This window comes from Brachycentrus maculatus, unplaced genomic scaffold, assembly GCF_059751285.1.
Source record: "Brachycentrus maculatus isolate JH-2025_06_01 unplaced genomic scaffold, ASM5975128v1 h1tg000119l, whole genome shotgun sequence".
NCBI classification, from domain to species: domain Eukaryota; kingdom Metazoa; phylum Arthropoda; class Insecta; order Trichoptera; family Brachycentridae; genus Brachycentrus; species Brachycentrus maculatus.
In genome coordinates, this window is record NW_028280872.1 from 2,367,900 (window position 1) to 2,656,257 (window position 288,358).

At 35.3% G+C, this 288,358-nt stretch overlaps 2 protein-coding genes and 1 long non-coding RNA gene across 12 annotated transcripts; all 3 read left to right on the top strand.

Annotated features, from left to right (window-relative positions):
• The first annotated feature begins 9,224 nt into the window (after window positions 1-9,224).
• Window positions 9,225-131,917, top strand: LOC148309655 (uncharacterized). 3 transcript variants are annotated; one of them, XR_015837501.1, is made up of 13 exons: window positions 9,225-9,779; window positions 12,246-12,349; window positions 107,662-107,830; window positions 109,650-109,821; window positions 118,403-118,541; window positions 122,720-122,796; window positions 123,623-123,730; window positions 125,923-126,135; window positions 126,727-126,850; window positions 127,423-127,620; window positions 128,772-128,869; window positions 130,072-130,462; window positions 131,823-131,917. XR_015837501.1 is itself a non-coding variant. In XM_088259727.1 (12 exons), the coding sequence occupies exons 2-12, from the start codon at window positions 12,268-12,270 to the stop codon at window positions 130,213-130,215; spliced, it is 1,524 nt and encodes a 507-aa protein (XP_088115853.1). In that variant the 5' UTR covers window positions 9,225-9,779; window positions 12,246-12,267; the 3' UTR covers window positions 130,216-130,471. The 3 variants fall into 3 exon arrangements, 2 of the variants coding, with proteins under 2 accessions (XP_088115853.1, XP_088115852.1); XM_088259727.1 differs by lacking the exon at window positions 131,823-131,917 and having other exon boundaries at window positions 130,072-130,471; XM_088259726.1 differs by lacking the exons at window positions 9,225-9,779; window positions 12,246-12,349; window positions 131,823-131,917 and adding exons at window positions 14,237-14,579; window positions 26,436-27,453 and having other exon boundaries at window positions 130,072-130,471.
• LOC148309656 (uncharacterized) lies at window positions 44,184-45,317 on the top strand. The gene is made up of 2 exons (XR_015837499.1): window positions 44,184-45,042; window positions 45,131-45,317. It is a non-coding gene; the product is annotated as an uncharacterized LOC148309656 (long non-coding RNA).
• Window positions 131,918-142,709: 10,792 nt separating the features above from the next.
• LOC148309657 (phosphatidylinositol-3,5-bisphosphate 3-phosphatase MTMR4) lies at window positions 142,710-287,651 on the top strand. Of its 8 annotated transcripts, none has more exons than XM_088259780.1 (23): window positions 196,045-196,128; window positions 239,732-240,578; window positions 248,691-248,951; window positions 251,527-251,693; window positions 260,968-261,163; window positions 263,313-263,491; window positions 264,818-264,989; window positions 267,335-267,522; window positions 268,183-268,378; window positions 269,192-269,289; window positions 271,264-271,351; window positions 272,273-272,437; window positions 273,745-273,895; window positions 274,560-274,665; window positions 274,745-275,598; window positions 276,061-276,249; window positions 277,706-277,847; window positions 278,178-278,385; window positions 278,938-279,090; window positions 281,898-282,118; window positions 283,747-283,878; window positions 284,891-284,975; window positions 286,258-287,651. In XM_088259780.1, the coding sequence occupies exons 2-23, from the start codon at window positions 240,417-240,419 to the stop codon at window positions 286,342-286,344; spliced, it is 4,200 nt and encodes a 1,399-aa protein (XP_088115906.1). In that variant the 5' UTR covers window positions 196,045-196,128; window positions 239,732-240,416; the 3' UTR covers window positions 286,345-287,651. The 8 variants fall into 8 exon arrangements, with proteins under 8 accessions (XP_088115910.1, XP_088115912.1, XP_088115911.1 ...); XM_088259779.1 differs by having other exon boundaries at window positions 196,049-196,138; XM_088259782.1 differs by having other exon boundaries at window positions 196,049-196,138; window positions 283,750-283,878.
• Window positions 287,652-288,358: the final 707 nt, after the last annotated feature.

A 288,358-nucleotide genomic window follows, 5' to 3' on the forward strand; every position in this document is an offset into this window, starting at 1 on the left:
TCGTCTGCTGTATATTTTTATTTCAAAGGAAAACCCACAAGCCTTTATTTTAGAGGCTTGTCTGCATCCAGACCGATTGAAAATAAATATTTCTTGAATTCATTTTACAATTGGCAAGAATCGAACCCGCGGCGCCCGTCTAATGCTGCAACTATAATAATAATAATAATACATTTTTATTCCAGCTTGACTAAGTGGTGGGTGCGATACTTTGTCAGCCATGTATGTTTTACAACATTCTTTATAAAATAAAATTAAAATTACAATACATAATTAATAAATAAAAATGTAAAGAAAATAACAACGAAAGAATTTTTTTTTAAATAAAGTAAACATTTTTAGAGATGTAGTATTAAGATGGAGATCAGCTCGGCTATATGTAGCCAATATTGTATAATCTTTTAAGGGTGTATAATGACTCTAAACAAAGATATGCACACTTTTACGCGAATCTAAATTGTACGATGATCAGTCCGGTGATATTTCACCCTTCTAAAATTAACTTTTTTAAGACAATTGTGATATGAATTGTCAGCTGAAATCGAAGAGCAATATTTTTATCCATCTATTCACCCAATAATGGCTAGATGAGACTAGTCCTTAATCACGTGATCATATTGATATTTTTAACTTAACTAATCAAAGAAGAGCGATGTTAATATAGCCATGTTTTATTCTATTGTATATTATATTGATAGTACTCCATTTTGAGCGCTATTGAAACCCTATTGTTTTAAGTTCACTTAAAGATAAAATAATTTTTAAAATCCCCCAAAGGGTTATTTTGTGATTCAATCAAATTGTGAACAACATACAAAGATTTGTTTATTAGATTTTAAATTGTTGAAAATATATTATTATTGCTATTTAATAACTGAAGTAGTTATTTTTTCGGAAGTTCGTAAGAACATTCGTTATACTATCGCATCTATTGTCTTTCAGAGTCCAATACCAAAAACATAAAGGAAATATAATTTTTTGTAGTATTATAAAAATTTAACAGATTATATATTTTTTTTAATTCACTACAAAAAGCCGACTCGTTGGCTTTTCGCTGCCAACCGTAAATGACCAAACTCCTATTATGTAGTCAGTTTTCCAATGTAAATTCAATCAAATTAATTTAAGAAACTTCAATGCATAAGATATTGAATTTTTTTTTTTAAACAGGTTCTTGGTTATGAATTAGTTCGATCATGTCCCTCATTTAGTAAATGACAGCTTTCATTGATGATCAAACAACCTTTTTAATAATAATAAAATTGGATAACTTATATAGCGCCATTTTCGTAAAAAAATACCTCAAGGGCGCTTCACTGTGAATGAATTGGGGAAAATATTATGGTGGAAATGATTTAGCAAACAAATGTGTTTTTAGTCTTTTTCTAAAGATCATCTCACTCTCACTATTTCTAACCATTGGTGGAAGAGCATTCCACGCCGTCGGTCCTGCAACAGCAAAGGCACGCTCGCCAAATTTAGTGCGTTGGTTGCGAGCTGGTAAGATAACTTTGCCCATTGCAGATGTTGTAGCCGATCGAAGCGTGAGACGTCTATCAACCAATTCATCTGGAATACACAGCTCCTTAATATACTCTGGAGCCATATTGTGTATTGATTTATACATGAGTAGGCAGAGTTTATACCCAACCCTTTCGGGAAAGCGTAACCAGTGGAGTTTGTGAAGTAGTGGGGTGATGTGACTGAATTTAGAAATTCCAAAAATTAGTCTTGCTGCTTTTTGCTCGCTGCTATTTTTGTAGATAATACAATTATAACTGCAGATTATTCAAAACTCAAGCAGTTATGACGTAAAAAAAAGTTAAAACAACACAAATGGACTACAATAAAACAGTGCCCCCAATTGAATTTCGTAATAATGAAACTACGCTACAATACTTTTGTGCAACATTTTATTTTGACGGCCTAACATTTACTTTTTCTCACTATAGTTTTATACGCATGTTTTTGCTATTGGACACCAAACGATCATGTGGTGCTCTACTTACTACAGCAATATAATGTGTACCTTTCACTAAAATGAAAATGTTCAAAATAATCTAATGTAGATCATTCACATAATTAATGAATTAAAAATGTGTTCAAGGAAAACTATTTACGTAAGAATAAAAATATTTTTCTCTGCTTTTTTAGTATTAAGATTTAGCTCGTAAGTCACGAATAGTGTGTTTAATTTTAATTATCCCGTATTCATAGTCGTTGTGGCTTATTCCGCATCGGATCATTAACTATTTTTAATGAAATTAAATCTCTGAAAAATAATTGTAATTTTCATGTAGGATATGACTCGAGGATCGATAAGGGATTTGGTGATTTATGACTATGCAGAATGAATTTAGAAAATTTTGTATCATGTTGTAATATTTAAAGATGCGCTGACGACTGACTAATCCACTATTTTTTATGTTGACTGATCGGCAGACTAAGTGATTTTATTACTTTTATAAAATCGGGGAATGAAATCACCTTATACCTTAACTAGTGGAGAACCCATCTTTTTTCATCATTATTTTATATTATTTTTAAAACAATGGGGTTGTTTTCATATCATACCTATTGCGATTTCTTCATTTTAATCAAGGATGATTTTTTAAAATAAAAAATGGCTTAGTAAATAACAAAAAATACTTGTTTATAGCTGTTAAGTCGACTGACCCAAGGTGCCATCTGCCAACTTGTCAATAATGTGTCCGTTCAGTCAACTTAAGCGACTGCCAACTAGTTGACAATGTGTATCAGTCAGCATGACCGACTGCCAACTAGTCGACAATGTGTCTGATCAGTCGACTTGACCGACTGCCAACTAGTTGACAATGTTTCCGATCAGTCAAACTGACCGACTACTAACTATGTATGTAGTTGACAATGTGTCCGATCACCTTAACCGGCTACCGATAGTTTAATGGACTAATGCCGACTTGTCAGTGCATCTCTAATCATTTTATCATTATTACAAAAAATTATATCTGAGACAATAGTTTGGCTCAATTTTCATAAAAATACAAGTGGTAAATGACAAGGATTTTTTTTGTCTTTTGTGTAAAGTATTTCTTAAGTTTAAATTTGCTTGATTAAAATTTTCTAGTGACATCTAATGAATTCTACATCAAACTGTAAAGGTGTATATTTTTTCATTCGTCTAAAATCAGTAGTAGTTATGATATACATATGTACCTCACCTCTGGTTCTTATTGATAAATAAAGAAATGAAATTAGCGAAATGTATTATTTATATACATATTTGGGAAAATTTAATAACTGCACTAAACTCAAAGCAAACATTTTGAATTATATTTATAACTTATGAATTATATGAGACTCCTAATCATTTTATAGCATCTAGGAAATAAATTTATTTATTTGAAAAGAAAAACAATATATCACTCACTCCTTTCAAGAACGTCATAAATCAAAAATCGACAATTTTCAGTTGTACATGTTTTCGGAATGCCCAAAAAATGTACTATATCCCAGCAAAAGCGGCATATTTTTAACTTAGTATTTACCCGTTACAGGGCAGAAAGTATTGTTTTTGCATTTTGAAGAAAAGGTATTGTTTAATTGTTTTTTCAAATATACTAAATATTTTTCAAATGGAGAAAAAACCTTCAGCTTTTACCTAAAAAGATCTGTTGCACAGTAAAAAGTTCAAAAAGTGGCTTCATATTTATTTTTAATATATTGTATTAAAATATTTAACATTAAAAACGCTCTCCTGAAAAATCAAGTATTTTGATTTATGACGTTCTTGAAAGGAGTGAGCGATATAAAAAAAATTTTTTTACTACCCCGACCAGAATAAAACCTGGTTGATTACTCTCCTTATTAATCAGATTTTTTTGTACTCTAATATGATTTTTCAAAAAAAAATTGCGTTTTTGTGAGTACAAAATATATTTTATGATGCCTTGAAAAAAAATCTTATAAAAAAGGAATATATTTTTAAATTTTATCTGCTTGTATAAATTAAAATTACCATCACAAAATATTTTTTTATCCAGTTAAAAATGCTAATTTTACAAAACTTACCATACTTCCAACACAAGTGAATTATTACAGTTCATTGTCATTTTGTGGATAAATAAATTTGAGTATTTTTAAGTTATCCATCACTAACATTTTTTTTAGAATTGGAACCTTATTATGTATAAACTATTACAACAATAAATATCAAAGCCCATCACAATATAGTATGTAATTTTGTAGATATTTATTTATTTTGCCATATACATACTCTTTACTTGTGAATTTATAAAATTATATCCACAATTTATTCTCTTTCTGAACCTACGTTTGCTCACTACCATGTGAAGGCTTCTTCATCTGGTTTTCCATATTTTCTCATCAGCTTATTCATTAGTAAACAAAAAGCTTATGTTAAAAGAAAAATGTTAGAATATAATGTGTTCAAGGGCTGAGAAAGGTCACCATAGCACTTAATAGTTACTGAGATACGTCTGGAATATGATGACATAATATGTAAGGGAATAAGGAGCAAGCATCCGTGTTATTTAGTGCACTTGGCGATCTAGTCTATCTTTGAAATTATATTTATAAAAAGTTGTTATCTACCTTTGTATCAATCAAAATTTCTCATTTTTAACTATAGTGTATAAAAGATACGTATAGTAAAATTCATATATGCATTTAAATTTTGCTTCACTTTCACGGAGGCTGAATTATGAAATTATGACACCAAAACACTTCTTAAAAAAATCTAAATTTTGCTAACTGCCTTTTTCATTGATTAGAAATTAATATAGATAGAGAAAAATGGGTTTTTTAACTTTTAAAATGGTTGAAATAAAATTTAAATTTATTTTAAAATCAATATTAAAATCAAGTCTTGAATGACAATATTTTTTACTGTAATATTCAATTATTGATATTTTTACTTAAGTGAGCTTGTTCGAAACGGCTTTGAGCAGTAAGATCATGTAACAAGTATTTAATATGGCTATTAAATTGACAGTAATTTTTAAGTTTTTGCATTCTACCATTATGATACTTTGAAAATGATACTGCATTTTAAGTTTAATAAGTATTTCAGTAGTATAATCAAGGTAAAAAAATAACAAAAACAGCCAGGTTGGTGTTGCTACTTTCTATATCTCTTATTTAATTGAATTCAAATTAAAATCATCTAAAAATATCACCAATTGTATGTGTGAGATTGTTGTAAGACTATCAAATTATTTTAAAAATTATGATTAACCTCACTTTTCATTTTGACATCTTGATTTATGTGCGTGAATAATTCCCTCTAATGTTATGTATACATTATACATAGTGATGACATAATAAGACTCAAAAAAAATGCGAAATCGTTAGTTTTTAAAGGTCACCAATTGATATCTTATTATTCATCAATTCTGTGCCAGAAAGACATACGGATGCAAGTCCAAAACGTAAAATATTAACGACAGCCAATGTACATTCTCTAAGGCAGTGTTTCGCAAACTTTTTCTGCTCTAGGTACACCTGCCAAATCAAGAAATTTTAGAGGTAGACCAAAGAAAAAAATTAAGCTTATTTAATATTGATTTATTATTAAAATTGTGAACCTGCTTAACTGAGCACAGGCTATCAAAATTTGTAAGTTGTAAGTGTTATCTTCACAAAACTAGACTTTTTTCCAACTAATCACCACGGTACACCAGTGTGCCACGGCACACACTTTGTGGAACACTGCTCTAAGGGTTTATGATTATTGCTCTAAGGGTATGTATCCATTAATATTTCTTTTGTGGTATGTAAGATCTTTGCTTTGATCGTATAACTACTATCTACAACATGATAAATTCATTAATTTGCTAACTCATTCTTTTGCATTTTGGACATGCGTCTTTATGCTCCGTACAGATTCTCATTCAAAGTATTATCTATTGGTTTAAGATTCTAGGTTAAATTTGTTTCAATTGATTTTCTGTAGGTAGCTGAGATTATTTTAGTGAAATATGCCATTTTTAATCGAGAATATTACTGTGAAAATATTTGTATATTTAAATTCATTATGTAGTAAATAAATGTACAATAAGGAATTCTTTTAATTTTCTTGTATCCAAAGTGATAATAAGCTTCTTCTCAGTGAACACTAAAGGTGGGGACTGACCGGAGCATTTCGTCGTAACATCGCTAGCGGCGAGCATCCGAAACTATAGATGGATCACTCGGCTCACTGTACTGACTACACGAATGCCAGCATCGTAACGTGTTACTTTACAACGAAATGCTTCGGTCAGTCCCCACCTTATGATGATGAAAAATAATGTAAAAGTTATTAACTTTTTTAAATGATCATGTTAGTGAAATTTAATGCTATTGTGAAAATATTTAGACAAGAGGGCATTAGTTGCAAAACTAAAATTTTCTGAGATATTTCTGAAAAACTACCAACAATTTTTTTTTTTCAAAACGTTTTCTGTGTATTGGAATTTCAACTCCATTATTTTGAGAGAGTTTAAAAACTTATTTAATTTGTAATGTACCTTACCTTCTAATCCCTCAATGGTTCCTACGTCTTATGGGCATCTATATTTCAGATTTTCTGTTTTCAATTTTGATGATTGTGTTTTCATAACTAGCTAAAAAACAATAACTAGTAATTTTTAAGAGTTTCCTTAATGTCTAAATCAAATAACTTTTGTTTTACATGGTCCCATTTTGTAGATGTCCAAATATATATATATATATATATATATATATATATCGAGGTTAGTACCAAAATAACTTGCTTTTTTATTTTTTTGCTATACCGAATCCTGGTTTTAACTATGTAGCTAAGAGTGAAGTGATGAAAAATTTAATGAAGTTTGGGAAAATTTACTTGCATATTCCCTCTTTCGTCTTCTAGTTATCCCTCGCTTACTCTTTAAAATAACTATTAAAACCACGATTTGTTATGTACATATATTCATTTATTTGGCTCCAAAGATTAACTACCTCAGAATCCGAAAGACAAGGTCACAGTTACAAATGGCTTAGAAAATTGAGACTAATTTAATTTCTTTTATCCTCTTTTACTATATTCCTAAAAATAAGCTAATTCATTTTGTAGTAAATAAATCTATAATAAGGAATTGTTTGATTTTTCTTTTTGTTCGGCCATATTGTGTGTTATTTTATTTGAATAAGTTGTTAACGTGACCAAATATCAATCTTTTTAAAGGATTTGAAATGTTATTGTAAATTATTTATTTCTGTGTGTATTTTACCAATGAAAAAAATCACGGAATTATAAGTGTTGAAACCTACATCTGGTGTTTTATTTCGATCTACTGCTTTATATAATCATTATTGGCTACTTATTAACACACTAAGGGTGTTTGTCCACTACACGGAATTTTACCGTCCGGCACGTCAGTTAGCGTTTTAAAACGATGATTAGCTTGTGCTTTTGTCCATCTTTCTTCGGATCGGAGCTCTTGATCAATGCGTGAACACGTTGCGCGTAAATTTGATCACGCTGAACTGTCGTAGTCGCTTTCATTTTTCAAAACTGGACTTCCGGACGTTTAGATTCCGTGTAGTGCACAAACGCTTTAAGGATGGGAAAGTATTTTTACCTGTTCAGTCGATTGATGCTTATGGTGGGGACTGGCCAGAGTCATTTTGTCATAACGTAACACGTTACGATGCGATCATTCGATAGTCAGTGAGCTGCTCGCCGCTCATCCCGAGTACTCCATCTGATGTTCGGATGCTTGCCGCGAATACGACGTTATATTACGACAAAATGCTCTACTCAGTCCCCACTTTTAAGGACTGGAAGGGTATTTTTTACCTCCTGCGTCGACCTCATTACAAAACCGAAAAAAGGAATTATTTAATAATTTTATATGAATATTATGTACCAATCTCGTTTTTCAGGTATTAATTGTATGTACACAATTATTGAATCCCGTCGCGAGTGGTCCGCAGTCGTAATAAACACTCGTCCTTAGCGTGTTATTATATCAGTAATGTGCCACTATTTTCTTAATGGTGTTAGATTATGGAAAATACAGGTAGGAAACTTTTTCCTTAAAAATATTTTCAAGATGAATCAAAAAATTTTGAAGTTCGGCAAGTTTTTAACAATTAACGCGTAGATTTTCACAAACTTGTGGGGCATTTTCTTTATCCCACATATAAATTTTCAAAAAGAAGATGTTTTTTCTTCGTTTTATTATTATATAATATATTATTTTTGACTATGAGCTGTATGTTTTAATATTGTATAAAATATAATATAATATTATTAATATTGGATAAAAAATGTTGATATATGAATCAAAAATCCAAACAAAAAAACAAAATCCTCATTACCATAACATTGCTTTGTTATTCAAATAATCTACACTGAAAAATTGTGCAAATAAATATTTCAAAACGGCTGGTTTTTCTTATTGGCAACTTTATAATTAATAATACATTTAAATTTATAAATAAACACAACTCGCTTTAAAAATTGAGTCCTGGGTAGGATCGCGCCATTGATAAAGGCGCCAAACGTCAAACACAAGTTGCGCTAAAAGTAGGTAAATTGATTCGTAAATGTCAAGAAGAAAGGTAGTGGAAAAGTCGAGCGTCCCATGGGTTCAGGCGCGTATTTTCTCGAATATAACAATTCTTCAACAATTTTTTTTTACATAAACATAACTTAAATGTAAATTCGCGACGAAATTTCATATCATAAAAATAAATGTAGGAAGCGATATTTCTTATTTCCGTACACAAAGAAACCCCCTAACGTACTAAGCGCAAAAGTCGTATCTGCATCAAGCAAGCGGGAAAATGAGTCATTCAATATTTTTATTTCTTCATGTAAGCAGTGTAATATGTTTATATAATAAAACTGTAATACTTCGATTTGGGTTAGAAGTTCATAAAGAAACAGTTACGGTAGCATTGTTTAGTATTTTGATTTTTTCACTGTTTTTGGCAAAAATACAAATTTTGAAAAAAAGCAACAACACTATGTATGATGTCAGCCGGTATAATTTCTTAGCCAACATCTTCCACGAACTCATTATTACATAAAAGTAAACTAGCCTAAGACGCCAGTTACTGCCTCCGGGCTTAGAACGGTAAAATAATATCTAAGTAAAGACATTGGAACTACACCACTATCAACGCCCTGTATAATGTACGTCACATGGGGCGCCGTCATTGGCCGGCGAATCCACGTGACTCTGAAGCGGCACGCTATTGGTCGCTAAATCAGTAGGAGACACGTGAGCTGTGCGCTTGCAAGCATGGCCAGTCATATTCTCGGCCGAGGAAAGATCCGATCTCTTCATCACCTTTAGAACTCCTCAGCGTCGGCCAAAAGTTGTAAATCGGCAGCTCTACTATTGTGCAAATAGTGACGTAATCTTAAAGGTCAAAAATCGGCGACGGGCTATCGTAATTTGGACTCTTTACGCTTTGTGTGTCCCCCCACCTCCGATAGTGTTTTGCTAAGCATGTCACTCGATCATTTTGTGCGCAGTGGTTGTTCGTTGCTTGGCTTGTTGCGCGCGGGTAAATCGATCGGACCGCGTCTAATTTCTCTTTGTTTTGGCATCTTCTAATCCTATAAAATGTTCTGAAGCCGGCGAGGGGATCGCCGCCCGTCGACGAATCGGCCCGACTGATATGTCGATTTTACTACAGTGACGTAAAGGCTAGGTGATCGCGAGTGAAAGTTTATAAATAGATCGGGTGTCTCATGTGATCGGGAATCCTCTCCGTTCGTCCTCTATCTGCAGCAGCGGTCAGCGGCTCTGCAGCGACCCGTAAGTACGATAAGCCACCTGAAACGTCGATGTAAATAATTATATATTCGGCTTCTCTACGCCATGTGTGGGTTCCCTGCGTGGCGTGCCGTATCGCGGTTCGGCAGTGGCCAATGGGACGTCAAAATTCCGTGACGTCATGACTTTTCCGAGCCGCTATTGGTCCGACCTCTCGCGTCTCGCTCTATCTGCTGTTGGCGGACGAGCCGCGCTAATGTTTACGTGTTTGACTCGTGACAGCGTATCTAGTTTATTGTTCTCGCTTTATTTCACGCCCATAATTATAAATATATATTTTCCATTGCACAATTTCTCGTTATTCCCAACATAAGCTACCTTTATTTCCCGAAATACATCTCTTTATCGGGAACAATTTCGTATCCAAACATCCCGGTATTTTTGACAGGTGTACAGAAAAAAAACAACCGTGTCGAAGTACGTTGAGAGTTAAGATCACGTACGCAACCAAATATTAGAATATTTTTTTAAAAAAAATTGCTACCGACGCTAATAAGATGTACAATGAAAATTATATTCTTACATAGCGAATAACTTTCCCTCTCAAGGTTGCTTACGCGTCATGGATTCTAGCGGACTGTCAATGCCCTTTAGAATATCCCTTCACGAAATGAATTTAGCCGCACCGATCTACAGAACTTAAAATAATGAACATCTTAAAAAGTCATAACCGCTTTCCTAACACCAAATATCATCGTAAAATTGGTAAATATTTTTATTTTGTTTACGGATTTTGCGAGCAATGGCTTGGACAAAGATATGAAGAAATCACGTAGGCACCCTGGCGTTACGTTCATTGTTTTCTAATTCTCATGACTAGAGAACACGTATTTTCTTGCGTAAGTGCTGTTAAAAAAGTAGGGCTATGAATAAAAAAATTAAGCATATGAAATTGAATATATGAAAATAGTAATTTTACTAATATCTCAACATACACGAAGAAGTTATTGAGACGTATTGGACAGTGATGCTTTGTTAAAAAAAAGCAAGCTTAATTGAACCATGTTATGCAGAATCCATCCAAACCACAATTTGCACAATTTTTCTTTTTGGATAATGCTATTTTATCAATAATATATATTTAATTTGCTGAAGAAAGATTAACTGGAGAACTTTTTTTAACCCACAACCAATAAATCGATTAAAAAAAATAGATTAGAAGCTTAGGGTTGACAGCTTTCAGCATTTTTACGTTATTTTTTTTACAGACATTTAAATATGTATTGCAGAAAAATCTTTGGACTAGAAAAGAAAAAGAAAACAAATTCCTGATTCCCTGAAACCATCCAACCAAGGATATCGCTCACTCCTTTCAACAACGCCATATATAAAAAACACTTGATTTTTCAGGAGATCGTTTTGAAAGTTTAAGAATATAATAAAATGTGTTAAAAATAAATACCAAGCCACATCTGAGATTTTTACTGTGCAACAGATCTTTTTAAGTAAAACCTGAAGGTTTTTTTTCTCCATTTGAAATATATTAAGTATATTTAAAAAAATATTAAACAGTACATTTTCTTCAAAATGCAAAAACAACACTTTCTGCCCTGTAACGGGTTAGTATTAAGTTAAAAATATGCCGCTTTTGCTGGGATATAGCACATTTTCTGGGCGTTCGCACAACTGAAAATTGTCGATTTTTGATATATGACGTTGTTGAAAGGAGTGAGCGATATACCGAACTGTGTCCTTATTCACAAAATAATAAAATAAAAATATGACAAACAATAAACAACGCTTCTTGATGGTAATTATTAAAACAAACCTTACTTCTAGAATTTAACATAGTGATAGTCTGCCTCCGTGGTGTAATGGTTAGCGTGTTTAGCTACCGTGTTTAGCGGTCCCAGGGGAGAATCTGGAAAAACCGGGGTATGAGTAACAACACCAAGATAAAGCTTGTCAGGAGTTTGGTCCACTCCATTTTTCTCTATGCTGCTGAAACATGGACCATAAAAACAGCAGAAAGGAGAAAAAATTACGCTTTGGAAATGTGGTGTTGGAGGCGCATGCTCCAAATTCTAGGGACAACTAGACGCACCATCAAGTCCATTCGCCAGGAACTACACTTGGATAGCTTGACTCTGGTCAATACCTGTACACGACGGAGTCTTCAGTTCATTGGACACGTTGCGCGTGGCAATGAAGATAGCCTGGAACAACTAGTTGTGAATTGTAGCCTGGAGGTGAAGAGAGGGAGAGGAACATTCCCACACGATGGACCGATCAAGCAAAGGCAGCAGCAGGCACCTCGGTGGTTGGAGCGCCACGTGCAGCGCAGTCAAGAGATAACTGGAGAAGAGTCATCGCTTCAATAAGAGTCACAACCCTCAGTAACGATGAGTAAGACGGAGAAGAAGATGAACCGGTTATGTCTGCGAGTTCCTTAGTGACGATAGGCACCCTTGAGGTTTTTCACAATTGAATTTTTTTTTTCAAATTTAGGAGGTGCGCTGGGGGCGGTGCCATGAGCCGCCTGGCTACCTTGCTGGAGGCTGCCCAGTTCATCGAGCAGCAGGAGAGGACGAGGGGTGACTCCGAGTCTATAGGTATGTAGCTTAACTCACCCGCTTCTTACTTAAATTTACTTATCTTTATCATACACGCTTCACGTCTCGTGCTTCGATCGGCTACAACATCTGCAATGGGCAAAGTGATCTTACCAGCTCGCAACCAACGCACTAAATTTGGCTAGCGTGCCTTTGCTGTTGCGGGTCCGATGGCGTGAAATGCTCTTCCACCAGTGGTTAGAAATAGTGAGAGTGAGATGATCTTTAGAAAAATACTAAAATCACATGTTTGCTAAATAATTTCCAGCATAATATTTTCCCCAATTCATTCACAGTGAAGCGCCCTTGAGGTATTATTTTACGAAAATGGCGCTATATAAGTTATCAAAATTATTATTATTATTATTATACACAGTCTTAAAGCGAATTTAAAGGTGGGGACTGACTGGAGTCATTTCGTCGTAACGTAACACGCTACCATGCGAGCATTCGTATAGTCAGTACAGCGAGCTGATGCTCCATCCGAAGTCGGATGCTCGCCGCGAACGTTACGTTACGACGAAATGTGGAGGTCAGTGCCTACCTTAACAGTTTGCCACGAGATGCTGACAAAAAAGCAATTTTAAAAACGCTAAAACTGTTTTAAAATATGATGAATAAAAAAATACTGGTACACACTGTTCTCTTTGTGTACACACTGTGTCATTCACGCGCGGCTCTTGTTTATACTCGCTTTAAGTCACGCGAGTATAAACATGGGTCATCGAGGTTAGGTACTAAAGCTGAGTTTATACTAGCAAATTATATTATTTTTTGACATCTCATTAAAGATGAAGAAGAATATGCAAGTTTAAGCATTTACGGGGCTTACGACCGTCATATGCTGGTTTAAGTGATCACTTTACACAGTGTAACATTCATCAAGTCTACGCATGATTGACAACCACACTACTCAAATCATTAGAAGTTCCATATATATGATCCAATTTCGAAACATTTTACTTGAATCACTTTCACTAGAGACATCTATTGGTGGTATGAAGAAGCTTTTTTGACACGCTGAAAATGTTATCATACACACATTTACAGTTTAATACACATTTATCGGGAACAACCAAGAGATGCTGATAAATTAGCAATTTTCAAAACGCTTAACTATATTAAACATGAAATTTCTTTTCGTAGATACTAGTACACACTGTTCTCTTTGTGTGTGTCATTCACGCGTGGCTAATGTTTATACTCGCTTTGAGAGACGCGAGTACAAACATGAGTCATTGGTGGTATTAGAGCGGAGTTTACACTGGCAAATTATACATTTATAAATGAATATTTTAACTCATATAGTAATTTGTTATCATATAATAATCAAACTTATTTAAATCGACAGGATAAAACTCATAAAATAACGAGTAAAATACAGTCATGAAAATAACAAATAAATCACAACAGAGCATATTAAAGTCGAGTTTATCACAATGAACCAAGTAAAATTCATTACGATTCCGTGCTTGTAAATTTGAATTCTTTCTGCGAATTTCGAACGATTTGAATTTCTGTAGCAGCACAAAGCTTTAATCCACGTGCCGTTCGAAATTCGAACATGTAGTACCTGCCGATGCGTTCCGCGGCCGATTTGCACATGGCAACGTCCTTGGGGCCCGCACGTCAACAGCTTTTCATCAAGTCTTGCGTAGAAAGGAAAATAGTGGTGGGGACCATTAACCGCCAGGGAAATGGCCCATCCCGGCCGCGCGAGTAACCCAATAAGCGAGCGGCTGCCACAAAAAGGGACGGGTTAACTGATATATCTGTATACAATGTTGCGGGAACCTTTTACTCGGTGTCCGCCAGTTTTCACGTGCTTCGCGTCGCGGTTTGAAAATTCCAATCGCTGTCGCCTCTTCCGTTCGTCTCGCCAGCGTCAGTTCGCGTCGAACCGCCTCGCTGGTTGGGTGTGTTCGCGGTATTCTCCTCGCTCGCTGAAAACGTTTTCTGGCTTACCGACCCGGCGTGCGTCATTGAGTCATTGCATTTGAATACAATAAATGCCTTTGCGAGTGATTTTTCCCCTTATAATTAATTGTTCATAAAAAATTAAGTGATAAAAGTATGAATAAGTTGTCCCAACAGTCTGTGATAAATCTCGACATCAAAACTGATTTTTAAATTATTACATATTGGAAATTTTATTTTTGTGGAAAAAATGCGATTTTTATTATTATGATATAGTTAACGTGTATGTTTTATTGACATAAAACCAATAAGTGTAAGTAATTTATAGAATTATAATTTCAAATTTATAAAGCAAAACGCAACGTTACACCCTTCAAATATATTTTTTTCGTGATATTTTACATCTACCACGCAAAATAACTACCAAACCAAATTTCATTTAAAAAAAACTAACTATTCATGACGCCGCTTCCCCGCAGTGAGAATAGAACGCCTCACCACTCTGTCTTTGCAAACATTCTTCGCTTCTTCCACGTTCATGCATCTCCTCATACGTACCCGCCGATTATGACTCCTAACCTGACCGCTTTCAAAATGAAGAAAAAAATAATTTCTTTTAATTTAAAGCGATGTTCGCTGATGTTCATAAACATTTTTTAAACTTTCCTCCACTTCCTTTACTGACGCAAAATTCGCGGATGAAATCGACTGCTGAAAGGATAATTAAAACATCCTTATATATAGGAGATAGCTGACACTGGGCTGAAAATACTTGATTGATATTTAAATGCTTTCACTGCTGAACAATCTTTGGAGCGAGTGTTTTTGCCTAGAATTTTCACTCATGAATTACATGAAATTATAGTAACTTTAAACATAAAGAGTAAATCCACTCACAAGTAGGCATAGGCTATGAAACTTATAAAGTTGAAGCCTGAGTAGGGACATGATAAACGGTGTTGCATAAGCCGTAGCTAGATTTCAGAGTCACTTGGACGTTAGGTAATTTAAAAAAAAATAAAAAATAACAATCTTTGGAAATTCATATTCATGTGGTGTGCGTGTAGCCAAGATGTGGTTTTGAAAATTATAATTACGTTCCGAAAACCTACCGGAAAAAAACGACGCATTCGGGATATACGTCGTTTATTCCGGATCCGAATCCATAGATAAGTCAATAAGACTGTAATACGATTTATTAACTATAATGTGTCGGGTTGTGGTCCCGTGGTTAGTGTCGCGGACTCTTAAGTCAGAGTTTCTCGGTTCGAATCCACTCTACAACAATTTTATACCTATTTCTAATAATGAGCCGCTTAGGCTCACAGAAATAGTATGAAATTGAAACATTTGTGTTAATTATAAAAACACAACTATTTCTATAATTTATAGTTGAAGCACTAACTTTGTGATTTTCCATTTTATGATTAAAATGTAACTTTGTTTTAAAATCACTGTAAATATTTAATTATAACTTGATTATAATGTCTACCGGTTTCGAAGCTAACCGCTTCTTTATCAAGACTGATTAATCAGTCTTGATAAAGAAGCGGTTAGCTTCGAAACCGGTAGACATTATAATTAACTTATAATTAAATATTTATAGTGATTTTAAAACAAAGTTACATTTTAATTACAACTATTTCTCTTTAAAAAAATTGTATACTTTTAATGCGTAGAGGCGATATCTGTGTTTTATTTTATTTATTGCTAATCCGCTTTTTATTGCAAGCGTGTTAGTCAGACAGGCGAGCGCGCAGGCAGGTAGACACCCTCTGGATCGTATGATACCGGTTTTTGGATCTGAAAACCGGGCATTTTATAATCCTCGGAATATTTTTTCGTCTCTTTTCGTCGCCCTCCTGCCATTTTTTGGCGCACGTTCTGGACAGCAACACTGTGGACATATTTGCATATCCTCTTCCCGTAGAGGGAATTGCATAGCGCAGAACAAAAAAAAACTGGTGTTCTTTTATTTTATTTATTGTTTCGGCATCAACTTTGTGGTAAGACATGTTACAATGATTAAAGAAAACACTTGTTTTATACCACTTGAGTTTTATTAAAGACTACATGTTTCAGAAGTTAAACTTCCATCATTCAGGTCTGTATAATAACTATATGTTATTATACAGACCTGAATGATGGAAGTTTAACTTCTGAAACATGTAGTCTTCAATAAAACTCAAGTGGTATAAAACAAGTGTTTTCTTTAATCATTATTTTATTTGTTTAACACTCTCATTATCATTCATCGTTCACTTTGAGTAATTCTTCTCACCCTTATCCACACCCAATGATGCATAGGGCACTGCATAGTTTTGACGCAGTGTTATCGTTTCTTACATGAAGGCAAGGTGATCACTCTTGCGCTTCAGGGACCTGTCCAGGGTAATATGAAATAAAATATTGGAGTGTTTAATCACTAATATTTACCTCCCCCTGGGAATCGAACCCGGCATGGTAGCTAAACACGCTAACCATTACACCACTGAGGCGGACTAAACAAAATTAAGTTATACCGCTTAAAAACACTATTTCACGACTGACGATTTCGGAATGACCATTCCATCATCGGGTCAAATGTAGACTACATTTGACCTGATGATAAAATGAATTTTCCGAAACCGACCGACAGTCATGAAGTAGTGTTTTTAAGTGGTATTACACAAAGTGTACAATGAATGAAATGGAGAGTGTTATATTCCATACCACAAAGTTAACAATGCTTTTAATGTACAGTTTTTTTATGATATAGAAAATAATGAAACCTACAAAATTCATACGATAGAATGCGTTAGTATATTTTGCAGACTTATAAATATTCACGTTTAAAAGCAGAATATTTCATTTTTTTCTTTTTAATTGATCTGAGTATGCTCAAACACTAGATTTAACTGCCGTGGGATATATCAAGATATATTATTACATCTCTCAACAGAGATAATTCACCGGACTTACGACCCGGCATTGGTCCATGTACCGCCCAGTCTTCCATATTTCCTTCATATAAAAAATAAATAAAATTGAAACTTGTAATATGTAACACTATTTGGTTTGTGATCATATCATTTTGTATTTTAGTTATCTTTTGCACCATACATGATGTTTTATTTAACACGTGTAGGCGAAAAATCCACTACCGTCATTTGTAGGGTCACCATTAGTTAAAAATATTTTGGCATACTTGCCCTATATAATACGATTAAGTGTAGCGAAAAACGTGTTTTGTCCCAATATAACTACAGTTTTTTTTATATAATTACAGCAATTTTCTATTAAGAGATCTCCCATAATAGAAATCTACTAAGAGAATACCATAACTTATATGTAATTATTATTATAATACAATACTTAAAATAAATAAAATCATGGTATTCAACCTTGTGTATATAACGTAGAATTTTGTCTAGCCTCACACCAGTCTGATGATGTCGGTTACGACGAAATTCGGATGCTGGTCAAATAAAATTCATGTGGAAAAAATACACATTTGTTATTTTATTTTATAAGAGAAATCTTACATCGCAACACTCTTCCAATATTTCGGTAATACCCTTCACTTTATAATCAAAATGTAAGTTTGTTTTAAAATCACTATAAATTTATAGTGATTTTAAAACAAAAGTACATGTTGCTTTTTAAATGGAAATTCATAAAGTTAGTGCTTCAAATATAAATTATATCAAAACTTTTCCAATATTTCGGTAATACCCTTCACTTTATAATCAAAATGTAACTTTGTTTTAAAATCCCTATAAATTTATAGTGATTTTAAAACAAAATTACATTTTGATTTTAAAATGGAAAATCACAAAGTTAGTGCTTCAAATATAAATTATACCCTTCACTTTGTTATCTGTATCCCATGAGATATATTCCACTCCTATATCTTAGAATCTGTAGTGCCAATCCACTATATAGGCCTTCTTCTTCTTTTTTATGGCTTTTCACCCTTTTAGAGTGTTCTGGCCAGTGTCAAATTATTTTTTATTCACACTTTTTTTTACATTTCAATTTAAAATCCTAGCGTTCCTGTTAGTGGGGTTAGTTTTTATTAGTAATGTTTGTTTGATTAGTAAGTTATTCTACTTTGTATGTTAAATGTTTAAATCAAGCACTGATATTTTGAGTCTACCAAATTGTATTTTATTGTTAAAAAACGTGTAAAAATTAATTTTGTGACAGTTGTGTCGTCTTGTTATGGTATTTTGAAACGAATATCACTTATTTTACATTTATAATACACTTTTACAAATTCATACAATTAATTTAAAGAAATTTATGTATTATCTTATATACAAGATCAAGTAAACATCAATATATAGTTTAGTCCATCGTATGAGTGTGTCAGAACCGCGTTATTACAGCACCGCCAAACGTATAGCACACATGTGGTCACCCTGATCACAATTGATTATTTGCGATAATTCGACCTCCATTCAGACAATCCAAATATACGTACGTGTGTGGAGTATACATACGCATATTTAATGTGCTTCCTACTCGTTCTCTCCCGCAGGGGGCCTGCGGGCGTGAGCGAGACCGGAATAGATGAACCGATGGATCTTGGGTTCGAGTGCACTGTTGTGGCGTATTAGTATTCGCACATTTCTGTGTGTTTTTATCTCATGTACACAATATTTTCACAGTAATGTGTGTTTGTTTATCCCGACACATGACTCGCCGCTCGTGATTACGTAGAGAGTTATATGTGATCTCGTCATCTCGTGCGTGCAGAAATGCGTTCGTAGTCACGTACATTTTGCGTTTTGCGTGGGTGTAGTGTCACCGCCCTCCGTCGAGCGCTGGAAAGGTCTTCCAGGGAGTACTTGAAGCCCCAGGAGAGAGAAAAGTGGGCTAGGAAGTTGACTCGTTCAAACCCTCATTTATATGGCCTGTGGCGCATAGGACACTTATTAATTAATGCAATGTTACCACACTAAGGACGGTGTTTTTATGCCATCAGACCGCTGCGACGAGATTTGATAATTGTGGTCATATAGACCTTAACAAAAAGATTGGTACATAATATTCATCTAAAAACATCAAATAATTTATTCTATTCTAAAATGGGGCCAGCGCAGAAGGTCAAAATACCCTTCCCGCCCCTAAGCATCAATCGACCGAACGGGTAGAAATACCTTTCCCGTCCTTAGTGTGTTAAGTTAATCGTTAACTACATATATGAAGGCTAGATGGTCAGTCTTCCGCTTCAGGGACGTGAAGGGTAATATTTATGAAATATCTTAGTGAAAAAATACTTACATTTATTTTGACCTCCCCCCCTGAAAATCGAACACGCGACCTTTATAGTGTAATGATAAACACATCGCTCACTCCTTTCAAGAACGTCATAAATCAAAAATCGTCAATTTTCAGTTATGAATGTTTTCGAAATGCCCAGAAAATGTACTATATCCCAGCAAAAACGGCATGTTTTTAACTCAATATTTACCCGCTTCAAGGCAGAAAGTGTTATTTTTGCATTTTGAAAGAAAGGTATTGTTTAATTTATTTTTAAATAAACAATATTTTTCAAATGGAGAAAAAACCTTAAGGTTTTACCTAAAAAGATCTGTTGCACAGTAAAAAATTCAATAAGTGGCTTGATATTTATTTTTAATACATTGTATTATATTTTTAAACTTTAAAAACTTTCTCCTGAAAAATCAAGTTTTTTGATTTGTGACGTTCTTGAAAGGAGTAAGCGACATATTATAACAGTTCCGTATGCAGGCAGACAAAATAATGAGCAAAAAATAAATTACCGTGAGTTGAATAAAAAAAACCGTGTGTTATAATTTGTGAATTTGGCGTGACATTTTCCTCAACCATTCCAGACCAATCGATAACTAAAACTGAAAAAAATATCAGATATTTTTGTCATTTACATATTTTAATATTCAGTTGCCAAAATTTATTTTTGCAAGTGATTTATTTTATTTATTTACGCACACCGTGCGTCACACATACTTTTGTTGGAGTTTTTCATCATTTGTTGAACTGAATTACTTAGATTTTATAAATTAAGACTACTACCACCACGCCGCTATATTTTAAGGGTAGGCAGAGAGTATGGGAAGCTACAAGCATATGAACTCATTGATATCCCTCATGTTTCATGCGTATTTTGTTTGTCATTTTATGTGTTTAAAATTATCATCCACATCCTGTATACGGTGTACTTTTAAAATAATCATATAAATAATTTTAATCCTAGATAACTAAACTATATTTGAAGATACAATGCTATTTGTGGATCGCCAAGATTGACATATAGCTCACTCCTTTCAACAACGTCATATATCAAATATCGTCAATTTTCAGTTGTTCATGTTTTTGGAATGCCCAGAAAATATACTATATCCCAGCAAAAGCGGCATATTTTTAGCATAATATTTGCCCGCTACAGGGCAGAAAGTGCTGTTTTTACATTTTGAAGAAAAGGTACGTTTTTTATACATACTTATTATTTTTCAAATGGAGAAATTCACCTTCAGATTTTACATAAAAAGATCTGTTGCACAGTAAAAAGTTCAATAAGTGGCTTGATATTTGTTTTTAATACATTTTATTATATTCTCAAACTTTAAAGATCTCCTGAAAAATCAAGTTTATTGATATATGACGTTGTTGAAAGGAGTGAGCGATATGTAGTGGCTGTGCGGAATAGTGATTTATTGTTGAATGCCTCTTACATTCATTCCTAATAGTAAACCAAACTTAAGTGCTATGTAACCGGCTCCTATTTTTAATAAATACTTGATAAGTTTCAAGTTTTTGATTGCGTAGTCCGCCAGACTAATGTTCAGTTATTAAGGGTTAATTTGGCGTATATTTGCTCACAATGAGAAATCGGTAATTTTGTTACCTAACACGTTCTGCATTGTGCAGTCAACCGCTGACAAATATAAAAATGAAATTTTCAGCAACAAAACGGGAAATTACGTAAAAATTGACGCGTTATTTCTTCCATCAGGAAAAACCCTTCGAGATAAGTTATTATCTTGTTACTCGGTGCCAACGTTCCGCTTTTTACTCTCACACGATTCCAGATGACACGACACGTATCGCATTTCGGTCAGGAAAGGGGAAAATTCGTTGAAAAGTCTCTTTTATTTTCTTTTGTTGTGGGATTTGTTTGTTGGTGAGGGTGTTTCCACTTTTACTCGGTGACACCGCGCTGTTCTGGTGGCTTGGGTTGTTGCATCCGTATGCAAAACACCTTGCAATGCTCCCGTCACACTGCGGTGCAGTCGTAACAATGGCCGACCTTTCCCACCGACTGACTGGCTGGCTACTTGTATCGACCCCGTCCCTGCAGAGCAACGAATTCCAAAAGAAATCACCACTGTTTATTACTTAAATTCACAAAACCCGTTGGACTCGAAAAAAAATGCAAATCGTTTATTACCGGTTATTGTTTTATATTTTATATTTTGCCCTGTGTTAGTTTTGTTATTTTTTTTTATATATTGTTTTACTTTCTTATTCGTGTTGAAACACTGAAGTCTTGTTAACCATGATCCAAAAATACTCATCGGGAATATTATATATCTGACTTATGAATGTAAAATGTTCTAAAATAAATAATTGCCACTAGGCTATGTGGGATTACACGAATTTCTGTATCCATTTCAAATTATCATTTTCCCTAGCTAATTACGGACGCTCAAGAACTGTGAACAGACTATACTTTACAAACGCTACCCAATTCCTTTTTTAAAACGAATTTACCAGTATCTAAATAAATTGGGAATCTCTTGTTTATGCTTTCTCTGTGGTTTTTATTCGATTTAAAAAAACGTCAGTTTGACATTTTGGCTTTTGTTGAATCGCAATCTATTTACCGTATCACGATTTTTGACCGATATTAGATGAAATAATATCATTTTAAATTACAAACATACGATAACCTTTATGGAAAATGCGATTCCACATCACAGGGACAGATTGAAGACACGTAAAGTACGGATATTTTTTATAACTGTTCCTTGTTCGTTATGCTAAAAATTAATCGTTAATCGCAGAGCTATATGACGGGTAACAAGACGCAAGTATCATTCGATATTAGCCACACAATTTCCCATCCTCCAATTCGTACGATCTTCGCGAAAAACTTGCAATACGAGGTGCCGAGAAAAAAATGAAACGCATCTTGTACATATGGTGTGATGGGGCAGTACGAATGGTTTTGGCCTTTTGGCGAAGGGGCTCGCTTTCCGCCGTACTTGAAGTCTCGCGACGGGCGACTGACTTTCCTCGCCGTCTGTAGTTGCGCAACGCCCGCACGTGGCCTGTCCCTCCCCCCCTCGCCCTACTCTCCCCCTCCCCATCCCCTCGGCAGCCTTTCAGCGAAGACACGTTACAATTTTCCGACCGCTGAGCGATGTTGCCATTACGAAAAATCGTGATTTCGCACTTATGTTTCCCTGTTATTATTATTTATTAACGATTCATTTCCTTTCAAAATTTTGCTACTTTTGACGTAAAATGGGTCGTTTTGTCGTATATTCATATTTCGAGCTTAGAAAAATATCAACACACTAAACGTATCAATTTCATGATATATTGGCTAATAAATTAATATAAAAAATCACAAGACTATCGCCAACAACATTCTTATTGGAATCTGTAGAGAACAAAGAGAGATATTAAGGTTTACACTTTAGATATTTGAATAAAACGAAAAACGAACACCGGTAATTTTTACTTTTATATATTTTTTTTCAGAAATGTTAGTAATATTAGTATATAACTACCCACCGACATTTTTATGTCTACCGGTCAGAACCATCACTACCACAGCATGCAAACAATACTTATAATTGCAGTGAAGGGTAGTATTGTTTACATGCTGTGGTAGTGATTGTCCTGACGAAGAGACGGTTACGTCTCAAAACCGGTTGACATAAAAATCTCGGTGAGTGGTTATATACTAATATTACTAACATGTTTGTAAAAAAAAATATGTATACAAAAGTAAAAATGACAAGTATATGCTTTGAATATTTTATTAACATTCAGAATACTATCATACATAGTTTTGCCGCACATTCGTCAGAGAGAACGCATTTCGACTGCGTTCAGTCTACTTTCATCCTTCTTTTGCCAACTCCACGCTTCACTTCCAAACATTAGGGGTAAGCAAGGTCGAAAAAGAATCATGTAAGCCGTGATTCCTGGAGCTTTCTTTTGATTTGTCCACTTGTTCGCGCGAATGATGCGTTTCACAAGTATTCACATAGATGGCTGGCGATAAGAATGTTGTTGACTTCGTGCCTCATGCGGAGTCACGCCACGCAGTATCGCGTTTCGCGTCACGGTACATTTATGGCTTTACTTTGGTATAACTAACTTGCAAATTATGAAATAACGCTTTAACTAAAAATCACGCCAATTCATCGCAGGGGTAGGCAGAGGAAATAGAACGCCACACATAATGATACACAGTAGGTTTTGGTAGTATTTATTCCAATAATAATTAGTAGCCATCTCAACACACCCTTCTTAATTTCATCGATAAGGCTGAGATACGCACTATCGATAAAATTAATAAGGGTGCTTTGAGATGGTTTGGACATGTGGAACGTATGAGTGAAAAAGGAACGGTTAAAAAAATATGAGGCGCTATGAACTACATGTTGGAAAAAGAAGCAGAGAAAAACCGAGGAAAACTTGGCACGTTCAAGTATGTCAAATTCTTGAAAGCGGCCGGGTGAAATTATAAGATTTTAGTAGAAATGTGTAGAAATTGTATTAAATTGTATAAAAAAAATTAACTTTATTTAAAAAAATATATATATGGTAAATGAAAAATGCTTGAGGAGCTGCACTAACCAGGAAAAAGCGAAAATTGTTTGCAAAGACAGATTAAAGTGGCGTTCTATTCTCTGTGCCCACACCTGCAGGGAAGCGGCTTGATGGTTAGTAAGTTAGTTAGTGAGTTAAAATTGTATTAAAAATAAATATCAAGCCACTCATTGAACTTTTTACTATGCAACAGATCTTTTTAGGTAAAACCTGTTTTTTTAAGGTTTTTTCTCCATTTGAAAAATATATAGTATTTAAAAAAAAAAAAAATTAAACATAACCAAAATGCTAAAAAACACTTTCTGCCCTGTAGCGGGTAAATATTAAGTTTAAAATATGCCTCGTTTGCTGGGATACAGTACATTTTCTGGGCATTCCGAAAACATGCACAACTGAAAATTTACGATTTTCGATTTATGACGTTCTTGAAAGGAGTGGGCGATTTCTACGATTCGACTATGTTTTCTGAAGCATAAAAATATCGGATTTAATCAAAATTGTATGCCTTATCGCGTCTATTATTAGAGACACGTTCCCTTGACCCGTCCGGCGATTGAACCCCGCGTGTGGCGAGCGAGGCGAACTCGCGGACGTTACTCCACTGCCGACAAGACCGACGGAATCGCGAAAGGTCGGACGCCGCGCTGATAACAAAGGAGGAAAAAACGACATTCGACCGGCCAGTGATAATGTTTAATAACAAAAATATGTTTATCTATTAAATGCTAAATCAAACACTGATTTTTTTAGTCTACTAATTTGTATTTTATTGCTTAGAAAAACACATAAAAATCAATTTTGTGACAAGTGTTTCGCCTAGTTATGTCATTTTCAAACGAAGACATTCGTTTGAAAATGCCACAAAAAATGTAATTATTTTATTGTAAAACCTTTACACAGTAAATTGTTATTGTATCTAATGTATAAAATCTAACAATAAAAAAAAATGTATTAACATGTAAGTATTTCGCCTCCGTAGTGTAATGGTCCGCACGCTCGGCTGCCTTTCTGGCGGTCCCGGGCTCGATTCCCAGGGTGGTCAAATAAATATAAGTGATTTTTCACTCTAATATTTATTCCATATTACCCTGGACTGGTACCTGAAGCGGAGGGCTGATCACCTTTCTTTAACGATCAAGATAACACTGCGTTTGTATGAAGCAGTGCCCTATGCGCCATCGGGGTGCGGATAAGGGTTTGAATGAATGAATGAATTTCGGCTCAACACAGGCCATGCCTAAAGAGCCGTAATACATATACATAGTAAAAAATGTATCTATGAAACAAATCGTAGTCATACAGGAGAAAGTGACCAAGTGCATTTCTTACAAAAACGCGATTATTGACTATTTGATATCTTACTGGCTTAATACTGCCCTGAAAAACATCGCAAAGGATTTTAAACTTAGAAGTATAATGTATTAACTTCTTAAAAATGACTTACTGCATTGATATTTATTTTCTTGCCAAGCAAAAGTGACTTAAATCCTGAACATTTTATATTTTGTTAGTCACATTCTCCTGTACGACTACGAAATATGTATCTATGAAATAAATTAATCAATTAAAAAATCTCCTTCATATATGTTGAGATGTCAAAAAAATAATATGGATAATACATATTATAATTTGGCCGGATAATTTCGTCAACACCTTTTGAATGGGCGTTCCGTTTTGCCGGCCGCATTTTCCGTCCTCGACCGTTGCGTCTAGTCGAGTTTATTATTACACTTTTTACACGAGTCAGAGTCGCCTCGGCGCTAGCACGTGCCGCGACCGCGCTCCCAATACCAGCGCACACAGTACGCATCACAGTTAGTACTGCTAGGCGCCTACGGCTGGCCACTCTGCGCGCTAGAAGCTCCGCAATAAGGCATTCGTATACCCGGTGTCCCGGTATGCTGTGTTGTGCTTAGAAGACCTGCCGTGGGTGTCCTATTCCGTGTAATAATTGCAATTCGCCGATGAAAATGAGTTAAAAAGTTACCCCGTGTTATTTTTTTTTATCGTCGTGATAATATTTCTTTATAATATGTTTATCAAGTCGCGGTGATATAGCGAATACTTTCCTCGTACGTTTGATCGTTTTGTTTGTTTGTTTTTTTTTTTTTTACTTTTATTTTAAATGGCTCAGTTGAATAAACGAATCGTTAAAAATTTGATTCTTAAAGGCATTATTACGTAATGTTTCGATGATTTTTGTTTCAATTTTGTTTTCCTGCATTTTTTTATTACATGTTGAATTAATTTATATTAAATTCATCACTTATGGAAATAATTGATGTTTTAATACTAACGGCTGTAAATGTTTTGCTTTATAAGGTATTTATTTGTTTATTTACTTAATTTACAGTGTTATTGAATTTTATAATTGTGCCATGGGTAAAAACAAGCTGTGAAAAATAAATTGAACTGCACGATTCTAGATTTTTGTGTTTTGCCGGTGGAATGTTGCCCTAGTGGCGCTGCGTTATATTTTTATAAAGTGAAAAACAAAAGAACGGCGGCGAAGTTAGAGCTGTCACCAGTGCAAGGGTGTAGAATGGGCGTCCTAATGGAATCCAGCCAGACCAACCAAGCGAGCTGTAGCCCCGTGGACTGCTACCTCCAGATGTACGACAAGCAGCAGCAGAATGGCAAGCAGCCGTGCAACTACACGCTCGCCAGGCAGCCGCCGGCCAGGGAGTCCTACCAGGCGGACTTCCAGCGCTACAGCGCCAAGAACGAGACGGAAACGAGGCCAGACAGCCTTAGGCGGAGTCAAGGAGTCACGGTTCCAACCGACGAGTCCATCTTCCCTCCAAAGCTGAACAGCCGAAACTCGTCTTATTCGCCTAGCGATAGAGTGTCACCATTTAGACTGACCAACCAGGGGATCTCATTTCTGACCCACGATATTAGCATATCTCCGCTAAGGATCAATCAAAGCGTCTCTTATGCCGCTGCTAACAGTAGCCCTTCCTTCGCAAATATGTTCGAACAAGTGCCCCAAAAACTAATCAATCGCGGGTTATCGTTCACCGTGTCCAATGGGAACGGTGCTCCTCCTAAGCGGAAGTACGGCGAGATGGCAAACGAATCGAATCACGGTGGGTCGTACGCTTCTTCCGACGGAAGCGTCTCCCCCATCGGACGCAAGTACTCGAGGCCGACTGAGACGTCGAGTAACAACGAAGACTCTTCGTCCGGATCGCCTCGGAAGTTCGCGAAGACGAACGACGGTTTGAGTGATCCAGCTCCCTGCGGGTCACCTCCGGGGAGGCGGTACGAGGATGCGGCTGGTGATGCGACCGCGTGCGTCGGAAGACCCTGCAGCCCGAGGGTGACGTCAATGCCGCCGCCGAAGAAGAAGTGGATGAAAAATTATATGGGTAAGAATGCATTATTTGAAATTCTAACACGGCCGGCCTTTGGTCGATTCGTTTTAAATTGAGAATACAGTATTTGAAATTCTTACTTGGCCTTTCTTTGATCGATTGGTTTTAAATGAAGAATACGTTTTATTATTTTGAGAAATAAAAATACTTAACTAGTTGGTTGTTAATAAAAATGTGAGTGGATCAAAAAACAAAGTCTTTTTATTTCTCAAAACAATATATAATACATTATTTGAAATTCTAACTTGGCCTTTCTTTGGTAGATTCTTTTTAAATTAAGAAAACAACATTATTTGAAATTCTAACTTGGCCGGTCTTTGTTCGATTGTTTTTTTTTATTTAAAATACATTTGAAACTCTAACTTGATCAGTCTTTGGTCGATTATTTTTAAATTAAGAATACATTTGAAATTCTAACTTTGCCACTCTTTTAGATTAAGTGTACATTATTTGAAATTCTAACTTGGGCACTCTTTGGTCGATCCGTTTTAAATTTCATATCGGACGTCGCGGTTCGATTCACGTAACGAAAACACATTCGCAAGTCAAAAGGTCTTTGCCGTTTGTTATCGTTGCGAAACCGAAATTGTTTTCGATTCGAGCTCGCATTCCGCATAAAATGTTTGTTATGAAATAATTAAAACACACGCTGTCGCTATTTATAGCCTCGAAACATATGTTACACGTCCTCTACTCGCGTGTCCATCTGTATAATAATTCTGCTATTTTCGTCGTCTGCCCGCCGAGACTTTTAAAAGTTTTCTGCACTTTTAGAAATTTGACCGACTAGTTTTTATTTTTAATTTAAGTTTTATTTAAACTAGTCGTCATAAAATAAACTCAAGTGGTAAAAAACAAGTGTTTTCTTCAATAATATCATCTTGTCTTACCACAAAGTAAATGCCGAAACGATAAATAAAAAAAGCTTTACTTAGCAAATACAAATATTTCTTGAAATGTATTCTGACACAAAAATACATACAATACAACTTATTGATTTTCATATCCATTATACACGACTAGTTTCGAAAACTACAGTTGTTTTCTTTGACAGGTGATTTCAAAAAAGTGTTTAATTTTAAAAATAATCAACATGTCGTTCCACAAAGTTAATGCCGGATCAATAAATAATATAATATAAAGTAAAAATTATTTATGCTACGTAGTTAAAACGTCAACTTCCCTATGGAATCCTAGCCCTGGCCCTTTTACATGAGCTCGAACTGATAAAAATAATAATTATAAATTTGGATAATTTATATAGCGCCATTTTCGTAAAGTACTACCTCAAGGGCGCTTCACTGTGAATGAATTGGGAAAAATATTATGGTTGAAATGATTTAGAAAACAAATGTGTGTTTTATTATTTTTTTCTAAAGATTATCTCACTCTCACTATTTCTAACCATTGGTGGAAGAGCATCCCACGCCATCGGTCCCGCAACAGCAAAGGCACGCTCGCCAAACTTAGTCCGCTGGTTGCGAACTGGTAAGATCTCTTTGCCCATAGCAGTTGTTGTAGCCGATCAACTGATCTATCACATTTCTTAATTCATTCCAATAATATTTTTATTATAATTTTTTTTTTGTCAAACGTCGAAGATTGTTAGTCCTTGACTTCATTCATCTACATTACTATTTTTCTAATATAAAAAATATCATTTTCTTACGAGTACATACAAAGTTTTTCTAGTCTCTCTATAACAGCTGATTTAGTACTCGGTCGTCCCTAACGACCTTCGTCCTCGCCTCGTGAGCGCACACTGTCTAGCGTGTAATGTGACCTACCCGTAACCGGTGCCGAATGGACAACCCGCATAAAAAGAGCTTTTCAATGACTAGCCGTATACAGCGGAAGGTTTGAATTGATACGCATTTTTGTCTAATGGCCCCGTTGCTGCACGAGGCTTTTGATATTTTCAGACATGCGACTCGTCGCCCTTTCTGTAGGGTAAAATTAATATACCGCATAAAAAGGGACAAGGATATTGCTAGAATTATTCTGATGTAGGGTGTTGGCGCTTTGTTTCTTTTTTATATGAGCTCTTTTACTATTTTGATGTTTCCACTGTCTCTATATTGGGCTTTCCCGCGCCGGAAAGAGACGGTTGCAAGGACGCGCATTTCGCCGCGTACCCGTTTTGAACCAAAGGTAGTTTGACACTGTTTTCGTATATATTTTTAAAAAGCCTATTTTAATCGTATTGTGTTTTCGGCAAGCGATGCTTGTTTTGCACATGTGATTCATGTAGAGCTCGTCATTAGAATTAGAATAGCGGATTTGGGTCATGGTCGCAGCGTGGCGCTCGAAACACATTCGAATTTTGAAATTTAATATCCGTCACATTCGCGCATTTGAATTTCGGAATTCAATTTGTTTTTTTTTTAACAAGTCTGAATTCGAATTTCGAATTCTGTCTTTATTTTATTTTTTCAATAGTATTAATATTTAAAGCATTTACTTTGTGGTTAATAATTTTTACATTTATTCATATATTTTTTTAAAAAATGTTAGTAATATTAGTATAAAACCACTTACCGAGATTTTTTCTCTACCGGTTTCGAGATGTACCCGTCTCTTCGTCAGGACAATCACTTTAACAGCATGCAAACTATACTACACGTCATCACCATAACACTATTCACACATTTACAACTACACAAAATATTTTATCACATGCGATTTTGGTCGACCCGAAGATCAACATGCACTAAGGGTTACCTAAATGATACGGAATGCATCGAAACACGCGTCACAGTAGATTTAAATAAATAGTGGTATTTACTAAGAAAAACTTTAATTAAAAATTGATAGATTTTACCACAAAGTGACTGCCGAATCAAGGAATGAAAACACTTGAATCTTATTTAAATCCCTTTCTTCTATGGTCTCAATCCTGCGGATTGGTCTGTAGCATCAGATGACATCTCTTTCGCCATTCTCGCCTATTTTCGGAAGTCCTCTTCAGCTCCTCATACGTCGAGCAGCCCATGTCTTCGTATAAGTCGCTTAGGTATTCGCGGCGTGGGCGTCCTCTGGCGTTTATTCCCTCGATCGTCCTCTCCATTATTTGGTGCAGGAAACCCTCTTGTCTTAGCACGTGCCCGATCCATTCGGCGCGTCTTTTGGAGATAGTCGCGAGTAGGTGGTTCCTTTCTTTGATCAATCGAAGTACCTCATCGTTGGAGATGTGGTCTCTCCAGGATATCCCGAGCATTCTTCTATAGATCGACATCTCCAACGCATTCAGCCTATTCTTATCTTTTTCAGATAGACACCATGCCTCGCAGCCATACAGTAGCACACTCCATACATACGTTTAAATATTAAATGTGTATTTGTAATCGCGTTTTATGTAACAGCTATTTCGGTACATCCTTACTTAGTAGCGTGATTCATCGTCGTGTTGTGGATAGTAATAATGAGCCAATTCAGTACGGCAATTGATGTATTTTTAGATATTTAATAACCGAAGTACCCATCCCACTATCGACCGCTCCTTTGTTCAATATATTTCTTCCTTCCAGTATTTCCGTTCTTCTTTTATTTTATTACGAAGTGTCTTCGACACGCTTTTGTCTTATCGACCGCCTTTATTTTTAGAATCTTGAATTTTGTTAGTAGGTTTTTTTGTTGTTGATTATGTAGGAAGAAAATACGCATATGGTTGTAGCATACACAACACGAGCCATGTTGTAGGTGCTGTAAAATAATATTTTATTCTTTTTTTTTTATCTCAACATAGATGAAGAAGATTATGGAAGATTGTATTTTGGAAGTATTTACAGGTCTTAAGGCCCAGTATTCGTCGAGTCGCATCTCATTTTTCTCTAAATCCAGGTAACATTTTACGTACAACATTTTGAGTGTGTCCAAATACTTGTGAACAAATCTGGATTATCTCCAATTACAGGAGTTATTTTTCATATATATTTTTTGACATCTCATCAAAGATGAAGAAGAATAAAAAAATAACATTTTACGGAATTGATTTTTTATCAAAACCGTTTTTGCGTTGGAAAAATAAGTTTTCTTCGAAATAATTATATGGTTTTGAAAATAAAATAGTCATTGAATGATTAGGAGTTATAAATATAAAGAATATATTTAAATACTTTTTCTGTACATATTCTAAAAAAACAGAAAAATATCCAATTATTTTCTTTAAAGAAAATCGGGCGTAGAAAGACATGTTACCTCTTCGGCGGTTGCCTGGCGAATAAGTTCTGTCTTTGGGAATATCCCCTTAAGAATTTGGAAGTCTGAATATTTACAGGGCTTACGACCTGTCATGGGCTAGTTAAGTGATCACTTTACACACGTGCAACATTCACCATTCTAGGTACTTGCCACAGTTTACAGATTGCCAACCACACTGCTCAAATTTTTGAAACTCCTTCATATATCGTAAATCTCATTTGAGGGAAATGCAATTTTTATAAAAATTTCCTTCTTCGGTTAAATGTAATTATATGCAACGAATCTAAAAGTGATTTTGAAAAATACGATACAATTATTGTTTCTGTCCTAAAGTCGTTATAATATCGTCTTCTTTCTTTGACTCCTGTCCGTAACTGTATGGTAATGTTAGCATAATACAATGCATGTTTTCATTAGCATTTCTTCTTACTTTTCCGCAATTCACGCCCCGCATTCGTTTCGTCGATGTTCCGAGAATTCCGTATTAAAATAATAATCATTATCTTTGTGTGGAAACAATAATTCGGGCGATAAATACAAAGTATACACGTGTAACCTTGGATCGCGTCACCGAGTACTCTCTCGATAAGGCATTCTAATTTAGCGTAAATATGCTCTAGGGAAAGCGTCCGGTAACTGAAAACCCAAACTAAATATAAACGGTAATGAATAATTAGCTACTAGTTATATAGGAGCACGTACATTGTGGCTTCTTGTTCGCAGATACAGTGTAACCTCGATATAACGCACCTATAATGGGATATATCGGACAAAAAATCCGGTCAAATGTAAAAAAATTAAAATGTCCTCTTAACACACTTGGGGGGGGGGTCCCAGAATTTTACGATGGAGACCTTGGGAGAACAAAAGAGGTGTCAGAAGACCTCAAAAGAGATGGTCCGACGACATAGTCGCTGTGGGGGGTAAAAAGTAGCTGCAAGCAGCAACCGACCGGAGGAAATGGCAAAAAAGGGGAAGAGGCCTATATCCAGCAATGGAGGTCAGAAAGCTCATGAAGAAGAAGAAGAAGTTGACACACTTCAGACGGAAAAGGTATTTCTACCCGTTCGGTCGGTTGATGCTTTAAGGACGGGAAGCGTGCCTTCTGCGCCGGCCTGATTTCAAAGTGAGAAAAGGAATTACATATTAGATGTTTTTGTGTGAATATTGTGTACCAATCTCTTTGGTTAAAATCTAAACTATTTGCACACAATTATCAAATCCCGTTGCCAGCGCCAACGCCAGCTGTCCGCAGATGTATGTAAAAAAGACACGTCCGAAATGTGTTAATATTATATATGCTTCATGTGTCGCCGCATGTAAACAATTTTAAGGTCCCACGATAGTAAAAAATAATGTCTAAAAACTTCAAAAGTGATAATAAAACTTGATTCCTTTATCAAAGCAGGATTACCGAAAGCAAGCGCGTCGATATCAAACAGCAAATGTCAGTCACTTCACGACGATGAACGAAGATAATAAATATATGTAATTTTGCTTGTGTTTTTTTGTTTATTTATACCATATCTTTAAGCAGTGTTTATATTTTCAAAAAGTTTTCTGATTTATTTTTTTATATAACGATAAACCTTTTTTTTATATAACGATCTTTCTGTTTTAACGGACATCCCTTCCCCCAATTAGTCCGTTATATCCAGGATTTACTGTATTACGAACGTTGTGACTGGTCGGTCACCTGATGCGTATTGTGCCGGATGTTTGACAGCCGATTCGATGTTTTTTTTTTACATTCGACCTCCAAATGTAATCGTTAGTCATTAGGAATATATCGCGGGGATTTGTTGAACTCTCGACTGGGAAATAACGAGATATTCTGTCATTATTTACAAAATTACTATCCGTTTTCTACGTCGTCAAAAATTTTGTATTAAAAGCGTACTTCCCTTTTTTTACGTCTTTATATATCGGCTGTCCAAATTTAAAACACAGTAAGGGACATTTTTTAAAAAAAATATTTTTTGCATTTTTAACTATGTAGAATCTACTTAGTCCAAAAATATAAAAATAACGTCTTTCAAAAAAAATGTCCCTTACTGTGTTTTAAGTTTGGACAGCCAATATGGTATGTAAATAAAAATGCTCAAAATCTTAATTGTTCTAAAGGTATTAAGCGATTTTTTTTTAATTTTGACAGAAAGTTACATTCAAATGCGCTCGTGTATTTATGTACCTGTTACAGGTAAAAATAGTTTTTTTTAAACATATTTTTATCTTTATGGCAGCGCCATCTGTTGAAGGTAACAAAATATGCAAAACACTTAATAACGCTCATGGCAAACACCCTGCTTCTTGACGTCTACTAAAATATTCATACCCACAACCATTGTGATATGAAACATATTAGAAATGTGCCCTCTTTTTTTTCTTTTCCGTTTTACCAGACTGAGCCACAGCAACGCGTGGCTGGGTACATCTAGTATCTGAATTGCAATTGTACCGATAGTTTATCGATCTACATTGTTTTGGTTTAGATATGCATTAGCGAAAAGTATTGATAACCGTTTTATTACTTTTTTTTACGATATAATCATTACTTTTAATCGATTAAATTTCTCTGAAATAATATTGATAATCTTTTACACTGGAGTCTATTCGTACCATGTGACATAAGAATTATCTTGTGAAATTTTATTATTCAATACCAAATGTTTTTCGTTTCTTATCTTCTGTCTACTACTAGCATTAAGATATCGGATATCTCTCAAAACAATAACACCTATTTACATATTTTGATACAATCATGTAGAAATTTTCCGTCTCACCAGTGTCTTCTTATTATTTTCATTAATTGATTCGGCAGTCACTTTCTGGTGATATCTATCCATTTTTAATTTAAGATTTACTCGGTAAAAACAACTATTTCTTAAAATCTATTGTGTCACGTGTTTCGATGCATTCCTCATCATTTTCAATCACATTGGTGTGGAAACAATTCGTCTGTCTAAACTCAAAACACAGTAAGGGACATTTTTTTTCTAGTACATTTTTTTTTGCATTTTTGGACTAAGTAGATCTACTTAGTCCAAAAATGCAAAAAAAAACGTACTACAAAAAAATGCCCCTTACTGTGTTTTAAGTTTGGACAGCCGAATGACGCGAGATGCTTCAAAACACGTGTCATAGATTTGAAGAAATAGTGGTATTTACCAAGTAAAATTTAATTTAAAATGTATTATGATTACACGAGCTTGTTCCACTGATATTGATGTTTTTTTTAAGATGGGAGTTACATTTATTATTTACCTTGCTTATTTTAAACAAGGTTTATAGATCAATTAGTGGATTTTTGTTTCTTCTAGCTAAGAACATATTTTATTTTAATCTGTGTTGGGAACATGAAGGATAATCTAGTGTGGGTCAATCTGGAACTTCTCAGCATTTGCTCATTGCTGGGAGAAAACCACGTAAAAATCCTTAAGAGAAGCCGGACTGTTGACTGTCATCACCAGCCTTTCTGTTTCACTAGAAGAGGGTTCGGCATTTTGTGTCCTAACTTGGTTTATGGTATCAATATCCTTCTGTCTAATGTGCAAAGGCAAATAGCCGCATGTTAAAAACAGTAGTTTTGAGATAAACGCGTTTATAGTAAACTTAAAATGATGCTTTTCGCCAATGCATGTATCAAATTGATACAATTTTGCGGCTACTTGGATTATGAATATCTCAGTAAAGGAAAGAGATAGAGCAAAATCTGTGAATGTATGTGATAGAGGCCAGTTATAAGAATGCTATAAGCCGTATTACGCCAAACAGCCGCGACTTGAGTTACGGCTAATTGCCTTTACACATTAGCTCTAGTTTTATCATGTACCACCTCTCGTAAGAGTTCATTATGAACTTACACGGATCGGATGTCGAACTATTGATTATGTTATGACATCTGACTTTATTGTAGCGCTGCAATAATTATTGACTTATGTTTTAACTAGTTCAAAGCGCCTGGGTTGGATTAGCCCGACTCGATAATATTCTGCGAAAATGACGGAATGCCAATTATTTTGATTGGTCTTCAATAGGATCGGCGACGATAAGAGTCATTTATCTGAGATTAATTTTATTCCCTGTTTTGTGAATACACGTGATAGATAATATCCTATTTTTAGATACAGCAATTCTTTTTTCAGGCTTATTACGCCGTTTATCGTTATACTTCATGATAGTGATAAAAAGGCTACTATTTACTAAGTAAAACTTAAATAAAAAATGTATAGATTTTACCACAAAGTGACTGCCGAATCAATCATTGAAAATAAAAAGCTGTTAAAAGCAAGGCTGTGAAAAGAATTAAGATAGCATGTACGTATAAGGCTCACAACATTTTGAGTGTGTCCAAATACTTGTTCACAAATTTGAGTTTCTCCAGTTACTAGTTATTTTAACATTTTGACATCTCAAAATATGTGAAGTAGAATATGGAAGTCTGTCTATTTACAGGGCTTATGACCTGTCATAGGCTGGTTTAATAAGCTATATATGATTCATATTATACGTGGATAACGTACCAAAACGTTAAATTTCCATTATAAATTTTAAAATTGTTACGTTTTGGTGCGATTTAATGATTTCATATTGGTTTAACACACAATTTGTCACTTTTCGTAGAAACTTTAATTAAGATTTCGATAGAATACAGTAAACAGAACAGATTTACATTAAAATTATTTTTTTGTGCAATATTGGAAATGTAACTGCTGGTGAGAACCTCCACAAATGATTGATGTAACTATTCTGAAAAATTCCCAAAGAAAATAAAATAATAAAAGTATCATTCTGCTCATGTAAATTCATTATATAAAATAAATATTGTACGCTGTATATAATAGGCGAGCGTATCTAATTCCTAATCACTGCAAACATTGCATTTTCCACTTACCGATTGTGAAACGGCCGCGCATGTAAGTGCGATAACACCGTCTCGCCCACACATGCGAGGGCGCACGTGCTCGCACGGACGTACCTTGCGCGCCGTCCCGCACGCACGCCCGCGTATCCACATAAACCCGTCCCTGTCTATCTTTCCATACCGAACGCGACGATAGCGCCATTCCGCACGCACGTCTGCCTATCCAGATAAACCCGTCCCTGTCTCTCTTTCCTTGCCGAACGCGATGATAGCGCCGTCCCGCACGCGCGCCGTACACCCGTCCCGCTCTCCGCGTGCCGAATTTAATTATAGCGCCGTCTCGCTCGTGGGTATCGTCACGCGGGTAGCGCCGTCTCGCTCACGCGCACGCTAGCAACGGGGCCGTCACGTGGTGGGTTGTGTGTGGAAATGTGGGATATGATCGCCCCCACACACTCGTACATACTGACACAGTCGCTCACGCATACATCGCACTGTCGATTGTAAACAACGGCGAATGATCGCGTACGAACTTTGGATGTATGTATGTATGTATACGTACACACATGCGGCCTATACACAAATGTGCACGTAGCGTTGCAATATCAGCTGTTTATTTGCTCGGTATCGTTTTAATTCAGATGGCGCTTACGAAATAATTTCTTTGTTTGTGAATTTAATTTGGTAACTACTGAATTTTGCAAACTAATATTTTTTTGTTTGTATGTTAGATTCGTTTGATTATCGTAGATAATGTGGTAGTGTCCGCCTCCGTAGTGTAATGGTCAGCACGCTCGGCTACTGTACTGGAGGTCCCGGGTTCGATTCCCATTTCCCACTCTTCCACAATTTGACACCTATTTCTAATGAGCCGCTTAGGCTCACAGAAATCGTATGAAATTGAAATATTTGTGTGAATAATAAAAACACAAATATTTATATAATCAAAATGTAACTTTGTTTTAAAATACTATAAATATTTTATTATAACTTAATTATAATAAAATATTTATAGTGATTTTAAAATAAAGAACAAAGTTACATTTTAATTATAAAATGGAAAATCACAAAGTTAGTGCTTCAAATATAAATTTTACAAATATTTCTCTTTATTAAAAAAATATATTTATGTTGTTTTTATATAGCATTTCTTATAAAAATGTTTTTATTTCTCACGTTCTCACGTTATAACATTTGTATATCGACTGTTGCCAACCATTGTGCGCCAGCGACAAATCGTTACTTTTCAATAAGTAGGTGCATTTGAGGCGCCACACTTTGTTAAGTAGTCATTTTGCTATACTACTTTATAGTATTACATAGTGTGGATTGTTGGCACTGCGTGAACGTACACGACTACCCGACGGCGTTATAAATAACTCTGAAATGTATCTCGTGAAAAGTAGCGATTTGTCACACGCGCTCTTTTTGCTGGCGGCACTCGATATACAGGTACAGTATTTATACCCAATGAACGTTTCATTCATTTCCACGAATCGTAGATGATTTTTTTTTCTATCTACCTGAAATTCAACCGTATTTTCCTCGGTGAATAAATATTAAAAAATGCATCTCAGTATATCGCTCACTCCTTGATTTTTCAGGAGATCGTTTTTTAAGTTTAAAAATATAATAAAATGTATTCAAAATAAATATCAAGCCACTTATTGAACTTTTTGCTGTGCAACAGATCTTTTTAGGCAAAACCTTTGAATGTTTTATCTCCATTTGAAAAATATTTGGTATAGTTAAAAAAAATAATAAAACAATACCTTTTCTTCAAAATGCAAAAACAACACTTTCTGCCCTGTACCGGGTAAATATTAAGTTAAAGATATGCCGCTTTTGCTGGGATATAGTACATTTTCTGGGCATTCCGAAAACATTCACTACTGAAAATCGACGATTTTTGATATATGACTTTGTTGAAAGGAGTAAGCGGTATGTGATTTTTAAGTGGAACAGATTGAAGATCAGACTACCGCCTCCACCAGATTTAGTATTTTCATCAATCAACGGAGATGAAGAAATTTGAGAAGAATTAATTTTATGTTTCTAAGAAGTTAATGGCAAAATAATTTCACTCTCATTACATTAGGTACCCACGATAAATTTTAATTCCACAAATTTGAAATTTTAATGTTGCGCATGGGTATTAAATAAAGTTTTCGACGCTTTGCTGTATTTATATTTATATATATATATATATATATATATATATATATATATATATATATATATATATATATATATATATATATATATATATAGATGTACTACTACTACTACTACCATCACGCCGTTTCCCCGCAGGGGTAGGCAGAGAGGATGGAACGCCACACTCTTCTGTCCTGACATACACTCCTAGCCTCCTTCACATCCATACATCTAGTCATACATGCCCTCCGATTACGCAGACTTTTGACACCGCCAGATTTTAGGTTCTGATTGATCTGATCGTGCCAAGTCTTTTTCGGTCGTCCACGTTCTGTTTTCCCTCTCACATTCGCCACATATATTTTCTTAGTCATTCTCTCGCTATCCATTCGCTCCACATGTCCATACCACCGCAAAGAGCTCTTTCTAATCTTTTCAATTATTCCTCGTTCAGCCTTATATATAGATGTAAATAAACATAATTCTTCTTCTATACTTAGCCTGGGTGTAACTGACATCAATAGTAAGGTAGAGAAAAGGCAATATGACGCAGAGAACCTGTATCATATTGTAAACCAGGGGATCATCATGGATCTCCTTTGAAAGACATCTACAGATAGAGGAATCCAAAAAAATCATGGATGCTACAGAAAGATAACATGATTCGAAGGCAACTTTATTTTGAATTCAGTCTGAATTGAATTTGAGTCTCTTTTTATGCAAGGCTTCGTGACCCCAGCTGCGAGTGTATTGTGCGCGTGTGTTAGTATGTATCGTGTATATGTATATGCCAGGGGGTGGCACGTGGCGGGCGAGCAGCCCCGTCACGTGACAATGCAGTTTTATCCCCCCCCCCTCTCCACCGACACCTCCAGGCACCTCGCCCACATTCCGGTAGCCTGGCAACTCCTTCGGCCTTTGATTTCAGCTTTATGAAGAAATTGTAAACTGTTTGAATTACCTTGGCGAAATGACCGCCACTGAAATGATATCGTATAGACAATTTTCAATTTAGGGATTGTATAATAATAGTATTTTTTTTTCTTTTTGCATATCTAACTTCATAAACATCGTTCCAGTTACGTTGATGAAACGGCTATGGTCAGTATGCTTTGCTGAAAGGAACTCCATTTTTTTGAAATCGAAAAAATTCAGGAGTTCAGGCAATGGCAACCAACCTTAATCATGGCGTTATTTAATTTATTCATGTACTTTTTGAACAAATAAAAAAAATGCCTGCGTTATTTCGAAAAGGTTTCGTTTCAGTATGTATGCTAGATGTCCCGGTTTTCGGACAGAATCCCGGTGTCCCGGCCGGTTTTCTTCACATCCCGGTAAAAATTAAATTTGATTATGGATGACAAAAAAGTCAAAAACTAATTAACTGTGGATTATTTAGGATAGTAACTTTGTCATTTATTTCACCGTACCATTTCTACCGCTGTTGACCATTTCAAAGATCTGTCAACCATGTGTACATATGTAGGTATATTAAACTCTACATCAAATATAGTATGAATTGTACAATATCATTGAAAAACAAAAAATTTAATCCTCGGTTTAATGACAACAGTATTTTCTTTTATATTTGATGTATGCATTGTTCCTACGTTTCATTCAAAATGTTTTTTTTTTTTAATATTGAAAGCATTAACTTTGTGGATCATATTGATATATTATTTTGAGAAATAAAAAGACTTTGTGTTTTGATCCACTCACATTTTAATTAACCAACTAGTTTCGGCAACAACCTGTTGCCCTCTTTAGGGTTTAATTTATGGCATAAATTAAACCCTGAAGAGGGCAACAGGTTGTTGCCGAAACTAGTTGGTTAATAAAAATGTGAGTGGATCAAAACACAAAGTCTCTTTCTTTCTCAAAATAATGTCTCGTTTTTCGTTCCGAATATAAATAAATATTTGTCTTATAAATACATGTCTTTTGTTTCAGGTAAGTCTACCACTAATAAATCATCGATCATCGTGACGGATCGCCCACCATATCCAGCCTTATGTGAGTGCTCAGCGTGTCGATAATTCTCTATTTTTATTATATGGTTTTTGGATTTTTAAATTATAGTTCACAAGTTATGTATGTGTATTTTTTAAATCGGCTGCTTTAAAAATTTTCAATAAAATTATTACAATGGCTAACTATCGTTATCAATTGCATTTCAGAAAATTAATGGTAATAAAGTTGATTTTGCGTTTTTCCAAATTATGTTAAAAACTTCTTAAAGATTTGTATTTTCTGAACATTTTTAATACCTTTAATAATTTTATCGATTTAAACAATTTAAAATTGAGAAAGGTGTGTTGAAATGGTTTGGACAAGTGGAACAAATGAGTGAGGAAAGAATGGTAAAACGAATTTACGAAGCAAATGTAGTTGGAAAATGGAGCAGAGGTAGACCGATAAAACTTGGCACGATCATGTTTGACAAATACTTAAAAGCGGTCAGGTTAGGAGCCGAAATGATCGGCGGGTGTGTATGAGGAGATGCATGAATGTGGAAGAGGCGAGTTTGCAAATACAGAGTGGTGTGGCGTTTTATTCTCTCTATCTATTCCTGCGGGGAAGCGGCGTGAAGCGGTTAGTTAGTTAGTTATTTCTTTAACATAGGAAAATATTTCATTTGAAAAGGAAGTTCATTAAAAAATATATGAAAAAAATTCATTGAAAAATCTCTGCAGACGAGGTGAATAAAACACCAACCGTAAGTTTCTTTTCAGCGTCTGAACACATCTTCTGGTCAATCTGCAATCCAACTGCCTTGTATCGCTCCCGTAGCGTATCTCTCCCTAAGAGTATTCCCAGCTTAATCTTGGCCTTCACTCAGGTTTGCCTCGTGAAACGACCGTGAATGTAACCGATATATTGATTCAATTATTTTTAAACTGCATATTACATTTCTTTGATTTCAGCAGTTCTAATCAACAATATTGAATTTTTATCAAAAAACCTGAAGATTTTTTTTAAATTACAAAAATAATGCGGTTTTACCTAAAAAAAATGTTATGTTGTTTCTATGGTATGAACGGTAAATTTTACTTGAGCGGTATTCATAAATATTTATTTCAATAACGAGTGTTTGTTTATAAGATCGGTCCTAAAAATGTACTATCTAGGTACAATGTACAATGCAATTGATTAATTTGTAAATAAAACACTTGTTTTTTTTATTATCACGGCTAGTTTCGGAAACTACAGATGCTTCCATCTACAGGTTTTTTTATAAAATTTAAGCATTAATAATAAGAAATAATTATCTGCACTGATTGTGTTTTGGTTATTATAAATACATTTCGTTAATTTCTAAAAAAAACTATCATTTTTGCTTTTCATTTCATAACCCCAATTTTCCACGAACGCTATATAAATTGGCCACTATTATTCATTCTGTAAACAAGAAACGATATTTTTAAATTTAGTAGTATGTCGTACTATAAAGAAAATTGATTTACGGTAACCCATTTACGGAGGAAACGATAAAACATTATAGTAGTTGGCCATGGTTCGCGGTCGCGTTTTCACTGGGCACAGTACTTTGTGCATTCCTCCCGTGGACCGGTTGTGCAGGCTCGCCTTATCATTCTGGAATACCCTGCCGTTTCTTTGGTCACTTTACAATGTATGGCTATGTAGCTGCCTTATACTTCATCGTCACACCAAAATGGAATCGTCGTACCACAAAATTTTCACAAATTTCGTAATAATTTAAAAAAAAAAACAAATAACCCGCAAAGCCTCTTTTTTTAGAAGCTTGTCTGTTGGTTGGATAGTAAGGATAGAGAAAGGGATAGATATGAAAAATATGTTTTTTTTTTGACATCTCATCAAAGATGAAGACGAATATGGAAGTCTGGGCATTTACGGGGCTGACGACCGTCATAGGCTGGTTTAAGTGATCACTTTACACACATGTTACATTCACCAATTCTACCCATTATTGACAACCTCACTACTGAAATTCTTGGAAGTTCTTTATATATGAACCAATTTAGAAACCTTGTTCTAGAATCACTAGAACTTCACTAGAGACATCTATTGGTGAGATGAAAAGAAGCTTTTTATTGAGCAGAAACTCTTTTATTAGTATGTGAGGTCCGAATCCTGGATTATAATCACACACATGAGAAACGCCAGAAAATATCATTTTCATTTTTATCATTTTAGCTTATAATTTGACCATATAATTTACTTACAACATTTTGAGTGTGTCCAAATACTTGTTGACAAATCTGGATTTGGTCTGATCGTCATCTTTGATGAGATGTCAAAAAATAATATGAAAAAACTCCTGTAATTGGAGATAGTATTTGGGCACACTCAAAATGTTGTAAAATAGAAGTGCTTTTGTAGTGGAACCAGTTTAACATCTGAGTTACAAATAATTTGCGAATGCAATATAAAATTCTTCAAATCAAAACGAAAGTGTGCATTCGGACGCGCAAGCACGTAGGGACACGAACGCCGGTCGTTAATTCCGTCGGGCTACAAGGACGACAAGACGGCGACATTGTCGTCGCAGGCAAAAAAGTACAAGGGTCTGGAGTCTGGAGTGACGGTCTTAGGATCGAAATCTCGCGACCCGGCGAGAAGATAATTTACTAGTAACTAGTACAATGTGGATTAGTGGTTAGTGAGGATGGTTGGCTGGATTCCTGGCAGAGGAAACGGAGAAAAAGTCCAATGTAGTATAGTAGATAATAATAATAATAAACCCCCTATCCGCACCCCAATGGTGCATAGGGCACTGTGTCGTATAAACGCAGTGTTATCTTGATCGTTAACACATGAAGGAAAGGTGATCAGCCGTCCGCTTCAGGTACCGTATAGTATCTAGATTATCTATAATTGGAGATAATCCAGATTTGTGAACAAGTATTTGGACACACACAAAATGTTGTAAGTAAATTATCTGGTCAAATTATAAGCTAAAATGGTAAAACTGAAAATGATATTTTCCGGCGTTTCTTATATGTGTGATTATAATCCAGGATTCGGACCTCACATATTAATATAAGAGTTTCAGCTCAATAAAAAACTTCTTTTCATCTCACCAATAGATGTCTCTAGAGATTCTAGAACAATGTTTCAAAATTGGTTCATGTATATAGAACTTCCAAGAATTTGAGTAGTGAGGTTGTCAATAATTGGTAAAATTGGTGAACGTTACACGTGTGTAAGGTGAATACTTAAACCAGCCTATGACGGTCGTCAGCCCCGTAAATGCCCAGACTTCCATATTCTTCTTCATCTTTGATGAGATGTTAAAAAATAACACTTCTATTTTCACTGGTTAACCATTATGACAGGCGACATTTTAAAGTTTTGATATTTAAAAAAATGTTTTTATGAATTGTTCATGGTCCATTGTCCCTGTCATTCGCCTTTTCACTCGCACCAACTCTTCTTACCCTTATCCGCACCCAATGGTGCATAATAAGAATTCCAATACCATATTTTTTTTTTATTTCTACAACGATAGTTACTGTACAGTATCTACTCAATGAATTAGGGCCACCCATTATTTTTTTGAATACTCTGAAATCTTTTGGATTATTATATTTATTTTACATAAATACTTTAAGTTTTCTATTGACATCTAATGTCATGTGTATTACCTTCAATAATATGTAAAATATACCTGGATTTTTTAAGCCTTTACAAAATTTCAAACCCTTTTTCTGAGAAAGGTCCCTAATTAGCACAGGTAGACTGAGAGTTGAAAGTTCAAAAAATAGTCCTATCTCATTTATTAGTGAAGTTTCTTGAGTTCTGGTTGTTGTTTTGTTCAGAGAGGTTATATAGTTATCGTGTCTTGTGAAAAAAACTTAATTTTTAATTTTAGTTCATAAAGTATAAATTTTTTTTGCAAACACAAGTGTTTTTTTTGAAAAGGCAAAATGGGAAAAAGTAAAGACATTTCTGAGGAAAAAAAGTCTAGTGTTATAGTGATACTGAAATTAGGAATACTATCTAATAGAGAAATTTCAAAACAAGAAAACGTTTCTCGTCAAACAGTGGACAGAATTTCAAAATCAATAAAAAATCAGTCACCCGCCACCAGCAATCGGCGAAAGAACTGTCGTAGGATTAGAAAAACAACACCGAGGACTGATCGAAAAATCGTTCAAAGTGCCTTAGAAAACCGTAGTGCATCAGCAAAAACATTAAAAATAAAATTGGAAGAAGAGGGTTTAAATATATCGGTATCAACACTGAGGCGACGTCTTTGCGAAGTAAATCTGAAATGCAGGCGCCCTGTAAAAGTACCAAAATTGACACCACGAATGAAAGCGGATCGATTAAAATGGGCCAGGCTACATCGAAATTACTCGGTGGATGATTGGAAAAAGGTATTTATTTAAATTTAATTTTCAACATATCATTTTAGTAAATAAACTTATATATTTGAATTAAACTTAAATTTTCATTATTTTTCAGGTCATCTTTAGTGATGAGTGCCGGTTAGAAGCCGTGACAGAGAGCCGTCGATTCGTCAGGAGAACACCAATGGAACGTTACAATGAGGCATGTGTGGTAAAAGTTATCAAACACCCCCCTGCAACAATGATATGGTCATGTATTATTAACAATTTACCTGGGCCGTTGTTTTTCGTGGAAGGAACAATGAACCAAAATTCCCATAAGCAGGTCCTCGAACGAATTTTATTGCCCTTCTACCATACACTCGACCCAACAGAAGGTCCATACACCTTCATGCAGGATGGGGCACCTTGCCACCGGGCTAAATCAATAATAAAATTTTTGTCTAACAAAAATCTGCCTTTGCTCCCCTGACCTGGAAATTCTCCGGACCTTAATCCTATGGAAAACGTATGGAGCATGTTAAAAAATAAGGTATACTCATTTCCAAATCCGACAGAAGACTGTCTAAAAAAAAATATTCAAAAAATTTGGTCAGAAGACGAAGAAATAAAAAACATGATAAAACAGTGCATTTTAAGTATGCCAAAAAGAATTGAGGCAGTTATTTCTGCCAAAGGTGGAAATACTAAATACTAACTATATTTATATGAAAATATATGCATTATTTAAGCGTAATAAAGTGTTCATGTGTAAATAAAATTCAATGTTGTTTAATTCAAGGTTTTCTCTGAGTTATTCCTGATTGAATTGAGAAATTGCGCGAAATTCTGGGTGGCCCTAATTCATTGAGTAGATACTGTATGTTTCCGTACGAACGTCATTTTCGAATTGGACATAATTTTTTTTTCAATTCAAACTTTCAATTCAATTCATTCATTCATTCAAACCCTTATCCGCACCCCAATGGTGCATAGGGCACTGCATCATATAAACGCAGCGTTATCTTGATCGTAAACACATGAAGGAGAGGTGATCACCCCTCCGCTTCAGGTACCAGTCCAGGGTAATATTGAATAAATATTTGAGTGAAAAAATCACTTATATTTTATTTTACCTCCTTGGGAATCGAACCCGGGACCTCCAGAACGGCAGCCGAGCGTGCTGACCATTACACTACGAAGGCGGACATTAAAAGGGAAGGAGAAATCATTGTATTATCTTGATTCCTAAAATAAAATTATCGTGCTGTAACAATGATAAGTAATGTTGAATTGAAACAGTCACCTCGTGTTTAAATATGATCCTATCTTAATTATAATGTTCGGTTTATCAACACACCTTCGCTCCGTAATATTTCATTCTCTTATCGTCTATTTGCCCGTGGGAAATCCACCGCAAAAGTTATGTCGAAAAAAATCCCCGGTACGCTATTGGCGTATTTGTCCAAGACTTTAGCGATATTAAAGCAAACCGCATGAGATTTTATCTCGCGCAATACGTGTTTTTTTTATCTCCCTGCAGACTGTTTGCTCGGGCAAATTGTACAGTTATTTGCATTGTGATTTTTATATCTATGGACCGATTTGCAAGCTAAATCCGTCTTTAATTGCGCTTCCTAAGAGATGCGGCGGTACTTTCTCGACTAAATCCATTCACATGTGAGTGATCAAAAAATAATGTCTTTTTATTTCTCAAAATAATAGATAAATACTGTATTAATCTTCATAATTATTTGGATTTTATATTTTCACTTTCGTTTAATCATGGGTGTCTTTCGAATATGAAAATGTTGACGATTTAGATACCATTTTTGGAATACATTTTGACATTTACCAACGATAAATTGAATCATATTTTTATTTTTATTTTTTAAACTTTATTTTTTAAACAGTAACTTGAGATTAAAAGTATCACAATGTATGTGACAATTTGTAAAGACGATGTTTACGACAATAAATTGTTGCTTCCAATGCAAATTGTTTCCGTGAATATTAAAAAAAAGGTGAAATGCAATTATTAAAAAAAATACAAAATTACCAAATATCAGGTACCATTTATCGTGCGTCTCTGTCTGTTATATACAAGTACCATATATAATGCGTCTCTATCTGTTTAGCAGCGAAAATTACGGAAATAACACAATTACACAGCATAAAAGTCTACCTCAGTAAATACGAACATCTTTAATGACTGTGATGAATCTTGTTTTTAAATGATGTAAATATTTATTTTGCTTGAAACTATATGCAACCAGATTACAAAGATAATATATTTGTACGTACCGAATGAACGCAAATATTTAGCGTGACTTTTTAATTATTGTAATATTTATCTCGGCGTACATTAAACTCCGTTAGGAATTATGATTCTAGACAGTGTGCTTGCATCCCGAAGCAGCAATTTTTTTGTATGTACAAAATAAAGAAAAAAATAAGTTTTTTTTTTTACATTTAATATATTTACATTTTTATTTATAACATAATACATTTGAATCATTTATACATATGGAGAACTTTTATATTTCGATTCGCTGTGCCTCTCCATAAAAGAGTCTGTGCTCTTGTGCTTGGAAAGGGACTTACACTCGTGGTTTAATGTTATATAATAAAAGATATAATAGTTTTTTTTATATATTTTTTTTAAGATTTAAATGTATAGAGCTTTAATTTTTTTCTTAAGGATTTTTATACCATCTATTTTTTTATTTCTTTAGCGAGTTTATTGAAATGTTTGATTGCCAAATATTTGAAGTTTTGCTGAAATTGCTTGGTGTTGCATTTTGGAGTAGAAAAATCGATGATAATTTTTTTGTTAAATTTAAATAGTTGTCACCCTTTAGTATTTGAAAAACTGCGGTTTTTTTATAAATGGATTCTATATTTGGGACTTGAAATAAAGCATGCAAATAATAATAAAACGTACCAAAAAAAGAAAAAACCACAAGACAAAACAAAATCACCAGCAATTCTCGGAAAATCACGAATAAAACTCAGCACGATCAAGTATTTAAAATACTTGAGCGTAATCGGGTCGGAAGTTGGAATAATCGGTGGGTATGTATGAGCAGATGCACGAATGTGGAAGAGACAGATTGGCGTGGCGTTTTATTCTCTCTGCCTAAGGGCGCTTGTCCACTACTCGGAATTTTACCGTCCGGTAGTCTGATTTTGAAAAATGAAAGCGACTACGACAGTTTAGTCAGTTTAGTCAGTGTTCACGCACCGATCAAGAGCTCCGGTCCGAAGAAAGATGGACAAAAGCACAAGCCAATCCAAACCAATCATCGTTAAAACGCTGACTGACGTGCCGGACGGTGAAATTCCGTGCAGTGGACAAACGCCCTAACAATGCGAGGTAGCGGCATGATGGTTAGCAAAGGCAGATTGGCTAGTTAGTTAGATTTTTTATTAAACGGGCATTAATTTTTATTATAAAATTCGCTCAATAAAATGGTTGCCATGGCCACGGCGAAGTCGGCAAGGCACTCTGTCCGAATCATCCGTTTCGTGGTCCCCGCTCTCTTCTCCGGTTGGGAAAGGTTCCCCTCCCGGGTGGGTAGTAGATCGATCGTCCTCCCACCGCCCCCCTCCCCCGCCTCCGGCAGCCACGTGACCGCGGCCACGTGGTACGTGCCCGACCTGCCCGAGGGAGGCCCCTCTCCCCCCCCCTGCCGGCTGTGTGAGCCGATAATAATAATAATAATAATACACCTCGCCCGTACTTGTGCGCTTCTTAGAAAGAGGGTGTGTAAAAAAACCGGGAAACGGGAATTTATTTATAGAGCGCTTTTGAACTACACGGAATCTTACCGTCCGGCAGTCCGGTTTTTTTCAAATAAAGCGATTTTTAGCGACCTTTTTTTTAAATGTAACATTTTGATTAAATCCAATATTTTTATGCTTCAGAAAAGTAATTTGAATCGTAAAAATAATAAAACCATCGCATTAACCTTTCGTGAAGTATATTTTTAACTAACAATTACGCAGTTTCTCCGCGGGGGTAGGCAGAGAGAATAGAATGGATCAACTTAAAAACTAGTGTATATTTTTTTAACAGGCCACAAGGCCTACAACAAGATGAAGAAGAAGAATAAGAAGTATATTTTACTCAGAAAATAAAATCTGGTGGTGCCAAAAGTCTGCGTAATCGTAGGGCATGTGTGACTAGATGTATGGATGTGAAGGAGGCGAGGTGTGTTTGTCAGGACAGAAGAGTGTGGCGTTCCATCCTTTCCGCCCACCCCTGCGGGGAAACGGCGCGATGGTAGTAGTAGGAGTAGTAGTATATTTTACTCTTAATTTATATGGTGTCATGGAATAGCGCATGCTTGCATGAAAAGTCCACAGTTCGATTTTCCTTGGATACTAACACTGTCAAAGGGTGAAAATTAATTTTTCGTCTTCTTTTCTCTTAAATTTTAATAAACCCTCGACAATAATGAATGTTTATAAAATCTATTTCCTTCCCATCGGGGGTGAATGACCCGGTTTCGGATTAATATGTTCGGAATTTTGTTTTCATTCGCGACGGTGAAATTCGGTGGGCGAAAAAAAGCTTAACGTCTTTTAAAATATATTGCGTAGTTTATTTCCACGTTATGTCGGTTGGCCAACATCATTTTATTCTGGTGATCAACTAATCAATGTGTTTAAATTGTACGTATCGTATTTCTAGTTTTAAACTATGTCAAATGAAAAGTCTGGTGATAGATCGCAGTCCCGGAGAAATATGACAGTAACACGTTTAGAAAAAACGGTTAGTGCACAGTTTTTGTGATTTGAATTTTAATAATTATAAGTTTATCAAGTACTTACTAAATATTTTACCTGTACATACGGTGGAAACCTCGGATTTCGAAATAGTGGTATTAACTAAGTAAAACTTAAATTAAAAATGGATAGATTTTACCGGAAAGTGACTGCCGAATCAATTAAAGAAATTTATTTTCCTCTGTAAAACTGGTCATAATAATAATAATAAAATTGGATAACTTATATAGCGCCATTTTCGTAAAAAAAAATACCTCAAGGGCGCTTCACGGTGAATGAATTGGGGAAAATATTATGGTGGAAATGATTTAGCAAACAAATGTGTTTTTAGTCTTTTTCTAAAGATCATCTCACTCTCACTATTTCTAACCATTGGTGGAAGAGCATTCCACGCCGTCGGTCCTGCAACAGCAAAGGCACGCTCGCCAAATTTAGTGCGTTGGTTGCGAGCTGGTAAGATAACTTTGCCCATTGCAGATGTTGTAGCCGATCGAAGCGTGAGACGTCTATCAACCAATTCATCTGGAATACACAGATCCTTAAGATACTCTGGAGCCATATTGTGTATTGATTTATACATGAGTAGGCAGAGTTTATACTCAACCCTTTCGGGAAAGCGTAACCAGTGGAGTTTGTGAAGCAGTGGGGTGATGTGACTGAATTTAGAAATTCCAAAAATTAGTCTCGCTGCTGCGTTTAACACTGATTGCAGTCGAGTCATTTTATTGTTTGGTAGACCCGTGTATCCTGAAACATATTTTATAGAATCAATGTAAAAAGGATTAATCTATTACAAACCTCAGGAAATATAATATTTTTAACAGTACCTACTGAATGATGGCAATTTTTCTCGAAAAATTATAAATTCTTGTCTAAAATTAATTTTATTTCAACTCATCCTTCAAATAAATTTTGTTTTATTTATTTTAACTTTAAATTTCACTAGTAAATACCATTTTTTCTTAAAATATTTTATAACACGTGTTTTTGTGCACTCCGCATCAAACTTTTTGTGCACTCGTTTTCAAACACTGTATGGTGAATCATGTGAAACAATAGATCTTAGAAAAAACGTGGTACTAACCGAATTAAATTTAAATTTACCAAAAAATGCGAATTAATCATTGAAATCAAAAGGTTTTGTTTAGAAGGATACTCCTTTTAAACATCCAATGCCTTTAACTTTTATTTCAGCCCTGGATTTTAAAATGATGGAGAATTTAATAACTTTAATTAAAAAAGATAAATATTTTCGTTATTTGCACAAATATTTCAATTTCGTAGTATTTCTCTGAGCCTAGGCGGCTCATTATTAAAATAGGTATCAAATTGTGTTAGAGTGGGTTCGAACCGAGAAAATCTGACTTGAGAGTCCGCGACTCTAACCACGGGACTACAACCCGACACAATAATACACTCGAATTGAAAAATGATATTATCATCTACTGATTTATAAGTTTCAAAGCGACGAAAATGTTTTATCAAATGCATTTCTTTGTGATGTGAAATAACACTTACCTAAAGATAGACTTACAAATTTCTTTAATAAGACCCTCCAACGTAATAGCCCCATACCACTCTCCATCTTATTTATACCCTTCATTTTCTTCCCTTATGTAAATTTGTCATGGAAATGAAAATTTATTTGTGAATATCTCCAAGACGTGTGTTATTTTGGTTGGTCTCTGTGATTACGCAAGGATGGCTTAGATAATGAGTACATTTTTATTCAGATTTTTCTCAGAATACCGGAAGATCTGCGCGTAATAAAATGGGTACCTACTTAATAACAAGGCGTCTCATTTACTTTCCTGGCTATGTAATACCATAACTGACTCACTGCAGATACGACGAGATAAATATATGGTCCAGTTGTTCGTCGCGCATTAAAAAAATCCTCGTTAAACATTATTACATATTTTCAATTTATTTATTAATAATAAATAATAAAACCCTTATCCGCACCCCAGTGGTGCATAGGGCACTGCGTCATATAAAAGCAGTGTTATCTTGATCGTTTACACATGAAGGAAAGGTGATCAGCCCTCCGCTTCAGGTACCAGTCCAGGGTAATATTGAATAACTATGACAGTGAAAAAATCACTTACATTTATTTTACCCCCCTTAGGAATCGAACCCGGGACCTCCAGAACGGTAGCCTAGCGTGCTGACCATTACACTACGGAGGCGGACAAAATTTATTTTTTTATTTATTTACCATGTTTTTTCTTTTTTTATTTCTTCTTCTTTTTCTTAAATTAGATTTATTAAAAAAAGTTACCTTTTTGTTGGTCTTCCATCTCTTTGATGTCCTTCCAAGAAGGGTTTTTTTAATTTTATAAATTTTGTGCGATGCTTTCAATATATTCTAATATCGTTATTTTAGCTTTCGCTCCATATCCGCTTCCTATGTGTATCATATGGAGTCCACAAACTGTAATTTGTTTTAAAATATTATATACGTTTATTGTGTTCTTGCAAATGTACACAAAAAGGGTGGTTTAACGTAAAGCATGCTTTTTCAGAGATGGTTATGTTTGGACGTTGTTAGGAATATTCGTTATAATAATAACGTCATAAATAATGTACTCGCAATTAATATCAATAGAGGAAAGTAGAAAAAAAGCAATATTAACAACATCATAAAATGACATTTTTGAAGAAGTCGTAAAACTGCGCCACTCTCGTGCAAAGTATCGCGAGTGGGTAGGTACCTATCCCGCTGACAACGCGCTATGTCGAGTACCTACTTACGCAATGGGCTTCTCGTTACCACCACCATGGCACGGGAGGGAGAGAGATTACCGGGATGGGTGGTTGGCAAGTGACAGTACACTGTCACATTGTCACATTGTGGATGTCTCGCGAGCCGACGACCTTGCGCGGTGATTACGTGAAATTATTTCTGTTTGGCTTCCTGGTTTCCTCCCCGAGCTGTGGCCAATTTGTTTACGGGGCTCGTTCGGAATACTCGATTATTTAAAAAAATTAAAGAGAAATATTGTGTTTTTTTTATTATTTACAAAAATACTTCAATTTCATACTATTTCTCTGGGCCTAAGCTGCTCATTATTAGAAATTCGGGTTAGAACCGAGAAACTCTGTAATGAATAAAGTAATACTCGAAAGCAAAGGCAGAGTAAACAATTGGAAAAACCCCTCTGGAATGAGTTAGTGTGTATTAAAAATAGAGTTGTCACTAATGAGTAATTGTTAGTGTTATCTGGAAGAGAAGAAATAATAATTTTGACTGTAATTCCATAATATTCTTCATCTTTATTGAGAAGTCGAAAATGTTATTGGAATTAGCCCTAAAAATGGAGACCTTGGGTGAGGACACTAAAATTAGGTGGAAAAATAAACTTTTTAGATGAATTCATTCAATTCAATCCAATTTATTTATTTTAATTAATATATACATTACAAACTATATATTTTTTTAATCGTATACATTAAAATAAAATATATGCAAGAACTATTCGCCTGTCCAAACTCAAAACACAGGAAGGGACATTTTTTGTAGTACGTTTTTTTTTTACATTTTTGGACTAAGTAGATTCTACTTAATCCAAAAATGCAAAAAAAACGTACTATAAAAAAATGTCCTTTACTGTGTTTTAACTTTGGACAGCCGTATTGCTAAAGGTGTTGAAGAATCCCGCTTCGGAAAACTCCTTCAGACAGATGGAACAGATCAATGAGATATTGTTCAACATAGCGGTAGCTCTTCCTACAGGCATAAAACCATCGGGAATCGACTGCCTCATTTGTGGCACAAATTTTCAGGCGCAATTCATCAATTGAAACGTTATATTTATTCATTCCTCATCGCCTCCCGTTCGGTGTTAGCGTTTCGGGTCTCTATTTCCAGTCTGGCACTCGGAATGGGTTTCGGGGCGGCTGCCAGCGACCAGCGACCAGCGTCCGGCAGACACACCTCCGTACTTGCACGGCCCACGCGCGACCCGCTACTTGTGCTTACCCGTAATTCTACAACAATTAGCTAGGCTAATAGTTGGCACCCGATCAGGCCATGCTACAATGTAGACGTGACACTCGATGCGGTGAATTACCGATTCCGCATTCGAGCTAAATTACTCCCTGCCATCTCGGCTGTCCAAATTCAAAACACAGTAAGGGACATTTTTTTGTAGTAGATTTCTTTGCGTTTATGGACTAAGTAGATGATTCTACTTAGTCCAAAAATGCAAAAAAAAACCTACTACGAAAAAAATGTCCCTTTCTGTGTTTTAAGTTTGGACAGCCGATCTGCAGTTGACTGTCCACAATGACGGGAGCTCAGCATGCTGCTCTACGGCATTACTGTCGCTCAGGGAGGCGTCCTGCCGAACATCTTGTGGCTATGCTCCAGTCTAAGAAGACCAAGAAGAAGGCATGATATTACGGCAGCTCCACTTTTCCCCCTTCAGACGATTGACGACGAATTTTTTTCTCAAAATTTTTAAGCACAAATACTATGATAATAAAATATTTTAGTACCCTATTAAATGGGAAAAATAAGCCATTTCAAAGAGTTCCTCCTCAAAATCCTAATAAAACACCCCTCATTCTAATCTGTGTATAAGTTTAATATTATGTCTAAAGATGCTGCTAAGTAATGTAGCTTGATTTGAACGATCTATAAACAAAAAGCGTTTCACCTTTGTTTTGGTAGATGATAAATTTAAACCAGCTTACCAAGTGTGTTTATAGTTTTTCACGAACTAGAGAACAAAGGTTTTCTTGTCTGCGTTGTTTATATAATAGTAGTTTTTTTACAGTTCTTTCATAGTTTTTTTTCGTAGTATTAGGTTACTACCGAGCCACGTCTGGGCGTTACGTCTGCGGACCCTATTACGCAAGTTTCAGTAATGCGATTATCGGCTGACATTTCAGACTTTCACTAACAAAGGTTTCAGCCGCCTCGTGGCAACGTTGCACCGTGACCTGAGGTACTTCAATTATTTAATTTTTTCATTAATTGATTAGTCACTTTGTGGTAAAATCTACTGTGTTTAAAAATGATGCGGAATGCATCGAAACACGTGTCAAATTAGATTTTAAGATAAAGTGATATTTACTTAGCACAACTAAAATTAAAAATGAATATTTTAAAATTTTATTTATTTGTATGTTTCATCATATACATAATTACAAATTACAGATTACGGTAATGTTCCCTCGCTGAGTTTTCCCGTGTCGTGGGCACATTTTACAAAGTTTATATACATATTTAAAATTATAATGAAAGAAAATTGATTATGCAATCAAATACTACATGGCTGAATGATGCGATCTATGTATTTCACATCTGCTCACTTCCAGTAACCACTTATTTTTAAAACACCGTTTTCGCATTGAAAAAGCAAGTTTTTTTTTAAATATGTACTTATATGGTTTTCAAAAGAAAAGAGTTATGGAAAGGTATTGAGTTTTTTATATATGGTACATATTCTAAATAACAAAAAATATGCAAAATACAATATTAAAAAAAAAAAACGGGCGTGAAGACACGTGTGACCTCGGCCGATGGTTGAATTCTGCACTTGCGAGTAAGGCCTTAATGACAGAATATTACCTGCCGGGTGCATTATGCCTTCACGCGAGTTGCCATGCAGTGTGTTGCAGTATTTACGTTTTGCACCCAACACTGGAACTATTAACGCTAGCACATGCTGGAAAATAACGTAATTACCATTGGCGAGAGGCCGACCTGTCGTTATGTATAATTATTATTGCACCCGCTTTTTCTTGATGGTTTTTTGTCGTTGGTATTTCGCTCACTCCTTTCAAGAACGTCATAAATCAAAAATTGTAAATTTTCAGTTGTGCGTGTTTTCGGAGTGTCCAGCAAATGTACTATATCCCAGCAAAAGTGGCATATTTTTAACTTAATATTTAACCGCTACAGGGCAGAAAGTGTTGTTTTTGCATTTTGAAGAAAAGGCATTGTTTAATTATTTTTTTCAAAAAACTAAATATTTTTCATATGGAGAAAAAAACTTCAGATTTTACCTAAAAAGATCTGTTGCACAGTAAAAAGTTCAGTAAGTGGCTTGATATTTATTTTTAATACATTGTATTATATTCTTAAACTTCAAAAACGTTCTCCTGAAAAATCAAGTATTTTGATTTATGACGTTCTTGAAAGGAGTGAGCGATTTGTGAATTTTTAAATAATTGTTACACGCGTAAATTACTCTTCATACAGTCAATTTCGCTTAATTGGGGCATCGGCTTATTTGAGCCAAATTAATTGATTATGTACACAATACTTCTGGTATTGTGGTAATAATAATCTGGTAACTGGTATTGTTATAATAATCTAGACTGTTTTCAAATATTTGTTCAAATCTGGGTTTTGTCCACTTGGGAGTTATTATTTTTATTTCGATATCTCAACATGGATGAAGAAGAATATGGAAGTCTGGGCATTTGGGCTGGTTTGAGTGATCACCTCACACACGTGTAACATTCACCAATTCTACCCATTATGGACAAACACGCTACTCAAATTCTTGGAATTTCTAAAAGTATGTAAGTATATATGAACCAATTTCGAAACGTTATTCTTGAATCCTTAGAATTTCACTAGAGACATCTATTGGTGAGATGAAAATATTTTTTTTTAGCTTAGAAAATAGCTTTTTTATTGAGCAGAAACTCTATTATTATTAGTATGTGAGTAATTACTCTATTATTATTAGTATGTGAGATCCGAATCCTGGATTATAATCACATACATGAGAAACGCCAGAAAATATCATTTTCATTTTTATTATTTTAGCTTATAATTTGACAAGTTAATTTATTTACCATATTTTGAGTGTGTACAAATACTTGTTCACAAAATGTTGAAGATGCCCCTAGCTTGGGGGAAGAGATACCGACCCCTTTTCTTTATTTTATTTTGCCGCTATACCTTACATTGCTCGTTGAGTTTCTTTGATTTAAATACCCGATGTGTGTACTATAGTTAGGTAACTGGTCTATATTTGTGGCCGAGCACGTGGAACGGTTACGTACGAGGGCGGTGCCTCGTCCGATCAACATCCGACAGATTCGAGATGAGAAAAACTCCGAGAAAAAAGTTGAGCATCTTCGTTTTCCTCTCTTTCTGCCTCGCGTCAGCGCCTCGACGTGGTGCATAGCGCACCGCGTTGGCGCAATGGTGTTGAGCTGGTCGCCAACCGCACTAAGGCATGGCGATCATAGGTCTAAATGCGATCTCTCAGACGAATGTGCGGCAAAAAGGTCTATGATAGATGTTAGCATGGTGAAATAAGGAAAGATTTTTTTTTTGTTTTTAAAACACAAAGAACACATTTGTAATATTTATATTTCATACTGCTTGTGGGTACACGATGTTTTAACAGCTGCCAAGAAGCGCGCAGTCCGCCATGAGTTGTTTGCACGCGATGCCGTTACGTTCAAAAGATGGCGCTGCCGTTGCGTTGAAAAGCTTTTAAATAAAAAAAAATATATTAAAAATTATACCGTATAAAAATGATTTATAATAAAAAGTGCTATTCAGAATCATGTCTGTTAATGTTTATGTATAATTTGGCTTGCCTATGTAGAACTGTTCCCGGACTTAATGTGTTATTGGTAGGTTTACTTGAAAGATTTTGCTAATGTCACCTCTTCCTTCTATCTTTGATTTTGTAATGCCCATTACATACAAATCTTGAAAAAAAAGTCTATTATACCATTAATTATATAAAACATTAAACCTTGAGTGTAAGTCCCTCTCCAAGCACAAGAGCTCAGTCTCTTTTTTGGAGAGGCACAGCGAATCAAAAACTATAAGTTTGCCATATGTATACATGTTTAGAAATTGTATTATGTTGTACTTAAAAATGTAACTTTATTAAATAAATTTTAAAAAATATAAATAAATCTTGCCTCTGGTATCAAATTACATTAAGTACCTATTTCTTACCATTTGCACGTGACCGAGAAACACACCATCAATAATATATTATTACAAAACGCAGCTTCGATTTTGAATGCTGACCTCCAAATACGGCGTGTTTAAAAAATATATATAAAAAAAAAAACTTGAATCCATTACAGAACTCGTGATACGATCCGCGAAGAATGCACTGCGGTCTACAGTCGTATAGTACATTCACCGTGTACCCATGAATCTGACAGGTCTCTGTGCCGATAAACATCGTTCACAATAATAATTGCCCGCCCGGGGCAAGGTCGTCCGCCGCTCGGGCCGCTGGGGGCTCAGGGTTCCGCGGCCCGACCGGCCGGAGGCGTTAGGTAACACCGTCCATCACTGTTATTATTCCAAATCTATAAATAAATAAGTTGTACTACGAGAATTTGGCCAACTCGCGTACGTAGAGGAACGTAACGACCTTTTTTGTTGCGATTTTTTGCGGCGCAATGATTGGATAATTTATGGAGTGCGATTTTCGCGATATTTAAATACTACCTGAATAACGCTTTCATTTAACTTTAAAGTATAAATCTGCTTTTTAATTACGGGTTTTTAATTAAAAATTATTCAATTGGTTGTGACATGTCAATGTAGATGAAGAAGTATATGGAAGTATGGGTCAGTATAAGACAGGTCGCAAGCTCTGTTTCAAGACATAAGTATTCTTCTTCATCTTTGTTGAGATGTCAATATAAATAATTGCTAAGCAGACAAACCAAGATTTGCGAATAAAGATTTGAACCCTCAAAATATTGTGAATGAAATCATTGGTCAATTTATAAGTTTAATAAAAATTGAAAATCATGTTTTCAGACGTCTTCTAGTGTGTAAAATAATTCGAGAAGAATATCACACACATTTCATGAAGGTCTCTATGTATGAAGGTAATCAATCGACTCTACTTACAAACAGTCACAATAATCGAATCTGCTTACGACAAACTCAGTCACAATAATTAATAATTATTCTAGTTACTACTAACTCACAATAATCTACTTTTTTATGTATGAATTTTTAAATCAAACACAGATTTTTTGAGTCTACTAAGTTATAAAAAAAATATAAAAAAATAAATAAAAAAAAACTGTGTTTGATTTAAAAATTAATACATAAATTAAAATTGAGTTCTATAAATTAAACGCCAAATCAATAAATAATCTACTCTACTTACTACAAACTCAAAACAGTCGCAATAATCGACTCTAATTACTACAAACTCACAATAAACTACTCTACTTACTACAAACTCACAATAATCTACTCTACTTACTACAAACTCAAAACAGTCACAAAAAGAGATATTACAAGCTCCGTCACAACAATCGACTCTACCTGCCACAATCTCACAATAATCTATTCTACTTATCACAAATTCAGTCACAATACTCAACTCTACTAACTACAAACTCAAACAGTCATAATAATCGACTCTACTTACTACAAACTCATTAATCAATTGACGGACAGCATAGACTGGTATATTTTTGCGAATACATGTATTGAATATATGTAGGCGCCACCCACTGAATTTGAGATTTACTCTATATCTAACCGCTGAACTTTATCGGCCATTTCACGACACGACTGGTTTCTCGGGCGCACTAGTTTGGCGAGTTATCGACGTGTCCATTATGTCGACCTGCAGTCAAGTAGCTACACCTCGTTTACGTTCTCTCGCGTTCGTGTGAATGCACTCCGCCAATGCATTCCTCGCACTGCACGATAACTATAAACCGAGTAGGGATATTCAACCGCCCTGCTTCGAAATTGCCGCTGTTCAAAAATGTCAAAAGTTCGTGAACTTTTCAAATATTTTGTCACGATGGAAAAGTCCACAACTGTACTGTATGGATACAAACTTTTACCTACCGTGCTAGTATGGCATCCTCAGAGGCGTGCATTCTATATTGGCAGAAAAGCAGTGCCTACCCTGGATTACTCCCGTTCCATGTAGAAACACGACCAGTGCCTACTATGCATTTCCTTACCCAACCCTACTGCCTACCCCGATTAAAAACTCTGCACGCCACTGGGCACCCTCAGAAAAGAGAATTAAAAAGGTCACTTTTTCATGAAAGTTTGATGATCGGTTTTTGTATTACAAGCCCTTTTTAAAGCATTTTTTTTATTATTAGTTTCATTTTGCAATTCTCTACAACCATCAAATCAAAATGTGATTAAAATATAAATTGACATCTCAACATAGATAAAAAAATAATATGGAAGTCTTAAGTATTTACAGATGAGATGTAAATATAAGCAGTGGCGTGCACAGAGAATTAATTAGTGAATTAATTTAATATTGAAAAATATTAATTTTATAAAAAAAAATTGAACAAAAACTTTTCTTCAAAATGCAAAAACAACACTTTCTGCCCTGTAGCGGGTAAATATTATGTTAAAATATGTCGCTTTTTCTGGGATATAGTACATTTTCTGGGCATTCCGTAAACATGCACAGCTGAAAATTGACGATTTTTGATATATGACGTTGTTGAAAGGAGTGAGCGACACGGTATTTGCAAAGCACTGACTTAAAACAAGTACATAACGTATACGGCCTTCCGATTTCCAACATCTCTCGAGGCTTACCTGGAAATTGCATCAGACGCTACCTTCTGCACTAATACCACACTGCGAACCTCATTCAGCGAACTGATTTTTAAACTCTCATTCTTATTTATAGACTGGCTGTACCCGGTCACGCGTTGCTGTGGCCAAATCTGATCAAATAGAAAAAAAAATTAACCTTAGATAACTAATCTATATTTGTTGATACAATGCCATGTGCGGATCGCACAATATTGACATATTATATATATATATATATATATATATATATATATATATATATATATATATATATATATATATATATATATACATAGTAGCTGTGCGGAATAGTGATTTATAGTTAAATGTCTCTTACATTCATTTTTAATAAACCAAACTTAAGTGCCATGTAACCGGTTCCTATTTTCAATAAAAAAAAATATTATGTTTCACATTTTTAATTGTGTAATCCGCCAGTCGAATGTTTAGTTATTAAGGGTAAATAAAGGTCTAAAATTATAATTAAGGTGTACTAGAATTGCAAACATATTTGGCTCTCAATCATTTTTTTGTAATGTGCATCTTTGGCTAATAAGTTATTGAAGGTTAAACTTGTACTAGTTATTAGTACTCGTGAGGCTAAACAGGGGATAGTTGAAAAAAATCAAGAAGAGTTGTTTAAGGTGGCATGGACATATGGAGCGAATGGATAACGAGAGAATGACTAAGAAAGTATGCATGGCGAATGTGAGCGGGTGAACAGAACGAGGACGGCCGAAAAAGACTTAAATCAGATTAATCAGAACCTAAAATCTGGTGGTGTCAAATGTCTGCTAATCGGATGTATGACTAGATGTATGGATGTGAAGGGAGCTAGGAGTGTATGTCAAGACAGAAGAGTGTGGGTTTCCATCCTCTCTGCTTAACCCTGCGGAGAACGGCGTAATGGTAGTAGTAGTAGTAGCAGTAGTAGGTAATAAGTTTGCCGTCCACTGCGGCTAATCAAGAACCCCAGGCACACGATGGTGCTGCGGTCGCGTCCGTCACTCAAGGAGAAGGTATTTGGATAATCGTAACGAATCCGAATCAAGACGAATCAATCCCATGCCCGGTGACCGTAACGATGTGACCTTTATGCTGAGATGGTAGAATGTTCATTTCCGCTCACACTAAAATATTATATAAAATAAAACATTTTATTTGGTTTAAAAATGAAACCTCTTAGGGTGGAGATTGACCGGAGCATTTCGTAGTAACGTAACATGTTACGATGCGAGCATTCAGGCAGTCAATACAGCGAGCCGAGCCGCTCGCAGCTCGTTCCGAATGCTCCATCCGAAGTCGGATGCAATTTTAGGTCAGCACCAAGATTGCCAATCTGTGGGAAATTCCAAGTACACTCGCAATTTATTTATTTATTTTTATATTAGATACTGTGCATCGTAGTCATACAGGAGAAAGTGACCAAGTGCATTGTTTAACAAAAACGTGATCATTGACTATTTGCTATCATATTAGCTTAATATTGCCCTGAAAAAATCCCAAAGGATTTTATACTTAGAAGTATAATATATTGACTTAGTAAAAATGACTAACTGCAGTGATGTTTATTTTCTTGCCAAGCAAAAGTGACTTAAATGGCCCTCCTGAACATTTTACGTTTTGGTAGTTGGTCACTTTCTCCTGTACGACTACGATATATGTATTATGTCAAAGGCTTTAGCCGTTCAACAAATAGCATAGCTTAATTTCACTTTTAATTTTTACTTCTAATTTCATTTTTATTTTTCTTACTTTTAATTGTTATTACCCTTTTTTTACAACCAAATTTCTATTCTTTATATATGTGTTTAACCTGCACCTTTATTGTTTCTGTAAGCTTGTTGTGTTCTCATCTAATTGATGAAAAACATTAAAACTATTTGTATTGCACTGTATTTCGTTTATTGTAATAAGTTTTTCATTGTTTGTGAACCATAAATAAATAAAAATAATAATAAAAATAAAAATTGTATCCCGATTTTACTGTGAATTTACATTTAAAAACATTCAATATACCTGTCCGTGCCAATCTAAATAAATACAAGTCATAACTAACAACATATGCATGGAACAATCGCATAATATACGCGTTAGCTGCCTTTACACATAACGGACGCTTTCCTTTGTCGCGTTAGCCGCATCGCACTGCTAGCGCGCACGTCCGAAGTCAGCCAGGGCCCGAGTCTCGGCTCGCGGCCGCAGCTCGCGGCTCGCGGCTCGCGGCTCCCCGTCTCCCGGCCGCGGCCGTCTGGCAACCCTGACCTTTACCCGGTTTCCCATTGACGTCACCGGGCGCCCGGATGGTGTGAGTCTGCGGGTACCCGCCCCAACACCGACGCCCGCGGTACGTGTTTACACTACACAAGCGCGCTGGATTATCGCCCGACGCCACGTGTAACGGCGGACGTAGCTATTCGCAGATACCTATCTACCGAGATATGCATAACCAACTATCTACCCAGTGAATTCAAAATATAACATCCGTTTATTATCGCATTTTATTCTTATATTTTTGGTGCTGAGATTTTTTTTTAATTCGAAATCGCAATTATGAAATTCTCACCCATGTCCACACTTTGTGGTACATGGGAAACACCTACCTAATATACTTACCCATAGGTATCTATCTACATCTACCCACTTGTAATTCAAAATATAACATCCGTTTATTTTCGTATTTTATTCTTAGATTTTTGGTGCTGGGATATTTTTGTTATTCGAAATCGCAATTATGAAATTCTCACCCATGTCCACACTTAGTGGTACGTAGGAAACACCTACCTAATATACTTACCCATAGGTATCTATCTACCCACTTGTAATTCAAAATATAACATCCGTTTATTTTCGTATTTTATTCTTAGATTTTTGTTGCGGGGATATTTTTGATATACGAAATCGCAATTATGAAAGTCACACCCAGTGGTACTTGGTACCTAGATATGACTGAATTCAAAATATAACATCCGTTTATTATTGTACTTTATTCTTAGATTTTTGTACCCAGGATATTTTTACCGTGTTTTTTTAAGCGTCCGTCTGCGTAAGAGTCGGAAGTCAGTTTACGCCCAATATAAAAAAAGATTATATGTTATATTATATATTTATATATATATATATATATATATATATATATATATATATATATATATATATATATATATATATATACACATATATATATATATATATAAATATATATATATATATATATATATATATATATACACATATATATATATATATATATATATATATATATATATATATATATATATATATATATATATATATATATATATATACACATATATATATATACATATATATGCTTTTCTGTCGGCTGCCAGCTCCCTTGCATCCTCCCAAGTCAGATCCTCGTCCCGAAGTCCTGACGAGAACTGCCGACGAATTGTCAACAGTTAAATTGTTAAAAATGGTAAAAAAATCGATATAAGTATATTAAAAAGATAATAATATAGCCATTTTATAATATATTCTTCAAAAAAATCGGGTGTAGAGAGACGTGTCACCTCTTCGGCGAATGAGTTCTGTCTTTGCGAATATCCCCTTAATCATATTGCTATTTTTATGGCGTTCTTTCGCTGGTTATGGTAATTGAATAGTGTATCATTTATTTGCAAAACTATAGCACGTTGCAACCATTTGTTGATAACGTGCACTGGACTGTCAACCCATTAATAAAAAAATGATGAAATACAAATAAATTATTGCGCATATCGGTTCCAACTAAGTAAATAATCGAGTGTTAACGACTATCCGATATAGGAAGAGGGGTTAATGCGTCCGTTTTCTGGTCAATATTTATTTGGTTGTCTTGTATGTATAAAAAAAAATTCGCGGACGAATAAGTGAGAAAAAATACGGCAAAACAAATATATGAGGCGAATGTAGTGCGGAAATAGAAGCAGAGGAAGACCAAGGAAATCTTGGCATCATTGAATATTTCAAATACATACTTGAAAGCGGCCAGGTTAGAGTCGGAATAATCGGCAGGTATGTATGAGGAGATGCATGATTATGGAAGAATGGGAGTTTTTTTCAAAAACAGAGTGGTGTGGCGTTCTATTTTCTATGCCTACCCCTGCGGGTAAGCGGCGTAATGCTTAGTTAGAAAGTCAAACTTTTACCAATACAAATCGGTCCAAGTAAGGTCTGTTTTTAATCAATTTTCATCCATAAAATTGTAATTTTTTATGAAAAACACTATTTCAAATTTTGTTAAAATAATGCTAGATTCACCTACAGATAATATACTCGTAAAAACATTACTCAAAGCATTTTTTGGAGGGTACGTATATAAGGACAGTGGTGTGGCGTTGTATTCTTTCTGCCTATCCCTACGGGGAAACGGCGTAATGCTTAGTTAGTACCTTTCTACCTATTATTCATTAATTTTGCGTTTAATTAGAAATCTATTTTAATTCATGTATTTCATGAAATTCATGGAGAGTGCTTTTGAGTCGTTCCTTTGAAAATGCCATAACTAGGCGAAACAATTGTCACAATATTAATTTTATGTTTTTAACAATAAAATACAACTTAGAAGACTCAAAAAATATGTGTTTAATAATAATACACCTTTCTTCATCTTTATAAGCCGCCTCTCCGCTGGTATGCCTCTTCTAAAAAATATGTGTTTAATAATAATACACCTTTCTTCATCTTTATAAGCCGCCTCTCCGCTGGTATGCCTCTTCTAAAAAATATGTGTTTAATTATAATACACCTTTCTTCATCTTTATAAGCCGCCTCTCCGCTGGTATGCCTCTTCTAAAAAATATGTGTTTAATAATAATACACCTTTCTTCATCTTTATAAGCCGCCTCTCCGCTGGTATGCCTCTTCTAAAAAATATGTGTTTAATAATAATACACCTTTCTTCATCTTTATAAGCCGCCTCTCCGCTGGTATGCCTCTTCTAAAAAATATGTGTTTAATAATAATACACCTTTCTTCATCTTTATAAGCCGCCTCTCCGCTGGTATGCCTCTTCTAAAAAATATGTGTTTAATAATAATACACCTTTCTTCATTTTTATAAGCCGCCTCTCCGCTGGTATGCCTCTTCTAAAAAATATGTGTTTAATAATAATACACCTTTCTTCATCTTTATAAGCCGCCTCTCCGCTGGTATGCCTCTTCTAAAAAATATGTGTTTAATAATAATACACCTTTCTTCATCTTTATAAGCCGCCTCTCCGCTGGTATGCCTCTTCTAAAAAATATGTGTTTAATAATAATACACCTTTCTTCATCTTTATAAGCCGCCTCTCCGCTGGTATGCCTCTTCTAAAAAATAGGTGTTTAATAATAATACACCTTTCTTCATCTTTATAAGCCGCCTCTCCGCTGGTATGCCTCTTCTAAAAAAATCAGACTTCCCTTGTTTGGGCTTTTTCAAAACACTTATAATCGGCCCATCTTTTCTGAGGCCGGCCTATTCCTCTCCACATGTCCCATGGTGTCCAACGCAGACTCTAGTTATTTTTAATTCAATACAATTGCTACCGATTTAAAAAAAATGTTTAGTCACAACGGCGGCCTTAGGCGAATACCTATTTTTTTGCGCCTCACCTTCAGCACGTGCCTCCGCCCAAGTACTCTGCATACAGAATGAAATGAACCGATTCTTCCTGTTGTGTAGGCAGGCCGGCAAGTTCTATACCGTGTCACCGATGTTTCCGATGCCGCCGTCCCGCTCGCACCCGTCTCGTTTCCCATCGGAGCGACTGAGACGGAAGCTGGTGTTATTCGCGTTTGTTTCTTCCAATGCGTGTCGGCCTTCCGCGCGTTTTTCGGCATGGCGGGACCTTCGCGGCTCCCGCGGCTCGCGACCTTATAGAGCCGCGTGCTCGGTGCCCGGCCGGGGTAAGCGGATCAAGGCTCCTGTGCTCGAGGACATTGCGGAAACGCACTTGCACTTTCTCCGCGAGTGTGTTGCGTCTGAAACGCCCCCTAACTATCACCCCGTTCTGACTTGAGATGAAACATCTATATTATTTTTTGACATCTCATCAAAGATGAAGAACAATATAGAATTCTGGGCATTTACGGGGCTGACGACTGTCATAGGCTGATTTAAGTGATCACTTTACACACGTGTAACACTCACCAATTCTACTGACGTCATATGGTTTATTGTCTATGGTTTATAGAGCTGTAATAGTAGAAGTATGGATTGTTTGTTTACCACTGCACTACCATTTGTGTCATACTAATATGAGGGGAGAGGGGGGGGTGGGAGAGTGGACCATAGACATCAACAAATAGAGCCGCCAATAATTTAGCAATCACATCAGCATTAAAATAACTCCATCTTTTCTGTGACGCCATTCATTGCCAACTTTACGAGAATAACGTTTTTTCGAAGGCGAATTTCCCAAAAGAAAATGATGAATGAAAACATTAATTATATCGGCTGTTATAAACACAAAACTCAATCCTTTATAGGTTGAGTATGTTAAATTATATATTCCTCCCGTCTGACAAAGATCCATTCAAAAATATGTGTGTAGGTTCTACAGCTTACTTCAGATAGATTTTCTTGTTTCATCTCAGGTTGAAGCTTCATAGTGTATATATATATGATCTGTAAGGTCAATAATCCAGTGTCTGATAAAAAAATAACAATGAATTGTTTAATTATATTATCATCCCGTCGTTTAAATAAATAATCGGATGACTTGCCAGAGTTATGGATTTGCATTTGAGCAAAGCTAGCGGCAGTGCATGATAATCGGATTGTTATATTATTTAGCATAGACGAAGAAGAACTTGGAAGTCTGGGCATTTACGGAGCTTACGACCGTCATAGGCTGGTTTGAGTGATCACTTTACACGCGTGTAGCATTCACCAATTCTACCCATCATTGACAACCACACTATTCAAATTCTTGGAACTCAATCTATGTTGAGATGCCAAAAAAAGAAATTTCGATTGTTTACGATTTTTTTTTTGGAAAAACTTATCGTTATTCCCGTCATTCCAATATTTCGGCTCATAGTTCGGGTTCATCGGGTCGAATTACAAGAACATTTTTCGACACCAGGAAGTTATTTAATATTTCATGATCATCGCACACATACTTTACCGACGCCGATAACCGAGATGAATCTTATCTCTGAATCTATCATAACGGAACTGCCGTCACAACTAATATGATATATCGAACAGAGCTATCTACGATCAGGAATAAATAAAAATTGAAATAAATATTAATTTAAACCCCCTTGACACAAAATATGCAAAACTTCGTAGAAGGTATGCAAACCTTGATCACTTTTGTTTTAGGCGTTCTTCATAGTGTTTTATTAGAATTAATACATTGTCAACCATAATATTTAATTTCGAAGAAGTGAGATGCTAATTAAATCTTGTATATATATATATATATATATATATATATATATATATATATATATATATATATATATATATATATATATATATATATATATATATATATATATATATAGGGTGGCGCAAAATGAATCACCCTATCAGAGGATGTTATAATTTTTGCAAATGGTGTCTTACGTCAATCATATTTGACATTTTATTTTTTGACATCTCATCAAAGATGAAGAAGAATATGGATATCTGGGCATTTTCAGGGCTGACGACCGTCATAGGCTGGTTTAAGTGCTCACTTTACACACGTGTAACATTCACCCATTCTACCCATTATTGACAACCACACTACTCAATTTCTTGGAAGTTCTATGTATGTGAACCAATTTTGAAACATTGTTCTTGAATCACTAGAACTTCACTAGAGACATCTATAGACATAATCGGAGATAATCCAGATTTGTGAACAAGTATTTGGACACACTCAAATTGTTGTATATTCGACATTTGCGAAATAGACAGGTGCAGCATACAAACAACATCAGGGTGGCGCAAAATTAATCAACCATTTTTGTTTAGGAATAACTTTTACTAAATAAAAAATATTATGTTATGTGGAAAAGATTATATCCATCTAGCGGCTGCCGCCAGTGTTGATACACATTTTTGGCCGTTTTATCAATCATGTTTGTATACTGCAGCTGTCTAATTCACAAATTTCAAATTTGATTGACATACGACGCCATTTGCAAAACTTATAACATCTTCCGATTGGGTGATATATTTTGCGCCACCCTATATAACCTTTTATTGCTGCACTCTTGTAGGCTATGTTCGGAGGTCGTGTGGATTATGTATGTATGTATGTATGTATTTATATATTTTGACCTCGTTTGTGATGAATCTCTTTTCACCGATTTGTATGTACATGTAATCATTGCTGACGTAATAGCTGCAACTCTGACAACGACGGTGCGGGAACGTATCGAGGATATTGGCACGATATAATTGATCTAATATGGTTAGACACCGTTATTCGTTCACACTCCATTCCAGGAGGCTATACGAATTTCTCAGTCGATTCCTTCATGATGGAATTACGGTTAGTATCAGAGTAACAAGGATAACACGAATTTATTTGTTGTTTTTTTTTTTATATTTGTTATTATTATATTGACGGCCCCTACGTTAAGTACTCTATCTGCAAATCTGTTACTTTACAGGAGAGAGAGTGAGAACTTAGTAGATTTTTTCAACGTATTTTTTTTATTGATAATCGGTTTTACCTTAAATTCTAGTGTTATACATTATAAAGCACGATAAAATAATGTATTAAAATTTTACGCCTTGTCAAAATTAAGTAATTAGCGTTTTGGGAGTTCAGTTCATTTCAAAACTTCGATGTAGATAGCGTCTTATACGCCTGAAAACTAGGCGTAATTTATTTTATATATATTTTTTTGTTTGTTTATATTTGTAGATAACGGTCAGTCGATAACATACACCAAATATCTCAAAATTGACAAAAATGTAGTAAGAGCACTTTACGTATGGCACGTCGATATATAAATGCATTCTTAAATAAAATCTTAATTTGAACAGATTTTCTGACAAATGACCATCTTTGCGCTGTCGCTTCGCTTCGCTTAGGAATTTATTTATCAATTTTGGCTTTTTTTGGTATAGTTATGCTATAGAGGTATACAAATTCAAATTTTCCGCAAAAAATTATGGTGGCACCCGCCGTGTGGCATGTTGAGCCATCTTGTTGAAACCACAGCTCTGTGACAGTAATGCCATTCAACTGAGGTACGAAGAAGTCAGTAATCATTGTTTTGTAGCGCTTTCCATTGATCGTAATATCCTCGTTTACCTCTAAAAAAAACACCTTTATATGTAAAAACTACGTCGGCTGTTTTTTCGTCTTCAATTTATTTTTAATTTCATCAATTGATTCGGCAATCACTTTGTGATAATGTCTGTCCATTTTTAATTTAATTTTTATTTGGTCAATACCACTGTTTCTTAAAATCTATTGTGACACGTGTTGCGATCATTCCGCATCATTTTCAAACACTAATAAATTGATTTTTTTATTTTTATTATTATTTTGATCGCAGGTAAAGGAAACTGCGGAAAGCAAGGAATCAGTATAATCGTTATGTCAATATACCCATTAAACTTTTATCAATACACTTATTTAACTCTTTGCGCCCGCTGATCATTTATTTTATTTTGATTTTATTTTATTTATTTCTTAAATACATAGATACATATTTATTTCATATGTACATTTACTATATCGCTCACTCCTTTCAAGAATGTCATAAATCAAAAAACTTGATTTTTCAGGAAAACGTTTTTAAAGAATATTAATATAATACAATGTATTAAAAATAAATATCAAGCCACTTATTGAACTTTTTATTGTGCAACAGATCTTTTTATGTAAAACCTGAAGGTTTTTTCTCCATTTGAAAAATATTTAGTACATTAAAAAAATGATTAAAGAATACATTTTCTTCAAAATGCAAAAACAACACTTTCTGCCCTGTAGCGGGTAAATATTAAGTTAAAAATATGCCTCTTTTGCTGGGATATAGTACATTTTCTGAGCATTCCGAAAACATGCACAACTAAAAATTGACGATTTTTGATTTATGACGTTCTTGAAAGGAGTGAGCGATATGTATTACGGCTCTTTAGGCATGGCCTGTGTTGAGCCGAATACTAACGTGTTAATACAATTTTTTATAATTTTTCTTTAATTTTTTAATTTTTTAATATATTTTTTTAATTATTAGATTATGTACATTACATACAGGAGATACAATAATAATTTATAGTATAAAGGTTTTACAATAAAATAATTACACCTGGACTTAAATTAAATCACTTTCTGCCTTGTCCCTTTCAATGCGAAGCAACCATCGACGGACATCATTATATGCGTTAATTTTTTAACTCTCAAATAGACTATTCTTACTTAGAACTCACGATTAATTTTTACCATAGCGAAAAAACTTGACTTGAAAAAAGCCAGCCAAATGTCAGGTCGTGAGTCCTGGGATGCTCATTCATCCATATTCTTTCATAAAAAAGGGAAAAACGATACATGTTTCGAATAAAGTTGAGAAACCTTTATATATACTTTTTACATTAAGGCCAAGCATTCGTTATGTCGCAACTTCAATTCAAACCTTTATCCGCACCCGATGGTGCATAGGGCACTGCATGATATAAATGCAGTGTTATCTTGATCGTTAGCACATGAAGGAAAGGTGACCTGCCCTCCGCTTCTGAAATGTCACAACTTAATTTTCTCTTAATCCGGGTAACATTTTACGTAATTGATTTTTATATTAAAACACAGTTTTTGCATTGAAAAAAAAAGTTTTTTTTTCGAAATAATTGTATAGTTTTGAAAAGAACAGAGTTATTGAAAGGCGAGCAGTCAAAAATAATTATAAAAATATTTTTTCTACATATATTTGAAATAACAAAAAAATATCCAAACTACATTTTTTAAAATCGGCTGCTGAAAGACTTGTTACCTCTTCAGCGGTTGGCCGGCGAATGAGTTCTGTCTTTTATGTATTATTTCAGCATTTACTTTGTGGTAAGACGATATTATTAAACAAAACACTTGGTTTTTACCACTTGAGTTTATTTTATGGCGACTAGTTTCGGAAGCTATGTTTCCATCTTCAGGTCTAAATGTAAACTAAAACCATAATAAATAATTAACTGTTCTATAAATAAGAGAGGGGTAAGTGATGGAAAGGGGGGGGGGGGAGTTTGAAAATAAAGGAAAAATGGAAAGCAAAGGTGAAGAATTTTGAAAAAAATATATTATTTCTTTGAGTTCTGTCTTTGCTAATTTCCCCTTAAGCTAGCCAAAAATGCTATATTGTGAACCCTGGGATGTTCAGACTTTCATAAAAAAAGGTAAGAACGATATATGTTTTGTATCAAGTCTTTATATATATTCACCTTTATACATATATATATTATATATATATATATATATATATATATATATATATATATATATATACATATATATATATATATAATATATATATATATATATATATATATATATATATATATATATATATATATATATATATATATATATATATATATATACATATATATTTTTTTTACACAAACCTCTGTCACCTGCTAGTTTCCGCCGTTTCGGGTGTGAAAGGATTAAATTATCCGATGTTGGTTTTATCGCCACGACCCGAGACCCAATTCGAGGCGGTTCGCGACACGTGTATGCTAAAAAGAACATCCATTTCATTTCATCTTAACTGCCTAGACTATCTGCTTTCCAGTCTGTAATTGGCCGAGGTGGATTAATTGGCTGCCACCGTTGATTATACCCGTCAGTTCTAACGCCATTACGAGAATTGAGGAATGGAGAAACGGTCTCCATTACATTGGGGTATACTCGTATTTTGAAAGTATTAGCAAAAAAACTATTACTGTCTGTTTTTTTATTTTACCGCGAGTGTCACCAGTGGCACTCAGTGCGAAAAGGGGTGGAAATGATGATCTCCGTTTGTAGAACTCCGAGAAGTAGATAATAATTTCTGCCTTGTAGCGGGAAATATTAAGTTAATAATATGCCTCTTTTTCTGGGATAAAGTACATTTTCTGGGCATTCCGAGAACATGCACAACTGAAAATTGACGATTTTTGATTTGTGACATTGTTGAAAGGAGTGAGCGAAATGTTACCTGGTTTTAAAGAAAATTAATTTGCGATTTATCGTATATTGGGCCTCAAGTACCGAGTCTGTCTAAAGTTCGCCGTTTTGTGGCGGCGACTATTAATGTGTCCAGATAATTAGCCGGCCACCGCTGCCGGCTGATGGCACCCGTCTGTAACTCTTGGCGCTAATATTGCAGCCGAACGAGTTATTCGGAATTTAACGATACTGCAGCTCCAGACTGAACGGACATTCATTCTGCAATCTTATCTGCATATTTTAACCTTTACCGATCATTTTTTTCGTTAATTGATTCCTTCAGTCACTTTGTGGTGATATCTATCCATTTTAATTTATGTTTGACTTATTTTTTTTTTAATTTCTCATGGATGAAGATGAATATGGGATAATTAAAATATAACTTTGTTTCAAAATCACCATAAATATTTATAGTGATTTTAAAACAAAGATATATTTTAATTCTAAAATGGAAAACCACAAAGCTTATTATTGCTTCATATTGCTTCAAATAGGTATAAATTATAAGAATACGGAAGTCTGGGCTTTTTTCGGGCTTTAACCAGCCTATGACGGTCGTAAGCCCTGTAAATGCTTAGACAGAATACTCTTCTTCATGAGATGTCAAAAAATAATACGAAAAATAACTCCTATAACTGAAGATGATCCAGATTTATTTATTTAGAAATTTAACAGAACATTAACATAGATACATTTACAATAATAAATAACAAATAAAACAGTTAATCGTAATATTCCAATTACAAAATTTCACAAATGTTAATGAGTTAAAAGTAAACAGCAAGAATAAAATATAGCAAAAGTTAAGAAGATTTATAGGCAGACTTAATTTAGAGCTAAAGTAAAAATAATTGCTATAAGGCAACAGCAAAAAAAAAAATAGTCAACACATAAAACAGAAAACATACGCAACAGATACGTAGCTATTCATATATTGATACGTAGCATCAATACATAAATATTTCCTATGATTTGTGAACAAGTAGTTGGACACACTAAAAATGTTGTATATTTTACTTGGTAAATATATATTTATATTTATTTTGCAGAAAAACATTTTTTTTCTATTCGAAAATGGTGTTTAAAAAAAAATCAATTACGTCAAATGTTACCTGGGTTTAAAGAAAATTAAGTTGCGATTTATCGAATACTGGGCCTTAATATGATATTTGCATCAGCGGTACGGGTGTTATTTTTCTTGCAACAATATTTACTCGAGTCTCACTATTTGTGAATGTTTGTAATGTCGCTAGGACGATTCCTCGAACGATTTTTAAGTATGTTTTGCCAAATAATGTGACGTCATGTGTTATTCTCACTCTGCGCTCAATTGAACCCCCGTAACATACTAATTTATTGTACGTTGGTACTTGTGTTCAGTGGCGTGCACAGAGTTTTTAATCAGTAGGGTTGGGCAAGGATAAGGCTTAGTACGGCTGTCGTTGAATCTACTTAGTCCAAAAATGCAAAAAAAACATACTACAAAAAAATGTCCCTTGTCGTGTTTCTGTATGGAACACGAGTAATGCAGGGTAGGCAGTGCTTTTCTTCCTATATAGCAGGGGTTCCCAAAGTGTGCGCCGCGGCGCCCTGGTGCGCCGTAGAAAGTAAAGAGGGGCGCCGTGAGTCGATCCTCTATCACTATCCGAAACCACAAATATTTTCTTTTTTGTTGTTCTCTGTTTCAATTCTGAATTAGGATCTTTCATAAGTGCTTTCTATCTCTAAATTTTAATAAAACAAAGTGTGCGGCAGAGATGTAGCATCAACAATATAGTCGCTATTAACTTTGAAAATTTTGAAGTCTTTATTGAAATACCTTGTATATATATATAGTCACTATGTCTATGTCTATTCCAAATACATAGCTTACTAATGTAGGGCGCCGTGACAAAATACTAAGCTTGTAAGTGCGCCGCGGGCTGAAAAAGATTGGGAACCCCTGCTATATAGAATGCACTCATCTGTTTGTATTGATACTGTCAGACTGCGAAAAGTCGAAATACACCTATTAATTATAATTAATTATCGTAGTGACGTTGTCTTTCATGAATCGAATATCGGAGAAGCTCTAGGCGAAAGATATTAATATATGGAAAAGAAAATGAAGGAGGAATAGTATGTAGGTAAAGAAGAATATCAGCAATAGTGAGGGCTCTCGGGGTTGAATACTCGTACTCCTACGAGCTGGCGTAGTTTGGACACGGTAATACATGCAAGTCCCTTTACAGTTTTTCCAACTCCCCACCCAAGTATCCACCCTTCTTTCTTCTGAACTTGATTCTAGAATTGCGGTCATCATTTCTAAAATGATAAAGCTAAACGCTATGAAACTATAAAATTTTGGATATTTTCATTTTATTATTTTCTATAATTATTTTATTTGTAAATAAAAATAATACTTGATAGTAGCAGAAATATCCTTTCACTGGGTGACTGTTAAATATATATATATATATATATATATATATATATATATATATATATATATATATATATATATATATATATATATATATATATATATATATATATATATATATATATATATACATATATATATATTTATAATATATATATATATATATATATATATATATATATATATATATATATATATATATATATATATATATATATATATATATATAATATATATATATATATATATATATATATATATATATATATATATATATATATATATATATATATATATATATATATATATATATATATATATATATATATATATATATATATATATATATATATATATATATATATATATATATATATATATATATATATATATATATATATATATATATATATATATATATATATATATATATATATATATATATATATATATATATATATATATATATATATATATATATATATATATATATATATATATATATATTATATATATATATATATATATATATATATATATATATATATATATATATTTTATGTACCCACAGAAAATACAATTTTTTACCATCATTCACCATAAAACTACCCTTTGTTTAATTGATTTCATAGGTAACCTGGGGTACACGTGTAGTTTTAAAAGCATAAAATAAAATGTGGAATATTCAAATACTGTCAATTTATCAGTTTGCGTCCAAGAATGATTGTAATAATCGGGGACCATAAAAAGTCTATAACAATTTTACAGCGTTATATTTGAGGTTAATAGTACGCTAAACCGACACGTCCAAATTTTACGATTTTTATATTATATTTTTTACGTAAAAGGTTTCTCCAATTTGTCACATAAACAAGGCAAATTTTAAATGATTTACGGGCGATATTAATAAAATATATTCGAAAGGTGACGATTGCGACTAAGAATATGAATAATTGATATATCACAATTCAGTTTTTATAGATAGTAAATTATAAAATTTGACACATTATCTTTGAAATAAAAATATAAAAATTACCATCCACATTTACACCATACCAATTTAAAAATATTTCGAAGGTGTCCTGTTTGATTTTTATATTTTTTACGTGGGAATTAAAGAAGACATTTTTAGACATACATGAAGAAGAATATGTAATGCAGTGTATTTACAGGACTTATGACCTGTCATAGTGATAATTTTACACTACACTATTATTCTACCCATGATTGACAACCGCATTATTGAAAGTTTTGGAACTCCTACTTATACCATGAATCTCATGACGCTTCATGTGTGAGTTCACTGGAGCCATCTATGATTGGTTTAAGAAAGCTTTTATTTAGCAGAGACATTTTTTTAGATAGGTATATACAAGATCGCATTATTTTATATATTGAGAAACTCTTGAAAACATGATTTCTAGTTTTTTATGCAGCTTATAATGTTGGGAAATATGGTATTTAAATGATGAAAAAATTCACCTTGATCCTCACCAATTCTCGTCATATTTTTCATGACACCCCTCCACATTTTCCCGATCCCTTGTTACGTTGTCTAAAATTATCATTGTATTAAAAGTACTTTTCTTTTTTTTTGCAGGTAAGTCACGAATGAACCAAACATGCACGCTGATGTGGATTGGTCTGAATTTCTAAGTCTCCCCAATTACAATGTAAGTTATCTATATATGTTTTACTCGTAGGGCGTTTGTGCACCACACAGAATTACACGGAATTCTACTGTCCGGCACTTCGGTTAGCGTTTTAAAACGATGATTGGCTTGGATTGGCTTGTGCTTTTGTCCATCTTTCTTCGGATCGGTGCTCTTGATCCGTGCGTGAACACGTTGCGCGTAAATTCGATCACGCTAAACTGTCGAAGTCGCTTTCATTTTTTAAAACAGGCCTGCAGGACGGTAAAATTCCGTGCAGTGCACAAGCCCCCTCAGATCAAGCCCATGTATAAATGATTACCTTTGGGTATTTTTATTTTAAAACTTATTGTATGGAAATGAAATTCGCAGAAAAATTATGAAAATATATAAATTGTGATTCGTTACTGCTCACAAAAATGACAAAAATTTGTCAAATTGTGCCTTAATTCTATCCATATCTATCGTTTAATAATTCTATCCAAAATTTATGTTCCCAATTAATTCTAATGCCCAATCTCTGTGAATAAAACAAATTCTCTAAATTTCCTTCGTTTTATTAATGGTAATTAATCGAGCGATTACAGTCGCTATAATAGTATAAAAGTACAACACTTAAGTTCGTTAAGTGTCGGGGAATGTAACTGATTAATAAATTTACTATTTTAATTTATTCCCTAAATAAACGTAATAAAATTGATATCCAAACACGAATAAAATAATTGAGGATCGTAAAAATTATCGCAGATATAAAAATAAATTAATTCGTATGTTTATTTTATGTACGCGGTGTCGCGAGACTCGTCACTCAAAAATCCAGCATTTAAAAATTAATTTATCTTTTATGACACCTTAAGGTGGAGACTGACCGGAGCATTTCGTCGTAACGTAACGTTACGATGCGAGCATTCAGGCAGTCAGTACACCGAGCCGAGCGCTCCATCCATAGTTTCGGATGCTCGCTGATGCTCGCCGCGAGCGATGTTACGACGTTATGTTACGACGAAATGCTCCAGTCAGTCTCCACCTTTAGAGGATCCCAGAGCAGCCTTGTACCTAGCTTTGAGAATAGGTGTCTGCAAAGAATTATAGGCGTGTGGTGGTTTGACTTTGTGAGGAATGAAATGATATGGCCTAGGACGCAGCAAATCTTGGTCGCAACTGTCGCCAAGAAAAGGGGCCAGTTGGCTTGGCCATGTACTCCGCATGCCTCCCGAGAGCCGCCATCAAGCTTGCCTCTTTCACAAGGCATCAGGTTTGCGCAGCCCAGGACGACCACTGCTGACAATTCATCGGCAGTTCTCGTCTACGCTTTGGGGCGCGGATCTGACTTGGGAGGATACAAGGGAGCTGGCGGCCGACAAAAAAGCCTGGAGACAGTTTGTGGACTCTATATGCTCTACGTAGGGAGCGGTATGGTAAAAGAATAAGAATATCCAAACGGTACAAATTCCACAACGTTCAAAATTAAATGTTTCGCAATCAGTGAATTCCTAGGAATATTTTATATATATTAAAAACATAGTTAACTTTCAACATCCAAGATTATGGTTTTTGAAAGAGAAGAATGCAGATCTGAATGTGAAATATTAGTAAACGGAGAGATTCTGGAACAGGTAGATGATTTCGTGTATTTGGGTAGTATGTTTTCTAGGGATGGAAAGATTGATAAAGATATAGAAAGGAGAGTGAATGCTGGGAACAAAGTGAACGGTGCACTGAAATCAGTTATAGCAAATAAAAACCTATCAGCGGAAGCTAAACTGGCAGTGCACAACGGAGTCCTGGTTCCAACTCTAATGTATGGAAGTGAAACATGGAGTTGGCAAAAGAAGGATGAAAGTAGACTGAATGCAGTCGAAATGCGATCTCTCAGAAGAATGTGTAACAAAACGATGTATGATAGATGTGCGAATAGTGAAATAAGGAAGGAATGCAAAGCTGAGATAAGCATTATCGATAAAATTAAGAAAGGTGTGTTGAGATGGTTTGGACATGTAGAACGAATGAGTGAGGAAAGAACGGTAAAACAAATTTATGAGGCGAATGTTAGCGGGAAAAGAAACAGAGGAAGACCGAGAAAAACATGGCACGATCAGGTATGCCAAATACTCGAAAGTGGTCAGGTTAGGAGTCGTAACAATCGGCGGGTATGTATGAGGAGATGCATGAACGTGGAAGAGGCGAAGAATGTTTGCAAGGACAGAGTGGTGTGGCGCTCTATTCTCTCTGCCTACCCCTGCGGGGAAGCGGCGTGATGGTTAGTTAGTTTTTTTTTTTAGTTAACTTTGTGGTATGGTAGTATAACAATGTCCTTATCATTCATCGTTCACTTCGTGTAATACCATTTAAAAAAACATTTTTAGTGGTATAACACAACGCAAACGATGAATGATAAGAAGGGAGTTCCTAGGAACTTGAAAATGTGATACCAGTTTTCATCAGATGAAATCAAACATTGCTGCCATCAATTAGTCAAGTTATTATATATTAAATTTATCAAAAAAATTATCACTCAACATGCTGCAAAACGATGTATGATTAATGTTAGATTGGTGACAAAAGATAAATTTACAATGCTGAGATAAGTTTTATCGGTAAAATTAAGAAAGGTGTTTTAAGATGGTTTGGGTACGTGCATCAAATGAGTGAAAACAAATTTACGAGGCGAACGTACGAGTACATACATTAACACAAAAATAAAGAATTAAAAATAAATCACGTACATGTTTTTTCCACTTTAGTTTTATATATTACTACATTTATTACAGTAATAAAATATAAAACTCGAATGGTATGAAACAAGCGTTTTATATCCGATTCTTTATTTTTTATGTGTATTATACGTTTTACAACACCGTGTATAATTTACACGTCACGCATTCACACGTGTCCGAGGTCCGAACATCATAATATTATCACCATAAAATCACTAAGTAGGTCTGTTTTATGGACACGGTGTTACAAAATGCACGGTGTCCATAATCAGTTAATTTCAACTGCGGACATCTGCCTCTTGCAACCGCTTTTGATAATAACGCACACTTGTCGAATGTAAGTCAGCAATTTATTTGTAATTATCATAAATAAGCGTAAAATTGCTACGGAATCAATTGCATATTATCTGATATAACAAATTACATGTTACCAAATCGATTTGCAATAGAGAAATTCATCATTTTAATACACGAGGACATAATCAAATACATGTGGGCCGATAAACTCAACTAAGTTTGGAGTAAGGTCCTTACAATATATAGCCTATACCCAAATCAACCAGCTGCCTGACATATTTAAAATAGAACCCAGTCGAGGATCTAAAATGAATGAACTGAAAAAATGCTTTGTGGAAAGATATTTGTGTTAGTGATTAGTTCTATTTCCTCTTTTTTCCTTTAAAGATGCTTTTCCGTTTTTTATATGCCTATTTACCAAACTGTAAAATAATCGAAATAACGAAATTCTGTATTACAAGCTGTTATGAAATAAGAGCGGATATATCGCTCACTCCTTTCAACTACGTCATATATCAAAAATCGTCAATTTTCAGTTGTGCATGTTTTCGGAGTGCCCAGAAATGTACTATATCCCAGCAAAAGCGGCATATTTTTAACTTAATATTTACCCGCTACAGGGTAGAAAGTGTTGTTTTTGCATTTCGAAGAAAAGGTATTGTTTAATATATTTTTTTAAATACACTAAATATTTTTCAAATGGAGAAAAAACATTCAGGTTTTACCTAAAAAGATCTGTTGCATAGTAAAAAGTTCAATAATTTGCTTGATATTTATCTTTAATACATTTTATTATATTTTTAAACTTTAAAAACGATCTTCTGAAAAATCAATTAGTTGATATATGACGTTGTTGAAAGGAGTGAGCGATAAATCTGATATTTTTATTAATTTTTAAGTTGTTACTTAATTTTGTTAAATGTAACACATACCTCTTTCGGCCAAAAGAACTTTTAATCATGCAATAAAGTTGTACAATCTGCTTCCTTTATCTATAAAGTCGTTCAAAATTGAAACTAAATGGCTATTTACAAATGGATAATGGAAGTAGGTAGATTTGAAATAAAAGTATCATTTAGCCATGCTGTATTTCAAAAAACAATTTTTTTTTTTATAATTTTATAAATTAATTTTGTAAAATATTCCCTCGGCCGGGAAACTAAGTGAGGGCAGATTATTTTTTTTATGTATATGATGAAATAAATAAATGATAATATTGCGATAATCGATAAATATCGGGTCATCTTTGCGTATTCTCAAATTACATTAAATTTGTACTTTTATGTATTTGGATGTAAGTATACTATTACGTGATTTTCGCGTAATTAATGATGAATATTAATCCTCCTTAAATGTGTTGCATTGAGTGATAACACGTGTCTCTGTTGCCGTTAATCGATAAGACATTGTGTGTTGATTTAAATATCTAGTCCTAACAAAATGTAATCCTGCATGATAAATTATTCACGTTGCATTTTAAAATATGGGTCAAGTCTTACAAGATAAATTGACTGAATTTATTATGCTGCTACTTAAATCAAGTATCAAGAATTTATGTATTTTTCCTTCATTCATAAATTTGGTATTTCTTAATCCAGATTCGGTTCGTCAACTTCTACAGACAGTCAATTTTAGTATACAGGTTTTTTTATTCCAAATTGGACGTTATTGTATTTTATAAAAAAAGTTTAAAAAATGTTTAAAATATATTTATATTAATACAAGTGAATACTTACCCACGTCTTTTATTTTTAAGACTAGCAAGTGCGTTAGTCGTCAAGTTGGCAAGCCTGCGCGGCGCGCTGTCGTAGTATGTGCGCGATGTGTACCTACTCGAGTTTTCAGACAAGATTTTCAATACTACTTTAAATCACGAGTACTACTTTAAAATTCTAACTTTTTTCCATATTAACACTACTTATTGCGAACAATGTCCTTACATCTCCTTTGAAAGTTTGATCAAGTAGGGTTTTTGTGTCGTTATTTTTAGCAGGTTTCTAGATTTTTCCGGTGGCATTTAATAAGGTTCATGCTTCAAATAGATGTTCGCGTAGAATTGAACAGCCTTCCCGCAGATATTTGTGCCGAAGTCGCATTTAATAGGTCAAAGAGCAGCATGCGTCCCCCGAGCCACGTTTTGGCGACCCATGGCGTATAGGGAACTGCATCAGAATTGTAGTGTTATCATAATCTTGAATTACGTGATTGCAACGCAGTCTTTCGTTTGCTTTACGTACCGCTCTAGTTTTGTTTATGTTAAAAAGTATCGCGAACGCTTATTTTATCCATCCATCTTTTTGTGTAGTAATAGTGACCGACAGACTTCATTTTTGCCGTAGTTCTTGGAACACTTTGTTTATGGCATGCAACATGTGGCTTATTCTCGCGACGCCTGTCGCATTGTTTTACGAGTGCCATTATTTTCGCTTATAAAGGCGCCATTAAAATCCACAATCAACGCTTTAATGGTATTTTTCTGCGGTTTCGATCGGCTCTCGGCTGATCTTGCTGACGCAACGAGGAAACTTATAATCCTTTTACTTATGTCTAAACGAATTAAAATGTAGCCATTGACGTCACTAGAAATGACTTCTACAGGCGAATTGGCACGTAGCCGTCGTGATGTCGCTTTTCGGTTTTATTTGCGCTTTTTATGCCCCCGGTTTTGGTATCCGCCTCCATAGTTTGGTGGTTACTGCATTTGAGTACCTTGCTGGAGGTCCTGGATTCGATTAAGAGTGTTTTTTACTCGCTTATATTAATATATTTTTTTTAAATATAACTATATAGTTGTTAGTTTATTATAAATAAAATGTATTTCAAATTCTCAGTATTTTGACAATAGATAGTAGGACACTGTAAAAAAACACTAACACAAAAATGTAACATATTAATAAAAAAAAAAAATGCAACAATTTAAATCATAGCAGAAGCCGAGTAAAAAGGTTTTTTTTTAAAAACACTTTTATTTGTGTTATACCAATTTTTTTCAAACACTTATTTTGACTGCCGGTTTAGGAAAATCATTCCATCATCTGGTCATTAAAATTAAAATAAAACTATTACGATTTGACATTTGTATAAAAATAAAAATTTTGAATGAGAGAAAGACGACGAATTTGTCGTCTTTCTCCCTCCCTCCGCTTCAGCCCTCCGCTTCAGCCCTCCTTTTCGGGTACCAGTCCAGGATAATATTGAATAAATATTGTAGTGCGAAAATCACTTATATTTATTTGACCCCCCCTGGGAATCGAACCCGGGACCTCCAGAACGGTAGCCGAGCCTGCTGACCATTACACTACGGAGGCGGACCTCATATATACCCGCATATTATTTCGGTTAGTTTATCGGCTCCACGTGTATTTTATTATTTCCTCGTGTATTATAATGAGGGAATCGAACCAATAAATATAAATATAAGTGATTTTTTCACTGTTATATTTATTCCATATTACCCTGGACTGGTACCTGAAGCGGAGGGCTGATCACCTTTCCTTCATGCGTAAACGATCAAAATAACACTTCGTTTATATGACGCAGTGCCCAATGCACCATTGGGGTGCGGATAAGGGTTTTATTATTATATATATTATTATGATGAGGAATTTCTGTCTAAAAATTACTTATTACAAAAAATCGCTCATGAATTTCTCTCTTTAAGTCTCTGCTAGTCGTTTGAAACATTATTGAAGCATTGTATTTGTAATTTCATATGTTGGGAGAATGTCGAAAGGTATTATATTAGACCATTATAGGCTATGACGGTCGTCAGCCCCGTGAATGCCCAGACTTCCATATTCTTCTTCATCTTTGATGAGATGTCAAAAAATTCAATAATTCATTATTAATTAAAAAAAAAATCATAATACATACTTTAAAGCCAGTTCAGTTACTTTTTTATTCAAATTTTCACACGCTAATTTTATTGTTTTTTTGCTGTTGTATTTTTGAAACATTTCGCAAAATATTGTTCAACTTTTCGTCCGTCAGTGCGATACCTGTGACTTTAGTCCAGCGTACCAAGGTGAGGTCACTTGTTACATATGTCTCCGAAGTGACTCATCCCAGTGTATACCTGTGTAACATAATTTCGAATGTAAAGGCGAGTGCGAGTACCCATACTATTTTCGTGCGCGGTATTCCGACAGTGTCGCAACTGTGTCGTGCCAGCCTTGATATACCGCAAGCGCACGTGCTGTCCTCAACTCGCATGCGACATATCCGTCCGTTACAAATACGATTACGCTCGTTCCATATGTTTGGATAAAAAAAACGCTGATCGTCGTTTCAGGCTATAAGCGAAATGTTTTATATTTGTTGAACTAACTTACTAACTAACCATCACGCCGCTTCCCCACAGGGGTAGGCAGAGAGAATAGATCGCCACACCATTTTTTTTTGTTTTTTTTTTATTATAATTTTATTTGATTGTCAATCGTACGTTTTGGTTTAAGGCGTCCAGTCCGGTATCACGAGCTTTTGACGATAGACATACATATGTATAATATAATGCCCAATTTACATTTATTTCTCAAGCTGATGACGCAACTCCTCCTGGTGCCTACCGCCGCCAGGAATAAAATGCACGTAGGCCACGAGAAGTGCACGTTTAAAAGTACAGTAAAACCTCGATATGGCGGACCTCTATTTAACGAACTTCGGATGTAACGTACAAAAAAATGTTGCTAAATGTATTTTTTTTAAAGCGCTGTTATGCTATAATATTTTTTATTTATTTATTTAAATGATGCACAGAAAATAAATATGTAATGGCGGGCTTATTGCTAGTTATTATATGTATTATTGTGCTCAAATTCAAGTGTCGCCGCATGCAAACAATGTATAACTATATATATATATATATATATATATATATATATATATATATATATATATATATATATATATATATATATATATATATATATATATATATATATATATATATATATAGATATATATATATATATATATATATATATATATATATATATATATATATATATATATATATATATATATATATGTATATATATATATATATGTATATATATATATGTATATATATATATGTATATATATATATATATATATATATATATATATATATATATATATATATATATATATATATATATATATATATATATATATATATATATATATATATATATATATATTATATATTTTACACAACTATATTTTACACATTTTCGTAATTTGAGAGAGTTTATCATAAAAAAACAGTAAACTCCAAAAGTGCAAACAATATTTGATTATTTTTCCAAAGCAGGATTACCGAAAGCAAGTGCATCGATATTAAACAGCAAAGTCACGACGAGTGTCCAAAGACAATAAATTGAAATTTGTTTGTGTTATGTAATGTGTATTATGTATAAAAATACAGTGTATAAAAATACAATGTTCGTCATTTCACAAAAAAAAGTTTTTACATTTATTTGAAATCTGTTTTAATATATTAGACTTTCGGCTTTAATGGACACCCTCTCACCCGAATGAGTCCGTTATATCGTGGTTTTCCCGTATTTATTTTCCTGATACCGCAAAACTGCGAGTAACTGTGTCTCCGTGGCGTGATCCGATTTCGAATTGTGGACTTGGCGCTGCCGGACGAAATGTGTTTGCGTTAGCGCCCACTAACTACATACTTTACAGCTTTGGTGCATGGTGCTGCCTACCCGAGAGGAAATATCATTGTCAAACAATTTATATTCGTGTCTTTTTCTCCTTCTATTTCTTCTTCTTCTTTGTGTAGGCATTGTGGTATGTTTTTAGGAGGGATTGACGTCGCAGGATGTCGATTCCCAGCTGTCCATCCATCTCTCAAGGTGGTTTACCCGGAAGTCGTCTGCCTTCTGGTTGATCGTGCAATGCAATGTGGGGGCGTCTGGATGGTTCCATTCTCCCTCATATGCGCAAAGCATTTTCTTCTTCATTCTTGCCTTCCCTACCTAGCGACATCTTCGATCTCGCATATTTCTCTTATCCTGGTGTTCCTAGTGATTCCCAGCTGTCAATCTATTAATAATAATAATAATAATAATAAAACCCTTATCCGCACCCCAATGGTGCATAGGGCACTGCTTCATATGAACACAGTGTTATCTTGATCGTTTATTTGATCCCCCTGGGAATCGAACCCGGGACCTCCAGAACGGTAGCCGAGCGTGCTGACCATTACACTACAGAGGCGGACAAATCTATTACTTTGATATTATGCCTGGGAGTCGTCTACATTGACCGTGCAGTGCAATGTGAGGGAGTCGATAATGATGTCTTGGATCCCGCATATTTCTATTATCCTGGTGTTCCTTATTCTATCTCGTAGACTCTTGCCAGATATCCTCCTAAGCGTCTTTATTTCTGACACTCCAAGCTCGTTTTTTGTTACTACGGTCAGGACAGGTCATAACCCCTCTGAATATCCAGACTCAATATTCTTCATTAATCGATTCGGCAGTCACTTTGTGGTAAAATCTATCCATCGAAACACGTGTCACAGTAGATTTTAAGAAATAGTGGTATTCAATATTCTTCTTCAACTTTGTTGAGATATCAAAAATGTAATTATTTTATCTTTTCTGTTTTTGTCGATCCACCATTTTTTATGTGACAGTTATTTGCTAACTGCTCTGAAAGGTGTTAAGTTTCCATATGTTTTTATTATTATAATCATTTTGATGGGTCCATTCGGCATACGATTTTTATCGTCCATACTAGTTTTCTGAGCTCGTAAAAAAAACCAACATAATAAGTGCGTAAACTTTATTTGACTTTTGACTGCCAGTTCGTTTCGTATTTGATAACGTCGCCAGTAAAAATGATCACACGCGCTTGTACGAGATTTTTTTACGATTTTTTAACTGTTTAGGATATGGCTAAATGTCCCAAGACCACCGACTCGAGAAATGCGAAGATTGATCGATCCGTGGACGTAAAATTCCACATAAATATTAATGTGCACGTCAACCAAAACATGTTAATATTATACAGGATGGCGCAAAATTAATTACCCTATCGGAATATGTTATAATTTTTGCGAATGGCGTCGTACATCAATCGTATTTAAAATTTGTAAATTAGACAGCTGCAGTATGAAAACAAGTTAAAGATGGCGCAAAATTAATCATCTATTTTTGTTTTTTTATTTACTTTTTAACAAAATTTAAAAAAATATATTTCAGTGAAGAAAATCTTTGGACTTTTACAATTTTTCTGTTAAGTGGAAAATATGATATCCGTCAAGTGGCTGCCGCCAGTGGCGATACACATTTGTGCCCGTTTTGTCAATCTGTTTGTATACTGCACCTGTCTAGTTCACAAATAACATATATGATTGACGTACCACGCCGTTTGCAAAAATTATTACATCTTCCGATAGGGTGAATGATTTTGCGCCACACTGTATGTCACGCATTATTAGTAAACTCTATATTCTGATCATTTTTATATACTCGATATATCATAGTCCACCGAGAAAAAAATTGACGTAGGTACCTACACGAGTTTGTGACAGATTTAACATAGTATTACTCAAAAACGTTTTTTTACGGTCATATTTATTTGCCCGTCTGGTGACGTTGTCTCTGTTTTGTTTTTGCTGTAAACACATTGACTGCCAGATTAGAAAAAAAAAACGATCCTTGGGGCCACAACTGTAAAATGCAAAGTATTAGTTTTCACTGAAAAATGGGGCCAACTTACTATCGCTTCTACTATCATCACGCCGTTTCCCCGCAGTGGTAGGTAGAAAGGATGGAACGCCACACTCTTCTGTCCTGACATACACTCCTCGCCTCGTTCACATCCATACATATAGTCATATATGCCCTCCAATTACGCAGACTTTTGACACCACCAGATTTTAGGTTCTGATTGATCTGATCGTGTCAAGTCTTTTTCGGTCGTCCTCGTTCTGTTTTCCCGCTCACGTTCGCCACATATATTTTCTTAGTCATTCTCTCGTTATCCATTCGCTCCACATGTCCATACCACCGTAACGAACTCTTCCTAATCTTTTCAATTACTCCTTCTTCAGCCTTACATTCCTTTCTTATATATTCGTTTTTAATTCTGTCATAGAATATTTTTTCCACACAGTCGTCTGAGGGAGCGCATTTCAACAGCGTTCACTCTGCTTTCGTCCTTCCTTTGCCAGTTCCACGTTTCGCTTCCATACATTAGTGCTGGTATCAAGTGGGCCAACTTCATGCCTAAGTATTAGTTTATAGAGAGAACCGATTACGCAGACTTTTGACACATACTATTTTCTCTTATTACAACTTTTATGTCTATGCTTCTAATTTTCCCAAAATTATTTCATATCTTTTGCTGAATACATCTTATATTTCGAGACATTTCGTCTAATTCGTTGGGCAACCAACAGCATCGGTAGGTCTGAGTCGCGTGGAGAAATGCCAGCCATTGCAAGCGTTGCGAAATGCGGTTTAGAGTTTTCCAGGCTGTAACGCGGGCTAGTATCCACTTACAGTGCGGTCGTGTACCGGTGACATTTGATTCCTTTACCGGAAAACCATTGCGAAACCGAAACAATTGAAATCCGAGCGACGCGTCCGATGTTTGGCAAATGTCACAAATCGTGACCGAGCTGACGGTGATGCATTGCCGCCGTTATGGATCGTCGCTCTTTACGCCGTTTCTACAATATAATCAACATTTTTATTATTATTCTAGATCAGGCCTGGCCAACCCAAATTGCATCCCGGGCCGCATCGATGACATATAATATTCCCAAGGGCCGCATACAGACATACGCTTTTTTTATAACAACGAATTTCATACTTAATTTTTTGTAAGTACATATTATAAATAATTTGAATGCGTTAGTAATCTGAATGTAAAATCATGGTAATTGTGAAAGAAAACATTACTACGACCAGAAGTGAGTAGACAACATACAATGAACCAACAAAAAATGCATTGGTATAGTAATAAACATTTTGATAATTTTTAACTATCAATATTATTTATTCGGACACATAAATCAAACAATATTAACATTATTATTTTAATAAACACCAATCTATAAATGACCACTTAGTTTGAGATTTGAGTTTCTCTTCGCTTAGTTAATTTTTCTAAATCTATTTCAATAGTTGAAGTTGCACGCTTTAACTGGTTTTCGACATTTTTTTGAGATTGCGTTAATTGACAATGCTTGTGAACGGATATTGTTCACTGTTTTTATAACAACATGCGTGACTTGGCTCATAGAATACTTGAGGACATAAATTTTGTTGATGCATCAAACCGTGTATCACTGGTTTAAAAACACATTCTTCATACATAGCCGCGGGCCGCGGGTTGCCCACCCGTGTTCTAGATCTTTCTCTTTTAGTGCTCAATTGTGGCGGGACGCGTCACGCAATATTAAAAAAAAATATATATTTGGGTTGCTCCGGCAGTTTCCATTATTTTTCATTTTCAACGTTGCGAAATTTATGAGAGATTCCGACTGCAGTTCTTCTTTGTAAAGAAAAGATATAAGTATATATTATTCTGAAGCTCTGCACTTGTCGCAAGAATCTGGTAGATTTATTTTCTTTCCAAATGTATTTTTTTTCTTATTTTCTGGAATCGTTAAAATTAGATATACATATTGCTCACTCCTTTCAACAACGTCATATTTAAAAATAATAAAAAAACTTGATTTTTCAGGCGATCGTTTTTAAAGTTTAAGAATAAAATAAAATGTATTAAAAATAAATATCAAGCCACTTATTGAACTTTTTACTGTGCCACAGATCTTTTTCGGTAAAACCTGAAGGTTTTTTCTTCATTTGAAAAATATTTAGTACATTCAAAAAAATAATTAAACGATACCTTTTCTTCAAAATGGAAAAACAACACTTTCTGCCCTGTAGCGGGTAAATATTAAGTTTAAAATATTCCTCTTTTGCTGGGATTACATTTTCTGGGCATTTTGTACATTTTTGTACATTTTTCTGGGCATTGCTGTACATTTTCTGGGCATTCCGAAAACATGCACAACTGAAAATTGACGTTTTTTTTTTATATTATGACGTTGTTGAAAGGAGTGAGCGATATGTATGATGTGATAGATATGAAGAATAATGAAGCAGAACAAACATTGTGCTCGTCAAAAAATACGAATGACTTGGATGGATGTATGTTGGATGGATGTTGGATGGATGTTGGATGGATGTTTTGGGGTTTATTAGTGTTCCCATAAAAATGTTCAACATCCAAGACCCTTATTTACATACAGTTCCATAGTCCCCAATTATCGCTCTCATTCTGGTCCAAGGCCTCGTCATATCAAGCGACCATCGCAAGTTCTCGCGAATTTTACCCGTAGTTATAGCGATTAAACATACAGATCTCGCAAAAGTGTCCTAATTAGCGTTCTCGCAACCAATTAGGACACTTATACGAAATTTGTATGTTTAACTGCGGATTCGTACGAGTAACATTCGTGAGAACTTGGGATCGTTGCGTAATCAAGTTGTATTAGGACGATGCCTAAGGGCGTTTGTGCACTACACGGAATTTTACCGTCCGGCACGTCAGTTAGCGTTTTAAAACGATGATTGGCTTGTGCTTTTATCCATCTTTCTTCGGATCGGTGCGTGAACACGTTGCGCGTAAATTCGACCACGCTAAACTGTCGTAGTCGCTTTCATTTTTCAAAACCGGACTGCCGGACGGTAAAATTCCGTGTAGTGCACAAGCGGCTTAAGGGTTAACGTAACACGTTACGATGCGAGCATTCGTATAGTCAGTACAGCGAGCCGAGCGCTCCATCCATAGTTTCGGATGCTCGCAGCGAGCGATGTTACGACGAAATGCTCCGGTCAGTCTCCACCTTTACGTTGTTACGACGAAATGACTCCGGCCAGTCCCCGCCTTTACTGCAGCATCTTCAACTATTTTGAGCAGTATCCTGCCTCACCTGGCTCTGCGCTCCCGTTACAATCCGCCACACATCTCGGCCCAGTCCACCGGGATCATTATCCCACACAATTGGCCGGGAGACAGCGCCCATGTTGGCGATACCGAATTAGAATTATGTAATACGTTTTTGGCGCGCGTGTTCGGCTGCTCTTCTAGCTTGTGTGTGTGTGTGCGTGTCGGTGTTCTCTCGTGGCGTCTATTCGAGACCGCACGTGTACGGGCAGCCGTTAGGACGTAACTAGTACGGTGGAACCTCGCATAGCGAGATTAATGCTTTCCAGAATACTACTCGTTACGTGAAACACTCGTTGAGCGAAACAATTTTTATTTATTTATTTATTGATACGTATGCCTGAAAGGGTTTTTATTTTATTTGGAAATTTTACAGAACAGTTACATAAATACATTTACAATTATGAGTAACAAAAAAAGTATCTGTAGCATTCCAGTTACAAAATTTCACATATGTCATCAAACATAATTACCTGGAAGAGTGGCGGGAGGAAGAAAATGTCCAAGACAAATTATATGAAAATAGGGACATACCACGATACGAATATCGACTTACTATATAAGCATCTCAGTGCTGACAAAATGGCGAGTAGAACATCAAAATTCCCATATTCATCGTTGACCCATTTTGATGAACGATAAATATAGGTTTTGCTCGTTATGCGAGGTGATCGTTTTGAGAGGTTTCACCGTATCTGCGAGGCTATTTTGTCCGGCGCCTTTGCACATGCGAATGATTGCCGCGGCACGTAATTGCCATTTATTTGCCCGCTGGGTCGTTGAGCTCCCCGCGCGGGGCAACGTTGACACATTTGTTGTGTATTTTCCTCGACCTGTGTACATTCCGATCTTTCTATAGCGCCGATCGAAACGCTTTTGTCTAATTCTATTCTAGGAAATTTGACGCGTTTGTGATTCTCGAATGTATTGATCGATTCGAATTCAAACGGGAGGAAACTAATCGATAATGGTCGTTAATCTTAAATTATAAGGCAAATTCAGTGGCGTGCACAGAGTTTTTAATCAGGTAGTAGGGTTGGGTAAGGGTAAGGCATAGTAGGCACTGGTGGTGTTTCTATATTGAAAGCTGTCCCACCGCATTCCCAGATCCTATACAGAAGCATCTAGGCTTCCTGACAGACCTGCTCTTGCAATAAAAAAAAACTAAGTTGCGAAATTTATTGAAAATGTGAAATAACATAAAATTGGATCCCGATTTTACTATGAATTTACATTTAAAAGCTTTCTATATGGAACGCGATTAATCCTGGGTAGGCACTGCTTTTATGCCTATATAGAATGCACGCCTCTGGCCAAATAACAATCATGAGGTGGGCGCCGTGGCGTATTTGGGTAGATGCTCGACTCTGAAACTGGCGTCGGGGGTTTGATTCACGCCAACTGCAATATGAATTTGAGAAATATTTATTTTCAATTAGTCTGGGTGTTCGTGATGTAACTTTTACATCTACCTTCCCTATCCTCACTTTTCTACCCGCAGACAAGCCTCTAAAATAGAGGTCTTGCAGATTATTATGATTTTTTTTAAAAATACATCCGTCTTGTTATAATATTAATCAAGAGTTGCACAAGAGGTATCATACATGATAAAAATAGTGAAGGACATTGGTACCATAAACCAAACTAGGACACAAAATGCCGAACCCTCTTCTAGTGGAACGGAAGGTCTGCTGACAACATTCAACAGTCCGGCTTCTCCCGAGGAGTTTTACGTGGTTTCCTCCCAGCGATAAGCAAATGCTAAGCTGTTCCTGGTTGGCCCACACTAAATTATCCCTCCTGTTCCCAACACAAATTTAAATAAAATGTCTTTATTCAGCTTGAAGAAACAAAAATCCACTGAATGATCTAAAAACCTTGTACATAATAAGCCAGGTAAATACTAAATGCAATTCCTATCTAAAAAAATCAAGAGTTGCATTAGCGAATTGGCACATATCATTTTCTAAATGGTATCTCGTGTTTATTGTACAAGCGTAGGATAACCGCCTAGTACATTATCTGTCGGATCTTAAGAATGAAAATAATAATTGACGTTTGGCATTGAAAACTAAGCCGACGTGATGCCAATATTTGTCAACACCCAAGGTTAGCCCAGCAGGAACAAAAATAGCGCGTACGGTAACTCCTCGGACGCAAATAGACTCTGTATTCTTAAATAGGTCCAGATGGAATTATAAACCCTCCTTTCATCTGGACTCCATGCTCCGGGTGTCTCTTCTTCATAGCCGCCTGGCGGCTGAGGCAGTTGGACCGCGCGTGGGGGCTTCTGAATTCTCCCATGAGTCACCGGCGTTGATTGTATGGTAATACAGTCCGCTACCTTCTGTCTGCCTAGCCAGACTCTGCTGGAACTAGTTGAGGTGGCGCATTCGTCTCTAGATGCACGTCCTTATTGTCATCCTAAAAGGTGAACATCCTTGTCGACATGCGACCTCTTGTTGCCTTAACTGAGTTCACTGAATGCTATCTCAACATAGATGAATAAAACACTCTCCTTATCATTCATCCTTCACTTTGTGTAATACCACTTTAAAAAGTCCACTTTTGGCAAACTGGCAGAAACTTTCATGGAACTTACTAAGATTTTTTCCCGGATTGCTAGGAGATCTCTGAAAATATAATTTTCAATTGTGTTATTTTTTAGGAATAGTTTTTTTTCACAATATTTATTTTAAAATATCTCTATGTTAATATCACCAACATAGAGCAAAACCAGCATTTGGATGATTTGGATACAAACTCAATATGTCGGTTTTATTTTCACTCAACGTTTCATTCTTATTTAGCATAAAATATATCTTTAGTGTGTATCTAAGTAATTCTTTTGTTTCTGTACTGAATAATTTTTATATTTCTACCTGATATTTACCATATTTCTAGTTGAATCGTTGCAAAAAAGTCCAAAAAATTAAATAGCGTTCATGCTGCTATTTACATTTATGTACTTTCTTTTTATGAACTTATTGTAATAATTGGCAATCAAATAGTGATCCCTCTCGCACATGTCGCTCACTCCTTTACGTCATAAATCAAAAAACTAGATTTTTTAGGAGATCGTTTTTAAAGTTTAAAAATATAATAAAATGTATTAAAAATAAATATCAAGCCACTTAATGAACTTTTTACTGTGCAATAGATCTTTTTATGTAAAACCTGAATATTTTTTCTCCATTTAAATAAGATTAAGTGTTTTTAAAAAAAATAATTAAACAATACCTTTTCTTCAAAATGCAAAAACAACACTTTCTGCCCTGAAGCGGGTAAATATTAAGTTTAAAATATGCCGCTTTTGCTGGGATATATTACATTTTCTGGGCATTCCGAAAACATTGACAACTGAAAATTGACGATTTTTGATATATGACGTTCTTAAAAGGAGTGACCGATGTCTGTGGTACTGCCTCTTCCTATTTATTATCCATCGTTGAATCACATTTCTAGAAGTCCGTTTCGCAACGTCGAACGTTTTCGTCGCTCGTTATACGTATAGATCGGCTTGCAGGCTTGCAACAATGTCGCCACGTAATTATGGATTTCGTTTGGCTGTCAGTGCACGTCCAGTGGACATAACGAGTGTTGGCTGGCTCAGGCTGAGGGCGTACGTGGAGTATAAAATATCGCACTCCTTTCGCGTGCCGTACTAAGAACTGGATTGCAGAGCTCTTTGTTCTGTTATGGCGTGCCTTTTTTTTCACCCGTTATATATATTTTTTTATTATTGCGCAAGCCGAATCCCTTGCACGGACAAAGCGGTTTTTAAAGTGTGGGTAACCGTGTCCTTTTAGTATTTTTTTGTTCGCTGTCAGTTTTGATACATCAAGGTTCCAGTTTGGTGCAATCGATCAAGCTAATTAGACTTTTTTTATTTTAATTCCGTCCGCTCGGTCCTGTATACTACTACTACTACTGCTACCATCATCACGCCGTTTCCCCGCAGGAGTAGGCAGAGAGAGGATGGACGCCACACTCTTCTGACAAACTTTTCGATTGATGTTATTATGGATGCTGAATTTATTGGCAAATGGACTATTGGATGTGAAATATTATGTAGAATATACATCATATCCTAACCTACTACTACTACTACTACCATCACGCCGTTTCCCCGCTGGGGTAGGCAGAGAGGATGGAATGCTACACTCTTCTGTCCTAACATACACTCCTCGCTTCCTTCACATCCATACATGTAGTCATACATACCCTCCGATTACGCAGACTTTTGACACCACCAGATTTTAGTTCCTGATTGATCTGATCGTGCCAAGTCTTTATCGGCCTTCCTCGTTCTGTTGCTCACATTCGCCAAGTATGTTTTCTTAGTCGTTCTCTCGTTATCTGTTCTCTCCACATGACCATACCATCTTATATAATACAATAATTGTCCTGTATATTGATATTAATTGTGTCGCTTGCGCAACAGCTCACTTTTTTTCTAAGTTCTAAAGTAAACTGCGATATCGTCTACCTTCTGTTATTGTATTCCATTCTAGATGGTGTTTCCATTCGCTAGAGCTTGACTGCATTACAAAACTTTCTCTTCGCTCTTCAATCGACATTTCCTCGGCTGATTATTTGGACCATCGACTTTATTTTGCAATACGCGATTTTCTCGAGCGGTTTTCACGTATCATTTTCATACATCGATCGCTCTAAAAAAACGATCAACACCAACATCAGATCTCCGCATCGCCTTTCTCGTATTTTCTCAAGGGAAACTCGCAAACTGGACGATTCAGTAAGCGAACGGCTGCGCGAGAAGCCACATGTCCCTTCACGCCCAATTTATTGTTTTAGAATACACGTAGGAATGTATATTGATATTTGTTTATTTTTAAAAATATATTGAAAATGTCAACATATTTTTGTTATTTCATTAATTGATTCGGCAGTCACTTTGTGGTAAAAATCTATCCATTTTTAATTATAGTTTTTCTTAATAAATATTACCATTTATTAAAATCTACTGTGACACGTGTTTTGATGCATTCTGCATCATTTTCAAACACCGTAAACGTATACGGTGTTTGGAAATGATGCGGAATGCATCGAAACACGTGTCACAGTAGATTTTAAGAAATAATGTTATTACTAAGTAAAACTTGAATTAAAAACATTTTTGTTATTTAATATTTTTCAAATCCTCATCCGCACCCGTTGGTGCATAGGGTACTGCATCATATAAACGCATTTTAATACAGTTAACACATGAAGGAAAGGTGATCAGCCCGCTGCTTCAGGTTTCAGTCCAGGGCGATATTGAATAAATATCATAGTGAAAAAATCACTGATATTTATTTTACTCCCCCCCTGGGAATCGAACCCGTGACCTCCAGAACGGAAGCCGAGCGTGCTGACCATTACACTACGGAAGTGGATACGGATTTATAGAATATACTCGTATATTGAAAAAATATATTTGCCTTTTTTTAACTCTTTACCTTTTAGTATAAAACCACTTACCGCTACGGTGAGTGCTTATATACTAATATTATAACATTTTCGTAAAAAAAATAATTGGTAAAAATGACTAACCTCAAAGTAAATGCTTTAATATTAATGATATTCAGTATATTTTAATAACTCTTTTCTTTCGAAGAAAAACTTATTTTTTCTGTACGAAAACGGTGTTTTAAGAAAAATATTAAATTACGTTAAATGTTACGTGGGTTTAAAGAAAATTAAGTTGTGGAACATTGATAACTGGGCCTTAATCGCAATTAATCGGAGCGGTTCCAGAGTCCGAACAAAAGGGCAATAAATCTTGTTTTGTATATCGGTTGACGGTGACGCATGTTGCCGAAGGTTTAGCGGCTGCGTTCACATGATCGGCTGGCTCCTTTCACCCCCCCCCCCTCCCGCGCCCCCCTCGCGGCCGTCCTTGCCTCCCCCCCGCCGCCTCGTGACTGGATCCGTCTGCCTGCCGCGAGTGTGCGTGAGTACTATGCATCGTAACATGTAGGTACTGCGCCTGCCGACACCTTGTACGGCAGCGTGCAACAAAGTGCGGACGGTCGAGATCACGCGGTGCCCAAACTTTCCGTAATCAAATTGTTGCGTAATTCGTCATTTTAATCTACGAGGATATAATAGAATACATGTGGAGCCGATAAACACGACTAAGTTTGGAGTGTCCGCCTCCCGTAGTGTAATGGTCAGCACGCTCGGCTACCGTTCTGGAGGTCCCGGGTTCGATTCCCAGGGGGGGGTCAAATAAATATAAGCTAATTTTTCGCTTAGTACTGGCAAAAAACGTTAAGTCGAAAATGTGCAATTTAGACTTAATGATGCAAATTATAAAGTTTTCAACGTTCAAAATACACTAAGTAGTTTAAAATGTCATGTTTACGTTGTTTTAAAAGTAAATTCAACTTGTAGTTTAATAGCGGGTATCTTATTCAGGCTAAAAGTTTTAAATGACAGGGATTATTAAAACATGGATAGTATATTTCAATTTCAATTTCAATTTATTTTCAATTAACATATACATTACAAACTAAAAGCTTTAAAGCGTATACATTAAATATGAAAAATCGAAAATATGCAAGAACTATTGCTAAAGGTGTAGAAGAATCCCGCTTTGAAAAACTCCTTCAGACACATGGAACAGATCAATATCCAATGAGATATTGTTCAACATAGCGGTAGCTCTTCCTACAGGCGTAACCATCGGCAGGTTGGTCCTGTGTATAGGAATGTGAAACAATCTATGCCGACCCTGTATACCCACGATATAATCGTAGAAGTGTTTTTTCTTGCTGGGAATGCTGGGAACAAAGTGAACGGTGCACTGAAATCAGTTATAGCAAATAAAAACCTATCAGCGGAAGCTAAACTGACAGTACACAACGGAGTCCTGGTTCCAACTCTAATGTATGGAAGTGAAACATGGAGTTGGCAAAAGAAGGATGAAAGTAGACTGAATGCAGTCGAAATGCGATCTCTCAAAAGAATGTGCGACAAAACGATGTATGATAGATGTGCGAATAGTGAAATAAGGAAGGAATGCAAAGCTGAGATAAGCATTATCGATAAAATTAAGAAAGGTGTGTTGAGATGGTTTGGACATGTAGAACGAATGAGTGAGGAAAGAACGGTAAAACAAATTTATGAGGCGAATGTTAGCGGGAAAAGAAGCAGAGGAAGACCGAGAAAAACATGACACGATCAGGTATGCCAAATACTTGAAAGTGGTCAGGTTAGGAGTCGTAACAATCGGCGGGTATGTATGAGGAGATGCATGAACGTGGAAGAGGCGAAGAATGTTTGCAAGGACAGAGTGGTGTGGCGCTCTATTCTCTCTGCCTACCCCTGCGGGGAAGCGGCGTGATGGTTAGTTAGTTAGTTATCATTGCGAACACACAGCTCGTGAAAGGGACTGCATTTTGCTATCTAAAGTTGAATCGATGTTAGACCAAAGTCCAGCGAAGTGAATGGAATAGCATTGACAGATGTTGGAAACTGGCGTGTTATTTATACAGCGCTGGTGAAACTTGCGATGAGCGCCGCTTTTATTTATCGATACCATTCCTGATCTTTGGTGTTTGTTTGTTGTAAACGCTCGGATCACGAATCACGATCAACTGCGCACAATGACCGTTTATTGTTGTCAGGTATTCGATCGTGTCCAACCTGTCACCGTCGCCGATCGCGAAAGTGCCGGCACACTCTCCCGGAAAATGTGGCAATGTCTCGTTGTGTCGGGGCCATGTTGCTCATTCCTTTCAACAACGTCATATATCAAAAATCGTCAATTTTCAGTTGTGCGTGTTTTCGGAATGCCCAAAAACGTCATATTTTAACCTAATATTAACTCGCTGCAGGGCAGAAAGTGTTGTTTTTGCATTTTGAAGAAAAGGTATTGTTTAATTTTTTTGTTTTAACTAAATATTTTTCAAAAGGAGAAAAAATATTCAGGTTTTACCGAAAAAGATCTTATCCTAAAAAGATGGTTTTTGATAAATGAAGTTGTTGAAAGGAGAAAAAGTGCTATATCGAAAAACTTGATTTTTCAGGAGACCTTTTTAAAATTTAAGAATATAATGAAATGCATTAAAAATAAATATCAAGCCACTTATTGTTACTGTGCAACAGATCTTTTTAGGGATAACCTGAAGGTTTTTTCTCCATTTGAAAAATATTTAGTTCATTTAAAAAAAAATAATAAAACAATACATTTTCTTCAAAATGCAAAAACAACACTTTCTGCCCTGTAGCGGGTAAATATTAAGTTAAAAATATACAGCTTTTGCTGGGATATCGTACAACTAAAAATTGACGATTTTTGACATGTGACGTTGTTGAAAGGAGTGAGAGATGTGTCGCAACGGCTGTGCGGATCTCTTTTCTCTCAACAATTGGAGCGATGTTCTCACGACAAGTTGAAATGTAAAAGTTTTGATAAGGAGAACAATAGAGTGGCAAATTGAGCCAAATCTAGCCAAATAGTTCCTTGTTATTGTTGGGCACTAATCTATTCTTTCGTCTATGATGCAATCTTTAATGTAATTGCAATTAACAAGGCAGTCGCCAGTTATTATTTTAGAAGTATAATAACAATCCCACGGTCTTATATAATCACGTGTAAGTCGTTAATATCTTCTTTGTTAATGGCTAATTTGTCAAATTTTATAATTATTTATATTTAAACACGTTAGATAAGATGGCATTACGGCTGTCCAAACTTAAAACATAGTAAGGGACATTTTTTTTTGCAGTACATTTTTTTTCGCATTTTTGGACTAAGTAGAATCTACTTAGTCCAAAAATGCAAAAAGAACGTACTACAAAAAAAAAGTCCATTACTGTGTTTTGAGTTTGGACAGCCGTGTTGTTGTAAAAATATTCAGTTATTCTTCTCCTTCATTTTTTTATTCACACGATTGTCATTAAATTTTTCTTACGTTCACTTAACCATATATTCCATAAAGATTCTTTTTATCGTGACTAAATAAAAGTCCTTGAATGAAACATCTGAATCTCCTGAAACAGAAAAAAGGAACCGCTGATCTCCTGGTTTTATAATATACACGAGTGGACAGGAATATGGAGGAGCCGTTTAGAACTGCCCCAAAATAGGGAAACATTCTCACAAGTGATAGTCAACGTCGGGGACCTGACACGACACGTTAAGAGAAAAGAAGAAGAAATTGAACTTGGTTTCCAAATTTTTTTTTTGAAACGTGGCTCAATTTTTAAACGTATTGTGAATAATTGCTAAAATACGGTATGACAATTTTAGGACGAAACGAATCTCTGAACCAAAGATGCTGTTCATCCCATCAACGATTCTTGGGAATACGTTTTACCACTCAAGACTGGCAACAACTTTTCTTTGAAAACCATTCAAAAGTGATGCTTGCTGAAATTTATACATATTTTTTCAGTAGTATTTTTTTACAGTATCATATCACAATAATTATATAGTTTCTTTAGTGGATTTTCGTGTTTTGATCGTTTTTTTAATTCATTTATTATTAATGCGTTTTACCATTCTAGTCTTGTAACAACTTTTCTTTAAAAAACCATTCAAAAGTGATGCTTTGCTGAAATGTATTTCTTTTTCAGCAGTGTTTTAAGTATCACATGACAATTGTACAGTTTTGGTCGTGGATTTTCGTGTTTTGCTCATTTTTTATTATTATTTTCTCATCTACTAAGATGTGTTGTAGATCTGTTCTCTATATGTGGGTCTAGCTGCTGGTCTGATGCCAGGCAGCGCCGCCTCCGCGTCGGATAGTGGATAGGTCATGATGTGGCGATATTATTATTAGTTTCGCAGCCGTGTTATGTGCGAGTCTGCGATGGTCGTATTGCCGATTCTGCCATAGTGCAAACAGGCCACGGAAATAGCCGCTCGATGTTATTATTCGCGGAAACCTTGAACTTGGAGCGCCTCTCGGGTTTATTTTCAATTTTGGCAATCCTAGTCGGCAAAACCGGACTCTGATGTAGTGTCGGATCGAGGCTTTTGTAGCCATTTGTTATTGTTGTCAAAAACTAGATTCACGATGACTCCACAGTCGGGTTTATTTTTCAACCATGTATTGTTCTTCCCTTTTTTATGAAAGAAGATGGAAGTCTGAGCATCCCAGGGCTCACAACCTGGCATTTGGCTGGCTTAAGTGATCAGTTTATAAACTTTATAAAATGTGCCACAAAGTATTTGCGAAAAACATCCAAGAAATAATCACTTTATACTCTTGTGTAACGTTCACCATGTTTCCCACTATTGAACATCCATATTGCTTAATTCTTGAAACCTGTATATATGCAAAAGTCTTATATCCTTCCGTATACCGGTAAGGTTTTCGATACATTTGTGAAGTATGACTGTTACGCCATCAGTTGAGAAATGTGGCGAAGTATTTATTAAGCTTATTCCTTTTGAACGGAAGAACGATACATGTTTAATATCATGTTTTTTTTTGTTTTGAGATGATGATTCTGTAAGTCTTATTTTTATTTAAAAACAAAATAATAATAACAATTAATAAAAATTTCATAACATAATAATTATAACAATTAATAAATTAATCATTCTAGAAATTATGACCCCAATTTCAGAATTAGGTTTTATTTTAAATTTTTTTATTTTATTTTTAGTTTGGGTTAACAACAGCAACATATGTAAAACAAAACAATTAAAAGATATTCTTTAAACAAGACAATTATAGTTAACCACAGAAACATAAAGATTAGTACAAAATATTTAGTGTAGATCTAGCAAAAGAATGAATGAATGTGTGTGTAGTTCTAGTAGGGACATACATACAATGCTGAGAAGCATAGTTTTTAAAGATCCTGAGAGGACAATATGCTCACCATTCGACTTTTCAACACAGATTTTCCGCAGTTGAAAATGTCAACTAGGCTAAAACATGAGTTGTACTCACTAGCAATTCACTAGGTTCATAAAGAAGGCTGAGGACACAAAAATTTAAAGAAATTGGCATCTCGTCCGCAGGTTGAATAATTCAGTGGCCGAAAAAATGAATAATGTTGATGCGACAATACCCCTCTAGGTCTTCCGATAGTTTTGGAAGCTCGGCGGGGTGATGGTAATGTGCGCGCGACAAAAAGGCCGCGGCCTCCACGGTTGGCCATTGTCTGTGGTCGATGACCATACATCGCTCCGTGATCTACCCGCCTCGCCGTTCCGTCTACACGTATGTAAATGTGCTCCATTATCGGCTAGCACGGACTATAGCGCCAAAACTTCACCGCTAATGGCCGCCACTCTCGACCGATATCGGGAATATCCCGCATAGTGCTCTAATCTACTTTCAAATATAATATAATAGCTCCGATGTTCAATTTGAAAAACCCCGATGCATGATTATACCACCTATTATTTTTGACATCTCATCAAAGATGAAGAAGAATATGGAAGTCTGGGCATTTACGGGGCTGACGACCGTCATAGGCTGGTTTAAGTGATCACTTTACACACGTGTAACATTCACCAATTCTACCCATTATTGACAACCACACTACTCAAATTCTTGGAAGTTCTGTATATATGAACCAATTTAGAAACCTTGTACTTGAATCAATAGAACTTTACTAGAGATATCTATCTATTGGTGAGATGTAAAGAAGCTTTTTATTAAGCAGAAACTCTTATATTAGTATGTGAGATCCGAATCCTGGATTATAATCACACACATGAGAAACGCCAGAAAATGCCATTTTCATTTCTATTATTTATTAAGCTTATAATTTAACCAGGCAATTTATTTACAACATTTTGAGTGTGTCCAAACACACAAAATGTTGTAAATAATACCACCTATTATATGCTGCCCTATTTTACAATTTTTGTAACATTTTTGAAATTCATTCTATTCTTTAAAAAAAATCTAAAATACATTGTAACGCTAAATTATTACCATACTTAATTTTTGAAAAAAAAATTGTAGACTCTTGAAATATTTTTTAATACATATTTTTATTACAATATTTAATTTAATTATAGGTATATATCTCGTTATCCGCCTCCATAGTATGGTAGTCAGCTCATTTGGCTAACGTGCATATCGTCCCGCGTTCGATTCCCTGTTAGATGTGTGTTCGCTCAATTTTTTTGTTTAGAATTTTACTTTTATTAGAAAATATATTGAAAATTTATTTTTATACATTTTTTTAACTCCTTACCTTTCAATAACTCTTTTCTTTTCAAAACCATATATTGATTTCGAAAAAAAACTTATTTTTTCAATGCAAAAACGGTGTTTTAAGAAAATAATACAATTACGTTAAATGTTTTTTTTTAAACATGTGGAGCGAATGGATAACGAGAGAATGATTAGGAAAAACTGTGGTGAGTGTGAATGTGAACGGGAAAATAGAACGAAGACGATCGAAAAAGGTTTGGCACGATCAGATCAATCTGAACCAAAAATCTGGTGGTATCAAGAGTCTGCGTAATCGGAGGGCATGTATGACTAGATGTATGGATGTGAAGGAGGCGAGGAGTGTATGTCAGGACAGAAGAATGTGGCGTTCCATCCTTTCTGCCTACCCCTGCCGGGAAAACGGCGTGATGGTAGTAGTAGTTGCAGTGGTTTATAGAAAATTATGTTGCGACTTATCAAAACTGGTCCGGTCCTTAAGTGATATTACACAAAGTGAACGATGAACATACCACAAAGTTAACAATGTTATATAATAATAACCTATATACATTTATAAAATACAGTATATTTTATAAAAAAAAGATATTTTAAAAATAAAAATATTTTTTATGTACCATTATGAAATAAATAAATTTTTAAAAATACACAAAGTAACTACCGAATCAATTGATGGCATTTTTCGTCTACAACGAACAATGAAGGCCCTTGTTCAGGTAGATGCTCGATGATAATGAGTTGTTTTAGTATGAATGAGCTTCGCTGGCCTCGCGCGTCCTTGACGCCTCGTGTGAACGCGCGTAGAGCGGGCGGCAGTCGCGCCGCCCATATCTATCTGCTCACATCCTGCATATACATGAAATACAAGTCCATAAGTCGGTAGTGTAAAGGCAAAGGGGTATATCTGTCTCAGACCAAATTTTACAGGAGAGCATAAACAAACTTGTAAAATTAAATAACTCATTTGTTTTATGTATTTTTATATGTATATATCTTTAAAAAAATATATCAGTATTGCAACTACAGCTATATCCTTTTGCCAGATTATGGAATACACTATTTTAGATATTTTATGGAACAAACTTAGAAAATGAAAAATTTTACAGATTTTGCACTACCGAAGTCAGGTTTAGACTTGACTGGGGAAAAGGTAGCCTGATAAAGTGATGCCTCGCATAACGTTACCTTTTTTTGTATTTTTTTTGACAAAATGACAAAAAAATCTGACGATATCAATTTATTTATTCATGAACTTTTACATGTTAAAAAAATGGCACAATATTTGTGGTGGTCCTAACCAAAAAGTTGCATTCTTAATATTGCGCAAAAATCCTTTAAATGCGAATCTGTTCCGTTTACTGTGTTCTATCGATCTTAACCCTTTGAACGCGTTAAGCAAAAAATAAAAGTTGATCTGAAAAAAGCAAATTTTCTTGTCGGAAGTCTGTGATTTTTATTGAAAATTGATTTCCATCAAAAATGTTGCCACTTTATACATGTCGCTCACTCCTTTCAATAACGTCATAAATAAAAACATCGACAATTTTCAGTTGTACATGTTTACGGAATGCCCAGAAAATGTACTATATCCCAGCAAAAGCGGCATATTTTTAACAAAGTATTTACCCGCTACAGGGCAAATATTAAGTACAAAGGCAAATACAGTTTTTTTGCATTTTGAAGAAAAGGTATTGTTTAATTAATTTTTTTAAGTATGCTAAATATTTTTCAAATGGAGAAAAAACCTTCAGATTTTACCTTAAAAGAGCAAAAGTAAAAAGTTCAATTAGTGGCTTGATATTTATTTTTAATACTAATTTTTAAATTTCCAAAATGATCTCCTGAAAAATCAAGTTTTTTGATATATGACGTTGTTGAAAAGAGTGAGCGATATGTGTGTGTGTGTATGTGTGCAAGTGATTGATTATTTTATGATATAAATCAGATAAGGTACACTATTACGGCCGGCTCATACAAAGTTGCATTTTAAATTTGAATGCATCTACTGCAGATACCGCGCGGTTCGCTGATGTTTGACTTCAGCGTTGGCGAGTCTTTATACCGGTCCACTGACGTCTGTCTAATAAGGTGATGATTTATTGTGTCGATAGTATTCAGAGACGATTTTAGCTGTTCTTCGGGGGCTTGTTTTCATTAGTCATAATAATGATAATTATTTCCAGCAATTCGAGTAGAAAAACCGACTAATCGGTGTTTGGTTGTTTACGGTTGGCAGCGAAAAGCTGACTAGTTGGTAGTCTATGTGTTAAAATTTTGTAAAAAAATAAGTTTTCGTATTATTCGTCATAAAATATTATGATACTGATGCTGTGATCTTTGGGCAAAAGCCGATGTGCAAAATATTTTTTTGCAAAAGAATTTATTGGAGAAGTCTTCGGACAAAGCAATTGTGTTTTGCATTATCATCACATTTATTGTTCTCAAATGAAATAAAGAAATTATGTTAGCATAAAAAATGTTATTTTACTAAAATTAAACACTTGAATATACCACTTTAATGTTACACCAAGTTAATGCCGAGTTTCATTACACCAAGTTAATGCCGAATCAATAAATAATATAAAAAAATGTTCTTTACTGTGACTTAATTTTCAATATTATCTTGAAACGATCAAAAAAACAGTTGACATGTTGGAGGGAAAAGCAGGCCTCTCTCTTCTTTTGACTTTGGCGGAGAGCGGGCGCCTTTTTTCCTTCACTAAAAGCATTTTTTTTCTTTTTCAAATGCGTTCTTCTAATGCGTTTAACACTGGGTTAAACGAATGGAGCGGAAACTTAGTCGTTAATTAAACGAAAAAATTACAATCAAAATCACAAAGTTTGTAGTCCGGGAAGATCATGGTGACTTATTTTTCACAATTACCTTCTATGTATTTCCTTTCCCGGTCATCTGATAGAGAATCTTTGTTGTGATGGCGAGTACAGCGTACGGTGTTGTAGCAGACACGTGTTGCGGGCCACTGACTCTGTGAAACGTTTATTTAAAGATCTCTATCGATACTCGCTCGCTGGCCGGAAATATTTCGCGAATCAAATCTTATCTTAAGGTTTTTTTAAGAAGTACTCGCTAACGACAAGTAACGCTAAGTACAGCCTTGGTCTTCTAGCGCAGTTTTTTAGTAGAAATATTTTTGGTACTGGGCTCAAGTAACACATCAAAGTTCAAGTAGCCCCGTTCTACGGTACTCTGCTCGGCGCTTGGCGTCTCACCTCGTCGCGGAGTCGGTTTGCCAAATGTTCGCACTACGCCTCGTGCCAGGTTCGATGATCTTTTCCTCCGCTGCCGGAATTCCGAACCAGCCAGCCGACCAACCGCACGTTGCGCCGCGGACATCGTGACGGTCCGACTTTTTATTGTTATTTTTACGACGCGCGATCTTTTCGTTTTACGTTTCGTCAAATTTCGTCGGCCCTCCCGATGTCTCTGCCGAATTCGCAAACCGGCGTGATGTCTGAATTACGAGTTGTAAAAACGATTGTACGGTCTGCGCGACCTGATGGCGTGTACAAGTTATGAATGCAAGAGTGTGTTAGTCTGCCTACCTGTGCTGCGAAACGGCGTGATAGTACGGCTGTCCAAACTTAAAACACAGTAAGGGACATTTTACTGCAGTACGTTTTTTTGCATTTTTGGACTCGGAGTAGAATCTACTTAGTCCAAAAATGCAAAAAAAAACGTACTACAAAAAAATGTCCCTTACTGTGTTTTGAGTTTGGACAGCCGAGTAGTCATTTTATCAGTATATTTTTTTGCCTTTCACCCACGCTGAGATATGGCGATAGTACAATAGTATGTTTTTAAGTTAAGAAAGCTAGATTTTTTTTCTCTGCCTACCCATGCTGAAGAATGGCATGATAGTAGTAAGAAAAGGTTTTTTGTTGGTTTTTTTCACCCATGCTAAGAAACGTCGATAGTAATATGTTGGCAACATTTTTGGGTGTGTCTAAATCCTTGTTCACAAATCTGTGAGCGCACTCAAAAAGCGCGACGAGGACATATCGTCGACCCATCTTTTCTGGGGCCGCCCTATTCCTTTATTCATGTCCATCCAGAACTCCTGGATGACCATCTGTCCAGTCATGTCCAGCCATCTGTCCAGTTATTCTCATCCTCAGTCGTCATATAGTCCATATTCTGTTATTAGGTCTAGGAGAGTTTGCTTTCTAATGTTTGAACCTAATGTTACCTTTTAATACCTTTCTAATGTTACCAGCTCCTGGTGAAAGATATCTCCAAAAGCTGGTCGGTGGATTTAGAAGTCACAAGGATTGATGCTCATGTTCTGTCTTTGGGTTTTGGGTAGTTTGCTTTCTAATGTTTGGTCACCTGGCTTGTTACCAGCTCTTTTGAGGTGGGTGAAAGATATCTCCAAAAGCTGATATATGGATTTATATATAACAAGAGTTGATACTTCCAGTCCATGTTCTGTTCTTTGGTCTTGGAGAGTTTGTTATCTAATTGATCATCTGACTTGTTACAGCTCTTTTGATGTGGGTGAATATATTAGATATTACAAGAGTCGATACTTCCAGTCCATGTTCTGTTCTTAGGTCTTGGATAGTTTGTTATCTAATATTTGATCTCCTGGCTTTTCACAGCCTTTGGAGGTGGGTGAAAAATATCTCCAAAAGTTGGTAGATGGGTTTAGAAAAGACAAGAATTGATGATTGCAGTTCATGTTCTGTTTTTTAATTGTTTGGGAAGTTTGTTTTCTAATATTTGATCACCTGTCTTGTTACTGGTAGATGGATTTAGATGTCACAAGGGTTGATACTCCTAGTTGGCAATCATGTTCTGTCTTTAGCTCTTGGACAGTTTGTGTTCTAATTTTTGATCCCCTGACTTATTAGATGGATTTAGTAATCACAAGGGTTGATGCTCCCAGTTGGTATTCATGTTCTGTTTTTAGCTCTTGGAGAGTTTGCTTTACTAATGTTTGATTACCTGGCTTGTTACAGAGGAGGAGCCGAGTCCGCTGCCGGGCCGGGCGCCGCCGCCCAGCGCGCCCATCGCCATCCCTGCGCCCCCGCACGCCGCGCCCCCCGCCCCCGCGCTGCACCCGCTCGCCGCCTGCACCCCCCACCTGCTGGAGCAGGATCTGCCCCGCGCGCGCAGCAACAGCAACGGGTACGTGCCCCAACCAACCCTGCCCCATACTAACCTCCCAAGTGCTGAGATGTTCTCTTATGCATGCTGAAATTGCCGAAGACTTTTTTTGTTGTTGTAGCAAAGATGGTCCATTTTCAATTTAGTGGACATTGTAAGGGCGAAAATAATGCTGCACTTTACGTATGCGCGTGCGGTTTCATACTGTTTTTGGACGATGCCATTTGTAGCTCACAATGTTGCCGTCCGTATTGGACGTATTCGCTGCTCAATGCTGGTTGGAAAAAGTGTACCAATGAAAAGTGGTTAAAACAAAGTAGTTTTATTTTATAAAGTTTATAAAATGTACTACAAAGTATCTGCGAAAAACATTCTAGAAACGAAAATAATAGTTTTTTGTACAAAAAAATGTATTTCTACTTTTCACTAAAGATTAGTTAAATGTCTATCTGTCTAAAATGACGCTTTATAAATTATCCAACTTTATTATTATGACACTTTAGTAACAATAATAATATTAGACACACGCGTCGCAATAGATTTGGAGAAATACTGGTGTTTACTAAGTAAAATTTATCACATTTCGGATGGCTGTTGGCTGTTTGTTCGGATGTTCGGGTGACGGTATTTGATAATTGTGTACATATAGTTAAGACCTTAACATAAATATTGGAACATTTTGAGTGTGTCCAAATACTTGTTCACAAAATCTGGATTATCTCCAATTACAGGAGTTATTTTCATATTATTTTTTGACATCTCATCAAAGATGAAGAAGAATATGGAAGTCTGGGCATTTACGGGGCTTACGACCGTCATAGGCTGGTTTAAGTGATCACTTTACACACGTGTAACATTCACCAATTCTACCCATTATTGACAACCACACTACTCAAATTCTTGGAAGTTCTATATATTTATATGAAAATAACTCCTGTAATTGGAGATAATCCAGATTTTGTGAACAAGTATTTGGACACACTCAAAATGTTGTAAATAAATTATCTGGTCAAATTATAAGCTTAATAATAAAAATGAAAATGGTATTTTCTGGCGTTTCTCATGTGTGTGATTATAATCCGGGATTCGGATCTCACATACTAATATAAGAGTTTCTGCTTAATAAAAAGCTTCTTTACATCTCACCAATAGATGTCTCTAGTGAAGTTCTAGTGATTCATGAACAAGGTTTCTAAATTGGTTCATATATATAGAACTTCCAAGAATTTGAGTAGTGTGGTTGTCAATAATGGGTAGAATTGGTGAATGTTACACGTGTGTAAAGTGATCACTTAAACCAGCCTATGACGGTCGTAAGCCCCGTAAATGCCCAGACTTCCATATTCTTCTTCATCTTTGATGAGATGTCAAAAAATAATATAAATATTGGAACATATATTCATATAAAAGCATTGAATATTTCCTTCTTTTCTGACGTGAAAATCAGGCCAGCGCAGAAGGTAAAAATACCCTTCCCGTCCTTAAGCATCAATTGGCTGAATGGGTAGAAATGCCTTTCGCGCCCGTAGGGCGTTTGTGCATTACACGGAATTTTACTGTCCGAAAGTCCGATTTTCTCAAATAAAAGCGATTACAAAGTTTGACAGTTTAGCGTGATCGAGTTCACGCGCATCGATACAGAGAAAGACGGACAAGTGTACAAGCCAATCATCCATTTTTTCATGCTAACCAGACTGCCGGACAGTAAAATTCCATGTACTGCACAAGAGCTCTTAGTGTGTTAAATTAAAAACAGATATAACCACAGAGTGACTGCCGAATCAATTAATGAAAAAATGAATCGTTTTGATGATAAGTTTGATGATTGGTGATTGTTCAGGTCTGGCGGAAGGGCGGCAGGTACCCGGGAGGTGCACAACAAGCTGGAGAAGAACCGGCGAGCTCACCTCAAGGAGTGCTTCGAACTGCTCAAGCGCCACCTGCCCGCCTCCCCCGACGACAAGAAGTCATCCAACCTCTCCATCCTGGACTGCGCCATCAAGTACATCCAGGTGAGGGGACTAGTGCCAACCCGAAATGTAGCCGTCATGTTCCCAACATATATTCCACTCCTAGGCTTACATTCAGCGCAAGACTGATCATCATTCACAAATCTGGGACTTGTCCACTTAACAATTAAAAGATATAATTTTTTGTATTGCTATCTCAACATAGATGGAGAAGAATATGAAATTTATTTATTATTTCTTTTTTTTATAATACTTTATACAATACTGTAAAGGTAGGGATTTCGTCGTAACGTCGCTAGCGGCGAGCGCTCCGACTATGGATGGAGCGCTCGGCTCGCTATACTGACTATACGAATACTCACATTGTAACGTGTTACGTTACGATGTAATTAATGGCTCCGGTCAGTCCCCACCATAATAGATTTTTAAATTTTTATTTTATTTTTTATTAACGCCTCACTAAGCATACATAGCCCGTGAAGAGACATTCATTTTCATTATTAAAAAAAAAATGTAAATACCCAGATTTCCATATCCCTCTTCTATGCTGAGACATCAATATAAAATTATTATATTTTGATTTCGGTTTTATAGGTTGGTTAAAAAATTTCGAAATTCATTTCCTGGAAGATGGGTAAGAATAGTAGGGAAATAATGGAAGTATTTGAGTTGAGGTGTTGTAAAATAATGGAATGATTTATTAGCCAGATGGAAAGAGTGACAAGCAAAGAGGTAATTAGGTGATAAAAATCCATCTTTTAGACTGATAAAAGTTACAATGGCCAATGTGATGTAATAATCTTAGAAAACGTGGACAAGAAGTGCTAACGACACATGGCATAACAGCCCAAAAAACAGAGGATTAATTTAATGTAATTACTGCAGTAAAAAAGTACAAATTTCCAAAATTGCGCATAAAATCATTTGAATGCAAATCTGTTATGGTAACTGTATTCTATCGAAATCGTAATTAAAGTTGCAACAAAACGTGACCAATCCCGCGTTAAACCAATATGAAATCATTGAATCGCACCAAAACGTAACAATTTTATAAGCTAGACTTATGGATTACTTAAAATCATTTATAATGGAAATGTAACGGTTTGACGAGGATCTCCATATGTTATCTTCGTCTAATTTCTATTCACCCCATCTCTTATCTCAGTGTGCATTATCAAAGTAGATGTTTGCTCGTGGCAAATGGTGCAATATATTCAGAAACTATGGAAAATAATTTTGGTATATAAATATAAGGTTAATATTGACCATTAGTTTTTATTGATTTTACTTGCCATTTTTATTTAATATATGCATAATTATAATATTATTTTATTTTAAGTCCTCTGAAGCTTGGATGAAGGTCACAATCTAAAAAAAATTAAATTACATTCAATCGCATTTGTGAAAAATTTAAGTGCCATAATTCATTTTATTATAATTTTTATGAAGACCATTATAAATTTTTAACACTGTTAATATATTATTAATGTTAAATTAATTTTTAATGAAAATTATGCGAATTTTATTCGCTTTAAATTTAATAAAAAAAATGTATAGCAAATGTCAATTAATACTTTTTTCCGATTGGAGCCATAAGTTTTATGATTCCTCAATTATTATAACCGATGTTATTTATTTCCTCAACTTATTCAATCGGGTGTCTGGAGAGACTCAGGTTGACTTTTGCATTTAATGGACATGGCGAGTTTTTATTGTTACCATTAACCCTTTAGCCGCTTGTGCACTACATGTAATTTTACCGTCCGGCAGTCCGATTTTTAAAAATAAATGCGACTGCGACAGTTTAGCGTGATCGAATTTACGCGCAACGTGTTCACGTACCGATCAAGAGCATCGATCTGAAGAAAGATGGACAAAAGCACAAGCCAATCCAAGCCAATCATCGTTTTATCACGCTAACTGAAGTTCCGGATGGTAAAATTCCATGTAGTGCACAAACGCCCTTTGGGTATACAGTAGTTATGTTTTTTTTACTTCATCCGTGATTACTATTTTATGTGAATATTTGAAAGATACAAAAAAAGCTATACATTTGCATCTATTGCTACTAGAAATTCAAATAGTAATGTCGTTCAATAAATAAATAATATAGTTAATGAAATCATTTGTAAACAAGTGGAGGTTAAAAAAATAATGGGGATTGAGATAATCTAAGAGCAATCTTTGTTGTTTGTAAAAATTTGACCAGGATAATAATTTTGGATAATTTGTATAGCAAAATTTTTGGTAAATACCACCTTTAGGGCGCTTCACAGTGTTAAAATTGTGGAAATGATTTAGCAAATGCGTTTTTAGTTTTTTTTTCTATGGATATTTTACTTGACTATTTCTAACTGCTGGTGGAAGTGCATTCCATTCCATCGGTCCCACAACAGCAGAGGCATGCCCGCCAAATTTAGTGCGCATTGTAATGCTCTTTTACATATTCTCGTGTATAGATGTGCCTGATGAGTATTCATTACTTTTTCGGTTACATGATTAGGATGGTATTTGTTACTTTTTCTTGATTTATAATGTCAAAAATCTCAAACATACAACATATTACGAGCTACATATACGTAATATACAACCAAATTTGTGCACTAATTGGCATGATTAGCTTCAAGTGATCAATACCAAAAACTATATTGAGTAATGATTTCGTACTCAAAAGATTTTGAGAAATAGTGGTATTTTACCACATAAAGTTTTAATTGAAAATCAAAATATTTGTGTTAGTAAAAAATGTGTCAAGTCGAAAACTTGCAATAAACTAGGAGGGCTGCTTTTACCAGAGAAAATGAGTTAATTCTTGTATATTTTGATCGATTTTATTTATTGCAATGTCTGTCTGAGTCGTAAGTTCACCCCAAAGTTTTGTATTGTCCATCGGGCAACTGGTTAACTTTTGAAATCTGTACGCAGATAAGATAACACAACACGTTGATTAAACCATATTTTGCATCAAAAGTAAATAAAATAAAGTATACCTTGTTATAAAAGTAACGTGATGACTTAACGCTTCGAAAAATTGATTCGAAATGCGTGAATATAAATTTAATAGCCAAAATATTTATATTTTAATGTAAATTTTGTTAGCTTACTGATATTTTTGACTATAAATTAAATAGCAGTAAAGATCCTCTTATAAATTGCAAATAAAATTACAGTTTTCTTTTTTCAAGTATCGACTCGAGGCATGACGCAAGTTTAGTCAAATTGTGAGCGGTTTTCATCTCGCGATATGATCCGGAATGGGTCGTAAGTTCATTAAATAATATGATTTACGATCAATATCTCTACGAATATATTTATAAGAGATAAAAATGCTCTGAGCGTTTTGCAATCTCCTCGATGTAAGCTATAAAAACTAGAATTGCAATATTTAATGTTCGTATTTTGAAGAATCTACATCGTAAATATCTGTATGCATTAGTTTATTGGTTGATAATATTTTTCAAACCGTGAATTTTTATTTAGTGTCACGTGTTAAATTACATAAAAACATTTCTATTTTTTATGTTCATTTTAGCATTTGAATGGCTATAATATTTTTATTATAATTATGCTCTTTTCATGACGAGTAACAGATGAAAAAAAAACATTGCACACGCTTTAGTAATAAACTGAAGACAATTGAGGTGCATTTTTTTCCAATTTTACATTGTAATATCGTCAATCCAATGCTTATGTTGCAAATTAACAACAACAAAAAAATAGATGTTGATGTTGGAAGTTTTTTTAAATATTTTTAAATAGTGTTACTTTGTCCGCCTCCGTGGTGTAATGGTCAGCGTGTTTAGCTACCGTGCTGGAGGTCCCGGGTTCGATTCCCAGAGGGGGTGAAAATAAATATAAGTGATTTTACACTGTAATATTTATTTAACATCACCCTGGACTGGTTCCTGAAGCGCAAGAGTGATCACCTTGCCTTCATGTAAGTAATGATCAAGATAACACTGCGTCAATTTGATACAGTGCCCTATGCACCATTTGGTGCGGATAAGGGTTATAAGTAAGTGTTACTAAACCTGTACAATGCCTGCATTGCTCCTGTTCTCTTATACGGCTGTGAAACATGGCACCTTACAAGGGCCCAGAGCAGCCGTGTACTAAGCTTTGAGAATAGGTGTTTGCGGAGAATTTTAGGCGTGCGGTGGTTTGACTTTGTGAGGAATGAAGAGATAAGGCGTAGGACGCAGCAAATCTTGGTCATAACTGTCGTCAAGAAAAGGCGATTCAGTTGGCTCGGCCATGTGCTCCGCATGCCTCCTGAGAGCCTTAATCAAGCTTGCCTCTTTTACAAGGCATCAGGTTCGCGCCGCCCAGGACGACCACTGCTGACAATTCGTCGGCAGTTCTCGTCAGAACTTCGGGACGCGGATCTGACTTGGGAGGATGCAAGGGAGCTGGCAGCCGACAGAAAAGCCTGGAGACAGTTTGTGGACTCCATATGCTCCACCTAGGGAGCGGATATGGTTTATTATTATTATTAAACCTGTTTTATATTTTAGTTCATTATCTCTAAAATCTTTAATTTAATGTGGCTATTTGAGAATTTAATTTTTGATTTTACATATTTATAACATTGTTGATAATGCAAATTCACAGATGCCGAGTCTTTGGCATTAGATTCACTTTATTAAAATTCTAAATATAGAAGAAAAAAATTTATTGTAGCACTTTTTACTTTTTTTCTCCTTTTGTTTGCTATCATTATGTTAAAATTTCTAAGGTTTCTGACCTTTTTTGATTAAGCTTCCCCTTGCTAAAATTTCCTATTGAAAAGAGGGAGGAAATTTCCCAATCAGCTCTGAAAAGAGAGGGATAAAGAATACAAATATATTGCTTACTTCCCAGGCCACCCTTTTGTCTCGTAGGGTCTGTTGTGATCCCTAGATCTCTTCAGTACCCCCACTGGGAGCCGGGACCGTCCCCATTGGGATCTTTTAGGTTGAAGAATGCACTTATTTGTCTGAAATTCATGGCTTTTACAAGTAAAACTGTGTGTGTATTTGCGTTTATACCCTTTGGGAAATTTTAGTAACTTAAACACTTGAATGAAGTAAAGCGATTCTTCAACCTTTTGCACTCAAATGGAGACAATATGTCGACATGGTAAATTCCCCAGTAAATCGGTGGGCGACTATATGTTGCTACTATGTATCGTTATGTTGTTTAAATAATAAAAGGCTGGGATACGTACTAACGCAGGTACAATTCTGTCCTGCCAGTTGCTCAATGTCCTTGCTAGCATTTGGTTGTGTTTCTGTTGTAAAAAAGTTAAAAGAGTAAGTTGTAAAAAGTCTCGAGTGCAATGGGTTAAAAGTGATCAAAATCCAATTTAAATTAATAAGTTGAGTGCTTCTCAATCTATACACGCACAAAATGGATAGAATGTGTCAGTAATTTCTTTAAATATTTATTAAACGCACAATAAAAGTCTTATTTTATTACATTAGTTATAAAGTATGCCTGTCTTAATACGCTAAATTGAGTAAAATTAACGAGATTGTAGTCAAACGATCGATAATTATCAAAATATCGTTAGAGAATATCGTTATTTTGAAAATCGTAACACAAACAAGTGCTTTTTAAGTTTTCAGAATATTGTTTATAGCTATTTTATGACCTTAGAGCTGTTCATAAAAACCCTCTTAAAACTTATTCAATAAAAAGAGAATAAAACGATTTGTCTCGGATGCCCGTCGACGTGTATAGATCAGGTTTTTTCTCTACTTTTGCTCCCAAAACTCCTTCAATTTGTGCGTCATTTGAGATTTAATCGTTAATTTTATTCAAATATAATGTGTATCCAAAACTGCAGACTGTCAGAATGGCTCATTGGAATGAATATTAGAGAAGTGCCTCGTAAAGTTTAATGGCGCCATAATATAAACAGTTTCTAGCCATCGCTAACAGAGCCATGTGGAAGGTATTGATTCAATCGGAATAGGTCTAATCTGCTTATATGGAAATGTATTATGCGACACGCGGCGGGTACGCGGCTGATAATGTAGATTATTAATATTGATATTGCGATTCGCTTTCTAATTGAGCGTTTTGAGTAATTCTGAAGCTTTTATATAATAATATAAAAGATTCAGAATTATACAAAATACCGAATGGCGCTCTCCATCATAAATAATAATCCAATGTAGCAATATTTCTATAACACAAATATTACTAATGCTTTCATCTTATTTATATACAATATATTTTCTAAATCCGTTTATTAAGTTTTATGTTTATCGCTACATAATTTTACTCTATGCCGCCATAGCGTAGTGATTGGCGTATTTGGCTACCATGCTGAAGGTCCCGGGTTAGATTCACAACGAGGATAATAATTATTGATGATTTTTCATTGTAATGTTAATTTAATCTCTGTGGACCTAAAGGGCACGACTGTTCACCTAGCCTTCATTGAATTAAGGACTTTGATAACTTTACGTTAAAATAAAGTGGTTTCCTATGCACCGTTTGGTGCGGATAAGGGTAAGAAGAATTTTATTGTCGACTGATACAACATTGTAAGGACGATTTCTTTATTTTTTTACCTTTATTATAAACAGATTTTTTTTTAAATCATATTTTTATATTCAGTGATATATTTTTTCTGGTTTACCCTGCTCTTTTTGCTGAAATTTTCATGACTTTTTTAATATTTCAAATATACAAAAACAGCATATTCACAGGTTTATGATGAATTTAACCTTTCATTTTATTTTTCTTTAAATAAACATTAAAGTGGAAAATCACTCGTATTTATATTAATCCTCCTGGAAATCAAACCCGGGACCTGCAGCATGGTAGCCAAAGACGCTAACCACTACAGAGTTATAATCTCCCGAAAACCTAAAAAAACCGCCGGCGGCAAGCGAAACGATCCGAACCAGTTCTATCGGCTCCGAACAAAAGAATCCCAATTAGATGTGCGGACGGCACATAATAGCGAGCATAATGTTCCAACACTTTTAAATCAATTCCATTCGGCCAGATTAAATTGACAACGTTATTGGCATTTTTATACAATCTGCATGTTAACTGATTGTAATAAAATAATAATGGATCTCTCACTGGGAATGGTTGTATTGATGTGAAAGCTTTTATTGTTTGTATTACATCTCTTGCTTCTTTTATTTTCTCGTTTCGATCATCAGGCAACATTATTTAAAATCAAAATTATCTTATTATCGATTCAAGGCTTAAAAACATTCCGTAACATAGCGGATTCAAATCACATGTCAGTTTTTCTAATCATGCTTAATTCTACGTTATGTTTTCAATTAAATATTAAACGTTGGAAATAATCATTTTATAAAATAACTTTAAAAGTGGCTTCTTGATATGGGACAAAAGAATTGTTTAAAGCTGGTCATCCAACCAACAAAAATATACATCCGTCCAACAAAATAAATACTTTCATTAATCAATTCGGCAGTCACTTTATGGTAATATCTAAATTAATTCATTTTTAATTTGAGTTTTACTTGATAAACACCACTATTTATTTAAACCTATGGTGACATGTGTTTTGATGCATTCCGCATCATTTTGTCACAATAGATTTTAAGAAAAAGTGGTATTTACCAAGTTAAAGTAAATTAAAAATCAAAATAAATACACACAAAAGATTATTACCATTTTAATAATTTTCTATCTATGTAACTATATTTTTTGTTGTTATATTACCAAGTGGAATGGTACCAACACTCAATTGGCTCTTAAATCTAGCTATGGCTTATGCAGCACCGACTATAATTTTTATACCCTCCTACCCTCTCCCTTATCCTTCAAGGCCAAATTCAAATTTTGGCTATGTTTTACATACAGTGTTTGATGATGATGTTTAATACATGAAAACTATGTCACAATAGATTTCTATAAATTTTGGTATTTAGCAAGTAAAACTTAAATTTAAAATGGATAGGTACTATTTTTAATTTATGTTAACACATATTTGTTGGCCGGTTTTTTCATCAACCCTGGCCCTAATTAGTATTCTAATTAGTTTCGTATACTAATCACAAGTAACCGCAAACCGAATTCTGATCTGTAAAATATTTTTTGGCGTCTCTCGCGATCTACCAAAATTAAGCAGATAGAATGCTTATGAGTGTCTCCTGCTCTCTACCAACAGTATGTAAAAGACGCTTTTGAGCATTTTCTGCAAACAATGAGTTTAGTTATCACATAGTTCCTGCCGAATCAATTGATTAATACAATTAAAACTATGTTAAAAAAAAAGCATCTAGTTTCCATTATAAAAACAGATTATAGTGAATTCCAGATTCAACAGCAATATTTTTAATGGTTCAATACGCTTGATAATATTACTATCTGTAAATTGACAGCAACTAATTAACTTGAAGTGTGTGGTTTACTCTTCATAAAAAAACCCTCTTATTACTCAAAGTTACTAATTTTTTTTATAAAAGTTACTACAATTTCATGTAATTCTTGATTGAAAAATACTAGGCAAAAACACTTGCTTACTTATGAAATTTTCAGGGTGCTTATCCATGTAGGTTACCTTGTTTATGTTTAAGCTGTATTATTTGTAGTTCCATCCTCTCTGGCGAGCGGTGTACTTGATTGACAGTTTGGTTTGTGTCGCCAGGGGCTGAAGCGTCGCGAGAGGGAATGCGAGTACGAGATGGAGAGGCTGGCGCGGGAGAAGATCTCCTCGCAGCAGCGCCTCGCCTCCCTCCTGCGGGGCTCCCCCGTCACCCCCCGCCTGCACCACCCCTCCAACCACGGTAAGTGTCCAGAAACTTCCGAGAACCCTAGTTATATTGGCATAAGGATATTAATAATATAGACCTAAAACTGAGAATACTCCTCATAAAGACCTATGTATGGAGTGTCTTGATGTACGGCTGCGAGACATGGTGCCCATCCGAAAGAGATAAGCGGAGACTAGAGGCTTTTGAGATGTAGTCCTATAGAAAACTCTTAAGAATTTTCTGGAGAGACCACATCACAAATGAAGAAGTTCTTCAAGGAATCGAAGGAGGAAGGCACCTGCTCAGGACCTTGTCCGAAAGGCGTGCAAGATGGGTCAGCCATGTAATACGTCAAGAAGGTCTCTTGCATGCCATAATGGAGGGTATGACCGAGGGGACAAGCTCTAGGGGACGCCCACGCCGAGAGTACCCGGAGGACCTGTGCGCTGCTCATCATATGCACATTTCAAAAGAGCCGCACAAGACAGGGAAGAATGGAAGAGAAGAACAGAAGAAATTCCTGCAAACCAATCCCAGGATTGAAACCATAGAGAGTAGGATATTATATTATTTATTGATTCGGCATTAACACGTTCACTGCCTTTAAAAAAATGCGATTTCCTCTTTCTTGTTTCCAGAAGTGTCTTTGTAATCAATTAAATTAATTTTTAGTATAAAAATTGTGGTATATTTGCCCATTTATACCCATCACACGGATCTGTGTATCCAACTCTTGCCAGCAGTGCACGCAATACACTGACGCGTTAGTATGTTGATCACGGATCCGTGTAGTGGGCACCAAGCGCTAGACGCATGATGCACGGATCTGTGTTGTAGGCATGCAAAGTGTTAAGGCCCTACATATGTCAAATAGCAACATAACTTTCTTTAATCGCAGGTGACATTTGACGTAATTGAATTTTTTTTCTTAAAATATAAAGAAAATAATTTTTTCTTCCAAATAATTACAGTATATGGTTTTGAAAACAAAAGAGTTATTGAAAGATAAGGAGTTATTTTAATATTATTTTTTGACATCTCATCAAAGATGAAGAAGAATATGGAAGTCTCTAGTGAAGTTCTAGTGATTCATGAACAAGGTTCCTAAATTGGTTCATATATATAGAACTTCCAAGAATTTGAGTAGTGTGGTTGTCAATAATGGGTAGAATTGGTGAATGTTACACGTGTGTAAAGTGATCACTTAAACCAGCCTATGACGGTCGTAAGCCCCGTAAATGCCCAGACTTCCATATTCTTCTTCATCTTTGATGAGATGTCAAAAAATAATATTAAAATAACTCCTGTAATTGGGGATAATCCAGATTTTGTGAACAAGTATTTGGACACACTCAAAATGTTGAAAGATAAGGAGTTTAAAAAAATCTATTTCTAAAAAATCAGGCATGAAGTGACGTGTAACCTCTCCGGCGGTCAGCCGCTGATTGAATTCTGTGTTAAGTAAGGCCTTAGAAGTAAAAGGATATATTATTTATTTTTTAGCTACTTCATTAATTTAATACTTTAATTAATTGATTCGGCAGTCACTTTGTGGTATGTTTTACTTGGTAAATACAACTACATCTTAAAACCTATTGTGACACGTGTTTCAATGCGTGCCGTATCATTTTCAAACACTGTATTTGTAATATGCGGCATACATCGAAACAAGAAATTTTTTGAATAGTGGTATTAACCAAATGAAACTTAAATTGGAAATTCCATATTCTTTTTTATTTACGTTGAGTTATAAACTAACTAGCTAACCATCACACCGCTTCCCCGTAGGGGTAGGCAGAGAGAATAGAACGCCACACCACTCTGTCTTTGCAAACATTCTTCGCCTCTTCCACGTTCATGCATCTCCTCATACATACCCGCCGATTATTACGACTCCTAACCTGACCACTTTCAAGTATTTGGCATACCTGATTGTGCCATGTTTTTCTCGGTCTTCCTCTGCAATTACATTCGCCTCATAAATTTGTTTTACCGTTCTTTCCTCACTCATTCATTCTACATGTCCAAACCATCTCAACACACCTTTCTTAATTTTATCGATATTCAAACATCTATCATACATGAATTTGTCGCACATTATTCTGAGAGATCGCATTTCGACTGCATTCAGTCTACTTTCATCCTTCTTTTGCCAACTCCACGTTTCACTTCCATACATTAGAGTTGGAACCAGGACTCCGTTGTGCACTGTCAGTTTAGCTTCCGCTGATAGGTTTTTATTTGCTATAACTGATTTCCGTGCACCATTCACTTTGTTCCCAGCATTCACTCTCCTTTCTATGTCTTTATCGTTGAGTTATCCTTTAAAAAATTGGGTTACCATTTGTTTGAAAAGACACTACAACCATCACAACACTGGAATATGCGACATGCGTCAATATGACGTATAATATTGGATATAATTTTTTTTTTAATGTAATGGTAATTATTGTCATTTTGGCAGGTTTCATCTTAACAACGCCGACTCATTAAAATATAAATAATAATAAAACCCTTACCACACCTCAATGGTGCATAGGGCACTGCTTCATATAAACGCAGTGTTATCTCGATCGTTTACACATGAAGGAAAGGTGATCAGCCCTCCACTTCAGGTACCAGTCCAGTGTAATATTGAATAAATATTAGAGTGAAAAAATCACTTATATTTATTAAACCCCCCTGGGAATCGAACCCGGGACCTCCAGAACGGTAGCCGAGCATGCTGACCATTACACTACGGAGGCGGACAAACAACGCCGACTCATTAAAATAGTAATCCTTAAATCAATATATTCACAAAGTATCGTTATGCAAGTAATAAAAAGAGTCTGGAATGAAAGTCGTTAAAAGTTAAAACGGTAAATTTGGAAATTTTAATCCAACAGTGATTATGTTCACTTATGCAAATTAAGTCTATTTTTAATTTGATGAAATTAAAAATCTTTATATTATGTTAATTTGAGAGTTTGAATTATAAATTCTAGTTTTTACCACCGCACTGATTTATAAAAGAGATAACTAATAAAGCACGACTATAATGTTTTTATTGGATTTGATTATTGATTATGCAAACGTATTCAACAGTTAACCTTTTAACTGCGTTAACTTTGTTCCTGAGAGACGCCCGTGCGCGGCGGTATTTCGTGGTTTTTTAAATGATTACTTTTATCATGTGTTTAGTTAAGAAACGATTTATTTTCCTAAACAAAAACTTTCAATGGGATTCATTGTGCCTTTTTGGTACTCTATAATACACATGTGTCACATTATTCTTGAAATATATCGTAATATAAACAAATAAGATATATAAACATAAATAAATCAAAGCACGCATCATGTGTCACTCTTACCCACTGGCGATGCGTAGCGTCGAGAGTGAGACAGATAAAGGGCATGATTATGGTGCGGACTAATTACCGACCCGCAAGAAAAATCAGGGATCTGTTCTTTTATTTATCCTTGTGATGTTACAAATTATTAGGCAGATATTTCAACAGATGTCATAAGGCCAAGGATTGACGTATTATTTTATCCAAAGTTCCACACCATGAAAAAATCCCTCTAAGTTGAACTGAGGTTGGAAACTTGGAGCAATGTAAAAACACAAACGCTTATGTCAGCCGCGTATGGGGCATGTTTTGTTAAAACACATAAGGTTATGCGAGCCGCGTGGATCCGGTTAAACAGTTTTACTTTTCGCTCGTATACTTGTATACACATAGTCAATGCAAAGATGTATATATACAAATATATACCAGTGGAGAGGCAAGAAATTTCATTGCTTTCAAAACTGTTATTATGTTTTTATCTGAGATTCTAACTATGAGAAATTCTGAAGTGAAAAAAACAGTTTTTTTAATTGGCGGAGATTTCCATCGAGGAACATTTCTTTAACAGTTGCCAGTAATAAAACCAATTAATAGTTAATTTATAATGAAACTGCTTTAGGAAAAAAATGTCAACCAGCTATCATTAGCAGAGTCTTGTTGCATTTATGTTGTGAAAAAAAGATTACTGCTTACATTTTATTTCTCTAGATATAAAAATTTTATTTCAGAAAGCAAACGTTAAGTTTTAAAGAATAAATAATGTACTCATCATATGTATCTCAATATATGCTCCCTTAAGATTTTTTTTTTTACTTATTTGTGACATGGTGAAGTTATTGTTTGTACCTCGTTAATTTAATTACTATTTATTTGTTCCAGATCGGGAATCAACAATTGATGCTGAAGAAGCCGTCAGATCTTTATCAAGAGTAGCTTCACCCGGATCAAGTTCATCTGTAAGTTCACTGTAACTTGTAGGCCATATAAATTCCAAACTGCCCTTTTTTTGTTGACATAACCTAACTTAACTGATCTATTCTTATATTTCAAATGCATTGGTCCCAATATCACACCAATACATTAATGAATTTGCAAAACGGCAATTATGATTATGAACTTTCGAAAGCACTGGGTATTGTTGCAAATAGCTACCTTCACACATACACGCTTCACTGCATGATTAGCGTTGTGTGAATGATTTCCCTAGCAAAAGAGTGGGCATCTATCTGAAGGCATACGACAAATAAAGCACCCATTATTTAAGTAAAGTTGAATAATTTTTACGCTGCTGTAAATTGCATGGTTTTTATTTATAAGTGTATGGACCCGCATTCTTTCACGTGTTTTTTGACGCAGTAAAATGTACATGTGTAAGGTCTCTTAAGAAGACAAGGAATAATATAGTTCCAAAAATGAAAGTGGTTAAAAACAGGGTGTGTTTTATTAATTTTGTAAAATATGCCTCTATTTAAAAAAATAAAAATAACTTTTGACCCCATAATATAAATTGACGTTCTAATCACTTCATCACGGGTGAATTTATATTTAAATATTACATTTACAAATTGATGCATGAAGTTGCATGTGTTATGTGGATGATATATTTCGGCAGTCTACATACATATCAGGTTAAGGCAAACAATACAATGACAACAACACATGGAAGAGCAATTTTTCTGCAATATGGCTTCCAACTTACCGGATGTACCGTACTTTTGTGCTACAATTTTTTTCGGAGGGTAAACTTGGATGTGATTATAATAATTAATTTTTGTATTCCAGCTGTCAATAGTACAATCCGATCACCTGAGCGGACCGATCTCCCCCCGCCTCTCCCCTCCCCCTTCACTGGACCTCACAACACGGCCAACACTCAATCAGAGAGCCCAGGTATTTATTTTAAATTATTTCAACTCTTGCCACTCTGTAGGCCAGACATTCTGGCCCGTATGATTCTAGTAGGCAGCTCCGTGGGCCACAATGTCTGGCCCGGCGCAGGTATAACTTTAATCAATGATTTCTCTATCACCCAAGTATATTCTACCAAAAAATATTTCAGATAAATACAGTTAATCTTAATTAACATGGTCATACGAATTGCCAGACAGAGTGTCCCAAAATTAGGGAACCAAAATATTTATTTCAATGGTAGAAAAATATTGATCCGAGTAGCTGATCAGTTATGAGAAAAAATGGTCAGAGAGGAAAGGGTTAAACTCCCTAGCAGTTTTATGTAAAGTTTTTTAAGAATAAAAATTTATATAATTACTGTTTTTTTCTGATATCGATACTTAGACTATGTGTATTAATTAACATGATTTCTATTCAACATTTCAAATAATCTCTATATTGTCAAAATGCTATAAAAACTAGAAACTAGTCTGCAATAATCTATATTGTTTCCATTTAGAGTCGTAAAAAGTATATCCACGCGCTTCATTTCACGATTTGAATCTTTGATCTTGGAATTCCTAGACATAGGAGTATTTAATTGCATTTAAATTGATCTGTTATATTACAAGAATGCAAATAATGTTTGAAAAACTATCAAACAAAATAAATTGTTCAATATGTATTCTATAAATACCACACTTTACGACGCCTACTGCTGTAAATAATGTCTCCGCATAAAATTATAATGCACTGTAATGGAGTTGATTTTGAGGAGAGTTAATTTTTACCAGGTGACAAGGAAAATCCTCCCGTTAGTGACAGGTTATGAGAATTCAATCAGACCATGCTATATATGAGTAGTCCACTTGCGAACCACGTTATCCAATCAAATCAATCCAGTCTAATATTTATTTATTATGACCCTGGACTGGTACCTGAAGCGGAAGGCTGATCACCTTTCCTTCGAGTATTTAACGATCAAGATAACACTGCTTCTATACGATGCAGTGCCCTATGCACCATTGGGGTGCGGATAAGGGTTAGAAGAAGAAGAGGAAATCTTTTACCAATTTGAACGTTTTTAAATGTGAACTGTCGATTTCTGTTTTAAGAAAAAAAACAATTTTGTCAAATGTTACCTGGGTTTAAATTTTTTTTTCTTCTTAGTGTAGGCCTTGTGGCCTGTTTTTAAGAGGGATTAGCCTCCTGCGATGTCGAATCCCAGCTGTCGATCCATCTCTTTGGTGGTCTGCCCGGCAGTTGGCCATACAGTGCAATGTGGGGGAGTCTGAATGGTTCCGTTCTCCTCACATGCGCATTCCATTGTCTCCTTCGTTGCCTTGCTTAGCGAACGACATCTTCAATGTCGCATATTTCCCTTACCTGGCGTTTCTTATTCTGTCTCGTAGACTTTTGCCAGATATGCTTCATAGAGTCTTCATTTCTGACACTGTGCGCTTCATGCTTCATAGAGTCTTCATATAGTCATAGAGTCTTTCATAGAGGCTTCATAGATTCTTCATTTCTGACACAAGTGCGTTTTTTGTGCCAACGGTGTCCGCTCTACTTTCGATCTCATAGGTCATGATGGGTCTCAGACAAGTTTTGTAAATTTTGATTTTGCTGCCGATCTTCATCTCGGGATTTTTCCATATAGAAATTTTCATGCATCCTGAGATGGCTGCAGCCTTGTTTACTTGCCCCATCACTTCACACCGCAGATCCGTTTATAGAAAATTGAGTTCTCTATTATTTTTTGACATCTCATCAAAGATGAAGAAGAATACGGAAGTCTGGGCATTTACGGGGCTGACGTAAACGTCCAGACTTCCATATTCTTCTTCATCTTTAATGAGATGTCAAAAAGTTATATGAAAATAACTCTATAATTGGACGTAATCCAGATTTGTGTACATTTTTTTGTAAGTATTTGGATACGCTCAAGATGTTGTAAATTATTAAATTAATACCACGTATAATAAAAGCGTACTATAATAATTGTCACGTAAAATGTTTTGGTAATAGGAGATAATCCTGATTTTGTGAATAAGTATTTGGACACTTTCAAAATGTTTTTTAATTTTTAATTGTTAATTTTAAGCAATTTATCGTATATTGGGCCTTAACACTTCTTACACGGCGTGTACTACAGTGTTACAATGCTTGTCACCGCCCATTTCTGTCTCCAGACCTTCACCATCCAGCCGCACAACGGGGGCGCGTACCCCCGCGCGGAGCAGGCGCTGGCGACCCCGCCGCCCGCGGCCGCGCCCTTCCCGCACGCGCTGGCGGCCGCGCGGGCCCGGGGCGCGCCGGAGCAGCCCGAGCGCAAGGCCCTCGCCTCGCCGCTCAACGGCCAGACCATCGTGCACCCCGCGCAGCTGCACCTGCCCATCACGCAGGTTTGTTACGACTCGGTGACTGCTACAAATGGAGCCGAGTCATCATAAAGTGGTCAGGTTAGGAGTCGTAATAATCGGCGGGTATGAATGAGGAGATGCATGAACGTGGAAGAGGCGAAGAATGTTTGCAAAGACAGTGGTGTGGCGTTCTATTCTCTCTGCCCACCCCTGCGGAGAAGCGGCGTGATGGTTAGTTAGTTAGTTAGTGATGTCATCATACTGGTTGTTGATAAATTTTAATCGAAGCCTCTACATACCATTCCTCGGTGACATTGAATAAATATTGAGAGTGAAAAATCACTTATTTTGAATCAAATCTAGGACCTCCAGTAAATATCCAAATGCGCCAACCAGTTACTATGAAGGCAGATGGATGACTTCTACAAAAAAATGATATCAAAATATAGTTGGTAAAAACTCATTCCACATGCATGTCAGTATTGGTATATTTTGGTTGGTTGGAAGATAAGCCCGCCAATGTACTTTTTTATTTTCCGTACATGTAGTTTAAATAAAATAAAAAAATGTTATGTCTCATTTGATTGGTGGATGTGGACAAGTATGTAATAATCGCAGTTGGAATTGTTTCAGATGATGAATGGCAGCGGGCTCGTGGTGAGTCCGGGCATCCAGATGTTCTACACCACCCCGCAGACACTGCGCGTGCTGCAGGGGCAGGGCGGGGCCCTCGCGCCCATCGACCTGCCCAGCACCGGTCAGTACTACCCCCTGATATGACTACATCACTCCTTTCAAGAACGTCATAAATCAAAAATCGTCAATTTTCATTCGTGCATGTTTTCTGAATGCCCAGAAAATGTACTATATCCCAGCAAAAGAGGCATATTTTTAACTTAATATTTACCCACTATAGGGAAGAAAGTGTTGTTTTTGGATTTTGAAGAAAATGTATTGTTTAATTTTTTTTTAAATACACTAATTATTTTACAAATGGAGAAAAAACCTTCAGGTTTTACCAAAAAAGATATGTTGCACAGTAAAAAGTTCAGTAAGTGGCTTGATATTTATTTTTAATACATTGTGTTATATTTTTAAACTTTAAAAACGTTCTCCTGAAAAATCAAGTTTTTTGATTTATGACGTTCTTGAAAGGAGTGAGCGATATTTTAAATGAGTTAAAAGTAATCAGCGAGAATAAAATATAGCTAAAGTTAAGAAGATTAATAGGCATTCTGACAACTCTGCAGTGTGTATCGCTGTCATCCGCAGTGTGTTTGCTGAGATGTCCTTACAGTAAGTAAAAGCGTCGTATATTTGGTTGTGCAGCGGCCAACAGCCCGATCCAGCGCGTGCGCGAGGTGGCCAAGGTGGGCGAGGCGGGCGTGGGGGGCGTGGGCGGGGCCCCCGGGCGCGGCCCCCTGCTGCAGCACCCACTCGGCCTGCCGCTGCCGCTGCAGCACCAGCAGCACCACATCGCCATCAAGCCGCAGCCCGAGGGAGCCAAGGCCACCCTGCACGCCATCAGTATGTCGCTACATTATATGCATTTTTGTCTTACATTATGTTGGTAGAGAGCGGGAGATGCTTATAATGGTGGAGACTGACCGGAGCATTTCGTTGTAACATCGCTCGCGGCGAACATCACCGATCATCCGAAACTATGGATGGAGCGCTCTGCTCGGAGTACTGACTGCCTGAATGCTCGCATCGTCACGTGTTACGTTACGACAAAATGCTCCGGTCTGTCTCCACCTTAAGCATTCTATTTGATTACTTTTGGTAGAGCGCGAGATGCCAAAAAACATTGTACATTTCGGAATTTGGTTTGCATTTTTTTTTTTTAATTTTTAAAGGAATTACCTGCAAAGCCTCTATTTTTAAAGGCTTGTCTGCACGTAGGATAGGGAAGGTGAATGTGAAAAAAGTATCACACATACCCAGACCGTTGAAAATAAATCTTTCTTGAATTTATTTTGCAATTGGCGGGAATCGGTTACTTGTGATTTATGTTGTGATTAGTATACGATCACAATTAGTATCCATACTTATAAGGGGTTGGGTTTGATAAAAAAACCGCCCGACAACAATGTGTTAAAAGAAATAATTTATTCTTTCGAACATTCATTCGAACCCTTATCCGCACTCCAGTGGTGCATAGGGCACTGCATCATATAAACGCAGTGTTATCTTGATCGTTTTCACACGAAGGAAAGGTGATCAGCCCTCAGCTTCAGGTACCAGTCCAGGGTAATATTGAATAAATATCAGAGTGAAAAAATTGCTTATTTATTAGACCCCCCTCTGGGAATCGAACCCGGGACCTCCGGAGGCGGACTTTCGAACAACTTGATAAAATTTTAAAAAGTTGACATAGTTTTTTGTTTATTAGTATTTGCAGTTCCAATGTGTTAAAATATGTCGTATATATTACGCAGAGGTATATATCCTATTCTGAAGGTGGTGATCAAAATAACCACCGAAGCGTCATGCCGTTGTTTGCTGTTTGCTCAGTCATATTGCACAATGTTGGTTTCTATCAACAACATATAGTTTTTGTTTTTACAAAATGTTTTTCACTCTAATGTTTATTTAATATTACCCTTTGCCTGAAACATATAACGAAGGTAGATGAGTACCAAATCAAAAAATCAAATCAGATTTTATTTTTATTCCAGATTCAAAAGGAAGCATTGTACTGAATGGCTTAACACCCTTCGTTGTTTCCAAAGGGGGAACTCACATCATCACTTCTTCATCGCATCTTACTGGAAAGGTACTGTTTTTCTACATGCTTGTACATTCTTTTTGCAAAGACAGAGTGGTGTGGCGTTCTTTCTTTCTCTCCGCCTATCTGTGCAGTATGATGGTTAGTTATTTATTTTTTAATTTAAATAAGTTTTACTTAGTGAATGCCAAGTATGGTATTTACTAAGCAAAACTTAAATAAAAAATGGATAGATTTTGCCACAAAGTTAATTAATGAAAAAAGTTAGTTATTTATTTATATGTAAAAATATTCATTCAATAAATTGGGTTTATTGAGATCTGTCCCACCGCATTCCCACACCTGATACAGAAGCATCTAGGCTTCCTGACAGACCTTCTCTCTTGCAAAGTATTTTTTTTTTCAACCCTTTCCGGTCCCCCAAAATAAAAATAAAATCTAGGTAGACAGTTACATTTCAATTGGAAAAATATTTTGTCGGAGAAGAGAAGAGAGAATCCAAAGAAAACCGCACCGAAGTAGAGTTTTCGCCCTAATTGTTTCTCTTGCGTTTTTTAAGGTTATATATATATATCATTTAAAGGTTGAAGAACAGTCGAAGTGCGATTGACGACAGTTTTTACTAAAATCAGTTCACACTTTATACACATGCTACTAATTATTGATTGATTTGAATTGTGTTTTTTTGGTATGTTTTAAAAAGAATGTCAGTTTTTTGTTTGGGTAGTTTTTACTTTTTTAACCCGTTCTGGTCCCCCAAAATTAAAAAAAAATCTAGGTCGACAGTTACATTTCAATCGGAAAAAAAATCTTTTGTCCTCTGCTCCACATACTGTTGTAATAGATACGAGTGACAAAAATGTAAGCTTGGAATTCAAATAAATAATACTAATGATGAAAAAAATTTCAAATAACATCCGACATGGGACCTGAGAGCAAAAAATCGATGTCGAATGAGATTCGACATTGGACCAGTAAGGGTTAATGAACTAAGTTATGAATATGTGAAACAAAATTGTATCCCGATTTTACTGTGAATTTACATTTAAAAGCTTTCAATATCCCTGTCACTGCCAATCTGAATAAAAAATAAACAAACAATCTAAATAAATCAATTTGTTTTTAATTAACGTTTTACTTAGTAAATACCACTATTTCTTAAAATATACTGTGACACGTGCTTCGATGCATTCCGCATCATTTTCAAACACCGTATGTGTTTCAGGTTCAAATAAATTTGGTTGTTTCAGGTAATGAACGGCCCGATACTGAAGGCCACTCACCAACTGCCGCTGGCCGTGAACGCGCAATACCTCAGCACCGGCGGGGCCGTCAAACCCGTCGTCGTGGTCAGCACCGGCAACGGGCTCCCCCCGCCCACTTCCTCCTCCTAGTGGGTCCCCGCTCTGCTCCCGACCGCGCAACACTCTGCCGAACATAACTGCACTCTGTCCGCCGAGGAAAACGGGAATAGGCAGTGCTCACTTAATGACTGCCACCGCTAGCATACTAAGCACACTCTGAGCAAAGCGTAGAAGTTCATGGATATGAAATACTGTCGCAATGTATGTAATAGATATTATGTTTCAATTTCGGTCGAAATTAGTTTAATTTTATTAATTGATTTGGAAATAACTTTATGTCGATATCTATCCATTTTTTTTCTTCAAACCCTCATCCACATCCGATGGTGCATAGGGCACTGCGTCATATAACTGCAGTGTTATTTTGATTGTTAATACATGAAGGGAAGGTGATCAGCAGCCCTCCGCTTCAGGTACAGTTCAGGGTAATATTGAATGAAAAAATCACTTATTTATTTGACCCCTCCCCCTGGGAATCGAATTCGGGACCTCCAGTAAGGCAGCTGAACGTGCTGACCATTACACTATGGAGGGGAACATTATAATAGATACTATGTGTCAATTTCGGTCTAAATGAGTTTAATTTTATTAATTGATTCAGCAATTTTTACATAACTATCACTATTTCTTAAAATGAATTATGACACGTATTATGATGCATTCTGCATCATACGGTGTTTGATAATGTTGAGGAAAGCATCAAAACACAGGTTACAATAGATAAATTTAATAAGTAAAATTTAAAATGAAACATAGTGTTTAATTTCGTTCAAAAGCAGAAGCGTTTTGCCTACCGCTTCAAATATATATATTTTTTTTTGGATAAAATATTTATTTATTTATCCATATATTTAATGAAATATTAAAGCAATATTATGTAAGATAGTGTCTTTTGTCCGCCTCCGTAGTGTAATGGTCAGCACGCTCGGCTACCGTTCTGGAGGTCCCGGGTTCGATTCCCAAGGGGGGTAAAATAAATATTAGTGATTTTTTCACTCTAATATTTATTCAATATTACCCTGGTCTGGTACCTGAAGCGGAGGGCTGATCTCCTTTCCTTCATGTGTTAACAATCAAGATAACACTGCGTTTATATGACGCAGTGCCCTATGCACCATTGGGGTGCGGATAAGGGTTTTATTATTATTTTTATTATGATGTAAGAACTATGTACGTATGGATATAATATTTATTTATTTATCCATATATTGAATGAAATATTAAAGCAATATTAAGTAAGAACTATGTACCGATATTCTTTACAACATTTTGAGTGTGTCCAAATACTTGTTCACAAAATCTGGATTATCTCCAATTACAGGAGTTATTTTCATATTATTTTTTGACATCTCATCAAAGATGAAGAAGAATATGGAAGTCTGGGCATTTTTGGCATAATATTTACCAATAGATGTCTCTAGTGAAGTTCTAGAGATGTCTCTAGTGAAGTTCATGAACAAGGTTTCTAAATTGGTTCATATATATAGAACTTCCAGGAATTTGAGTAGCGTGGTTGTCAATAATGGGTAGAATTGGTGAATGTTACACGTGTGTAAAGTGATCACTCAAACCAGCCTATGACGGTCGTAAGCCCCGTAAATGCCCAGACTTCCATATTCTTCTTCATCTTTGATGAGATGTCAAAAAATAATACCGATATTCTTTTGATAATCGGTTTCTAGTAGTATGCTAGTAGTCGTTTAAATGCTAAAAACCTTCCAAAAAAACAAAATTAGAAGAGGCCTACATCCAGCAGTGGAGAGATGGCTAACAAAAAAGGAGAATATGTAGTCGGGTAAACCTGACTGTTGACTGACTGCCTGACTGCAATAACAGTGCGCGGAGCTCATAGGTCTATATTTTGTTTAACCGAGATACAAGCCTCAGTTGCCAAATATTCATATCATAACACTCAAATGTGGCCCTTTTTACGCTTTTTACATGTGTCTTAGTTATCATTCTTCTTCTGACCCTTATCCTCGCCCAGTGATGCATAGGGCACTGGATTAGGTTAAATTAGGTGGCAAGATGATCAGTCCTATGCTTTAAGTACCTAGGGTAATATTGAATAAATATAAGTGTGAAAAATCTCTTATATTTAATATATTATTAGATTAAAACCAATATTTTTAGCTTTTCCACTTTTTTTATTTGACCAGCGACCGGGTTTCGTTGTTACCGACATCACCGACTGGTGATGACCAGTCTGATGATGTCGGTAACGACGAAACCCGGTCGCTGGTCAAATAAAAAAAGTGGAAAAGCTAAAAATATTGGTTTTAATCTAATAATATATTAAAAATGCAATTCCATCACGAAGTGTCAGTGGGTAATATAAATCTATTAACTCTTATATTTATTTGTGACCCCCTGGGAATCGAACCCGGGACATCCGGCATGATAGCCAAACGCGGTAACTAATGGTTCTCCTTCGTATTGTAATGATAATAATTATTTAAAAAAATATATTTCCTAAAAAATACCTTTTTATGAGTCATTAAGTGAGTACTGCCTGTATCATTTAAAACATTTGATAATCAGAGAAAAATGTTTTTTTAAGTTCATTTATAAAACTTCAATCTTTGAATATTTTCAAATGTAATTTTCTTTAATTTATGTAACTTATATTCAGGTCCATCCAAACATGTTTTGCCTTATTTTTCTTTAATATTTTACTAATTTTGATGAAATGGGTGTTTTTTGTTGTTGCTGATAAATTGTTATTCTTGATTTCTCTTTTTCTTGAACTGTAAAAAAGTATTTGTTCAATGTTTTTTCCCGGAGTTATACCTATTTACATTTTGTACTCTTTTTCGTACTTTTAAGTTCATTTTTTTTTAAATATATGTTTTTGCACGAAAGTGATGATTTAAGTTCATAATTTGAAATGTAAACCAAACATCCTTTCATAACTTTTTTTTTTTTTAAATATAGGCAGCCACTTTTTTCATTTTCTGACTGATAGATACATACATATATATTAACACATTGTTTGCAGGAAACGCTTAAAAGCGTCTTTTACGTACTGTTGGTAGAGAGCGGGAGATGCTTATAAGCGTTCTATTTGCTTATTTTGGTAGAGCGCGAGACGTCAAAAAACATTGTACAGATCGGAATTGGGTTTGCGGTTACCTGTGAACAGTATACGAACCTAGTTAGTATACTAATTAAGTCCAGGGTTGATGAAAAAACCGCCGGACAACAATGCATTAATATGGTAAAGCAGACGTTATGGAGTGATTTCCACCAATTGTAAATTTTAAATATATTTTACATATGTTCTCAATGACCTACCCGCAGCTTAACTTTTGAAATGTAGACTTTAAAAATAGTTGAATATTTTAACTATAATTTTTGCACTATGCTCACATATAATTTCTTGGTGGGTTAGCTTATTTTAAATTGACTTTGTGGATGTTAGGGTCCAAATGCACATTTTTTAAACTCTTTTAAATTGTGCGACATTTGGCCAAAATGAAAGCAATAACAGTTATGTTAGGCCAGTGGTTCTTAACCTGGGTTCGATCGAACCCTTAGGGGTTCGGTGAGCCAGTCTGCCGGGTTCGGCGTAGGTCAAAAAAACACCTGACTTATTGTAAGATATTATGAAAAATTATACAACGTACGTTATATTCATTTATTCAACAGATCTAGTATATTATTTGAAAGGAATATATGAATCTAGCGATAAATTTTTCCAATTAAGGTGAATTAAGGCAAATGAAACTGGTGGGGTTCGGTACCTCCCTCACAGTTTAGAACCACTGTGTTAGGCATTTACTTAAAATTTTATTTATGCTTATGTAATTTCCCTAAAAAATAGTGCTTTTGCCTGCTGAGTACAGTGAAAACTCAAAAGAAAACAGACTTCATTAATATTTTTTGATCTTTGTCATAATTTGAATCACCATTAGACCGAAAACACATGGATACAATTTGAAAATAAATTAAATTAATAAATAAAAAAATATGCACTTTTGTAACTTTGTTTTTGCCGGCAAAATATGAGGTTAATACAATTTGGAAATTAAACTGCATTTTTTAGAGTATTAAATTTAAAAAAACAGTCTTTTTGATCTCTATATGTATACTCTGAATAGGCGTATATCAAATACCATGCTTAAATGAATCATGCAGTAGAAACTCTCTTATATTTTGTATATTAAAAGCATCGTTAACTTTGTGGTTAATATAACACTCTCCTTATCATTCATTGTTCACTTTGTGTAATATTACTTTAAGAAAACACTACTTCATGACTTTGGTGGTTTTGGAATAATGATTCCATCGTCAGGTTAAATATAAAATAAAAATTTTATGATCTGACTAAATATACATATCTGATACAAAACTAAAATTTGAAAGAGAACATAAATAAAGCAATTAATTAAGACTTAGGACGTTTGTGCACTACCCGGAATTTGCCAGTCTGGTTTTGAAAAATAAAAGTGACTACGACGGTTTAGCGTGATCAAATTTACGCGCAACGTGTTCACGCACCGATCAAGAGCACCGATCCGAAGAAAGATGGACAAAAGCACAAGCCAACACCCTTACCCATATTAAATAACTAGTTAAATTTGACAAGTCCACTTTTAAAAATATTCCCATTGTGATTCATTTGTCTTCTCTCTCTCTCTTTGAAATTTTAGATTTGTATAAATGGCAGACCGTAATACTTTCACTTTTGTCTACATTTGACCTGATAATGGAATGATCATTCCGAAACCAGTACTCGTGAAGTAGTGTTTTTTTAAAAGTAGTATTACACAAAGTGAACGGTGAATGATAAGGAACTCTATTATATTATACATTGAAAAGTTTATTTCAATATCATGACAGGCTATGTCGGCTGTCCAAACTCAGAACACAGTAAAGGACGTTTTTTTGCATTTTTGGACTAAGTAGATTCTACTTAGTCCAAAAATGCAAAAAAACCTACTACAAAAAAATAATGTCCCTTACTGCATTTTAAGTTTGGACAGCCGATGTATCGTATGTACAATCAAATAGTTTTTAATTTTTTTTTTCGATTTTATTAAAGTATTTTGTAATTTATTTTGAGAGTTTACGAAATGCAATAATTAATAAAATCGCAACTCGCATTATTGTAATCACACACTTCGGACAGGTGTTTTTTACACCTGCGGACCGCTGACGACGGGATTTGATAATTATGTACATATAGTTAAGTCCTTAACAAAGAGAATCGGTACATAATATTAAAATATGTAATTCCTTCTATTCTGCCTTTGAAATGAGGCCGGTGCACAAGGTAAAAATACCCTTCCCGTCAAAATATGGGTAAAAATACCTTTCCTGTCCATAGTGTGTTAAGATGGGAGTTTTTGATTTCAGATTAAAAGTATGTGGTTTATAATGATTTTTTTTTGTATATATTGTTTCAAATATGGACACTAATGACTATGGAAATATGTGTGTTAAAAAAAAATATGGCTGATTTTTGTGTTGCTGCTGAAATTGAAGAAAAACCCGGCTTCTGTAAGAACGTTTGATGCGTAAAAAATCTGATTATTTTAATTTAAGTATTATATATTTAAAAATCGCTTTAACGTATGTGAGTCAGCTGGTCTGGGCGTGTTCACGCGTATATTATTTAGTTCCCTTAACTTAGTTTTACCGTTAAGTTTTCTTTTGATAACATTTCCATAAAGATATGCACTCCGCGGAGTCCATTCGTACTACTTTTAGTGATTTAGTTTTTATCATATTAAAATAATTTTGTATATTATTTATTTAAGTCCAATTAATTATTCATTTACCGATGTTTATATGTATTTATTCCTCTGAAGGTATGACAATTATAACTAGACACCAGTCACCAGTCGCATTATATGTAGTTAATTAAAGATTTCTACAAAGTCCTGCGCTTCAGATTCATTCAGATTCAGGATCTAGGAGTGGGTACTTCTAGAAGGGCATTACTGCTATATGAGAAAGGAAATGGAGGGAGAATTGTAACAATGACTAAGGCACTTGGGATAGCATACCCATACTAGTGCAAGATTGTGTACAAGAACCTCATCTTTTACTTATGTTTCTTATTTTAACTCAAATTGAGATTTTTTAAATAAATTTATAAAAAAAAATCATACTGTCGCTCAATCTTATCTAGCTGTCATTCTCAAACCTTCTTTTTTAAAACAGCCAAAATATCTATCAAAATGATATCAATTATTGTAGAAAGATTGTTTCGTTATGTTCATACATTTACATATCTTATCTACATATTTTATTGGCAAAAAAATCTACAAATTGTTGAAATGCACCTATATCGCTCACTCCTTTCAAGAACGTCATAAATCAAAATACTTGATTTTTCAGGAGAACGTTTTTAAAGTTAAAAAATATAATACAATGTTATAAAAATAAATATCAAGCCACTTACTGAACTTTTTACTGTGCAACAGAACTTTTAAGGTAAAACCTGAAGGTTTTTTCTCCATTTGAAAAATATTTAGTATATTTTAAAAAAAAATTATACAATACCTTTTCTTCAAAATGCAAAAACAATACTTTCTGCCCTGAAGCGGGTAAATATTAATTTAAAAATATGCCGCTTTTGCTGGGATATAGTACATTTTCTGGGCATTCCGAAAACATGCACAACTGAAAATTGACGTTTTTTGATTTATGACGTTCTTGAAAGGAGTGAGCGATATCATTTTGATTGATTATTCCGAACCACCTTTCTCTAATCTTTAAAAAAAAAACAGATTTCTGTATATTGTTTCTAAAATTTCTCACCATCCATATTTGATCAACAAAAATGGAGTGCCTTTATTTATAGACGGTGTTGTTGTGTACATGAATGCATACTTATGCTATATTTATATATGTATATAAAATAATTCGCTTGGCTTATCCGCCAATGCAAATTATCGCACATTATTTTCATTAATTTTTAATAACTATAATGTAGTTTCTTTTAACCCTTGATAAATTTATTCCTTTAATCTCTCCAAAGCAATAATTTTTCAGTAGGCCAGCGGTTTTCTGTCAGAACAATGCTGACAGCTCTTTAAAACCAAATTGCCGCGCGAATTGTGTCCATTATTTTTGACTCGACTGACGTGTTTAAATTAGATATTTTGTTTTAATTTTTTTTTATGTACAATACTATGGTACAACAAGAAGCCATCCTTACAAACACATGTGTTATTAAACTAAATAAACGCAACTTACCTGGTAGTCAAATTGTATTTAATTATACTGCAGAATTTTAGATGGGAAATATTATAACTAACTGAAAGACTATCAGTTGTAAGAAATATTTTTCTGCGTAGACTCATCTTTTCCTTACAAGATATCTGAAGTTGTATAATGTAACAAATAATATGTTTACTACCTAAAAAATATTTCTTATGCACCTAAAATGTGAAAGGCCAATGAAAGTGGCCCAGGGAACCGAACGGAAGCCCAAAGGTCCAACCATATCTATAAACATCCGATATCTATTTATTTTGAAGAAAAAAATAATAATTACGAGGACTTCAAAATAAGTTAATTATGATTTTCGTTAATAATAGAAAAATCACAATCTTAGAACTTCATATATAAATGTAGGAAAAATAATAAATTTCAAAATAATTCTGCTTTCAAAACCTGTCAGTCATTTTAATGTAATATTCACACAAAACAAATGACGTTTCATTTTATTTTTCACTTTTAGTATTTCTGTATGTAAAAAATTAAGCTTGAATTAAAAGTCTACTAATCCATTACTTTAAATGTATCAAATATATATTCATATTATTTTATGAATATTCGAAACGGAATTTAAAGAAGTCATTGTGTAAAAAATAATCTGCCTTCAATCTTGCAAAAGTATTATATTTAAAAAAATCATTGTGTATAAAAAAACAAACTGCCTTCAATCTTGTAAATGTAATGCGAGTGTAAACATGTGTATTGACATAAATTTTGAAAATGTAGCATGTATGAATTTGAATTTTTAATCGTTTTGTGAACTTGAACATGCTAGCAATTTTTACGGAGTATAATTTGACTCGTGAAAAAATCAATCTGTAAATTTATGAATCAATGTACCAATACTGGAATAAAATCGTCAATGACTATGAAAACCTTATATTTGAATTGTTGAAAAAAATAATATTAATGTTATATTCCGGATGTTTAAATGTATAAAATGTAGCAAATTTATGTAGCATTTTGACTTTATTTTTTCATTTGAAGACTATGGGAAAAAAGTCATAAAAGGAATGTCATTTTTGCATAAATTACGTTTATATACTATTCAAATTGCTTATACTTTTGAATGGGATATTCAATCTATATCAGATTTAGAGACGTGACTAATGGATAACTGTTACTCCATTAGGATAGTATTTGTTGCTTTTTCTCAGTTTATATGTCTTTACAGCTTAGCTTTTTGATGTCAAATTGTCAAATATATCGGAAACTAGAAATATGCAACACGCAACCAAATTTGGGCATCAATTGGTGTGATTAGCTGAAATGATCAAATTCACAAAACAAATTAAGAAATATCTTCTTTAAAATGAATCATTATTTAATTCTGTTTTTTAATTCGATCGCCCATATCTAATCAGATTCAGTCACTAAATTATTAAGGTTTAAAATGTGCACATGTTGCTATAAAGGAAAAGATAACGGTTTAAAAACTAAAAGTTCAATTATCTGATTATGTTGTGTGTATTCACTTTCTTTGGTTTTTTCTCATGGTCTTCTTCGAATAAAACTATGTTAAACCATCTGTATTACCCAGGTAATATTATTAAGTTAAAATGTCGTAAAAATTCCAACTCTTTTGTGGTTTTGGAAAATATATTGAAAATTGTACATAGACAAAATTTTGTACCTTAATACTTCTAAATGGTGTGTAGATACTTGTGATAGATACTTGTAGCCTTTTGCATTTAATCTGAGGCCTTCAACTTTGTATTTAAATGTTCATACTTTTAATATATTTCTATGTTCGGACTGCAACGGAGTACGCTACCTTCTGTCGCAGAATGTTACAAAATTTTCAGACTCAGTATTTCTTGTACTCGGAATCTTTGTGTGAACTTTACATAGTATTTTAAACCTTCGAATGTCCATTGAAAATTATATTTACAATTTGAAATCAATGTCGTACATAGTGTAAATTTATAAAAGCTTCATTCAATTGAGTCATTGTATTTATTCTGTGTAACTTTTTAGGAGCGAAATGTGTATACAGAAAATATGTATTTTAAAATTATTATATACTCCTTTTATCTTGTAGCTCGCAGGAATGGATTGTGTATTTTTATTTATTCAATTATTGAGGGACTTACTGCCAAATTGCAATCTCTCAATTATAATAACTTAAATTGTACAGTTTAATTCTTTAACATGCACATATTTTAATAAAAAAGAATAGTTTTTTTGTTGTTCCTCATCAAAAATATGTAATAAGTAAATATATCAACTTTTATCACATTTCTTTTTTGAGACTTTTTGTGGTGACATATGCACCAAATATTCTGTATGAATGTCATCTTGTAATAAGATTCTCAAAAGAATGTATATTAAAAAGTGCATACCTTTTTGATTCACTTGAATTATTATGATTATTATTTGATCACTTTGTGATTTTCCATTATGTAACTTGGTCAATTAGTTCAAGCAGTTAGATTCAAAACCGGTCATAATAAGATAAAAACTGATTTTACAAGAATGTTGAATTTACATCAATTCAGGAAAATCACTAACCACACAACATACAATGACTAATATTATCACTCTCCATTTCTGAACAGTGGTTATGTGACATTCAATATTTAATCTTCTACTATCTACACTCTATTGCTCACAAATGTTGCCGCTGAGCGTTATCAGAGAAAACATTGGATCAATTAAGTCAATGTTTCAAATGGTTTTCATTAAATATGAGCTTTAAAGCACTCCGTTTCAGATGTAACGAGTGCGTGTTAAAGGGTTAAAAATGTACAAACCGTAACTTACATTTTCCTCTTTTGGCCAGTAAAAGTCTCGTTTTCAGCATGTTTTATGAACTAAAAAGTACCAAAATACCCTTATCTTTCCGCATGTGTTCAGCATTAAGATTTTAATTTTTAAATTCTTATATGATATAGCAGGAAACGTACTTTAATTTTTATGTAAATACATAAATTAAAGTCATATAATATAGCTTCTTTTATTATCTCCTATCTACAAATGATTTTTTTTTACATTTGATTCGGATCCAAACGTAGACGGAAATAAGTAATTTTACGAAATTTAGCATGTTTACTTAATGCGATTCTGTTTCTCTTAATTACCCATTATTTACTAATGTTTAGTAATATTATATAATAGTTTGTATTATTTATATTGTGAATATTTTATACATTTTGTATTTTGACTTAGGTTTTATTGTATTTGCTAAGTTTGTACATTGATAGAAAGTTTTCTATGTTTATTATTTTTAGTAATTGCTTTCTTTATTTTCGAGGAAGAATGTAACACGGAATGCGAGTGATGGGTATCTCAAAGATAATTTAAGATTTTTTAAATATTTATTTCTTGCGCGTCATTCGACGAAGTTTAAATTATTTTGATATCGCACTTTCATGTGTCAAAACCCATCACAAACCTATGTTTATTTGGCCCCTACGTTAGTTGAGTTTTAGATTTGTCTCCTTCTAAATGGTGCTCTATAAATAATACTATACTCTTTACATAATATATTTTAAGAACAAAAAAGCAATAAATTCCTCTTGGAAGAAAGATATGTGGAGAATTTTAATTATAACTGCCTTTTTCAACATTCGCAATATATCACTTAAGCGTACTTTCAAATAAAATATACTTATAGTAGTATTAATTTGATTTTTAATGACTACGATGTATTATAATCCGTATTTACAATCTGTACTTTTTTATGTTTGAAAACAGCGGTATTCGAACCTTTAATTTTCTCGATAAAGTCTTCTCACTCTGCTTTTATTAGTATTACACAAGTACGTAATAGCTTGAATATTTTGTTTTATATTCAATTCGTTATAATGACACGACTAGTTGTATATATCTAAATACATATATAAATATTGAATATTTTTTGAATTTCTAACTGTTCATAGGCTGTATAATATATAAGGTGTAAGATAATACTTGTAAAATGTAATGTAACATAAATTATTAAATGTGACGGAGAAAAAAATTACCAGAATAAAGGTAATCATAATCGAAGATAACTGTGTTTTATTTACAAGATTCTGTGCAGTCAAAGGACAGGATGCATCCAACCCACACAAACAAATCATCATATTTTATTTGTACCAAAATGCAACCTACGCATAGGCGGCATACTCTGTAAACTTTACCACAAAGAGTAAAACCATCAATTCCATGTGCTGTCATTTCAACACAGATGAAGAAGAATATGGAAGTCTGGGTGTTCACAGGGCTATCATAGGCTGGTTTAAGTGATTGCTTTATGCATGTGTAACAATCATTATTTTACCTATGATACGACCACAATACTCAAATTTTTGGAACTAATCCATCTTGAGGTGTCAATATAAATACTTCCGAAATGGAGTAACCCAGATTTGTAAACAAAAAGATTTGGACACACTAAAAATTTTGTGAATTCCATATATGCAATGATTTATAATGCTTTTACTCGCAATGCAGGGACATTATTAAAAAATTGAATTTTTCAGTTATAAGTTTTAAATGATTGGTAATTACACATGTAAATTAATTAATTCAGATATAAATTAAATAAATTAATTTTCGGCTGTAAAACCTCATTCATGTCTCTCCACGAGAAAACGTTAGTTCAATTACAGCTATCTAATATGCCACTCTTGAAAAAAATAAAAATTTTGTATTGCAGTGTTTTAGAAAATGGGCCTTACATGCATTTCGCCTGTTGAAACAAATCCTAGCTATTTTTAGCGTTTATGCCCCAATCAAACAGGATTCGTTGGAGATAAATCTAATCTAAACGAGATATCATAGTGTATCTAAATCGCAGTGAAATAGTTAAATCAAATGTTTATGTTTCTCCAACCGTCGCAGTGGTAAATATTGCTTAAAATTTAAATGGAATATTACCAGAAAATAGTAGTTTATCAATATTGCTACGCGTTTTAAAAAAAATATTTCCAGTACCTAATTTTCCATTAGATTACGTCCAACGTCAGTATGTAGGGAATTTTATTTTTGTACTATGGCCACATTATATAAAGCGGACACGGGAGACTACAATCTCATTTACGTTGCCCATCAGCTGGTAAACAAAAGTATTCAAGTCTTGTTCATTTCATTATAAAGTTGTGATTTATGGTTGATAAAATCAAGTTAAATGATTCATAAATAACGTTCTCTATTTCAGTCTAATTTTGTTAGAAAGATTGATGATTCAACTAGTAAACCTTTTGTTCTTATGAAGTATTATTATGTATTATGCAAAAATAGACCTTACTATTGTAGCCATAAGTACTATTTTGGTATACTGGTTATAAAAATATTTTTAGTTGGAATTTAGCGTCGCCTCGTACTTTCTTTCGGTGTGAAGTTTTGTCTGCTTGTGTTCGATGACATTAATATTTGTGCAAAAATATTTTTGTTTGTTGTAAAAAGTGAAGTGTCAACATTTTAACCCAGTTCTAATAATGGATATAGCAGAATATAGGTGCTACTAATAGTTTTCCGCACTCAACAAATAGGTAAGTTATTTTATTGCGCATTGAATTATCTTAGAATATTTTGACACTTGGTTTTGATATTATGATGGCCAACTGTTGTTTTCCATTGCCTTGAGGCAGAACGCTGCTATTTCTTTTGTTCTCGTGGAATTATTTCGATACATAATTTCGATCGCATCCCCTGTTATTCCTTTTTAGGTTACCTAATATTGTTGTTATTGAGGTCAAATAGTGACAATAATTTATTATTACCACACCTCGCGTAGAAAATAGTAGTTTTTTTGTTAATTGCGTCTTTCATATTGAGTTATTCTCATTTGCCGATGTACTGTGTCGAGAATTGAGTATTTATCTTTATATATTTTACCGTGGCAGCTGTAGTAAGACAACTTGACATGTTCAAATCGGCTGAAAGTGAAAACACTGCATTATGTTGTTTATACGCGTTGGCTTGTGTAACAAACATTGCAATGTGGGTACTGGAATACCTCGCTTAGTCCGGCTGATAGGGTCCTCCGCGATCCCATGGACTGTTTGCAACCGAGATATCGATTAATTAAGTGATTTAATACTGATAAATGGTTCAAAGATATCTTTTATTCTATTGTTAGTAAGCCGATGCATGAAGCGGTGTGCCCACTTGAGAGCGAACATAAACTCCTCAGCACAACTGCACTTTCTTCAATAGACAGGTTGACATCTCGCTCACTCCTTAAAAAAATCGACAATTTTCAGTTGTGCATGTTTTCGGAATGCCCAGAAAATGTAATATATCACAGCAAAAGCGGCATATTTTCAACTTGATATTTACCCGCTACAGGGCAAAAAGTGTTTTTGCATTTTTAAGAAAAGTTATTGTTTAATTATTTTTGAAATATACTAAATATTTTTCAAATGGAGAAAAGACATTCAGGTTTTACCTAAAAAGATCTTTTACACAGTAAAAAGTTCAATAAGTGGCTTGATATTTATTTTTAACCTTTTCCGGTCTCCCAAAATTTAAAAAAAATATAGGTAAACAGTTACATTCTAGTTGGAAAAAATCTTTTGTCCTCTGCTCCACATACTGTTGTAATAGATACGAGTGACAAAAATGTAAGATAGGAATTTAAATAAATAATACTAATGATGAAAAAAATGTCGAATAACATCCGACATGGGAGGACCTAAGAGGAAAAAAATCGATGTCGAATGAGATTCGACATTGGACCAGTAAGGGTTAATACATTTTATTATATTTTTAAACTTTAAAAACGATCTCCTGAAAAATCAAGTTTTTATTTATAAATGACGTTATTAAAAGGAGTGAGCGATATGACGTTGTTGAAAGGAGTGAGCGATGTGTTCACCTTGCATTCTCTGCCGGAGCGGACGAATCAAATTGCTTTAGACGGACCGCGAATCTTGTTCAAGTTCGCTATCAAATAGATATCTAGCTTTGGATCGAATTTACGGAATAAACTTTCTATTAAACGGGTGAAATCATTACCCCTTGCGTCATGATTAACGCTTCCATACTGACCTCATACTCGTTCCTTGAACTTTATATTTTCGATAACATTTCAGAAGATCGTGCATTTTCTCCCGTTGAGATTTTATGCCACGAAGATATTAAATATTACATACCGTAGAACGGGGCTACTTGAACTTTGATGTGTTACTTGAGCCCAGTACAAAAAAAATAGATCTGTATTTGGTCTACAATAATGAACGGGACATGATTCCCTGACAGGTGACACTTACAAATACAGATTTAATTTTTTTTTGTACCGGGCTCAAGTAACACATCAATGTTCAAGTAGCCCCGTTCTACGGTACCTTTAATCTTTATATGCCATTATGACCCATCGAACGATTCGCTGATTTTTACTGTTATTTATTTTAGCGCCGTTTTCGTGAGAAATCACCTCAAGGGCGTTTGTCCACTAGACGGAATTACACGGAATTTTACCGTCCGGCACATCAGTTAGCATTTTAAAACGATGATTGGCTTGTGCTTTTGTCCATCTTTCTTCGGATCGGTGCGTGAACACGTTGCGCGTGAATTCGATCACGCTAAACTGTCGTAGTCGCTTTCATTTTTCAAAACCGGACTGCCGGACGGTAAAATTCCGGGTAGTGGACAAGCGCCCCAAGGGCTATTTAAAATTTGCGTATTTTATTACAAATTGATATTTACGTATAGATACAACATTTTGAGTGTATCCAAATACTTGTTCACAGATCTGGATTATCTCCAATAAGGAGTTATTTTTTACATTATTGTTTGACATTGATTATCTCAACATGGATGAAGAAGAATATGGAAGTCTGAACATTTACGGGACTTAGGACCGTCAAAGGCTGATTTAAGTAATCAAAGTGATCACTTTATCACACACGTGTAACATTCACCAATTCTACCCATGAAAATAACTCCTATAATTGGAGATAATCCAGATTTGTGAACAAGTATTTGGATACACTTAAAATGTTGCATGTAAAACTTAAATTAAAAATGGATAGTTTGTTATATGTTTTTTTTTATTACTTCGACTTATGCAACACCGCTTATCATGACCCTACTCATGCTTCACTTTCAAGTTTTATAGCCTATGCCTACTCGTGAGCGGATTTACTCTTTATGTTTAAAGTGACTATAATTTAATGTAATTCATGAGTGAAAATTATAGGCAAAGACACTCGCTATATGCTGATATTTAAAAAAAATTAAACACTTGAATATACCACTTTAATGAGTTTTCTTTATATATACGAGTAGTTTCGAAAACTTACAGATGTATTTATTGATTTGGCGTTTAATTTGTAGAACTCCATTTAAATTAAATAAATGTAATAAAATACTGTAAATAAAAAAATGTAATAAAAAATCTGTGTTTGATTTAAAATTAATACATAAATTAATTTTGAATCTTCCATTCTCACTCGTTATAGACAAGGGAACATCTCTTCAGAATAACTCTTATGCTTATAATACGCAGTTTGTTTTTACATAACTTACAGATGTTTTCATCTTCTGGTAAAAATTAAAAATAACTAACAAAAAACATATTTAGGGGTATATATAGGTTAATAAATATTGATTTTATATTATGTGCTATTTTTGGTTTATGATTTCGTGTATACGGGTCCAGGCCAGATGCGCGCAAGATGTGTACCGCGCTCTAAGTACTGCCACTAGGTAGGTACAGATCGCAGAGCCGGATGCACCCAATCAATCTCCCTTTAAACCCAAACAATATGCACACACTCGCACACATCGCTCACTCCTTTCAACAACGTCATATATCAAAAATCGTCAATTTTCAGTTGTACATATTTTCGGAATCCCCAAAAAATGCTCTATATCCCAGTAAAAGTGGCATATTTTTAACTTAATATTTACCCGCTACAGGGCAGAAAGTGTTGTTTTGGCATTTTGAAGCAAAGGTATTTTTTGATTATTTTTTTAAATACACTAAATATATTTTTTTATGGAAAAAAAATGCCCAGAAAATGTTCTATATCCCGGCAAAAGAGGCATATTTTTAACTTAATATTTACCCGCTACAGGGCAGAAAGTGTTGTTTTAACATTTTGAAGAAAAGGTATTGTTTAATTATTTTTTTAAAATACAATAAATATTTTTCAAATGGTGAAAAAACATTCAGTTTTTACCTAAAAAGATCTGTTGCACAGTAAAAAGTTGAAAAAAATAAGTGACTTGATATTTATTTTTAATACATTTGATTATATTTTTAAACTTTAAAAACGATCTCCTGAAAAATCATGTTTTTTTATATATTTTTATTTTATTTATTTACGGTTCACAAACAATGAAAAACATATTACAATAAACGAAATACAGTGCAATACAGATAGTTTTGATGTTTTTCATCAATTACATGGGAACACAACAAGCTTACAGAAACAATAAAGGTGCAGGTTAAACACATATATAAATAATAGTAATTTGGTGGTAAAAAAAAAAGGTAGTAACAATTAAAAGTAATGAAGTAAGAAAAATAAAAATAAAAATTAGAAGTAAAAATAAAAAGTGAAATTAAACTACGCTACATAAGGTATAAAATTCAAGACTCCACCAAATTGGTGAAATCAATTTGAAATTGATTTCACCAATCCGGTAATAGTCCTCTTGTATTTCTCCGTGCCATCATTAAATATGTCGATGGTCACATTATCAGTATTTTCTAAATTATTATACAATCTTAGCATCCTAGAAATATGACGTTGTTGAAAGGAGTGAGCGATATGTATAATTTCGTCCTGCTCTTTGTCGTCTCTGATTTAATTTCCTTACGCAACGAGCTCTGACGATTAGCTGGGCGTCGGATTCTTAGTGAACGCACTCACAGAAATGTGGACATGGTCCATACTACCGATAAGACTTATAGAACTGTGGATCCATCCGGTACTATATTGTTTTATTTACTCCAAATGTCTGTACACGACGGATTCTCCAGTTCTTTGGACACGTTGCGCGTGGCATCGAGGATAACCTGGAACTACTGGTTGTGATCGGTAACCTGGAGGGGAAGAGGGAGAGGAAGATCTCCAAGGACCGATCAAGTTAAGGCAGCAGCAGGCACCTCGGTGGTTAGAGCGCTACTTGCAGCGCAGTCAAGGGATAACTGGAGAAGAGTCATTGCTTCCACAAGGGTCCCGACCCTCAGTAATGAGCAATAAGACGGAGAACAAGAAATTTACTCCTAGATTTATTACATTATTTTGTTGACATCTCAACATAGATGGAGATGAATATTGAGGTTTGGCTATTTACAGGGCTTACGACCGTCATAGACTTGGTTGGATTTATCACCAAACATTATTATTATGCAATAGTGCTATAGCCTTCAACTTAATTTTCTTTAAACCCAGGTAACATTCAATGTAATTGCATTTTTGCTTCAAATACCGTTTTCGTATTGAAAAAATAAGTTTTTCTTCGAAATAAATAAATATATGATTATGAAATGAATGGAGTTATTGAAAGGTAAGGAGATAAATAAAATGGTCGGTCGCGTATTGACTTTGTATATTTGAGAGTACCCGAAAAACGTTTGTGGAAAAAAAAGTTATACGATTTTGATGTATAGCTCGTGTCCTCGAGAATTGCGTACATTATCGATTTTCTGTTCACGTGTTAATTGTATATAATATCGCTCACTCCTTTCAAGAACGTCATAAATCAAAATACTTGATTTTTCAGGAGAACGATTTTAAAGTTTAAAAATATAACACAATGTATTAAAAATAAATATCAAGCCACTTATTGAACTTTTTACTGTGCAACAGATCTTTTTAGGTAAAACCTGAAGGTTTTTTCTACATTTGAAAAATATTTAATTTATTTATAAAAATAATTAAATAATACATTATCTTCAAAATGCAAAAACAACATTTTCTGCCTGTAGCAGGTAAATATTAAGTTAAAAATATGCCTCTTTTGCTGGGATAAAGTACATTTTTCTGGGCATTTCGAATGCATGCACAACTGAAAATTGACGATTTTTGATTTATGACGTTCTTGAAAGGAGTGAGCGATATGTGAACATGAATATTTCATGAAACGAAAGGTTGTTAAACGTAATGTTTCCGTGCTCGATCTAAGATAAAATTTCGTTTGCAAACTCACGGTGCATCAACCCCTAATTTATTTATATCGATTTACCCGATCTTGATATTTTTTTCTTTTATTGATTCGGCCGTCACTTTGTGGTAATATAAATCCATTTTTAATTTAAGTTTTACTTATCAAATACCGCTATTTCTAAAAATCGTTTGCGAAACGTGTTTAAGAAATGAAGTTCGCTAACCATTTCATAGATAACGATCTCAAATATAGCAAAAATAACGTAGAAATCCTAAAAAAATATTAATACGAATAGTCATAAAGTGAACATTTTGAAAAAAATGTTAATTCATAAAAATACAAATAATAATAAACTCACTATCAACAATGAGGCAATGACTAAAGCCTCCCCCTTACAAAAAATAAAAATAAGAAACAGCTCCTACCCTCTCTTCATCCTTCAACGTCCCAAGGACACAACTCTAAAATTTAGACTGAGCTTCACGTACGGTGTTTGAAAATTATGTGGAATGCATCGAAATACGTATAAAAATATATTTTAAGAAATATTGGTACATCCCAAGTAAAGCTTAAATTAAAAAAAAATCTTTGAAATTTTTTAAACTTTTATCTTTTTGTCTACTTTTTTAGTGCCGACATCAATAAATTATTTTTAAAAAATTCCGCGTCTTGCTGCGCTGGGATATATGCGTCTCATTTACTCGCATAGTAAGCATAGTTTAAAATAGATCGTGATTGACGCTGGCTTGTGATTGGCCGGTCCCATTGACTGCGTCGCGGCCGTGACCCCGCGATGCGCTTCCTGGCCGCGACGACCGGCAGCCATAAATAGGACGCGGTCCGCGCAAGGAGCGCACTCGGCGGGCGGGGGCCGCGACAGAGGGATGCTGATCTTGTATCGGCACTTGCGTGCAAATTGTTTCCCTGACCACCGCCAACACGCTATATTTGCAACTTATGATTAACGACTTGCAAACGGGCTTTTAATAACTGTTTAGTCGATGATTAATCGTGTTAATATATTATTAATTCGACCACAAGATCTCAACCTTTTTATCTCTTGTCCATTTTTTTTTTCATGAACTATTTTCTATTTGTTAGAATAATAGTTATTATTACTCATATATTTATTTACCTTACTTACGTACAAATGAGCAGTGTCCAAGGTACACAAGCTAGTACAAGTACGGTGTACAATTCTGAATTCCCTATCAATTTATGCTAATATTATTTTCCCACCTACAATTCGTCCTGCATTTTCTTTCCCATGTCTTAGAGACAAATAAAGAGTTCACGTATTCGTGGAAGCCTGGGGGTAACAGACATCAATGGTAAGGTAGAGGAAAGGCAATTGAGATGGTATGGCCACATAGGACGTAGAGAACTTGAACATATTGTAAACCGGGCGCTCACCATAGATCTGCCTCGAAAGACATCTAGAGGAAGACCAAAAATTCATGGATGCTGCAAAAAGAAAACACGATTCGAAGGCTTGGCCTAGGTGTCGTTGTCCATGATAGAAGGATCTACGACTTAGAGGAGGAGGAGAGCTGACCCCAACAGTCTTCAAAGACGACAAGTTGGGATGTGGCCAGAAAGAAGACAGCAGTAATATCACATGGATAATCTGTGCAGAAAATATAACATACATGTTTTCTAATCAAATTTCATTTCAAATTGTTCAATTTTATTTTTAATATCACCTTTAGATGACTTTTTAGCTTTTCTCTCGACTTGCGGTCTCCTAGATGTACGACAATGCCCCCAAAAGAGCTACACGTGACCCCCGTTGAGAAACACTGGGTTGAGTAGATAGCCCGACGATATATGGCGTGGACGTTTTGGGATACGCCGCTCGTATGGTGGATGGTGCATCAGACCGCGATATCGCGTCGTCAGCTCGCAGATTATAATGTAGCACAGTAGAACCTCTCATAACGAGTAATTCGCAAAACGAGCAAGGAAATCGAAATCTTTTAGTACACAACCAAGGTACACGATTTACACACAACGAAGGTTTGATAGTCCCAAGAATTAACAATAAATATGGGAGTCGAACACTACAATATATCGTTCCGAACATTTTAAATTTGTTGCCGACTGATGTTAGAGGTCAAAATAAAATATGGAACGAAGGCAAAATAAAGGAATGGGTAAATGATCAAGAGTTTTATTTTATTTAATACATAGATACATTCAAAATAGATACATTCAAATATACATATTTATTTCATATATACATTTACTATATGTATACTAATACATATACATATATGTAAATGTATATGTATTAGTTAATTTTATGAAAATTGTAAAATGTTCATATTCTTAATTTTTCTCTCTTTTTTGTGTGTATATTAGGTTTAAATCGTTAAAAACAATAAAAAATGTATTAAAAAAGAACTCCATCGATAAGACACACAAGGTGGCTTGTTGGGTCTCTGCAAAAAAAAATGTTCTAAATACGTAAAAATTGTAATTTAAATAAATGTATACAAATAATAAAAAAATAAAAAAAGTGAAATAGTTGCTCCCTTAACCCTTTCCGGTCCCCCAAAATTAAAAAAAAATCTAGATAGACAGTTACATTCCAATTGGAAAAAAATCATTTGTCTTATGCTCCATATAATGTTGTAATAGATACGAGTGACAAAAATGTAAGCTTGGAATTTAAATAAATAATACTAATCATGAAAAAAATGTCGAATAACATCCGACATGGGACCTAAGAGGAAAAAAACGATGTTGAATGAGATTCGACATTGGACCAGTAAGGGTTAACGAGCGACGTTACAGAGAATAAGCAAGTTCCGTTTTCACGACATTCACTTGTGAGCCGGGATTTCCGCGCCAGTAAAATATAATAAAATGTTTCGCTTAGCGAGTAAGATTCTGAAATGAATTATCCTCGCTGTGCGAGGTTCCACTGTATAGTCAATAGTGAGCGGTGGTGAACGGAACCCATTTAGTCGAGGAATGCCAGATTGGATTGCAGTTAGCTGGGATTGTCCGACTGGTCTCATTGACCCGACCGTCTATGGAATACCTGAATGGTTGCGACACTGCTCCGTATATGACCATTACCGTGTGTTGTTGTAAAATGCCCGAAGAATACAAAATGCGACTTGCGAAATAATGAATTTGCGATGCTGCAAATTGTGTGATAGATATCGTGGTCGTACGGGAGAAAATGACCAACTACCAAAATGTAAAATGTTCAGGAGGGCTATTTAAGTCACTTTTGCTTGGCAAGAAAATAAACATCAATGCAGTTAGTCATTTTAAACAAGTCAATATATTATACTTCCAAGTTTAAAATCCTTTTGGATTTTTTTCAGGGCAATATTAAGCTAGTAAGATATCAAATAGTTAATGATCACGTTTTTGTAAAAATGCACTTGGTCACTTTCTCCTGTATGACTACGGTATAAGTATAAGTATATATATTTTGATATTATTTTTTTGACATCTCATCAAAGATGAAGAAGAATATGGGCATTTACACACGTGTAACATTCACCAATTCTACCCATTATTTACTACTCAAATTCTTTGATGAGGTGTCAAAAAATAATATGAAAATAACTCCTGTAATTGGAGATAATCCAGATTTTGTGAACAAGTATTTGGACACACTCAAAACGTTGTAAATATATATATTTTGTTTCTTATGTGTTTTTTTGCTTCTTATTTGGAAATTCTAATGATACATAATTAATAAAAATAATAATTTTGGGTGCATGAATGTGGAAAAGGCGAATATTGTTTGCAAAGACAGATTGATGTGGCGTTCTATTCTCTCTGCCTAGCTCTGTGCTCGGGTTTTCCTGGTAATGATGACAAAAAATATTGAAATGTGAATCGCTCCATTTTTCAACTTGATGTTAATATATTTTTAAATAACTTACACAGCCACGCTTTATTATGGTTCTGCCTGATTAAATGGAAAAGAAAGGAAAAAAAATAAATGTTTAATTTCGCATTGATTGTAGCCCATTGAAAATATTAAAGATTTATAAAATAACAATGGGATCGTAAAATAAAAGTTACAGCAGCTGTCGAGGAGCACACTGTCTAGATGTATTTCGACTTTTATCTTCGATTTTTCACCCTTCTGAAATTAACTTTTTTAAGACAATTCTGATATGAATTGTCGGCCGAAATCGAAGAGCAATATTTTTATCCATCTATTCACCCAATAATGGCTAGATGAGACTAGTCCTTAATCACGTGATCATATTGATATTTTTAACTTAACTAATCAAAGAAGAGCGATGCTAATATAGCCATGTTTTATTCTATTGAATCTTTCTGTAGCATCCGTGATTTTTTAGATCTGCCTCTAGATGTCTTATCCTTGTTCTTCTTCTTCTTCGTCTTGTTGTAGGCCTTGTGGCCTGTTTTTAAGAGGGATTAGCCTCCTGCGATGTCGATTCCCAGCTATCGACCCATCTCTTTGGTGGTCTGCCCGGGAGTTGTCTACCATGGGGTTGGACAGTTCGATGTGGGGGGAGTCTGGATGGTTCCATTCTCCTCACATGCGCATATCATTGTCTCCTTCGTTGCCTTCCCCACCTAACGACATCTTCGATCTCGCATATTTCCCTGATCCTGGCGTTTCATATTCAATCTCGAAGACTCTTGCCTGATATGCTTCTTAGAGTCTTCATTTCTGACACTCTAAGCGCTTTATTCTTGTTCTTTATCTTAAAATAGATCCTACTTCAATCAATTCAATGCACTTTTAATGTTTTGTAAACAAACGCTAAGTACCATTTAGGCATGCTAGTCTTCTGGTCTGCAAAAATGCAGTTCATGAACGATACCGGATATTTTTGGTATCTGGGTTAAGATGCTAAATTCTTTTGACAAACAAAATGGACCCAGAATAAAAATAATAAGCCTGTGTTTTTATTATCATATTTTTTGACTCATTGTGAACGATTTATTATTCATCTCGTTTCGGCACTGATGTCATTTTTGATAGCTATGAAAATGAAGTCTGACTTCAGTATTATTATTTATTTTTAATTATTTAATAAATAATAATCGTAAATTAATAAATAAATTTAATAAATAATAATAAATTACCTTTATTTAGACAATTTAATACAATTTCTATACATTTCTACTTAGTACAATCTTACAATTTTATATTATTTTTTGACATCTCATCAAAGATGAAGAAGAATATGGAAGTCTGGGTATTATAATTTTAGTTGCGCTGAGCCTCTCAAAAAAAGAGACTGAGCTCTTGTGCTTGGAGAGGGAATATGTTTTTAAAAACAATCATTTTCATCTTCATGTAACTCTTATCGTCACCCAATGGTGCATAGGGCACTGAATCGTATATAAGTAGTGTTATCTTGGTTGTTAAATACACGGAAGAAAGACGATCAGCCTTGCGCTTCAGGTACACTCCAATGTAATATTGATAAATAAAACTTATTTTCGTTAATTTATTCGGCTGTCACTTCGTGGTAATACCTATCCATATTCAATTTAAGTTTTACTTGGTAAATATCACTATATTTTTTCACATTATTAAAGTATATATGTATTTAAACACACAACCCTGCATTCTATATAGGCAGCAAAGCAGTGTCTACCCTGGATTACTCGCGCTCCATATAGAAACACGACCAGTGCCTACTATACTTTATCCTCACCCAACCCTACTTCCTACCCCGATTAAAAACTCTGTGCACGCCACTGCTGAATTCCTATACATTTTTACTTTTGTAATCGTACAAAAATAATTTCATTAATTGATTCGGCTGTCACTTTGTGGTAATATTTATCCATCTTTAATTTAAGTTTTACTTGGTAAAAACCACTATTTACCAAGTGGAAAGTGGTATTTGCCAAGTAACTTCAATCAAAAATAAAAATTACTTCAAGTTTTACGATACGCAGCTAATAAACATCGATAATATTCATATTATTTTTTGACATCTCATCAAAGATGAAGAAGAATATGGAAGTGGAAATGTTAGATGTACGCGCCTGGCGTGTACTCAACGCGTTAATTTCAAGTCTTTGCGTTAGCTTCGTTCTGACGAGACGAGACCTTCGAGCCCTAGTCTTGCCGAAAGTATAATCATGACTGCGCGATATACCTTTTGTTTGTCGAGTTTACCTATTTTGGGTACGCGTGAGTCGGTCCGCGGTTCGCGTCCGCCCGCGGCAAGGCCGCGGCGAGGTCGCTAATCACCATAATGCAGCGTTGCTGGTCGCTGTGTGTATGTAGTTGTTCGCGACAAGTAATACCTCGTATCTCAACTATTTGCAAAGAGTAAAATCGGGATACAATTTTATATTGTTGCACATTATCAATGAATTTCGCAACTTAGTTGCAAAAAAAGAACAAAAAATAATTGTTTTGCAAGAGCAGATCTGTCAAGAAGCCTAGATGCTTCTGTATCAGATCTGGGCATGCGATGGGACAGCTTTCAATATATTTGCAAAGAGTTACTTCTTAGCATTCTGCTGGTCCTGTCCGCGCACAATGGTGCACAGGGCACCCCGTCGGATCGACGTGGTGTTAACTCGATCGTCTTTTTTTTAGATGATAAGTATTTGTGTTCTTGTTAAAGGAATGGTATTCGTTACCTTTTCTCGGTTTGTATTTCTTTCAACTTAAGTTTTTGTCAAGTTGTCGAATATATTAGCAGCTGGAAATACGCAGTACGCAACCAAATTAGTGCACTTATTGGCGTAACTAGCTATGAATGATCGATTCGAAAAAACTAATTAAATAAAGACTTCTTTCAAAGAAGTTGTTATTTAATTCGATCATCCATGTCTAAATTCAATAGTATTGCTCTTGTTATATAATAATAACAGCCTTAGTGCAATTTATTGCAATGTTTAATTAATGTTTTACTTAGTAAATACCACTATTTCTTAAAATCTACTGTGACACGTGTTTCGATGCATTCCGCATCATTTTCAAACACCGTATGATGCGGAATGCATCGAAACACGTGTCACAGTAGATTTTAAGAAATAGTGGTATTTACTGAGTAAAACATTAATTAAAAACGGATATATTTTACCACAAAGTGACTGCCGAATCAATCAATGAAATTTATTGCAATGTTTTAAGGTGGAAAATAATACGTACAGTCATGTTTAAGTTCATATAGTGATTATTTTACTATCCGTATTTTTCTGTATTTTACGATTACCCGACGTTTTTTTGCGTGCCGACCATATCCCTAGAGTCCCAAAGCAAGTCAAACTCCTAAAGATTTATGAAACTACTAACTATCACGCCGCTTGATACAGGGGTTGGCAGAGAGAATAGAACGCCACTCTAATATGAATTGCAAACAATATTCGCCTCTTCCGCATTCATGCATCTCCTCATACATACCCGCTGAATATTCCGACTTCTGACCTGACCAACTTTCAAGTATTTGAAATACTCGATCACGCCAAGTTTTCCTCGGCCTCACTCTGCTTCTATTACCAACCACATTTATGTATTAAATTCGTTTTACTATTCTTTATTCCCTCATTCGATTCACATGTCCAAACCATTTCAACACACCTTTCTTAATTTTATTCACAGTGCTTATTTCAGCCTTGCGTTCCTTGCTTATATCACCATTCGAACATCTGTCATGCAACGTTTTGCCGTACATTCGTCTGAGAGATCGCATTTCGACTGAATACATTTATTTATTTAACTTTTTTTGTGGTTTCTGTTTGTTGTCTGTCGATGTTGTCCTTTCTTGCATTTTAGTTGTCGCGAGTTACGAGGTTTCGCCTTGCACGAATACACGTGTGATAGATAGTTTGTAGTTAGCGCGGTCTAACGTCCACTCGGCCGTTTCCACATCGGCCAAACTAGCAACTGGACATCCGCATTACATTATCATAAATCATACCATCGCTTACGTCATCGCCAGCTCCCGGCTCAAAGTTATGGCTACTATGGTACAGCCTGCCAGCTTAGGGCCCTCACTTGCGCATATCAAGCCTTGCTGCAATCAGATGTGTCGGGTTGTGGTCCCGTGGTTAGTGTCGCGGACTCTTAGGTCAGGTTCGAATTTAATCAATATATCGTAGTCGTACAGGAAAAAGTGACCAACTAACAAAATGTAAAATGTTCAGGAGGGCTATTTAAGTCACTTTTGCTTGGCAAGAAAATGAACATCAATGCAGTTAGTCATTTTTAACAAGTCTATATATTATACAACCAAGTTTAAAATCCTTTGGGATTTTTTCAGGGCAATATTAAGCTAGTAAGATATCAAATAGTCAATGATCACGTTTTGGTAAAAAATGCACTTGGTCACTTTCTCCTGTATGACTCCGATATTTAGAATAAAATTCGCAACATAGTTCATAAAAAAAAATTGCTTTGCATGAGAAGGTCTGCCAGGAAGCCTAGATGCTTCTGTATCAGATCTGGGAATGCGGTGGGACAGCTTTTAATATTATCCTTACCCAAGGGGTAGAAACTGGCTACAAGCACCTGTTGATCGAAAAAAATAGGCCTTTATCCAGCAGTGGAGGGCAGAAGGCTAACAAAGAAGACGATAGTGTGTTCGATTAGAGGCGAATTTCCACTCCACTGCATTTTTCTTTATTATTGTAATTAAAACATAAAGCGCGTCAGTCTAATTGTGGTTGGTGTGCGGGGGCCTCATCACGACCAATGACTTGTTAACATTGCGCACGTTTATCGTTACACGGCGACCACGGCTCACCGATCACAGGCGATACAATGGGGCTCTCTCAATGAGCGGAAAGTAATCGCGAACGCGTTCCAATAGCCCCGAATTCCACATTTTATTACTTCCGTTTTTCCGCCACTATTACACACTATTTCAACCTAAAGATATCAATTGTAATATAATACGTTGATCACTGATTGAAGAAAATTACTTTATATCAAAAAGTATTTTTTATTTTTGATATGTTTAACAGTAAATCAGTGATTTTCCAATCAAATAACATAGATCTGAAACTACGCAAACTTCTTGTCAAAACGTATGTATGGAGTGTGCTACTGTATGGTTGCGGGACATGGTGCCTATCTGAAAGAGATATGGATAGGCTGAATGCGTTGGAGATGTGGATCTATAGAAGAATGCTCGGGATATCCTGGAGAGACCACATCTCCCAACGACGAGGTACTACGATTGATCAAGGAAAGAAAGCACCTACTCGCGACTATCTCCAAAAGACGCGCCGAATGGATCGGCCACGTGCCAAGACAAGAGGGTTTCCTGCACCAAATAATGGAGAGGACGATCGAGGGAATAAACGCCAGAGGACGCCCACGCCGCGAATACCTAAGCGACTTATACGAAGACATGGGCTGCTCGACGTATGAGGAGCTGAAGAGGACTTCCGAAAATAGGCGAGAATGGCGAAAGAGATGTCACCTGTTGCTACAGAGCAATTCGCAGAATTGAGACCAGAGAGAGAGACTGGGAGGATTTCATTGTTTGAACGTAATATACACGCGTGTGCGTTGTGTTCTCGATGCTGCGTGCTGAGGATGGGATGTGGTCTCCTCCACAAGTGTCTTCCAGTGTCTCCTATCCCTGGCCATCCTTTCCCCAATTCCCATTCCTTCCTGTTCTTCTACTTTCTTCTTCCGCACACTTCATCTACCCTTTTCTTGGTTTGCCTTAGTAATTCACAATAAATCCTATTTTGTACAATAGTTTCGTTCCATGATTTGATTTTCGAGTTTTGTTTAAAAAACAAACGTTTTAAAGTTTTCAACATAAATTATTATAATTCGACTACAAATTGCGGAGTTTCGACAATATTCTTCTGTTTTTAGGGGATTGCAATTATAAAACCTTTGGAGGAAATACATTTTTTGCGAGTTTTTTTGTACAATAGATTTTGTATGAATTTGTAAGAAAACACGAAATTTTTACAGCTATTTTTGTATTACAAATCTCAATATCCTAAAATTTGCCTATTTCGACAATTCCGTTGAGAATTAGTTACGAAAAGGACTCCGATAAGCAACCGATAGGGCTCTTGTGCACTACACGGAATTTTACTGTCCGGCAGTCCGGTTAGCATGATAAAACGGATGATTGGCTTTGCATTTGGCCGTCTTTCTAAGAATCGGTGCGTTTAATTGGTGCGTGAACACGTTGCGCGTAAATTCGATCGTGCTAAACTGTCGTAGTCGCTTTTATTAAAAAAAAATAATAAAAAACGGACTCCCGGACGGTAAAATTCCGTGCAGTGCACAAGCGCTTTTAGGCGGATTTATGATTCTTTGCTTGGTTAAAGGTAGTCCCTGAGGGCGATCGTTGGTTCAAGTAATCTCACTATCCAGTTTTGCTGTTTTGCATTCTCAAGTTGTTAGCCTCGTATAATGATCCTACTTCCTACGTAAAGCATTTTGTGATTTATAATTAAAACGTCTTAGTAATTTATAGCCACCCTTTCTTTACTCGACACCAAATACCTAGCCTGTAAATCCGGGAACACACTTGCAGCTCCTAGCTGCCTGTGTGTGTGTCCCGCTTTAGGCTTCAGATAAGTAACGCGCATAACCGACTTGTGTCGATAATAATCGATCATGGATATTAACCGATTACTGGAATATTCAATCGTATTTCATTTATCTTTCAGTTGTCTTTACCTAATGCTATATTGGAAGAAGAGGGCAATCTGCTTTTACAATTTTAGGGTGGGTGGCTAAAAGGTGATTTTTTACAAAACGAATAGTTGCAATTCAATATTTTTTACGCATACCATTGTCTTCTTCGTTGCCTTCCCCACCTGACGACATCTTCGATCTTGATCTGTTAGACATCGCGCCCTGAATATCATGTATTGTAGCCAAAAATTGCGAATCGGTTGAATAAATTCGCATAGTATTAGATTGGTTTTGTCTAACTGTTAGCGGGTAGTTCCGTTATGGTCAAAATAACCATTTGTGGTGGAAATAATCGCGTAATGTATTACATTCGGCTACGGTCGATAAATCTGTGATAAATGGTGATACGGTGGTGGAGTGGGGGGGTCGGAATTCATCTCCAGACGGTAGCAATTACAAAAATAAATTAAATACATGATAATAATTAGTCCAATGGATTGGCCGTCATATCGAAGATGACCGACTATAGATGGAAGATTAGTACCGTATATTATTTTTTAACATTTTTTTAGATTACTTTTTTTAAGCAATTTTCAGACGCACTTAATTTTTAAGCAATTTTTTTTATTCCTGATTTTTTTAAGTCTTTTTTTATATATTGTATGAAAGGAATCCAGCACCATTGTTTACATACATCTTTCAATAATTAATGCAATTGGATGTTCAATAATGAGCCGAATGGTGAACGTTACACAAGTGTATAAAGTGATCACATTAGCGTCTTCTGAATGCATATTTATTATAACTTTAGCCGCTGAGGACTATGTGTTTACAACATTTTGAGTGTGTCCTAATACTTGTTCACAAATTTGGATTATCTCCAATTATAGGAGTATTTTTCATATTATTTTTTGACATCTCATCAAGGACGAAGATGAATATGGAAGTCTGGGCATTTACGGGGCTGACGACCGTCATAGGCTGATTTAAGTGATCACTTTACACACGTGTAACATTCACCAATTCTACCCATTATTAACAACCACACTACTCAAATTCTTAGAAGTTATATATGAACTATATATAACTTCTAAGAATATATATATCTATAGAAATATATACGAACCAATATTGAAACATTGTTCTTGAATCACTAGAACTTCACTAGAGACATCTATTGGTGAGACGAAAATAAAACCTTTATAATACAAACAACTGTTGATTTTTTTCGAATTTCGAACAATTTTCGATGAAAAAAAAATTTGTTTTAAAATCTGAACAGACGCGTTTCTTATGCTAATAAAATAGACCTTACATATTTCATAGATAAGATTTAGTATTTACACCAGTATCATTATCGATAAAACCGGTTTTAAGGTTTAGTACTGCAATTTAACGATATTCCGTTTATCTACAAGTTGTAGTTCTCAACTTAAGTTATTTATTTTACGGTCTACGTTCCATTACTCGGGGCATAAGTGTTTTCTGATAGATTTCACAACAATTTAGGATTCAAGGATACCTTCTAGGGCTTTGCTAGCCTGAGGTTGGAGCTTTTGAATGAATAAAATAATCGTAGGAAACTGAGCGAAATCGACGATTATTTTGCTAAATTATAGAAAGCTAACCAAACTTCTAAAAGCAGCAGAAAGGAGAAAAATTGACGTTTTCCAAATGTGGTGTTGGAGGCGCTTGCTCCGAATCCTATGGACAGCTAGACTTGAAATGTAGTATTTTCGTAATTTTAGAGAGTTGATTATAAAAAAAATCAACAAACTTCAAAAGTGCGAACAAAACTTGATTCCTTTTTCAAAGCAGGATTACCGAAAGCAAGCGCGTCGATATCAAACAGCAACGTCACTTCACGACGAGTGTCCGAAGACAATAGAATTTTGTTTGTGCTTTGTATTTTTTTTTCTAAATACAGTATTCATATTGTCAAAAAAAGTTTATTAAATAATAATAATAATAAAACCCTTATCCGCACCCCAATGGTGCATAGGGCACTGCTTCATATGAACACAGTGTTATCTTGATCGTTTACACACGGAGGAAAGGTGATCAGCCCTCCGCTTCAGGTACCAGTCCAGGGTAATATTGAATAAATATTACAGTGAAAAAATCACTTAAATTTATTTGACCCCCCTGGGAATCGAACCCGGGACCTCCAGAACGGTAGCCGAGCGTGCTGACCATTACACCACAGAGGCGGACTTATTTTAAACCTATTTTTATACAGCGGGCTTTCGGCTTTGACGGACACCTCCTCGGTCCAATTAGTCGTTTATATCGAGGTTTTACTGCACATGTTTTAGAATGCCCAGTGGGATCATTTCAAGTATGCTGAAAAGTTGACATTCTTTTGATTTTCGGGCATGGGTGGAGTGGGCATGCTCTGAGCGCGTCCGAACAACTTTGCTTATCAGCATGCTAGTATCGATGTATTTAAAACGAGTATGCTTATCTCGAGAAAACCTATACAACTGGAGATCATACTCGTCTTAAGCATGCTCATAAGCATGTCTATCTGTACCTTAACCCTTTCAATACTGTAGGGACATATTGTCCCAGAGAATTTCTAATAATTACTAAAATAATTTAAATGCTTACAAATGCATTGGGATCTGGGATTTTAGTACCGTGCGGTCATAGGCTCGTAAAAAAGTCCGAATCTGTCTGCTTTGTTGCTGTTTGCTGTCTGATTTTTTTCTTTTTAATGCAACATATATTTTATATGCTCCACTTTTTTATCATAAAATACTATTGGGACACATACGACCCACTCACCAATACTATAAAATACCAAAATATTAATTGGGACAATATGTACTAATTATTATTTTGCAATAATCAGTAAATAATATGATCTATGTATTAATCGCCTCCGTAGTGTAATGGTCAGCATGCTCGCCTACCGTTCTGGAGGTCCCGGGTTCGATTCCCAGGGGGGTTTAATAAATATTTTATTAAAACCCTTATCCGCACCCCAATGGTGCATAGGGCACTGCTTCATATAAATGCAGTGTTATCTTGATCGTTTTTACACATGAAGGAAAGGTGATCAGCCCTCCGCTTCAGGTACCAGTCCAGGGTAATATTGAATAAATATTGCAGTGAAAAAATCACTTATATTTATTTGGTCACTTATATTTAATAAATATAAGTGATTTTTTCACTCTAATATTTATTCAATATTACACTGGACTGGTACCTGAAGTGGAGGGCTGATCACCTTTCCTTCATGTGTAATCGATCGAGATAACACTGCGTTTATATGAGGCAGTGCCCTATGCACCATTGGGGTGCGGTAAGGGTTTTGTTATTATTATTATGTATTAATTTTAAATCTAACACAGCTTTTTTGAGTCTACTAAGTTGTATTTTATTATTATTATTATTAACAAAAATACATAAAAAATTAATATTGTGACAATTGTTTCGCCTTGTTAGGGCATTATCAAACGAATGTCTGTTTGTTAATAAAATACAACTTAGTAAACTCAAAAAAATCTTTGTTTGATTTAAAATTAATACATTAATTTAAATGGAGTTCTACAAATTAAACGTCGAATCAATAAATAATAATATGATCATTTATTTAAATATTTGTTTTTCCCGTCAAACTAAATTAGCGATAAATATTTTATGCTATAATTATGTATAACATGAATTATTAAAATTAAAAAAAATCGTATTGAAAGGGTTAAGAGGCCGCAAAGAAAGGTATAGTTTAATTTAGGAGTGCGCATTTTGATGACCTTAAAGAGTTATTCACGAAGACGTGTCTTGGACGACATTGTCGAAAGATATTCAACGTGATCACGGGATATTAAAGGATTTGCCACCTCGGCTGTTGGCAACGTATCTCTCTTTTGTGCAGCACTACAATGTCACATATCGCTCACTCCTTTCAACAACGTCATATATAAAATAAAAAAATTGATTTTTCAAGAGATCGTTTTTAAAGTTTAAGAATATAATAAAATGTACTAAAAATAAATATCAAGCCACTTACTGAACTTTTTACTGTGCAACAGATCTTATTAGGTAAAACCTGAAGGTTTTTTTTTCCATTTGAAAAATATTTAGTAAATTTAAAAAAATAATTAAACAGTACTTTTTCTTCGAAATGCAAAAACAACACTTTCTGCCCTGTAGCGGGTAAATATTAAGTTTGAAATATGCCGCTTTTGCTTGGGATATAGTACATTTTATGGGCATTCCGAAAACATGCACAACTGAAAATTGACGATTTTTGATATATGACGTTGTTGAAAGGAATGAGCGATTTGTACATATGTAGATGTGGTGGGAGTCGTGTGTACGCGTATGCACAAATAACAGAGCTTAAAAACTCATTACGAGCTGAAAACAATTTATCTTGTTGATATTTTGGATTTTTAAAGAATGCGAATAATAAGCAATGTTTTTGACAGTTGTTTTTATTTTATTTGACGTCATCGTGTGAGTGTGTCTTGTTGTTGTTGTCATAATTGCCTTGTAACTATTCGTTACGATCAAGGGTCTTTTTTCATTAATTGATTCGGCAGTCACCTTGTGGTAAAATCTATCCATTTAAGTATGTGTCGGGTCGTGGTCCCGTGGTTAGTGTCGCGGACTCTTGACCCTTTCCGGTCCTATGTCGAATGTCATTCGACATCGATATTATTCCAGTGAGTCCTATGTCGAATGTCATCCGACTTTTTTTTTCTTCATCAGTTTAGTGTGAAAATTCAAGCAAACATATTTTTTTCTCACTCGTATTTAGTGTGTATGTAATAATAAGAGACAAGATTGTATACATTCAAAATAAAAATATATTTTTTTAACACAAGTGTAGTTTTATTTTTAAAAAAACTTGGATGTATTGTTTTACTCTGTAATGCTGTAATTCTATTGTGGACCTGATGGAATTATTTAAAAAAAAATAAGGACCGGAAAGGGTTAAGTCAGAGTTTCTAGGATCGAACCCACTCTACCACAATTTGATACTTATTTCTAATGATGAACCGCTTAGGCTCACAGAATAGTATGAAATTAAAATATTTGTGTAAATAATAAAAACACAAATATTTCTCTTTTTTATTTTTAAAAGTATTACTTGGTAAATATCACTATTTCTTAAAATCTATTGTGACACGTGTTTCGATCCATTGCGCATCATTTTCAAAAACGTTTCACAATAGATTTTAAGGAATAATGGTTTAATGCCATTATTTCTTTGAGAATTTGGGGAGACTCAAATGACATTTTTTTCTTTATTAACGGTCGTAGCCAATTTGTACATAAAATATTACACGTTGTATAAAATAATATGATAAAACTACATGTTTTCTTAAGTACATATATACATATATTGAAAAAGTTACAAAGATACTTACCAAAACAAGGATGAACATATAAAACAAGGAATTATGCAGTAGCCTGAAATATTGTAATTATGAACAGGTCCGTGGCGTAGTCGGGTAGACGTTCGAGTGCGAAACTGGCTTTGCGGGTTCGATTCCTGCCAATTGCAAAATGAATACAAGAAATATTCATTTTCAATTGGTCTGGGTGTTTGCAATGTATTTTTCACGTATACCTCCTCTTTCCTAACTATCCTACCTGCAGACAAGCTTCTAAAATAGAGGCTTAGCGGATTATTTCTTTAATAAAATAAAAATTATTGCTTTATAGTTAGGAAGTGACATATTCCAGATATCGATATGGTCCGCGAAATCATTGCCGAGGTTTTGCATTCGGCGTATAGGAGTATTGAATCCAGACACTGTCCGGCTGGTATTACAGTAAAATATTTGACGGTTTCTAGTGTTCATGGTTGGGGCATCAATATCATCAGTTGCAATAACAAGGGACAGTAAAAAATATTGTATAAATACTTTAATAAATTAGATTTATTTAAAAAAAAATTATTTATCAATTTTCAAATCAAACACAGATATTTTGAGTCTACTAAGTTGTATTTTAGAAAAAAAAACACATAAAAATTAATATTCTTACAATTGTTTCGCCTTGTTATGGCATTTTCAAACGAATACATTCGTTTGAAAATTCCATAACTAGGCGAAACAATTGTTACAATATTAATTTTTATGTGTTTTTTAATTTTTTTTATAAAATAAAATACAACTTAGTAGACTCAAAAAATCTGTATTTGATTTGAAAATTAATGCATAAATTAATTTTGAATCTTCCATTCTCACTCGTTATAGACAAGGGAACATCTCTTCAGAATAACTCTTATGCTTATAATACGCAGTTTGTTTTTTTTGTCCACTTTCTTTATTTATCCGTGTGTTGACATTTATTCGTAATAACTAGAAAGCCGACTTCACATTTCGCTCACTCCTTTCAAGAACGTCATAAATCAAAAAACTTGATTTTTCAGGAGAACGTTTTTAAAGTTTAAAAATATAACATAATGTATTAAAAATAAATATCAAGCAACTTTTTGAACTTTTTACTGTACAACACATCTTTTTAGGTAAAACCTGAAGGTTTTTTCTCCATTTGAAAAATATTTAGTATATTAAAAAAAATAATTAAACAATACCTTTTCTTCAAAATGCTAAAACAACATTTTCTGCCCTGTAGCGGGTAAATATTGAGTTAAACATATGCCTCTTTTGCTGGGATGTAGTACATTTTCTGGGCATTCCGAAAACATGCACAACTGAAAATTGTCGAATTTTGATTTATGACGTTCTTGAAAGGAGTGAGCGATTTAAGAAAATTTCTTATTTATGAAGACGGCAATATTGATACTAAAATGGAAAGTGCTCAACGGCTCGAAGTAAAAGCGATATCACCATTCATAGTTCAATCTTTAGCTGATTTAATGAGCCTGTTTTTCAATAATGACGTCCAACGTACGAGACAATTTACCTATTAGACTTTCTTTGTATTCAGCATACGGAGAAAGGTCGCTGACAGCTTCAATATTAATTTGAGAAGACACCAATTAAAGCAAACAAAAATAACATCTTTTGACATCTCATCAAAGATGAAGAAGAATATGGAAGTCTGGGCATTTACGGAGCTGACGACCGTCATAGGCTGGTTTAAGTGATCACTTTACACACGTGTAACATTCACCAATTCTACCCATTATTGACAACCACGCCACTCAAATTCTTGGAAGTTCTATATATCGCTCACTCCTTTCAACAACGTCATATATCAAAAATCGTCAATTTTCAGTTGTGCATGTTTTCGAAATGCCCATAAAATGTACTATATCCCAGCAAAAGCGGCATATTTTTAACTTAATATTTACCCGCTACAGGGCAGATAGTGTTGTTTTTGCATTTTGAAGCGAAGGTATTGTTTAATTATTTTTTTTTAAATATGCTTAATATTTTTCAAATGGAGAAAAAAACCTTCCCGTTTTACCTAAAAAGATCTGTTGCACAGTAAAAAGTTCATTAAGTGGCTTGATATATTTTTTAATACATTTCATCATATTTTTAATCTTTAAAAACGTTCTCCTGAAAAATCAGGTTTTTTGAAATATGACGTTCTTGAAAGGAGTGAGCGATATACGAACCAATTTAGAAACCTTGTTCTTGAATCACTAGAACTTCACTAGAGACATCTATTGGTGAGATGTAAAGAAGCTTTTTACTAAGCAGAAATTCTTATATTAGTATGTGAGGTCCGAATCCTGGATTATAATCACACACATGAAAAACGCCAGAAAATACCATTTTCATTTTTATTATTAAGCTTATAATTTGACCAGATAAATGTTGCAAACAAAAATTGACATCTCAACATATCGCTCACTCCTTTCAATAATGTCATATATCACAAATCGTCAATTTTCAGTTGTGCATGTTTTCGGAATGCCCAGAAAATGTACTATATCCCAGCAAAAGCGGCATATTTTAAAATTAATATTTACCTGCTACAGGGCATAAAGTGTTGTTTTTGCATTTTGAAGAACAGGTATTGTTTAATTTTTTTTTATATATACACAATATTTTTCAAATGGACAAAAAACATTCAGGTTTTACCTAAAAAGATCTGTTGCACAGTAAAAAGTTCAAAAAGTGGCTTGATATTTATTTTACATACATTTCATTATATTCTTAAACTTTAAAAACAATCTCTTGAAAAATCAAGTTTTTTGATTTATGACGTTGTTGAAAGGAGTGAGCGATATACTGTACGACTACGATATATAGATTAAATTCGAAACATAATGTTTGCATTCAATATAATTTCACTAGAGACATCTGTGAAATCCAATTGACACTACTTGTCTACGCCAATCAGTATAAAGATCGTTAACTTGAGAAAGCGACATTGTGGTATTCTTAGTTCTGAATCTGTTCGTATTTTTATTACCCTTTGTGGCAAATTCTTTATTTTCTATTTTCTCGTCACATATGGTTCGATAAGATCCTAGTAGACAAAGTTTCCAACGCATAAATTCCCAGTTTAATGGCCGATTCTCATATCGCTCATTCCTTTCAAGAACGTCATAAATCAAAAATTGTCAGTTTTCTGTTGTGCATGTTTTCGGAATGCCCAGAAAATGTACTATTTCCCAGGAAAAGCGGCATATTTTTAACTTAAAATTTACCCGCTGCAGGGCAGAAAATGTTGTTTTTCCATTTTGAAGAAAATGTATTGTTTAATTATTTTTTTAAACATACTAAATATTTTTCAAACGGAGAAAAAACCTTCAAGTTTTACCTAAAAAGATCTGTTGCAAAATAAAAAGTTCAATAAGTGGCTTGATATTTATTTTTAATACATTGTATTATATTTTTAAACTTTAAAAACGTTCTCCTGAAAAATCAAGTATTTTTATTTATGACGTTCTTGAAAGGAGTGAGCGATATATTCGCACAGCCGGGAGCGCGCACAGTTATGTGTAATGGTATGTCTCTTATGCGGTGTCACATATAACATAGATTTATCTTCCGACCCTAATCGCAGCCAAGTGGTGTATAAGGCACCGCATCAAATCGACGCGATGTTTTTCGATCGAGATTCATCACAATGCCTGAATATTTTTTTTCTGTTAGTCGAGTATTTGTAGTTTATATCAAAACTTTTATTCCAATTTTACTTATTATAATATTTATTGTACTTTAGCCAGTGCCCTTTACTATGACCTAAAATATATTGTTTACCCACACACAGGCCATGCCTTTGTGGGATCTTTTTTCGTATTAATATCATATGTTTTTTTCTTATTTATTTTTTTACAAAAATGTTAGTAATATTAGTAGGTATATAACCACTCACCGAGATTTTTATGTATACCAGTTTCGAGACGTACCCGTCTCTTCGTCAGGACAATCATCGCCACATCATCCAAACAATACTACCCTTCACTACCATAGCACTGTTTTCACACTTAAAACTATACAAAATGTTTAACACATGCGATTTTGGTCGACCCGAAGACCAACATGCACTAGATATGAACAAACATGCATATATTTTTTATTTATTTGTATTAATATTATGTTGTTAAATGCATAAAAATTTAAAATAAAGAAGAAAAAAATGGCTTATTTTTATAAAATTGTAATTTATGTAAAATGTACAAATTTCTGGGACCGATTTGTACCTAAAAATACGAAGGTTTTTTTTTGTGGTAGGTTTTTTTTGCATTTTTGGACTAAGTAGTCTACTTAGTCCATAAATACAAAGAAAACCTACTGCAAAAAAAATTACCCTTACTGTGTTTTAAATTTGGACCGCCGACCTGTCCAAACTACGAACACAGTAAGGGACATTTTTTTAGGAAAACATATTCTCGCATTTTTGGACTAAGTAGATTCTACTTAGTCCAAAAATGCAAAAAAGGGTTTTTCAAAAAAAATGTCCCTTACTGTGTTTTGAGTTTGGACAGCCGTATAGGCGCCAGCATTGTTCCGTTTGTACCGAGATTTGGTACAGCAACCTGAAAGACGAATCAGAGTAAAAGCAATTTCATGTTAAGCGAAGCGACACATTAAATTAGTATATAAATTTACAATTACGTAAATGATGGGTTTCAAACGAGAGTCCTTGCCAAGTGCTTTACACGGCCTAATGTATTTTGTATTTGTTCGTACCTTATGTATTTTATATAGGCGTGAATTTCCCTTATATTATACTTCCTTCCTGTGGATTGTCGTTTTCGCTCAAGTTGCTACGTATAATCGGGTCGCCGAAAAACGGAAAACTTCGTTTTCGTTTTATAATTTTAATGTAATTCTAAAATAAGACTAATAACAATAATAATCCGAACGTTGAATCGGGACTTTTTAAATAGTCGATTCCAAGTAAAATATATCGCTTACTCCTTTCAAGAATGTCATAAATCAAAAATCGTCAATTTTCAGTTGTGCATGTTTTCGGAATATCCAGAAAATGTACTATATCCCAGCAAAAGAGGCATATTTTCAACTTAATATTTATCCACTACAGGACAGAAAGTGTTGTTTTTGCATTTTGAAGGAAATGCATTGTTTAATTATTTTTTTAAACATACTAAATATTTTTTTAAATGGAGAAAAAACCTTCTGGTTTTACCTAAAAAGATCTTTTGCACAGTAAAAAGTTCAATAAGTGGCTTGATATTTATTTTTAATACATTATATAATATTATATTTTTAAACTTTAAAAACGTTCTCCTGAAAAATCAAGTTTTTTGATTTATGACGTTCTTGAAAGGAGTGAGCGATATATTTTTTTGAAAAATATGTCAACTGTGGAAATTGCTAATTTTGCAATTGAACCCTTTCCGTCTATTATTGATACTATCTATATAAATAAAAATGTAAATATTCGGACCATAGACATCAACATATAGAGCCGCTAATAATTTAGCAATGTCACCAATATTAAAATAAGTCCATAGTTTCTGTGACGTCATTCATTACCAACTTACGAAAACAACGGTTTTACGAAGGCGAATTTTCCAAAAGAAAATGATGAATGAAAATATTGATTATAACGGCTGTTATAAACTCAAAACTAGTCATGCAATCCTTTATAGGTTGAGCATGTTAAATTAGATATTCATCCCGTCTGCAAATAATCCATTTTATAAGGGATTCAGTCAATAAAGGGTTAAGTATATATTTGTCATTCGCAAACTTCACCGTTGCAAATCATTCGCGTGCTCCATAAAACAATATTACTGCATAATACATTAATAAAATGTCGCTTATCGGATGTTTTCAATTGCGTTTATCGGGAACCCGTCTACCGGGTGTTGCAAATGTGAAGTGCACGCGATAAGCGCCCAGTAAATTAAATAATTAGGCAGAATTTGATCTGATGCCATTAGCTTCGCTTCGATCGTATGTCAAAGCAAAGATTCATATCAGCTACCAGGAAAATATCGTATCGCGGCGGGCGCCATTTGCACAGATTGCAAACATTTTTATTTTATTTTATTTTTGACGTCTCAATATATATTAGGAAGAACATGGAAGTCTTGGTATTCACAGGGTTTATGACCTGCCATAGGCAGAGGAAGACCGAGAAAAACATGGCACGATCAAGAATGCCAAATACTTGAAATTGGTCAGGTTAGGAGTCAAAACAATCGGCGGGTATGTATGAGGAGATGCATGATCGTGGAAGAGGCGAATAATGTTTGCAAAGACAGAGCGGTGTGGCGTTCTATTCTGTCTGCCTACTCATGCGGGGAAATGGCGTGATGGTTAGTTAGTTAGTTAGTTTTTTTTAATGTTCAAGCACTATCTACCTTCTGATTGCAAACAGCTATATATGGTATCAAACGTTTTCAACAATATCACTAGTCTGTTTTTGGTTGGTTGGAAGACATTGCTTTTTAGCAATAAGCCCGCCAATGTACTTATTTCTTTTCTGTACATGAAGTTTAAATAAAATTACGATTTCATACTAAGTACAGCCTACACGTGGCATTTGGTACATACAATATGTGGGAAATATTGCGCGTAGATCGACATTTTATTTTCTTTCATTTGCTGTTACATAGACATGTAACCTTTTTGTTACATCGTATGCACACACAACTGGATGCAACAGTTTCAACCTTGGTATGTGCACATTTTGTCATTGTGCTCCTTGACGTCAGCGTGTGAACGGTATCGCGTGAGCTTGTGGTCATGCGTATGCAATACATACATTCTGCACGGTACTTTTATGAAACTACTTCGCATTGTTATTTGAATTTATGCACATATGTACATATGTTTCTTTTATTAATGCCGCGGCGCCGATATCGGCGTTTACGAATACTTATTGTCGATGCACACAGACATATGTAGTTCATGTGTTATGTAATGTGTGTACATATGGCATATCGCACACTCCTTTCAACAACGTATATATTAAAAATCGTAAATTTTCAGTCGTGCATGTTTTCGGAATGCCCAGAAAATGTACTATATCCCAGCAAAAGCGGCATATTTTAAAATTAATATATACCTGCTACAGGGAATAAAGTGTTGTTTTTGCATTTTGAAGAACAGGTTTTGTTTTTTTTTTTAAATATACTAAATATTTTTCAAATTGAGTATAAACATTCAGGTTTTACCTAAAGAGATCTGTTGCGCTGTAAATAGTTCAATAAGTGGGTTGATATTTATTTTTTAATACATTTTATTATATTTTTAAACTTTAAAAACGATTTCCTGAAAAATTTGGTTTTTTATATATGACGTTGTTGAAAGGAGTGAGCGATATGGGCAATATTGTATGTGCATCGATGTTATGCACAAATCGTTAGAGGCGCCGAGACTCGTGAAGTATGCATGAATAAAAGATGGCGTGACTTTTTATTGCAAAAAAAACGGAGTGATTTTTTCAAGGTGCGGTTGGGAAAATCGTCCTGGATCAGATGAAAAAGTGAAACGCTCTAATGTACGCTAGTAGTATTCTGGTTAAAAACTCGGATAACTATGCTCTCCGATGATTACTGTAAATCTCAAGTCTAGTATTTTTTAAATGAGTTAAGTTTTATCGAATTGGATACATTCATTTTTAGACATTTATAAAAAAAAATCATAGATTTTATATTTTTAGATGTATTTTCGAACTTATTTATAAAATATGTCATAAATATCCGTTAGTTATTTAAAATTCATATAAATTTACGTCAAGCCAATGCACTGGGCCTACCGAATGCAGGTTTGGTGTCATTTTTGCAGCGATATGTCAACTGGAAAATGGTCAGATAATTTTGATGGTGGCCATCTACATCAAACATTGCAAGAGTAAATGATATCATTGAATTCATTCCAACATAGACGACTGTTGTGAACTCATATGTACTTTGCCATGAGATAGATGATATACCTAGATATATATATATATATATATATATATATATATATATATATATATATATATATATATATATATATATATATATATATATATATATATTTTTTATTTATTTCTTAAGTTAGCTTATATTAAAACTAATATAAACTATTATAAACATTTACATCATCTTTATATATTTACATTTCCTTACAGTAACTTAGACATTTATTTTTAAATTCTTTCAGATACTTTTCATTCTTCATACATTCAGGCATCTCATCATACATTTTTAAACCCTTATACATCAAGCAATTTTGCGACTCAGCTCTTTTCAATAATGGTAGTCTTATTTTATCCTTTTGTCTAGTAGCATATTCATGACAATTTTTGTTTAAGACAACTTTATCCTTAAAATATTTTGGTAATTTATCGTGAAAAAATTTATGTATAAATATCAACATATTAAATTTAAGTCTTCTTCTTACAGATAACCATTTTAGTTCATCTCTCATTTTTTTTACATTGCTATATTTATTTTTCTAAAGAACTATTCTCATCGCTTTATTTTGTATAATTTCTAGTTTATTTAAATTTCCTTCGTTTGCTAAAAATAATATTGTTGAGCAGTAATCTATATGTGGAAGAATGATTGTATGTATGATATATGTATGATCAATCAAGATAGATTTCCGAAAATTTGAGTTGTGTGGTTGTCAATCATGGGCAGAATGGTAAATGTTGCACGTGTGTAAAGTGATCACTTAAACAGCCTATTCAGCTACCGGTTTCGACAGTTTTTCGATAAGTTTTTGGTAAGGGAATGTAATTAATTATGAGTATTTTAATGTTTTTAATGTTTTAGTATTTAACAAACCCTGATGATGACAAGGTTCTTGTCGAAACCGATAGGTTAAAGTGTACTAATAATAAAAAAGTGGTTAGAACAAAGTTGTTTGATTTTATAAAGTTTATAAAATGTGCCACTAAGTATTTGCGAAAATATTCAAGAAATTTTCTTTTATATAGTTTTATATCTCACCAATAGATGTCTCTAGTGAAGTTCTAGTGATTCAATAACAAGGTTTCTAAATTGGTTCATTTATATAGAACTTCCAAGAATTTGAGTAGTGTGGTTGTCAACAATGGGTAGAATTGGTGAATGTTACACGTGTGTAAAGTGATCACTTAAACCAGCCTATGACGGTCGTCAGCCCCGTAAATGCCCAGACTTCCATATTCTTCTTCATCTTTGATGAGATGTCAAAAAATAATATGAAAATAACTCCTGTAATTGGAGATAATCCAGATTTTGTGAACAAGTATTTGGACACACTCAAAATTTTGTAGTTTTATAAACGCGTATTCGAATGCAACGTTGTGTCAAAATTTCATAACAATCCGAGAATGACGTTTGAGATTTTGAGCAAATTTACTTGATTTGCATTTTTATTCATATTAGATAATTACTGTCAATGTATTAATTAATTTTCTTTTATTTTCAGGTAAGTCCAAATCGTCAAGTCCACCTTTCCACTTTGGTTTATGTTTTCGTATTGATGTGCGCAATTGGTATCCTGTCAATGTAAGTCATGTTTTTAACACCTACAAATATTAATTTTTAATCTTATATGAAACCTTATTGTAGTTATATGAAATTTACATATCAATGTAAATCTACGTAAGTATATAGAAAATTAGGTTTTGAAAAAAAAATCATCGCAAAATGAAACCTGGAGTAATGACAATTTTATTACTATTTACTAATTGGAATATAAAAATATTTTTCACAGTATTTTTTTTTAAATTTAAGTGTTACTCGGTAAATACCGCTATTTTTATATGGGTATTAGGATTAGTGGTATTTACCGAGTAAAATTGTCGAATCAATTAATGAATAGCCAGGAATCGAATAAAAAACAGATTGTTTTTTTTCGTAGGTTACAATATTTGTGATGATTAGTTTGCTTTTTTCACGGTCAGTCTCCACCCGTCTCTATCCTCCGCTCGTCTCTTCAACTCGGCGTACCTGCGACAACGCATATCGGAGATTTTTTTTTTAATTATGAAGAAGAAGAAACGATTTTTACTTAATGCGTTACAAGTAAAAGCTTTTATCTAGCAGAGACATATATATATATATATATATATATATATATATATATATATATATATATATATAAATAAATATATATATATATATATATATATATATATATATATATATATATATATATATATATATATATATATATATATATATATATATATATATATATATATATATATATATATATATATATATATATATATATATATATATATATATATATATATAAAAGCACGATCCTAACTGGATTATTTTATAAACTGGGAGACGCCTAAAAACATGACATTATTATTTTTTTTATGCAGCTTATAATTTGACCAGTTATTTTATTCACACCAAGTTGTAAATGGAGCGCTACGTGCAGCGCAGTCAAGGGATAACTGGAGAAGAGTCATTGCTTCCACAAGGGCTACAACCCTCAGTAATTATGCGCGGAGTTTACCTATGTTTCGTATGACTAGTGAGTACAACTCATGTTTTAGCCAAGTTGACATTTTCAATTGCGGAAAATCTGCGTTGAAAAGTCGAATTGTGAGCATATTGTCTTCTCAGGATCTTTAAAAACTATGCTTCTCTGCATTGTATGTATGTTTGCTCCTACCGGAACCAACGTCGCACACACACAAACCCTCTTACACACATTTTCTCTCATAAATACGTGTTTATTTGCTAGATCTACACTAAATATTTTGTACTATTTTTTATGTTTCTGTGGTTATCTATAATTGGCTTGTTTAATTTATATCTTTTAATGTTTTGTTTTACATATGTTGCTGTTGTCAACCCTAGTAAAAAAATATTTAAAAAAAGAGGGGTAAGACGGAGAAGAAGAGAATGTTGTGAAAAAAATTATTGATTAATATTTTTTTACACAAAAATAGCTGTTTTGTAATCATCTAATAGGATCACATACGTTGGCGCCATCCGATTTCACTGCGTAATTCGTTATTCCTGGCTCTTTGTAAAAATGTAAAAACACTAGCAACGTGTTAAACACATGTCAGGAGAATGTTTTTGCCCTTTTTTGCGTTATTATGACATTTGTTCGCCAAGCCGATTACGAAGGTAAAGGCTTCGTGTCGCGAAGGAATTTCACAGATTTAAAATGGTCTAGATTTATTGTATATGTACTCGTATATATATATATATATATATATATATTAGCAAGTGTCATACTGTATATGTACTCGTATATATATTAGCAAGTGTCATACTGTATATGTAATACGGCAGTGGTGTGTTTCGAGTTATAAACTGGAGAGGCTATATATGCTGTGCCATTCAGAGGCTGAAACGCATACATAGCCAACGAGCACTTCTGAGGTTGACGCAAAAAATCTACAAAAAAATTGGATATGATATTGAAGTATGTATTGATATTCTCGAGGGACTCGTAGGAACACATTTTTTCGGCGTTTGGATATATATCGTAGACATACATACAGGAGAAAGTGACCAAGTGCATTTTTTTTACAAAAACGTGATTATTGACTATTTGATATCTAACTAGCTGAATATTGCCCTGAAAAAATCCCAAAGCTATTTTAAACTTGGAAGGATAATATATTGACTTGTTAAAAATGACTAACTGCATTGATGTTTATTTTCTTGCCAAGCAAAAGTGACTTAAATGGCCCTCCTGATCACTTTACTGGTCACTTTCTCCTGTACGACTACGATATATATATATATATATATATATATATATATATATATATATATATATATATATATATATATATATATATATATATATATATATATGTATATTTATATATATTAAGTATTGATACTCACGGTTCGACGTTGTTAAATGTAAATGGGAGTGTTTTTTTCTTTATCAAAAGCCTTAGATTATCAGTAGAAGATGGTTACATGCAATGGAAAAAAACCGTAAATACAAAATAATTTATATTTATAATCTAATCTATTTGTATGTACCCGTATATCTAAAGCAGTTAACATTAGCAAGGTATTAAAAATACAAAAATAACCATTTCTGCGATAAATTTCAATGTCACGCAGTAATTTATTATTGTAGTATTAATTTTCGCGACGAAGAGTTAAATGCATAATTTTAACCGTCGTCATTATTAATTCCGATTTGATTGTATGTATGGAAGACCGAAGAAATCTGGGCATCACAACTAGGGATACTCAAGCTTGGCCCAGTATTTTAAAAATAAATTAAAGAGAAATATTTGTGTTTTTACTATTCACACAAATATTTCAATTTCATACTATGAACCTATGTGAGCCTAAGCGGCTCATTATTAGAAATAGGTATCAAATTGTGGTAGAGTGGGTTCGAACCGAGAAACTCTATCTTAAGAGCCCGCGACATTAACCAAGGGACCACAACCCGGCTTAGATTTGATAAGTTGCAACTTATTTTTCTCTAAACCCAAGTAACATTTTACGTGATTATTTTTCCCTAAAACAACGTTTTTGTATTGAAGAAATAAGTTTTATTTGGAATAATTATATGATTTTGAAAAGAAAAGTGTTAAAATATTAACCCTTACTGGTCCAATCTCATTCGACATCGATTTTTTCCTCTTAGGTCCCATGTCATCCGACATTATATTCATCATATTCGTCTTTTTTTCATCATTAGCATTATTTATTTTAATTCCAAGCTTACATTTTTCTCACTCGTATCTATCACAACAGTATGTGGAGCAGAGGACAAACTATCTTTTTCCATTTGAAATATAACTGTCTACCTAGATTTTTTTTAATTTTGGGGGACCGGAAAGGGTTAAGAATTATAAAATGTTTGTATGAAAATATTTTTTTTATAACTCCTTACCTTTCAATAACTCTTCTTTTCTCAAAACTATACGATTATTTGGAAGAAAAACTTATTTTTTGTATGCTAAAACGGTGTTTTTAGAAAAAAAACAATTACGTAAAATGTTACCTGGATTTGGAGAAAATTAAGTTGCGACTTAACTGAATGAAGTATCCATACATTGAACACACATGGTAACTGCACGCAGCCAGCTATGCTTGGCGCAAGGCCGCTGGGAGTTTTGAACCGCGGCTTTTGCAAAACTGGTTTATAATGAACTTACAGCTCTGCGGTGGCTATTTATAGCTCGGCCAATGCACAGGATGCATGTATCCAACTGCAATACCCTCTATCATGCATTACTATGTAGTCGGCCGGCCAGAGGCAAAACGCCGAAACGAAAAATAATACACAAATTGCATACCGCAATATTTTCAAATCCTCGTTTACAAATCTGGGTTTCTCCACTAAGGAGTTATTTTTACATTTTGACATCTCAACGTAGATGAAGAATAATATGGAAGTCTGAAGGCAAATGTGGTTGGTGATAGAAGCAGAGGAGGACCGATGAAAACTTGGCATGATCAACTATTTCAAATATGTACTTGAAAGTGGTCAGGTCGGGAGTCGGAATAATCGGCGTGTATGTATGAGAAGATGTACGAATGTGGAAGAGGACCTCCAGCATGGTAACCTTGCGCGCTAACCACTACACTATGGAGGCGCAACTTACAGTAACAACTTACTGCACACCAAAATCATTACTTAAATGAAAACAATATATGAATAAAAACGAAATCGATTGACATATCGCTCACTCCTTTCAACAACGTCATATATCAAAAATCGTAAATTTTCAGTTGTGCATGTTTTCGGAATGCCCAGCAAAAGCGGCATATTTTCAACTTAATATTTATCCGCTACAGGGCAGAAAGTGTTGTTTTTGCATTTTGAAGAAAAGGTATTGTTTAATTTTTTTTTTTAAATACTTATACTAAATATTTTTCAAATGAAAAAAAAATATTCAGGTTTTACGTAAAAAGATCTGTTGCACAGTAAATAGTTCAATAAGTGGCTTGATATATATTTTTAATACATTGTATTATATTTTTTAAATTTTAAAACGATCTCCTGAAAAATCAAGATTTTTTTTTATATGACGTTGTTGACGGGAGTGAGTGATATATCCGACACGGGACAATCTGCATTGGGGTGGCTTGAAAAATACATAATATAATAATTCAAAGAAAATCTTCACAATCTGGGAATAAAACACTTTGTACAAAGATGTATCTCACCCGGTTCTGATTCACGACAGCTTTGCTGCATGCACTGTATGGCGGTCCACTCAGACCGACCGCTCTTATCGGCAGATTTTCCTTGTAGATCCAAAAGACTATATATGTACGTACTCCGGTTTGTATCATGTTTTTTTTACTCTCTTTCGCCCATAAAGTCCGGTTAGTTACTCTGTACGAGGATCTCTTATTCATACTTGTTTTACCATATTAGCTTTTCGCACTATAATTTATCATCTCTCTGAATACTTTTTTTTTATATTATCCACTGACACTTCGTGATGGAATTGCATTTTTAATATATTATTAGATTAAAACCAATATTTTCAGCTTTTCCACTTTATTTTTATTTGACCAGCGACCGGGTTTCGTCGTTACCGACATCATCAGACATCACCAGTCTGATGATGTCGGTAACGACGAAACCCGGTCACTGGTCAAATAAAAATAAAGTGGAAAAGCTAAAAATATTGGTTTTAATCTAATAATATATCTCTGAATATTATCTGCGCCCAATAGTGCATAGGGCACTAACTTGTTTGTGTGTTAATTATTAACGCAAGGTGATTCGTCTTGCGTTTAGATCGACAGCATCGTAGTCATACAGGAGAAAGTGACCAAGTGTTTTTTTTTTTTTACACAAACGTGATTATTGACTATTTGATATCTTACTAGCTTAATATTGCCCTGTAAAAATCCCAAAGCGATTTTCAGCTTGGAAGTATAATATATTGACTTGTTAAAAATGACTAACTGCATTGATGTTTATTTTCTTGCCAAGCAAAAGTGACTTAAATGGCCCTGCTGAGCATTTTATTTTCTTGCCAAGCAAAAGTGAGTTAAATGGCCCTCCTGAACTCTTTACGAATGTCATTCGTTTGAAAATGCCATAACCAGGCAAAACAGTTGTCATAAAATTGATTATTTTTAGGTGTTTTTTAACAACAAAATGCAACTTAATAATAATAATAATAAAACCCTTATCCGCACCCCAATGGTGCATAGGGCACTGTGTCATATAAACGCAGTGTTATCTTGATCGTTTACACATGAAGGAAGGGTGATCAGCCCTCCGCTTCAGGTACCAGTCCATTGTAATATTGAATAAATATTACAGTGAAAAAATCACTTTTATTTATTTTACCCCCTTTGGGAATCGAACCCGGGACCTCCAGAACGGTAGCCGAGCGTGCTGACCATTACACTACGGAGGCGGACAAAATGCAACTTAGAAGACTTAAAAAATCAGTGTTTGAATTAACATTTAATATATAAATTCCTCCTAGCCCTGGTTCATTTGTTATTGCGTCTGAGTAGAGTCATTCATCGCTTTACATATGATATAAGAGTGATGTATGGCATGTGTCTTCGCCGTCTGCCGACTGTCGGGTTGATTGACATACACTCATGTGACACCTATCAAACTATCGGCAGATACCTGCTTCCGTCCAACACACTCGCGAGGTCGCACACTTTGGCTTTGCGAATAATAAACATGCATATTTGGTGTCTGGTCGATGGCTGATAAGCGCTTGCCGCTCACCACCGCCATTTTGAATAAAACATTGTATTTTTACCAATAAATACGTGTATTTTGTATATTGAAAGTGTCGTTAACTTTGTGGTATGGTATGGTAATAAAACACTCTCCTTATCATTCATCTTTCACTCTATGTAATACCACAAAAAATACAAATATCGGCACTCAGGGGCATTTAAGGCGGGAGATTCGATAGCCCGCAACATAATTTTCTTTAAACCCAGGTAAAATTTCTCGTTTTTAAAGTTTAAAAATAAAATAAATATAATATATTTAAAATAAATATCAAGCCACTTATTGAACTTTTTACTGTCATCAGATCTGTTTAGGTAAAACTATTTAGTATACTTATACTATAAAAAATATTTAGTATACTTAAAAAAAATATTAAAGTATACCTTTTCTTCAAAATGCAAAAACAACACTTTCTGCCCTGTAGTGGGTAAATATTAAGTTAAAAATATGCCGCTTTTGCTGGGATATAGTACATTTTCAGGGCATTCCGAAAACATGCGCAACTGAAAATTGACGATTTTTTATTTATGACGTTCTTGAAAGGAGTGAGCGATTTAACGTAATTGATTTTTTTTGCTTAAAACATCGGTTTTGTTTTGAAAAAATAAGTTTTTCTTCGAAATAAATACACGGTTTTGAAAAGAAAAGGGTTATTAAAAGGTAAGCAGTTGAAAAAAATGACAATTTTTCTTTTCAACATTTATTCTTTAAAAAAAGTATTCCAATTTAAATATATATATATATATATATATATATATATATATATATATATATATATATATATATATATATATATATGTATATATATATATATATATATATATATATATATATATATATATATATATATATATATTTTATTTTATTTTTTTAATATTTTACGCGGAGACACGTCTGGCTCCTCTCGCAGCCGGTCGCGTACTGAATTACACGTTTGCTAGTGAAGATTATGTTAAGGGGACATTTTCTTATGGGCGCACATCAACATAAATGAGTGATGACGATACTTAGACGATTGGCGCCTCTAGAAATGCTAACGAATTTCGCCATGAAAATTCTATCAGCGCGTACGAATTGCTGAAAATGTAAAATTGCCAAATTACCCAAATTTAACCTACATAATGGAGTTTTTTCTTGAGGGAATACGATTGTGTTCGGATGATTACCAATCTTTTTTTTGGTAGATTAACATATCGCTAACTCCTTTCAAGAACGTCATAAATCAAAAAACTTGATTTTTCAGGAGAACGTTTTTAAAGTTTAAAAATATAACACAATGTTTTAAAAATAAATATCAAGCCACTTATTAAACTTTTTACTGTGCAACAGATCTTTTTAGGTAAAATCTGAAGGTTTTTTTCTCCATTTGAAAATATTTAGTATATTTAAAAAAATAATTAAACAATACCTTTTCTTCAAAATGGAAAAGCAACATTTTCTGCCCTGTAGCGGGTAAATATTAAGTTAAAAATATTTTTTACTTTTCTTGGGGACTCTTTTCCTGGGATATAGTTCATTTTCTGGGCATTCCGAAAACATGCACTACTGAAAATTGTCAATTTTTGATTTATGACGTTCTTGAAAGGAGTGAGCGATTTGTCCTTTTTCGCAATTCAAATTTGACAGTCGGTTGCTTGATCAATGGGCCTTTGTCAGGATGTTGGATTATTGGCTAATAAATTAACATGAAAAATCACAAGACTATCGATAACATTCTTATTGAAATCTGTAGGGAACTAAGGGAGATATTAATGTTTAAACTTTAGATATTTGAATAAAACGAAATACGTGCGTTCGCATACGTAACACTGGGCAACAATTTACAATTTTTTTAGTTATGGATATTTTTAATTCTGATATTGACTAAAGTTCATCTTATTATTTATGTATAAATATATATATATATATATATATATATATATATATATATATATATATATATATATATATATATATATATATATATATATATATATATAAACATATATATATATATATATATATATATATATATATATATATAGTATATATATATAAACATATATATATATATATATATATATATATAAACATATAATGCTATCGTATTCAATATGAATAAGTTAATTCGTTCTTGAAAGGAGTGAGCGATTTGTCCTTTTTCGCAATTCAAATTTGACAGTCGGTTGCTTGATCAATGGGCCTTTGTCAGGATGTTGGATTATTGGCTAATAAATTAACATGAAAAATCACAAGACTATCGATAACATTCTTATTGAAATCTGTAGGGAACTAAGGGAGATATTAATGTTTAAACTTTAGATATTTGAATAAAACGAAATACGTGCGTTCGCATACGTAACACTGGGCAACAATTTACAATTTTTTTAGTTATGGATATTTTTAATTCTGATATTGACTAAAGTTCATCTTATTATTTATGTATAAATATATATATATATATATATATATATATATATATATATATATATATATATATATATATATATATATATATATATATATATATATATATATATATATATATATATATATATATATATATATATATATATATATATATATACATATATATATATATATATATATATATATATATATATATATATATATATATATATATATATATATATATATATATATATAAATATATATATATATATATATATATATATATATATATATATATATATATATATATATATATATATATATATATATATATATATATATATATATATATATATATATATATATATATATATATATATATATATATATATATATATATATATATATATATATATATATATATATATATATATATATATAAACATATAATGCTATCGTATTCAATATGAATAAGTTAATATATTTCCACTGTTGCTCCATTATTATCATTTTTTTAATCCCTCAGACCTTAAACTAAAACATGTCTAGATACCAACCACTATTACGGTTTCAACGTATGGGGTCCAAACTAACAATGATATGACAGTAACATCAAAACTTGACGTGATACAAGCTTGTCACCATATAGACTTTGAATAAGAACGATTAACTTAGTCCAAATCAGTCATCAAAATTTCAGTTACAAAATTATTGTTGGCCAGTGTTATATGATTAGCTGACTTTGTTAAGGTGGGGTGACCAACTTTAGGCAACTCTTGTGTCAAGAAGTTTTTTTTTTAGATTGGTGTGGTGTTCTGTTCTCTCTGCCTATTTCTGCGGGAAGCGGCTTGATGCTTAGTTGGTTAGTAAATTTTATCCTTCCGAGTTATATGAAACGTCATCGCGTGTTGCTGCAGATGAAAGGTAGAAAAAGGCCGCACCCACTGTCACCGCTCGGCGCTCCTATTTTTCTGAACCCCATCTCCCACGCCTAATCCCCATTTTCCAGTTAACCGTAATCCGGCGCTTACATCCGCCAACCCTTTGCGCCGGTATCCCAGTTGAAAGATCAACTAATCCGGACGTTTGTCAGAGCCATTTGGGTTAATCTCTAACCGGCGTTTCAGCCTTACAAATTCTCTTTGAACTGCATCCCGGCTATCGTTGATCTCCGACGAATTTGTTTGATATCGGTCCCGCCTTCTCCAACCCCTTGATTTATATTCTTTCGTAGTGCGCCGAGAGAATCGACCGACCGGAAATACGAACACGCAAGCTGTCTTCTCGCCTGAGTGGGCAGAGAATTCTAAGTGACAGTGGCTTGCTTTGTGTTATCCGTTACCTGCATCCATTCCACTGGGTATGGTTTACTTCCTTGAGATGCATATGTATGACGTTATACGTTACTCAAGCTTCTCATCCTATCGTTGCTCTCATTCTTCTTCGTGGGTTACAATCTGTGTGATGATTGGTTTCGCTTCTTTAATGGTCAGTCTCCACGCGTCTGTATCCTTCGCTCGTCTCTGCTATATCCGAAGGCGATTTACTTTACTATCGTTCTTAGTAGCGTGTGTGTACGTACTTTGGTAGAAATAAGCATGCTCAAAAATTGAAGGTCGTATGATTTTCAAGCATGCTGCCTGCAGCGCTGGTGGGATGGACGTTCTCTTAGCAGGTTTGCTTATGGGCATACTCGTATCGAAGTATGCTAACGGGTATGCTTAACTCAAGCAAATGTATACGGCTAGAGGGCATGCTCGTCTTATTCATGCGCACGCTTAAATACAAACCGATAAAACCCTGGATTACTCGCGGTCTAATCGTATCAATAAGATATAAAAAATCCCTTATTAACCCTTACTGGTCCAATGTCGAATCTCATTCGACATCGATTTTTTGCTCTTAGGTCCCATGTCGGATGTTATTCGATATTTTTTTCATCATTAGTATTATTTATTTAAATTCCAAGCTTACATATTTGTCACTCGTATCTATTACAACAGTATGTGGAGCAGAGGACAAAAGATTTTTTTTCCAATTGAAATGTAACTGTCGACCTAGATTTTTTATTTTATTTTGGGGGACCAGAACGGGTTAAAAAAGTAAAAACCACCCAAACAATGAACAACTTTTAAGATATATAGAAATCTACAAAAAAATTGACATTCTTTTTAAAACATACCAAAAAAACACAATTCAAATCAATCATTAATTAGTAGCATGTGTATAAAGTGTGAACTGATTTTAGTAAAAACTGTCGTCAATCGTACTTCGACTGTTCCTTAACCTTTGAATGATATATATAACCTTAAAAAAACGCAAGAGAAACAATTCCGTCGAAAACTCTACTTCGGTGCGGTGCAGTTTTCTTTGGATTCTCTCTTCTCTCCTCCGACTTTCGTTTCAATTGAATCTTAGCACAGACCTCTTGACCAACGTTTATCGGCTTTTCCCTTCCCACCAGTTAGTTGGAGAGAACGCCTAACGGATCCGCTCCCTCCATATTGCGGCAGCGGCAGCGCCTTGTCTCCGTGCCAAGTATGGTAACGATTGTCGAACAAAAATTATCCAGGCCACCGGCCGGCGGCGGGTTCAAGGATTGCGGCCGCGTCGATACTTCGGGACAGGGATAGCGAACCGTCACAGAAACGGGACCAAACTGGATCGAGAAAGATATCGGCTTTTGCGGTCCCTGCTCAGTAGGCGATGTGATCAATCCTTCGCGCCAGATTCTTGTTTTATTTTTCCTTTTAACCTTTATCCGCACTCAATTGTGCATAGTACACTGTATAGTATCGAAGCAATATTATCTCGATCGTTTATGTATCATTTTGTTTTAACTATCCAAAATATATAATAGCTAAAATTTAAAGAAAAAACACTTTAAATGCACATCAAACTTCAAAATATATTGTAGATATGACTTATTTTTTTATGGTAGAAAATTCTTTAATTCAACAAACCACTGAAATTGCATTTATGTACGGATTTAATCAGAAAATAATGATTTCTCTTAATTTAGGAAGGGGCTCGCGTGAGTCTTTCCGAGCCCCCTGCAGCCCACCGCTGGTGTGGGCTAGTCACGAACTTCTCAGCATTTATTCATTGCTGGGAGGAAACCACTCAAAACTACTCGGGAGAAGCCGGACTGTTGACTATCGTCAACTGACCTTCCGTTCCACTAGAAGAGGGTTCGGCATTTTGTGTCCTAGTTTGGTTTATGATGCCAATGTCCTTCACTATTTTAACCATGTATGATGCCACCTCTCGTGAGAGTTCCTCATGAACTTACTAAGGATCTGATGTCGGATAGGTCCTCACCCAGGCTCCTGCGACGCGCCTCCAGCTGTTGAAGGCTGAAATGGGGGCAGAGATTTTGATTCTCCTAGGAATCGGACCCGTGATCCCCAGCTCGGTAGTCTAATGCGCTAACCACTACTCTAAGGAAGCGGACGAATCCGATCTAAGAGTAGAATATATTATTATTTAAAAAAAGTGAAGGACATTGGTACCATAAACCAAGCTAGGTTACAAAATGCCAAATCCTCTTCTAGTGGAACGGAATGTCTGTTGATGACAGCCAACAGTCCGTCTTCCCCTGAGGAGTGCAACGTGATTTCCTCCCAGAAATGAGCAAATGGTGAAAAGTTCCTGATTGGTCCACACTAGATTATCCCTCCTGTTCCCAAGACAGATTCAAATAAAACATATTTAATTAGTTAGAAGAAACAAAAATCCACTTAATGATCTATAAACCTTGTACATAATAAGCAAGGTAAATAATAAATGCAATTCTCATCTAAATAAAAGAGTAGAATATATCTGACGGTTTGATGTTTATTACCCCTGCGGCAAGAGGTCGCTTTAACGTTCAACTTATCTAGTTTTTGACATGGCGGTAGCGCATTTAATTGCCCAACTTGTGCAAACACCGCGCGAACAATTGCTAAACAAATACACTTTTTCTCTGCATTCCATGACCCCTATATTCCAGATGACGTAAACACCATCTCGCCATCTTGCAAACATCCTTGGCGATTTTCGCTTCAAACAAAGCATCACGATTCGAGATTCATCTCTGAGCCGTTTATCTGTGGGTACATTTTTATCCATAAAGCCCCAGCATACGATAAATCGCGACTTAATTTTCTTTAAACCCAGGTAACATTTGATGTAATAGATTTTTTTCTCAAAGCACCGTTTTTATATGGAAAAAAATAGTTTTTCTTCGAAAAAAAATATACATGGTTTTGAAAAGAAACCCATGTAACATTTGACTTAATTGATTTTTTTCTCAAAACACCGTATTTGTACCGAAAAAAAAAGTTTTTTTAAAAATAAATATATGATTTTGAAAATAAACCCTAGCAACATTTGTCGTAATAGATTTTTTTTTTAAAACACCGTTTTTGCATTGAAAAAGTAAGATTTTCTTCGGAATAAATATATGGTTTTGAAAAGAAACCCGGTTTACATTTGACGTAATTGATTTTTTTTTCTTAAAACGCCATTTTTGTACCGAAAACAATTAATGTTTCTTCGAAATAAATATATGGTTTTGAAAAGAAATAAGTTAATAAAAGGTAAGAAGTTTAAAACATTCTACAAATATTTTTACAATATGTATTCTAAAAAACTAAAAAAATTGACGTCGAGTAACGACTGGCTCTCAGCGCAGCCGGAAGCTTAATGAATTATATTATTGCGAGTTAGGCCTTTAGGGACTCACACACATTAGGACTGTACAACTTATACGAGAACCACAAGTCGGGTAATCGAAAAAGTAACAAATAAGTTTTTCCAATGTGACACAACCATTGTAGACCGCTCCTCCAAACAGGTTTTTTCAGCCGATCGTACAATGTTTCCCAATTCATTAATCAATAAACATTCTCGTGTCAACAACATGCTTAACACTGTCAACAAACAAAATAATAAATTGTTTTTTCCCTTTCGTGGTGCTATTTTTAATCATTGTTTGTTTATTTTTGTGGGCTGTTAAAAATACTTATCAGATGTTTTTCTACACAATTGTTTTCCTTAATTATTCAAAACCTTGAATCAATATCGAAATAGTTGTATTTGTATTTCATAACAGCCACTAACTGTTATTATCACCAATTATTTTAACCTGGTTTCCTCGTAGACACTAAGTGGAAATTTTAACCCTTTCTCACAATGAGCCCTCATATGAGGCCATACAAATAGCTGGGTTTAAAGTGCCGTCAAATTGTTAAAAACGTTGTTAAAAATCTTAAAAATTGTTAAAAAAAAATTTAAAAACTTACAAATTTGTTTACAGTAAATTACTTAAAGGCCTTACTTTCAATAATAAAATTCAATTCGCGCCTAGCAGCGCTGAGAGCCGGACGTCAGTTTACGATATTTTTTTTAGAATATACATATAAATAACTCCTTATATTTCAATCACTCCTTTTTTCAATACCATTTATTTATTTCAATTTTGTTCACCGGTGAGGCACATTTTTGGCGCAATCATTAGCCCATTTTTTTAAAAGACAATGTCGACCAGAATCTTACGGCCAATAGTGAGCGCTACAGAACCATGATTACTGACTTCTTCGTACCTCAGTTGAACGGCATAGATGTGTTAGAGCTGTGGTGTCAACAATATGCCGCAACATGCCACACGGCGGGTGCCACCATCGATTATTGCGGGAAATTTGAATTTGTATACCTCTAAAAAAAACACCCTAACCTAAGACGTTTGTACTTTTGACCCCTAGATAAATAATTAAATTGAGGTATCGATAAAATCATAAAGTATGTAGTCTGTGGTCGACCCTCACCGTTCGCTAATAAAAAATGTTCAAAGCATACAAGCGGTGACTTCAAAAATATCCGAGTTTAGCTTCATCATTAAATTATTTAACCGCTTCGTGGGTGTCAACAAGCGCATGCGACACATTGCACGTACAGTATTCGAACTGATAAAATAATCACGAGGTACCAACGACTTGATACGTAAACAAAAACACCGCGATATTATGCTATATTGATTTATATAAACTTCATGTACAGAAAAGAAATAAGTACATTGGCGGGCTTATTGCTAAAAAGCAATATCTTCCAACCAACCGAAAACAGACTAGTGATATTGGTCAAAACGTTTGATACCATATACATAGCTGTTTTCAATCAGAGGGTAGATAGTGCTTGAACATTAAAAAAATTACAAGTTGATGATAATGAGGAAGGGAAAGGAAAAAGGGAGATTAGGGAAGGAGATAGAGGGAAAAACTAGGGAAGGAGGATTTAATATGTTGTATTATTTCATTTTTCAATAAATAAATTTATAAAATAAAATATCCACGGGGGTCCCTTGAGGATAAAGATTCGTTTACGATCACTTTAAAAGAAGTTGGTCTTCAGGAGTTTGAAAATTCGGCTTTACAGAATTCATGTTTCCAAATTATGTATATGGGTTATAAAAAAATATTGACAAAATTATTTTTGTTAAAATTATTATTCGGTAATCGATCAACGGAAATTATTCGGTTAACATAACCGGCTATTCGCGTCACGCGTCGCGCCGGCGGTTAAATCCGTCGTCTGGCCTTACCTTCATCTTTTTATGTAGGTGAAACCTTCACCGTCTCGGGCCCTCCTCGCGGAGTAAACAGACTGTTTACTTGTCCCCAGGACGGACGGATCTGTCGCAACGCTCTCCGCCTCCTGACGTCACGCGGCCGGCCCCTAACCTACATATGGGCCGCGACGTGAGTGCCAGCATGTAGCTCCGATATTGGGCGAAGGCGGTTCGCTCCACTATCGTCGCTGCTATTTCCAAATCACACATTAACCGAAATCTCTACAAAAAGTTACAAAAATAAAATATATATATTTTTTTTGATATCTCAATATAGTTGAAGAAGAATATGGATGTCTGGGCATTTACGGCTGGCTTACAACCGTCATAGGCTGGTTTTAGTGATCACTTTACACACGTGTAACATTCACCAATTCCTCCCATGAATGCAACCACACTACTCAAATTCTTGGAAGCTCTATATATGTGATCCAATTTCGAAACATTGTACTTGAATCATTAGAATTTCACGAGAGACATCTATGGTGAGATGCAAGAAGCTTTTTAGTAAACAGAAACTCTTTCAATTGTGTGTGAAGTCCGAATCCTGGATTATAATCACATACATGAGAAAAGCTAGACCAGTTAATTTGACCATTAATTTATTTACAATATTTAGACACGTTTAAAATGTTCTAAAATAAAAATATATTACCAGGAACAAAATTTAAATTTATAAAACTTGTGTGTGACCCGTCATGGCGTATGGGATCGAATGCAGTGCGGACACCGCAGTAACAAAAACGCGCTAAGAGTGTCAGAAATTAAGTTTCCAAGGAGCATGTCTGGCAAGAGTCAGCGAGATAGAATAAGGAACACCAGGAGAAAATATACGAGATCGAAGATGTCGTTAGGTGGGGAAGGCAACGAAGGAGACAATTGTATGCGCGTGTGAGGAGAATGAAACCATCCAGACTCCACGATAATCCAGTTCAGTGATACATCACCCTTAATTATGTAATATGGAAGATATTTTAATAAAACAATAGTTTTCTATCACACTTCATTGTATCGGCTTAATGTAAAATAATGTAAAAGCTGGCAGCATTTTCTTAAGGTGGAGACTGACACGTTACGTTGCAAGCATTCAGGCAGTCCATCCATAGTTTCGGATGCTCGCTGATGCTCGCCGCGAGCGATGTTACGACGTTATGTTTCGAGGAAATGCTCCGGTCAGTCTCCACTTTAAGAAAATACTACCAGCTTTTACATTATTTTGCATTATGCCGATACAATGAAGTATGATAGAAAACTATTATTTTATAAAAATATCTTCCATATTACATAATTAGGGGGATGTATCACTGAACTGGATTATAATGGAGTCAGGATGGTTCCATTCATTTAAGTATTTATTTTTCCAAATTTACTAGACGTGAATCTAATTATTATTTTTTTAAATTTTTAATTTCCTCATCCTACCCTCTCCTGCTGTCCCCCCTTATAAACTAACATGACTTATATTATAATTACTATGCACCTACTGCTAAGTAAAGAAGCACCCTCACCCTTACTTTGTCTGACCTAATTTAAGTTGGTAGAGACGCATTAGGGGTAAGTCGCTTGTAGTGTGGAATAATGGCCGATCCATTTGAATAAGAAATCGCCCCAAGGGCGCTTTATTATTTAATCTCTGTATTAGTAAGGCTATTCATTATTTCTATGTTAGTAAACAAATGTTTGAAAAATACGTACTTTTAAGTCATTCAGTCTGAAATTTACTGAAGTATATTCAGTCTGAAATATAAGTAGTCATTCAGTCTGAAATATACTGAAATCATTAGAATTCAAATACAACATTTTGAGTGTGTCAAAATACTTGTTCACAAAATCTGGATTATCTCCAATTACAGGAGTTATTTTCATATTATTATTTTTTTGACATCTCATCAAAGATGAAGAAGAATATGGAAGTATGAGCATTTACGAGGCTGACGACCGTCATAGGCTGGTTTAAGTGATCACTTTACACACGTGTAACATTCACCAATTCTACCCATTATTGACAACCACACTACTCAAATTCTTGGAAGTTCTATATATATATGAACCAATTTAGAAACCTTGTTCTTGAATCACTAGAACTTCACTAGAGCCACCTATTGGTGAGATGTAAACACTTAAACCAGCCTATGACGGTCGTCGGCCCCGTAAATGCCCAGACTTCCATATTCTTCTTCATCTTTGATGAGATGTCAAAAAAAAAATATATAATTAGAATTAATAATGATACTAAAAAATAGACGTCTAAAATTAATGCCATGTTGGAAAGTATTCGTAAGAAGGTGCTAATAATTAATATACTAACAGAAGGCGCTAGTAACAAAAAATACTGGAACTAAAATACAATTGTTGGGTAATATATCCAAAATAAAACAAGGTTTGTTGGATTGAATTCTACATTTATTCATGTATATGTTAATACGTGACGCGTTTCGTCTTCTTAGGACATTGACATGATAATGTCCTAAGAAGACGAAACGCGTCACGTATTAACATAAACATGAATAAATGTAGAATTCAATCCAACAAACCTTGTTTTATTTTGGATATAAAAACTAACTAACTAACCATCACGCCGCTTCCCCGCAGGGGTAGGCAGAGAGAATCGAACGCCACACCACTCTGTCTTTGCAAACATTCTTTGCCTCTTCTACATTCATGCATCTCCTCATACATACCCGACGATTATTACGACTCCTGACCCGGCCGCTTTCAAGTATTTGACATACCTGATTGTGCCAAGTTTTCCTCGGTCGTCCTCTGCTTCTTTTTCCAACTACATTCGCTCCATAAATTTGTTTAACCGTTCTTTCATCGCTCATACGCTCCACATGTCCAAACCATCTCAACACACCTTTCTTAATTTTATCGATAATGCTTATCTCAGCCTTACATTCTTTCCTTATTTCATCATTCGAACATCTATCAAACATCGTTTTGCCACACATTCGTCTGAGGGATCGCATTTCGACTGCATTCAGTCTGCTTTCATCCTTCTTTTGCCAACTCCATGCTTCGCTTCCATACATAAGGGTTGGAACCAGAACTCCATTGTGTACTGCCAGTTTAGCTTCCGCTGATAGATTTTTATTTGCTAAAACTGATTTTAGTGCACCATTCACTCTGTTCCCAGCATTCACTCTCCTTTCTATGTCTTTATCGATCTTTCCATCCATATATCGATCTTTCCATCCATATATTACCCAACAATTCAAGATGGAATTCTACCAACTGTCTGCAGTTACAATAACTAACTTAAATACAAGTTCAACAGTATTGGTGATTAAACTTTAAACTCATTCTAGATCTTTTTGTTTGAATTATTGATAGAAGCCTTAAGTTAAGGTTTAAACTCGGTAATACACGTAGAGGCTCGTAAAAGGAGGTAACATAAGAGGTTCCAACATTGTGACCTTACTTGTGACTGTAGTTCCGAACCTAGCCTAACATTACCCAGCCTCATCTGACCTAACCCAACCTAGCTTGTAACTGTTGTAATTGAAATAAGAATAAGGCTAATACAGGCTTGTAAGGTCGTGACGTAAGAGGACCCCAGAGACGACCATTGTGACCTGACCTAACCTAACCCAACCTAACTGTAACTGTTTTATTTTATAATCTTACATAAACTACTTGTAATTGTTGTAGTTGAAATGAGAATAAATATGTCGATTTTACGACGACACTCGAATAAACTGGCTAGAACTCTCATGAATGATAAAAAAAGCCTAAAACAAGAAAACTCAATAATTTCATTAATTGATTCGGCAGTCACTTTGTGGTAAAATCAATCCATTTTTAATTCATGTTTTACTTAGTAAATACCACTATTTCTTAACTGTGACACGTGTTTCGATGCATTTCGCATCATTTTGTTTTCATACGGTGTTTGACCGTATGAAAATACGTCATCATACACACATACATCATCATACGGTGTTTGAAAATGATGCGGAATGCATCGAAACACGTGCCACAGTAGATTTTAAGAGATAGTGGTATTTACTAAGTAAAACATTAATTAAAAAAAGAAAACTCATCCCTGTAATTATAACATTTCGGGGTTGAAGGTCGAGTAGTTAGAACAACTATTGTGCCACGGAGGGGACAAAAGTCTATTTACTATTATTATGTCGGCACGAGGCGTTGTAGTAGTTCACCTGTGGAATATAACGATGATTACTATTTAATAATGCAAAGATAATCGTCCAATTTAGTCGGCGGGCTCCCAATCGATTATTAGATGGGGAAGCTCCTCCGCTGAGTCAGCCAGCAAACCCGGAACTCACATGGCAGATGTTGATTTCGCTTGCCCGAAACCGTTATGGCGCCGCTCGCTACCCGGAGCGCATAACTGCGAGCGGGTGCACACCACGTTTACCCGGCGCCGGCAACTCACCGAGAACCCTGCTCCGGTAGGAACTGCGCGCGAAAACTCCACGTCGAGGAAAGCTCGTAACTAGAGCGACGGGTAACTTGTAAAAAGGTGCCGAGTCAACGTTCGCTGCCGCCTTGTGCGTTCGCGAAAGATCGATAATTTCGATGTCCGTATCCTCGTTGTAACGACGCGTGCACTTTTTTATACGTTTGTACGCCGTCTCGCCAGAAACCGCCGTACCTTTTGATAAGCAACAGGGCACTTTCTCAAAACGTAATTACATTTCTTGCCTGTCGAAAATGAGATCTTGTTTTGGTATTGTTTTTTTACGCAACCCTTTATTTTATGCGTGTGTTTTATCGATAGTATCTCGATGCAGACGGATCGACATTCTTGCGAAGGGAAAGCATGGCGGCGTGGTTTCCACGTGGTCCGCTAGTAACATTGTGCAACTGCTTTAATAGGTTTTCATACACCAAGGAAGCAATTATTCGATCTTAATCGTAGCTAATAGTGAAGAAAACGTTTATTTCTAATGAGTTTTTATCCATTATGGTACTTGCCTAGCGACCTTGGTGGGGATTTTCTCCTTACTTAAAAGTAGGACATGAAAATTGTTGCGATCGTCAAACTGTGTTGAGGAAGGAATAAAAATGGGAAAATTAATTATCTTGTAGGAGAAAAAAGTAGGACATGAAAATTGTTGCGATCGTCAAACTGTGTTGAGGAAGGAATAAAAATGGGAAAATTAATTATCTTGTAGGAGAATCTTTCCACGGTGCTTTTATACTAACCATGTGTCCCTTTAAAAAAAAAACTTTTTTATCATTTTAGATCATAATAGATTATTAATGGCATTGGCGTTTAATTTTTAGAACTCCATTTAAATTATGTATTAATTTTTAAATCAAACACTGATTTTTTGAGTCTACTAAGTTGTATTTTATTAAAAAAACAACACATAAAAAATAATATTGTGACAATTGTTACGCCTAGATATGGCATTTTCAAACGAATGTCATTCCCAAATAAAATATTTAAAAATCCAAAAAAATCAAATTGGTGCATATTTGATGGACAGACTATTGTCATTTTTCGAGCCCAGCTGACGCGGGCGCGTCTCGGTGTATCGGTTCGAAGGTTAGCGGATGGTGTGGAGTAATAATAGTGTCGCACGTCACGAGAGCTCGGGCCCCCGGTCTGGGGGCTCGTGCGGCCAGACGCGCGCCCACGCCGTGCGCCTCACTAGAGCGGCCGCGGGAGGGGGGCGGAGCCGGCCGGCTTGCCGGATACAGCGGGAAGAAAGTCTCGACCGGGAGATGTGTCACCAGTGGCGGTACTTCCATTGAAGCCGATAAGCCTGGCTTGCCTAGCAACTCCAAAGAAAATTACCAAATCTGGACGAAATGATTAAAAATACATGTATAAATTATCGCGCGCGTACTGTTTGTAGTAGCTGACGTGAGCCGAGATTACCCGAGGAGATCCGAACCTTTCGCCGTATCTGTTAGGTGAGCACGTGAAACATGTGTAGCCATCTCGCTCACTCTTATTGGCTTCAGTAAGGGCTTTTGTTTCCAGCAAAATGTTTAGTAGATTTGGCATAAAAACGTAACTTTAAATCATAAAATGCAGGTACCATATGGAATTTTGTCCTCAAAACAGCAAAAGAGAATAATAAATAAAATACTTATTTTTTTACTGCTTGAGTATTATATTGTTACGAATAGTTTCGGAAGCTACAGATGCTTCCATCTACGGATTTGAATATAAACTGTTTATATTTAATAGCTTATAGCTGCCGAAACTAGTCCTAACAATATAATACTCAAGTGGTAAAAAACAAGTGTTTTATCCATAATTTAAAGACGAGTGATATGATTAATTGTATGTACATAATATACGAGTATGTTGTGGTGCGTACGTGACTACTAGCAACACCCTTTTCTATGGTGTAGGAAAGGCTATAAATGGAACTCGCGCAGCGCCATTACAGTTCCACAAACTTGTTTATAAAACTATTTTCGTCGGATCTAAAACAAAGTCATGTAGTTTTTGAAAATTTTTCATGTCAAAATCAGTTTATATTCAAACCCGTAGATGGAAGGAAGCATCTGTTACTTCCGAAACTAGTCGTGAAAATGTTTTATTTATATTTTCTATCGCAAAGCGAATGCTGAAACAATAAATAACATAACTTTATAATTTTTCGAGAATTTTGTAAAATGACATTTTTAGTTTGTCGATTAATTGATTCGGCAGTCATTTTGTGGTTAAATGTATCCATTTTAATTTAAGTTTTACTTAGTAATTACCACTATTTCTGAAACACATTTTTAATATTAATTTTATGCCCTTAACACTTTTTATCACATATTTTTTCGCATGAACCTTTTTTTTAATGTTTATTTTTTTGACATAACTGAACCGCGCGCGCGAGTTTAGTGATAATGTCAAAAAAATGTGCTCCGCTCCCCGAACGTTTTCTGGAAAGGTCCTCCTATTTTTCCCGCCTGTATATATCCCCCCTCCTCTGCCTCCCGCCCCCCCTCGCGCGTCCCACCCGGCCGGCCCCGCCGCGGCGCGCAGTCATAGCAGACCGCTCGATACCGAGTCACGCGTCCACGCTGCGTAGTAATAATACTACCGGACACATCATCTCGATAATCCAGTGAGAAAAAGTACAGTGCGGTGATATTTCATACCTCATAGTCCTAGGAGTTCAGGAGCTTGAGGAGGTAGCCCGCCTCTGCCCGGGCGAGGCGCATATGGCCACGTGAAAGCCGACCACGTTGCCGTATCGGTTTGGTTTTCCTCGCCGGGAAAATACGCCGCTCGCGTGCTTGAAAGTGAATTACGTTTACGTGTGTTTTTGCCTTTTGAGTGCCCGCAGTTGATACAGTTCGGAACAGCAGTTGCCCGTTTTTTTTGGTCTGTGTGTGATGTTTCGTGTTTGATGTCTCGCGGTGATGTTTTCACAACGTCAGGATAGAGGAAATGTACCTTTACGGACGTCCGTGTATGGTAAATGTTTTTTAAAAATTTCAGGCAGTCTATGGAAAATTTTGTTGAAAATTGTACTGATAATTTCTCGATACGACTTTTCCGATATACATTAATTACTATGCATTTCCCGCAATGACTCGAAATACGATATTTTTCAATTTGGCTTTTAACACGTTATTTAAATAAATTTAAAAAAAAAACAAAAATAAGGCGCCTCTTGAAGGGTGGATCTGTACGTATAATATTATATATAAATTGCACTGATAATTTCTCGATACGAGTTTTCCGGTATACAGTACTATGCATTTCCCGCAAACACTCGACATACATTATTGTTCACTTTGGCTTTTAACACGTTATTTAAATAAATATATTTAAAAAAAAACAATAAGGTTCCTCTTGGAAGGGAAGGTGGTATACTGATAATTTCTCAATACGACTTTTCTAATATACATTATTACGAATTTTCCCCAGAGACTCGAAATATAATCTTGTTCAATTTGGCTTTTAATACGTTATTAAAAAAATATATATGGTACCTTTTGTAAGGTAGATCTCTACGTATTATATTAAATATAATTTATTCGATTTACACGAATTGTAATTTGGCATGGTTAGATAAAAAGCATGGCGCCTTTTTGAAATGTGTGTCGACCTTATTGAAAATTAGGCTTTCCGCAAATTTTCACAGATTCCCACAGATTCGAGATATCCAATAATGTGATATTTTTTCGAAAAGTACACCGAAACATTTTTCAATTACGTATGTACTTTTAGATTTTTATTTGACGTGCTTTTTTGCCTTTTTGGGCTAGTAATGACTTTCGATTTTCACCATTTCGAAAGGGTACTTGTACTCGACTCAAGACGAGTTTTGCCTTTAAAAAAGGCGTAACCGATTATCGCAGTTGATCTGTGTGCTGTACCCAAATTGAAGGAGTACGCCGACGCGAATTCGTGTTATACGAATGCAAATTAAATTGGTCTACTATTAGACTTTGCGCAATACATGTTGTGCTTGTCTGGGAAAGTTTTTTCAGCTTTATATAACACCGGCAATGTAACGCGAAGCAGTGTTTCGATCCTATTATAATATGCTCGCATAGTTAAACACGCGCCATTCCGACCAATTGTCTATGACATGGTGAGATATTGATATCCAGCCATACAAAGTGTTTGGCATTTTTTTGGGTATCAATATTTCGTCAAATCACCATTTTTTCTTTGGTCTGTCGGTAAATTTATTCGTAATGCTAAACGTATTAATGTTTAAATTAGCGATCTATTACCGTAGTCGTTCGCCCGTGTGTTACAGCTGTTTCCATATGTTTAGCGTTGATCAAATATTTTATTTGTGTACTTAATATTGTCAAATAAACGTCGAAACGTGTATCAATATCCATAAATGTTTTTATGAAACTAAGTAAATTTTTTGGATTCCGTAGTCAAAATAGGCATCGAGAGAAAACGTCTGAAAAAATCTTTTTCCTAAATATTTTGGTTTTTAGATTTTGGTCAATGATTTAGCTTATGGCAGCTTAATTTTTTAGTGTACTCTTCATACATCTTGTACTAATGATTTTATTTTTGATTTAAGAAGAACTCTTATTGGTGGTGTAAAAAGAGAATTACCTCCGCTAAAAAATCCTACCAAAAACACATGGATAAGTTTTTTTCCTAATATGGTCTCAAAAAACTTATAATTAAGGATTATTTATTAATTAAAATTTTACTTGGTAAATACCACTTTTTATTTAAAATCTATTATGACGTGTGTTTTGATGCATTACGCATCATTTTCAAACATACGGTGTTTGGAGTCAAGAAATTGTGGTATTCACTAAGTAAAAAAAATAATAAAAATGGATAGATATTACCACAAAGCGACTGCCGAATCAATTAATGAAAAAGGATTATTTCAGCTACTAGAATCGTCTTACCAAAATTGCAGATATTACATGTGTATTTTAATGTTTTCGAAAACACCTAAACGCAGGGCTCAAAATCTTTTTATGGCGTTTAAATATTTAGTTTCAGAACTGCAGACGCCAATTTATGTACCCAATAATAGCGGTTGCTTAAAAGTGCATAATATATTGCTCACTCCTTTCAACAACGTCATGTATAAAAAAAAACTTGATTTTCAAGAGATCGTTTTTAAAGTTCATGAATATAATAAAATATATCAAAAATGAATATTAAGCCACTTATTGATCTTTTTAGGTAAAACCTCAATGTTTTTTCCCTATTTGAAAAATATTAAATATATTTAAAAAAAAATTAAACAATACATTTTCTTCAAAATGCAAAAAAAAAACACTTTCTTCCCTGTAGTGGGTAAATATTAAGTTAAAAATATGCCGCTTTTGCTGGGATATAGTACATTTTCAGGGCATTCCGAAAACATGCACAACTGAAAATTGACGATATTTGATATATGACGTTGTTGAAAGGAGTGAGCGATATATCAAAATTTGTTTATTTTTTTTTAATGCGGTAGGTACCGTTGAACTTTAGACAGGCTAATTAAATCGGCATTTTTCTCATGCCGGACCGGTTTGCCTTTCGACTACTTTCGATCGAAGCATTCGCGTCTCCAAACGGGATATTTTTTCTAAGTCTATTCAGAATCAAATGCTACCATACAACATGCCTCGGAATCTCTAACAAAATAAGGCATTTGCGTACTCTGCTGTCTCGTGCACTCTCACTCGATGTCTTGCAAGGGAAATGAGACGGGGCGATCGGTAATCGGCATTATTTTTAACTATGTACTATGTTAGTATTGAGACATGGACTTTAAATTAGCCTGACGGATTGGGGTGGCTGGCAAAAATATTACGATCAGACGACAGAAGACAAGTAACTTTATTTTATTTTATTATTTAATTGTTTACATTTATTTAAAAGAAAAATTATAAACATATTTCAAATATGATTTGCAGAGACCCACCAAGCCACCTTGTGTGTCTTGTCGGTGGAGTTCTTTGTTCCATACATTTTTTATAGTTTTTTATCCATTTTAACACACAGGTGTAATTATTTTATTGTAAAACCTTTCTACTGTAAATTGTTATTGTATTTTATTTATTTATTTATATATATATATATATATATATATATATATATATATATATATATATATATATATATATATATATATATATATATATATATATGTGTATATATGATCCATCTCATGACTTTCCGTCCCGTGGTTGAGTTTACAACAGCCATCTATGATTGGATTTAGGATTTGTCCGTTGTAGTTGAATTTGTTTTTTGCGCTCAAATGAGGTCCACAGATTTATAAGGTTATTTTTCTGATTACAATATGTTTATGATAATTACATTTTATTATGCAAACAATTATTGTTCAAGGCGCCACACGCTAAGTTTAGGACTTTGACCGCAAAAAATCCCAACGCTAGGCGTATGTGCCAACAACAAATGGTAGTGAAAATTTTGTAAAGTTCTCACGTTTTAGAAAACTGTGAAAGGCGTTGTTCCTATTCCGTTTTGCGCCGGTTTGTAATAATGAAGTAATAAAATGGGATTAAATATTTTGGGCAATGTTAAGGCCGTAAAATGAATAGTTTCAACAGAAAATACGTGATCCGTTTTCGGAATGCGAGATTATGTGAATTCCGATACGATTTTGAAAGCGACGAACGATTGACCGAAATGCATTATTCACGACACTCTTTATCAGACTATCTATCGAATGAATTTAAATGTTACACATTATACTATATTTTAAATATACATACATTATTATTTTTTGACATCTGATCAAAGATGAAGAAGAATATGGAAGTCTGGGCATTTACGGGGCTGACGACCGTCATAGGCTGGTTTAAGTGATCACTTTACACACGTGTAATATTCACCAATTCTACCCATTATTGACAACCACACTACTCAAATTCTTGGAAGTTCTATATAAACATATATGAACCAATTTTGAAACATCATTCTTGAATCGCTAGAACTTCACTAGAGACATGTATTGGTGAGATGAAAAGAAACTTTTATTAAGCAGTAACTCTTTTGTATGTATGTGAGGTCCGAATCCTGGATTATAATCACACACATATTCTTCTTCATCTTTGATGATATGTCAAAAAATAATATGAAAATAACTCCTGTAATTGGAGATAATCTTGATTTTTTTAACAAGTATTTGGACACAGTCAAAATGTTGTACATACATTATAGCTGTCTCAACTAAAACGAAGCATATTTCGTTTTTATACCTACGAAAGAAAATGGAAGTCTGAGAATTCCAGGGCTCATGACCTGTCACTTGGCTGGCTTAAGTGATCTTCTTTCGTATATAACGATAGACCTCAGACTTCATCTACTGCCCTACTGTACTACCTACGAAAGAAAATGGAGTCTCAGTTAGGACACACACACTCATCAGCATCACAATCCGCGATAAATAAAAAAATAAGAGATAATTCAGATTTGTGAACAAGCATTTGGACACACTCAAAATGTTGTGAAGTTCCGTTTTATTTCCCCATGCCTTAATCCACCCTTTCCATTACCACTTGTGTACTCGTATACCATAAGTATATAGACCATGGGCGCTTGTCCACTACCCGGAATTCCGTGTAATTTTACCGTCCGGCACGTCATTTAGCGTTTTAAAACGACTATTGGCTTGTGCTCTTGTCCATCTTTCTTCGGATCGGATCTCTGGATCAGTGCGTAAACACGTTGCGCGTAAATTCGATCATGCTAAACTGTCGTAGTCGTTTTCATTTTTCACTGCCGGACGGTGAAATCCCGTGTAGTGGACAAATGCACTATGGGCGTTTGTGCACTACACGGAATTTTACCATCCGGCCCTTCAGTTAGCATATAAAACGGATGATTGGCTTGGATTGGCTTGTGCTTTTGTACATCTTTCTTAGGACCGGTGCGTCGTAGTCCCTTTTATTTTTCAAAACCGGACTGCCGGACGGTGAAATTCCGTGTAGTGCACAAGCTGGCTATAGACTCTTGAATGAATGCGGAACATTCTGGTCCGGTATACTCGCGACCCGACTAGACTGGGGTACATGCTACTTGGCACATACCTTCCCACCGACGACACGGTCTGATAAACGCGTCCGCAGATACATAGTAAATAGAGGACTTGTACCCACACATGACATGTGTAATGTGTGTACGCCGTAAAACGGGTTCAATGGTATCTGACTTATCGTTTTGTACTTTGAGTGTCATTCTTTAACATGTTCAAAAATATATACTATATTTATAACTTATGCTTAGGATTTTGTGAAATTGCGGTTGTGCGGTATGAAGATAACATCCATAGAACATTAAGTATTAAACGAGCTTTGCTAATACCCCTACTTTACTATGATATCAACATATTTGCTAAGACATTTTGAGTGTGTCCAAATACTTGTTCACAAATCGGGATAATCTCCAATTAGGAACTATTTAATAACTCCTAATTACAGATAATGCAGATTTGTGTGATTTGAACGAATTAACTGGTAAAATTACAACCAATATAAATATATATATATAAATATATATACATATATATATAAATATATATATATATATATATATATATATATATATATATATATATATATATATATATATATATATATATATATATATATATATATATATATATATATATATATATATATATATATATAAACACACACATATATATATACCAAGATATAAAATATTATACTCTACTAAGCAATAAAAATTAATTTTTAATTTATTAATTCATTTTACTTGGTAATTACTACATTTTCTTAAAATCTATTGTGATACGTGTTTCGATGCATTCCTTAAATTCAAATTCAAAATGGGTAAATATTAGCACAAAATGAAAAAAATAATAATAATTTTGTACATACCCTTGTGAATACCAGATGACACCGAAACTATTGTATTATTTTTTATCGGAATGAATCAACACGCCTTAAATTGTTAAAATTTGTTTTAATTTTTATGTTTGTTTTCGATTCACCTCCTTTTATTGCAATTCAAGAATCATTTTACTAATTTATTTTACTTGACTCAAAATTACGAGGCTCCATTGTGTTTTTACTACGTCATAACGAGCGCTTAATTGATTCAATTTCCACTACGCGAGGGTCGTTTGAATTAAAGCATCATGAGGGATGCTTTAATTTAAGGACACTCGTGCACACAGAAAAGGATATACATATGGTATATGTACGTTCACATTTATATAGGTACGTCCGTATTACCAGACAGTTGGGAGGGTGATTAATTCATTCTGAAAAGACTCATATCGCTCACTCCTTTCAAGAACGTCATAAATCAAAAATCGTCAATTTTCAGTTGTGCATGTTTTCGGAATGCCCAGAAAATGTACTATATCCCAGCAAAAGAGGCATATTTTTAACTTAATATTTACCCGCTATACAGGGCAGAAAGTGTTGTTTTTGCATTTTGAAGAAAATGTATTGTTTAATTCTTTTTAAATAGTTTTTTTTTTAAATATTTGTTTATTTATTTTTCTAAATATGCTAAATATTTTTCAAATGGAGAAAAAACATTCAGGTTTTACCTAAAAAGGTCTGTTGCACAGTAAAAAGTTCAATAAGTGGCTTGATATTTATTTTTGATACATTGTATTATATTTTTAAACCTTAAAAACGTTCTCCTAAAAAATCAAGTTTTTTGATTTATGACGTTCTTGAAAGGAGTGAGCGATATAAGCACTGAAAATCTATTAAATATTTAGACTTCTTCTTCTTTCTGGCTCCATAACAACTTACTTCTTTGGTTTTTTATGTTTTTTTAAAAGAAAAAATAGAAATATTTATATTTTATTATTTGCAAAAATACTTTAATTTCATTTTTTGTATTTATTTTTCTTCGAATAACGTGTGTATTTTTTTTACAAACATAAATTGGATACATTTATTTCAATAACAATCGAGACCCACCAAGCCACCTTGTATAAGTCATTTAATTTATTTTTAGCATTTTAATGTGTTTATTTTTTATAACTGTAGGAAGGTTATTTACGTATTTGGTTCTCAAATATTCATCAAGTCCTATTGGAATGGTTTTTTTTTAAAGAAATTTATGTGTTTTTTTTATTATTATGTACAAAAACACTTCAATTTCATACTATTACTGTGAGCCTAAGCCGTTCATTATTAGAAATAGGTATCAAATTGTGGTAGAGTGGGTTCGAACCGAGAAACTCTGAGTCCGCGACGCTAACCACGGGACTACAACCCGACTCTAAGGTGTTGGATCCGACACCCCGTTGGAATTTCTAAGTTTTTATTAGCAGAAATATTCATATGAAATGTGTGTGTAAAAATCTGGATATTTTACATACGCGACCCTATCGCCTGAAAATATCATTATCAAATTTTGTTAAACTCTTTTATATTATTTATTGATTCGGCATTAACTTTGTGGAATGACATGTTGATTATGATTATCACCTGTCGGTGAAAACGACTGCGGTTTTCAAAACTAGTGTTGCGTAATGAAATAAAACTCAATATGTGGTATTATTGGTCCGAGAGCACAGACCAGAAACAAAACTTTATTCAAAATCCCTAAAATGCATACCAAGTCCTACCAAAATTTATTTTTTAATCGAGCCTGCGATATGTACAATGTATTGCTTAATGGCTTAATGAAATAGACATCAATAATGTTTCTTTTAAAACGTTTAAGAGAAATATTGTTGATGTGTTCTTGACTATTTCATTATTTGATAAAGAAATGTAAGTTATAATATTATATACTTGTACTTGTGTACATTTTATGTATTCATTTTAAATCAAACACAGATTTTTTGAGTCTACTTAGTTGTATTTTATTAACAAAAACACATAAAAAATTATATTGTGACAATTGTTACATTGACTTGTGTACATGACAGTTTATTTTAATTTTTAGATTACTTTTAAGTGAAAACCTATAATTGGAATTTAGTTTTCAATATAATTTTATTATATTTTGTTATTTTTTGTAAATAAATTGTTGGTTTTCCAATAAATTAATAAATAAATAATACAAAGTGTTAATTTTTTTTAATAATTAACTCTTTTTTTGACCGCAGTGAAATGGTCAAAAAAAGATTTGGAATTGAAGTGCGACTCTGTCGAGGTATGTTCGGGCAGCCGGGGAATGTAAAGAATGCTGTTTACTAATCGGAGTGTGATTACGTCTACTGCCTTGCAAACTTGGGTACCGTTATGTTATACTAAGGTAAATATCGCGACATTCCCCGTTCGCTTTTGGCATTGTTCGTACTTTGACAATCTTTTTGTGTACAACGTTGGAAAAATCTGAAACACGTGGCACCTACCTATTCATGTAGCATTTGATGGCCCACTCACTTGTCTTGTCTGGCACTGTTTTAAGACATTCGCTGAACCTCCTTCAACTACATCGTCACCGGAATATTAATTGATTTTCGAACTTTTATTAAAGTTAATATAAATTTTTAAATTTATGTTTTACTTGGTAAGTTACAGTATTTCTTAAAATCTATCGTGACACGTGTTTCGATACATTCCGTATCATTTTCAAACATATATTTTTAGAAGTAGTGGTATTTACCGAGTAAAACTTAAATTAATCATGGATAGATTTGTGCCACAAAGTGACTGCCTAATCAATTTATGAAAAAAATAAGGTTATTGAAATGACGTCTAAGGAAAAGTTAATTGTATTCTTAACATTATATATATATATATATATATATATATATATATATATATATATATATATATATATATATATATATATATATATATATATATATATATATATATATATATATATATATATATATATATATATATATATATATATATATATATATATATATATATATATATATATATATATATATATATATATGTATATATATATTTTTTTTTTTTTCCGTATGTTAGGTATATTATAGTTCAATATAAAACCTAAAAGTGAAAGATTTTCTTTTTTATAAGGATAAACTTTTATAGAATATAGGAATCTGTTGATTTTAGTATTTATTATATTATTAGATTAAAACCAATATTTTTAGCTTTTCCACTTTATTTTTATTTGACCAGCGACCGGGTTTCGTCATTACCGACATCACCAGTCTGATGGAAGTGGAAAAGCTAAAAATATTGGTTTTAATCTAATAATATATTAAAATGCAATTCCATCACGAAGTGTCAGTGGATAATATAAATCTATTAAAAAATATAATATTTATATATTAAAAGTTAGAATTAAACACGAATTTTTAGAGTGTACTAAATTGTATTTGATTGTTACACATAAAAATTAAATTTGTGACAATTGTTTCGCTTTTTATGGCATTTTCATACTAATGTCAAACAATTATAGTAATTTTATAAAATAAAACAACATTGTTTTAACCACCTTTTATTGGTACACTTTTTCCAACCGGTTTCAACAAGAACATTGTCATTGTTACTGCTAACGGTACCGGAACACTTTTCATTGGGAAGACGGAAACGCGCAAATGAAGATAATCATTTATTTATTAAAAAATCACAAAGTTATAAGTGTAAAATAACAAAATTACACCAATAAATCGAAAATTATAAAACACAAGGGGCGAGAAGAACAAAGAGACACCAATATGAAAACAGAGCGAGCGCGGCGTATACACGTTTCGAATATTATTTAATCTGAGCACACAAATATTTGTCCGCCACCCCTTAAATACTATTTTAAAGGCGTTGCATGGGGTGGGGACAGTATTTGTAACATTTAAAACTTACTGAACAGCGTCTCTTTGTTCTTCTCGCGTACATTTATTAATACTATTTTTAATACATAATTATTCTGTAAAATACACAAATTTTGGCCGAAACAGTCATCATCAGGGCTTATGTACTAATTCTAAAACATTGAATAACTCATATTTGGGTTATAGATAATAAGCCTTCCCTTACGATACCAAAAACTTCCACGCACTCCGTACACCATATGAAAAAGTGATTAAATTTTTTTGATTTAAAAACGGGAAAAAAACTCCCAAATGTTGCTTTTATTGAGCATTGCCCAGCGAAGTGGTTAAAACAAAGTTGTTTTATTTTATAAAGTTTATAAAATGTGCCATAAAGTATCTGCTTAAAACATTTATGAAATTATAGTAATAGTCGGCACTTTGCAAATATGCCGAGAAAAATTAAATCGAAACTAATAAACAATAGAGACTAGATGCCTAGAGACTGTCGGTAAAGTATGCCAGTTCAATACTTCAATATTGGTCCAATGGGGACGACTCAGCATTTCAGGCAGCTGGTATATTATTAAACTTTACTTGAATAATCATCTTCAAACAATTTTTGCTCGATTGCTTTGTAATGTACAGTATTAATTGTAATTTAGTACCATTCTTTACTTAGTTTTTTTCTTCTTTTTTCATAGTAGAATATTTTCGCCCGGCCTTGGTTTTACGACCTTTCGCGCACACTCAAATATTCAGCTATTTACCTCACGTGTTTTTTTCAATTGCTCAATATTTATGTTCTCCTCGTACATTTATGAATTTAAAGCAATTTATAATTATAATTTAAATGTAACTTTGTTTTAAAATCACTATAAATATTTTATTATAACTTGATAATAATGTCTACCGGTTTCGAAGCTAACCGCTTCTTTATCAAGATTGATTAATATTAAACTTCCAGACCTAACCTAACCCTTATCCGCACCCAATGGTGCATAGGGCACTACATTATTTTAACGCAGTGTTATCTTGATCGTTGCTTACATGAGAGCAAGGTGATCACTCCTGCGCTTCAGGGACCAGTCCAGGGTAATATTAACTAAATATTAGAGTGTAAAATCACAAAAAAAAATTACACCCCTTTGGGAACCGAACCCGGGACCTCCAGCATGGTCGCTAAACACGCTAACCATTACACAACGGAGGCGGACAAACCACTAGAACGGTTTGGCAGTTTTATTTTTATTTTTTTATCGTTTACCTTGGATTAGCAAATTGTTATCGTTTTATTTTGTTTTATTTGTTTATTCATATTTACTTACACCTGTGACAAGACATACGAAGGTTCTGTGCTCTTGTCTTCCGTCGTGACGCTTCTTATCTCTGATAGCACATGGGCCACGTGACCTCAGACCAGCGTTTCTCAACCTGCGGAGTCGATTGTAAACGCAGTACAGGGAGGAGTTCCCGGCTTAACCCTAGATTACTAAACTATCCTACGAGTGACGTTGTGTTACTAGACATTCGTAAAAAATACGACAGGAATAAATAAGATAATCAAAAACTTTTGCTACTTTAGAATTATAATTGATAGTTACATTCTTTGGGTTAGATTAGGAAGAGTTCTTTGCGGTGGTATGGACATGTGGAGCGAATGGATAGCGAGAGAATGACTAAGAAAATATATGTGGCGAATGTGAGAGGGAAAACAGAACGCGGACGACCGAAAAAGACTTGGCACGATCAGATCAATCAGAACCTAAAATCTGGCGGTGTCAAAAGTCTGCGTAATCGGAGGGCATGTATGACTAGATGTATGGATGTGAAGGAGGCGAGGAGTGTATGTCAGGACAGAAGAATGTGGCGTTCCATCCTCTCTGCCTACCCCTGCGGGGAAACGGCGTGATGGTAGTAGTAGTAGTAGTAGTATTTTTTATGTAAGTTTTACTTAGTAAATACCACTATTTCGTGTTTCGATGCATTACGCATCATATATTTAATAATATACTTTTACCGTAATATACTTTTCCTTTTAAATATTCATGTTTTGAATTTTCTGAAAGTTATACCAATGCAATGTACGACTTGCATCGAAACACGTGTCACACAATAGATTTTAAGAAATAGTGGTATTAACCAAGTAATACTTAAATTTAAAATGGATAGATTTTACCACAACGTCACTGCCAAATTAATGAAAGAAAAAAGATCACATAATAATGAGAAATGAAGGTACATTAGGAAGGTACTGTGAAGCAGGGGGCGCGGGAACGACGCGAAGATATTTTTTTCTAGGAATCGTCATTTTGCCATCGTAATTTTTACGATAGTTTGGTATTCTAGGGTTAAACTGAGTGGTTCCACTTTAGCAGTGTGTGGCTGTTTATAGCGGCTGCAGGCCGAGTGACAATTTAACAACCGACGCTTATCAGCGAGAGGAAGGTGATCTGATCGTCTAAAAATTTTGCATCGTTTTTTACGCTAGTATTTTTCCGTGAATTTTTAGACATTTGTCATTGGCAACAATCGAGACGACCTCGCTAGGCTATATACAATGATTATCGCAATAAAACGCGATTGTGTCGTGAACAAGCGTACCTTTTTATCGTTTAATGTCGATATCGTTTTTGTAATAAAGTCGTAGCGATAACTTCATTTGAATTTTATAACCTTAAAAATAAATTGCTGTGCTTAAGCTGCATTTTCTCCTATCATTTGTGTTGATTGCAATCAAATTTGTATTATACTATTAAAGTAGCGTAAATAAAATAGCGTGGTCCCGTGGTAAGTGTCTCGGACTCTTGAGTCAGAGTTTCTTGGTTCGAACCCACTCTACCACATTTTGATAACTATTTTTAATAATGACCCGTTCAGGCTCACATAATATGAAATTGAAGTAATTTATAAATTATATAAATACAAGTATTTCTCTTTAATTATTAAAAAATCGATTATCGATTTATCGAGTTTTTCCGAGAAAAATGTAATTCCTTATACTTACTACACACTAGCTTTATATAATAATAATAAATCCCTTACCGCACCCCAATGGTGCATAGGGCACTGCTTCATATAAACGCAGTGTTATCTCGATCGTTTACACATGAAGGAAAGGTGATCAGCCCTCCACTTCAGGTACCGGTCCAGTCTAATATTGAATAAATATTAGAGTGAAAAAAATCACATTTATTTATTAAACCCCCCTGGGAATCGAACCCGGGACCTCCAGAACGGTAGGCGAGCATGCTGACCATTACACTACGGAGGCGGACAAAGGCGGAGCTTTATATAACTGTATTAATTACTAATCGAATGAATATAATCTAGTTATCCGATTATTACACCAATTTAAACGATTTTTTTTCTGCATCATATTTTTTATTGCAAATTACAATAATGTGCCCTCACAAAGTTTTCCCGTGCCGAGGGCATATTTTGCAATATTTATTTATAAAATTAGATGAATAAAAATTGATTATGACATGCAACAAACAACAAATACGATTAATGACATGACTGTCAAAAGTTTTCTCGCATAAATATTCCATCCGAAGGTTGTGTAAAACCAGCTATAGTAAAAAAATAAGTCGTTTTCATTATTAATATCAAAGATTAAATTATAACATAAATAAATTACTTGACCAATTTCGCTTTTGTTTATATTCGTATAAACTGTCGAGATACCGGTCTTAGTGAAGACTTAAGTGGTATTACGCGAAGTGAACAGTGAACGATCCGGAGTATTTTTTGATTTGGCGTTTAATTTGTAGAACTACATTTTAATCAATGTATTAATTTTTAAATTTCACTGACGTAAATATTTTTCTGCTCGATCCACATACCCTAGAATTTCAACATTCAATTACAAGAAGCCAATCAAGCATTTTTTTAATTAATGCCGTTTCACTGCGTTTATATCGTCGAGCCTCAGGTGGAGGTGAGGTGTCACGTGTCACGTGTCACGTGTCCCTTAGTCCCGACAGCTGAGTGTGACGTGCGAGGTGACGTCAGAGGCGGTGGTCGTCGGGGACCGATTTGTTTCAGGTTTCAATGTCGGCAGTGGCGCCACACGGCGGCAGAGTGGCGCCTCGACGAACAAAACAATGGAATGCATTATTTAAATCAAATTCATTTATTATTTTTTGACATCTCATCAAAGGTGAAGAAGAATATGGAAGCCTGGGCATTTACTGGGCTGACGACTTTCGTGGGCTGGTTTAAGTGATCACTTTACACACGTGTAATATTCACCAATTGTACCCATTATTGACAACCACACTACTCAAATTCTCGGAAGTTCTATATATATGAACCAATTTCGGAACGTTGTTCTTGAATCATTAGAACTTCACTAGAGCCATCTATTGGTGAGATGAATGTCATCTATTGATGAGATGAAAAATCATATATTGGTGAGATGAAAAACATCTATTGGTGAGCTGAGATTTTGTGAATAAGTATTTAGACACTCAAAATCTTGTAAATTCATTTATTTTAACCTTGAACGACTGAGGTGGATTTAATTTCACGTAACCACTAACGTGGGGTCTCAGAGTCCCGCATATACTCGTACATGTGCTTATATTTAAAAATCTTTACGTTGTTTAGGGTTTCGTGTTTATTAATTAGCTTCGGTTAGTAAAACTAACGAACTAACCATCACGCCGCTTCCCCGTAGGGGTAGGCATAGAGAATAGAACGCCACACCACTCTGTCTTTGCAAACATTCCTCGCCTCTTCCACGTTCATGCATCTCCTCATACACACCCGCCGATTGTTTCGACTCCTAACCTGACCGATTTCAAGTATTTGGCATACCTGATAGTGCCAAGTTATTCTAAATTTAAATAAAATAAAATAATTTTTGTTTAATTTATTTATTTAAAATTAACCATTAATGAAAACTTTGATTTGCGCAAGTGTTGAGATAATCCGCCAACCATCCACAGTGTTATGAGGAAAAACTGTCCTTAAATTTGTAGTACCTATCCATGACGCGCCATCGGCGTCGAGAGTCGCGTATTTCTGAGTATTGTATTTTTACTACTGGCAAAAAATGGTCAAGGCCGCTGTAAAAATAGGTGAACTGATCGATGTGTTGTCTGATGGCTGTTCTATGTATGGTGTACCTGCATATCACATACACACCATACATGCTGCGCAGAGCTAGTAGTGGTCAGTCAATGTGTTGTTATGATCGAGCGCGGGTAGATTTTACTAGCAGACACAATGGTTTATAATATATGTACCTTGTGTAAGTATATGGTATATTCATACAATCTGAACATGGGTTTAATTCATTTACGATTGTATTGTATAGTATTATATTAATATAATAGACCTTTAATATATTATTAATATATTAGACCTTTTTTTATCAAATGAAAAAAATAGTCTTCGGATGTTTTTTAGACGCCAATGTTGTAGCCGAAATCAAGCGGAAACAGACGAAGTGAGATTTACCATAGTTTTTTTATTAATTCTGTTGACCCTTTAAGGTGCAGATACTTCTTCTTCTTCTTCAAACCTTTATCTTCACCACAATGGTGCATAGGGCACTGCATCATATACACACAGTGTTATCTTGATCGTTAACACATAGTGAGAGTGAGATGATCTTTAGAAAAAAACTAAAATTACATTTGTTTGCTACATAATTTTCGCCATCATCTTTTCCTCAATTCATTCACAGTGAAGCGCCCTTGAGGTAGTATTTTACGAAAATGGCGGTGTATAAATTATTCAAATTTAGTATTATTATTATTATTAAGGAAAGGTTATCAGCCCTCCGCTTCAGGCAGCAGTCCAGGATAATATTGAATAAATATTAGAGTGAAAAATCACTTATATTTATTTGACACCCCTGGGAATCGAGCACCGGACCTCAGACACGGTATCCGAGCGTGCTAACCTTTACACAACGGAGGCGGATAAGAACAGATACACACGCTACTAATTAAGCATGCTTAAGACGAGCATGCTATCTAGCCGTATACATTTGATTGAAATAATCATGCTCGTTTACGTACATCGATGCTAGCAAGCTCATAAGCAAACCTGCTCAGAGCACTCTGGCTGCAGGTAGCATGCTGGAAAAACGAACGACTGTCGATTATTGAGCATGCTTATTTCTAGCAAAGTACATTTCGCTCACTCCTTTCAAGAACGTCATAAATCAAAAATCGTCAATTTTCAGTTTTGCGTGTTTTCGGAATGCCCAGAAAATGTGCTATATCCCAGTAAAAAAGGCATATTTTCAACTTAATATTTACCCGCTACAGGGCAGAAAGTGTTGTTTTTGCATTTTGAAGAAAAGGTATTATTTAACTATTTTTTTTAAATATATTAAATATTTTTCAAATGGAGAAAAAACGTTTAGGTTTTACCTAAAAAGATCTGTTGCACAGTAAAAAGTTGAATAAGTGGCTTGATATTTATTTTTAATACATGGTATTACATTTTTAAACTTTAAAAACGTTCTCCTGAAAAATCAAGTTTTTTTATTTATGACGTTCTTGAAAGGAGTGAGCGATTTATGCTACTGAGTAGCTATCGCTCAATAATAGCATGCTTGTGCTAATAATGAACATTTGTATCTAGACTTTTGTGTATCACAGAAAAAAATGCTTGATGATTTTTTTACGTACACTGGTGCTATTTTTGTAAGACTGGGCGGCGGGCTATTAAAAATGGGAACCAATTTGTGGTAATGTGACACTGACCACGTGACACGACACGACTTTAAATCAAATTTCATCCAGTTTCATCTTACCTGACGTAACCATTATCAATTAATCATTTTTTTCGCTTACGGTGTTTTGAATTTACGGTCGTCAATCTATGTTTGTTATATTTGCGTAAGCAAATACACGAAAAGACCGACCGACATTTCACCTTATTCACCTTAGTTGGCCCCCAAGATAAGGAGGACGTTATCTATTCAAAATATTATAAATAATAAATATTTTTTACACTTCGTTTTTATTGTTTTTTTTTTCTCTCGAAAATAGCACTGTTGATAAAAAGCCACTGATAAAGCTATCTTTAATTTTGTAACATAGCAATATTTTGTGTTGTTGCAAAGCAAGCGCCGCCAAATATCTATTTTTATTTTTAGCTCTTATGACAAGTGTCATATATTTTTTTATATAGAATACTATTCACTTGTCATGGTTTCGCTGAAAAATAATAAACATACTTTTACAGTGATAGTTACTAAGTCTGCGTAATCGGAGGGCACGTATGACTAGATGTATGGATGTAAAGGAGGCGAGGAGTGTATTTCAGGACAGAAGGGCGTGGCGTTCCATCCTCTCTGCCTACCCCTGCGGGGAAACGGCGTGATGGTAGTAGTAGTAGTATTAGAAGTAGTAGTTACTAATATGGAAATCAATCGTAATGGCTCTTATTTCGTAAAAAAATAGGCACAATTCATTCGCACACCATATTTATTGTAAATAGTTATTTTAACATTCGGTTGTTTAATCAGAAAATGCAAAATGCATCGAAAAAAATTAAAGCAGAATGCATCGAAACACGTGTCACAATAGATTTTTAAAATAGTGGTATTAACCAAGTAAAATTTAAATTAAAAATTGGTAGAAAAAATGGGTACAAAAGATCGAATCGATTAATGAAAGAAATTTTTATGTTTGGTTCTTTTGTCCTTTTAGACAGAAAAATTAACTATATGATTAAAGTGTAACTTTGTTTTAAAATCACTATAAATTTATTGTGATTTTAAAACAAAGTTACATTTTCATTATAAAATGGAAAATCACAAAGTTAGTGCTTCAAATATAAATTATAGAAAAATTTACGCTCGGATATTTAGTCCGTTCATACAATATTTTTGAAAAATGTTAGTTTTATTAGTATATAACCACTCCCGATATTTTTTGATTATCAGTTGTTTACATGGTGATCGATAGCCGGAAATCGACATCGCATGAGGCTAATCTTTCTTATAAACAGGCCTCAAGGCCTACACCAAAAATAAGAAGAAGAGGAGTATTAATAGAGTAACGGGGGGTACGTATTTTTTCTAATTAGGTTGATTGAGATCCGATAAAATTGCAAACGCGTTAAATGCATTACTTATTTTTAAAATTCCCGTGAGACAAAAAAGTGGCGCGATTATATGCGCGGAGTTCCGTTTAATCGTTGTGTGGACTGTGAATTTCCCACGGGAAAATATCGCGCTTTAAAATAATCGAGATTATAGCAATGAGATGAAAAGTGGAAAAATACATTTTTTTCTGATGGATTCCGAATAAATAATCAGGGATTTCTAATTATTGCAACCTTCACCTGAAATGTGGTCATTGAGAAATGATTATTCCAACATGCAATCCGCATTATTATTATTATCGCAGTTTTTAAATGTCGCAGGTACGGACGAATTTGGCAAAATTGATGTAACTTTTGCGCAAAATAAATATAAAAATTGCTTGGCATACTTAGGGCGCTTGTCCACTACCCGAAATTTTACCGTCCGGCAGTCCGGTTTTGAAAAATGAAAGCAACTGCGACAGTTTAGCGTGATCGAATTTACGCGCAACGTGTTCACGTGTTCAAGAGCACAGATCCGAAGAAAGATGGACAAAAGCACAAGCCAATCCAACCCAATCATCGTTTTAAAATGCTAACTGACGTGCCGGACGGCAAAATTCCGTGTAATTCCGTGTAGTGGACAAACGCCCTGAAAAAAAGGGCGATTACTGATTATTCCTCTTTAAAAAAATACAAAGCTGAGATAAGCATTATCGATAAAATTAAGAAAGGTGTGTTGAGATGGTTTGGACATGTAGAACGAATGAGTGAGGAAAGAACGGTAAAACAAATTTATGAGGCGAATGTTAGCGGGAAAAGAAGCAGAGGAAGACCGAGAAAAACATGGCACGATCAGGTATGCCAAATACTTGAAAGTGGTCAGGTTAGGAGTCGTAACAATCGGCGGGTATGTATGAGGAGATGCATGAACGTGGAAGAGGCGAAGAATGTTTGCAAGGACAGAGTGGTGTGGCGCTCTATTCTCTCTGCCTACCCCTGCGGGGAAGCGGCGTGATGGTTAGTTAGTTTTTTTTTTTTTAAATACACCTTCTTTTTAACAAATTCCTTATGTTGATAACTTTACTGCGATCAGTCGGGAAAATGCATAAATTTTTTTTTTCGAAATCCGTATTGCACATATTCAAGTGTCATTTTCGTACTCAGTATCTACCTGGAACGGGGACAATTTCTTCATGCAAACGCTTCATAAGAAACACTCACAGGCAATAATTTAGACATCATTTTCCGAGCAACCTGATGTAATAGGATCCTATCTCGGAACGCAGCGCGCATTTAATGTTATGTTTGTAATTCGACCGCTTACGTACTCATTCTTCATACTTAGGCTTACCATAATTATGAAGCTTTAAACCGGGACAGGTAGAGAAAAAAAACAAATACAGTAGAACCTCTTATAACGAGCATAATTCGTTCCAGCATATTACTCTTTAAGCGAAACGTTTTTTGTTGCTCGTCAAAATGTTTGAATAATTGGACCCATTTATCCACGTATTTTTTATGCAAAAAAGTTTATTAAGCGGCAGTTGATCAAAAAGGCTATCAATATACATTTGCTGTCCAAATCTGATTGGTGTGTTTCGTTTATAGCTTCTGCAGATCTCTCTATTTCTATATTATTTTTTGACATCTCATCAAAGATGAAGAAGAATATGGAAGTCTAAGCATTTGCAGGGCTGACGACCGTCATAGGCTGATTTAAGTGATCACTTTACACACTGTAACATTCACCAATTCTACCATTATTGACAACCACACTTCTCAAATTCTTGGAAGTTCTATATATATATATATATATATATATATATATATATATATATATATATATATATATATATATATATATATATATATATATATATATATATATATATATATATATATATATATATATATATATATATATATATATATGAACCAATTTAGAAACCTTGTTCTTGAATGACTAGAACTTCAACAGAGACATCTATTGGTGAGATGTAAAAGTAAAGTGTAAAGTGATCACTTAAACCAGCATATGACGGTCGTCAGCCCTGTAAATGCCCAGACTTCCATATTCTTCTTCATCTTTGATGAGATGTCAAAAAATAATATGAAATTAACTCCTGTAATTGGAGACTATCCAGATTTTGTGAACAAGTATTTGGACACACTCAAAACGTGGTCTCTCTATTTCTTCCCATTTTAGTACATGATGTAGTTCAATCCATATAAAAATTTCGAGAAGAAATGCTCCGTCTGAATAGATAGACAGTGCTCGCGCAAACCGGGACAAAATCTGAACCGGCCGGGACACCGGGACCCGTGTCTGAAACCGGGATAATCCCGCTCAAACCGGGACGTATGGTCAGCCTATTCACACTTCATACTACTATTTACCATACTTCTCGGTACCAGGCCGTGTCTAGATGCTAGCATCGAGTATTCACAAACAATACCCGGCGCGTCCTTCGCAGAAAGGCACTCGGCATTTCCTCGGCGGCTCTTGCACGGACGGGGACTTTCTACTAATTGTACCCGATTTGGTCTGCCGGCGCCTAGTGCATCCAGCTGATAAGGACACATTGTCTTATTGAATGGTGGACTTTGGTCGAACTTTTTGACCCCGAGCGGCGCTTAGGGCCGGATCGGGAGGAAAATTCTCTCGTGTAATATTCTCATTGCTATTTTGCCGACGTAATTATTGACCCCGTTATTCTTATGTTTTTACGGCCATTTTTCATTCAAGTTTTTCTTAGTAAACCAACTAACTGACTAACTCACAACATTTTGAGTGTGTCCAAATACTTCACAAATCTGGACTATCTCCAATTATAGGAGTGGTTCACCTTTTTTGATTTGGGAACTAACAAGGCTTTCGACCTCTCGCAGGCTAGTTTTTCAGCATATGAAAGGTCGCTGGTCTTAATATTGCATCGATTTGACTAAGTGTGTCCTATGCACCACAGGGTGCGGATAAGGATCAGTAACAGTAGTAACGTATCATTTTTTGACATCTCAACGTAGATGAAGAAGAATATGGAAGTCCGGACATTTACGGGACTGACGACCGCCATAGGCTGGTTTAAGTGATCACTTTAAATATGTGTTAAATTCACTCATATATACTCGACGATTATTCCGACTCCTGACCTGAACAATAAGTATTTGAATTAATTGATCACGCCAAGTTTTACCTCAGTCTTCCTCTGCTTGTATCACCAACCACATAATTTTGTTTTTTTTTTTATTATTTCTTCACTCATTCGATTGACATGCCCAAACCATATGTTCACACCTTTCTCAATTTTATCAATAATACCATTCGAACATCTATCCTACAATGTTTTGCCACACATTCGTCTCAAGGAATGCATTTTGACTGCGTTCAGACTACTGTCATACTTCTTTTGCTCCATGCTTCACTTCCTGATAGGGTTGGAACATGGATTCCATTGTGTACTGCCAAAAAAAACGATAAAAAGTTCAATAAAAAAAATCGTCTGTGATTACAGTAGAGAAAACCCCCTTTTAGTTTCGAATTGATTCCGAATAGTCAAAAATACGTAATCTGTTTGTGTTATTGAGTAAAATACAATCAATACACAATATAATTCTGAGCAGCTTCCAACTCCTCGTTAGCGTGAAGCTAGACTCGGCCACGTGACTCGCGTATTGAGATTGTGTGAGTACCTATTATTGGATCAGTGTGCGCGTTGCATAAGGAGTCACATGCCGTTTGTTTACAGCGGAGTATCTCGACCCATCCTATCTGCAAGGTTATACTGTTGCTAGTGCACTGTTCTATCAATATCGTATGCAGCTGCACTCGTAGAGTAAACCTCGGTTATGCGGGCGTATAATATTTAATTTTATAAAAAAAACAATAATACGGAAGAAAGATGATGTTTTTCATGAAATTTAAATCCAGGGAAAATCGATATTTATCTGACGGGTACATCAGAAATCAGACCGTTAACTGGGTGTAATATTCTAAAGCTTTCCAATCCTTAAGGTGGAGACTGACCGGAGCATTTCGTCGTAACGTAACACGTTACGATGCGAGCATTCAGGCAGTCAGTACAGCGAGCCGAGCGCTCCATCCATAGTGCCGGATGCTCGGTGATGCTCGCCGCGAGCGATGTTACGACGTTATGTTACGACGAAATGCTCCGGTCAGTCTCCACCTTTAGATCGCTTGTGATATGAAGTATATTTATTAATAAAGAAGTTTAATAAATCAAATTAATCACAGTGGAACCGCTCATAAAGAGCACCTCTCATAACGAGTAATTCGCATAGCGAAAAAATGTGAAAAGGTTGCTCCCTTAACGAGCGACATTTTGCATAACGAGTTACAGAAAAAGGACAAGTCCCTTTTTCACGACATTCACTTGTGAGCCGGGACTTCCGCGCCAGTCAAAACAAAAAATGTTTCGCTTAACGAGTAAGATTCTGGAACGAATTATGCTCGTTATTAGAAGTTCCACTGTACATATCGCTCATTTGGTCCAACAATGGCGTAATTACACTTTTAGAAATATTACAGGAGATGCCATCCAGACGTTGTAGCAACAGAAATGGCGGCATTTTACACAATTCTACAATGACACTCGCGCCATCTCGCAGCATTTCATCACAAAATCAATTCTGTCCATGTTTCTCCCGATGTAAATCGTCTTTCCGCACATTTTGACATATTTAACTTGTCATATTATTTTTTTACATCTCAGCATAGATGAAGAAAAGTATGGAAGTCCCATAATTGTAGATAATCCAGATTTGTGAACAAGTATTTCGACATACTCAAAGTGTTGCTATTTAATTGATTAAAAAAAGTGTAACTACGTCATTGTTGCACCAATTGAGCGATGTAGGGATTCAAAGTCAAGGGCAAAATGGGTATCATTACACAGTGTACAGATAGAGTGATCGTTTTATCGTGACAATGACAGGTTCTGTAAATACCAAGTCTTACTGACATTCTATCCCCCTACTAAAAAATGAAATATCTATAATGACTTATGACTTAGTTATCAACAATCTCTGACCCACGTTTCAAGTGCAACGCCCGCGGCCACGTCACCACGTCAACACGGATGGATGTTACGACACACTGGAATGGTTGGGTGTTTCATTGATGTTCACTTTCGGATATCAGTGTCGGCCACTTCCGCCTTTATATTATCTGGGAATACATTACACGTACTCACTACACGCCTACTTGGAATTCGGCCTGTTACAGCGTTGGCCTTTAAATGGAACCGCGCATCTTATTATCTCCGTTCATAAATAAAGACCTTGCGCGTTTTGAGTGATCGCAAACAAAGAAACGCTCGACGTGGATGTTCCAATATTGGCTCTACTCACTGGCCAACGTTTGACAATATTCTAATCTTCTTGTTCTGTGCGTGTCATGTCACGTTCTCCTGACGTTGGCTATTACTTGAGAGTATGTGGTTGTCTTTGTCTTGGGCAGCTCTAAACAGCCTCTCGACATATCTCGTATAGTTCGGAGCCGGAGATCTACCTTCTGCCCACGCCTCGTCGACCCTATTTATATTCTAATGATTAAGGAATTTCTTTAGAAATTTTCATACACATGCAAATTTTGAAATCGCAGGATTTCGGAAGTTTGGTTAAATGAGGTTAGGTCAGGTTACGAAATTGTCAGTTTTGCATTTTGGCTTAGAAAAGCCAGCCAGAAACAGTTCTTTGAAGCGACACTTTTTCTCTTGTACATTTTGTACTCGTACTTTTAGCGGCATATATATATATATATAGAAAATGTATTTTTGAAGTAATCGCGTAAAAACCTATACCAACTCTATGGGAAATATGCTCTCGTACGAAGTACAATTCTGAATATGTTATCCTTATTTTAGCTGTCGTTGTCGCGGTTAAAAATCGACATACCTTGACTCAGTTTCGCTCGCCTGTTGATTCTCATCTGATGGCCGATGTTTTGCTCGCTTTATATAAACACCAAACACGTATGCGTTTGGTGACGTTGCTGATCACGTGACTCCGGGGTCACCACACTCGCTGCTCGCAGAGAACAACAAACAGCAGCTCACAGCTGGAGTGACCGTGAATATCTGCAAACAAACTTGTTCGCGTGACATTTGGTGACATTCAAAATATTCTGCCAACATATCGCTGATATGCTCTAGTATGTTATAAGTGGGTACCTACGTGCGTATCTAATTTTTGTGTGAAAAAATAATATTTTAATATTTTTTTATTTAACCTTGGGATTATTTCTGAGCGTTATATGTACTTGTATGTAGATAAGTGACGTGTTGGTGCTTTTTACTCGTTAAATTGAACAAACAAAAAATCTATTCATTATAATAACTTCCTAGCAAAACGGATCGTCGAGTTGTAATGAAAATCTTATAATCTTCAAAGATAAAGAATCTTCTTTATCTTTGAAGAAAAAAACTTCGTAAAGTTTTCAAATTAAATAACTTGAAAGATAATAAAATACCTGTAATTTGTGTTCTCTGAGATCAAACTACCACTACTATGGCTACTTTTTTGAGTTTATCGATGTAAACACGACTAGTTTCGATAACTACAAATATACTGAATAATTTAAGTAAAATGTTTATGGTAGGATAATAAAAGTCCACCAAAATATAGGGTCCGCCATCTAAAGTTTTTTTTTTCAACTAGTGCTTATTTCGTGAATGGTAACACTTAGCTCATGTCTGATTTGACAGATAATTAGTTTTATCCTTCCGCTGAGCGAATATGGTTGTGTATACGCTTGAACAACGCTGGGAAATATTGCGACATTACTTTGAAAATCATGGTAATGTTGCAGAATGTGTGCGAAAATTGCGTACGGTTTTTGGAAGAAGAGAAGCACCGTCAGCTCCGTATGTTCGTTATCTTGTGAAAAAAGTGAAAGAAACTGGCATCCTCATCGATAAACCAAAGCGTGAAAAGCCAAAAACAGTGCGTACACCCGAGAATATCGATGTTGTGGCAGAAAGTGTGCGTGAAGCGCCATCAACATCAATTCACCGTCGTTCTCAACAATTGAACATTTCGGAGACATCATTGAGACGAATTTTGCATAAAGACCTTGGTATGACGCCATACAAAGTCCAATTGGTTCAGGAGTTGAAGCCAACTGACCATCCAATGCGTTTTCGCTTCGCTGAGTGGGCCTGCGATCGACTTACAGAAGATGCCGATTTTGCCAAAAAAATCATCTTTTCGGATGAAGCTCATTTTGATCTTGGCGGGTATGTAAACAAGCAAAATTGTCGTATTTGGGGCACAGAAAACCCGCACGCATACATTGAAAAGCCGGTACACCCAAAACGAGTCACTGTTTGGTGCGGATTTTGGTCCAGAGGCATAATTGGGCCATTTTTCTTTGAAAATGAGCAAGGAGTGGCCGTCACAGTCAATGGCGATCGTTATCGGGCCATGTTGAACGGATTTTTGTTCACAAAAATTGAAGAGGAGGATATTGGCAACATTTGGTTTCAACAGGACGGCGCTACGTGCCACACAGCCGAAGCTACACTCGATGTTTTGCGCCCTGTTTTAAAAAAAAAAAAGTTATTTGGCGGACCCTTTAGTTGGCTGCGATGCCCTTAACTCTGCTTATCGACTACAGATTCCTATGCAGTAAAACATCGATATAACGGACCTCTTTTTAAAGAACTTCGGATTTAAAAAAAAATTAAATCGTCCTGCTAATATTATACATGCTTAAATTCATGTTGGCTGTCCAAACTCAAAACACAGTAAGGGACATTTTTTTTGTAGTATATGTTTTTTTGCATTTTTGGACTAAGTAGATTCTACTTAATCCAAAAAAGCAACAAAAAAAACGTACTACAAAAAATGTCCCTTACTGTGTTTTAAGTTTGGAAAGCCGATGTGTCGCCGTGTGTATTTGTTTTATCGGCCTTCATAATCACGTCATACGTCTAGCACTAGAATTTGAGGTAAAATGCCGTCCTGTTTGTAGACTGCACCCAGCCGGAGGTATAGAATATTAGAAGGTTCACTGACGTAACGCTTAAGTTAGGAATTTTGTTTGTGTTTTGTTGTAATATGACGCGTGCTACGTGCGCGAAGACACTTTGTGATTAGCGCACGCGTGCACTTGATGACGTCCAAATTAAACAGGACACTTGAGTCCCCTCTTTGTCAAGAGGCAGGTTGGACTGAAGCGAGTATTAATTAAAACACGGTTCCGACTATTTATGTATATATATATATGTTTATTTAAAAACAATAATAAGGCAGTCAATACTCATGTGTTTCCAAACAGCCCTGTTAAGTTATGTTACACCCGACTCTCACGAAATACCAAATTAGACTATTTTAAAAACCCTCTTGCTTTAGGATAGGGAATCATAAAATGTTGTACCGATTTATGATGGCCATGGGAACGCATTTCGCACCAAAGCCGGACAACACATGACGAGTCCCTCGACTTTCTAGGTAGGACTGTAAAAGGACGAATGGGAAATTTCTGGGCCATTACATTGTATTGTTTATTTACATCTTAATACAATGTTCGTATTAAAAAATAAATAATTTTATATAACAGGCTATCGGCTTTAACGGACCCCCCCTCCCCCCAATTAGTCCCATATATCGAGGTTTTACTTTACACAGTAATTTAACAGTTCGAATAATCCAGCGAATATAATCAATTAATTTAATTGGTCACGAATCGTTACTCTGTTTCTAATTAACGGACTTAATAATTATGCAAAGATATATATATTTTTTAAAAATATTAATATGATGCAAATTTAATTTCGCTGTGTGGTTAAACAAAGGCGTTCGGGGATATTCTGTGGGCCCCATTGTAGGTCACTCGCCTCGCTCGTAGCTGATAGTAAAATCTAGATGGTCGGAATGAAGAAATTCTTTGATGGTTTTTTTCATTCACGCGCTTTGTTTACGCTTTGCGTGTTTATATATTACAATGTTCCGATAAGGTTCTTGCAAAAAATAACGTTTTTTTTTTTGCCTGGGCGCTTCTAGCATCTAAATATTTCGTTTGAATTGATCATAATGATAACTTTTCTTCTTAACATACTTAATTCATTGTCTTAAACTTCGTTTGAAAATTACACAAAATGGACAAAATATTGTTTGCTAGGCGCCGTGGCATAGTTGAGTAGACGTCTGATTGCGAAACTGGCGTCGTGGGCTCGATTCAATAACCGTAATAAAAATAAATAATTGACAAAATAAATTTTAAAAAACTTTTTTTTTTATTGTTTTTGGTGTTTGTGGTGTAATTTTCACATCGACTATCCCTGTCCTTACTTCAACGCCAGCTTTTAAAATAAAATCTTTATTCACGATATAAGATACTATCACAGTTAAGTACTTGTGACGAAAAAATCCAATTGCAAAAGCGTAATATAAAAATACGTACATACTTATGTACGAATTGTAAGAAGTTTTCGATTTTATATGGTATGTATTTATATATATATATATATATATATATATATATATATATATATATATATATATATATATATATATATATATATATATATATATATATATATATATATATATATATATATATATATATATATATATATATATATATATATATATATATATATATATATATATATATATATATATATATATATATATATATATATATATATATATATATATATATATATATATATATATATATATATATATATATATATATACATATATATATATATATATATATATATATATATATATATATATATATATATATATATATATATATATATATATATATATATATATGTGTATATATATATGTATAATTATCTTAAGAAATATGTTAATACATCAAAAAAATGTCATGAAAAAAAGTGGTGGGATAGTGACTAAATAAAAATATATCAAACCAAAATAATACCCAGCTGATAGTAATTCACAAGAAATCGTAAATCCAGTGTAATGTCATTTTATTTCCTCCCACGTACGCTAAAAACGTTTGAAGCAGACATTTAAAAAAATATTCGTGTGTAATATCGAGTCTGGTGTCTCGCGTACAGAGCGCATTGTTGAAGATTTGGCAATATTTTGTACGGTTGGCGCCAGTCGCGCGTTCGGTTGCCAAAATCCCAACTTCTGCATATTCATGATAGGCGAATAGCTGCTGCGAATCCAGCAACTTGCCATAGCTCGATTCCGATTATCCCGCGCCCATCTGCCTGTGAAATGATGGCTAAATTATCTAAAAAATAAATACAGTGGAACCTCTTATAACGAGCATAATTCGTTCCAGCATCTTGCTCGTTAAGCGAAAAAATTTTTCTCATAGAAATCAATGTAAAATAAATACGATAATGCTTTCCATGCCGAAATAATACTGAATTTAAAAAAAAAATGTATATTAACGTTTCTTCAAATAAAATAACTCACAACATTTTGAGTGTGTCCAAATACTTGTTCACAAAATCTGGATTATCTCCAATTACAGGAGTTATTTTCATGTTATTTTTTGACATCTCATCAAAGATGAAGAAGAATATGGAAGTCTGGGCATTTACGGGGCTAACTACCTTCATAGGCTGGTTTTAGTGATCACTTTACACTCGTGTAACATTTGCCAATTCTACCCATTATTGACAACCACACAACTAAAATTCTTAATTATTCAAATTGTGGTAGAGCGAGTTCGAACTCAGAAACTCTGACTCGAGAGTCCGCGACACTAACCGCGGGACCACAACCCGACACTTCGTTTGATATTGTAAAGTCATTTGGTACCAATTACAGGAGTTATTTTCATGTTATTTTTTGACATCTCATCAAAGATGAAGAAGAATATGGAAGTCTGGGCATTTACGGGGCTGACGACCTTCATAGGCTGGTTTTAGTGATCACTTTACACTCGTGTAACATTTGCCAATTCTACCCATTATTGACAACCACACAACTAAAATTCTTAATTATTCAAATTGTGGTAGAGCGGGTTCGAACTCAGAAACTCTGACTCGAGAGTCCGCGACACTAACCGCGGGACCACAACCCGACACTTCGTTTGATATTGTAAAGTCATTTGGTATCTCTATATTTGTGGGTTTTCAAAAATTCAAGATTAATTGAAAGTATTTATTTACGTATCGAACGTGTTAAAAAAATATCTCTTTTTATTCTAATGAGCGCCGTATTGTATGTGAAATAAATCGATAATGGCCTGCCCTACTTTTTAATCATTTATTTTATTTACTTTATAAAATTGTATCGAGTTTTCTTTGTTCTCGGTTGTTTACGTTTGACGCGGAACTAGTTCACGCTGTCACCGCTTCAAGGATCACCGCCTCTGGACTGTGCTGGATACTAGTGTACGCGAGCACACGCGGACACATGACCGGATCAGCTGATTGAAGTCTAGACTGGATGGGCTATTAGTTTGCCAAGTTTAATACTGTTCACGCGATCGCGATGGAACGGTCCGACGTACGCTTATTCACAAAGGGGTCAGCTTTTCGAAATTATGTACTCAGAATTTAATATAGGGCCTTACTCGTAATAATATAATTCATTAAGCGTCCGACTGCGCTCAGAGTCGGTCGTCAATTCATGCCCGTTTTTTTTAAATACACGTATATATACACTCGGGCCTCGTATAACACGGTTATATGGTTCCACAAAAACCCGTGTTATATAAGGTTTGAGGTTCATACAAAATTAGGGTTTGCGTTCCAAAAAAAAATCTAAGATAGTTTATATGAATATGTACTTTATTTTTTTAATGAAAATTATTATTTAATTCATTTATTTTTCTGAAACCGTATTATAAAAAGCGTGTACAATACGGCTGTCCAAACTTGAGTAGAATCTACTTAGTCCAAAAATGCAAAAAAAAACGTACTACAAAAAAAAAAAAAAAAAAATTTCCGGAGAAAAGCTTATTTTTATTAAACCGATAGTATAGACACGTGGAGCGAATGGATAACGAGAGAATGGCTAAGAAAGTATATTTGGCAAACGTGAACGGGAGAACAGAACGAGGACGGCCAAAAACGACTGAGCACGAATCAGACCCTAAAATCTGGCGGTGTCAAAAGTCTACGTAATCCAAGGGCATGTATGACTAGATGTATAGACGTAAAGGTAACTAGGAGTGTATGTCGGGACATAAGAGTGTGGCGTCCATTCTCTCTGCCTACCCTTGCAGAAACGGCGCTATGGTAGTGTTATTAGTAGTACATAGTAGTAGTTCGTAACCTCTCTCGACTCTCGAAGTCTCTATAATAACACTGGCCAACAATGATTTTGTAACTGAAAATTTGATGACTGATTTGGACTAATCGTTCTCATTCAAAGTCTATATGGTGACAAGCTTGTATCACGTCAAGTTTTGATGTTACAGTCAATATATTGTTTGTATGGACCCCATACGTTGAAACCGTAATAGTGGTTGGTATCTAGACATGTTTTTGTCTAAGGTCTAAGGGATTAAAAAAAAAGTATTGATAATTATGGAGTAACAGTGGAAATATATTTTAACTTATTAATATTGTATACTATAGCGTCATATGTTTATATATATTTATACATAAATAATATGATAAACTTTAGTCATATCAGAATTAAAAATATAACTAACTAACTAACTAACCATCACGCCGCTTTCCCATAGGGGTAGGCAGAGAGAATAGAACGCCACACCACTCTGTCTTTGCAAACATTCTTCGCCTCTTCCACGTTCATGCATCTCCTCATACATATCCGCCGATTGTTACGACTCCTAACCTGACCACTTTCAAGTATTTGGCATACCTGATCGTGCCATGTTTTTCTCGGATTAAAAATATCCATAACTAAAAAATCTGACGTGCTTCATTTTTTGCTTATAGTTTTTGAATTCAGTAATGCAAATTGCATGAATATCAGGTATTTTCATGCCAGTTACAAAATAAAAGTTGTAAATTGTTGGCCAGTGTAATTAATGACGACTCGAGTTGTTGCCTTTCTCTGCCGAAAAGCTTTTTAGAAAATATGCTTTCAGCAGAACAGCATTATAAAAACTTGCCTTTTCGGCTTCGCCTGGTTTTCAGTGACTGAATTCAGGGACTTCGCTCGATTTCAGATTTGAAATATGGCGAGTAAAGAAGAAATTTCGCGCTATTTTCGGATGTGACTAACTCTGGGAGCGGACAAAGCAGGCTAAAGCCACGAGGAACAAGGAAGCCCGGACGCGGTCCTACATCTCTGCCAAATGCGCAGAGCCATCTCGTTTGTTTACATTTGGGACCACGCGGACCGGGCGCAATTACGGCGCCGGATTATTTTTATGCGCGATCGTTATCCGAGCGTAATTGCCGGTAATGTCGGATTGTATCCGACTTGTGTGTTTACTGTCGCATCCACTGCCGGTGGTTTTACGGGTTTTTCACTTAAAATTGTACGCTTAACAAATCAAATTGGACGTTTAACAAATGGAATTGAATGTCTAACAAATCAAATTGGACGCTTTACAAAATATTGGATGCTTAACAAATCAAAATGGACGTTTAACAAACCAAATTAGACGTTACCAACCCAAATTGGACATTTAATAAAATCAAATTAGACGTTTAACAAACCAAGTTAGACGTTTAATAAACCAAATTGGATATTTAATAAATCAAATTAAACGTTTAACAAACCAAGTTAGACGTTTAACAAACCAAATTGGATGTTTAACAAACTAAATTGGACGTTTAAAACCAAATTGGACGTTTAACAAACATAATTAGACATTTTATTAAAAAAAATTGGTCGTTTTATTGTATCTTATAAAAAAGTTTATAAGATACAATAAAACGATTTATAAAAAAAAATATGATTTACAAAAATTAATTTAAAGTAGTACTCGTGATTCAAAGTAGTGTTTAAAATCTTGTCTGAAAACTTAAGTACACATCGCGTGCGCAGACTATGACAGCGCGCCGCGTAGCCAATTTGACGACCAATGCACTTGTTAAGAATAATATTCAGGTATTCACACTGATGGTAGATGTATGATGTTATTAATATGATTTTTTTTAAATACATTTTTTTTAAGTCAATTAACGTCCAATTTGATTTGTAAAATGTACAATTTGATTAATAATGCAGTTTAATTAGATTTATGCGTCCATTTTGGTGTGTAAAACGTCGAATTTTATTTATTAATCTGATTTGTAATGCGTCCAATTTGGTGTGTAAAACGTCCAATTTTATTTATTATGCGATTTAATCTGATTTGTAATTCGTCCAATTTGGTGTGTAAAACGTCCAATTCAATTTATAATGCGGTTAAATCTGATTTGTAATGCGTCCAATTAGGTTTGTAAAACGTCCGATTTGAATGAATAACCTGTATCACCTTTCTGTAAATATCACGTGGACGGAATAATGATTTAGTTCCTGCAACGCTATCGAAGTCATAACACAAGGTTCGCCTGCCTATACCGGTTTATCCAATCATAAATTATTATAATAGATAAAACTTCTGTACGTATGTATAAGCAAAGTGAATTACTGAACACTTGTCGTTGCCACTACAGAGTACCTATCTGCAAATGGCCCATTTACAGGAAATATTAATAAAAACTGAATAAAGAAGAAATATATAAGCGGAGGAAAACTTCTTGATCATTATTTTAAATACTTGGGCATGTTCAGGTCAGGCGTTTGAATAATCGGGTGGTATGTATGAGGATCCATAGTGTAATGGTCAGCACGCTCGGCTATCGTTCTGGAGGCCCCGGGTTCGATTCCCAAGGGAGGGGGGGGGTCAAATAAATATAAGTGATTTTTTCTCTCTTTAAAATATTGTAGGATTTTTATGGAGTGTGTGGAATTTTTTTTGTGAAAGTATTCTAATATTTTTAATGATTTTTTTATTTTTTTATAATTAAAAACCCTGATGATGACAATGTATTGTTGAAACCGGTAGGTTGAATTATATGAATAAAAAAAGTGGTGAAAACAAAGTCTATTAATTTTATAAAGATATTATAAAATGTACCACAAAGTATCTGCGGAAAACTTTCAAGAAAGAATATTTTATTGTTTATTATTGAAACGCTTTTTTTTTTGTTTGTTAATCTGAAGCTTCCGAAACTAGTCGTCAAAATAAATATAACTCAAGTGGGAAAAAAGTATGTGTTTTCATTTACAATTTCAAATAAGAATGATGAATAAATGCAATTCAAACGGAATACGCAGATTATAAAACGTAAAATTAATATTTTACTGCGGTGTCATCTATAAATAGGATATGTATGTAATCTCAACCACATCGCCGGTAAGTGTGCACGTATGCAAAGGAAACTGCACGCCAGCATTGTCATTCAAATGGATGCGCTATGCATGCAATCATATGGGAATAGCCTTGGAGTGCTGCTGGGTAGATCACTGGGATATTGTTGCGACTTGAAATAAGACGACAGCGTGATTATACTGCCTCATAAATAACTAAATAACTATTTTATTAAAATTAAACACTTGAATATACTGTTTTGAATATTGAAAGCATTAACTTTGTGTTTTGATCCACTCACATTTTTATTAACCAACTAGTTTCGGCAACAATTTTCTTTTATATGTATGTTTAGTCATAAATTATTATAAAATTATTATAAAGAATATGGAAGTCTGGGCATTTACGGGGCTGACGACCGTCATAGGCTGGTTTAAGTGATCACTTTACACACGTGTAACATTCACCAATTCTACCCATTATTGACAACCACACTACTCGAATTCTTGGAAGTTCTATATATATATGAACCAATTTAGAAACCTTGTTCTTGAATCACGAGAACTTCACTAGAGACATCTATTGGTGAGATGTAAAGAAGCTTTTTATTAATCAGAAACTCTTATATTAGTATGTGAAGTCCGAATCCTGGATTATAATCACACACATGAGAAACGCCAGAAAATACCAGTTTCATTTTTATTATTTAAGCTTATAATTTGACCAGATAATTTATTTACAACATTTTGAGTGTGTCCAAATACTTGTTCACAAAATCTGGATTATCTCCAATTACAGGAGTTATTTCCATATTATTAAAAAGAATTCAGTAAGCGTTCGGCAGATTTTGAAATGATGTCGCGACGCAGTTCATCATTACTGACCCATCCAACTGTGTCGCCCATGAGGCAGGCGCCAGGATACTACAGATATACAGTACATGTAACGCTGTATCTGTAATCTCTTGCACTATGCACTGCTCGGTGTACTCGAACCCCGCGTAGAGGACGTCTCCGCCCGACAACGGGCCGGTTCGCTTCCGACAAGTGCACTTCTCACTATCAATTATTTATTACGTTGTCATCTCACGTGTCGTGTGTGCAGTCGCGCACGGTACACGTATCATCGCGATGGCGCTGTTTGGAATATTAATTGCCCGCCTTTGTGACGTCTTTGAATGCATATTTATTGTAACTTTAGCCGCTGAGGACTATCAGTCTACAACTTTTTGAGTGTGTCCAAATACTTGTTCACAAAATCTGGATTATCTCCAATTATAGGAGTTATTTATACTAATATAAGAGTTTCTGCTCAATAAAAAGGTTATTTTCATCTCACCAATATATATTTACAACATTTTGAGTGTGTCCAAATACTTGTTCACAAAATCTGGATTATCTCCAATTACAGGAGTTATTTTCATATTATTTTTGACATCTCATCAAAGATGAAGAAGAATATGGAAGTCTGGGCATTTACGTCTCACCAATAGATGTCTCTAGTGAAGTTCTAGTGATTCAAGAACAAGGTTTCTAAATTGGTTCATGTATACAGAACTTCCAAGAATTTGAGTAGTGTGGTTGTCAATAATGGGTAGAATTGGTGAATGTTACACGTGTGTAAAGTGATCACTTAAACCAGCCTATGACGGTCGTCAGCCCCGTAAATGCCCAGACTTCCATATTCTTCTTCATCTTTGATGAGATGTCAAAAATAATCACCAATATATGTCTATGAACAGATACATCCTCGGATGCATAAGAGGGAAGAATAAGTAGAACAATTAATAGCAATGGATATTATATGTCAGCCTCCGTAGTGTAATGGTCAGCACGCTCGGCTACCGTTCTGGAGGTCCCGGGTTCGATTCCCAGGGGGGTCAAATAAATAAAAGTGATTTTTTCACTGTCATATTTATTCCATATTACACAGGACTGGTACCTGAAGTGGAGAGCTGATCGCCTTTCCTTTATGTGTTGACGATCAAGATAACACTGCGTTCGTATGACGCAGTGCCCTATGCACCAATGGGGTGCGGATAAGGGTTTGAATGAATATTATAAATCCGGCATCGCTATTTTTTCTTTGTGATTAATATCACCGACGCATCAGCGACAAAATGCAGTGACCCCGACTTGGGAGTCGTTTCAATTTCCCGTATATCTGCATCGCTTCACATGCGTAACCTTGCCGAAATGCTAACTTTAGACCGGGCGCATTCACCTCCTATGCGAGCGCACCTCCTCGAGAAAAATTAACGCTCGACGGTGATATTGACTTTGAGATTTATAATTAGGAAGTATTGTGATAATTGTTATTCATCACCCGCCCGCGTATCGCACCAGACGCTTTGAACTTGAACGTAGATAATACAGGATGGCACAAAATGAATCACCCTATCGAAAAATAGTACGTCAATCATATTTGACATTTCGCTCACTCCTTTCAAGAACGTCAAAAATAACAAACAAACTTGATTTTTCAGGAGAACGTTTTTAAAGTTTTAAAATATAATACGATGTATTAAAAATAAATATCAAGCCACTTATTGAACTTTTTACTGTGCAACAGATCTTTTTAGGTAAACCCTGAAGGTTTTCTATCCATTTGAAAAATATTTAGTACATTTAAAAAAATAATTAAACAATACCTTTTTTCTTCGAAATGCAAAAACAACACTTTCTGCCCTGTAGCGGGTAAATATTCATTTAAAAATATGCCTCTTTTGCTGGGATTTAATACATTTTCTGGGCATTCCGAAAACATGCGCAACTGAAAATTGAGGATTTTCGATTTATGACGTTCTTGAATGGAGTGAGCGATTTGTGAAGGTTTTCTCTCCATTTGAAAAATATTTAGTACATTTAAAAAAAATTATTAAACAAAACCTTTCCTTTAAAATGCAAAAACAACACTTTCTGTCCTGTAGCGGGTAAATATTCAGTTAAAAATATGCCTCTTTTGCTGGGATATAGTACATTTTCTGGACATTCCGAAAACATGCGCAACTGAAAATTGAGGATTTTCGATTTATGACGTTCTTGAAAGGAGTGAGCGATTCTTGGACTAGACAGCTGTAGTATACTAACAGATTCTGGGTGGCGCAAAATTAATCATCCAATTTTGTTTTCGAATTACTTTTTAACAATCCATGTAGATTTGTCATGACATTAACCCATTGAACCCCTCTCTATTTGGAATTTCAGTGGGCATCGTTCTATGAACCTTTGTTGGTCTGTTGGGATTCATTCTGGCAATGTCTGCTAATATCTTCTTGAAGTACATTGAATGTTCCGAAATACCCCGAGGAGACCTCTCGAGAATTCGCTGCTTCAATTCTGATCATTGTGTGAATATCGAACTATGTCATATCTGTGTTCGTTTGTAAATGGATTCACCCTTCATTTAAAATAAATAATATAAAAGGAAAATAATATACAAGGGACAAGGTAGAAAGTGAATTAATTAAAGTCCAGGTGTAATTATCTTATTGAAAAACCTTTATAGTGTAAATTATTTTTGTATATCCTGTATGTTATGTTTATAATCTAATAATTAAAAAATAAAAAATAAAAAAATATAAAATGTATTAACATGTTAGTATGCGGCTCAACACAGGCCATGCCTAAAGAGCCGTAATACATATAATAAATGCAAATATGAAATCCAAAAAAAAATATATATAATACAATATTTTGTTAAATAAAAGAATTGATAGCTTTGTCGTATGGTAATAATTAAAAATAACGATCAGGTATGCCAAATACTTGAAAGTGGTCAGGTTAGGAGTCGTAACAATCGGCGGGTATGTATGAGGAGATGCATGAACGTGGAAGAGGCGAAGAATGTTTGCAAGGACAGAGGGGTGTGGCGCTCTATTCTCTCTGCCTACCCCTGCGGGGAAGCGGCGTGATGGTTAGTTAGTTAGTTAGTTAATAATTAAAGCAACCAATAAAGACTTACCAATAAAAACTAACCAACTAAATTTAATTTCTCGTCTTTCTCTCTTTCAATTTTTTTATATTTTTATACAAATTTCAAACCGTAATAATTTTTGTTTTAATGGCCTGATGATTGAATAATTTTCCGAAACCGTTCTGATCACCTTTCCTTCGTGTGTGTTAAGACACGAAGGAATGATAACACTACGTTTATATAATGCAGTGCCCTATGCACCATTGGGGTGCGGATAAGAGTTTGAACAAAAAATGTATACACACACACAGGCCATGCCTGTGTGGGATCTTTTATTGTATTAAATATAATATAATATTAGTGATTCAAGAACAAGGTTTCTAAATTGGTTCATATATATTGAACTTCCGAGAATTTGAGTAGTGTGGTTGTCAATAATGGGTAGAATTGGTGAATGTTACGCGTAAAGTGATCACTTAAACCAGCCTATGACGGTCGTCAGCCCCGTAAATGCCCAGACTTCCATATTCTTCTTCATCTTTGATGAGATGTCAAAAAATAATAATATTTTTGTACTTGTTTATACATTATATCGTGAAATGTAAAAAAATATATACTTATAAAGAAGAAAAAATGGTACCAATACATGTTTACGATACCCACAAATGCCCCATCTCAGAATCGCAAGTCTCGCTCCAAGGCCGTCTGGCAGTGTAAAGTATGAAGTGCATTTGCTGGGAGCTGCTCTACCATTCAATTGACTCGCTCGTGTGTGAGTGTATACTTCTTTTGTGTGTACCATACATAATATTTATTCGTGATATCACACTCTTCCGTCTCTGCTTATGTTCATATCGCGTGTAGTCGAATTCACCAACAGACATGGGTTTGTTTAAGTATTGAGTATAAGGAGACCCTCCGCTGGCATGTCAACCTCTCATAATTATGCTGTAATTTTACAAAACTATGTTTGGTTGGATCATCTATAATATCTTTATTTGAAATTCATCGGATGTTTATTTGGTGTATCTTGACTATGGTAATTTTACGCAACTATGATTGGTTTGATCTGTTTTATTAGAAAAATTGTCGGATATTCGGTTAATTTTACACAAATATTTGGTTTATTTTACACATAATTATGCTGTATTTTGATTGGATTTATCGGTAAGGTTTTCTATTTAAAATTCGCCGGATATTTTGTTTATTTTACACAACTGATATTTGGTTTATTTTACACATATACATATATGCGGTAATTTTATAAAACTGTGATTGGTTTGATCTTCAATTGAAATTCGTCGGATATTTGGTTAATTTTACACAACTGCTTTTAAATTTATTTTACACATAATTATGCGGTAATTTTACAAAACTGTGATTGGTTTGATCTATAATGTCTTTTTAAAAAGTGGTATTATTACACAAAGTAAACAATGGATGGTAAGGAGATTGTTTTATAATGTCTTTATTTGAAATTTGTCAAAAAAATGGTTTACGTTTACCATTGTCATTTTACACAACTATGGTCCAAACATCAGCGCGCACGGAGAACCAAGTGGCTGAAATACGAGCGATATTTATTATTTATTTTATTACATGTTATTATTTTAATCATTTCTTACTATGAAGTGAATGCCGAACCAATAAATAACATGATGACAACTGTGGAGGTCCTCACCAAAACGTTACATTTCCATTGTAAATGATTTTAAGTAATCAGGAATTCTAGCTTGTAAAATTGTTACGTTTTGGTGCGATTTAATGATTTCATATTGGTTTAACACAGAATTCGTCACGTTTTGTCGCAACTTTAATTAAGATTTCGATAGAATACATTAAAGAGAACAGATTTGCATTTAAAGAATTTTTTGTTCAATGTTGGAAATGTAACTTTTTGATGAGGACCTACACAACTGTCATTAATCCGTGGTATTGTATTACATATTTGACTTTTGAGTGGCGCGAAAGATCTGCAATTTATACCTCATTTTGTTGTAATAGTTATTTGTTTAATACCATTAAAAATTGCATTTCGATTACATTTTAACACGCCGCAGGAATAGTACCCTCCCCGTCAAGGTTGCCACTCGATGTGGTAAAGGCAAGTTACAGGGACTAAAGTAATAAACGCGTCGGCGAGTGATTGCCAATTACAATTCCCTTGGATGCACAAACCGCTAGTCTCGTCACGTAGAAACGAACGTGTTCACGATCTGGTAAAGGTAGAAATCAACACGACTACATGCCTGCATCCTTTCGTTCATTGCCCGTAAACGTGTGCGAGTATGTTTACATTCGGAAATGTTTTTTTTTTTTTAATCCCGGACTTTATTGTTCCTCGTTCGTGTTTTCAGTTACCCATTGTTTCCGTCTTGCATAGCTGGGGATTTGTACAGTGTTATTTGTTTATTTATCCCCCTTTCTTCTGCCGTGCGTTTTAAATAGACTGCAACAAAGACGCAGTTAGCAGTAGTGATGGGCGATCGAATTTAAAAACTGAATTTAGTGATGACTTCTCGGGAAGAAGTCGTCACTTGATTCGGTTTTTGTATGCGATCGCTCAACGCTGTCACGCTAATAAGTGTATAAATTTGGTATTAGTTTTTCTATTTAATTTAATAGATAAGCATTGCGTATTTCTAGCTTCTGATATTTTTTATTTATTTATTTAATATAGTTACAAGAGTTTATTAAAAAAAACATTTGCCAGACATTTCTACTTTTGACAATCTAAAAATTAATGAAAATTAATGTCGACAAGACACACAAGGTGGCTTGGTGGGTGGGTCTCTGCATAAAAATATTTTAAATATGTTTATAATTTTTTTATGTATCTATTCAGTAAATGTATGTACATATGTATATAGTTAATAAAGAAATGTTTTTTTTTTAATTATGTTTTTTCTCTCCAATAAAGAAGTCTCTTGTTCTAAGTTCTTGTGCTCGGAGAGGGATATATTCAACAGTTTGACGTAAAATATCGATCGAGAAAGAGAAAAAGTATCGGAGACCGTTGATGGGGTTTTTACTTATTTAACCGAAGGTAACTGCTACCCATTGGGCACTTCATTAGTTAGCAAGTAAGTGATCCAATGGCAGACTTACGGCAACTGGTTATCTCTCCAATCTATCAGACGTAATCTTGATCGATCGATCGAACATTATCATTCTTAAAATTAACTTCGAGTCATCTTTTTGTCGTATGGCTTCATTCGTCGACATAATGATTAAATAGGATTCACGTTTCTTTTGTTATTTCCACGATTGTATTATTTAGCTGTAGTGTCTAATTTATTTATTTTAAAACATATTACATACATAAGCCACATATATAATATTCCCGATATTGTTAATTTTTTTTAATATACTCTATATTTTTCAAACGGAGAAAAAACATTCAGGTTTACCTAAAATGAACTGTTGCATAGTAAAAAGTTCAATAAGTGGCTTGATTTTTATTTTTAATACGTTTTATTATATTCATAAACTTTAAAAACGATCTCCTGAAAAATCAAGTTTTTTTTATATATCGCTCACTCCTTTCAAGAACGTCATAAATAAAAAATCGTCAATTTTCAGTTGTGCATGTTTTCGGAATGCCCAGAAAATATACTTTATCCCAGCAAAAGCGGCATATTTTAAACTCAATATTTACCCGCTACAGGGCAGAAAGTGTTGTTTTTGCATTTTGAGGAAAAGGTATTGTTTAATTTTTTTTTTAAATTTACTAAATATTTTTCAAATGGAGAAAAAACCTTCAGGTTTTACCTAAAAAGATCTGTTGCACAGTAAAATATTCAAAAGGTGGCTTGATATTTATTTTTAGTACATTGTGTTATATTTTTAAACTTTAAAAACGTTCTCCTGAAAAATCAAGTTTTTTGATTTATGACGTTCTTGAAAGGAGTGAGCGATATGCCGTTGTTGAAAGAATTGAACGATGTGCCCAACGACCTATCAAAATAAAATTTCACAGTTCGCGGATGTCTCCTTACATCCGCTCTCCGCGCCCCTGCCGGCGAGAGCTCGCGGGTGTCGCGTCACCCGTAAAAGTGGAAACACATTCGCCGGAATGGCTCCAACATTGTATCGCAACATCGCAAATAGCCAACTCGGAATGAAGTCGTATTTTACGACTGCAAAGTAGAAGAATGCAATTTGTTTTCGCACTTTTAGTACTTCCCCCAGCTGTTGCGTATTTGCATTGAAATACCGCAGAGAAGACGCTCACTAGCTCACTCGTTTTACGCTAAGCCCTTTAAAATTGTAAGTCGACATTCATATCGTGATGTGTCCCTATTGTCATATAATTTCGCTCACTCCTTTCAACAACGTCATATATCAAAACTTGTCAATGGTGCATGTTTTCGGAATGCCCAGAAAATGTACTATATCCCAGCAAAAGCGGCATATTTTTAACTTAATATTTACCCGCTACATGCCAGAAAGTGTTTTTTTTTTTGGCATTTTTAAGAAAAGGTGTTGTTCAATTTTTTTTTAATACTAGACTACGATAGTTTAGCGTGATCGAATTTACGCGCAACGTGTTCACGCACCGATCAAGAGCACCGATCCGAAGAAAGATGGACAAAAGCACCAGCCAATCCAAGCCAATCATTGTTTTATCACGCTAACAAAAGTGCCGGATGGTAAAATTCCTTAGGGCGTTTGTGCACTACAATGTAAAAAAGTATCCATTTTTAATTTATGTTTTACTTGGTTAATACCACTATAAATATTAATTCTTAAAATCTACTATGACACGTGTTTTGATAATAGATTTTAATACGGTGTTTGAAAATGATGAGGAATACATCGAAACAAGTCGGCTGTCCAAACTCAAAACACAGTAAGGGACATTTTTTTGTAGTACGTCTTTTTGCATTTTGGATTAAGTAGAATCTACTTAGTCCAAAAATGCAAAAAAAACGTACTACAAAAAAATCTCCCTTACTGTGTTTTAAGTTTGGACAGCCGAAGTGTCACAATAGATTTTAAGAAATAGTGGTATTTACCAAGTAAAACTTAAATTAAAAACGGATAGATTTTACCATAAAGTGATTGCCGAATCAATCAATGAGATTCTTGAAAATAAACTCAAGTGAATATGTATTTTTTTTTTAATCGTGTAATTGTAAGTTGATCACGCCTCTGGTACATCGTGCGGCGGTGTATTTGCATAATTCCGATGCAAGTAACCTCGTTAGGCGGGCTGTCGCCGCCGCATTGTGGTATCGGCTACCGCCAGACGGGCGGCGCGCCCACACCTCAGCGACACCACCCGGTATCGCTTACCTGCGGCCGCGAGATACGCGATACCAGGGCGCCGTTCACCTACGTATCTGATCCACCATCGCGCAATCATAATCGTATCACAAATGCATCACAAATGCGTCACAAATCGAAAGTAGTTACTAGAAAACATAGATTTTTTTATGTACACATATCGCTCATTCCTTTCAACAACGTCATATATCAAAAATCGACAATTTTCAACTGTGCATGTTTTCGGAATGCCCAGAAAATGTACTATATCCCATTATTATACATTATTATAGTTATTATACAGACCTGAATGATGGAAGTTTAACTTCTGAAACATGTAGTCTATAATAAAACTCAAGTGGTAAAAAACGAAGTGTTTTCTTTAATTATTGTACTATATCCCAGCAAGAGGCATATTTTTAACTTAATATTTAATACTAAAAAAATATATAAAAAGCAAAAATGACCAACCACAGAGTAAACGCTTTAATTTTTTGTTTGTTTATAACGTTAAAAGCCAAGAGTAGTTGTACAACATCACACACATACCGGGAGGTACCGGCACCTCCAACTGACATGTCGCCGTCTCGCTTTCTGGCACACGACAATGGTGATCACGTCAACTGCCAACAATTATTGTTCGGCGGTTTTCACATTCTCTATACCTACGCCGTTTGTTTTCCAAACACTTCAGTTATACGACAATGGAAGCGAAGATACCGATAATATTCTCCGCTTGCAATAAAAAAAAGATAATTTATTAACCGACAAATCGCGCCATTGAAATCACGAGAACCAAACTGTTTATCATGCATCTTCGTATGTGGTTTTTGCGGTCCGTTTTTCAATTCAAAACATTAATTACGTGCCGGTAATTTGATAGACACCTTTGATCAAAACCGTTGATGAAAATCCATTCTTGTTTTTTTCTTTTCGCTTATGTCTGTCGAAATTCACATACTCTTAATACTGAAATTTTAATGTGTTCATATGGTTCGTGATATTTTCCGCCGGTTTTTTTTAATATATTTTCCTTCTCAATTGATTTAGGTGCTGTATTGTGATTTTAAAATAAACATCGTGATCTTAAGTTTTCTTTCGACCAACATAAAGCTTTGTGTTTAAATCGCACAGTGCAGTGACGCTAAAAGTGTAACAAAAAAACTCATTGAAGACATTGTGATCTATTTTGGTGCGAAGGAGTTACGGCAGTCGGGCGATAGAATGGAGTCGCTCGCAACAGTGGTCGCCTTCATGAACCCGATCATGTTCCTTCACCACGAACACGTCAACGTTTTGAAGATTTTTAAGAGACTACAGTTTATTTTGTAGCAAATGTAATCCAATTAGACAATAACTTTTAACTTCTAAAAAAAATAGTAAAGAATGTAGAACTACCGTGCCGTTTCGTTCTTTTTGTTTGAAATTCACCGAATCGAGCTTAATAATAATTGGTTATTTTGTTATCAAATCTAAAAGAGCTGGTCCAAATTAGTGCCAAATTGACAGATAGAATTAAACAAATCAAATTGTAGCAAAGTTTGGAAACAGTTCAGTTGCTTTGTGGAACGTTTAAATACATAATCCGATCTCGCTCATCACTGCAGAAGAAGAAAGAAGAGTTTTGGATACAGAGGATTGGGAAATTTATAAAATCAAGCCAGGAACCAGGAGCCCAGAGAATGGGAATGGTCCGACTCGCCCAGCGCGAGCCACCAGCCCCCCTGCCGGAAGGATGCCGGTGCTGAACGAGAGGATCCACAACAACTTCGCGTCGGCCATAGACGCGGAGGGGTTCGTGCATCTAGACTTGGAGCTGGAGCTGGAACTGGAGATGGGCGTAGAGGCGGCGCCCACAGAGGACTGGACCAACACTTCCAACCACGTTTCCTGCAAGGTTATTGTCCATTCTTTGCTTTTTGTTCCAGCTAAGGTATCTCCGATTTTGGAAGGTCAACATTACACATTTTGTCCATTTTTTTATTTTATGTTTCAACTAAGGTATCTCTGATTTTGGAAGGTCAATACATGACACATTTGGTCCATTCTTTGCTTTTATGTTTCAACTAAGGTATCTCTGATTTTGGAAGGTCAATACATGACACAGTTTGTCCATTCTTTGCTTTTATGTTTCAACTAAGGTATCTCTGATTTTGGAAGGTCAATACATGACACATTTTGTCCATTTTTTTTTTATGTTTCAACTAAGGTATCTCTGATTTTGGAAGGTCAATACATGACACATTTTGTCCATTCTTTGCTTTTATGTTTCTATTAAGATATCCCTGATTTTGGAAGGTCAATACATGACACAGTTTGTCCATTCTTTGATTTTATGTTTCAACTAAGGTATCTCTGATTTTGGAAGGTCGATACATGACACATTTTGTCCATTCTTTGCTTTTATGTTCCAACTAAGGTATCTTCAATTTTGGAAGCTTCCAGCACTTCCAACCGCGTATCCTGTATGCGTGTGATACATGACACATTTTGTCCATTCTTTGCCTTTTTGTTCCAACTAATGTATATCTTTCCTGTTCCTGATTAAAATAAAACATGATCTTTGCTAGAAAAATCAAAAATTCACTAATTGATCTTACTAATTGGCCTTGTACCATAATAAACAAGGTAAATAATAAGTGAAACTCCCATCTAAAAAAAAACGTCATATCGCTCACTCCTTTCAAGAACGTCATAAATCAAAAATCGACAATTTTCAGTTGTGCATGTTTTCGGAATGCCCAGTAAATCTACTATATTCCAGCAAAAGAGGCATATTTTTAACTTAATATTTACCCGCTACAGGGCAGAAAGTGTTGTTTTTGCATTTTTAGGAAAATGTATTGTTTAGTTATTTTTTTAAATAAACTAAATATTTTTCAAATGGAGAAAAAAAACCTTCAGGTTTTACCTTAAAAGATCTGTTGCAATGTTAAAAGTTCAATAAGTGGCATGATATTTATTTTGAATACATTGTGTTATATTTTTAAACTTTAAAAACGTTTTCCTGAAAAATCAAGTATTTTGATTTATGACGTTCTTGAAAGGAGTGAGCGATATGTGAGTTCTCAGCAGTATCTATCAGAAAACTTCAATTTCATAAATTTATTTTGCGATTGGCGGGAATCGAACCCGCAACGCCAGTTTCTCCTTCAAATGTCTACCCTACGCCACGGTGCCTCATATACATGTAAGCTATTTTGTAATATGCTTGTCGCCAATGTCAGGAGTAGCCTTGAGAAATGAATACGTCTCTAAAAATGAGCACAAAAAGACGCCCGACTAATAGGCTTTCAGTGCGTCGAACATGCCTCATTTTCTATCGGTCAAGGTCTGCGGCTAATGCCATTAAAATTTGGCTGAAAATGGCACACTACCTTAATTTTAGGTCATTTATCTGGTTTCCTTTAATTGATTACGTTTGCGTAATTCTCACGGTGGCGGCCCGCCTCCGTAGTGTAATGGTCAGCACGCTCGGCTGCTGTTCCGGAGGTCCCGGGCTCGATTCCCAGATGAAATAAATATAAGTGATTTTTTCACTCTAAATATTTATTAAATATTACCCTGGTCTTGTACCTGAAGCGGAGGGTTGATCACCTTTCCTTCACGTGTTAGTCTCTTTTTTGGAGCACACCAATCCGCACCCCAATGGTGCATAGGGCACTGCATTATACAAACACAGTGTTATCTTGATCGTTAACACACGAAGGAAAGGTGATCAGCCCTCCGCTTGAGGTACCGGTCCAGGGTAATATTGAATAAATATTAGAGTGAAAATCACTTAAATTTATCTGACCTCCCCTGGGAATCGAACCCGGGACCTCCAGAACGGTAGCCGAGCGTGCTGACCATCACACTACGGAGGCGGCAACTAATTTCTAGATTGTGAATAGTAGGAAGGTCTAGAAAATTATTTAGATTATTTAAAAATATATTGTAACTTTATTAATAATAATAAATAATAAAACCCTTATCCGCACCCCAATGGTGCATAGGGCACTGCGTCATATAAACGCAGTGTTATCTTGATCGTTTACACATGAAGGAAAGGTGATCGGCCCTCCGCTTCAAGTACCAGTCCAGGGTAATATTGAATAAATATTACAGTGAAAAAATCACTCATATTTATTTTACCCCCCCTGGGAATCGAACCCGGATCCTCCAGAACGGTAGCCGAGCGTGCTGACCATTACACTACGGAGGCGGAGGTAACTTTATTACAAAAAAAATATTTTTTCTCGTTGCTCACCACAGATCACAAAATAAACGATTGATTCGAGTCACTTTGTGGTAATATCTATCCATTTTCTAAAACGGTATTTGAAAATGATGCGGAATTATTTAAAGATTTTACTTTTAATATATTTTATGAAATAGCGGTATTTACCAAGTAAAACATAAATTAAAAAACAAAATGAATATTTTTCAGGGTGAAATTTCCGCCTCCGTAGTGCAATGGTTAGCGTGCTTAGCTTCCGTGCTGGAGGTCCCGGGTTCGAATCCCAGGGGGGAGTGAAAATAAAATATTAGTGATTTTACACTTTGATATTTATTTAATATTACCCTGGACTGGTCCCTGAAGCGCAGGAGTGATCGTCTTGCCTTCATGTAAGTAACGATCAAGATAACACTGCGTCAATACAATACAGTGCCTTATGCACCATTAGGTGCGGATAAGGGTTAGAAGAAGTGGAAGAAGAAGAAATTTCCACTTAAAAAACGTCCTCTTCATCCAGTTTTTTTTTCTAGACATTGCACATCACTGATGCAACTATGTATGGAGTCAAAGCAGCAATTAATAACAAGAGAGAGTTATCATAAGATGGCATTGATGTTTCAAGGCTATATAATACTATATAAGCCGAATTGGTTGAAATTACTGCTCCTTGGAATGTTGTTTTCGTCATAATTTTGATGCAATAACAAAATGTTGGCTTCGGAATTCCGATTGGACCAATTCACACTGTGGTCGCTGTGATTTCTCGCTCGGACCCGGTTTCGCATGTTTTTAGTTCGCAATCAATTTAAGGCACAAAAAGCCAATTCATTCCTAGAAATTATCGGTAGTAATAAAAAGGTTTTTTTTGTTTGCACATATCGCTCACTCCTTTCAACAACGTCATATATAAAAAAAACTTGATTTTCATGAGATCGTTTTTAAAATTTAAGAATATAATAAAACGTATTAATAAATATCAAGCTACTTATTGAACTTACTGTGCAAAAGATCTTTTTTGGTAAAACATGAAGGTTTTTTCTCCATTTGAAAAATATTTAGTATATGTATTTAAAAAAAATATTAAACAATACCTTTTCTTCAAAATGGAAAAACAACACTTTCTGCCCTGTAGCGGGTAAATATAAAGTTAAAAATATGCCGCTTTTGCTGGGATATAGTAGATGTTCTGAGTATTCCGAGATTTTTTCCCCATTTGAAAAAATATTTAGGATATTTAAAAAAAAAACTGTAGCGTAACTGTAAAAATATGCCCCTCTTTTGCTGGGATATACTACATTTTCTGGGCATTCCGAAAACATGCACAACTGAAAATTGTCGATTTTTTATTTATGACGTTCTTGAAAGGAGTGAGCGAAATGTCTAGCATGGTACCGGTGAAATTTTCGTTTGGTAAAGTACTTTTTGTGTTTTTAATTTTGGGCATGAAATCATAGAACTGCGGGCGGTACCTACCGCTAGCGTAAAACTTTCTCAAATCTTACGCCACGGTAACGAAACTACACCGTGACCTATCGCAACGGCTGGATATAATTGTTTACACAAATTGTGAATGGGACATGAGGAAACACTCGGGAGTTGGTTCGTGGACCGAGTGGCGCCAATCTAAATGAAGATGTTCTTAGAACATTTATTTATTATTTGCTTGAGAACACTAGGAAATTGTGAAACAACCATGATTTCCACTTGACAAACAATAAAGCACCTTCTCTTATAACTTTTAAGAAACGTCTGAGACATAACTTTATATATTCGGGGCATTTACTGGGCTGACGACCGTCATAGGCCATCATAGGTCGTCAGCCCCGTAAATGCCCAGAATTCCATATTCTTCTTCATCTTCAATTTAGAACAAGGTTTCTAAATTGGTTCATATATATAGAACTTCCAAGAATTTGAATAGTGTGGTTGTCAATAATGGGTAGAATCGGTGAATGTTACCCGTGTGTAAAAGTGATCACTTAAACCAGCCTATGACGGTCGTCAGCCTCGTAAATGCCCAGACTTCCATATTCTTCTTCATCTTTGATGAGATGTCAAAAAATAATATGAAAATAACTCCTCCGTCGGCTCGTGCTCCGCAGATACGACAGCCGCGTCTTCTATACAGCCGCTATACTTTAGGCCGCGAGTCCGTAAATGTCAATATTTTTGTGTAAATACACCATAAAAACATAATAAGTAAAGTGCATTGTGTACTGTGAACATCTATGATGGATATCCGAAAGTTTCACTACAAAAAATAGGCAAAAATATGCTTTTTTTGTCAAAAATATTGTAATATAATCCAGCACGGGACGGAAAGTTTGACACTCGAAATCGAGCAGCTTAGAGGTTAAAAACTGACGTGTCGGACGGTAAAATTCTGTGTGATTTCGTGTAGTGGACAAACGCCCATAGACCTACACTGTATGAGAATGATGTCGCCTAGTTTTAATTGGTTCGTGCGCTGGGTTCAACTGTTTCCAACCGGAGAGGCTTCATATATCAGATTGTATCCGGCTCGAAGGACCATGCAATGTGTCAAGATCCAAGTTTAATTAAAATTAATTAATCTCCTCACGTCTTCTGTTACTCTAGTCACCACTCGGCCGCAACAATGGAATGTTATCGTGGTTTTTATTACACCATAAATTCACAACATTTTGAGTGTGTCCAAATACTTGTTCACAATTATCTCCAATTATAGGAGTTATTTTTCATATTATTTTTTGACATCTCATCAAAGATGAAGAAGAATATGGAAGTCTGTCATTTACTTGGCTGACGACCGTCATAGGTTGGTTTGAGTGATCACTTTACACACATGTAGCATTCACCAATTCTACCCATTATTGATAACCACACTACTCAAATTCTCGGAAGCTCTATATATATGAACCAATTTAGAAACCTTGTTCTTGAATCACTAGAACTTCGCTAGAGACATCTATTGGTGAGATGTAAAGAAGCTTTTTATTGAGCAGAAACTCTTTTATTAGTATGTGAGATCCGATTCCTGGATGATAATCACACACATGAGAAACGGCAGAAAATATCATTTTCATTTTTATTATTTAAGCTTATATCATAGGCTGGTTTAAGTGATCACTTTACACAAGTGTAACATTCTCCAATATAAGTTTAATTAAAATTAATTAATCTTCTCACGTCTTCTGTTACTCTAGTCACCACTCGGCCGCAACAATGGAATGTTATCGTGGTTTTTATTAGACTATAAATTAAAACAAAACAATAACTCGATTATATTATATTTATTATTTAATATTTTATTCGCAAATAAACAAAGCTTATTTTAAATGCTAGATGCAATGTGCGTCCAAAGGGCGTTGGGTTCTTAGTTCTTATCTGTATTTATCTTTATTTTATTATTTAATATATCGCTCAGTAAGTTCGTAGGATGACTGTTTAAAACTTCCTCATTTGAGATGCCCATCAAACGTACCAATAACGGCATATTCTTCTTCTTCCTCTTTATTTAGGACTATGTCCTGTCATTCTCCCGTCCGCTTCTGGGAGGTGGAAGACCAGCTATCTCTCCATCGTTTAGGTGGTCTTCCTGGGGGTCTGATCCGGCTTATGCTGCTGTCCGCTGCTATCCTCACCACTCGATCCGAACTCGCTCTTCCCACACGATTTCTCCAGAAACGTCTTCTTTCTCTTACCCATCGCACAACATCTTAAACATCGCAGATTTTTCTTATTTCCGAGTTTCTTACTCTGTCGACAATACGATATTACATTTTTGACATCTCGACATAGATGAAGAAGTAAAAATTCAGCTATGTTTGTGTACGCAAAAATCGAAAAATATTCGATAGATTGACACAATTTTTTTACAAACGCGGCCTTATGAGTTAGATTTGTTAGATAAATGAATTTGTCTTTTAGAAAGAAAAAGGTTCCCCATCCCTGAACTCTATTTTGTATTACTCGTTATTTCCGTTTGGTAGCGACTCGATCTGCGTCGCATTTTATTGCATCTGCCCAAGTGTTGTAAGGGTCAGCTCGAAGGGTCACTCTCTCCTCTACGCACACATCAACGTATTCACTCAGTCACTCTCCTCCCGGCGGGCCACTCTCATCCGAGATGCTATCATTCTTCACAGGGTCCGTAATCCGGTTACGGGAAATGGATTGTTTGACGACTTAACACATTTCCGATGATACTCGCAACTACATTTCCGGCCACACCCCAATAAAGTGTATATATATATAAATATATATTTATATATATATATATATATATATATATATATATATATATATATATATATATATATATATATATATATATATATATATATATATATATATACATATGTCGCTCACTCCTTTCAAGAACGTCATAAATCAAAATATTTGATTTTTCAGGAGAACGTTTTTAAAGTTTAAAAATATAATACAATGTATTAAAAATAAATATCAAGCCACTTACTGAACTTTTTACTGCACCACAGATCTTTTTAGGTAAAACCTGAAGTTTTTTTCTCCATTTGAAAAATATGTAGTATATTTTAAAAAATAATTAAACAATACCTTTTATTCAAAATGCAAAAACACTTTCTGACCTGTAGCGGGTAAATATTATGTTAAAAATATGCATCTTTTGCTGGGATATAGTACATTTTCTGAGCATTCTGAAAACATGCACAACTAAAAATTTACAATTTTTGATTTATGACGTTCTTGAAAGGAGTGAGCGATATATATTCATATATTCATATATATACAAATTTCCGCTGATGGTGCATATTTTTATCAGTTGAGCTAATTTGTATAAAATCCAGTTAATTATAGACATTTGCGGTTTCTGATAACCGCATTTTTCTGCATGAATTAATGTGCTCACACATATTGTGTATTCTACTTTTTTATGCGGGTTTCAATACATATTAATATACACAATATTCACTAATTCACTGACTCCATTCGTAAAACAATATCCATAATTTAATTGATCTGGTTTTAGGTGACGTGATTCACCGATGGTCCATAGAGAAGATCTACTGATGCAGATCTTCTGAATGATTTGCCTAGATTTCTATCTGTATCTCATCTAGCCAATTATTTTGTTACTACCTAGTTTTGCGTCCGTCTCCGTGGCTTAATGGTTAGCGTGTAAATCTACCGTGCTGTAGGTCCTGGGTACGATTCCCAGGGAGGGGGTTGAAAATAAATATATGTGATTTTACACTCTAATATTTATTTAATTTTACCTGTTAATACGTTAAACGCCATGGGGGCAGCGGTGACCTCAATCAAGAGCTATGTTCAAAGTGCTTTCATTATCGAACCCTTCGACAAATAAAAAAATTAAATACATAATTATATTTTTAAAATACTTAATATCCCGAAAAGATTTTTTTTGGTATTTAAATTCACAAATTTTAGTATTGGCGTTTAAAGATGGAGACTGACCGGAGTCATTTCGTCGTAGCACGTTACGATGCGAGCAGTCGTATAGTCAGTACAGCGAGCCGAGTGCTCCATCCGAAGTCGGATGCTCGCCGCGAACGACGTTACGACGTTACGTTACGACGCTCCGGTCAGTCCCCACCTTAACGTGTTAACGATCAAGATAACACCGCGTCAATATGATGCAGTGCCCTATGTACCATTGGGTGCGGATTAGAGTTAGAAGACGAAGAAGTTTTGTAGTCTTATCATCGCTCCACTCCTCGCGATACTGGCCACTGTCCAGTGTCCGCCCTCGTACATTTGCAGTGTCAACTCCTTGAACGTGTCTAACGGAAGGTTCCTCTTCTCCAGCAGGTAGCCCGGCCGGCGCCCAGACCGCCCCCCATGGAGCCCGCGCGCTCGCCGTCCCCGCGCGGCGCGCAGGCGCAGCAGCGCGCGCCGCGGCCACCCGCGGCTCCGGCCGCCGCGCCGCGCCGCGCGTCCCCGCCGCCCTCGCGCTCGCAGTCCATCTGCCACGTGCGCGCCGCCGAGCTGTTCCCCAAGCGCGCCCTGGAGGCGGACGACCCCGGCCTGGCGGTGCCCTTCGCCTACATCTGCGGCGAGGCGGTCCAGGTAATTTTATCGTCCTTTCATCTCTCATCATTCATTCCATACCTGAAGCCTCTGGCAAGGAAGAGCCCGCTGTACTCGTGACTTTCCATTGCTTACTTACTTCAGCCTTCTTCTTGAATCTCCTCATACATACTTTCTTACTTAAGCCTTCTTCTTGAATCTCGTCAAACATACTTTCTTACTTCAGCCTTCTTCTTGAATCTCCTCATACATACTCTCTTACTTCAGCCTTCTTCTTGAATATCCTCATACATACTCTCTTACTTCAGCCTTCTTCTTGAATCTCCTCATACATACATTCTTACTTAAGCCTACTTCTTGAATCTCCTCATACATACTTTCTTACTTCAGCCTTCTTCTTAAAAAACACCCGTCCTTAGTGTGTTAACTGACAGTGTCAAATCAGAGGTTGTCCTTTATCTAATTATATTTTCCAATGTCTCTTCCAAATTATCTTATATCTTCTCCCTTCTCCTTGGTGACAGCCTGTTTTTAAGAGGAATTAGCCGACTATGATGTCGATTCCCAGGCATCAATCCATCTCTTTAGTGGTCTGCCCGCAACCCTTCTACCTTAGGGTTGGCCGTGCAATGCAATGTGGTTGAGTCTAAATGGTTTCATTCTCCTCACATACCATTGTCTTCAGAAGGGAGAATGCATTCAACTACAGATAAACATAATATACTAATCTTGTTGCAAGGTCAGAGGTAAATCAAGAATGTGTTGCTTGTAAAACTGGTCTCTCATGGGATTTTATAGAAAATCAACTTTATATATATAAATAAAACCCTTATCCGCACCCCAATGGTGCATAGGGCACTGCGTCATATAAACGCAGTGTTATCTTGATCGTTTACACATGAAGGAAAGGTGATCAGCCCTCCGCTTCAGGTACCAGTCCAGGGTAATATTGAATAAATATGACAGTGAAAAAATCACTAATATTTATTTTACCCCCCTTGAGAATCGAACCCGGGACCTCCAGAACTGTAGCCGAGCGTGCTGACCATTACACTACGGAGGCGGACAAATCAACTTTACTTCAGGCATAGATGAGATGTTTTCTGGGTATCTCGTGTTAGGTCCCATCTTCAGGGTTATGAAGACCCCATGATTAGCTAAGGAATGAGTTTTTTAAAGTCTTCACTCGTTACAATAAAATACATTGTAATAAAAATAAATAAATGATGTAAGAGGAGATAGAGATCGAAGCAACAAAAGAAAACCACAATGCCAATAATATTAATTAAGGAATGTATAAAATAAACTATTCGGTCCACATTAATTAAATCATATTAAAATGTGGACAGTAAAAATTATACAGTAGACTCTGTGTTTGATTTAAAATACATAAATTAAAATGCAGTTCTACAAATTAAACGCCAAATCAATAAATACATATACATATATCGTAGTCGTACAGGAGAAAGTGACCAACTAACAAAACGTAAAATGTTCAGGAGGGCCATTGAAGTCACTTTTGCTTGGCAAGAAAATAAACATCAATGCAGTTAGTCATTTTGAACAAGTCTATATATTATACTTCCAAGTAAAACATCCTTTGGGATTTTTTTCAGGGCAATATTAAGCTAGTAAGATATCAAATAGTCAATGATCACTTTTTTGTAAAACAATGCACTTGGTCACTTTCTCCTGTATGACTATGATATGTAAATAAAAATAGAATTCAATCCAATAACCGTGTTTAATTTTGGATGTACCTATTATATCATATACGACATACCAAACAAATATCTATCTCATATATCAAAAAATGCACTTGGTCACTTTCTCCTGTATGACTACGATATACACACTTATATAAGAGGAGAAAACAATAACAATAATAGTAATATTTATACAAAAACATTGGATTATTTCTTCTATAGTAAAAATACCCTTCCCGTCCTTAACCGGTTAACTGCCAAAAGCGTCTTAAGACGCATCATTTTCTGTGAACGGAGCGTTGCTTATACAAAAATTACGTCTTAAGCCGCGCCGTTTTAAATGGGCTTTTAATAAAGAAAATCAATTATTTAAAATGTACAAATATATTGAACAAATAGTGACTTGAGAATATCTTTGCATACTTAGAATTGAAATAGAATTTGTTTTTACCACTTTAAACGTAAATTAAAGAGAGCTTTGTCGTCGGAACAACTGATGGCGCTCAGGGTTGTCCAATAATCCCCAAATTTCTATCGATGTTTTGCGTATATAATTTTTCGTCTACACAGTACAGTTTTATTTCGTGATTTTTATTTCTGCTGATTTTTATTTTTGTTCTGATTTTTATTTCTGTTGAATAAAATTAATCATAATTACTTTATATATAATTTAGTTTTCATATTTTCTATGACAAATTTTGTGACAACCCTGCATCCTGAACAATCAATTTTATGATTATGGATAAATGACTGCACGACTGGAGCGCTCTTCATTTATTTGGTAAATTTTATAAATAAACACCTTTATATAATACCTTTCCCGTCCTTGCGTGTTTACTGACATAAAGGAAAATAAACGATCAAGGAGTGAGTTTGAGCAGTGACAGTATTGTCGTCCATGCTTGCAGTACCTGGGGCGGACGCAGGACGGAGTCCTGGCGCTGTCCAACTACCGCCTGTACCACCGCTCGGGGCAGGGCTCCGCGACCATCATCCCCCTCATGCTGGTGGAGAGCGCCGACGTGAGGGACATATTCTTCCTGCACATCATGTGCAAGGACGCACGCAGCCTGAGGTAAGAACACCTTGTATCGTGTAGATAGGCGCTGTGGCGTAGTTGGGTGGGCGTTCGGCTGCGAATCTGGCAAATAAATTCGATAAATTTATTTTCAATTGGTCTGGGTGTTTGAGATGTATTTTTCACATTTACCTTCCATATCCTTGTATGAATCGGTTAAAGAAATGTACAAGTAATGTAAAATGAAAGTTAAGCAAGGGGTGAGTGTACAAAAACATATGTTGAGAAAGGAAGGAGTAAAAATGACAAAAAAATTGCAAGAAAATATAAAAATTTTCTGGAAAGAAGTCAAAAACTCCCGAAATGCGATCCCTCAGACGAATGTGTGGCAAAACGATGTTTGATAGATGTTCGGATGATGAAATAAGGAAAGAATGTAAGGCTGAGATAAGCATTATCGATAAAATTAAGAACGGTGTGTTGAGATGGTTTGGACATGTGGAATGTATGAGTGAAGAAAGAACGGTTAAACAAATTTATGTGGCGAACGTAGTTGGAAAAAGAAGCAGAGGAAGACCGAGGAAAACTTGGCACAATCAGGTATGTCAAATACTTGAATGCGGCCGGGTCAGGAGTCGTAATAATCGTCGGGTATGTATGAGGAGATGCATGAATGTAGAAGAGGCAAAGAATATTTGCAAAGACTAAGTGGTGTGGCATTCGATTCTCTCTGCCTACACCTGCGGGGAAGCGGCGTGACGGTTAGTTAGTTAGTTACCTTCCTTATTCTTATAATTGTACCTGCAGACAAGCCTCTAGAATAAAAGGCTTCGTGGGTAATTCCTTAAATAAAAAAAAACATACATATTGACATCTTGTTTATCAGAATGGTTTGATGATGTCAGTAACAACGAAACCCAGTCACTGGTCAAGTGGAAAAAGCTATATAGTTTTACAATAGTTTTGTCATATAAAATGCAGTTCCACCAAGAAATGTCAGTACAAAACTAATATTTAACAAAGCTGAAATACCTCCTATTCATTATTTAACTATTAGGTAAAATTTCATTAATTGATTTGGCAGTCCCTTTGTTGTAAAATCTATCTATTTTTAATTTAAGTTTTACTCAGTAAATACCACTATTTCTTAAAATCTATTGCAACACGTGTTTCGAACATCGTATGGTGTTTGAAAGTGATGCAGAATGCATCGAAACACGTGTCACAATAGATTTTAAGAAATAGCGGTATTAACTAAGTAAAACTTAAATTAAAAATATTTGGTAAAATGCTATCAAGAAATATATTTTAATTATGCTTTGTAAATACATCTTTATTTTGAATACATTAAAATAAATTCATATATTATAGCGGAAGTTAAACTGGCAGTGCACAACGGAGTCCTGGTTCCAACTCTAATGTATGGAAGTGAAACATGGAGTTGGCAAAAGAAGGATGAAAGTAGACTGAATGCAGTCGAAATGCGATCTCTCAGAAGAATGTGCGACAAAACGATGTATGATAGATGTACGAATAGTGAAATAAGGAAGGAATGCATAGCTGAGATAAGCATTATCGATAAAATTAAGAAAGGTGTGTTCAGATGGTTTGGACATGTAGAACGAATGAGTGAGGAAAGAACGGTAAAACAAATTTATGAGGCGAATATTAGCGGGAAAAGAAGCAGAGGAAGACCGAGAAAAACATGGCACGATCAGGGATGCCAAATACTTGAAAGTGGTCAGGTTAGGAGTCGTAACAATCGGCGGGTATGTATGAGGAGATGCATGAACGTGGAAGAGGCGAAGAATGTTTGCAAGGACAGAGTGGTGTGGCGCTCTATTCTCTCTGCCTACCCCTGCGGAAAAGCGGCGTGATGGTTAGTTAGTTAGTTCATATATTATATATAATAATATTTACAATTATAATTTAATAGTACCATGATAATAATAATAGTAACTGCTGAATCAATTAATGAAAGCATATTTGTCTTTGAAAAATTATTCAATTGGAATTTGAAATGAATTTAATTATAGACTATTTGGTTCCGTTATCACCAGCATTGGAATGTTATCAGGGAATATTGGGCTTAATTAATGTTCCGCTGTGACATGGCAACACTATATAACCTTCATTATCATTTGGTAAACACGGGTTCAACGGACTCGCCAGCCAAATTATCGGCCGTCCGCAATTCATCACTTGCCAACAAGTTCTTGTGTATTCAGATTTATTTCAATTGTGTATTTGTAGTCTGCGTTCTTGGAACGTGGGGGAGTTTGATATATAAACTATAATAGGAGTAAATAAAAAATATCATTGTTAACTCTTACCACTCTGTAGGCCAGACATTCTGGCCCGTATGATTCTAGTAGGCAGCTCCGTGGGCCACAATGTCTGGCCCGCGCAGGTATAACTTTAATCATTGATTTCTCTATCACCCAAGTATATTCTACCAAAAAATATTTCAGATAAATACAGTTAATCTTAATTAACATGCTCATACGAATTGCCAGACAGAGTATCCCAAAATTAGGGAACCATAATATTTTTTTTAATGGTAGAAAAACGTCGCATTTTTTTTATTAGAGTAGCTGATCAGTTATGAGAAAAAATGGTCAGAGTGAAAAGGTTAAAAAAAATATATAAAATTAACTATCACGCCCCTTCTCCGCAGGTGTAGACAGAGAGTGTAGAACGCCATACCAATCTGTATTTGTTAACTATCTTCGCCTTCATATTCATGAATCTCCTCAAATAAAAGCCTCCGTCTTGGACTTCCGCAGTTTTCTGTTGGACACGACTCTCTTCCAGTGCAAGCCCGCCACTTTTTAATTTCATCGGACCATCTTGTCTGAGGCCTACCTACGCTTCTGTGACCTGTTCTAGGCCTCCAGTCAAGTACATTTTTCGTCAATCTGTCTTCAGACATACACACGGCCTGCCCAGGTCCACTTTAGTTCCGCGATTCTTTGAGCCACATCTGTTTACCTTAGTTTTTTCCCTTATCTAAATTTTTTTTTTCATCCCTAAGGGATATTTTTGGCATCCTTCTTTTGATTTGCTTTTTACATATCCTGTTGATTATTCCGACTGCTGACCTGAAATTTAGAATTGGTACCTAAATATATTTACGTTATTACTAAACTAGCTTCGGGTCATCGGATGGATCTATATAAAATCTATAAAGTAAAAAAATCTATACTGCAATGCAAAATATATATTTATAAAAATAACATTTAGGATTTTTTACGAGTGAGTGGAAGCTTTTGGTAAGGGAATGTAATTGAGTATTTTAATGTTTTAAAATTTAATAAACCCTGATGATGACAAGGTTCTTGTCGGTAGGTTAAAAAGTGTACTAATAATAAAAAAGTGGTTAAAAAAGTGTACTAATAATAAAAAAGTGGTTAAAACAGAGGTGTTTACTTTTATAAAGTTTATAAAATGTGCCACAAAGTATCTGCAAAAATATTTTTAAAAAATGTCTATAACTCAAATGTGAAATTCACATTTACGAATTTGGCATTGGATTGACGATATTCAGAATTTGTTCAGCATTATCATTTACAATATGATCTTCGGTTATTCTCCGAACCTTGCTTGTTCGCTATTTTTATATCAAATCGGTCAATGTCACACAACAGATAAACAGAATCTCAAATAATTCACCCAACTGTTGAGAAAATAATCATGATCACTTCTTGACCCCGCATCGTTGGGTTTGTTAGCTTTGAATCCGAATAAATATAATTTTTTTTTTTGTTTGCATTCCTGCCAACATGTTTTGGTAAAATCGAATACTAATATTTGCATACCTATTTTTAAGCCGGTGATATCGGAATATTCCGTTGAACATGTTCATTGGGTGTATTTAATAACCGCTTTGAGCAACTCGTGTTTATTTTGTGTCGTTGCATTTTTGAATTATTTAATTTGACAATTGCAAGTAAAGAAGGTCATACCTAGATGTTGAATATGAAAGGTAATAATAATTTATATGGCAAGGTTAATTGTTTTAACACTTTCAAGTCGGGCACAAATTTCGGACGGGTGTTTTTAACGCCTGTGGACCGTTGACGACGGGATTTAATAATTTAGACGTTAACAAAGATATTAGTACATAATATTCATATGAAAACATCAAATAATTCCTTCTTTTCTGACTTTGAAATGAGGCCGGTGCAGAGGGTAAAAATACCCTTCCTGTCGTTTAGCATCAACAGACCAAACGGGTAAAAATACCTTTCCCATCCTAAATGTGATAATGCAGTACCAGCGGGTCATTCAGAACAGGGGATCGTTTGGAATATTTTGAGAAAAAAAGGAAATTTAAATTTATGCAAAATGCTCTTATTTTCATGTATTTATTTAGATACAGATTTTTTTTTACAAAATACATGTTTAAATAATACAAAATAGTTGGTAAATATACAATACGTTTCAAATATAACGTTTCTACCTCTCTTATAAAGTAGAGACTTGTGTTTAGAGAGGGAGTTCGTTTTACAATTGTTATTTTTTTATAAACAAAGTAAATTACAATTAAAATTAAAAATAAACAAAGTAAATTTAAAAAAAAAATATTCCTTGGTATGGAGTCTAGGTAGCGGTGAGATTTAAATGTTTTTTTATTTTTTTTATTTTAGTTTTAAAGGCTTGAATGAATAATTAAAAAATTAAACATTTTTATTTTAGATTAAAACCTTAATATATCGCTCAGTCCTTTCAAGAACGTCATAAATCGAAAATCATCAATTTCCAGTTGTGCATGTTTTCGGAATGCCCAGAAAATGTACTATATCCCAGCAAAAGCGGCATATTTTTTACTTAATATTTACCCACTACAGGGCAGAAAGTGTTGTTTTTGCATTTTGAAGAAAAGGTATTGTTTGAAATATACTAAATATTTTTCAAATGGAGAAAAAACATTCAGGTTTTACCTAAAAAGATCTGTTGCACAGTAAAAAGTTCAATAAGTGGCTTGATATTCATTTTCAATACATTGTATTATATTGCTAAACTTTAAAAACGTTCTACTGAAAAATCAAGTTTTTTGATTTCTTGAAAGGAGTGAGCGATATTTGAATTTGAACCAATGAACCTGACTGGTTATATTGTTGAAGTGCACGCTTAAATATAAATATTTTTAAGTAACGGAACTTATCTGAACACTGGTAAAAAAAAATAATTTTGACCCGAGGTCGCATGATTAAAAGTAGCCAAAGTGCACTTTTGTATTTTTGTCACAACAGGACCGATCAAATAAATTCCGCAAATCAAAATGGCGGGTCATCTAGTGCATCAATGATTCCCGTGACATCGCACCATCGCTTACCGACAAAACTAACAAGCAAACTTCCTATTCTTATACAGGGCTTCGCCCATAGATAAATCATTGATAAACTGCATGATCCTCTCTCGAAATTACTAATTTTAATTGTCTAATTTCATTAATTGATTTGGCAGTCACTTTGTGGTAAAATCTATTCATTTTGAATTTAAGTTTCACTTATTGAATACTACTATTTCTTAAAATCTATCGTGATCCGTGTTTCGATGCATTCGGCATCATTTTCAATCACCATATGTGAAGCTAATTCTAAATTTTAGAGCTTGATCCTTGTTTCGTTGAAGGTTGAACAGGGGGGGTAAGAGCTGTTTTTTATATTTATTTATTTATTTATTATTATTATTTTCTATTACATCCCATGGTCCCAACACTAAAATTTAGAATTAGCTTCACATACGGTGTTTGAAAATGATGCGGAACGCATCGAAACACATGTCACAATAGATTTTTAAAAATAGTGGTATTTAATAAGAAAAACTATTAAAAATTAAATTATCTAATTTGTTTATCTTGTAGTGTAAGAAGTTAGTTTCTATGCGAGATAACTCATTTCTCGAAAATTTATTTAGCCAAGTAAATAATATCGGCATTGATTAACTTGTATGACCCCTAGCAGCATAATGTTATGCAAAACTGTGTAACTGAGCATATATTTGTACGAGTATTAAGTCACCTCATAATAATATGAAATGAATAAATTCTCCCGACACTGTTGTATTAGAGCGCTTCTCAATCAGTTTCCTCGGAGGTTCCGATGCATCAATGAACGATTTTTTTAATTTTTCCTTCCTGGTGATGTGTGAGAACAAGTAGCTTTGATCGAAATGCGATCTCTCAGAAGAATGTACGACAAGACGATGTATGATAGATGTTCGAATAGTGAAATAAGGAAGAAATGCAAAGCTGAGACAAGCATTATCGATAAAATTAAGAAAGGTGCATTGGGATGGTTTGGACATGTAGAACGAATGAGTGAGGAAAGAACGGTAAAACAAATTTATGAGGCGAACGTAATTGGAAAAAGGAGCAGAGGAAGAACGTGAAAAACATGGCACGATCGGTATGCCAAATACTTGAAAGTGGTCGGGTTAGGATTTGTAACAATCGGCGGGTATGTATGAGGATATGCATGAACGTGGAAGAGGCGAAGAATGTTTGCAAAGACAGAGCTAAACTAACTAACTAACCATCACGCCGCTTCTCCACAGGGGTAGGCAGAGAATCAAACGCCACACCACTCTGTCTTTGCAAACATTCTTTGCCTCTTCCACATTCATGCATCTCCTCATACATACCCGACGATTATTACGACTCCTGACCCGGCCGCTTTCAAGTATTTGACATACTTGATTGTGCCAAGTTTTCCTCGGTCTTCCTCTGCTGCTTTTTCCAACTACATTCGCCTCATAAATTTGTTTAACCGTTCTTTCCTCACTCATACGTTCCACATGTCTAAACCATCTCAACACACTTTTCTTAATTCTATCGATAATGCTTATCTCAGCCTTGCATTCTTTCCTTATTTTATCATTCGAACATCTATCAAACATCACTTTGCCACACATTCGTCTGAGGGATCGCATTTCGACTGCATTCAGTCTGCTTCCATCCCTCTTTGAATATAAATAACTCCCAAGTGCAAATACTCGGGCATGGTCAGGTCATGAGTAAGGATATTCAATCAGCAGATGTGTATGGGGAGATGCGTTAATGTGGAAGAGGCGATTGTTTGCAAAGGCAGATTGGTGTGGCGTTTTATTCTCTCTGCCTACCCCCTCGTGGAAGCGGCATGATGGTCAGGTTTAGTTGGAACCAGTGACTTGTTTACCGGCTCGTATGTTTATTCTAATATGATTGCATCTAAAGGTCGCATAACATCAGAAACAGGAAAATTCCCATCGACTCAATATTGACTGGTTGATTTTTAATTGAAGCGTGCTATTGGCTATTTGCAAATGTTGATAATACTGGGCAAACAGGACTTACACAAATATTAATATAGATTTTCACGTTTGCAGACAATTATTTGTAGCATTTGGGTTAATTTTTGTATTATTCATGGTTCCTGCTTAGGAGGAATGTTTTTGTTTTTTTTAAAAGGAAGAACACGCAAAACCTCTATTAGAGGTTTATTATTAGATTAAAACCAATATTTTTAGCTTTTCCACTTTTTTATTTGACCAGCGACCGGGTTTCGTCGTTACCGACATCATCAGACTGGATATGGAGATGGAGACTCTATTAGAGGCTTGTCTGCAGATAGGACAGTAAAGACAGGGAAGGCAAATGTGAAAAATACATCACAAACACCCACACCGATTGAAAATAAATTTTTCTTGAATTTATTTTACACTTTGCGGGAATCGAACCGGCGATGCCAGTTTCGGAGTCGAGTAGCTACCCAACTACGCCACAGCACCTGTAAATAATACAACTACTGTATGGCATTATTGCATGGGGAGGCGCATACAACAACATACTGAACTCAGTGAAAATAGTACAGAAAACCATAATTAAAGTCATCTTGAAAAAAAAAACATATTTCCAACAAAATTATTATTTAAAAAATTTCAAGTCCCAAACATAGAATCCATTTATAAAAAAAACCGCAGTTTTTCAAATACTGAAGGGTGACAACTATTTAAATTTAACAAAAAATTTATCATCGAGATTCTCAAACGATTTTTCTACTCCAAAATGCAACACCAAGCAATTTCAGCAAAACTTCAAATATTTGGCAATCAAACATTTCAATAAACTCCCTAAAGAAATAAAAAAAAAAAATATATAAAAATCCTTAAGAAAAAAATTAAAGCTCCATACATTTAAATCTTTAAAAAAAATATATAAAAAAAAACTATTATATCTTTTATTAAATAACATTAAACCACGAGTGTAAGTCCCTTTCCAAGCACAAGAGCACAGACTGTTTTATGAAGAGGCACAGCGAATCGAAATATAAAAGTTCTCCATATGTATAAATGATTCAAATGTATTATGTTATAAATAAAAATGTAAATATATTAAATGAACAAAAAAAAACTAACATTTTTATAAAATACAATATATTGTTTTAACCCGTTCAATTCCGGAAGGTATATGGCCGGACACAGCAGGCCGTGAGTTTTTCAACAAAAATGTGAAAGCTTAAAAGCTAAAGATTGATGAATGTTATTTTGATAATATTGGTAAATTGTAATATTTTACTATTACTTGATCTTCCTTATAGATGTCTCTATATATTCTGATTAAAAAAATATTGCAATTGGATTTGATATTGGCTTGCGACAAGCTCAAACGAGAGCGCTCATTTTGTGTGGCTGGCGAGCACGGAACTGGAGAGCGAGTAAACGCGCTTGTGGCTGCGAACCGGTTTAAAGTTAAATGATGCGGAATGCATCGAAACACGTGTCACAATGGATTTTAAGAAATAGTGGTATTTGGAAGCCAAACTGGCAGTACACAGTTCGGGTTCCAACCCTTATGTATGGAAGCGAAGTATGGAGTTGGCAGAAGAAGGATGAAAGCAGACTGAATGCAGTCGAAATGCGATCCCTCAGACGAATGTGTGGCAAAACGATGTTTGATAGATGTTCGAAAGATGAAATATTGAAAGAATGTAAGGCTGAGATAAGCATTATCGATAAAATTAAGAAAGGTGTGTTGAGATGGTTCGGACATGTGGAACGTATGAGTGAAGAAAGAACGGTAAAACAAATTTATGTGGCGAATGTAGTTGGAAAAGAACGCAGAGGACGACCAAGGAACACTTGGTACAATCAGGTATGTCAAATACTTGAAAGCGGCCGGGTCAGGAGTCATAATAAATGTCGGGTATGTATGAGGCAAAGAATGTTTGCAAAGACAGAGTGGTGTGGCGTTCTATTCTCTCTGCCTACCCCAGCGTGATGGTTAGTTAGTTAGTTAATTAGTTAGTGTCTGCCAAATGAATGAATGCAATATGTTTGTTTTCCCCAGATGCACGTTTGAGAGCGGCGAGCAGTGCATGGAGTGGCAGCGGCGGCTGGAGGCGGCGCTGCAGCCGCCGGCCTCGCTGGAGGGGCTGTTTGCCTTCTCCTTCCGCGCCTGGGCTGCGGAGCCCGAGGGCGCCGAGGTCGCGCGCCGCCTGGCCGCGCCCCTGCCCGCCGACCCCCACCAGGATTTCATGAAGGAGGTACCTATTACCTGTTCCCTTAGCATCATTACCATCGCACGTTTTCAAGCGTTTCTCAATGAACTTTTGAGGTCAGGGAGTGTTTATTTTACTGTTAATCCGTATTTTTCTGTATTTTCTGATAATCTGACCTTTTTTGAGTTCCGACCATACCCCCTAACCCAAAGGTGACGAATTAACCTTCCCCTCCCGGTGATATGTATTTACTACAACTTGACTTTAAAAATGAGAATATTGTGGCTACATAGCAAAATCAGAAGGTTGCGTGTTCAAATCACGTCGGGGTCGCCACTTATAGCTGGTTGCTATTTTAATTCTGGCTGGTTTTTGGTGGCGTATGGCCGTTATAATGTAGATTGGGTGACCAGAGTAAAAATGAAAGAATGCTGTACTTACAGTTAGTCCTTTTATTTAAATAAATGCGATAACACTGGAATCAGATAATTACAAAATACTTTACAATATATATATATATATATATATATATATATATATATATATATATATATATATATATATATATATAAATATATATATATATATATATATATATATATATATATATATATATATATATATATATATATATATATATTTATATATATATATATATATATATATATATATATATATATATATATATATATATATATATATATATATATATATATACATATATATATATATATATATATATATATATATATATATATATATATATATATATATATATATATATATATATATATAATATATATATATATATATATATATATATATATATATATATATATATATATATATATATATTATATATATATATATATATATATATATATATATATATATATATATATATATATATATATATATATATATAATTAAAAAAGTGAAATGAAAGTCGCAATAAAAACGTCTGTCTGTTTCAACGAACTAAGCAGCTCTCTTCGTTTCGAAGTTAGCCCGCTTCAGTGTCGGAAATCAGAAATCTCTGTTTTAGTTTGTCTCGTTACACTTCCTTCCTGCTTACGCCAGCGCTGCAAACTCGACGGTGTGGCTACATAGCCCACAATATCAATATAAAATATACACAGGCTCAGAATTTTTGTACTTCTCCGTAATACAATTACGTATTACATAAAAGTATTATAATATTAAGTTATTCATTTGCAGTGACAGAAAAAAATCAACTGTAAAAAAATGGGGAATAGAATCACGGATACACAAATGTTTTATCAGCGTGTGCGTGCGTGCCGTGCTTTGCGCACGCAGGTTTATACTGTTTCCGCCGATCTCGTTTTCGTTGCGCACAAGTCGTCCTTCAGGGTGCTCGTGCCGCTACGACAGCTATATTTTTTTTTCTCGTTTTCAGATACTTACCAAAGCTAACATTAAAAAAACTGATACATTTCAACTTCAACTATGGTCAATAAAAGTAACAATTAGGAACATTCGCATTTTTCCCGTTTTTAAATTAAATTTTCATATGGTGTACAAAATACATATCACCATTGCATGCGAAAGTTTTTAGCACCGTAAGGGAAAAGTTAAAGGAGTTCAACTGTACTACGGGTCCATGATATCTGCTCTAGAAAGTTAGTAGTTTAGGATGCCAAAATGTGCACCTAAGGTCTTCTGTCGCCTCAACTTCTTCTTATCTTTTCAGACTAGACCTGTTTCTTGTTATTTCAATTTTTAGTTAGTATTTCTGTGTCTCTGGCCAATGTCTGTGCACGACGGATTCTTCAGTTCTTTGGAGAGGTTGCGCGTAGCAATGAAAATAGCCTGGAACGACTGGTTGTGATCGGTAGCCTGGAGGGGAAAAGTGAGAGAGGAAGATCCCACTTCTCTTCTTTCTGTGCCACTTCTAACGAAGATCGGCGATCATCATGGCTATCTTCAATTTTGATGCTGCAGCTTGGAACAGAGATTTGGTGCTTCTGCCAAACCATTGTCGTAGGTTTTTCAAGATCCCCTACACGATGGACCAATCAAGTTAGGCACCTCGGCGGTTGGAGCGCTACATGCAGCGCAGTCAAGGGATAACTGGAGGAGAGTCATTGCTTCGACAAGGGTCACAACTCTCAGTAATGAAGAATAAGATGGAGAAAGAAGAAGAGTTAGTATTTATAATTTAATTGTTTCGCAGGTAACGCGGCTCCAGTTTGACCTTCACGGAGCGTGGCGGGTGTCCTCTGCCAACGTGGACTTCCGCCTGTGCGCCTCCTATCCTCCACTGCTACTTGTGCCGGCGTGCGTGTCCGATGACGCACTGGAGACTGTCGCCAAGTTCAGGAGCTCTCGCCGGATCCCGGCCATCGTGTGGAGGTGAGAATGCCCGAGATCTCCGCCGTGTTTGCTATCGTCGGGGCAGCTCTTTTAACTCTTATCCGCACCCAGTAAAAAGCATTGTTTTTATTTATTTTTCGTTATATTTTTTATTTTTACATTTGTATACATTTATTCCACCTCCGAAGTTTAATGGTCAGCTCGCTCGGCTACCGTTCTGGAGGTCCCGGGTTCGATTCCCAGGGGGGGGTCAAATAAATATATAAGTGATTTTTTTACTCTAATATTTATTTAATATTACCCTGGACTGGGACCTGAAGTGGAGGGCTGATCACCTTCCCTTCGCGTGTTAACGATCACGCATTTTTTTTTATTGTTGCGCGGTATGATCGATAATCCTGAAATTATACGGAACATTGGTCTGTATGTTCCCGATAGTTACCTAAGACAGCGTCGGCATAGATTGTTTCACATTCCTATACACAGGACCAACCTGCCGATGTTATGCCTGTGTCCGAAGGAGTTTTCCGAAGCGGGATTCTTCTACACATTTAACAAGAGTCTTCTTGCTTACTTTTTAATTTGTTTTTTAATGTATACGCCTTAAATGTTAGTTTGTAATGTATGTATATTTTAATTATTGAATAAATTGAATTGAATTGAATTGAATTGAAGATAACACTGTGTTTATATAATGCAGTGCCCTATGCACCATTGGGATGCGGATAAGGGGGTTCGATACATTTATTTATAAAAAATTATTACATATTTTTTTAAATTGCAGAACATAGCCACCTTGTGTGTCTTGTTGGTGGAGTTCTCACGGTAGACAGACACGTTGACCACATATCGGTAGTGTAAAGGCAAAGGGGTATATCTGTCGCAGACCAAATTTTACAGGAGAGCAAAAAAAAACTTGTGAAATTAAATAACTCATGTGTTTTATGTATTCTTATATGTACATATCTTAAGAAAACTAAATAAGTATTGCAACTACAGCTTTATTCTTTTGCCAGATTATGGAATACACTATTTTAGACAAATTAGAAAAATTAGACAGATTCATTTATTTATTTATTGAACGGCTGAAGCCTTTAAGATAATACATATATACAGTATCTAATATAAAAATACACTAATGAATACACTAATAGAGAAATAAAAAGTCTTATTACATAAAATCATAATAAAATAACAAATAGTAAGCACTGGTAAATACACGTCTCCTTCAAACACTATCAGCAAGCAGGAAGAGAGAGTGAAACACAACGTTTAAATTTATCCATTATAACATGGAGATATACCCCTTTGCCTTTACACTACCGATATATACCCAGCATTTGACTTTGGTTTTGTCGATTGCAGGCATAAAGGAAATGGCGCAGTGATAGCGCGCTGCTCCCAGCCTGAGGTGGGCTGGCTGGGGTGGCGGTCCAACGAGGATGAGCAGCTCCTGGCGGCCCTGTCTGCCGCATGCCACTTCGACCGCGGCCCGTCTGCTTCTATCGTATTGCCCGGCCGCGAGCCCGCACGGAAGGTAACAAGATCCGCCTTTCAATACTCTGATTATATTATTATAAAATCTGGAATCAGATGGTCAGGCGCCGTGGCGTAGTTGGGTAGACGCTCGACTGCGAAACTGGCGTCGAGGTTTCGATTCCCGCCAATTGCAAAATAGTTCAAGAAAGATTTACTATCAATTGGTCTGAGTATTTGTGATGTATTTTTCACATTTACCTTCCTTATCCTTACTATCCTATCTGCGGACAAGCTTCTAAAAGTAGAGGCTTTGCGGGGTATTCCTTAAAAAAAAAGTACAGAATTTGTGGAACAAACTGCGGGACCACAACCCACACGACAGTTTTAATACTTTAATTTTTATATTATTTTTATTTTTTATTTTTTGACATCGCATCAAAGATGAAGAAGAATATGGATGTCTGGGCATTTACGGGGCTGACGACCGTCATAGGCTGGTTTAAGTTTAAAGGATTGTATTATTCATTCTTTAAAATGTTACGTTATTGTTACAGTTCATGAAAAGCTTGCCATCTTCAGTCACGGAGTAAAATCCGTTTATAACGTTCCCTCCGTTAACGCGGTACCTATCTCAACATTATAAGGGGGGGGGGGGTTTACTGTAGTGAATTCAGTAAACGTTCGGCAGATTTTTAAATGAATAATTTTGCCTGTCGCGACGCAGTTCATCATTACTGACCCATCCAACTGTGTCGCCCATGAGGCAGGCGCCAGGAGACTACTGATATACAGTACATGTAACTCTGTACCTGTATTTTTTTTGACATCTCATCAAAGATGAAGAAGAATATGGAAGTCTGGGCGTTTACGGGGCTGACGACCGTCATAGGCTGGTTTAAGTTATCACTTTACACACGTGTAACATTCACCAATTCTACCCATTATTGACCAACCACACCACTCAAATTCTCGGAAGTTCTATATATATGAACCAATTTTGAAACATTATTATTGAATCACTAGAACTTCACTGGAGACATCTATTGGTGAGATGGAAAGAAGCTTTTTATTGAGCAGAAACTCTTTTATTAGTATGTGAGGTCCGAATCCTGGATTATAATCACACACATGAGAAACGCCAGAAAATACCATTTTCATTTTTATTATTTAAGCTTATAATTTGACCAGATAATTTATTTACAACATTTTGAAGAAGAACCCGCTTCGGAAAACTCCTTCGGACACATGGAACAGACCAATATCCAATGAGATATTGTTCAACATAGCGGTAGCTCTTCCTACAGGCATAACCATCGGCAGGTTGGTCCTGTGTATAGGAATGTGAAACAATCTATGTCGACGCTGTCTTAGGTAACTATCGGGAACATACAGACCAATGTTCCGGATAATTTCAGGATTATCGATCATACCGCGCAACAATCGATAAAAATGAGTTTAATGAGTTTTATTTTATTTACGACTAGTTTCGAAAACGACGGATGTTTTCATCTTCTGGTACAAATTAAAACAGTTTTAATTTGTACCAGAAGATGAGAACATCTGTCGTTTTCGAAACTAGTCGTAAATAAAATAAAACTCATTAAAGTGGTATATTCAAGTGTTTAATTATTATAAAATGTTCAATGTTTGTTTATTTATAGATTTGGCGTTTAATTTGTAGAACTCCATTTTAATTTATATATTAAATATTAAAGTCAAACGCCGATTTCTAGAGTCTACTGAATTGTATTTTGTTATTAAAAAACACATAAAAATAAAATTTGTGACAATTGTTTCGCCTCGTTATTCCATTATTTTGAAAATGCCATAAAAAGGCAAAACAACTGTCACAAATTTTATTTTTATGTATTTTCAATAGTAAAATACAATTTAGTAGATCCCAAAAATTCATTAATTGATTCGGCAGTCACTTTGTGGTTAAATCTATCCATTTTTAATTTAAATTTTATGTAAATACCACTATTTCTAAAAATCTATTTTGACATATCGTAGTCATACAGGAGAAAGTGACCAAGTGCATTTTTTACAAAAACGTGATCATTGATTATTTGATATCTTACTAGCTTAATATTGCCCTGAAAAAAATGCCAAAGGATTTTAAACTTGGAAGTATAATATATTGACTTGTTAAAAATGACTAACTGCATTGAAGCTTATTTTCTTGTCAAGCAAAAGTGACTTAAATGGCCCTCTTGAACATTTTACGTTTTGGTAGTTGGTCACTTTTTCCTGTACGACTACGATATGTTTCGATGCATTCCGCATTATTTTCTAACACTATTTACATAATACACAAGTATTTACTAGGTCAAACTTAAATTACAAATCTAAAAATAAGTGTTTGATTTTAATATTTAATACATAAATTGTTTTAACCCCTAGGTGCTGATTGTGGACGCGCGGTCGTACACGTCCGCTGTGACCAACCGCGCCCGCGGCGGCGGCTGCGAGTGTCCGCAGTACTACCCGTGCGCGGAGATCCAGTTCATGTGCCTGCCCAACATCCACAGCGTGCGCAAGAGTGCGCAGGCCCTGCGCGCGCTGGCCGCCGAGCCCCCCGACCACGCCAAGTGAGTGTCACCTAACCCAAGCGCTTTGCCCCCTTTTCAGCTTTCAAAGACAACAGCTGGAGGCGCGTTGCAGGAGCCTGGGTGAGGACCTATCCGACATAGGATCCGTGATAATTCATAAGGAACTGTCACGAGAGATGATATCATACATGATCAAAATAATGAAGGACATTTGTAACACAAACCAAAGTAGGACACAAAATGCCGAACCCTCTTCTAGTGGAACGGAAAGTCTGCTGATGACAGTCAACAGTCCGCCTTCTCCTGAGGAGTTTTACGTGGTTTCCTCCCAGCAATGGGCAAATGCTGAGAAGTTCCTGTTTGGCCCACACTAGATTATCCCTCCTGTTCCCAACACAGATTCAAATAAAAACATATTTAATTAGCTAGAAGAAACAAAAATCCACTAAATGATCTATAAACCTTGTACATAATAAGCAAGGTAAATAATAAATGCAATTCCCATCTAAAAAAAAAAAAAAATAAAATAGACGTATATAATATAATTGTATCTATTTTTTGTCTGCCTCCGTGGTGTAATGGTTAGCGTGTTTAGTTAATCAAACCTACCTACCTGCATCATAGCCTGTTCCAACACTAACCTAACCTACCTACCTACACGAGAGCCGAGCCAGCTAGTAACCCCCTCCCCCCTTGCAGCTGGCACTCAGTGCTGGAGAGGTCGCTGTGGCTGCAGTCGGTGGGCGGGCTGCTGAAGGCGGCGGGGCTGGTGGCGCGCGCGGTGCACGTGGCGGCGCGCCCCACGCTGGTGCACTGCTCCGACGGCTGGGACCGCACCCCTCAGATCGTGGCCACTGCCCAGCTGCTGCTGGACCCCTACTACAGGACCTGCGAGGTTAGTACTCTCGCCCGATCCGGGTCGACCGATCATCTCGCACCGTGTAGCTTGCCCAATCTGGGTGGACACTTGGAACCAATCGTCTCACACCGTGTAACTTGCCCAATTTGGGTGGAAACTCGCAACCAATCATCTCATACTGTGAAACTTGCCCAATTCAGGTGGGCACTTGCAACCGATCGTCTCACACCCTGAAACTTGCCCAATTTGGGTGGACGCTTGCAACCAATCGTCTCACACCGTGTAACTTGCCTAATTTGGGTGGAAACTTCCAACCAATCGTCTCATATTGCAAAATTTGCCAAATTTAGGTGGGCACTTGCTACCAATCATCTCACACCGTGTAACTTGCCCAATTTGGGTGGAAACTCGCAACCAATCATCTCATACTGTGAAACTTGCCCAATTTAGGTGGGCACTTGCAACTAATTGTCTCACTTTAAAACTTGCCCAATTTGGGTGGATAATTAGGTGAACACTTGCAACCAATTCTCTCACACCATGAAACTTGCCCAATTTGGGTAGACACTTACGTCAAAATGACATCTTCAGAAGGGTGTTTTTTACGCCTGCAAACTGCTAGCGACGGGATTTGATAATTATATACATATAGTTAAGACCTTAACAAAGAGATTGGTATGTATATTATAATATTCATTTAAAAACATTGGATAATTCCTTCTTTTCTGCCTTTGAAATGAGGCTGGCGCAGAAGGTAAACCATACCCTTCCCGTCCTTCAGCATCAATCGACCGAACGGGTAGAAATACCTTTCCCTTTGTGTTTCATATATTTATTGTTTTTTTTCAGGGATTCAGAGTGCTGGTGGAAAGGGAGTGGTTGGACTTTGGGCACAAGTTTGCCGACAGGTGTGGTCACACAGTGGGGTCAGAGGACCTTAACGAAAGGTATGTGAATCACAATAGTCCATATTTCGGAACGGAAATGTTTTAACACATTCCATGCTAACCACACACCCAGCGTGTCCAAATGTGCCATTCACTTTGTGCTCAGGACTTGTCGCTCACTCCTTTCAACAACGTCATATATCAAAAATCGTCAGTTGTCGGAATGCCTAGAAAATGTACTATATCCCAGCAAAAGCGGCATATTTTTAACATAATATTTACCCGCTACAGGGCAGAAAGTGTTGTTTTTGCATTTTGAAGAAAATATATTGTTTAATTTTTTTTTTTAAATATACTAAACATTTTCTAAATGGAGAAAAAACCTTCAGATTTTACCTAAAAAGATCTGCTGCACAGTAAAAAGTTCAATAAGTGGCTTGATATTTATTTTTAATACGTTTCATTATATTCTTAAACTTTTTAAACGATCTCCTGAAAAATCAAGTTTTTTGATATTTGATGTTGTTGAAAGGAGTGAGCGATGTGTCCATATCTGCATCACGGTTGTATTACAAAAAATAAACCTGGGCACTGTTGATATTGTTAGGTTTTTTTGTATCAGCGCTTAACCTTTTAAACGCGTTAACTTTGTTCCTAAGAGACGCTTGTATTTCGCCGATTTTTAAATGATTACTTTTATCATGTATTTAGTTATGAAACGATTTATTTTCCTAAACAAAAACGTTCAATGGGATTCATTGTGCCTTTTTGGTACTCTATAATACACGTGTGTCACATTATTCTTGAAATATATCGTAATATAAACAAATTAGATCGTAACATAAATAAATCAAAGCACGCATCGTGTGTCACTCTTACCCACTGGCGATGTGTAGCCAGATATAGGGCATGATTATGGCGCGGACTAATTACCGACCGCAAGAAAAATCAGGGATCTGTTGTTTTATTTATCCTTGTGATGTTACAAATTATTAGTCAGATATTTCAACAGATGTCATAAGGCCGAGGATTGACGTATTATTTTATCCAAAGTTCCACACCATGAAAAAATCCCTTCAAGTTGAACTGAGGTTCGAAACTTGGAGCAAAGTGAAAACACAAACGCTTATGTCAGCCGCGTATGAGGCATGTCTTGTTAAAACACATACGGTTATGCGAGCCGCGTGGATCCGGTTAATATAATAAAACAACTACATTTATAGATATTTCCACTTCGATTTATTTGACCAGTGACCGGGTTTCGTCATTGCTCATATCATCAGACTGGTGCTCCCACCAGTTAAGTTCTTAGCTAGTTAAGGCTAGAGAAAATTCTATGTTGTATATACAACAACGCAGAGGTTGAAAAACCATTATATGTATAATATAATTTTTCTTACAAAATGAATTGAATGAATGTAAGTACTGTATTACAATAATAACTGCATATAAGTTATGATAAGGGTTTTGAAAATAGAATATTTATATATATTTTAAAACATATTGCTTACATAAGTCATATATATATAATATTCCGTAAAGGTGATTTCCATTTCTCATTTTAGGCATGGGATTAAGGTGAACATAAAACTTTTTTTTTAAAACTACTTGAAATACAAATAGTTTAAAAATCAAACAAAATTTTAAGTTTTTAATTAATGTTTTACTTAGTAAATACCACTATTTCTTAAAATCTACTGTGACACGTGTTTCGATGCATTCCGCATCATTTTCAAACACCGGTGTTTGAAAATGATGCGGAATGCATCGAAACACGTGTCACAGTAGATTTTAAGAAATAGTGGTATTTACTAGGTAAAACATTAATTAAAAATGGATAGATTTTACCACAAAGTGACTGCCGAATCAATTAATGAAAAATATATATTTTTTTTCAGTTAATTTATTTTCAGGTATTTTAATTTGGGTATAGACAATATATTGTAAGGACCTTACTCCAAACTTAGTTGTGTTTATCGGCTCCACATGTATTTTATTATGTCCTTGTTATAATATTAACTGTTTTTTTTACAGATGTCCTGTCTTCTTGCAGTGGTTGGATTGTGTGCACCAAATACAGGTCCAATATCCGTGCAGTTTCGAGTTCTCTCAAGCATACTTGGTAATTATCCTTTTGTATCACGTAACGAACTAAACCACAGTGCGTCTGTTGCGTTTACAACATGTGCTCTGCATGCGCCGCTGTGGATAGCCCCTGTTGATATTATTTAGCCGGGAGTATGGATGTAAATGAACGTCGGTGCGAATTTTCCTCAAAGGAGTATTCGACGTTAATGAACGTCAAGTCAGTCTGTCAGTTGGTATGATATAACTTGCATAGCAATGACATCTGTGGATATTTGTTTGTAATTTTGTCATAAAATAAAACCTAGAGATGATAGGTTTTATTTTTTTATTATTTCACATTATTTCTGTCTTCATAATTTATAGATTTCGTGAAAAACAATTTTTTTCATTTAAACTAACGCACTCCCTAAAGAAAGTTGGACATCAATTATTATATTATATTGAGAAATAAAAAGACTTTGTTTTTTGATCCACTCACATTTTTATTAACAACCAACTAGTTTCGGCAACAACCTGTTGCCCTCTTCAGGGTTTTATTTATGGAAAAAATTAACCCTGAAGTAAGTCTTTAGTCATAAATTAAACCCTGAAGAGGGCAACAGATTGTTGCCGAAACTATTAGGGCAACAGATTGTTGCCGAAACTATTTGGTTAATAAAAATGTGAGTGGATCAAAAAACATAGTCTTTTTATTTCTCAAAATAATATATCAATATGATCCACAAAGTTAATGCTTTCAATATTCAAAACATCAATTATTATATTCCTGGAAAGGAATATAATAATTGATGTTTTGAATATTGAATGGCCGGATGGAGCATGGAAATGTGCCAACATGGTTGTAATCGCAAGTATGTTCAGAGGTTAATACATATAGCACAGCCAAGTGTGGAAGATTCCTATTCCCTCGCACTCTAGATTTCCAATAGAACATAATGTCTGGGTCTTGTTGCAGATAAAGCTGGCCCAACACACGTACTCGTGCCTGTTTGGGACGTTCCTCTGCAACAGCCGGCGGGAGCGCACCTCGCACCGCGTGGCCGAGCGCACCTTCAGCGTGTGGAAGTTCCTGACGGGGCCGCAGTACAAGAACCACCTCTATGAACCCAACGGCGACGAGGTGAGTCCTCAATATTTTGAGTCTGTTCAAATTTTGCATCACTTGATATTTTGGGAGATGTAATACTTACTCCACTTTTCTAACAAACAAATACAGCCGTCAGACTATTTTTGGCTTTGTGGTGTATGTATATATATATATATATATATATATATATATATATATATATATATATATATATATATATATATATATATATATATATATATATATATATATATATATATATATATATATATATATATATATATATATATATATATATATATATATATATATATATATATATATATATATATATATATATATATATATATATATATATATATATATATATATATATATATATATATATATATATATATATATATATATATATATATATATATATATATATATATATATATATATATATATATATATATATATATATATATATATATATATATATATATATATATATATATATATATATATATATATATATATATATATATATATATATATATATATATATATATATATATATATATATATATATATATATATATATATATATATATATATATATATATATATATATATATATATATATATATATATATATATATATATATATATATATATATATATATATATATATATATATATATATATATATATATATATATATATATATATATATATATATATATACATATATATACATATATATATATATATATATATATATATATATATATATATATATATATATATATATATACTTGAAATATTGATCGAAGAGGTTCAAATCCTCTTCAAACAATATTTATGGTCTCTTCCCATTTCAAATTTAAAGTGAAGAAATTATTTACGAAATATATGTAAGTAGTAGGTACATTCCGGGCCAATTGGTCGATAAACATCTTATGGTTGGGACTGACCGGAGCCATTTCGTCGTAACGCAACACGTTACGATGCGAGCATTCGTATAGTTGTATAGAGAGCGCTCCATCCATAGTTTCGGATGCTCGGTGATGATCGCCGCGAGCGATGTTACGAAGTTACATTACGACAAAATGCTCCGGTCAGTCCCCACCATTACTCTTCGATCGGCTACAATAACTGCAATGGGTAAATCTTACCAGGACTAAATTTGGCAAGCGTTCCTTTGCTGTTCCGGGACCAATGACATAGAATGCTCTTCCACCAGCAGTCAAAAATAGTGACAGTGAGATCTTTAGAAAAAAATGCATGCTTGAAAAAGATACTTAGCATCGAGTGAATGGTCTCCCACTTTGGTCACACGCTCACACACCTTGCAGGTGCTGTACCCCGCTCACTCGTCGCGCGCCCTGGTGGTGTGGGCCGCCGTGTACCTGGGCGCGGCCCCCGACACGCCGGCCCCGCTGCAGTCGCCCCCGCAGCCGGCCCCCGCGCCCCACTCGCCCAACTCCACCGGACAACTCAACACAGGTAACTCAGACCTTACTTTCTTTCATCGTAACAACGCTCAATGTGGCCTGCCCGCGCTAGCTTGTAACATAAGCATGTTGTAACATAAGCATCATACCTCGATGTTGAGTAACCAGCTCATCAAAAGGATCCAGAGTTTCAAGTCTTCTTGTGACCCTTGCAGAAGCAATGACTCTTCTCCAGTTATCCCTTGACTGCGCTGCTTGTAGCAGGGCTTGCAAGGGCCGCATTTAATAGTATGAAGGCCATCTGGAGAAAGGCGTAGGACGCAGCAAATCTTGGTCACAACTGTCGTCAAAAAAGGCGATACAGTTGGCTATCTCATGTTCTCCGCATGCCTCTCGAGAACCTTACTCAAGCTTGCCTCTTTTACAAGGCAACAGGTTCGCGCCGCCCAGGACGACCACTGCTGACAATTCGTGGAGCGGATATGGTTAAATAAATTATTACTATATCTGTTAATGTTGTAAAAAAATAGTATCCAAAGTAATAAATGAAGATGTCCTAATTGCACCACATGCTGCCAATGTCACAACCGGTTTGAAACGTAACATCATACAACTTGAACAGGATATTTTGATACTCTGTTTTGATTCTAATCCTCTGATGAATTGTTATCTAGATGTAAACAACATTAAATAAACTGAGATCTTTTTCCTTTCAGGTGTCATGACAAAGACGAGATCATACGGGGACCTGCTGTCCCTCTCAGAGCACGGCAACTCCACGCACAGGAGATCCAGCGACCCCAGTATTACCGTAGACCCTATGTGAGTATTCCGCTACCGATCGTGTCCATTACATCTCCACCGTGTTGGATATGTTCTAATATAGTTTTGTCTCTCGCAGGAAACTCAGCACGCTCGGCATTTCAGGAACCGGCAGTCCGGTGAATAACAACGAATCCGGAGAACAGCAACTGATAGACGCCTATTCCGACGAGAGCGTCGGCTCCGACGCCGCGCCGGCTCTTAACGGCAACGGGGCCTCCGACCAGACGGCGTACGTGCAAATGCAAAACATCATCAACGCGTCGTGCCCCGATAGCCTTATCAACACTACGGTCCCCAAACAGATTGTAAATGGTTATTCCAAAGTAAACGGTAATGTTCCTATTCTCAATAACGGAGTGTCCGCGGACGACATCTCCGGAACGGACTCTAATTTCAATACCAAAACAGACGACGAAGAAGACGATTTGATCAACGGGAAGTTGGTGGAGAGAAATGGCGTGTACGAAAACGGGAACACTTCCGTGATGATCCGAGAGAGGCTACTCGTCGGGTCTCTGGATCGAGTAGACGGCGTCGCGGAGTACGCCGTGGACTCCGTCGCCAACTCGCCACATTCGGACTACGAAGAGCGCCCGGCGCGGATAATAACCCGGGAGTGTGTCGCGGCCTTCAAACCCGACTCCGTGCCCCCGACCCCGACCGAGGAGATGGCCTTCTCGGACCACAACCTGTCGGACTCGGCGGATCTCGGCAGGATCCGGAACGAGAGCCTCACGTGGAGGAGCGTGTCGGAGTGCAGCCAGCAGACGGACTCCAGCAGCGGCTGTGTGGACCTGGCCGCGGAGTTCATGACCTCTCCCGGGCTGGACGGAGCGGCGCAGAGAGGCGGCGCGAGACGCCCGCGACTAGACTCGGTGCAGAACGGCGGACTTAACGACACAGCCGCCATCTTACTAGAAACGGAAATCGGTAAGTGCCTCAATTTAAACATTGATCGTATTTCATTCTCGAGGGACTCTTCTTCTTCTGTTCATGTCATGTCAGGTCCCCTTGACGTCGATTATCACTTGAGAGCAACTGTCTCCCTGCTCTTGCTCTTTGGAGCATATTTGCATTGCTAACCATATCGGTCCGTAGAATGGGTAGCATTTTACAATGAATTTACGTCGTAAATATTTGAAATATTTACGACGTAAATTGGGGGAAAAAACGTAAAAGCGGGTAATAAATGTACTGAAATATATCGGGACTTAAATAATAACACGCAATTGGCGGGAAAACTTTAATTCCGGGCACGTAAAATCTGGGTTTCACTTTATTTTTCTCCGAGATTCTTTGACGTACAAGTAGTTGATGTATCCCCTCAAACTCCGTCCTAAATGCCTTCGAAGGTGGATAGTCCCACAGGTCCTAACAATGCTCGATCTCCAGGTAAACTCATATCGGCGGAGTCCGCCGCCAAGCGGCTGTCGGAGCAGCAGCAGCAGCCGGTAGGGCACCGGCGCCAGTGCTCGGACGGCGCCCACCCCGAGCAGTCGCCCCCGGAGGAGCTCTCCTGCTCCGACATGACGCTGTGCCCCAACTCCCCGCTGCGCGCCTGCCGGGCCTACTCCGCAGGAGGTAACCACCTTACCTTACCTCATGTGAAAATCTCTAGATTTTTATTGTTTTTTGACATCTCAACGGGATAGCAGGTAATAAGTAAATCCATCAAAATACGATACAATCCGAAAAGAATCCGGAAAGATCTGTCACTTATTTTGTGCAGAAAAGTATTACATTCTGCAAATAATAATTTTATTTATTTTATTTAGAAATTTAACAGAACATTAACATAAATACATTTAAAATAATGAATAACAAAAAAAATTGTTTCATTCCAATTACACAAAATTTCACTAATGTTAAATGAGTTTAAATTAAAAAGCAAGAACGAAATATAGCAAAGCTTAAGAAGAACAATAGGCAGACTTAATTTAGCGCTAAAGTAAAAAAAAAACAAACAGTTATAAGAAGTTGAGAAGAGCAATAAAGTAAAAATAAGTGCTATAAGGTAACAGTAAAAAAAAACAGTAAACACATATAAAACAGAAAACATACGCAACAGATACGTAGCTATGCTAATATGCTAGTGTGCAAATAATAAGTGCTATAAGTGCAAAAAAAAACAGTAAACACATATAAAACAGAAAACATACGCAACAGATACGTAGCTATGTTAATATGCTAATGTTATACGTGCACAAAGTGATCACCCTCTATAAGAGTCCTCTAAATGTCTAGACCATATTATTCCTAATCTATATTGTAGATAAGTTCGCTATTCAGAGAGGCGTAAGACAAGACAGAGACAACCAGACCAGCGAGGTGGATAGAATAAATCTGTCTTGGGTGGCTTTTGGAAAGCTTGATTCCACATTCCGAAGCCCCATTCCCAACTCACTCAAGACTCGAATGTTTAACCAATGCATTCTACCCGTCCTAACCTATGGCGTGGAAACAATGACTCTGACCAAGCAATCCTCCCATAAGTTGCAAGTTGCACAGAGGAGCATGGAGCGAATCGCTTGGCTGAAGTGGAAATGGGCCGGTCACATAGCCAGAATGACCGACGACAGATGGACGAAACGCGTTCTGGTGTGGAGACCGAGGAACCAGAGGCCTCAAGGACGTCCACCAATGAGATGGGTGGACGACATCAGGAAGTTTGCTGGAAGACAGTGGATGGGGACGGCGCGGGATCGGGAGGAGTGGAGGCGGAAGGGGGAGGCCTATGTCCAGCAGTGGACCTCGACGAGCTGATATGATGATATTGTAGTATCAATATATAAATATCTCCTTTGTGAACAAACCCAGCGCTGTAAACAAAAATTTGGACACACTTATAATGATGGGAAAAGTAGAAGGATTGTGAGGACCTGGCAGAAAGGGAACATTGAGGCGTCGCAACATTCCCGACTGGACCGGGATGAGAGGAGGAGTTGTTCCGGACGGCACATAGTGAGCGCCAACTACGGGGGGACCTAACAAGGCACACGAAGAAGAAGGTCAACACACATTTTGTTTTTTGTTGCAGCCAACACGATGGGGCGATGGCACGGGCGCTCCGTGTCCGTGCCCTGTTCCCAGGAGGCGCCCCCCTCGGACTGGAGAGGAGACACCTGTCGCCTGTGCTACTGCAACTGCACTCACCAGGCTTGCAAGAAGTCTCACCACAGGTAACCCATTTCTTTATTTCTAGCCAGCAGTGGTGAATCCCCGGAGTTCATAGGGCCCTTGCACAAATAGTTCTCTGTCTATTCACAAAAATATGAGTGTGACAGGTCTCCTTCTTGGACTTCCACAGTTCTCTGTTGAACTCTCTTCCAGTCCAGGCTTCCCACCTTTTTAATATCCTCGGACCATCTTGTCTGGGGCCTACCCACGCTTCTGCGTCCTGTTCTAGGCCTATTCGTCCACCTATCCTCAGACATACATGCCACATGACCTGCCCAGTTACACTTTTTCTGTATTGGCCAGCTATGTTTATCCGATATTGTATCTTACAGCAAGCAGAACGGAGTGTCGCGAGCGGGCGCGACGCTAGACCCCGTTGACGGGCTGGTGTGTCCACAGAGCCCCGTCCAGCAGCGCCTGCAGCAGATCATCCACGACCACCGGCTGCGCGAGGAGGTGCTCATGCGCGAGCTGCACGCCGCGCGCGTGGAGCTGCTCCAGCGCGCTCGCAGGACCGCGCGCCTCACTCCCGACCACACGGTGAGTTGGGCACGGGAACACTCTATACACCTTCCCCACTCGCAGCACGGGCCGCTTCTAGCCTTCTGTTCTCCTCTGCTTTATATAGGCCCCATTTCTTCGGTCGGTTGCTGTTTGTAGCCGGTTTCTACCCCCACAGCGGCTATATTGCCGACGACCGAACCATCTCTTTTGGGATCTTCCGACGCCTCTCTTATACTCCCGAGGTCTCCATCTTAATATTTTTGGGGTCCATCTTGTCTCGCAACATGTCCCGCCCATTGCCACGTGATCCATGATATCTTCTATTTTGGTTGTATTCCTGATATTGTCATTTCTTTCTTTATCGCTCAGGCTCAAACCAAGCATGGATCTTTCCATGGATCGCTGTGTACATTTGAGCTTCTCTGCATTTCTCCTTGTCAGAGCCATAGTCTCTAGCGCATATGTGTTCACTGGCAGTATGCGGGATTCGTACATTTTTCTTTTTAGACGGGTCGGAATCTTCTTACTTTGTAGAATTTGTCTGAGTTTGCCAAAAGCCGCCCGACTCTATTGGGGCATTATTTCCAGGAAATTGAGGGCAAAGACAGCGCCTCCGATTACGCGGGGTCGAGTTCTCGAAGCCTCGAGTGGACGGATCGAGAAATGGAGGAAAAGATTGCCATGGAAGACGCGTACTTTGATGAAAAGTTTAGGAGGCAGTCGGCGCTCGACATGTACTGGGTCAGTTTGCAAAACGGGAATGACAATCATCCGCCGCACTAATTCAAACATCCTGTAAAGTGTTGCATCATGCTGTGTATATATTGACATTCGCGGGGGGTTTTTTTTTTTAATAATTTTTTTATTGGCATAGCACTCAATCGCGGGGGGATCTAGAGTGTGTACTAACAGTGCGCCCCAATGCCCAAAATATTTAAAAAAAAAATTAATGGATTAATTTGAAATATATACGTATACTGACAAAAAAATTAAAATATACTTTGACATACTATGGAATTTTTTAATTTTTTTTAAATAATAGTGTTTTTATTATTTACATAAATATATCAATTTCATACTATTTCTGTGAGCCTAAGCGGCTCATTATTAAAAATAGGTATAAAATTGTAGTAGAGTGGGTTCAATAGGATCCAGTGCCCTATGCACCATTGAATGCGGATAACGGGTTAGAAGAGGAATTTTTATGAGTAGCCCATTTCTCTTTTCATGCTGAGGTAGTCGCTTACATGTTGACTCTTTTCCGCCAAAATATTGTCGCCAGTCGCCTAAAGATCATTTTATTTTACAAGATCTTCCCATCAAAACAATTATATGCATGATCTAGAAAAGTTCACTTCTAGATCATGCGTATACAGTGGAACCTCTAATAACGAGCATAATTTGTTATAGAATCTTACTCATTAAGCGAAACATTTTTGTTTTGACTGGCGTGGAAGTCCCGGCTCACAAGTGAATGTCTAGAAAAAGGGACTCCCCCTTTCTCTGTAACTCGTTATGCGAAATGTCAAGGGAGCTACTTTTTTTGCTTGTTTTGCAAAATACTCGTTATGGGAGGTTCCACTGTATTTTCTTTGAGGAGATTCATGAAAACGAAATGATCTTTTTATCTAACTGGCACACTGCCATTTAATGCCGGAAAAGAGTCGATACATGAATCATCTTTGCTTGCTGTTTGGGTGTTCAATTTTATAACATTTTTCCAATGATTTATTTCATTATATCCACTTATCCTGGATATACATTGTATATATAGCATGCTTTAATAAACTAACTACATCGATGTTATAAAATTTACAGTCATGATTTAACCCATCCGCATATCAGTTTTTTTTCAAAACATGTATATAAAGACACTAATTGAATGTATCCCCGCAAGTAAGAAAGTTGCCCCGCCCGGAGGGGAGGTGATACGGGTTGTCAAATAAGGGGGCGCTAATATTTTGCACCTGATAAAACGAGAACGAACATAGAAATAATCTTTAATGCAGAAAAAGGTACCGCGCACTAAACATTTGATGTTTAGTGCGCGGTCCAACAGCCGACCAATGACACCGCGCGCGTGGCTGCGGCGTCAACGGCGTTCAAATTCAACCGAGTTATAAAAATAAACTATCTCATAAAATTATAACTTTTACTGTTTTACCAATAAATATGGTACATATAACTATTATGCACGTATTTTATCATGTGTCTAGATCAGAAATGTGATAAATTAACATGAAAACTTAAAAAAACAACTCAATAAAACTGGGATGTAAAGTTTTGATTTCTCACTGATTTTAGTTGATATTTTAATCAAAAGGATAATTCTATCCTTACAGGGATATCTTTGGTCAAGTGTCGTCAATAAATTTGTATTAAAATTATAAGAAATAATGCGTTACAAAAAGCTTTCTTTACTGATTTGTAGGTATCATACGAAAGTATCATTATAATTTGAACTACCACGGATGGGGGCGTGGCTTAAACGGCGGCAGATTTGCAAATGTAAAAACATACCTACCGCCGACGGTTGGCGGCTGGTAGGCGGATGGGTTAATCTCGTTGACAAAGAAAAAAATATTTATTTAAAGTTCATATACAGAAAATAAATAAGTACATCGGCGGGCTTATTGCTAAAAAGCAATATCTTCCAACCAACCAATAAAAAATTATCACACTCTTACATATCGACGTGCCCTACGCAAAGTGCTCTTACTACATTTTTGTTCATTTTTAAAAATTTGGTGTGTGTTATCAACAGACCATTATCTACAAATATAAATAAACAAAAAAAATATATAAAATAAATTTTGCCTAGTTTTCAGGCGTATAAGACGCTATCTATATCGAATTTTCGAAATGAACTGAACTCCTAAAACGCTAACTACTTAATTTTGACAAAGCATAAAGTTTTAAAACGATAGAATACATTATTTTATCGTGTTTTTGAATGTATAATACTAGTTTAGTATTTCTGATAAAACCGTTAATTAATAAAAAAAATCTTCTAAGCTCTCTCCTGTAAAGTAACAGATTTGCAGATGGAGTACTTTACGTAGGGACCGTCAATATAATGATATATCGAAATAAATCTTTCCTGGAAATTTCATAGTAAGCTTACAGTAAAATTTCTCTAATGTTTTTTGCAGATACTTTGTGGTACATTTTTTAAATTTATAAAACTAAAACTTGTTTTTAATCTCTTTCCTTTTGGTACTTTTTTCAAATACAAATATAAGAGTTTCTGCTCAAGAAAAAAAGCTTCTTCGTCTCACCAATAGATGTCACTAGTGAAAATTCAAGTGATTCCAGTACAATTTTTCAAAATTGGATCACTTGGACCTGCCTAAGACGGTTTAAAGCCCTGTAAATTCCCAGACTTCCATATTCTCCTTCGTCTATGTTGAGATGTCAAAAATAATGTCAAAAATAACTCCCATAATTAGAGATAATCCAGATTTTGAACAAGTATTTGGGACACGCTCAAAATGTTGTAACTTATGTAGAGTTGTCTCAGTCGTGTAATGGGAGCGTCTCTCTTCCAGGACTATTACGCGCCGTCGGAGGCGTCCACGCTGAGCGGGGAGCCGGGGGCCTCCACGCCCGGGGAGCAGGCGGGCTCGGTGGGGGGCGGCAGCTCGCAGGGCTCCGCGCAGGGTCCCGCGCAGGGCTCGGGCGGCGTGCTCTGGGTGCCGGACCACGCCGTGTCGCGCTGCACGCGGTGCCACATGCACTTCTGGCTCGGCAAGAGAAAACACCACTGCAGGTCCGCACCCATACCCACCTTCTTTTTCTTCTTTTTCTTGTGTCATATCAGGTCCTCCCGATGTTGGCAATCACTCTGGCAAAGGCCTCTCTAAAGGTGGGGACTGACCGGAGCATTTCGTCGTAACGTACATTCGCGGGGAGCATAGATGGAGCACTTGGAACAGGATTTTATTTTATTTTTTAATTACCTAACGTCCCAAGTGACTCTGAAATCTAGCTACGGCTTATGCAATACCGCTTATCATGACCCTACTCAGGCTTCAACTTTTTAAGTTTCATAGCCTACGCCTACTCGTGAGTGGATTTACTCTTTATGTTTAAAGTTACCATAATTTCATGTAATTCATGAGTGATAATTCTAGGCAAAAACACTCGCTATCTCGCTAGAGGCATGAGTTTATACATTACATTTATTCTAAGTTAGCAGTGAAGTTACTTAGGTAATACGAATGCCTACAGCATAATGTGTTATGACGAAATAACTCCGGTCAGTCTGCACCTCAAGAGCTTATTCCCAATGTTTGCCAAAAAGTAACCTCTTGATCGTTAACGCCGTTGTGTCAACGGTCGAGATAATTATTACCCATTAATATGAAACAGAGCCCTATGCACCATTGAGCGCGGATACGGGTTAGAAGAAGAATAAGAGCCTTTTTTAGATTGATTCATTCATTTCAATTGGATCTGACAGATAATGACTGTGATGCGTACTGCGGTTGTAAAATATGCGCTACATTTCCGCCAGCATAGAGGAGACAAATATTTTCTTTTTCTTTTTATTGATTATTAGTATTAACCCTTTAAGTGCCAGGAGATATTAGTATTTTAAGAAAATAAGAAAAGTAAAAGCACACATAGTATTTTTTGCATATATATTTAAAGGATATTATAAAGACTTACCACATTTGAACACTGCAGTGTTAAATAAGTACAAATGTATTCCATATTTCAAATTATTACAATAATTGCTGGACATAAAAAGAAACACACACAAATATGAGCACATTTACGCGCTAATTTTGTATGGTCAGTCTGGCAAACACGGCATTGGAGACGCGCTTAAGGTGTTGTGAATAAATGAGAATGTTTACGAAGACAAACTGGTGTGGCGTTATGGTTAGTTGGTTAGTTAGTTGAATATGTGTTGGCTTAATACAAGGGTGGCGAACCCGCGGCCCGCCGGGTGTCTACTTGCGGCCCGCGGAGCATTTCACATATTTTTTCTTTAAGTGTACATAAAACCACCAAAAGAACATTTCGCCGTGCGTAGTTCGTATCATATCCCATATATGGAAGTATTTCACTGTTGTGACAATTTCAAGACCTATATAATGGCGTCAAGTAGACGTTGGATCTAAGAAAAGAAGAGTAACAGAAGAACTGAGAAGTTTTCTGACAATTTTTGTATTACCTAACTCTAATTTAATAAATATGTTTGATTCTCATTTTCGTTGTATCTTCAAAAAAAAAAATTTAGACACTAAATGTTTTTTTTTGTTCTACGGCCTGGTGTATAATGTCATTTCTAAAATCTGGCCCGGCTGCTGAAAAGGTTGGCCATGGCTTAATATATTGAATATAGCCGGGATTGGAAGCGCTACATGACCTGTTTATGTTACAATGTAGAAGCTGTGGGCGCATCTTCTGCGCGGAATGCTCGGAGAACACCACTCCCCTTCCCAACGAGCAGCTCTTCAACCCCGTGAGGGTCTGCGCCGAGTGCTTCGCGTCCCTCGCGCCGCCCTCCACCCACGACAGGTACGCTCATCAAACAATCAACCGTGGACCCAACATTTCCAGTAGCAAGTATCCAATCTGGCCCAAAGCACATTAAAAACAGAGCAAGGTTACCCTGTTAACCGGGCGGGATGCATAAATACGTCAAACGTAAACAATATCGGGTACGGGTAGACATATGAATACGTCCTTGAAATATATGTTTATTATATTATTTATACATGTCCGCCTCCGTAGTGTAATGGTCAGCACATTCGGCTACCATTCTGGAGGTCCCGGGTTTGATCCCCAGGGGGGTCAAATAAATATAAGTGATTTTTTTACTGTAATATTTATTCAATATTACCCTGGACTGGTACACTGCGTTTATATAAAGCAGTGCCCTATGCACCATTTGGGTGCGGATAAGGGTTTAAAAAAAAAATATATGGACATATATTTTTCGAACAACAAAGGTATTAGTCATCCATACATGTCTCGACATGAATTGAAGACACGGAGTGAATCAGTATTCGCGCCCGTTACAAGTTGCGTAATTGGACAGCGGACCGCCCGGTTAACAGGTTAAGGAGTGTCGAGCTGAGCAGACCATCAGACACATGGTGCAGGACTGCCGGCTCATAGGTGACCTTTGGGATATCTATGGGGCGACTGGCTAACAAAACTGCCAAGACTATAATACCATAAGACAAAACCCATATGGGTGAAGAAGAATCCAGAGGTACATGCAAAGTAAAGTAAGTACAGGTACGTCACTGCGGGGGTAACAAGGAAGAGACTCACCTCTACCTCTTTTATTTGTTAGGTCAAGGGATCTTGCATTCCTTATGTCACTGCGACCATATTAGGTCTATTGTAACCTTCTTCTGCTCAACACCTGTCTTGGTGGCTTACCACCAAGCTTCACCTTCTCGGAGTCCAGTAGTGGTCCTCCAAGGATGTGACTTGGTTTGCGAGCGAGTGCGTCACAGTTATTGTTAGTGGATTAGTGTTTGGTTATCCTCCATACAAAACCCTCGACCTCACATTGCAGAAGCAGTTCCCGGAGCGGCTCGTCGCGGTCAGCGGAGAGAAGGAAGCAGTCCCCCGCCAGCTCCACTCACTCGGCTGCGTCTGATGTAATATATATTTCATAATTCTTATGTCGCTGTGAGTAAATACGGCTGCTCTTCTACATCCGCACCCTTCACTAATCTTCACCTAGAGGGTGTGCAATACCGACATAGCAATGCGCGGTCAATTCCCAAAGTACAACACAGTATGGCACTGCGACCAGCCCTCCCCAGTACAAACTGACTGCTCATTGTGATGTTTCTTTTTGTCCTAACTGAGAACACCACTCGTTGACTAACTTCACACACTACCTTTTGTTTATTAATTATTAACATATTACATTTTAATATGCTTCTTCTTCTATTACTTAATAAGTTGACTGCCACAGAATTTTTCCACAATTCCAGTCTAAATAAAGCCAATTTGATTTAATCGTGTTACATTTTAAAAATAAAAAAAAGGACCTCCACGGCGGAAGATGTGGATTTTGATTTATCTAAAGTAATAATTAATTCATTCGTCCGCCTCCATAGTGTGATGGTCAGCACGCTTACCTACCGTTCTGGAGATCCCGGGTTCAATTCCCAGGGGGGGGGGTTAAATAAATATAAGTGATTTTCACTCTAATATTTATTCAATATCCTGGACTGGTACCTGAAGCGTAGGGCTGATCACCTTTCCTTCATGTGTTAATGATCAAGATAACACTGCGTTTATATGACGCAGTGCCCTATGCACCATCGGGTGCAGATGAGGGTTTGAAGAAAATAAATGGATAGATATTGGCATAAAGTTATTTCCAAATCGTTTTCCCGGATGTGTGGTTTATTCCTTCTACCCCGAATTTATTTCATACAAAAATAGATTGTATCAATCGTTTCTATCCACCATTTTACCGCATTCGTTTGAATTATAATACATATTTTATATAATTTGTCTGTTTTTTTTACTTTTTTTTTATTTTCTCAATTTTGTTACATTCGACGACAATATTTCAACGTGTGGGATACAGACTATCGAAAGCTTGTGTGATAGACAGCAAAAGAGGTCTAAAGATCTTTGGGTTCTGTTCAACTTTGTATTTTTTTTTAATAAATACACTTATTAACACCTATAACTTGTAGTCTTGAAATTTCCACCTACTAATGGTTATGCAGATTGGGAGGACGGTGTCTTCACTCGATCGTATCTCCTTGTGTATTGACTTCTTTATCCCGCATTCATAGTATATTTTAATAGGTCCCTTTAAAAATGATAGATAGAGGTTTTACTGTAATAGATGACCTCCACGGCGGACGATGTGGATTTTGATTTATCCGAAGTAATAATTAATTGATTGTTGGGCAGGTGAGGCACCTCAGCGAGTTCTGCAAGCAAGCGGCCGGAGAGCAGAATCTGACCAACAGTTCGCAGGTCACCGCGGCCTCCAACTAGCTGCTACCAACTACCCGTCCACTGCAACTGCCTACCCCCTACTGCGACTGACTGGGCAAGCCACACCTCATAGGAAACCTCGACAACAGTCTTGGTTAATTTTAAATTGCTGCTCTACTGATGATACTAACAATTTTGGGTAATACATATATCCAAAATTTAACAAGTGTATTGGATTGAATTCTACTTTTATTTACATATATCGTAGTCGTACAGGAGAAAGTGACTAACAAAACGTAAAATGTTCAGAAGGGCCATTTAAGTCACTTTTGGTTGGCAAGAAAATAAACATCAATGCAGTTAGTTTATGTATTAATTTTAAATCAAACACAGATTTTTTTAAATTTACTAAGTTAGTAGACTCAAAAAATCTGTGTTTGATTTAAAATTAATACATAAATTAAAATGGAGTTCTACAAATTAAACACCAAATCAATAAATAATGCAGTTAGTCATTGTTAACAAGTCAATATATTATACTTCCAAGTTTAATATCTTTTGGGATTTTTTTCAGGGCAATATTAAGCTAGTAAGATATCAAATAGTCAATGATCACGTTTTTGTAAAAAATGTTCTTGGTCACTTTCTCCCGTATGACTACGATATATGATAATATGTGACGCGTTTCATCTTGATAAAAGTTTGATAATGTCTTAATAAGACGAAACGCGTATATATAATATGTAAACAAATGTAGAATTCAATCCAATAAGCTTCTTTAATTTTGGATATATTACTTACATTTTTTAAATAGAATTCTACCAACTGTCTGCAGTTACAATGAATAGATACTGAGATTAGTGATGAAAGGATCAAGTTTGATTCATTCAAATATAGGTTGGCTTTTTCTCTTCAATCTTTTTTTTTTTTTTTAATTAATCTTTTTCAACCAACTCAAAAATAAGTGGCTATAGTGACTATCTGTGTCGTAAATACCAAATACATGACGAAAATAAAATTTTGTGTGAATACTAAATAATATTCTTTGTATATTAAATATTAAAATCAAACGCTGACTTTTAAAAACAAGTAAAAGTAAAATTTGTGACAGTTGTTTCTCCTTGTTAAGTTGACATTTGTTTGAAGATACCATAAGAAGGCGAAACAATTGTCACAAACAAATTTTATTTTTGTGTTTTTAATAATAAAATACAAATTTAGTAGACTCTATAAATCAGTGTTTGATTGAATATTTAATATGTAAATTAAAATACAGTTGTACAAATTAAACGCCAAATCTATAAATAAACTAGATATTGTATTTGAGGTTGTAAAATGACATTAAAATTTGAAAAAATTAAATAAAAGTGTTTTTTGCACTCATTGAAACCTGAAATTTTAATTCGCCATGATGATTGATAAAACCCATTCATTTTTATCATCTATTATTGAAAATTAATACAATATATTAAAGAAATTTTAAAAATCCATTTGCAATTGTCAATCCGTGGTCGTTTCATCACTAACGAAAGTGTTCATATTTCGTTTGCTTATTCCAAAGCTGTTAATATGTAACCATTTTCACTCCATTTGGTAAAATTGTCGATACAAAACATATTGCGAAAAAGGCTATTAATTTGACGATAGGGAGGATGTCTCCCGGGCTGTCTTGTCAGTCCTCTGAATGAGATTTTGAGTTACGCAACAATTACATTGAAACTGCTAGCTGACCCCCTCCACTGCCAGGAAGCCCTTAATAATTGTAATAAATATAAACTAAATGCTTTCTGTAAAAAGTGGCAGTACCTTGAAAGGGATTATTTTCACATTTTGTAATATAAAAAGCTCATATTGAGCTGTAGATTTAAAAATATTATTGTAAACAAATGTTTGAACTTAAATATATATAACGATGTTTCAAGTTTGTAAATTTTTAACAATAAGTACCGACAAATATATATATATTGTAAATTATTTGAAGCGAAGTGAAGTATGTACAGTTGTCGGCGAATAGAGTCGGGAAGACGCAGAACTCCATTTCACAGACTTGTCACTCGGCGATATGTCGACACAT

What these genes read in the sequence shown, in the direction of transcription:
- LOC148309655 (XM_088259726.1), top strand. Translation starts at nt 26,625, where the DNA reads ATGGGCGTCCTAATGGAATCCAGCCAGACCAACCAAGCGAGCTGTAGC. An exon ending in GCACCACCCCTCCAACCACG is followed by an intron (nt 118,542 to 122,719) that starts GTAAGTGTCCAG and finishes TATTTGTTCCAG; the next exon opens with ATCGGGAATCAACAATTGAT. An exon ending in CATCGCATCTTACTGGAAAG is followed by an intron (nt 128,870 to 130,071) that starts GTACTGTTTTTC and finishes TGGTTGTTTCAG; the next exon opens with GTAATGAACGGCCCGATACT.
- LOC148309657 (XM_088259780.1), top strand. Translation starts at nt 240,417, where the DNA reads ATGCCGGTGCTGAACGAGAGGATCCACAACAACTTCGCGTCGGCCATA. An exon ending in CCAACCACGTTTCCTGCAAG is followed by an intron (nt 240,579 to 248,690) that starts GTTATTGTCCAT and finishes CCTCTTCTCCAG; the next exon opens with CAGGTAGCCCGGCCGGCGCC. An exon ending in CGGCGCTCGACATGTACTGG is followed by an intron (nt 279,091 to 281,897) that starts GTCAGTTTGCAA and finishes TCTCTCTTCCAG; the next exon opens with GACTATTACGCGCCGTCGGA.